A 288,358-nucleotide genomic window follows, 5' to 3' on the forward strand; every position below is an offset into this window, starting at 1 on the left:
TCCCTTGTCGTGTTGGCACACCTGCCCCTTGATCCACGTACAGCTTCTGCAAGAGCACAATGAGGGGCTCTAGGAGTCCCATTTTTCTCAAGGCTATTCATAGATTGTTAGGGTCCACGCAGCCAAATGCCAGAGCATAGTCATCTAATAAGTCAATCTAATTAGCTCACACATAGGAACAACTGTGAGGATAGCGCAGAGCTGGGCAGTTTTTCATTCTGTTGGGCATAGGGTTGTTATAATTCTCAACTGACTTAATGGCATCTAAAAACAACAACTTAGCTTCCAACATCTTAGCATCACTCCATCCTCCACATTATGAATAATTGGGACAGGAGTAGTGGCGCCATCATCCTATATAATCATTAATCTTTCACAATATTTGGACTTGATTTTTTGGCATTTATTAAAGGAAGCAGAACATATTGAATTTTTTTAATTTTGTCTTATTATAGGGTATTCACCCATGTATTGATTAGTATTTTATTTTCCACTGCCAGGGGAAATAGTTGGTCTATAATAGAATTCTCATCTTAAGTGAAGGAGAGCTGGGTTTGATGCCCAGCTAATTAATGCAGCTCATTTGTAACCATCATCTGTCTGTCAGTGACGGTGTGCATGCTACTCCGGTGCTGAATATGATTCAGTAGAGATTCCAAAATAAGATGAACTATCAACAAAGGATTCACAGCTTACTTCTGAAAGTCAGCCAAGCAAGACTTAATGGATCACAATAGCTCCTGCTGCAATTCACAATGCATGGGTAGAATTTTGGTGAAATGTGCATGAAGGTTATAAATTAGCAACCCACTTGGAGGCGAGTAATGATAACAGTAGTTCATTGTTGGGATACATTTTGCTTTTTATATATTAATCAAGTGATGGTCATTTGAATTGTATTCACTCTAGGCTGTTATGAACAAATGTATCTATGAAATGTTATGTTCAAGTTTTGGGGTGCCCATATCTTTTTCATTCTCTTGGGTATATCCTAAAAGTGCAATAGCTGGGCCTTATTGAAACTCTATACTTAACATTTTGAGAATATGCCAGACAAACTATTTGCCAAAATAGTTGTACTAGCGGCAGTGAATGGGGCTTTCAGTTCCTCCATATTTACTCCAGCACTTGTTATTATCTTAAAAAAAAGTTGTTATACCTGCCATAGTGGGTAGGAGGACAAAATATCTCATTGTGGTTTTGATTGGTATTTTCCTCGTAATAATTTTGAATGTATTTTCATGTGTTTGTTGTCCATCTGTGCATCTTTTATGGAAAATGTCTATTAAAATATTTTCCCATTTTAAATTGGTTATGATCTATAAATGATTAAAAATGGTCTCTAAAGTATTGGCTAAAATCTATTTCTTTTTAGAAGCAGAGGCCCTTTGGCCTCCCAAAACTTACTGCCACAAAACTTTTATACATATCCCATTATTTCAAAAATAGTCCAAATAATCTAATTTTACTTTATTATGATTTTGACTGCATTGCAGATACTGTGAATTTACCCCAACATCAGCTAGCCACAGAGAAAGCCTTGTAGTTCTAAGGACCCTAAGCTGTTGTCCTGAAATGTTCTTTAATAAAGAAGCCTCCCCTTCATTGCTGCAGAAGGACATCACCCTCATCTCTTACCTTCTCTTCCCAGGATTTTTCATGTCCTCCTCCCCCACTAACAGCATTGTGTGTTTCTGTCAGAGTTTCTGCCTCTGCATGTTGCTATCAATGTGTCAACCCCAAGAAATTGCTTCCAGTGCAGTGCTACTGTATTAGGGGCATAGCCTTAGCTTTGATTGACCCCAGGTTACTTTAAGCACATAACAGTGGCTACAAAATATAATATGTTGGATGTTTCTGTTCACATGAAATACCAAAAAAAAGTCCAATACATTTAGAAATTTCATAATCACCTGGGATGAAGGTGCTGCTATTTATCTCCCAATTTGCTGATTCTAGTTTGTTTATTTGAGTTTTTGGTTTGTGCTTTATTTAATTCTTGAATTTTTTTCTATTAGATGTTTGATTGATTAATAATCTTCTGCTTTTATTTTTGTTTTTCATGTAAGCATTCACAGCTGTGAATGTTCCTCCGTGACCTAGACTTTTTGTAAGTTGTGCTTCCATACTAATTCACTTATAAATCGCTTCCAATTTCCCTCTTGAGGTTTTTCCTGACCCTTTATTGTTAATATTGTATGTATCGTTATGAAATTTTTTCAAGTTTCCGTTCTGTTATTAATTTGTAATTACATTTTATTGGGGGAAATACTTGATATGATTTTGTATACATATACACATACAAATACATACATTAGATCCTATTGATTCATTATTTCATTCAGGTTTTCTATTTCCTTACTAATCTTTATGGAGATTTAAAATGCATTATTGAGTCCTGAAGTTCCCCACTATTATTGGAATTTTATTTCTTTTTAATTTTGCAATTTGCTTTACATAGGTACTCCTCTTTTATGCACATATATTTATACTTCTTGCCTCTCCTTCATGAATTGACTAATTTATCATTTTATAATGTCCGTATTTGTGTATTTTGTTTGAAATTAATACCACCATTCTCCCACTTTAAATTATTGCTTTCATTGAATAATGTTTTCTTCATATCAGTCCATTGTGTCTTTGGATTTAAAATATGTCTTTTGTAGGCAGTCTATAGATGGGTCAGCTTATAAAACATCCCTCTACCATGCATTGTCATTTGGAGCACTGAGTTCATTTACATCCATTGTGAATACAGACAAGAAAGATCCTGCTTGTGTCAACTAGTGTTTTGGTGTATGTGTAATATGTGTAATAATTTATGTGTAATATGGGTAATATATCTTCTTTGTCTCCATCAAGACACCTGTTCTTAATCAGACAATATGACACTTTAAGAAAGCAAAGAACACAAACATTATTTTCCAATGGATACATAAGAAATAATTTTAGCTATACAGTTAAGAATGGAAAGTTTCATAAATTAAGGAATACATTCCTTAATATGTGTTTTAAACATTTACTTGCTTTTGTGGTACTATGATTTATAGGAGTAGTGATTTTGCTCCTGCAGTGAGCAAAACATGCACAGTATGGACAGCTCCAAGTCTATAGCTACGTACTTGCAATTTTTCATTGTCATATCATCTCATTTCTCATTGCTTTACCTGTTCATACACACGCACACATGCCCCTGAATAGTTTGTACGATGTCAAGAAAGGCTCCTCTGAATTAGAAGATTATGTGTTGAGGCTTCTTGGCTCCAGTTTTATCTCTGTTCTCTGACTTTCTCCTTTCTCCACCTCCCTCAGCAATGCTTCCCTTTTTGTGTAGGGTCAGAAAACTGCCATAGAGCTGCCTAGTCTTGCTTGAAGGCATGGACCCAAGAAAACCCTCATGTGTCGTGAGTACTGGAATAGGGCAGGCAAGCACGGAGGTGCTCCTCCTTGGCCTTCCAGGGGAAATCTCTGATTTTCCCAGCCTGGCTTAAAGTTCTGGAGTAAGAAGGGAGATGCTCACCAAGCCCAGAAACACTGCAAAAGGTTTCTACTATGGAGCAGTATTCTTTGTTTACTATAGGTGTTGGACGTCTGTGGAACCAAATTGGTGAGAAAAAACACAAGAGTTTTTCTTCACCTAGGGACATGGGTTTATTGGCAACAGAACAGCTGCAGTTTGAAGCTGCAAGGCCTAGACTGTCCACCATGATCGAAGAGGTTACATGGATGCAAAAGAGGGGGAAAGTGTAATTGTTAAGGTGGATGAGCAAGAGTTTGTATTTCTGAAAAAGTCCACCCATATCCTGTGCTGCACATAAGGCACTCCAGAGCCTGCACATTTTAATATCTGAGCTTTATTTTTTTGAAAATTTGAAATTTTTAAAGTCATCAGTGTAGAGTAATGGATTGTAAAACACAATAGCTCCTCTTAAAATAGGCAATTGTTCGGTGAATTTTTGGCAATATTACTTTTCCATATCATAGTTTTCTGGTATAATAGCTGAATTACTGTAGAGAAGGAAAACAGAAAAATAAAATTTCACATTTTCAAAAACAGATATACATGTATCTTTACCATTTGTACTACTGGATTTTTAATTTAAAGCTTAGATCAAACATACAGACATTCACAAATTTAAATATAAAAATTATTTCTTTTATTGTAGATAAGCTTGCTTATCACTAAAATAAAGAGTTCAGATAAAAAGTTAAGAAGAAAATATATGTATGTATATGCATTTATTTATTTTAGTATAGATTTGTAATTTAGGTATCAAAGTTTTACAACTTAAGAACATAGTAAAAATGATAAACTTTAAAATTCTTTAAAATGAAAGTGATACAAGAAAAGTGACAACCAATAAGTTCCAAAACAAAGCTGACCAAATTAAAGGAAAAACACATGACTTAGTAACAATAGTTGAAGACTTGGATAATGGATTTTTAAAAACTAAGCAGATCAGCCAAAATGTAGAAGTCTTGAGCGCTGTAATCTACCAGGCCTGCCAGCTATCTTTAGAACACTCTACCCGACTGCAGAGAAGGTGTATTTTTCACTATGACCGATCTCATGCAAAGCTATAAAACAATTTTAAACAAATTTATATGGATTAAAGCTCACAATTGTATTATCTGAACACAAATGATCAAAATTATATCAATAGCAGAAGGGTAATTTGGAAAGTTAAAAATATGTGGAAATTGAATGAAGATATCAAATCACAAGGGAAAGTTCAATCGATTTTGAGATGAATGAAAATGAGAGTACACACTACTGACTGGATGTACTTAAAGTGGTAGTTAGAAAAAATTTGTATCTCAAACATCCAATTAAAGAAGGAGGATATTAAATCAATAACCTGATTTTCACTTCAAAATACTAAAAGGAAAGAAAAACTAAATCTTAAACTAGTAAAAAGAAGAAAATAATAAAGCTTAGTGATGACATCGAACACAAAATCATGAATTTTAATTAATTCAAAACCAAAACTATAAGAGTCATAAAATAAATAAATTGCAGGTAAAATCATCTCCTTCCAAATACAAGAGTTAAAATTCAAATGACTGACCTTACAAAGGACAAATAATCAAAAACAACTTTTAAGAGAATATTATGACCAAATGTATGACATCAAATTAGATATTTTAGATGAAATAGATATATTCCTAGAAAGATACAAAGTACTGAAACTAAAAAGGAAATTAAAAGCAAATTTGAATGTATCTCTTAAAAGTTAAAAGATCATATAATTTAAAACCAATCTGTAGACAATAGGACATACCCTTCCAGAAGGGTCACAAGGAAGGAATGAGTCAACCAGGGTGCAGTATAGCACTGATGAAACACACAATATCCTCTGGTTCTTTGAGTCTTCCTCACCCCCCACTATCATGACCCCAGTCCTGCCTTTCACTTCTGGCTAGACCAGAGCATGTACAGCACGTACGCTGGTACAGATAAGAGCTCAGGACACACGGATTCCACCTGAGATAAACCCCACTGGAACAGAAATGGGAGTAAAGATACTAGGAAGGTTGTGAGAAGGTGGAGGGAGAAGGGGGGAAAGGGGGAACTGATCGCAATGATCAATGTATAACAACCCCCTACCCCCACCCCCGGGGAGAATGAACAACAGAAATGTGGGTGAAGGGAGACAGCGGTGAGTGTAAAATATGAAAACAATAACAGTTTATAATTTATCAAGAGTGCATGAGGGTGGGATGGGGGTGGGAGGGCAAAAAGAAGCTGATACCAAGGGCTCAAATAAAGAGTATATGTTTATAAAATGATGATGGCAACATATGTACAAATATGTTTGATACAGCTGATGTGTGTATTGTTAAAAGAACTGGAAGAACCCCCAAAAAATAATAAAAAAGAGAATAAACTCGGGAATGAATTATGGATTTAATTACTTATGTTGGAGAAATCAAAAGGGCTTAATGGAAAATTGTAAATATAAGCCAAAAATTAGATAATTCTCTAGGACAATCAGCTTTCAGAACTGATTCAAGAAGAAATAGCATATTTGAAGACTAATAACAAAACATTTAAATAATAATTAATTAAAACTCTTCCCATAAAGAAAAGCCAGAACTAGATGATTTCCTGGTAATATCATATCATTATTTGTTTAATATACATAGGTGTCCATTTTTGCGTTTTAAAAAATTGTGCAAAGAAGCATTTTGTGTTCTTTTGTAAGAAGAATCCATGCATTTGAAGGATGGTGCTGGTGGAGAAATTGAAAGAACAATGAATTGCCAGGAGAATAAACAACTATGCTCTCGACGAAGTACAGCCAGAATGCTCCTCGGAAGTAAGGAGGGCAAGGCTTCATCTCATGTACTTTGGACATATTGTCAGGTGAGTTAGCCCCTTGAGAAGGACATTGTATTTAGTAAGGTCATGTTCGGCCAGTGACGTATAGAAAGGCCCTCACTGGAGTGCATTGACACAGGGGTTGCCAGGGACTCCAGCATAAGAACAGTTGTGCGGATAGCTGATGATGTTTGGTTCTGTTGTTGTACATAAGGACTCTATGCATCAGAACTGACTAGATGGCAACAAACACCACCATTCAGGGAAATTTAGACTTAAAATGAATCCAGCTGCGGTAGTTACATAATCTGTTGTCAATTTGATAGGTAAGAGTGGAGGGGTGGAGTCTAGCCTGTCAATCAAGTCACAGCTTGATGACCTCATTTGAAAGTGCTAAGGAGATAAATAGCTCACTGGAGGCGGGACACATGCAGACACCCTGGGAGACATGCTTGTTGACAAGCCACATTGAGACAGGCTGATGGCAGCCAGAACCTCGGAGCTTGAGGAGCCATGTGGAGACCCACACCAGCACTGAGATGCTTCCACCACCACTGGATCCACAGCACTTTCTACCCACTGGGCTGAGCTCTTCCTGCATTCTGTATCATTGCATGGCTGCGTGAGTCTAAAGAGGAATTTATGGACTAATATCAACATATGGGGCAATATCAGACTCATGGACTTGATCTGGACTGAACTGGGATGTTTTCTCAATGTTCAATTGTTCTCTCTTATACAAGTCGTTCTTATCCACATATGTCTCTGTCTGGATTTATTTCTCTCGTCTACCCAGACTAACACAGCAGCACACTATCATAGTTTATAAGAAGGTCTAATATTTGCTGGTATCCATTTGACAAAACTTCACTTGAATGAGAATAGCTGTGTGTCATGAAGAGATAAGATTGAGAGGACATTTATCTGCAGAGGCCATCTTAAAAAAACAACAACTATGAGATGAATAAAACCATTTAATGAAGAAAAGAAACTCATAATCCAACTGTACCTTACACTAAATACTCATTCAAGGCAGAGGTAATCTTATCCCAGAAGCAAATTAGTATTGCTTAACTCATGACTAGAAATAGAGCATTAGTAAGTATTAAGCCACACCCAAGAAATTACTAGTAACCAGGCAGCATAAATCAGGTGGTCCTGTACTAGGTACAATAGTACCTAGTATAATAAACTTTAAAGCCCTTTATAAAATGAATTGAGACTATATTGCATGATTTAAATGAATAATTTCTACAAGATGAAATAAGGAGATGTTAATTGAGGAGTAAACAAATAAGATTCACAGTAATAAAATTGGAATAATAGTGACTATATCTTCAGAAAAAAATTCACCATTCTATCTCCTTGAGGAAAAAAAAGTAATGTTATAAAAGGCAAATATAGTATACCTTAGCCACACCATAGTTTTTGACAATCATTTCATGAGTATGTGAGACCTGGAAAAAATATTCCAAACAACTGGACTATATAATGATGAACACAGCATCAAGATAGGAGAAAAGCATCTGACACAGCCTTGCTTGCTGAAAGCAAGGAGCATGTGCAACACTTGCTCATAAAAATCAAAGACTACAGCCTTCAGTATGGACTGCAACTCAATCTAAACAAAAACCTTTTCTAAGCCCAAATCCTCACAATCATACCAGAAGATAACATACTAATAAGCAGAGAGAAGAATGAAGATAGCAAAGCTTCCTCTTGCTTGGAGACACAATCAATGTTCCACAGAATCAAATAGCATATTGCACTGGGGAAATCTGCTGCCTAATACCTCTTTAAAGTGTTGTAGAGCAAGGATGTCACTATGAGAACAGGTTTGCCTGATGTAAGCCATGCTGTGTTGTGGTTGTTGTTGTTGTGACGTGCCATTGAGTTGGTTTGGACCAGTGGCAACCTTACGCACAATAGAACGAAATGCTTCCCACTTCTGCGCCGTCCTCACAATTGTCCCTGTGCTTGAGCCCATTGCTGCAGCCACGGTGGCAGTCCATCTCCTGGAGAGCCTTGCTTGTTTTTCTTGTCCCTCTATGAAATATGATGTCCTCCTCCACTGACTGGTATTTCCAGATAACATGTTCAAAGTACGTAAAAGGTAGATTTTCCAGTAGATGGCTGGAAGCAGTAGCTGCAATAATGGCCTCAAACATGACAACCGCTGTGGGGATATTTCAGGATCTGGAAGCATGTATTTTAGTTGGACATAGGGTCTCTCTGAGCCAGAATTGACTCAATGGCATCTAACAACAACATCTAATAAATTAATTTCAAATATTATACTTACCCCTTATTTTCTGCTTCCTTTCTGTTCCTTGATTTTCTCAATTCATTTTGCTTTGTGACCACAACGATGAACATTATTATAAAGGGTAAAAAAATGTAGAAACTCAGAATAAACCAGTTCTGATGTGTACTGTAGTCTCTTTTAATAACAATTATATCTAGTAATAAAACAAATAGAAATTAGTGAGAATATGCTAAGTATTTGAATACATTTACATTTCATTTTATTTAAAGTTAATATGTAATATAATATAGTTAACATGTTCATACATTTACTACAGGTAAGAAAAGAGGGCAGACAAGTTGATAATCCAAAAAGTACAATGATAGTTTTTTTTCATGGATTTTCACTTGTATTTTTATGCATATATATGATTTTTATATTTTATTGTGTTTTGTATATGTGTTTGAATACTGATCACTACATTTAGCTTAATTTATTATCAATATTTGCAAAAGAAATACACTGATATTAATTAAGAAATTTAGAAAACAATATACATCACAATTCACCTTTTCCTTCCATGTCAAGTCAAGCATTTTCTCTCCTTGATGGAAAAATTTTAAAAACACTCATGTATATCCTTTTGATATTTATAATTGATGCATATAAATAAATCTCATCTGGGTCTATACCTGTATCTATATCTACTCATGGATACATAATATATATGATTCGTGTGTGTAAATGTGTGGACGTGCACTTGTGTCCTTTTCATTGACATTCTTAAAGCATATTATATAACCTGTAGTAATTTATTATACCTTTAAAATATTCTAATATTATCAAAGTAGATAAGCACTAGAAAAATTAGCAATACGTATAACCTCTTTTCTTAGTCTCAAAATATGCCTGTTACGATCCAAAAGGCATTTTCAGGACAATTCCTAATCCTTGTCTCCCCAGGTTACACTATTCTGTTTTCCACAATTATTTGTTAGAAACGTACTACATCTTATCCAATATGAGTGTATTCTAACTAATCTAGTTTTGACAAAGCACAACTATTGCAAGTGGGTAACTTTCACACACAAATTTCCTTTGTAACAGTGTAGGAGGTTTACAAATGCAAACTCGAGGGGCTGCTAGCTCAAGAGGAAAACTTTTGTCTTTGTTTGCTCTGGAGAAAGGTCCTTCTCTATTCTGACCTGCTCTGGAGCAATTTTCTTGTGATTTGTCCATCTCTGTTTTATTCATTTGCTTATTTAATCTCTTTTATATCTAAAAGAATGTTAGATATAAATTAGTGTTCCACACAAACCGCCAATCAGACCTGCCCGCATGCTCAGAGGTCTCAGCCCAGAGGTGCCTGCCCCTTCTCTTCACTCCTTGCAGATCCGCCAGCCAGCCCCCTCCCTGGGCCTCCTCCCCCACTCCACCCCGAAACACATGCACACCCACGTGCGGGCATACACACGCACGCAAGCAGAGGTTCCCATCCTGCCACACCACTTCAGGCCTGCCAGACAGTAGATACAAGTCCGGCAAAGTTTCTGCATCTGAGGCATAGAGACCCAAGCCTTTGGGGCTTGTTCACAGCATTCTCACTTCTCCTGGCTCACTCCATCCTACTCTTTGTGTTCCAAGGGGTGGACCTGCACACCAGTCACGGCCCCCCTCCCTCCTGCCTACCAGAGGGAAGTGCCCCTAGCCAGAAACAGACCACCCAATCCCAACCCATCCCCTAAATATTGCTCTCCTGCACTGGGGCCAACACTTTTTACCAGACCGCAATGTGCACAGCTGCAAACAGCCCCTAAGGAGACCTTAAGGTGGCTGGAGCACAAACCATAGGCCAAGGCGAAAGGGAAACCCCAGCAGGACAAAGGTGAAACACAACACCACAAGACAGTTGGCTAAAAGCACCCAGCTGAAACACTAACACCAACCTCCCAAAGAGACATCCCAGGGCTGTGAGACACCCAGGAAAATGGCACCTAGTTCCAATAAATCGAAAATAAAAACAAACAAACAGCAAGCTGCTTCCACAGTTTCAACAAGAAAAGAGAAACAAAATCCAATGCCAGAGGACCACCTGGACCTAGCAGCATTCCTTGACAAGGCAGAGGTTGACCTCCCACTCCTATTTAACATCATGCTGAAGGTTTTGTCTAACAACATAATGCAAAGAAAGGACATCAACTGTATTCATCTGGGGAAGGAAGAAGTGAAACTATTGTTATTCGCAGATGATATGATATTATATATGGAAAATCCTAAAAGTTCCATGAGAGAGATACTGGAAGCAATATAGGAATATGGCAGAATATTAGGTTACAAGATCAACAAACAGAAGCCTATCGCACTACTGTGCACATCAGAGAAGGACACAGAAAAGACAGGATCAAAAAGGGGATACCCTTCACAATAACCAAACATAAATTTAAATATCTAGGGATATATCTGACCCAAAAAACAAAAGATCTGTAGGAGGAAAACTACAAAAACTGGTAAAAGAAAACAAGGGTGACCTCAACAAATGGAAGGAGATCCCATGCTCGTGGATCAGTAGACTCAATATTATAAAGATGTCAATTCTACCCAAGGCACTATATAAGTCCAATGCTATCCCGATCCAAATTCTAGTATCTTTGTTCAAAGAGTTGGAAAAACAGATGACCAACTTCATATGGAGAGGGACAAAACTGAGAATTAGCAGAGAATTCCTCAAGAAGAAGGACAAAGTTGGAGGGCTTGCTTTACCTGCCTTTGGCACCTACTATACAGTCACAGTGGTCAAAACAGCATGATACTGGTATAATGATAAATATTCAGACCAACGGAAAAGGATTGAAAACACAGAAATAAAATCATTAGAATACAGACAACTGATCTTTGATAAAGGGTCCAAAAATATCAAATGGGAAGCGAAAGCCCTCTTAAACTTGTGGTGCTGGAAAAAATGGATACGTAGCTGCAGGAAAATGCAGCAAGACCCTTACCTCACTCCATACGCAAGAATAAACTCAAGGTGGATCACTGGCCTTGAGGTAAAACCCCAAATGATTAGGGCCATTAATAGGGAATTGGGACAAATCTGAGAACTTTGGCACAGGGATTACATAGGCTATCAGAAATCAGGAAGGACACCAACATAGAGGAGGCACAAATTGACCAGTGGGACATGCTAAAGATAAAACACTTGTGTACATTGAAAGAACTCGCCAAGAGAGTAATAAGAGAGACCACAGAATGGGAAAACATCTTTAACAATGACACATCAGACAAAGGTCTTATTACTGAAATCTACAATACACTGCTAACCTATAGCAAGAAAAAACAACAACAACAATTGTCCACTCAGGAGGTAGGCAAAGGACCTATCTGAGCAGGAGTTTCTCAAGAGCAGAAATCCAAATGGCCAATAAATATATGAGAAAATGTTCCATATCTTTAGCCATAAGAGAAATGCACATTGAAACAACTATGAGATACCAAATAGCACCCTCAAATGTAGCCCAATGCAAGAAATCAGAAAGTAACAAGTATTGGAGGGGATGCGGAGAGATAGGAACTCTCGTCCACTGCTGGTGGACCTGTAGGTATGTACAGCCATTATGGAAATCGATTTGGGGATATCTAAAGCAGTTGGAAATTGAGCTACCATATGATCCATCAATCCCCCTACTGGGCATATACCCAGAAGAGACAAAAAACAAACCACAGCCAGACCTCTGTGCCCCAATGTTCATCGCGGCACAGTTCACAATTGCAAGGAATTGGGAACAGCCCAGATTTCCATCAAGAGAGGAATGGATTAAGAAACTCTGGTACATACATACAACGGAGTATTACACAACCCTAAAAAGCAGTGATGAATGCATGAAGTACATCGCTGCATGGGAAGAACTGGAGGAAATTAGGCGAAGTGAGTCTGCTGAGGTAAGCTCAGAAAATTCAAAAGGGGCATAGGGAAGAAGATACTGTATACATACGTCCCTAGGGTGAGGTCCAGGGAATACTGCATGGGCCAGACTAAACAGGGATACATATGGTAGCCCATTAAAAGGGAGGGAGGAAAAAGATATGGGCAGCTGGGGGAACAGGGCACTAACCCACACAGGGGAAGGGTGTTGATGTGTCTCCACAGGGAAAGAGGGACCAGACTGCAACCCAGAGCACAAAGACAAGAACACAACACACTGACAGGGAACCAATAGAGAGGCCTGAGAGGCCAGCCCCATTGCCAACTAAGTGGACAGCACCATCATCCTCCCAAGAAGAATTCACTGCAGAGGACAGCATTGAAGCTACAGCTCAAGAAGAGGGACTGGTCCGGTCAGAGCACACAGTGGCCAACTAGGGGAGATAGCGGGGCAAAAAAAAGTGAAGCAAATCCCAGCTCACCAAGCCCTGAGGACAATGTTCCTGCTCAGAACAGTAATGCACAGAGACGCCCACAGGGCCGGTCTCACCATGGGACACGGCATTCCTCACTGACCCATAGCACCATTGAGGACAACACTAGAGACACACGGCAAGAACTGTGCCTGCCATGAACACACTACACCAAAGCCAGCAGAGCAGTGGGGCGGGGGGTGGGGGAGCAGAGCAATGAAATCCCCAGGGATAGAGGCAGTGCCAGGGCGTGGCACCCCTCAGACTCAACTGGAAAGCACCTGTGAAGAAAAACAAACAGACCCTGAACTATTTATACGTTTGTGTGTGTGGTGTTGTTGTTGTTGTAGCTATTGTTTTACTTTCTGTTGTTGCTTTGTTGTACTCAGTCTTGTCATGCTACATAGCTTGTCTACCTGGAAGGGAGAGGCAGAATAGACAAGCCAGAAGAGAGAACAACGGGATGACAGTTCCGGGGGGACATGGGAGTAGGGGAGGCAGGGGAAAGGAAGAGGGTGTTAACAAGCCCAGGGACAAGGGAACAACAAGTACCAAAATCATTGTCAAGGAGGGTGTGGGTGGCCTGGCAGGGCTGGATCAAGGGCAATGTAACTGAGAGAAATTCCTAAAACCCAATGAAGGCAGAACATGATAGTGGGACAAGAGGAAAGTACAAAGAAATCGAGGAAAGAACTGGGAAGCAAAGGGTAGTCATGGAGATTTAAATACAGGCATATAAAGATGTAAATATATTTATATATGATGAGGAGTAAATCGATCTATGTACATATATTTATAGGTTGAGTATTAAGAAAACAGATGGATAGTGGGCCCCTGCACAAGTACTTCCTCAACACAAGAGTACTTTGCTTTAACAATTTGGCAGTCTGAGATGTTCACCTTCCTGGAACAATTGCTGAAGACAATGGGTACACACGCAAATGTGGTGAAGAAAGCTCATGGTGCCTGGCTACCAAAAGATATAGCACCTGAAATCTTAAAGATCTGAAGTTAAACAAGCAGCTATATAGCAGAGAGACAGCAAAACCCACATGGAAAAAGCGCACCAGCCTGTCCCAACTCGATAGCCGAGGACAAAGTGGGTGCATAAGCAAATGTGGTGAACAAAGCGGATGGTGCCTGGCTATCAAATGATGTAGCGTCTGGGATCTTAAAGACTTGAAGATAAACAGGCAGCCATCTAGCTAAGAAACAACAAAGCCCACATGGAATAAGCACACCAGCCTACCCCGACACGCATGCTGAAGAACAAGCGGGTGCATAGGCAAATGCGATGAAGAAAGCTGACGGTGCCTGGCTGTCAAGATATATAGAATCTGGGGTCCTATAGGCTGGAAGATAAACAAGGGGCCATGTAACTGAGAAACCACAAAGTCCACATGGAAGAGCCACACCAGCCTGTGATATCACAAGGCCTCGAAAGGATCAGGTATCAGCATCAAAGACCAAAAAATAAAAATAAATCATAGCATTGTGAATGAGGGGGAGTACGGAGTGGTAACCCAGGGTCCATCCATGGGAAATTGGACATCCCCTTGCAGAAGGGCTGTGGGGAAGATATGAGTCAGTCGGGGTGCAGTGTAGCAACAATGAAATATACAATTTTCATCTAGTTCTTGAATGCTTCCACCCACCCCCCACTATCATGATCCCAATTCTACCTTACATGTCAGGCTTGACTGGAGGATGTACACTGGCACAGATAGAAACTGGGAATACAGGGAATACAGGACAGAAGAACCCCTCAGGACCAGTGGTGAGAGTGGCGATATCAGGAGGGTGGAGGGATGATGAGGGAAAAAGAGGGAACCGATTACAAGGTCTACATATAACCTCCTCCCTAGGGGATGGATAGCAGAGAAGTGGGTGAGGGAGACGTAGGACAATGTAAGATATGACAAAAATAATAATAATTTATAAATTATCAAGGGTTCAGGAGGGAGGGGCAGTGAGTGGGGAGGGGGAAAATGAAGAGCTGATACCAAGGGCTCAAGTAGAAAGCAGGTGTTTTGAGAATGATGATGGCAACTTATGTACAAATGTGCTGGATACAATTGATGCATGTATAGATTGTGATAAGAGTTGTATGAACCCCTAATAAAATGATTTTAAGAAATATTTTTTTACTCAAACTACACAATACAAAATAATTTTGCCTCATTAACATAAAAAGAACCCATTCCAAAATGTTATTATAATCGTCTATGTTTAATTATCTATATTTCTATTACTATTTAGTTGAAAGAATTTTCTAGATTGTACATACTCATGTAACAGCATTAACTCCAGGAAATGTAACATTATCAGAATCCCAGAAGCCACCAATTTTCTTTCTTCATTATGATAATTGCTCCTTTTGTTAATAACAGTCTAGAACATTTTTGGAGGATTTTGCACAATAGAAATAAAATCACACTCTATATGCTCATTTCTGTCTCATTTCTCTATGAATCAGACAGACTCAATTGAACCTAACAAGTACAACAAGCACTTTATGGCATGTATAATTACTGCTTCACTTTGGTATTGTCCTTCTTGCATACACTGTAACACAAACACTTTAGTTGCATGTGATTTTCCAATTGTCTATATACCCATAGACAATAATATTTACAATTTTAGTTTTGACTTCTTATGATTACTTTCTCTGTTTTAATATAAATTGTTTTTATATTTTTCTTTCATAAATAAATGTGTTCACTATTAAAACAAATTATGAATTTTTAGATATTGTTAAAATATCATTAAATAAATAGCTTTATTTGGTAAGTTATGGCAAACTGTCCATATGAAAGGGGTGGAATTTGAAATGGTTTGTTATTTGTATATATGTATTAAAACTACCACTAGAACCGAAATAAATATGCCATTGGCTACAAAACATTACATTTCTTTCCTCCAATCCTGCCATGCTACGACTTCCCCATAGAGCCAATTACTGATCTACATTGTCATTATAAATTAGTTTTCATTTCCTAAAGTGTACTATTCACCATTTGTATGTCAGTCTATCACTTTGTTCTGACTTGTGCGTTGCTGTGATGCTAGAAGCTGTGCCCCTGGTATTTCAAAGACCAGCAGGGTCACCCAAATTGAACAGGCTTCAGTGGGGATTCCAGACTAAGAACAGACTTCAATGAAGGATTTGGCTCCCTCCCCATTCAAATGAAAGACCCACTGAAAACCGTATACTTGGCTTTGAAACATTATAAGATGCTGAAGGCCTAAGGAATGGAAGAAGAACATTGTCAGAGATAGTTGGGGAGGATTGGCCTCACAGGCCTGAGGGCACTCAAATTGTGACTGAAGAGGAGCTGATTTCTCTGAGTGGAATCAACCATGCTGACAAGAGGGGGGATAAAGCCTGCTGACGGGGCATGAGTCAAGGTGATGAGAACCAGATGCAAAATCTGCTGAGGATTGGAACTTGCTATGTGCGAAGCATGAGTCTAGGAAAACTTAGGAGTGATGAAAAATGAAATGGAACAATCCTAGACATTGTGATCTGAAATGCACTGGTATTGGCCATTTTGAATCTGAAAATCATAAGATTTACTATGCCAGGAATAACACAACTAAGAAGAAGGCATGGAAATCATTGTCAAAAATGACATTGCAAAACCCATGGTGAAGTAAAATGAATGTTGTGTGTGATAGGATCGTATTTATCTACCTTCAAGGAAATCTTGTCCCATACAACTGGTATTCAAATTTATGCCCCAACCATAAAAGCTAATGAGGAAGAAATTGAAGAATCCTAGCAATGGCTTCCATCAGATGTTTATCAAGCATGCAATCCAGATGCACTGAAATAGTTGGTGATTGGAATGAAAAAATTGGAAACAAAGAAGAAGGAACAATAGTAGGAAAATGTGAACTTGGTGATAGAAATGAAGCTGGACATCGCATAATAGACTTTTTCATAGCAAATTCCTTTTTTCAGCAAAATAAAACAGACTATACACCTGGGCTTCTCCATCAGAATACACTGGCATCCAATTATCTACATCTGTGGGAAAAAAATACAATGGGAAAGCTCAACATCAGAAGCTTAAAATAAGCCCAGAAGTTAGCAGTGGAACAGGCCATCAGCTGACCCTATGTAAGTTCAGGAAGAACCTGAAAAAAGTAAAGCAAGTCCACAAGAGCCAATATGACATTGAGTCGTTCCCAGCTGAATTTTGAGAACATCTCAAGAAGAGATCTGATGCATTAGACATTAATGACAGAAGGCCTGATGATCTGTGGGAGGACATCTTTCATGAAGAAAGCAAAAGGTCATTAAAAATAAGTAAAATATCCATGTGGAGATCAGAAGAGACTCTAAAACATGTTCTTAATCATAAGTAGCTAAAGCTAAAAGACGAAAGGATGAAGTCGAGGAGCTGAATAGAAAAGTTCAAAGGAAGCTCAAGTAGTCAAGCCAAATATTGTATTGAAATATGCAAGGATATAGAATTAGAAAATCAAAAGGGAAGAATGTGCTCAGTATATGTGAAACTGAAAGAACTCAAGAAAAAAAATTTAAGCCTCGAGTTGCAACATTGAAAGATTCTATGGGCAAAATATTGAATGACTCAGGAAGCATCAATGGAAGATGGACGCAATACATGGAGTCATGGCGCCAGAAAGACATGGCCAGCGTTCCACCATTTCATGAGGTAGCAGATGAGCCAAAGCAATGGTGCTGAAGGAAGAAGTTCAAGCTGCACTGAAAGCACTAGCCACAAACAAGGCGCCAGGAATTGATGGAACACCAATTGATATGTGTCAACACGCTGATCAAACACTGTTAGCATTCACTTGTCTGTGCCAGGAAATTGGGAAGGCAGCTACTTAGCCAACTGACTCTAAGAGATCCATATTTATGAACATTTCAAGGAAAGGCAACCCAATAGAATCCTCAAACAATAGAATATTGATATTGCACACAAAGTACAATTTTGCTGAAGATCGTCCAACAATGATTGCAACAGCACACTGACAAGAGGTTCAGTCTGGATTCCGAAGAGGATGTGGGACCAGGGATATTGCTGATGTCAGATGGATCTTGGCTCAAAGCAGAGAATACCAGAAAGATATTCATTTGCATTTCGTTGAATATGAAAAGATGATATGGACCACCATGACCTTGAAAAGAATGAGAATTCCAGAACACTTCATTGAACTCATTCAGAACTTGTACATGGATCAACAGACAGCTGTTTGACAGGACAGGGGAAAGGGGCTGGTTTATAATCAGGAAAGGTGCTTCTCCAGGTTGTATCCTCTCACCATTCTTTTTCAATCTGGATGTTAAGAAAATCATCAGAGAAGCTGGATGAAATGAAGAGTGTGGCACCAGGCTTGGAGGAAGGTTTACTAACAACCTGCAATGTGCAGACGACACAACCTTGCTTACTGAAAGTGAGGAGGAATTGAAATACTTGTTGATGACGATCAAGAATTGTAGCCTTTAGTATGGATTACTATTTACTGAAAGAAAACCAAAATCCTCACCACTGGATCAATAGGTAACATCATGATTAATGGAGAAACGGTTGAAATTGTCAAGGATTTTGTCTTGCTGGGATCCACCATCAATGTTCACTGATGCAGCATTCAAGGTATCAAAAGATGCGTTGCATTAGGTAAACCAGAAGACCTTTTTAGAGTATTGAAAAGCAAGGATGTGACTTTAAAGACTAAGGTACACCTGCCCCAAGCCATGGTGTTTTATGCAAATTGGACATTGAATAAGGAAGACTACAGAAAAATGGATGCATTTGAATTGTGGTGCTAGAGAAGAATATCAAAAGTACCATAGACTGCTAAAAGGACCACCAAGTCTGCCTTGGAAGAAGCAAGGCCAAAGTGTTCCTTGTAGGCAAAGCTTAAATACTTTGGAATTATTGTCAGGAGAGACCAGTCCCTGGAGGAGGGCATAATGCTTGGTAAAATGGAGGGGCAGTGAAAATAAGAAGCCCTCAATGAGATGGATGTTCACCATGGCTGCACAGTGGTCTCAGGCATAGGAACAATTGTGAGGATGGTGCAGGGTCAGGCCGGTTTTCGTTTGTTGTGCCCAGGGTCCCTATGTGTCAGAATGAATTAAATGACACCTAAAAAAAATGGATTCGTAAGGACTGTGTATCTATTTTTCTTTATTGTCTTTCACTCAGTTTTCCTTTTGATATTTATGTATCTTAGTACATATAATTATATACATTTTCTTTTCATTAGTAATTAACATTCCATTGTATGAATATACCATAGTTTTCTTAATCCAACATATGACTTATAGTAGCTGTTTACAGATTTTTTTACATCCTATTATACGAGCCTTCATTTATATAAACATGAAAAAATAAAAATATATACTTCATACCTCAAATAGTGGATTTAACTATTGTTTCACAACAAATATATATACTAGAAGTTTGCCATATGTTTTAAAAGTTTAATTCAGAATGAGTAATTTTTCCTACATTAGATATTTAAGTGAACACATATTATTTGCTTATTCATTCATTTAAATATCTTTTTTATGACATCTATTGAGAATTTACCAATCTAAGTAAATTGATGAAATCTTCATGTCTGTGAAAACATTACAAATGTTGAATCATATTAAATAAGCCCACTACAAGTCTTAAAAACAGCTCTGTGAATATAGCAGGGGATCTTTAAAGATTTCTCTCACCAGCATATCTATTTTATCTTCTCCATATGAAAAAATATTTCCTTTTGATTACTTTTTTATTCTACTCACCAGTTCTCTGAACATTTCCATCATCAATACTTCCCCCTGGTGAATCACTCTGGAATTCACAATCTGGAGGCTTATAGCCTGGAAAGCATTGACAATTCCCAACATTATTACAGACCTAAAGGGAAAAAAATCATATAATCATCAGAATATTATTAATACCAAATTTCAAGTTAGTCATTAAGTATGCCATAAAAATATAACTATCATAGTGCAGATTTAATTTTTTACTTTAAATTATTACATCTAATAATAAGTGAAATATGTTAGAAACAGAATAGCATTTTTTAAGAACAAAACAACGTGAATGGCAAATACATTGCTTGTATGAATGTATGTATAGTCACTCGAAATTGAAGGTTTTCATTAGTATTTTGTCATCCTCACACAATTTTCTCAATCCAGATATTGATAAGGTTATAACTATTACATTGAACTCATTGGGATAGAATGTTTTCACAAATAGTCTCTCAGTATTTGTGAAAATACTTCTCCCTGATTTTAGGTTAATACTTCCACATCTCTGGTTTTATTTTCCTTACAAAATATTTCAATAAAATAATTGTCAATTAACTAAGTCACTTTTTTATTTTTTAAAGATCATTTTATTGGGGGCTCTTACTGCTCTCCTAACAGTCCATACATCGGCAGTATCGAGCACATTTGTACATATGTTGCCATAATCATTTACTTTCCATGTGAGCCCTTTGTATCAAATCCCATTTATTCCCCACCCTACCACCCTCGTAAACCCTTGATAAATTATAAATTATTATTATTTTCATCTCTTACTGACAGCTCTCTCCCTTCACCCATATTTCTGTTGCTCAACCTCCTGGGTGTGGGTGTGTCTGTGTGTGTGCATCGTTCATTGTAATGCTTCCCCCTTCTTTCCCTCCTACCCCACCTTCCTCCTACCCTCCTGCTATGCTGCTCCAAGTCCTGTTCCTCAGGGGTTTACCTGACCTGGATGCCATGTGTCCGGAGCTCTTATCTGTACCAGAATACATGCTCCAATCTCGTCAGAACTGAATGGCAGGACTGCGGTCATGATAGTGGTGGTGGGGGGGGGGGGTGAGAAGCAGAGAAATATTGTGTTTCATCGGTCCTGTACTACACTCTGGTTGACTCTCCATTCCTTGTGACCCTGACCAGACTACTTTTAACTCTTATCTTAGTCTTTTGTATCATTTGATACTATTGATCAGTCACTGGTATTTAATTTTGTAGTGAATATTTTTCAAAGGTAACATAACATGTGGAACAGTAAACAGTGAAAATGTCAATAAAATAAAACTTGATAGGCTTGCTTTTCTAACCTTTGCAATCTGAATTATTGCCATATTATTTGTTCCTTTACATTTCAATCTTTTTATACAAGCAATTGCTATAGATTTGACTCATGGCATCCATGTGCATGACGCAATCCAAATGAATTCCTAGGGGGTTTGAGGGCTGGTTTTTCAGAAGTAGATCCACCCTGTCTTCTTTAGAGGTGCCTCTGGATAGAAACCAGCCTCCAACTTTTCACGTTAACAACAGAATGCATAACTGTTTGTACAACCCAGATACGCCTGTACATCAAAACTTTAATCTTATTTTTTTATTTTAAAGTAAATCAAATATATATGTATATGTTTATATATGAAATATTCAAGCAATGAAAGTCATAGTCCTTTTCCACTGACTTAGCCCACTCCTCACTGCTAAGCGCTTCTATGTTTCATTCATCTTAACTCAATGATAAACACACAGACTTATATACATTCATGGGATTCTAGCCCACCAAATAGCATTAGTAAATATCATACCATGACATATAACTCTGAAAATATAGAACTGACACAGTTTTAAAATGTTTGTAATATTCAGTAGTTGAGTGTTTATTCCATTTATCCATATTCTGCTATATAAAACTTTTTAAAATTTAAAACTCATCCTACAGGTCAAAGCAAATATTAATAATATGAGTTTTATTTATAGTCTTGCATTTTGTGCAGGGATGTACTCTCTTGTGTATTTATAACTCTATAATTGAACATTTAATATACTTCTAATAATTTGTGTGTGTGTGTGTGTGTCTGTGTGTGTGGTAATCCATATCAGTGCACACGAGATAGAGGAAACTAAGTATCTTCCAATATTGCCTCCTTAAGCTCCTTAAGCTGAAGGGCAGAAAGAATTTATAGAAATCTTCACCATGAGGTAAAGGACTTGAAGAATTTCAGGATTTTTTTTCCAGCTAAGCAGATTTATTTTTTTATATTTATTAGTGTCAGAGCTAGCATTTCTCTGATTTTCAATTTTATTTTTATAGTTTTATTGACAAATGATGCTCACACCATACATTCCAATGGTTTAAATATATTTCAAAGAATTACGCAATCATCACCACAATTAATTTTAGAATATTTTCTTCAGTCTTGTATTTGTTAAAATTAGCTCCCCATTTGCCATGCGCCCCCCCCCCCAGCCTTACTAGTCATAACCCTAAGAAACTACTAATCCAACTGTCTTGATAAATTTGCCTTCCTGGCTTTCTATCATGAAAGATACACAATCGGCCCCCACAATTATTACAAGTAAAATACAGAAAGCTTTCAATCTAAAACAATGCAGGAAATAATAACTATTAGAACACATTTAAAATAGGTCCAAAAGATGAACAAATGATAAAGTGTTGAATTTTAACCTAACAATGTCATTCTCAATCCACTTTCCAGAGCACTCTGTCTGATAGCAGGCTTTTCATATGCAGATGGGATTCTCTGGAGGGTTTTTTCCTAGTAGGGAAATTCTCAATGAATTTTAAAACTTCCTTGTCATTTATAGTCCTGTGCTAACCAGATGCTCAGAATGTAAACTCTGGTACTATTACCCCCTCTGTTGGGGGATTGTATAACTTACATCCTCGGATCACATAAACTAGTACGCTTCTTCCATATGGACTTATCTATTACCTAGCTTCCTTAGACCTTATGACCCCGGATGCTATTCTTTCTGATAGTCAGCTCCCATAGGCTTGCTTCACTCAACTTTGCTATAGCACTGTGTCGTTCGTGATCGCTTCATGAGGGCAAATATTGAGTAGGGTCAAACCATGAGAACAAGTTGTTCTTAGATTAGGGTTTACACTTCATCATGGGAGGCTTCACTACAACAGGGCTCAGTGTCCCATGTTGTAGAGAGTGGGAGAAGATCAAGAAACCACTCCCATAGACTCATGTTTCACGGACATGTAAATCAACAGACACTTCCACAGGCGGTGGTACCTTTATGGGAATTCAAATCCAGAGGGAGGGGCAGAAATCTCTGTCAAAGGAGCCGATTTCACTTCTCTTGGTGTGTAAACCAACCTGACATTGTGAGATAGCTTAACATCATTTATATGGATGCCTATTGGGAGACTGCACCCTGCATTATGTTCCTCATCAGGCACTGAGGACCAAGTTTCTATCCAGCACTTGGAGGCCCAGATCATTTGCTTAGACATCTGGGCCTTCAGACTTCTTCCTTCCTAAGTGAACAACATCCTTCACAGGCAACAGTAGAAGGATCCAATTTGCACACTCCAGTAAGAGAACTAGACTTTACCTTAAACACCCACCTCTAGCAAATTAAAGGAACTGAAATACCCCATTGAACTTAAGACTGAAAACACCCTAGTGTAAGAGGAAGCAGATGTCCACTTCCCAAGGTTATGGAGTTAGACGTCATTGGACTATGTTTCAAACATCTTGCCTGAGGGTGTCCAATAATTATAAACCTAAGACTACCATATATTTACTATTTTCATACTTCCATTGCTTTAGTATGGCATGTCCAATAGACAAAATTCTACCTTACTAAATGGGTGTATTGAAATTGTCCTTATCTCCATCATCATTGTTTGCATAGATAGTGTCCAGTCCCTTGAGTAACAATCTTTATAAATCAGTAATCTATGGATTTTAGTCTAAAAGCTGACCTATAAATGTATCCTTTGGTTTTCTAAGTAGTGTTTTAAATTCTACACCATTGACTCAACATCTATCAATAGATAACCAAAATTATCACATGTGATGTTGACTAACAATATAAGTAAAAGATGGTCAAAGAAGAGCTAATAGCCAAATAAATACTGTGATACACCTTTCAAATGAAGAAAGATTAAATATTTCAGACTAGAAGTGTAAAGTGTTTTCCTGACAAGAAAAAGAAAATAGACCTTAGACATTTGCTGGTAATGTTCCCATGCTTAAAAAAAATAGAAAAAAAAAAGAAGGAAAAATAATGCTATAACTCTGTGTACTAATAATCTGAAATTAGCATTAAATTTCTCCCTGATGAGCTTGAAAGCCAGAGATGTTTGTTCTATATCAGGCTTTCTATTACTTTCCATTGTTCTATATATATAATTTGCAGAAATATGGTTGTATTTTCATTCCCCACCCTTAATAAAAGTTAAAAAGAAATTTTCTGTAGCATATAAAATATAATTATATTACAGTTTCCAATATAATATAACATTTTAAAAGAGATAACATTATGTAAAATATTCCATACATTTTAGGACCCAAACTTTCAAAATTGCAAGATAAAATCCGCAATTTAGAAGGGAAGCGGGAGGTGTGTTAGTCTGGCTTTTGACACAAATTCATAGACACTCATGTGTATAAGAAAGAGCTTTATATAAAAAAGCAGTTGTAGATTGAGAAAATATCCCAGCCCAGTCCAGATCAAGTCCATAAATCCTTATTAGCCCATTTTTCTGATATTAGTCCATAAATTCCTCTTTAGACTCATGCAGCACATGCAGTGATGCCTAATGCAGGAAGATCACAGACCAGTGGGTAGAAAGTCAGGTGAATCCAGTGAAGGTGGAAGCATTTCGACACTGGTGCAGATCTGTCTTAACAGCAGGAAAGGGAAAGCAGAGACAGTTGATCCGGTCTCCTTCAAGCCTCCAAATGAGGTCATCAAGCTAAGACTTGATTGACAGGCTAGACTCAACCCATTGGCTCAAGTTGACAGGACTTATGTAACTGCGACACAGGGGTATCACGATTTAATTATATATACAGTGATACATAATTAAAAAATACTTTAGCTCTGGGATAAAGGAATAAAAATATATTCAAATGCATCAATTGTTAAAAATAAATGGTGAAAATACATAAGTAAAATGAATATAGGATTGCCTTTATATTAGGATAAAGCAGTGAAAGTCAAGTATTTAAAACTATTCATCAAAGAAATGAAATAAGTAACTATAATGTAAGATGCAAGAAACACGGTAAACATATTTACTAATAAAGGCAAAAACAACAGTAATTGGGCTGCATTCTGAAAAAGAGGAGGTAGACCAATATAAATGCTTGTATAGGCATATACAAACAAAAAAGCAAGAAAACTGACATAACACAATTCAAAATTATGTCAGATACATAATTCTTAGAAATGTAAGCTCTAAAATAAGAAAAGTTAAATTTTCAGGTACATATTAAAATTAGAAAATATATTTTAAAATGTGGATAGAATGAGGAGATATTTAAAGAAAATATAAATTAACTACATAAGGAAAACATCATAAACTTTGGGAAATATGAGAAGACTAGGTAGTATCTAAATACTACAAAACACCAGGTATATAATTAGTGACAGTTTTGTAAAACTTTTGGGGATCTTCCCTATTCCACTTACACAAATATTTTCGGTGGGACTAACTGCAAGTCTGCAGTGTACTACCAATCATTAGTCCATCTAATTAGTTCCATGGAATGTTTTGTTGTATTGGATATGTTTCAAGCCAAATACATGACCGACCACTGATCAATAAAAAGGTCAAATTTTTAACTAAAAAAAAACACAACTTTGGGGGAACAAATATTTCTACAGCATTTAACCTTGTCAAGGTCTTAGAAAGACAAGTGAGAGTGCTTCCTGCTTCACTCCGTAGCAGTTGTCCTCAAAATTTTCCGGTCGAGAAGAACTATGAAAAGGGAAACCCGACAGAGAGGGGGAAGATGGCCGACAGGGACACCCGCATACTCTGAGAGCTCCTCCAAACAAAGCGGGATTGGCGACCAGGTAGCTGAATAGTAAGAGTCTGGTGAGTGAAATATCCCCCTGGGACAGCACCCCAGTCCTACCCCACGTATTTGTCCGGAGCAGGGGTCTAGGTGAAAGAGGACCGGACTAGTGGGACATCTCTGGCCACTAAGCTGCCGTGAGCTCACTGGCGACCGGCTTAGGCTCCATCCCCAAACCGGACGCCAGCCCAGAGCCACTTGCCTGCCCTGCCTACTCCAGCGGCCCACTCCCCACTCCCTATCGCGGATCCCCACTGGGAGAGAAGCTTTCCTCTCCCGCAGTTCCCCTCTCCCCGCAGGGCAGCGATCTGCCCTCGGGCCCACGTCCCTCCCTCCATTCATCCAAGCTCAGGGGAGCGGACCCGCGGGTTGTCTGGCGACCCCCACGGGGGACCATCCACCCGCACCGCTGCCGCGGACCTCTCCACCTGCCCTCCGTGCGCTGGCCTCCCACCCCCGCCCGCCCCCGCCAGCCCCTGGCAGCCTAGCGCCAGCTCCACTCCTGGCGGGGACCCTGCGCTGAGCACTTCCCGCCAACAGGAGCCATAGCCCAACCCGCGCCTGTCCCGGACCCTGAGCTTCCGCGGAGCGCCTCGCCCCGCGCTGCTGAGTCTGCCCACCAAGGGCCCCCCCCCCTGCGCAAGGCACAAGAGTAGGTGCCCTCCCCAGGGTGCTGAGGGGACCCCGGCAGCCGCGACTCTGAGCCTGAGCAGAAGAAGGGCGCCATTGCCCCCTGCGGTTTCGCGCCAAGCCTCCTTTGCCGGCGCCATTACCCCCCGCGGTTTCGCGCCAAAAGGGCGGAGAGCGAACACCATTGTTCGCTGCAGTGTCCCACAGCTGCCTGCGCAGCTATCCAAGGGGCCTCCCCGCGCCCGCTCACAGCCCGGGCAGATCAAACACTCCACCTGCAGTGGAGCCTGGGTCTCGACTTTGCAGTCCCTGAGGAGCCGTCAGTGAGCCAGCTCTCACCACCTGGGGCCCTGTTGGGTCCCCAGTGCCAGCCCTAAGCCTGCCGCAGCCCGCCCCAGCCCGCCCCAGCCACCCCAGGAGACGGCACAGTGGCCTGAGCCTCCACACAATAAGGTTACTCCTGTCTCCCAGAAGCATGGGGCCTATTAAAGGATCAAGGAAAAATCAACAGACCACATCACTCCCAACAAAAAAATCAGAAAAACGAGGCACTTTAACAGACCTAACGTCACTCATAGAAGAAACAGATATAGATCAGCCACAAAAGGAAATCTTCAGAACTCTGCTTGCAGTAATACAGGAGCTAAGAGAAGCAAACCAAAATAAGGATGCAACGATAGAAGGGATGAAATGCACAATAGAGGGGATGAAGTCCACAATAGAGGGGATGAATACTATCCACCAAAAGGAACTGCAGAAACTAACAGAGGAGGTAGCAGAGGCCACACAAAAGGTCACAGAAGCTATATCTAGGCTTGAGGAGGCTGAGAACCGTATCAGTGAACTCGAGGACGCTCAAACCAAACGAAGCAAGCGAGAAAAACAATCAGATAGGAAAATTAAAGAAACAGAAGACAGCCTGAGATCAATGACAGATGCTATGAAGAGGAATAATATTCGAATAATCGGTCTACTGGAACACAACATAACACACAAATCGACCGCCAAGATAGCAAAGGAATTCCTGGAAGAAAATTTCCCCAACCTAACAAAGGAGAATCCGACTCTCATACAGGAAGCAGAGAGGACGCCGGCTAAGCTAAACACCAAGAAGAACACGCCATCTAGAAACCAACATGCCAGCAACACGTACCAGGACAACACGGTCTCAGATGGAAAAGAGGACAGGATAGAAACCCTCCACTCAAACGCAGTACACTGATATGAAGGAAGATAGGCAAAGACCCAAAACACAAAACAGAATATGGCAACCATGAAGCCAGAGATTGTAATAATCACTTTGAATACAAATGGGCTCAATTCATATGTTAAAAGAAAGAGGCTGGAGGATTGGATTAGAAAACATAACCCATCAATCTGCTGCCTGCAAGAGACACACCTTAAGCAAGCAGACAAGCATATGCTGAGAATAAAGGGCTGGAAGACAGTTTACCAAGCAAATGGTAACTCCAGGAAGGCAGGAGTGGCTATCTTAATCTCCGACAAAATGGATCTCAAGATCCAAAACATAAAAAGAGACAAAGAGGGACATTACATAATGCTCAAAGGCTCAGTAAACCAGGAAGCAATAAGCATACTGAATATTTACGCACCTAATAATGGTGCGGCAAATTTCGTCAAACAAACTATTAAAAAAATGACAGAAGAAATCACGGAAACAACAATAATAGTGGGGGACTTCAACACTCCACTATCAGAGAAAGACAGGTCACAGGGAAAGAAGCTCAGCAAAGAGGCCAGAGAGCTAAACAATGTAATTAGGCAACAGGGCCTGATAGACATCTATAGAGCCTTTCATCCAAAAGCAAAAGGTTTCACATTCTTCTCCAATCCACACGGATCTTTCTCAAGAATAGATCACATGCTGGGGCACAAGGCCAGCCTGAGTAAATTCAAACACATAGATATTATCCAGACGTCTTTCTCAGACCACCATGCCATAAAGCTGGAGATTAATAGAAGGGCACCCAGAAAAGCAAGGGTCACCAATTGGAGAATAAACAACGATCTCCTGCGACATGAATGGGTTAAGGTCCAGATCAGAGAGGATATCAGGAAATTTCTAGAAACTAATGAGAACGAGCATACAACATATCAAAACTTATGGGACACTGCAAAGGCAGTTATCAGAGGTAGCTTGATATCACTGAATGCATACATGAAAAAAGAAGAAAGGCGTATGACAGATATGTTAACACAAAACCTCCAACAACTAGAACAGAGTCAACAGAACTACCCCTCCAATAGCAAGAGAAAAGAAATAATAAAAATCAGGGCGGCGTTAAACCAGTGGGAAGACAAAAGAACAATGCAAAGGATTAACGCAACTAGAAGCTGGTTTTATGAACGAATTAATAAAATTGACACTCCCCTGGCAAAGCTTACCAAAGATAGAAAGGAACAATCATCAATAGCCAGGATAAGAGATGAATCGGGGGCAATAACAACAGACCCCAATGAGATAAAAAGGATAATCACAAAGTACTATGAAGGTTTGTATCCTAATGAATTCAGAAACCTGGAAGACATGGATAAATATTTAGAAAAACAATCTATCCCTAGATTATCTGAGACAGAGATCAAGAACCTCAACAAACCCATAGCGAAGGAAGAAATAGAGAGTGTCATCAAAAACCTACCAAGGAAAAAGGCCCCAGGGCCAGATGGCTACACAGCAGAATTTTACCAAACATTCAGGGAAGAGCTGACACCGATCCTCCACAAAGTATTCCAGAACATAGAAAAGAACGGCAAGCTCCCAAACTCATTTTACGAAGCCAGCATTACTTTGATACCCAAACAGGGAAAAGACCCCACAAGTGTAGAGAATTATAGACCAATATCTCTAATGAACATAGATGCAAAAATCCTTAACAAAATATTGGCCAATAGAATACAAAGGAACATCAAACATATCATTCACCACGACCAAGTAGGATTCATCCCAGCGATGCAGGGATGGTTTAACATCCGAAAATCCATCAATATCATACACCACATCGAGAAGAAAAAGGATAAAAACCATATGATAATATCCATAGATGCAGAAAAAGCATTTGACAACATCCAGCATCCATTCCTAATCAAAACACTCATGAAGATAGGATTGGAAGGTAAGTTCCTCAAGCTCATACAAGCTATCTATGAAAGACCAACAGCCAACATCATAGTCAATGGAGAAAAGACAAGAACAATACCACTGAAAAAGGGTACAAGACAAGGATGCCCCCTGTCCCCTCTTCTATTCAATATCGTTTTGGAGGTCCTGGCTAACAACATAAGACAGCGGAAGGACATCAAAGGGATCCAGTTGGGAGAGGAGGAGGTGAAACTATCGTTATTTGCAGATGACATGATCCTATACATTGAAGACCCCCAAAACTCCACAGTTGGAATACTTACAGCAATAGAGGAATACGGAAGGGTAGCAGGATACAAGATCAATAAACAGAAGTCGGTAGGGTTTCTATACACATCGGACAGGGCCATGGAAGAGGCGATTAAGAGGGAAGTACCCTTCACAGTAGCCAAGAACAAACTGAAATACCTAGGAATATACTTAACAAAAAATACTAAAGACCTATATAAGCATAATTATAAAACCCTATTACAGGAAACCAAAAGTGACCTTCACAAATGGATGAAGCTCCCCTGCTCATGGTTAGGTAGGCTGAACATAGTAAAGATGACAGTTCTTCCTAAAGCACTCTACAAGTTCAATGCTATACCAATCCAATTACCATCAACCTTCTTCAAAGAATTGGAAAAACTGACCACCAACTTCATATGGAGAGGGAAGAAACCCAGAATTAGCAGAGAACTCCTCAAGAAGAAGGACACAATTGGAGGACTCGCCCTGCCTGATTTTAATGCCTACTACACAGCTACAGTGGTCAAAACAGCATGGTACTGGCACAATGATAGACACTCAGACCAGTGGAAAAGAATAGAAAGCCCAGGAGTAAAATCATCAGCATATAGACAACTGATCTTCGACAAGGGTCCCAAAAACGTCAAGTGGGAAGCAGATGCCCTCTTTAATAAGTGGTGCTGGAAACAATGGATATCCACATGTAGAAAGTTGAAACAAGACGTCTACCTCACCCCATGCACAAGAATACACTCAAGGTGGATCACAGATCTAGAAGTCAAACCCCAAACCATCAGGACCATTAAGGAAGGAATCGGGACTAATCTCAGAGCACTGGCCCAGGGAGCACATAGGCTCACTGCAACAGGGAAGGGGACACACACAGGTGATCTGGAAATCGACAAATGGGATCTAATAAGAATAAAACACCTGTGCACCTCGAAAGACTTTGCCAAGAGGGTGACAAGGCAACCCACAGACTGGGAGAAGATTTTTAGTAATGACACGTCAGACAAAGGGCTCATTACTAAAATCTACAACACCATCATGACCTGCAAAAAGAGGAAAACAGTTAACCCCCTAAGGAAGTGGGCAAAAGAAATGAGAAGAACTTTCACTAGAGAGGAGATCAATATGGCCAATAAATATATGAGAAAGTGCTCGAAGTCCCTTGCCATAAGAGAAATGCAAAATCAAAACAACCATGAGATACCACCTAACACCCCTGAGGCTAGCCCAGATCAGTAAATCAGAGAGCAACAAGTGTTGGAGGGGCTGTGGTGAAATAGGAACCCTCCTCCACTGCTGGTGGTCGTGCAGATTTGTACAGACACTGTGGAAAGCAATCTGGTGATACCTAAAGAAAATGGAAATTGATCTACCTTACGACCCAGCCATCCCTCTACTGGGCATATACCCGGTTGAAGCAGCAAATAAAACACGACCAGTCATATGCGCTCCAATGTTTATTGCGGCACAATTCACAATAGCAAAGACTTGGAAACAGCCTAAGTTTCCATCGATAGACGAGTGGATTAGCAAACTTTGGCACATACACACAATGGAGTATTATGCAGCACTGAAAAGCACCGATGAGCACATGAAACACGTTATTTCATGGGAAGAGCTGGAAGGAATTATGCTAAGCGAGGTAAGCCAGTCCCAAAGGGACAGGTACAACATGAGTCCCCTGAGGTAAGTACAATCAGCATGACAGAAATGGGGCATTAATCCACCCAAGGGGAGGGTATTGTTTATATCTCCACAGGGAAAGTGGGACCAGACTTCAACCCAGTGTCGCAAGGTGTGAATGCATTATCCCGGCGTGGAGGACGGAACCGGTGGAGAGGTCTGGGAGGCAGGCCCCAGCACCATAAATTAAGTAGATTCCTGCCCCTCCCCCGAAAAGAACTTGTTCCAAAGGACGACATTGACCCTGCAGCTATGGGAGATGGACATATTTGATCAGAGCACACGGGAGCAGATGAAGGGGCAGGAGGAGAGAGTGGAGCACAGCCTGGCCCACCAGGCCGTGATGATGATGTTCCTGAGTAGAGCAGCCAGTCCACAGAGAGAACAACATGGCTGGCCCTACTATGAGACATGATGCCCCTCAGTGACTAAGGGCGATACAGGGGACAGCACCGGAGACACAGTGTGGGAATTGCACCTGACCTGATCCCACCACACCGAGACAATGCACTGGGGGAGTTCAGCGGAACAGCAAGGGAATGGAGTGGCAAGGTCCCCAGGGAATGCTGAAAGTGGACTTTGGGGCCAGGGCGTGGTGCCCCAACAGACTGGACTGGAAAACGCTCCTAAGGGCCAGCAAAGATCCCTGAACTAACTACAAGCTTTTCTCTTGTGAACTGTTTTGTTCTGTTCTTTTTCAGTGGTTTGTTTTGGTTGTTTTGTTGTCTGGTTATATACTGTTGCTTTGTGTTCCTCTGTCTAGTTTTCGTGCATGTTAGTGACTCCACAGGTCTGTCTGAATAGGACAGGCTGGATGAACTATCTGGATGAAAAACAACGGGACCGACAGTTCCGGGGGGACTTGGGGTGGGGGGTAGGGGGGGGTAAGGAAGTGGTGTTAACAAACCCAGGGACAAGGGAAAAACATGGGACCCCAAAGGGTAGAGAAGGGGGAGTGGCAGGCCTGGTGGGAAATGATCAAGGGTAAGGTTGCTTAGAGAAGAGGTATACTCTAGCCCAGGTGGCAATGAAGCATGGTAGTAGGGCAGGAGGAAGGTCAAAGGAGATGGAGGAAAGAGCTAGGAGTCAAAGGGCATTCATGGAGGTCTAGACAAAGACATGTACATGCAAATATATATAGGAGGTTGGGGAAATAGATCTTTGTGTCTATATTTATAGGTCAAGTATTAAGGTGGCAGAAGGACCTTGGGCCTCTACTCAAACACTCCCTCAATGCATGAATACCTTCTTTTATTAAATTGGAACTCTATGATGCTCACTCTCCCGACACAACAGCTGGAGCCAACATGGGTGAACAAGTAAATGTGGTGAAGAAAGCTGATGGTGCCCGGCTATCAAAAGAGATAGTGACTGGGGTCTTAAAGGCTTGAAGATAAACAAGCGGCCATCTAGCTCAGAAGCAACAAAGTCCACATGGAAGAACACACCAGCCTGTGGGATCGAGTGGTCCCAAAGGGATCAGTTACCAGGCATCAAAGAACAAAAAATCATATCATTGACTGCACACCTCCATGATACGATCGCTGAAGACAAATGGGTGCATAAACAAATGTGGTGAAGAAAGCTGATGGTGCCCGGCTATCAAAAGAGATAGTGTCTGGGGTCTTAAAGGCTTGAAGGTGAACAAGCGGCCATCTCGCTCAGAAACAAATAAGCCCACATGGAAGAAGCACACCGGCCAGTGCGATCACGAGGTGCCCAAGGGACCAGATATAAGGCATCATGCAAAAAAAAAAAAGATATAAGTGTGTGTATGTATGTGTATTTATGTGTATATGTATATATGTATGTGTATATATATATTATATTAAATGAAGGGGGAAGTGCAGAGTGGAGACCCAAGGCCCAAGTGTCAGCCAATGGAGATCCCCTCATAGAGGGGCTTAGGAGAGGAGATGGGTTAATTAGGGTGTGAGGTAGTATCGATGAAGAACACAGCTTTCCCCCAGATCCTGGATGCTTCCTCCCCCCAACTACCATGATCCGAATTCTACCTTGCAGGGCTGGATAGGACAGAGGCTGTACACTGGTACATAGGAGGGTTGGAGATACAGGGAATCCAGGGTGGATGATACCTCCAGGACCAAGGGCGTGAGGGACGATGCTGGGAGAGTGGAGGGTGAGTGGGTTGGAAAGGGGGAACTGATTACAAGGAGCCACATGTGACCTCTTCCCTGGGAGAGGGACAGCAGAGAAGGGGGGAAGGGAGACCCCGAATAGGGCAAGATATGACAAAATAACGAGGTATAAATTACCAAGGGCATATGAGGGAGGGGGGAAAAGGGAGGGAGGGGGGGAAAAAAAGGAGGACCTGATGCAAGGGGCTTAGGTGAAGAGCAAATGCCTTGAGAGTGATTGGGACAGGGAGTGTATGGGTGTGCTTTGTACAATTGATGTATGTATATGTATGGATTGTGGTAAGAGTTGTTGGAGTCCCTAATAAAATGTAAAAGAAAAAAAAAAAAAAAGAATACAAAAAAAAAAAAAATTTTCCAGTCATTTTACACTCTGAATCGTGTGCCAAAGGAGCACTTGGAAAGGACTGCAAGAGCTGATATTTAATAGATGATATATATATTTTTTGTTTGCATAAATAAAAGTGGGAAAATATTGAGGAAGATACACTGCATTTGCAAAAATGCTCTAAATTCTTTTGAGCAATGATTCTATGAGAAAGCATCATGAAAGAATAAGTTATATTAGATGTTTCAATTGGTCACATACATTTCATGTCTTTATATATTGTATATATGCAAATACTAATTATATTATCTGCAAATATTTTAAATTTTCTAACAGCAAGGATGTTGGTCTACACAGTTAAGCAATTTTTTTGAAAATGTAATCACTGTACATGTATTTTGAAATGTATGATGACGTAATTTATGTTTCAAATGTTCACGTTGCTGCTAGGCGCAGTAGTCATTTTCAAATCCTAACAGTTCTGTGTCCAGCACAATGACCCCGGGCTGCTGCTTCCGGCATATTCACAACTGTTGAGACATTTAAGCCCATGATCATGCAGGCACCAGGCATCTTGTTGATAGCCTTCCTCTTTTTCACTGTGTTAGACCTGGTTGACTAGAGAAACAAATCCAGAAAAGGCTATTTCATTGGGTAAGTAGATACTCGTTAGGGTTAACGCCTTATTTCCCTCCCCTGCCATAGCCCTAAGAAACTATTGACATAGTTACTGTCTTACTGTCTATGGATTTACCTATCTTGGATTTCATATAAAGAAAAGCATACCCCTCATAAAATAAAATAAAACACAGAAAAACTGCAACCCAAAAGAAATCAGAAAATAATAAAAACTAGAACAAATAAAAATGGGTTAAAGAGGCAAAACAAATGAAAAGATGTTAAAATTTAACCTAACTGTATTTCATCACTTCACTTTCTGATCCACTCTGTCTGAGGACAAGGCGATCTCATACCGCTGGTCAATGGTCTGAGAGATTTCAATGGAGAATTAATATCCTTGGGGACTCCTGGAATGGATGTTTTACTTCAAATAGAATCCATAGCTTTCTGCAAACTTGTTTCTCAAAATTTAGCCCTTAATGCATTTCCCTTCTCTGATCTTTGGGGTTTTTATCCTTTATACTCCTTGGGATCACACAGGGTGTTATGCTTCTGTGGGAGCTTAGTTGACACCTCATTTAGATAACTGCTTGTTTTAGGATAAGATTTTAAGATCCCTGATACTATTCTTTCTGATAGCCCAGCTCGATCTGCTTTCCTTACACGTTGCTATAGCACCCATATTTTCAGTAATCACTTCATGAGGGCAAATATCCTAAGAATTTATTGTTCTTAGGCTTGAACTTGCAGTTAACTACAAGTTCAAAGCCCATTCCGAAATCTAACATATCCATTCCTGCTTCCCTTTGTAAAGGTGGCTGTTGGTCAGGGCCATCAAGTCAGTTCTGACACTATGTGCAACAGAACAAACCGCTGCTAGCCTAGTCAATCCTCACAATTGTTCTTCTGCTTAAGCCCATCATTGCAACCATGGTGTCAATGGTTGTCATGGTATCTTTTAGAGAGTTTTATTATTTCCCCAGGGACTGGTCTCTCCAGACTCCTAGGGATCCAAAAGGACCGATTAGAACTGCCCCCTATGGATTTAGAAAAAAATTTTTATGAAAATAGAAAGCTTCATCTTTCAGAGTGGCTGGTGGTTTCAAACTGCTGACCTTGAAGTTAGCAGCCCACATATAACCAGTACATTATCAGGACTCTGTACATCAGAATTAGCTCGATGACAGAACGTTTGGCTTTGGCCTCTTCTGATAATATGTCCGAAGTACAGGAAAACAAATTTCTGCATTCTTGTTTCTAAGGAGCAATTATGCTATACTTTTTTCCAAGAATAGATTTGTTTTAGCAATCCATGATACTTTCAATAGTCTCTGCCAGCACCACAATTCACGGATATCAATTCTTCAAGAGTCTTCTTTATTTGACATTCAATTCACATGCACATGAGGTGACTGAAAATACCATGGCTGTGGTCAGTCACACTTTAGTCCTCTCATAGTGACATCCTTGCTTTTTAACACTTTAAAGTGTTGCAACCTCCTAAGGTCTTGCACAGATGTATCCTAATATAATGGATGTCTGCTCTCTTCCCTGCTGCTTCCATGGACATTCATTGTGAATCCAAAGAGGAAGAGACCTGAGGAGGAGCATTATCATTTTTTTCAGATAATAAGTAAGTAACCTCCATGGGGCCTTAGGTAATTCTAACAATAATTGTAAATTAGCTAATGGTATGAATTTAAAATACTATTGTGTTAAGGGAGATATTCATACATAGGAAAGCTTTTTAGACTTAAAAATGGGATGTTTACTAATACATATTAATTAATTAATTAACCAAGTGAATGAATTCTGTTTGAGAAAATAATGAGAGCTAAACAGAAGGCACAGAATTCCATGCTATTTGTTCACTATGGCGAAATGTGTCTGCAGAACTAAGGCATGTCTGCTTAAAAGTCTACTTTATCAGTAATTAATATTACCCTCTGATCTGTCTTGGAAGAAGTACGGCTCCTTAGAGGCAAGGATGATGAGACCTCTTCTTACATACTTTGGACATATTGTCTGGAGAACACCGTGCCTTGTACAGCGGAGGGACAGTGACAAAGAGGAAGGAACTCAGTGATGTTTTGATCCAATGGCTGTAGCAACGTGCTCAAGCTTGGGGATAATTGGGAGGATGACTCAGGACCAGACAGTGTTTACTTCCATTGTGCACAGGGGCACCAACAACAGTAACAACAATATTGTTCTTCTGCTCGGTTTAAAAAAATTTTTTTTCCAACCTGTGATTTTAACTTATTTTTGTTTTTTGTCTGAAATATGTTTCTTGTGCAGTGTTTTAATGTGTTGTGTTTTCTTATTCATTCTGCTCTTGTTGCTCATGACTAATGCATTTAGCTCATCTATATTCAGAGTAATTATCAATAGGTATATGTGTTAGCTGATTTCTCTAGGAAAACAAAACCAGGACACTTATGATTATATATGTAAAAGGATAGGCTTATACAGCCCAAAGGAATACAACAGCTAATTAGTCCACAGAGAGGGCTCAGTCCACCTCGCTTTCATGGGACATTTAATATACTGAGGGAACTTCCAAATCATGCTGGCCACTAGTCCAAGGTCAAGGGAGCAAATAGCGAAGTGACTGGCTGGAGGCAGAGTCTGCCCACAGGCAAGGCTACAGCAGGAAGATGAGCTGTCCAGGCGCAGCGGAGGCCAGTAGGGCAGCAGCATAGCAAAGCTGGTCACAATGGAGCCTCCAGGCGTAGGGACGCATGGCCCAGCTCCACAATCCGCCATGTCCCACGGGTTGGTTGGATCACAGGTAACAGGGAGCAGCTTGGCGGCAGTGCACTGTTCTGATCACCAGGGAGAAAGCGGAAGAGGCCAGCCTAGAGTTATTTATCTCAGTTTCCCTCCAATCAAGCTGATACCTGATTGACAGGCTAAACTCGGCGCAATGTTCCAAATGGGGGCGTGTTGGCACAAAGAACTGAACTATCACAGTGTACATTTATTTTTGTCATTTTTATTTTGGGTGATCCTGGTTTCTTGATTTCAATATATTTTCCTGTGCTAAGTTCACTTAGTTATGGAATTCACAACTTTCTGTCTTTCAGTCCTGTTTTAAGTGTTTGCTGAGCCTTTCAAACTTTCTCATTTTTGTCAAGGTTTATTACTGTATTTTGAGGGTTCTTTAAAATTATTTTTCCAAATTTAAAATGTCTATCTAGCTAGTATCTTGACTTTCTATGTTTTAAAGTTCTATACCTATACCATTTATTCTTTCTTTTCTTTGTAATTATTATTATTTAGAAATTGAAGTCTCTTTCCTTATCTTCAGTCTGGTAGTTTTATTTTATATATATATTATATATATATATAATATATATATATATATATATATATTTGGGTCAATTTTAGGGAGACATTATTGATAGACTCCCTGAAATAAAGTTTATTGTGCCAACCTGGCTGATGAACAAATGTGAGGTTAATTGGAGGGCAGAGAGATAAATGGCTCAGTGAAACTTGCCTTTCTAGTTCAAGGGTCTCTTGTTTTGTGATGGTCAGACCAGGGTGCAGCTGCCTTAGCCAGTTCCCTGCTTCAGTTGGCAAGGCTCACTTCCTGCAAGACCTCCCTGAGGAGAAGCTGCATGGACCTACTCCGATGCAGCCCTGGGTGCATTAGCAGCCGTGTGGAGACCCCTGGCAGCACTGAGATGCTTACAAATTCACTGATTCAGCTTTCCTCCTGCAGTCGGTATCATTGTGTGTGTTTTGTGAGATGGAGGAGGACTTTGTGGATTGGCGTCAGACATATGGGTTAATGTTGGACTTTCAGGCTTGGACAGCACAGAGTTAGGATGTTTTCTTGATGTGCACTTAACCTTTATATAAAACTCTCTTATACATTAGTTTCTGTAGATTTGTTTCTCTAATGTACCCAGACTCACACACTCCCATTAGTACTTCATAGAAGATTTGGATGGTTTTTCAAATTCTCTACTTCACCATTGTATTTGAGGGACAAATTTTCTGTATACATAATTTTTGGTTGGCAAGTTTTTATTGTTTATATTTCCTTTTACTTTTCCCATCTTTTAAATGACCTTTTGTTTTCTTTAGATAGGGTGTTCTTGATGTCATCCCATGGTATTGAAGGAAGATGTTTAAGCTGCACTAAAGGCATTAACTAAGAACAAGTCTTCAGGAATTGATGGAACACCAATTGATATGTGTCAACAAGCAGATGAAGCACTCGAGGCACCCACTAGTCTATGTCAGGAAATCTGGAAGACAGCTACTTGGCCAAAAGACTGGAAATGATCCATATGTGTACCTAGTCCAAAGAAAGGTGACCCAATAGAATCTGCAACTTGTAAAATAATATATGCAAGTAAAATTTTGCTGAAGCTTATCCAACAGAAGTCCAGGCCAGATTCAATACAGGACATGGAACACACAAGATATTATTTCTGGTTTGGGATGGGAATTGGCTGAAAGCACAGAAAGATTATTATTTATGCTTTAGTGACTATGCAAATATATTCAACAGTGTGGGTTATAATAAACTATGGACAAGGACAGTCTTGAAAAGAAATGGCATTCCAGAATACTTAATTGTGCTCATATGTAACCTGTACACAGATCACAAGGCAGATGTAGGCCTAGATAAAGGAAATATTATATGGTTTAAAATCAATAAAGGTGTGGATAAGTGTTATATACATGAGTGCTTATCTCCCCTGAACCAGAAAAGCAGCATGCCTCTCTGGCCCCACACACTTTACTTCACTGGACCTCACTCTGTAACTTCATTTTTGTTTCAGAAAATGAAGGACATAAAAAAAAAACAACAATTTGAAGACACAGAAGAGATGAAGAAATAAAACAAAGGAGGTGCCGTCAGCCATCCAAACAGAGTTTGAAAAATGTTTTCAAAAATGGAATTGCAGATTTGACAGATTTATTAAGTGTAATGGAGAGTACTTTGATGGTGATAGGTTGTTTTGTTTTAAAAAGTTAAGTACATAGCTTTGAGGGGAGTCCCTTTCATGGGTGGGCTATCCCTCTATACTCACCTTATTGTTCAATCTGCATGCTGAGCAAACAATCAAAGGATGTGGGTTCTCTAAGGAAGAACTTGGCATCAGGTTACAGAAAGGCTTATCAACAATCTCTGATATACATTGATACAACCCTGCTTGCTGAAAATGAGACAGAATTGAAGCACTTGTGGAGGAAATAAGAAATTAAAGCCTTTCAATGTAAGAAAAAATCCTCAACTGGAATAATAATTTATCTTGTGATAAATGGGGAAACAATTGATGTTGTAAGGATTTTGTCTTTCTTGGATGCATAATTAACACCCATGGGAGCAGCAGTCAAGAGATTGAAGTGCTCACTGCATTGGGTACATCTGCTGCACAAGATTGAACGTGTTAGAAAGCCAGGCGTCACTTTGAGGACTGAGGTGCCCCTCACTGAAGCCGTAGGATTTTCAATCCCTTCTTACGTATGTGAACGTTCGACTTTGAATAGAGAGGACTGGGGAAGAATCAATGCAGCTGACCCTGGAGCTGGTGAAGCCTATGGAAAGCAACATGGACTGCCAGGAGACAAACCAACGTGTCTTGGCAGAAGTACAACCAGAGTGCTCCTTAGAGGCAAGAATGGCAAGCCTTGGTCTCAAGTACCTTGGACCTGTTATCAGGAGAGAGCAGTATGGGAGCAGGAGATCAGGCTTGATAAAGAGGAGGGGCAGCCAAAAGGAAGAAGAATCGCCTCCGTGGGATCAACATAAGAACAATCTTGTAGCTGGCGCAGGACCATGTGTGCAGTATCTCCTCCTGTTGTACATAGAGCCACTACGGGCTGTGAATCATCCAACAGCACCCAAACAACCAGACAAGAGTTCCCTGCACTCTGGAGATACCGTTTTGTTCAATATATTTGAACAATAGGCTGGGTATGATGCTCGGGTCCCTTCTCATTGCCTTATCTCTGTTCACTTTGGTAGTTCTTGAAGATGTGGGCTTATGTCTTTAATTGTTAGTAATGTAAAGCAGTTAGATTGAAATATAAATAAATAATGAAAGAAAAAATTTGCGCAAGGATGGATTTGCTCTTAGTGAAATATTCATAAGAATAATTACACCATTACTTAACAGACCAACATTTCTCTTAAGTATTCTCTCTAGTAAATATTATATACCCATAATTATTAAAACTATGAGGGAGAACAAAATAGAGTCACCATCTGTTAGCAATAGAAAATATATTTTTATATAAAATACACATTTTATTTAAACATGCTAATTCACAAATTATGTTTACATTAATTTCAGCACATATACAGTTATCTAATATTGAAATGATCTTACATGATATTCTTTAGATGAATGTGCTATCTCTAGGAAAGATCATATTAATAGTAAGAAATTTTCAATTATCCTAAACAGAATAACTGTTCACCTTCAATTAGCCGCAAAAATAATATGCAATTTCTAAGGATGTGCATATGAAGACTAGTCAGATAGATGATAGTTGCTTACCCCATTTCCTTGGCATTTTGCAGTGGCATTACAGTTATGCTCTATTAAATTGACTTCTTTGCAGGTTTGATTTAAACAGTACTAAAATGAACAAAATATAACAGTTTATCATAAGCATTCAAAACTTGAAATCCTTATTTATTATATATACATACATACACACACAGAGGGTACACATACACATATTTCACTCAGCATAATATTTTCAATGTTTATCCATGAACTCTCTTGCAATTTTTATTATTAATCATTATGGCTGATTTTATATATGTATATGAATGCATATATATACACACTACACATTTTGTTTTACCTACTCATCTGTGCTTATAGGCCATCGAAAAACTGGAAAGTCTTAAAAACTGGAAAGACTTAAAAGTTATTGTGATATTAAAACTTTTCATGAATTATAAAGTTATTTAATTCTGTCAATAATTTAGTTACCTAGTGCTGCTGTAAAACTCCAAACAAAACAATTACCACAAGTAAGTAGAGTTAAATAAATTAATATTTTCACAGTTTTGACGAGTAGATGTCCAAATTCAGTGTGGGTCGAAGAGGAGGTTCTTCCTGATTAGGAGTCCTGAGAATTCTGTGATGCCCATTAGCCTTCCTTCTTCATATTTCTTAACATTCATCTTTCCTGTGTGTATCACTGTCTATACTTCTGTTTTTATACATTAGAACTGATTAGGCTTACAACCTATCCTATTCTATATGATGTATTTAACACAGCAAAAGAAAAAAATAAGTTGTAAATAAGATCACATCTCCAGTTTGGGAAGCCAGATATTTCATTGGTGTATGTAATTGATACATAACATGCCACTCTTTGGATCCCCCAAATTAATGCCTTCCTTATGTGCAAATTAATTTGTCCTATCACAATCAGATTATATATAAACAGCTAATTATCCCCAAATTTAAAGAATATTGAAAAGGAACATAATTTGCATCCTCTAAGGAAAACAAAAACCACTCTTGACATGACATAAAGCAAAGAGAGTAAAATTCTTCAGCAAAAGATTAGAGATGAAAAAAATGAACAGAAGTATATAGATCTACATGGAGGATATGGCAAGAAACAATACTTTCACATTTTGATATGCCTGTTTAATAAAAATTTCTACAACTTTGTACCCAATCTTTTAATGGGGCTTTCTGCCCCATTGAGAAATATAGTCTGGCAAGCCCACAGTGGCAGCTCCACTCTGTCCTATAGAGTCACTCTCAATCAGAATCAACCCAATGGCAGGGAGTTTGGTATTTGGGTTTTGGGTTAAGTTGACTTTACAAGATGTGAGGACCTGTTTCAGGGACTTGCCTTTACTGATAATGTATCCAAATATGGGAGACAAAGTCTTGTCCCCCTCACTTCTAGGGTGCATTCTGGCTGTAATTCCTTCAAGGCAGATTTGTTTGTTCTCTGACCAATCCATCATCTTGCCTATATTCCTTACCAATGCCATAATGGATAGGCACCACTTCTCAAGTCTTCCTTATTAGTAGTCCAGCTTCTACATGTTATGAAGTGATTGGAAATACTAAATGGCTAATTCCATGCTAATTTAGCCCTCAAAATTACATCTTTGCTTTTGAAACTTTTTTTCCCCAAGTGTAATATAGCATTTGATTTCTAGACTACTGTTTCCATTACCATTGATTGTGGAGCTAAGTAAAATGAAATCTTGTAAAACTTTAGCTTTTTCCACATTTACCATGATGGTTTTCATTGGTCCAATTGTTTACATTTTTTTCTGAGCACTATATAGTTTTAATCTGCTTCATTATATACTTCCAGTCCTCTTTCAACAAGCAAGTTGCTAATTAGCTGTGATTTTTATTGCAAGCTGTTAATTAGCTATGATTTTTTTCTTACAGTCTAGCTTTGAAGATTATTCACTTATCATACATATTGGATGAACCACAATAAAAATCACTGACATTGAACCTATGCCCACTTAAAACAACTCTGTAGGACAGGGTGGAACTTCCCCTGTTAGTCCGAGATTATAGCGCTTTACAAGAGTAGAAATTCCAGGAGTGTCTGGTAGTTTTGAGATGATGACCTTGAAATTAGCAGTTTAATGTGTAACCACTACTCTACTAGGTTTCCTGGTTATATATTGAATATATGTGGTGAAATGATGCAACCATGACACACACCTGTCTTGATTTTAAGCTGCGTAGCATTTTCTTGTTCTGTACAAACGACTGCCTTGTGGTTTATGTATAGATTATGCATGAGCACAATCAAGTGTCTAGCAATCTGATTCTTATAGTTTATGGTCCATAATTGCCTCTGCCTCATCAATAAATCACAAGTAAACATCTTTCTGATAGTCTCTGATTTTAGCCAGGTCTCTTTGTATCAGCAACTGGATGCCTCATTCCACAATCTCTTCGGAATCTTCCTTGAAATTTCTGGAAGGTTCCTGTAAATATACTATTACAAATGTTTTGAAATTATTTTCAACAACATTACACTTCAATGTAATATTTATTGTATTGTTTGATAACTTGCAAATTACTATATTAAATCTCCTTTCTTTGGAATGGGCACACACATGGATCTCTTTAAGCCAACAGCAAGGTTACTGTCTTCCAAAATTTTTGGCTTAAACTAGTTAGTGAGTGTTCCTACCACTGCATCACTTTGTTGAAACATTTCAGTTGGTATTCCATCAATTCCTGGAGACTTGCTTCTTGCCTTCACTGCAGCTTTGGCTTATTCCTTCAACTATATTCTTGATATGATTGTATGTTCATGAATTCTGGTGGACTTCCTTCCATCATCCTTTTGATGTCTCTTACATCAGTCATTTTTTGCCTATACAATCTTCCAACATTCCAAATTTAACCTTCAGGTCTTTCAGCTTGATAAATGCTGGGCATGTTTTCCTTTTGAATCTTTGTTCTTCTATTGCTTTTCATGAAATATAACACATATTTGCAGTTGAGCAGTTCTATTAACCTCATTTTTACCAGTATAATTTTGGAGGTTTAACAGACTCTGGGATCTTCCAAAACTTCAGGTAAAATTCAGAACAGTAGTGGAACAATAAATATTATAATTGATACCATAGATCCTAGTTGAAAGCAGGGAATGCTAGAAAGATATTTACCAATTTTACTGACTCTGCAAAGGCACTAGACTGTGTGAGTCATAACAAATTATGGATAATCTTGTGAAGAATAACAGTGCTAGAAAAGTTCAATCTGATGCTACAGAACCTGCATGTAGACCAAGAGGTAGCTGTTCACAAAGGAAAAGGGGATACGGCATGTTTTGAAATAAGGCAAGGTACAGCTGAGGGTTAGGAACTTACACCAAACCTATCCAACAGGCATGCTGACAAACATTTCAAGAAGGTAAAATCTCTGAAGAACATGGTAACATAATTAAAGGAAAACTCATTAACAGCTTGCTATATGCTGTTGACATAACCTTACATTATAAAGACAAAGATGACTTGAAATACTTGATAAAGGTAAGAACTACAACCTTAAGTGTGTATCACACTTTGAAATAAAGATAACAAAAATTCTATAGATGTACTCATAAACAACACTATAACAAAATGTGGAAAATACTGAAGTTGTTGAGGATTTCATTTAACTTGGGCCCATAATTAATGGCCATAGAAATAGCAGTCAGTAAGTCCAACGATTGATGAAGGAGAAGCCAATACCCTATGAGAGTGATCTGGGCACACATAAACACACATACAGACACACAAACTCACTCACACGATGGATGTGCAGAGTGGAGACAGGGACAACCATTGATTGGGAAGTTTGATTTGATAAATTCTCTAAGCTGTAGAATGAAAAAAAAATGAGTGTCTGATATGAAAACTCCATATCCAATGCTATATTGTATTGGGAAAATCTGTAGCAAAAGACAGCTTAGAAGTGTTAAAACATCAAAGATGACACTTTCCAGACCAAGGTGCCTATGATTTGCTTGATAAACCGTCATGCAATTCACAATAAAAAGTTAAAAAATAAAAAGATGTACATGTCTTCAACACTAGTATTGGTGACAGGTAAAATAATGTCCTTAGATATATGAAACTTAGTTTACTTATCTTTTAAATATTATGTGGGGGATAAGTTATAGTACCAAGTTCAAATTAATGCAATATGACTTGATAGTCATTATGGGTTATAATATTTTATCATAAAAATAAATATAACTAAAGATGAAATAACATGTTTTATTACCATTCCTTCACCACAGACTGTTCCATCAGCTACATAGGCATAATCCCTTCCATCTGAGTTCACTGAGGACCCAGTAGGTATGGATATACATGCATAATCTTGAATATATGAATAAACTGTATATGGAATATCACTTTTGTAAGTATGCTCATGGGGCCAAACACAAGCTAATTTTCTACAGAGATCATCCCTAAGGAGAAAAGCAAAAATATTTCACCATTTAATATTTTAATGCTACTAGATGTCATGTGGATAATAAAATAAATCTTGTCAGTTGATGCTAAGTTTTAGAGAAAACCAAAAACATATTACTGGGACAAATAAGTGCAATCCCTTAATTAGCATTGTAGCACAATTGAAATACAGATAAATGTACAAATTTAACTTAATTTCCTTTTACAAAAGGCAATTTTGTTGTCCAGCTTCTATTTGTTTAAGCCCTCATCAGAATTTAGCACACTTTGGGGGCGGGGTATGCCTTGCTATCTCCTACATTGAGATAACTTGTCAATGAGCATGAATAATTACTCATTTTGCATCAATTGAACTCATTTTTATGCACATGGCACATAGCTGGACTGTGCCAAATTTATTTTGATCCTAAGTTTACCCCCAATAGTCTTACATACCCAATCCTCTCTTGAAAATATAGGAACTGAGAGGAGGGGGGAAATGGCGACCAGATAGGACTCATTTCTCCGGAGCTCCTGCTAAGGCAAAGGAAATGGGGAGGGAGGTCCTGAAATTAGAACTAGGGTACCAGGGTCTCTCCTGAACCCCTTTTTGCATGGGACTTCCACTCACAAAGCAAACCAAGAATGCTCTAAAGCGCTCTAGCTTTGGCGAACCCTCGGGAACCAGCTGTGCCCTTGCTGGGAGCAGGCAGACACCAGAGAGGGGACAGAATCCCAGACACAAGGGGAACCCAACGGCGGAGCTCTCCCGTGGTTGACTGCCTTTAGCTCATGGCCTGGGGAGTGGTGGTGGCGGCAAGAGTAGAAGAAAAAGTAGATTATTACCTCAGGGAGATTACAGCGTGGGAGAAAATTGGTGGAAGGAAAGTCGGGAGTCCAGGGAGCATATGTAGTTCCAATTAGCCCAGAAGGAACAACCCCCCTGCTAAGCTGAATCTCTCCCTCTGCAGGTCAACCTGACCGCTCCCAAATCGGAGCACATCACAAGCATAATAATAATAATAAAGGATGAAATATATATCATTGGTTTAAAACTCAAACCCAAGTCTGATTGCTCAGCTCCAAGGAGCACATAGGTGGAGTCCTTAAGATAAATCAGCATAAGAAGAAACCTAGCTAAGAAATGCCAAAACTCAGCTACAGGGCCTAGTGACTTTGAGCAAACAAAGACCCGCTGTTGCAAGTGTCAACTTTAAACAGCACTGAGCTGCAGCCCAGTGACTGTGAGAGACAATTTCATTTGATTTTATTCTAGCTGGCCAGGGGAATAAAAAATAAAAATAACATCTTCTGATCTAGTAAGCACCAGTAGACTAGATAGGACAATAAGTCCAGCTTCCCTCTCAGTGATTCTACACATAGCTGGGGAGTTCCTGCCTGTCTTGGGGCCCTATACGGGGCTGTGGGAACACCCCAGTGTCCCCATCCCTGCCCCTGCTGCAGTGCTACATACAGCACAAGGCAGGTACACCAGCGAACTCCAGCACCCAAGTGCACCCAGGCCACGAGTGTGATATTTTGAAGTAATCCCACACAGCATCTGTGGAACCCTACATCAAATGGGTACACCATCCCGCTATCTTGAGGAAGAGCTGGAACTCCTCCAGCCTCACGGACAGGTGATCAAGTCTCAGTTATCCTCTTACCTACTACTCTATTTCTTCTCATCTTATTCACTAGCCCTTCTATCTTTCCCACCGCACTAAGTCTCAACGAGTTCAGGTTTGTGTTGGGGTTTATTTCTCTCTTTCTTCTTTTTTCCTTTTTTTCCTCTTTCCCCCCCTCTTTCTCCTTTTCTCTCCCACTCTCTATTGTCATATGTCACTTCTGGCTTCCAGGTCACTACCTTCTGCTTAGGGCAAATCAACCCAAATAGGAGGAACTCCAGCCTGCCCTCCGTGGGAATGCTGTACACAACATAAGGTAGCTGTGACAAACATCTACACCTTGCTGCGCTGCTGAGGAAACCCCCGTCAGACCTCTTAAGACAATCTCATCAACTAGGGCAATTCTGCCCAGCACCACTGGGTCACGGCATTAAAAGGGCACACCAACCTGCCATTTGGGGGCAGGGTCTAAACCTCTCTGGCCCTACATTCAAGCAATCAGGGATCAGCTATCTCCCTTTTTTTTTTTAAGGGTGTTGGTGGAGGTGGTGGTGGTGGGTGGTGTGGGTGGAGGTGGTAGTGGTGGTAGTGGTGATGGGTCGATCAGCTATCTCTTTATTCTTTATTTCCTCCTTCTCTCTCTCCTCCCTCTTTACCATCACAGCCAATCTTTGTGAACACAGTTGGGTTTTTTTCCCCTTCTTTTTCTTTATTCTATTTTTCTTTCTTTCCTCTTCCTGTCTTTGTTCTCTTCACTTCTATCTCTACTTGTATGATTCTCTCTGTTCCCTCTCCTTCCTTTCACATGCCACTGCTGGTTCCCAGACCCCTACACTCGGCCTACGGTCTACGGCAACCCTGTCCTCCAAGTGGGCAGCCTGATCCCTAAGACAGTGCTGCACACAGGACAAGTCAGTGTACACACAGCACAGCACAGGGCCAGCTATTACTTTAACTATTTTTAAAACTCTCTCCTTCTCCTTCCTTTTCTCTTATAATTTTTTTCCCTTAATTGCATTCTTCTTACACGTTTTCTTCTTTTCTCCTCTCCTGGTAGCTCTTCTCTATTTCCTACCACAGCCTCAGCAGATTTAGTTCTCCTTTTCAGTTGTTCTCTTTTCTTTCTTTCTTTTTTTACTGTTTTCACCTTTGTTTAAACTGCATTTTAGTTGTTCATGGTTGAGTTGATGTCAGTTTGCTTGGCATTATTGCCCCAGTTTGTGTCTTCCTCTTTCTCTCGTTTGCCTCTCCTTTCACTTTCCTTCCTCTCTCAAGACATTAGCAGCCTCCAGGCTACTCCCCTCTGCCTAGGGCAACTCTGAAGGCCCAACTGGGGGGAGCTCCCACCACATTTATTGGCTTGGAAAGTAGTTGGGGAATTCACACTGGTCCTCTTCCACACATCAAGCAGCAGTGGGTTCGACCCTACAAAAAGTGGGGGCATCACCAGCCTAAATCCTGAGACCCTACAAGTGATTGGGGGAAATGCCTGACAACCACTTGTGGGGTGCCACACTACCGCAGGAACATCCACCGAACCGCCAAGGCTATCTCTCTATCTATGATAATTCCCCTGCCAGCTACAGAGCTCTACACAAAGGAGGGTATACCTGAACACCCTCCTAAACACTACATTTTTAGAGAAAAGCATCACAGGCCAGCCAATGGCTCCTAGAACTGTGAAACCTACTTAGACAAAGGCCAGGAAAGTGACACCCTCGCGGGCCAACAACAACCCGACCAGTGTCACATGAGAGGAATATACAACATACATTCCAAGTAACGAAAAATTCTGGACGGCTAGGATAAGAGTGAAACCACAGGAAGATACCGCGATAGCCTGACCCCTCAGAACAGCTACCAGAATACTCCTCTAAAACAACACATAAACAGCAACCAGTTCTAACATCTTCAACTAAAAAGCAGGAAAAACAGAAAACAGTGATGGAAGAAGTTATGAACCTAACGATGTGCATAGAAGAAGCACATATTGACCTGCCACAAAAGGAACATTTTAAAATTTGCTTAAATTAATAAAGGATATGAGGGAAGCAATTCAGAAAAAGATGAAATGATAGAGGAGATAACAGCAACACAGGAAAGGGAAATACAAGAGTTAAAGGATGAAATAACAGAATTCAGTGATAAATTGACAGACCTTGTGAATAGGCTTAAGGAGGCAGAGAATCACACCAATGACCTAGAGGACAACCAAGCAGACCTCAGCAAATGGGAAAAACAGTCAAATAAGACAATCAAAGCAGCTGAAGAAAACTTTAGAGCCATTCCAGATGCTATGAAAAGAAACAATATTAGAATAATTAGACAACTGGAACAAGACACAACAAAGAAGTCAACAGTGACAATAGCAAGGGAATTCTTAGAAGAAAACGTCCCCAGCTTAATAAATGAAAATCAAGTAACCTTACAATAGCCTGAAAGAACACCAGCTAGACTGAATCCCAAGAAGAAATTACCAAGACACATAATTGTCAAACTATCAAACTAAGAGGAAAAGGAGATCATAAAAGCAGTTAGTAAAAGCAAACAGTCACATATGAAGGTACCCCAATAAGAGTATGTTCAGATCTATCAGCAGAAACGATGAAGAAGAGGATGGAATGGAGTAATATATTCCAAAAATTGAAGGAAAGCAATGCAAACCCAAGAATACTTTACCCAGCCATATTATTTATTAAGATAAATGGAGAATTAAGAGTCTTCCCAGACAGGAACAACCTCAAAGCATACATAAAAAGAAACCCAGGCCTACAAAAGATCCTTGCCAATCCAATATGGGCAGAAGATCAACACTCACCAAGGGCAAGTAAGAGATAATCACATAGAACAACTCCACCCATAGGGTGACAAAGAGGAAACAGCCCCCAGGATAGCATCAGCTCAATAGTAGAAAGAAGGCAAACGTAAACCACATACAAAAAAACAAACAGATAAGATAGGGAGATAGGAAAATATCCATCACAAAAGATACATGATAATATTACAGAGTCCACAAATGGATATAATAACACTGAATATCAATGGCCTGAACTCAAGCATTAAAAGGCAGAGTCTAACAGACTGACTCAGGAAACATAACCCATTGATCTGCTGCCTCCAGGAGACTCATCTGAAGCTTACAGACAAAAACTGATTGGGAATTAAAACCTGGAGAAAAATATACCAAACAAATGGTAATGCAAAACAAGCAGGGGTAGCGATCTTAATATCTGACCAAATTGACCTCAAGATACAGGCTGTAACAAGAGACAAGGAGGGGGACTATATAATGCTCCCGGGAACTATACACCAAGAACAGGTGAGCATAATAAACATATATGCTTCTAAATAGAGACCTGCGAAATTCGTAAAGCAAACACTCCAAAATATGAATAAAGAGATCACAGTCTCAAAAATTATAGTTGGTGACTTTAATATACCACTGTCTGAAAAAGACAGATCATTGGGAAAGAAACTCAACAAGGAGGCTACAGATATAAATAGCACCATTGGACATCTTGACTTGATAGATATTTTCAGAGCTTTCCACCCATATGCAAAATAAATCACATTCTTTTCAAGCCCACATGGCACATATTAAAAAATAGACCACATGCTGGGACAGTAAATTCAAGCACATAGAGATTATACAGATCTCTCTCTCTCTCTGATCATTGTGCCATAAAACTGGAAATTAACAGGACAGTGAAAAAAACAAAGGCAAACAATTAGAGGATGAACAATCTCCTATTGAAAAGGAGTTGGTATTGAACCAGATCAGAGATGAAATCAGGAAGTTTCTAGAAACCAATGAGAATGAAAATATAATGTACCAAAACCTGTGGGATACAGCAAAGGCATTTATCAGAGGAAGGCTGATAGCAATAAATGCACACATTAAAAAAGAAGAGAGACTCATGGATGATATGCTGACACTAAATTTACACCAATTAGAGCAGAGACAACAGAAAAACCCTACTAATAGCAAAAGGATAGATATAATAAAAATCAGAGCAGAGATACAGGAGAAGGAACACTATGGAAAAATTAATGCCGCTAAAAGTTGGTTCTTTGAAAGAATTAACCGAATTGATAGACCTCTGGCAAACCTAACCAAAGAAAGGAAGGAACAAACAACATTTGCAAGGAAGAGGGATGAAATGGGGGACATTACAATGAACCCCAATGAAATCAAAAGGATAATTACACAGTAATATGAAGGTCTATATTCTAACGAATTCACGACTTGGAAGACATGGACAAATATTTGGAAACACAATCCCTCCCTAGATTATCCCAGATGGATGTCAGCAACAACCTCAACAGACCCATAGCAAAGGAAGAAATAGAGAAGGTAATCAAGGGATTACCAACAAAAAAATCCCCTGGGCCAGATGGCTTCACAGGAGAATTCTACCAAGAATTCAGGGAAGAACTGACACTAATCCTATACAAACTTTTCCAGAACATAGAAAAAGCAGGAAAATCCCAAACTCTTTCTATGAAGCTAGTATAACTTTGATACCTAAAGTAGGCAAAGATGCTACAAGAATCAAGAACTATAGACCAATACCCCTAATGAACATCGATGCAAAAATCCTTAACAAAAGACTGGCCAATAGAATACAAAAGCATATTAAAAAATAATTCACCACGACGAAGTGAGATTCATACCAGGGATGCAGGGATGGTTCAACATACGAAAGACCATCAGCATTATTCACCGCATTGGCAGAAAAAATGATAAGAACCACAAGATAATATCAATAGATGCAGAAAAAACATTCGACAACATCCAACATGCATTCCTGTTTAAGGCACGTAAGAAGATAGGAATAGAAGGGAAATTCTTCAATATTATACAAGCCATATATGAAAAACCAACAGCTAATGTGGTAGTTAATGGAGAAAAGATGAAAACAATTCCACTGAAAAAGGGGACCAGACAAGGATGTCCCTTGTCCCCACTCCTATTTAACATCGTACTGGAGGTCCTAGCTAACAACATAAGACAAAGGAAAGATATTAAAGGTATTCAGCTGGGGAAGGAAGAGGCGAAATTATCATTATTTGCAGATGATATGATTATATATATTGAAGATCCCTTAAACTCCACAAGCGGAGTGTTGGAAGCAGAGTGACAGGATACAAAATCAACACATAGAAGTCTATTGGACTGCTCTACACATCAGACAAGAGACAGAAGAGACAATTAAAAAGGTCAATTGCCAAGCACAAATTGCCATACACAAATTGCCAAGCACAATTGCCAAGCACAATTTGCCAAGCACAAATCGAAATGCCTAGGGATATACCTTGACTAAAAAAATATGAAAGATTTGTATGAGGAAAATTATAAAATACTACTTCAAGAAATTAAGAGTGACCTCAACAAGTGGAAGAATATCCCATGCTCATGGATTGACAGACTGATTATAGTAAAGATGTTAGTTTTGCCCAAGGCACTATATAAATTCAATGCTATCCCGATATGAATACCATCATTCTTCTTCAAAGAATTGGAAAAACAGATTACCAATTTCATATGAAGAGGGGAGAAACCAAGAATTAGCAGAGAACTCCTCAAGAAGAAGGACAAAGTGGGAGGGCTTACTCAACCTGATTTTATCACGTACTATACAGCCACAGTAGTCAAAACAGTGTGGTACTGGCATAATGACAGATATTCATACTAATGGAAAAGAGCTGAAGACCCAGAAATAAAAACATCAGCATATAAGCAACTGATCTTTGATAAGGGCCCCAAAAATATAAAATGGGAAGCAGATGTCATCTTCAATAAATAGTGCTGGAAAAAATGGATATCTACCTGCAGAAAAATGAAACAAGGCCCTTTTCTCACTCCATGCACAAGAATAAACTCAAGGTGGCTCACAAACCTTGAGATAAAACCCCAAACAATTAGGGCCATCAATGAGGGAATTGTGACAAACCTGAGAACTTTGGCACAGGGAATACATAGGCTATCAGAAAGAGGGAAGGATACAAACACAGCAGACTCACAAACAGACAAGTGGGATCTACTGAAGATAAGACACCTGTGTACATCGAAAGAATTCACCAGGGGAGTAATAAGAGAGTCCACCGACTGGGAAAACATCTTTAGCAATGACACATCAGACAAAGGCCTTAGTACTGAAATCTCCAATACTTTGCAAGCTTGCAATAAGATTCTGTGAAACTGCTGTTTAGGTCCTTTGCCCACTATACAGCAGTTTCACAGAATCTGAAATCCTAATGGCCAATAAACATCATAGAAAATGTTCCCGATCATTAGCCATAAGAGAAATGCAAATCAAAACAACTATGAGATACCACCTAACACCCTCAAAGATAGCCCAATTCAAAATATTAGAAAGCAACAAGTGTTGGAGGGGCTGTGGTGAGACAGGAACTCTCGTCCACTGCTGGTGGACCAGTAGGTATGTATAGCCACTATAGAAATCAATTTGGCGATATCTAAAACAAATGGAAATCGAGCTACCATATGACCCAGCAATCTCCCTACTGGGCATATACCCAGAAGAGGAAAGAATCAAACCACAGCCAATGTTCACTGTGCTCCAATGTTCACTGCGGCACAGTTCACAATCACAAGGAATTGGAAACAACCCAAATTTCTATCAACAGACAAATGGATTAAAAAATTGTGGTACATACATAGAATGGAGTACTACGCATCACTAAAAAGCAGTGATGAACACATGAAGCATATTGCCACATGGGAAAAAATGGATGAAATTTTGCTAAGGACAAACATAACATGACTGCTGAGGTACATATATATATATGAAAGAACAGAAAGGTAAATGCAAAGGGGGCACAGGGAAAAAGCTACTGTATACAAACACTCCAGGGGTGAGGTCCAGGTAGTATGGCAGGAGCCATACCGAATCTAAGGGTACATATGGTAGCTAACTAAAATGGGAGTGGGGGGAGAAAGGGGAAAGAAAAAAAAAGATGTGTGATGGGGGAATAGGGCACTGTCTCACCCAAGGGGAGGGTATTGCTTGTGTCTCCACAGGTAAAGAGGGACCAGATTTAAAGTCAGTGCCAGATAAATGCAGTGTGCCGACAAGGAGTGGGGAGGCAGTGAAGGGGCCTGAAGGCTTGGCCCCCATACCAGCTACGTGGAAAACTGCCCCTCTCTCCAGAAGAATTTACTTGAGAGGACACCACTGAAGCTGCAGCTAGGGAAGAGGGGCATGTTTGATCAGAGCAAATGGGAGCAAATGAAGGAGGAGGAAGGGAGAGTGGAGCACATCCTGGCCCATCAGGCCTGGAGGACGATATCCCCGCTCTGAACAGCCAATGGACAGAGTGGTCAATATGACTGATCCCACTATGAGACATGCCATCCCTTGATGGCCCTGGGCCCTAAGGGGGACAACACTGGAGACTCAGGGCCAGGACTGGCCCAGACTGACCCTGTGACACTGAGGCAGACCACTAAAAGCATGTGGCAGAGGAACCGTGGGAGCAGAGCAGGGAGCCCCTGAGGGAGTACAAAGGACAGACTCTGGGGCCAAAGCATGGTACCCCATTGGACCTGGCTGAAGGACATGCCTACAGATCAAAATTTAGACCTTGATCTAGTTACAGGTTTTTCTTTCTTTTTAATATTTTTATTTTAATTAAGTTATTCTTCTATTGGTAATTGGTTTCCTTTTTTGTTGTTGTTGTCATTGCTGTGTTCTCACTCATTGCCTATCTTGCTATGATGTGATTTTTGGTACATATTATTATCTCTAAAGATCTATCTAGACAAGATAGATTGCATGAGTAGTCTGGAGGAGAAAACAACAGGACCAATGTTTTCCTGGGGGACAAGTGAGAGTGGGAGGAAGGGGTAAGAAGGTGGTGCTCACCAACCCAGGGACAGGGAATCAATAAGTAATCCAAAAACAGTACCAAGGAGGGTGTGAGAGGCCTGGTAGGGATTCAGCAGGGGCAAGGTAATTGAGAGAAACTACTGAAACCCAAATGAAGGCTGAGCATAATAGTGGACCAAGAGGTAAGTAAAAGGAAATAGAGGAAAGAACTAGGTGAAAAGGGGTATTTATAGAGGTATAAAGACTGGAATGTACATTTGTAAATATATTTATATAAGAGTTAGGGAAACAGATCTATGTGCATATATTTATAGGTTTAGTATAAAGGCACCAGATGGACATTGGGCCTCCACTCAAGCACTTACTCAATGCAAGAACACTTTGTTTTATTAAATTGGCATTCCAGGATGCACACTTTCCCAACACGATTGCTGAAGAAAAATGTGTGTATATGCAAATGTGCTGAAGAAAGCTGAACGTGCCCAGCTATCAAAAGATATAGCGTCTGGGGTATTAAAGGCTTGAATATAAACAAGTAGCCATCTAGCTGAGGAGCATCAAAGCACACATGGAAGAAGCACACCAGCCTGTCTGACCACGAGGTGTAGAAGGGACCAATTATCAGACATCAAAGAACTAAAAATCATATAAGTGGGTGCCCATCTTCCTGATATGATCACTGGAGACAAACATGTGCATAAGCAAATGTGGTGAAGAAAACTGATGGTGCCCGGGTATCAAAAGATATAGCGTCTGGGGTCTTAAGGGCTCAAAGATAAATAAGTGGCCATCTAGTTCAGAAGCAACGAAGCCCACATGGAAGAAACACACCAACCTGTGTGACCGCGAGCTGTCGAAGTGATCAGGTATCAAGCATCAGGAACAAAAATCATATCATTGTAAATGTGGGTGAGTGCAGAGTGGAGACTCAAAGCCCATTTGTAGCCAACTGGACACCCCCTTACTGAAGGGTTGTGGGGAGGAGATGAGCCAGTCAGGGTGCAGGGTAGCAACGATGAAACGTAACTTTCCTCTAGTTCTTAAATGCTTCCTCCCCCGGCCCCACTATCATGATCCCAATTCTACCTTACAAATCTGGCCAGACCAGAGGATGTACATAGGTACAGATAGCAACTGGAAACACAGGGAGTCCAGGATAGATGATTCCTTCAGGAGCAGTGGTGAGAGGGGCGATGTCTGTAAGGTGGAGAGAATGTGGAGTAGAAAGGGTGAACTGATTACAAGAATCTACATATAGCCTCCTCCCTGGGGGATGGACAGCAGAGAAGAAGGCGGGGGTAGACATGAGACAGTGTAACATATGACAAAATAATAATAATTTATGAATGATGAAGGGTTCATGAGGTAGCGGGGAGTGGGGAGGAAGGGGGACAAGGAGCAGCAGATATTAGGGCTCAAGTAGAAGGCAAATGTTTTGAGGATGATGATGGCAACAAATGTACATATGTTCTTGACACAATGGATGGATGGATGGATGGATTGTGATAAGAATATACAAGCCCCCAATAAGATGATTAAAAATATATAGGAACTATGAGATGCTCTCCATGCTACAAAAGTGCAAAGGAGCTATCACATTAGACGCCTTATTCAGCTACTGAAAATTTAAGATATAACAATATCTCAGGACTAGGTCAAGGGAAATTATATTCATCACATCTAGAACTTGAAATAACTAAAGTCAATAGCATCTCATTCTCAAAGGAACAAACCAAACCAAGCTAAACTCAGTGTCAGGGAGTCAATGCTGACTCAGATAAATCCCATGGAGCAGGATGGAATTTCCCCTGTGGGTTTCTGAGACTGTAACTTTTTAAGGAAGTAGTAAGCCCAGTAATTTTTTTGCATAAATGTCATATTTTCAGTAGTTCCAAGTTCTTAATTTCCCTTCTATAGTGTGGATATTTTTCACTGTGTTCAGTAGTGTGTGCTTTGTATAGAGTCCTTTAGTTTGTCCTTTTTTTTTTCATTGAGGATCTTAATTATTGTGTGATTTATTTTAAGGTCTTTGATCCATTCTGACTTTATTTTAGTACATGGTGTGAGGTTATGGATCTTATTTCCTTCTTTTGCAGGTGAAGATTAGTTTGTCCAGCTCCACTATTGAAAAAGTTGTCTCCCATTTAATGTGTTTTAGTTCTTTATCAAAAATTAAATTTCTATAGGTACTTGGTTGTATTTCTGGGTTTTCATTTCTAATCCATGGATCTTCATATCTATTGTTGTACCAGTACCTTGCTGTGTGGATTATCATGGTTACATAGTAGATTTTAAGATCCGTTAGTACTTTGCTTTTATTTATAATAGTACTTTATTTATCCTAGGTTTCTTTTATTTACAAATAAATCTAGCAATTAGTTAGCTTTTCTATTTCTTTGAAAAATTGTGCTGAGATTTGGATCAGAATTACATTGATTTTTCAAAGTAATTTGATAGCATTGACATTTTCACAGTATTTAGCCTGCCTATTCCAGAACTTGGTAACTTATTTCATTTGTGTAAGTTTGTTTAGGTTTCTTGAAGGAGTATTTTTTAGTTTCTCTGTGTAAGTCTTTTGCTTCTCTGGTAAGATTTATTCCTAAATATTTGATCTTTTGTGTTTTCTTTAATCATTTTATTAGGGGTTCATGCAACTCTTATCACAATCCATACATACATCAATTGTGTAAAGTACATTTTTATATTCGTTGCCCTCATCATTCTCAAAACATTTGCTCTCCACCCAAGCCCCTGGCATCAGAGCCTCATTTGGGCCCCTCCAGCCCCACTCCCCTCTCCCTCATGAACCCTTGATAATTTATAAATTATCATTTTGTCATATCTTGCTCTGTCCTATGTCTCCCTTCATTCACTTTTCTGTTGCCTGTCCCCAAGGGAGGAGGTGACATATAGATCCTTGAAATCGGTTCCCCCTTTCCAACCCATCCTCCCTATGCCCTCCTACTCACACCACTTGTCCTGAGGGGATCATCTGCCCTGGATTCCCTGTGTTTCCAGTTTCCATCTGTACCAGTGTACAACCTCTGGTCTTGCCAGACTTGTAAGGTGGAATTCGGATCATGACAGTGGGGGGGGGACGGTGGAGGGGAAGAGCATTTAGGAATTTGAGGAAAGTTGTATTTTTCATCGTTGCTACATCGCACCCTGACTGGCTTGTCTCCTCTCCAAGACCCTTCTGTAAGGGGATGTCCAGTGGCCTACAAATGGACTTTGGGTCTCCATTCTGCACTCCCCCCTTCATTCACTATGGTTGGATTTTTTGTTCTGATGATGCCTGATACCTGATCTCTTTGACACCTTGTGATCACACAGGCTGATGTGCTTCTTCCATGTGGGCTTTGTTGCTTCTGAGCTAGATGGCCGCTTGTTTACCTTCTAGTCTTTAATACACCAGACGCTATATCTTTTGATAGCTGGGCACCATCAGCTTTCTTTGCCACATTTGCTTATGCACCCATTTGTCTTTAGCAGTCATATCAGGGAGGTGAGCACACAATGATATGATTTTTTGTTCTTTGATGCCTGATAACTGATCCCTTCAGCACCTCTTGGTCACACAGGCTGGTGTGCTTCTTCCATGTGGGCTTTGTTGCTTCTGAGCCTGATGGCCGCTTGTTTACCTTCAAGCCTTTAATAAAACCCCAGATGCTATATCTTTTGATAGTCGGGCACCATCAGCTTTTTTCACCATATTTGGTTGTTCACCCTCTTTGTCTTCAGTGGTTGTGTCGGGAAGGTGAGCATCACAGTATGCCAATTTAATAGAAGAAAGTATTTTTGAATTGAAGGAATACTTGAGTGGAGGCCCAATGTCCTTCTGCTACCTTAATACTAAACCTATAAATCTATGCACATAGATCGTCTTTTGTGTTGTTATTATAAATGGCATTTTAAATATACTTTTTCAGCAGCAGCATCCTTAATATAAAAGAATCTTACTGATTTCTGTAGATCTTATACACTGCTATGCTGCCAATTTTTTCAGTTAGTTGAAGCATTTTTGAAATTGAATCTTTGGAAATTTTCTATGGATAGGATTATGTCATTCACAAATAAAGAAATATTTTTCTGTACCTGTGTGAACACTTTTAATTTATTTCTGATGTCTTAAAACGTCCATAATTATATTAAATAATAGTGGTAATAAAGAGCAACCTTGCTTAGTTCCCAATGTAAAGAGATTATTTCAATTTATCTCCATTCAGTGAGATACAGGTTATTAGTTTCACACATACACATATGGTTTAGAAATTTCCTCTAAGTATGTACAAGCAAGCTTGCTGAATGTAAGAAGTCTTTGAAACACTTGATGAGCAAGGTCTAAGATGGCAGCTCCAATATAGATTACAACTCAATATAAAGGAAATCATTATTCTCACATCTGGACCCTGCAGGTAACATCATGATAAATGAAGGAGTTGAAGTTGTTAAGGATTTCATGTTGCTTGGATTAGCAATCAATAGTCATGGAAACAGCAGGCAGGAGATCAAAGGGTGCATTTCATTGGGTAAATCTGCTGCACAAGACCACTTTAAGTGTTGAAAAGTAAGGTTGTTATTTGAGGAACAAAATGTGCTCCTGATCCAAGACATGGTTTCTTCAATCTTTTCATATACAAAGAAACCTTAGATATTGAATAAGGAAGAGTGAAGAAAAAGAAACGCAATTGAAATACAGTGTTGGCAAGGAATTTTCTAAGTACCATCGGTTTCCAAAAGAGCAAACAAATCTTGGTGGAGATAGAGCCTGAATGCAAAGATGTCTCTTTATGTTGGACATTTTATCAGTTCAAATTCAATCTCATGTAATTCCATTTCAGGGAATTGTATATACTGCTATTATCTAAGACCAGTCCCTGGAGAAGCGCATCATGCTTGGTAAAGTAGAGGGCAAAGAAAAAGTGGAAGACCTTCAACAAGGTAGTTGATACAATGACTGCGGGGACGAGCCTGAAGGTAATACTTGTGTGGAGGGAAAGGACTGAGCACTATTTTGGTTTGTGGTACACAGGGCTTCTATTCATCTGAACTGAATCAATAGTACCCAACAACAACATCTTTCTATGGAATATGCTCATATTGTGAATTGGTCTTACATGATAGATCTCAGTACTCTGAAAATGTTGTTCAAACACTTCCTCCAATATCCATACAGGAATTATTCACTAGAATTCTTGGAATGTATTTTTCTTTATCTGAAAAGGACCACAACCTGCTTAATACAGTTAAGTCTTACTATTCAAATTAAATCCCATGTAATTCTATTTCAGACATTTGTATATACAGTTGTCATCTAAAATAAAGCTAAGTTTTAATTAGATCATGCTTGCAAATTCTTTCATCTTCCCTTTACTTCTCCTCTAATTATTTAGAATGGTAGCAAAAAAGAAGAAGACCCCGAAGAGATGCATTGAGGCAAAGGCTATAAAAAATGGGCTTACAGCATAACAATTTTGAGGGTGTTATATGATCAGGCAGGGTTTCATTTTGTTCTACAAATGTTCTCAGAAGTCAGAACTGATCTGATGACTTAGAACCACAACATAATATCTGAGATTAAGTATGTATTTTTTATAGCATAGGGATTTCTTTTATTGGATTTTATGAATTCTTTACTCTGGCTTTTAATAAATTTGTTCTACTATATTCTAGGACTAAGTTGCACCTGATCCAAGACATGGTATTTCCAGTTGCCTCATATCCATGTGAAAGTTGGCCATTGAAAAAATAAGACAGAAAATCAATCCATGTATTTTAATTATGGGACTAGCAAAGAATATTGAAAATACCATGAACTGCCAAAAGAAGAAACAAATCTGCCTTGGAGGAAATAAGCCAGAATGCTCCTTAGAGGAAAGGATGGCAAGACCTTGGATATGTCAGGAGAGACCAGTCCCAGAGAAGGACATCACGCTTGCTTAACTAGTGGGCAGAAAATAAGAGAAAGACTTTAACAAGATAGATCGACACAGTGGCTGCACGGAGGGACTCAAAAGTAAGAACATAGGGTCGCTATGAGTTAGAACTATCTTGATGTCACTAAACAACAGCATATTTAATTGGGAGCCCTTGTAAAGTAATGGGTTGCTCATTGGTCAGCAGTTTGAACCCACCATCTGCTCCACAGCAGAAAGAGGAGGCTTTCTTCTCCCATAAAGAGTTATAGTCTCAGAAACCAACAGGGGCAGGACTACCCTGTCCTATAGGATTGCAGTGAATTGGGATCAGCTTTATGACCATAAGTAAGAGTGATATTTAAGTACTCCAAGTTTAATTACATATGTATTTCCTTGATTTATATACCAATGCTTCAGAAACAAGCAGCATAAACAGAAAGTATTTTAAAAATGAAAACTTTCTTTTTGGATTGCTGTCACTTACAGGTTTAACTTTTAATATTCAATATAGTATCAGAGGCTGTGTTTTTGTCAGTCTATACACAATTACTCCCTTTAGTGATAAACATGTCTTCTTGTAATCTAGTTTCAATATTGGAAGGTATCAGGGAAAATTAGCGAAAAATAAAACCCTTAATTGCAAAGATATAAAGTGGTATTTGAAAAATATTGTTGTTATATAATTGACACTACAAGATCAATATATGTAACAAACATTATGTACATACTTGTGCTCACAAGGTAATGATTGTGAATTTTTAAGACCACAGTCTGCAGTTCTATCGTGCAGAGAATTGAGCTCTTCAAAACAGGCTTGTGGAGCACCTTCAGCACCTGAAAAGCAAACATGTCAGTTAAATCTTCACTCTGGATCCAAATGAAAACATTTTGCAATGAACGAGTAACAAAACTTTTATTTCAAAATCAAATCATTATATCGACTGCCCATTATGCTTTTATTTGAAATGAATGCGATTAGAAAGGATGGTTATTTTATCCAATATAAAACAAAAAGTCACAATGATTGTAGCACACCATGCTAATATGTAGAACACTTTTGTTATTCCTCTATGAGAGAGATGGCATTTTCTCACCCCAGAGATATTATATGTGCATTTGTCATTTGTTATTATAAAAGATTATAAACATGTCTCTTGCAGCAGAACCTTTGGAATCACTATATGTTTTATATTCTCTTTATCTTCTGATGTGTGTATAGTAGAGGCTCACCCGTCAGATTGTGTAACAGCTAAACAGCTGTGTGAAATATTTAAACCTGGGAGATTTGGGGTGTGCTAGCATTTCATGAAATAGAAATTAGTACCTAAAAGGAGAGTACTATTTAAAAAGAAAGAAATAAAACATACGTGGCATTGGTATTGGATCCTGGTATAGCTGGTGAAAAAAATTATTGTCAGAAGCCAAAAGGAAAGTGATTTATACTCAGCAGTAATGAATCTCTCTTCCAAAAACTTTGAAGAGAAATAAAGATTCATATGAATCAGTTGCCTTAGGCCATCAATGAAAAAAGAATTCACTGCCCTGGGGCAGATTCTAACTCACAGGGACCATATGGGACAGGACAGAACTGCCCCTGTGGGTTTCTGAGACTACTCTTTATGGGAGTTGTGGCAGTTAGATTTCATGCCAACTTCATATGTTTGAAAATGGAATCCAACCTGTCAATGATGCCATTGTTGGGGGTAGCTTTTTTATAAGGAGAAATGGGGGAACACCTCTCTCTCTCTCTCTCTCTGTCTCTCTTTGCCACTTCACTTTCCTGCTTGCTTCCAGGGGTAGCCCACATAGAACCAGAGAGTTGTCTGAACCCTGCCCCCTTTCCTCTGAATGTGGATCCATGTCACTCTATACCCATCAGCCTCAGCGCTTCCTGAATCCCGCATCACCATTATGCAGCATCAGCCTGCAGCAGCGTGAGTCTGAAGAGGAGGAACCCAACTTGCATCAAACTTATGAACCTGAGTTGAACTAGAGTGGGATGCCTTCTTGATATAAACCTTACACACACACACACACATCACTTATTTTGTTACTCTAGACAACAGAGCTTAACATAGAAGTAGAAAGCCCATCAGAATGGAATAAAGAGTTAGACACATTTTAAAGCAGCATGCTCAACTCAGTCCCGCTTGGTGGTCCACGTGAGGATGTGGAGATGGGAAACGCAGGAGCAAGGGAGCGGGGAAGGAGGACAGGGGGCGAAAAGACAGGGGAGAGAGTGACAGGGAAGAGAGAACTCTTTATTTCTAACCAAGGCATATAAATCTTTGGGGGGGGGGATGCAAATCCCCAATTACAGGTAAAGACATATGTCACAGGAAGGGGCTGTACCATAGGTAATGCAATAATGGGAGTGGGACCATAGGGTATACATAGATCTTAGAGTCAGATGGCAGCCCAACTTTGGATGTCACTGAGCAGGTTTGACCTGTTCTCTGGCTCTCCATGGAAACAATCACTATCCTTATCAGTAGGGTGTGAGCCCCACCTACACTAGACCAGACAGTAGTCTGATAGCCAAATGCCTTCAGGGAGAAGATCTCTAAGCATCTGACCTCCCACCAAGTGCTAGTGCTGGCAAACAACCTCTAATGTTTGGCTTATCTTTTGGGGAGACAATGATGGGGAAAGTCTTTTTATATCCCACATACACTAACCTGTGGATTACTGAAAGCACTCACATTCCTTTCCCTTTCCCACTTGCAGGTGCTGCTTTTAGTTACCATGGAGTCATGAGCTGATAAAGCCCTCCAAGGTTGATGCCTGCAACTGCTCCAGGAGGATTTCGATGCTGTGACCCTATGAACGCTGAGCACCAGGTCTGCCTTCTAAGGTACCTCTGGGATGACTCAAACTTTGGGACTAATAATTTTGGTGATTAGCCAGCTGCTTAACTATGCCATCCAAGGAAGCTCCTTTGTCCATACACGACTATATTAGCTGGAAACACAAACACTTTAGAAAAAAACTGGCATTCTAATTTTTGCACATTCAGGTCACTCAGCAACCAGCAGGGCTTATTATTTTTTATGCCATTCTAATTTATAATTCCTTTATCACAAATGAATGACTCCCATAAATCTAACCATATCACTTAGTGTCTTGGAAAGCACTAAGCTCACGATGAGAAGATATGAACACCTGGTTACTTTGTGTTCCAAAGTTAGATTCTCCATCTCTCCCATCCATAGTGGCATGCTCAGAGTTATTTTCTAAAGTGGTATAATTTTCCACTTTAGATGGCATGGCCTTGCTCTAGAACCCAAAAAGACTTTGCATTATATTTCTTCCGAAGATGCTTGCTTTAAACTCTATTTATCATTTTTGCTCAGCTACTAAACTGCTGTGTGTCATACTGTGGTGGCTTGTGTGTTACTGTGATCATGAAAGCTAGGCCATCAATAGTTGAAATATTAACAAGGTCACTTAAAGTGAATAGGTTTCAGCAAATCTTCCAGACTAATAACAAACCATGAATGTGTTTGGACCGAGTCTGGTCTGTGGGTGTTTGGGGCAAGTCTGGACTGTGTAGCCAATCCCTACATACCAAGAAGCTGGTCTATGAAGGACTCAGGCTCTGTAGCTGCAGCACCAGTTGGGTCGCAGAACCCGCCCAGGACCTCAAGATGCTCCTGTCCCTTTCTCTGCTCTCCCTTCTCCTCCTGGGAGTTCTTTCCCTGCCTCAATAAAATCTTTCTCAACTTCACATTCCTGGCTGAATTCTATCTCTGTTCTGCATCTCTGTTTTTCACCTCTCAGAATGAAGAATCAACGGACCACTTCAGATAATTGTTAGGTGCCATCAAGTCAGTCCCTACCCATAGCAACCCTATGCACAACAGAATGAGATACTGTCTAATCTACATCAGCCTCACAATTGTTGCTAGGCTGGAGCCCATTGCTGGATCCACAGCGTCACACTCCATCTAACTGTGGATTTTCCTCTTCTGTGCCGGCCTTCTACTGGTCTCTCCTGATGAGATATCTAAAGTATGTAAGATGAAGTCTCACCATCCTTGCCTCTATGGAATACTGTGTATTTCTTGCAAGAAAGATTTGTTCGTCTTTTTTTTGCAGTCCTTGGTACTTTCAATATTCTTCTCCAGCACAATTCAAATGCATCAATTCTTCTTTTGTCTTCCGTATTCAATGTCCAACTATCACTTGCACATGAACCAATTGAAAATATCATGGCTTGGGTCAGGCACAACGTAGTGCTCAAAGTAACCGCCCTGATTTTCAATACTTTAACAAAGTCTTGTTCAACAGATTTGCCCAATGAAATACATCATTTAATCTCTTGACTACTGCTTATGTGAGCATTGAATATGGATCCAAAAAATACAAAATCCTTGACAACTTCAAACTTATCTCCATTTATCATCATGCTACCTATTGGTCCAGTCATGAAGATTGTGTTATTCTTCACATTGAGATGTAATCCATAATGAAGGCTCCAATCCTTGAGATTCATCAGCAAGTGCTTCAAGTCCTCCTCACTCTAATTAAGCAAATGTGTGTCAACTGTATATCAGAAGTTAAGTTGGAAAATATGAAATATAGAAAAAACTTTGAAATAGAAAAAAGATGGACACCAGCAACTTGCAGTACCAGCAACTGATTCATAGTAAATGCAGTTTTCCAAAAATACAAATAGTGACTATATATGTTGACATCTCCGGATGGAATAAATAGAAAAAATTGGTTATGTCTATGGGAAGAGACGGCGGAGCAGCTAAATTTCAGCAGCTAAAAGCAGGTCAGGAGCTAATGGTGGCAGAGATCGTCAATTGCTCCTATGTATGTATAGGTTGAAGTTGAAGAAAATTCAAACAAGTCCACAAGAACCAAAATACAACATTGAGTTTACCCCATCTAAAATTTTAGAACATCTCAAGAACAGATTTGCTTTATTAAACACTAATGGGAAAAGACCTGGTGAATTATGTAAGAACAAGAACATCATTCATGAAGAAAGCAAAGAATTATTTTAACAATAGAAAAAAATATTCACTGTAGAGTAACTAAGGCAAATGGAAGAAACGATGAAGTCAGTGGCTGAACAGAGAATTTGAAGGACAGTTACATTATCCTGAGTTGACTAGAGAGACAAATCCAGTAACATTCATATATGTATAAGAGCTTTATTTCAAGAAATAAGTATATATATATATCAAGAAACCATCCCAGCCTAGTCCAACTTAAGTCTATAAATCCTATAATTGTCCATAAGTCCCTCTGCAGTAGCCACATGCTATGATGCAGAATGTAGGAATATCACAGCAAGTGGGTGTAAAGTCATGTGGATACAATGTCATTGGAAGCATGACAGTGCTCCAGCAGCTCTCAGGGGGTCCAGAAAGCAGGAAGGTGGAGGTGGAGGGAGAGGCCAGCCTCCAAAGAGGGATATATCTTGGTTTCACTGTCAAGGGAGGTCATCAGTCGGCGACCTGACTAACAAGCTAAATTGCTCCCATATATTCTTTCAGATGACATGTTGGCACAACAAAATGCCAGAAGTTCAAGAAGACAAGGTCAAATATTATAGTGAAATGGGCAAAGACCTAGAGTTAGAAAACTAAAGGGGAAGAACAGACTCAGCTTACCTTAAACTGAAAGAACTCAAGAAAAGAAAAAAATTCAATGCAATATGAAAGGACTCGATGGAAGCATCAAAGGAGGATGGAAAGAACACACAGAGCCACTGTGCCAAAAATAGCTAGTTGGCATTCCACCACTTCAGGAAGTGTCATATGCTCAAGAACCAAGAGTTCTGAAAGAAGTTTAAACCACACTGAAAGCGTTACCCAAAAATAAGACCCCAGGAATTGATAGAACATCAATTGAAATGCATCAACAAGCTCATGAACTGCTCTAAGCACTCTATTTACCTGGAAATTTGAGTGACAAATACTTTATCAACTGACTGAAAGATACGCTCACTGGTACCCATTCCAAAGAAAGGTGATCTAACAGCATGCTCAAATTATAGGACAATATCACTGATAACACATACAAGAAAAATTTTGCTGAAGATCATCCCACACAGTTGCAATAGTGCATTGCTAGAGGTTCTGACTGGATTCAGAAGAGGACAGGGAACAAGCGATATCATTGCTGATGTCAGATGGATCCTGGATGAAAGCAGAGAATCCTAGAAAGATGTTTACTTGTATTCATGGACTATGCAAAATTATTTAACTGTATGCATCATAACAAACTATGGATAACCTTGAGAAGAATGAGCATTTCAGAGTACTTCCTTATATTCGTGTACATTGATAAAGAGACAGTTGTACAATCAGAATGAGAAAGTATTGCACAATATAAATTAAGGAAAGGTGTGTGTCAGGGGTGTATCCTTTCACCATACTTAATCAATCAAAGTGGCTGGATTAGATGAAGAAAATGTGGTATTGGGGTTGGAGGAAGGCTTATTAACAACCTGAGATAAGCTGATGACACAACCTTGCTTGCTGAAAATTAGGACTTGACCAAAATCCTCACAACTGGACCAATAGGTAACATCATGATAACTCAAGAAAAGATTGAAGTTGTCAAGGATTTTGCCCTTCTTAGTTCCACAATCAGTCTTCCTGGAAGTATTAGGAAGTCAAAGAACATATTGCATTGGGAAAATCTGCTGCACAAGACTCTTTAAAGTGTTGACAAGCAAGAATTACTTTGAAGACTAAAGTGCCCCAGAATTAAGCCATGTTATTTTCATTGTCATATTTCACTTCATTCTTTTGCAAGTGAAAGTTGGACATCAAAATAAGATAATTAAAGAAAAACTGCTTCACTTGAATTATGGTATTGGTGAAAAATATTTCCAGTATCATGGACTACCAAAAAGACTAACTGATCTGTCTTGGAATAAATACATCCAGAATTTTCTTTAGGTACAAGTTTGCAAGTTGTTGTCCCATGTACTTTGGACATATTATCAGGACAGGCAAATCTTGCAGAATGACATCATGCTTGGTAAAGCAGAGGTCCAGTAAAAAAGAGAAATGCAAACTGGCATTTCATGATGCTCACCTTCCCGACACAATCGCTGAAGACAAAGCGGGTGCATAAGCAAATGTGGTGAAAAAAGCTGATGGTGCCTGGCTATCAAAGGATATAGCATCTGGGGTCTTAAAGGCTTGAAAGTAAACAACCGGCCTTCTAGCTCAGAAGCAACAAAGCCCACATGGAGGAAGCACACCAGCCTGTGTGATCATGAGGTGTCAATGGAATCAGGTATCAGACATCAAAGAGCCAAAAATCTTATTATTGTGAATGAGGAAGAGTACGCCATGGGAACTCATAGCCCACCTGTAGGCAACTGGACATCCTCTTACAGAAAAATCTTGGGGAGGAGATGAGCCAGTCAGGGTGCAGGGTAGCAATGAAGAAACATACAACTTTCCTCTAGTTCCTAAATGCTTCCTCCCCACCCACTCTCATGATCCCAATTCTATCTTACAAATCTGGCTAGACCAGAATATGTACATTGGTACAGATAAGAACTGGAAACACAGGGAATCCAGGACAGATGATCCCTTCGGGACCAGTGGTGAGAGTGGTGATACTGGGAGGGTGGAGGGAGGGTGGGGTAGAAAGGGAGAACCGATTATAAGGATCTACCTTTAACCTCCTCCCTTGGGGACAGACAACAGAAAAGTGGGTGAAGGGAGACGTTCCACAGTGTAAGATATGACTAAATAACAATTTATAAATTATCAAGGGTTTATGAGGGAGGGGGAGGGAGAGTGTTGAGGGAGGGGGGAAAATGAGGAGCTGATGTCAGAGGATTAAGGGGAGAGCAAATGTTTTGAGAATGATGAGGGCAATGAAGGTGCAAATGTGCTTTACACAATTGATGTGTGTATGGATTGTGATAAGAGTTGTATAAACCCATAATAAAATGATTTTAAAAGAGAGAGAGAAATGCCCTTGAGGAGGTGAGCTGACACAGTGGCTGCAACAATGGGCTCAAACATAAGAACAATTGTGAGGACGGAGAAGAAGCAGGCAGTGTTTTGTTCTGTTGTACGTACTCAGTATGAATTGGAGCTGACTTGATAGCACCTAACAACAGCAATGACAATGACAGGTTCAGATTGGAGAATAAGTTTAAATCCCACAAGATCCAACAGACAGCACTGAGTAGATTCCACCTGAGTTTAGAAGCCACCACGGGAACAGATGAACAGATTTGATGCATTGATCATTAATGACCACAGACAAGATGAGCTGTGGGACGACATCCAGATCATCACCCATGAAGAAAGCAAACAGTCACTATACAGAAGGGAAAGAAAGACGAACTTGGATGTCAGAAGCAGGTCAGACACTTGCTGTTGAGTGCAGAGTCAACTGAGTGAAAAATGATGAAACAAAAGAGCTGAAAAGATCATTACAATGGACAGGTCAAGAAGACATAATAAAACATTATAATGAAACATAAGAATATCTGCAGTTAGAAAAGCAAACAGAAAAGCAAACAGAAGGAACGCAGCATGTCTCCACCAGAGAGAAGTAAAGAAAGGCCAGCCGTGGGCTGAGACACAAGGACTCTATAGGCAAGATGCCGAGGGATGAGACACAAGGACTCTACAGGCAAGATGCCGAGGGATGTGGAATGCATCAGAGAAAGACGGAAGAATTACATCGAGTCACTCTACACAATAATATTTACACTAGACCATTTCAATAGGTAGCATATAATCAAGAACTTGAGGTTTTGAAGAAAGAATTGCAAGCTGCTGGGAGGGCATTCTGAAAAACAAGCATGCAGTGACTGGTGGAATGCCAACTAAAATGTTTCAGCAAGGGAGCGCAGAACTGGGAGCACTCCACTTGGCTATCCCGGGAAAAGCCAGTGGCACGGGATGGTGAAGAGGGACGTGGGCACATGTTGTAAGTTCAAAAGCTTTCGGAGATATCTAGTGATACAAATTCTGAGGGATATATTTGCACTGTCTCAAGAGTCCACATCCCATTTTTCTCCAAACGGAATCATGATTTTGATGGAACAGACCTGTTGTTTGGGAATTTCATCTTTCGGGGAGCTCCCCCACCTCACAATTAGTGTCCAGCTTTGGGTAGCCTTCTGTTTTAAAGAGGTGAGGCTCTTCACATGAATTCACAGGAAGACCTCTTCTACATTCACATTCCAATTTCAAATGCACAGATGTCCTGTCCTAGATTGCAAAGACTCTTAGCAAGGGTACTCAAGCACATTAGTCTTGCAGTTACTGTTTACTCCGTACTTCATTGTACCAGTAACTGCATTTTCTCTCACAAGTACATGGTTGCAATTCACCCAGAGAATGTGTCATCCAATTTTAGCAGTAAGGGAGCATTATTCATGGATAGTCTGAATGTCAGTGATGTCGTTTTGCATAGCTAGTCTTAAAACTATCTTCTCAGCCCAAAGCAGGAACTAAACACTAGGGCTTAGGTTTTCTAGAAGATAGTATATATGAAATTTGATGTGCTTGTTAATGATTAGGTAGTAAAACCTCTGGCACTGAAGGGAAAGAAAGGGGACAGGGCACAGGGAGATGTCAAACTCGGATGCAGGTGAAACAAATAGCTAACCAATCCAAAGGCAGCTTCGGTACATAAATTGCATTGATGTATGAAAGATAAAAGGTTACAATGTGCCTGAAAAGGCCCAAAGAGGTAAGCTTTAACACTCAACCTCAAATCTCCCATTTGATATGCGCTGTTCTGTATAGGCAGCATCCTTGAACAGTGTCCTGGCCCAGTTCTGATAATTTCTAAGACCGTTTACTTGTCCACTACACCTTGCCATTCTGTTAGCATTCTGTTTTGTTTCTTTTGATGAACCTAATGTAAAGAGGGAGTTCTGGTGGCACAAACTTCTAATTCCAAGGTCTGAAGTTCAAAACCACCAGCTGCTCTGCAAGAGAAAAATGAGGCTTTCTATTCCTTAAAGATTTACAGTCGGTAAAACCCATAGAGGTTATTGTGATTTGAAATCAACTGAGGACATTGAGTTCAGTTTGCTGTTTGAGTGAAATTATAAGTTTTGCATTGTGTTGTTTTTAATTGATTTACTCTCTTCGACTCTTGATTTTAAGTCCCATGATGCAATAACCATTTGATGAGCCTATCTTATCTTATGTCTTACTATCAGCTCTATGTATACACAGTATACCTCTTTGATGGAAAATAATGTACTAATTTTTCAAACTAATTTTATTTGTAATTAATATAAAGAAAGCATATGCAATTAAAACAAATACTCAGTCATCTATATGTCTTTCACAGTAGAGATAGTAGGTTAAGAGCAGCCTGTGGTCTCTAATATTTGTAACATGAAGTCCCCAGTTGGCACAATGGTTAATGCACTGAATTACTAACTGAAAGGTAGGAAGTTTGAGAGTATCCCTTAGAAAAAGACGTCATGACTGACATTAAAATGAAAGCAGTCACTGAAAATCCCTACAGATCACTTCTAGTCTGACATCCATGGGATTGCCCTAAGTGAGAATCTACTACATGGTAACTGATATATATATATGTAATATAAAACAAGAAACGAACCTTCATTTAATGTGCACCTAATGAAGATTTTTATGAAAAAAAATCTTTGCTTCAGTTGGAAATCATAAAGCTGTAAAACATCAAGAAACTCAATTACTGGTTGTGGTAGTTACATAATCTGGTGTCTATCTGAGGATTAAGAGTGTAGGGATGCCGTCTATCCTGCCAATCAGATAATAGCCAATGAGTCCCTGTGTGGACATGGCCTGAGAATTCTGGAAAGTCCTGTACATCCTCCCTGAAGGCAGGTGACACACACTCTCTCTCTGCTCACTCCGTGAGAGACACTCTACTGACCTGAAAGACCTTGTACCCTGGGAACTGGAGGAGCCACGTGGAGACCCCTGCCAGGACAGAGATGCTTCTAATGCCACTGGATCCACAAGACTTTGCACCCGCTGGCCTGTGATCTTGCATTCAGCATCATTGCATGTGTTTCATAAGTCTGGAGAGGACTTTATAGATTGGTATCAGACATATGGGCTAATATTGGATTTATGGACTTGATCTGGACTCGGCTGGGATATTTTCTCGTCAACTGCTCCAGTATATAGAGCTCTTTCCTATACATAGGAGTGTGTCCATGAATTTCTTTCTCTGGGCCACCTGGACTAACACATTGGATAGATGTTTTCTTTTTAAATATTAAAATAATAATGCCTTACATACTTAAGAAATCTTACAAAATGTATTATTCAATTGTATTTTAAATTATTTATTAAACTCTGATTATAAGTCAATGTGATAATGACAAATATGTTCTCAAGTGAAAATAAGCGTGAACAGAGCCTGAAAACATCATACAGAAAGTTGCAGTCACCTGTGATTTAGATCATACTTCTGCAGTTATAGTTGAATTTTAATTGTCATGTAATCCAAAATTCATGCTAAAAACTGTTTCAAATAATTAAGAAGAAAAAACACAAACCAAATACCATATCATAAGTACTAATTGAGCTCCATTATATAAATAAACAAAGTATGTTGTTTTGTTACCGGTCTTTTGAGTCTGTTAACTTAACTATATTTGAATGTATTTAAATACAATTTAAATTTATATTTGCATATATTTAAATGCAATTCCTTTTAATTTTAGGGTTGTATTATTTTTTTAAGGAATAATCATTAAGGGAAAATATCAAGCATAGACATTTAAGTATGTGTCCTATTTAAGTTACTCTCAAGAACTGTTTGGGGAAAGAAAAACAACCAACATACAAATGACTTTTAATCAAGTGACCTATGTCTGTTCTTACACTAGCAATTTTTATTAAATGAAGAAATATGCAGATACTGAAGAAAAATAACTGAGATTGTTTTATAGCATTAAAATTTAAATGAGAGTGGATATGAAGAAAATTAAATAACATGTCAGAAAATATTAATTTGGCACTATGTATGATGTAGAAACATAATTAATTTTGGGTCAGGAAACAAACTACCAGAAACAAAAATGAAATATTGAGACACAATTCTAAATACATGATTCTAGCTTAGATGATAACAAATGTTTTTATTAGAACTAACACTATTTAATTCCAATATAATTTTTACTGAGTTCATCAATATTCATGTTCTCCAATTCTAGAATTGTACAATATGCACAGTTATAATCTAGGGGACCTTGAATTTAATTAAAAATAAGTACATAATAAAGAGCAAACCTTCTCCAAGTAAGTCAGCACACTGATTATCAGTAGTTTGGCACCTTCCATTATAACAATATGCAGCTCCCGATTTGCACCTGTGACCATTCCGAGCATAAGTGTCTGGCACACAATTAATAGAGGTCCCATTGCAATACTCTGTAAAATCACACTCTTCATCAATACTTTCTCTACACGGCGTTCCTGCTGTTGATAGCTAAGAAGAAAGGAAGAAAAATTATGATAATAAAAAAACTGCTGTTTTTTCTTTACATCATTTTATTAGGGTCTCATACAACTCTTATCACAAGACATACATACACATTTGCACATTCATTGCCCTCATCATTCTCAAAAACATTTTCTCTCCAGTTAAGCCCCTGGCATCAACTCCTCATTTTCCCCCTTCCTCCCCACTCCTTCCTACCTCATGAACCCTTGATAATTTGTAAATTGTTATTTTGTCATATCTTGCACTGTTCGATGTCTCCCTCCACCCACTTTTCTGTTGTCTGTCCCCCAGGGAGGAGGTTATATATAGATCCTTGCAATCAGTTAAAAAACTGTTCTTATCAATTACTTCCTGAGAGTCTCCAAGACTGTATATTTTATGAAAAAAATAATTGGAATATTATCCATTGTAAAGACTAGATAAAATTTTCTTTCTCAAGAGCAGGAAAAAAGCCTTATGAGTTGCCAAATGCCCAACTGCTTCGTTCTACATTGGGAGGTGATACCCCTCGAGCAACATGTGGGTGGACGACTGCACATGTTAAACAAAATGTATGCTTTGAGATAGGGAGAGCATATCTATCACTATAGCTATCCCTATCTTGGTCTCGATCTCGATAGCTCACTTTTATTTCTATTTATAGTTACAGCTATAGATATAGTTATAAATATATAAATATATATGGATTTCTCCAAGGAAGCAAAAATATATCTTTATATAAAATGATATGCATATAAGTAAATATTGCTATATATTAGATATACACTTTTCCCTCTCCTTAGAGAACTCTATGAGCCAAATCTTCCAACAGGTATACAATCCAAAAAGCTCAAATAACAACATAAGTTTCCTTATTCTAATGAACAGATCCAAGAAAGCCCAGGCCAAGAGAACAGAACAAAACATTCTCACAATTTCTTTTCCAGAATATTTCTCCTCAATCGAATCCCTACTTTCTTTAGAGACAACCAGAAACCTGATCTTCTACCTCTGACCTCTAGCCTGTAAAAGCAAACAACCGTGCTCTAATGTGTGACGGATTTCTGACACCAATCATCCTTACTCTTTTTTTTATGGCAAAAACTGTCAGTGCTCTAATTCCATTCTTGAATGGTGTCAGTGAGACTAACTTGGAAGTTAGTCTATGATCCTTTAACAGAAGTAGCACATAATACTCCAATTCCTTCATAAGAACAGTATCAGTGGACTCTTCTAGAGAGCTGAGTCTACCATCACCAATTGGCAGCAATAATATTTTCATGATTGTTTAAGGTGGGTCTTCCAAACTTCCAAAGCCACAAGACTGTGAAGCTTAGCATGGAGCAGAGCCTCCAGCCCCACTTAACTGTCACAAGATTGAAAAGGGAGTTATAAGTCACCAACAGGGAACATCTTAGCACATTTTAGTGTAATGTTTGAATTTGTCTCCTTGACCTGTCCTTTGAAATGTTCTGTTCATGTATGACTTCATCATTTCTTCCATTTCTGTTCTGATATCCACTTTGATGTTCTCTTTCTTTTTAATAATATCTGCTTTCATTATGGATAGTATTCTTGATGTCATCCCTCAGCTCTTCAGGTCTTCTGTCATTAGTGTTCAATACAGCAAATTTCTTGTTGGATTGTTTTCACAATTCAAGTGGAGGAGTCAAGGTCATATGTTGCCTCTTGTAGGTTTGTCCTAATTTTCTTTACCTTCAAGCTGAACTTACAAATGGGCAATTGGTGGCTTGTCCACAGTCAACCCCTGGCCTAATTTTAGCTTCTGATATCGAGCTGCTCCATCATCTCTTCCAACAGATGTAGTCATTTTGATTTCTTTGTATTCTAGCTGGGGAAATACATGTTTATCTCAGTTTGTGTTATTGAAAAAAATGTACTTTCTAAGAAAAAGTAAAAACCAAGGTATTTGCTATGAACAGACCAGCTAGTGGACTCAAACCAGTGAATTTGTATTTGGAAGTTCGGTGCTGATGCCACAATGCTACTAGGCTTCTTAAAGTGCCATTCATATGAACTTATGTATACTCATTCAAGTAAACTTATACATATTATAACAGCTAGGACAAATGGAAACAAAAACTGTTTCACATTTTATGACTAAAACAATATAAAAATATATTTAAATGGAATTCTGAATGTAAATAATATAAAGAATACATAAACAAATTACATATTTTTTAAAGCTCGAGAAAAACAAAAGCAAACAATTTAAGTTCAAAATGGCACACACATAACAAAAAGAGAAGACCAAGCAGATAATTAAGTAGGATAGATGACAATCACACAAAAGGTTGTTGAACATCATTTTCTACTAAATAAATACTCATTAAAATCAAACGAGATAGCACCAAAAACCCATAAAAATGGGCTAAAGAGTCATCAAATCAGAGACAAGTTTCCCCATATTTGAGACATGATCCTTCTGTGTACTATAAGAAAAATTCCATGAATTTAGAGTTTTTCACTCTAGCCAGTGGAAGCAAGAACTAGGCTCTGATCTATGTGAACAAAATTATCGGTGTAACCATAGGTCATATGACAGTTACAATTCATGTCAACTTGACCAATCTGAGTGAAGGTCGAGGTGGATCTCAACCTATCAATCAGGCTACAATCTGATGACACCTCGTGTGGCCTGTGGCCTTTTGTAGAAGAGAGGCTATGGTTAGAACCTTTCTCTCTCTTGCCCCTTTGCCTTCTTTAGATCTGGGACCTATGTCTGGTTCACCCATCTCCTATTGGAATGCCTGCTGATCACAGGATCCATCAACAAATGCTGAACTCGGAGTCACTCACTGCTGCATCACATAGCTGTTGCCCTCCTGCTTCCGGTTCATCAGTTCCTGCAATTTCAAACCAGGAGAAGCCTCCAGCTTACATCTGACTTACAAGCGTGAACCAGACTAGACTTAACTTACATGGACAACTGTGAAAACCATTCCTAGATAGAAATCTCTTTCTACATAAATACACATGCACGAGTCACTAGGTTTGCTTCTTCAGGGTACCTCACCAAACACAGAAAGAGGGGGAAAATCTGTTGAAGAGGTGAGAATATGTCTTTGAGCTCTGCTGAGTTGTAGCTTTACCCGGTAATCATTGTTTTTCCCATTTGAAATGGAAATGTGTAATTGTGCCTCTTCCACTACTGACTGTACTTTTGATGCATATAACAAATATTCTAAATTTTACGTGTTCACAGATGGACAGAAAGTGTGTTTCAGAATGGAATATGCACAGAATCTTATCCAAACATGATGTAGATAATTCAGAAGGTCACATTTTGGACTTAACATTGATGCTAGAATGGGGTAATTTACTTGGCATAATGTGTTTCAGTGAACTTGTTTTGCATGTGAGAAGGATCTGAATTTTTTTGAGGAGCAAAAGATGTAATATTATGAATTGAATTGTTTCCTCACAAATTTTCTGTTGCAGCCTCATTTAGGATATAATTTTCTTTTCTTATTGAAGCCATACTAATGTAGCACATGTCTCAAAAAGTAATCATTTTGAAATATTAAGATATTTTTTTAAATAGAGACAAGCAAGCACAAATGTGGGGATAGCGTTGCCAGCTGAAGCTCTGTAGGGAACGCGCAACAGGAGCTGACATGGTTGGAGGCCATCTGCTCCCTGTGCCAGAAAAGATAAAAGCCTTCCCCCAGATCTGTTACCCGAATGCAGGTGTCCAACCTCCGACACCATGAGAAAATAAATGTCTATTTGCTAAAGCAATTTACTATGATATTGTTAGTTTTGCATCAAGAAACATTAAGAAATTGTTGGAGCCATATATGTGTAAATAATTGGGGAAATGGAGTACCATATAAAACTAAACAAATAAAGCTGAACGAACTATACATAAAAAATTAGTAGAAACCCCCCACAAAGCATGATATAATAGAGAGATCTATTTTCCAAGAATGACATGAATTTTTAAATGTGTATGTATCTAACAATAAATCTTGACTATATATGAAGACAAAAACTCATTGAATAGGAGGTAAAAATAGATAAATTCACAATTATAGTCAGAGTAGGACAACCCACACTTGATAACTAATACACTAAAAATGAGCAAGTATACAAAAGACCCTACCTCAATTGAATTAGAATTAGATTTGATTTAATGTCCTTTAGGCAACCCATGGCAGTTCAACAACACGTGGAATGTTTACCAGGTTACAATCTACCTTGGTCCATAAAACAAAGCTGCACAGAAGTAAAATCTATTGGAAATCTATAAAATGAATTCTTGTATTATAAAACAATTACATTAGATGATTACAAAAGTATTTGAAAGTTAAACATTACATTATAAGCAATCTATTGACTAAAGAGGCTATTACTAAAAAAATCTAGAAAATATTTTGCATTGAGTAACAATAGAAATACAACATATGGAAATTTATGAGATGTATTATCACAGTTAGTGAAACTTCCTAGGTTATAAAACTTTTCTAAAATGAAAGCTCAAATTCACTGCCATTGAGTCGTTTCCAACTCATAGCAGCCTAAGGTTAGGGTAGAACTACCCCTGTGGGTTTCCGAGACCGTCACTCTTTACAGGAGTAGAAAGCCCCGACTTTTTTCTTGTGGAGCAGTTAGTAGTTTCAAACTGGTGACCTTTCTCTTAGCAGCCCAATGCATATCCTCTATGCCACCAGGGCTCCTATGAAATAAAAGGACAGCTTTCAACTCAAGAAGGTTAAATCAAAAACTACCAAACCTAAATTAACTTGTACCTTAAGGAAAATGAAAGAAAAAAGAAACACCTGTGTTTGAAGAAGGAAAAATAGTCAGAGATATCAAAATCTATTTCTTCATAAATTCATAAAAATTATAAATCACTAGACTAACGGTTCTCAACTTGTGTCTCGACACCCTTGCGGGTCGAATGACCTTTTCACAAGGGTCACCTGATTTGTAACGGATTTAACATTACAGTGATGAAATAGCAACCAAAGTAATTTTATGATTGGGGAGGGGGGTCACCACACCATGAGGAGCTGTATGAAAGTGTCATGACATTAGGAAGGTTGAGAAGCCCTGCTGTAGACAAACTCCTAGCATCAGACAAGATAAAAGCAGAGAAGAGAAATATCGCAGATGAGAAAGTGATATCACAGACATTAAGCAGCTAATGACAAGTAAACCTGTGTTCAGACATTTGATAGCGTAGACATAACAGAAAAATACTTTGTGTGTATGGCCCTTCATTGAGAATTACATAAGGGTTTACATATCAAATCACCATTTTGCATTAAACAATTTACATCACATATGTCTACCCTATTTCATTCTACTTTTCCCCTGTTTCCTGTATTATATCATTTCCCCCCAACCCTCAAGTTAGCACCTGTGCACCAACTAGCCCGACCTCTCACTTCTTTGCCAGAACGTCTTGACAAACCGGTGGCTGAGTGTTGCTGTAAGGTTGTGATCCATGTCGCTGGTATATGAAATGCCAACAGTATCACACAAAGTGAACGGGTTTCAGTAGAACTTCCAGATTAAGAACAGACTCCTAAGGAAGAATCATCTGTCTACTTCAGAGGAATTAGACATCGAAAATCTTAGAAATAGCAACAAAGCATTGTCAGATACTGAAAACCTCATGAAAAGAGACAGAACGTTGTCGAGATAATGTCTAAAGGAGCTCCTAGGTCAGGTTGGAAGGCACTCAAATAATTACTGAGAAAGAAGTGACCGCACAAAGTAGAGCCAACAATAATGACCCCAGTGGAGTCGTTTGCAGGAGTAAAGCCTGTGGAAACTCCATTTGCTGATGAGACACAAAGTGAAAAGGGACACCTGCAAACATTAATTAATAATCACAACATGAAATACATAAAATCTAGAAAATTATATGTCATAAAAATGGAATGGAAAATATAAAGATAGGCATTCTAGGCAGTAGTGGGCTGAGATGCCGTTGTTTGTGTCTCAGGATGAATTTTGCCTCGACGTCAACGTTATCAGAGATTAATGTAGCCACTCTTGCTTTCCTAATTGCCATTTACTTGATCTATTTTCCCATCCTTCATTTTAAATCTTCTTCTTAATATAAGTTGTATTTCTTGTAAGCACATATTGATAGGGTCTATTTCCTTATCCAGTTTGCTACTCTGTCTCTTGACCAGTGTATTTCATCTATTTGCATTCAGCATTGTTATTGAAAAGTATTCATTTATTGCTGTCATTTTGCTATGCGTTTTTTCTCTTGTTCCTCATAAGTTTCTCTGCTGAGTTCGTTTTGCTTGTGGGTTTGTGTGTGTGTGTGTGTGTCATTTTTCACTTTGTTCTTATTTTTCTGTGTATAGGTCTTCATGATTTTCCTCTTTTTTATTTTGATGAGTTTTCCCATTTTCTTTGAAGTTAACATATTACATACTATTTTCTTCCCAAGTTTAAAACACTCTGATATTTATGAAAATCTACTTGGCCTCCTTTCTATTCAAATGTTTTGTATCTACACTATTCCTCTATTAACTATAACATTGACTTCAGTACTTGTGCAGTGTTTCCCTGATTTCTTCCTTTTTTTTCCTTCTCGTGGTTTTCTGAAACTTTTTGTCCATTCAGTCAAAGTACTCAAGAATCATTTTTATGAAATCCACTTTTAAATAATTCAGATGGTTTCCCTTCCTCGGGCAGCTATTTTGGCTGTGTATAGGTAACATATTTTCCCCACACTATCTTGCTTCTCCATGTAAACTGAAGTGGTCTGCTGTCTCCGAGACATCTTGCTGAGATTTGTTTCGATCCAGTGAACAAGTCTCAGTGGAGAACGTGGTGACCTTGGCCAAATACTTGTAGCCATTGGAGGGGGGAGGAGGCTTGGGCACTGTGGGGTAGTTCATGTTGTCACCGGAATCAGAAATATCCAAGTAGAAATCAGAAGCTGCTTTCTCGTTCACAGTCACCGGTGAGTGCTTATCTACATGTGCTCAGGAAGCATGAAGCAGAAGCATGATCTTGGACATTCAAAGGTGAGGCGTGGAGACTTCTCTGGTCAACCGAAGGTTGTGGAGAGTTAGGGCTGTTTCCACTCATTGCATCCTGTCTCTCTGCTATTGGTTCATCAAAACAACCAAAAGTGGGGGTGGGATGGGAGCAGCAGGGGTAGAATCAGAAAAGCAATAACATTCAAAGTCAGAATTGGGCTCTGCTTTTTATCCCTCATGGCATGTGAGACCCTCATGGCATAGGAGTGTGGGTACTCTTACTTGGAATGATCTGCCTTTGTTTTCCTGGAGCTCGCAATTTATTAAAACAAAAGACAGAAGAAAGAAAACCACAAAATGCCCAAGGAAATCGCTGTCAATCCTCCAGCTGTGAAGATGCTTTTAGTTGAAGGGCACTGAAGTGGGTCAAAGCTTTCACCAAAGTCAAAGGGCAAGTCACAGCCTCCAGTGCTGTCTGACCAGGTGAATGTATGCGCTTGCGTCTTTTCCCGTCACCTATGAACCATGGGCAACCTGGGATTATTCAATCTACTCTTCATTCATAGAGAATTTCTTGAAACTGCCAGAGGACACTCAAGAAGTGAGTAAAGAGACACATACCTGTTAGAGGAAATATATTTCCTACAAAAAGTAAATTGACAGAAAATTCTAGAACTAAATGATATCATTAGCACTTCTGCTTTTACAAAATAAAAATTAGTAATGAGTAGTCTTACCCAAACTCTCTATGCATGTGGTTGCTCTGGCTATAAATATGAAACTGGTGTTAATCGCATAATTGATAATTTACTAAAATGTGAAAATATGAGTATACATAAGAATATTGCTCACCAGAGGGATGTTAAAACCAAAAACAACTCATTGACATGAAGTTGATGTGAACCAGTAGGGCAGGGTAGAGGGCTCCTATGAGTTTCTAAAACTTGCCATTAGAAAGCCCTGGTTTTCTCTCGCCAAGAAGCTGGTGATTAGCATCCAATGAATAACCACTGCACCACAGGGTTAGCCATGCAAAAGTTTACCTTTACTTATGAAATCTCTAACCCCACTTTTTAGCAGTATTGTTCCTTGAAATATTACATTATTAATTTTATTTATGTTTGCCTTAATTATTACAAACAATCACTACACACATTGATATTTTTATTTTTCTTTGGTGCAAATTGTTAGTGCATGACTTTTACCTGAGGTGTGCTTGTGTGTATGTGTCTGTGATTTGCCTTTTGTATATTAATGTGGGAGAATGCCTTGCTGTATGCTGCACATTTTGTTTACTATTTGTTGAATTTTTTCATAGTTAATAATTTATTATTTGACTTGAACTTTCAAGTAACTTATAATGTTCATTTTTAACACAATCAACGTTGTGGTGTCAGTTCTATAGGAAAACATCACTGCCAAATCAGAGATGTCTGGTTGACATAGCATGTCACCTTATAGGTATTTGTTGTAATACTCTGCATTTTATTCCAGTTACTTGCATCCACATTTTTAAACAATTCAGCATTGATTCAGTTAATACATGCTTGAGTTATCATAGTTCAAATGTCAGATATTTGATCAGATAGTTCAAATATCATAGCTCAAATACCTTTTCACAAATACGAGAAACTCACCTCACATTCTGAAGTACAGCACGCTCCAGAACCACATTTTACCAAACCTTTCAGCTTACATGTGTTATAATCACAGCACTTTTTAAATTGACATTCCTGCAATTTTACAAGAAGAAACATTACTCCCACTTCACTTAGGAGCTCTTACTTTTAAATCTAAATTTCTATTTAGTATCTTCTTGCGTTCAACTTTTTAATTACACAATATAATTATAAGAAACAATGCTTTTAATTTGACTATTGCTAGAATATTCAAAAGTATATAGCATATAAGAACTAAAGAAATCACATTTTAAAAAGCAATCAAAGCACTTTTAGTAAGTAGCTAATAAATTATTAATGTGGCACTATAAACCCAAAACCAAACGTACTGCCATCGAGTCAATGCCAGTCCACAGTGACCCTGTAGAGCAGCCCCTGTGAGTTTCTGAGACTTTAACACGAGCAGAGAGCCTTATCTTTCCCCCAAGAAGCGGCTGGGGGTTCCAACTGTGGACCTTGAGAATCACCTTGAGCCCAACACATAACCACTATACCATTTAGAACTATAGAATATGTATATTTGACTTACCCTCAGAAGCTTACACTTTCTCCAATCACCTTATTGAAATCAATAAGGTTAGTAAAAAGGTTACACATCATGTATAAAGTGATTAGGCAATTAAGATAATAAGATTCATTTTCTCATATTTTAATTGTAAAAATACAAAGAATATGTTTTTGTTAACAAGAAAAATGGATGGAAGGTGACTTATTAGTGTTCAATGACAAAATTACAAGTCAAATATTGTTTCTGCATATATTGCATTTACACAATTATTTAATTTTTATATTTCCAATCCTTTTTTAAAATCAAAGATTTGTCATATACTCAAAGACTTTGTTCCAAAAAGCATGTCCTTTAACATGAATTTATGTAAAATGAGTGTGAAAGGGAGCACTGGTGGCAAACATGGTTCAGCATCCACTTGTACAGGATAAGTCCTTAGTTGTCTGGACGCTATTTCACACGAATGTCAAAGTGGGACCCTGAATAGGAAGACTGAAGAGGAACTGATGCATTTGAATTATGGCACTGGTGAAGAATATTGAAAATACTGTGGACTGCCAAAAGAACAACCAAATCTGTCCTGGATGAAGTACAGCCAGAATCCTCCTCAGAAGCATAGATGGCCAGACTGTGTCTTACATGCTTTGCACATGCTATCAGGAGAAATGATTCCCTTGAGAAGGACATCTGGCCGAGTGAAGTAGAAGGCAGTGAAAAACAAGTGGCTGCAACAAGAAGCTCACACTTAACAGCAATTGCGAAGGTGGAGCAGCACTGGGAAGTGTTCAGTTCCATGAAACACAAGGTCACAATGACTTGGAAGTTACTCAAAGTCAATGGCGCCTAAGAACAACAACAACATGAACAATATTGAGTGTTTTCCTCAAGGACAAGCTCCCTACCCCAGTTTATGCAGCAACAGAGGTTAAATCACCTTAGTACACACACACACACCCCTTCCTCTTTGACAAGAATATCACAGAAATGCACTGACTATCAATGTAGTAGTGTCCACCAAATTAGTGTTGCCTCAGGACAATGTCTCATGGCAAGGATTCCTTACTCCTCTCGCCCTCCTTGCATGCTCCATAATGATAAACTGAACATTACACAAAGGAAGCAGGACACTGTTGGAAATTGTGCCTGAGAATGGAGGCACTCAAATGTGATGTGAGTCAGGTAAAGCTACTGGGAGTAGAGCCTTGGTGTCTTCATTTACTGATGGAGCATAGCTCAAAGTAGGAACAAGAGTCAGCTAATGACAGGAACTTGGAATGCACGAAGAATGAATTTAAGAAAAGTGGAAGCAGTCAAAAATGAAATGGGAAAGCCTGTAAATAGTTCAAGGTCTGTTTGTTGACCTTTAGGAGTGTTTCCCCGTTGAATCTGATGGGGTGCCACACCCTGAACCCAGTCTGTTTTGGGAACTTCCTTTCTCTGTTCCCCTTGCTGTTCTGTTGCACACCCTTAGTGTTTTGCTTTAGTGTGGCGGGGTCAGATTGGGTGAAATTCCCACACTGTATCTCCAGTCTTGTCCCCGTAGGGCAATGAGTCAGTGAGGAATATTGTGTCTCATAGTGGGACTGGCCATTTGATCTTCTCTGTGCACTGGCTGCTCTGAACAAGGATATTGTCCTGAAGGCTTGGTGAGCCAGGATGTGCTCCACTCTCTTCCTCCCCCTTCATTTGCTCCTGTGTGCTCTAATCAGACATGTCCCTGTCCCTGAGCTGTAGCTTCAGTACTGTCCTCTGAAGTAAATTCTTCTGGAAGGGGAAGGTGGGGAGGAGGCTGTCCACATAGTGGGGATTGGGGCCAGCCCCTCAGACCTCACTATTGGTTCCTTGCTTCATGCCGGTGTGTTGCATTCACATCTTGGAGTACCAGGTTGAAGTCTGGTCTTTCTTTCCCTGTGGAGATATGAAAAATACCCCCCCCCCCTTGGGTGGGTTAGTGCCCTGTTCCCCATATCTTTTTTGTTTTCTTTTCATCCATTCCTTTTTAGTTGGCTGAGTTATATATCCCTGGATTTGGTCTGGTCCCTACCATACTACTTGGCCCTCACCCCAGGAATGTTTGTATACAGTAGCTTTTACCCTATGCCTCTTTTGCATTTTTTGTTTAAGTTTACCTCGGTGGACTCATGTGAAAACAATGGGACCAACAGTTCCTGGGGGATAGCGAGAGGGGGGAAGTAGAGGAAAGTAAGTGGGTGTAAACAAACCCAGGTACAAGGGAAAAACAAGTGATCCAAAATTGATGGCGAGGAGGGTGTAAGAGACCTGGTAGGCTGTGATCAAGGGCAATGTAACTGAGATGAATTACTGAAACCCAAATGAGGGTTGAACATAGTAGTGGGACAATAGGAAAGTAAAAGGAAATAGAGGAATGAACTAGGAAGCAAAGGGCATTTATAGAGGTCTAGATAAAGGCATGTACACATGTAAATATAATTATATATGAGGATGGGGAAATAGATCTATGTGCATATTGCGATAGTTTATTGTGCCAGCCTGGCCGATAAACACAAGTAGGATTAACTGAAGGGCAGAGGGATAAATGGCTCAGTGAGCCTCACCTTGCTTGTTCTGTGCCTCAGTTTAAAGGGGTACACTACCTGTGGGATGCCTAGCCTGTGGACTGTGTCGATGTAAGTTGAGGTTCCTTTAAGCCCACACGATTGGAATGTTCATCTCTGGAGCTGGGGAACGACAGTTGATGACAGTTGGGGACCTGCCTTGCTGTTTGCTGCCTGGAGATATATAGCCCAGATCTCTCTACAGTAGGGAACTGGCAACTGGCGGCTCTCAAGCCTTAAAGGACTGCTAGTGTCTCACTGCTTAATAATTTAACTGTTAATTTCTTGTATTATCTATCTGTATGTAATTTAACAGTTCATTTCTTGTATCTGGTTTGTCTCTCTAGAGAACCCTGTCCAACACACATATATTCATAGATTTAGTATCAAGGTAGCAGATGGACATTGGGCCTCTACTCAAGTACTCCCTCAACACACGAGCACTTTGTTCTATGAAACTGGCATTCAATGATGCTCACCTTCCTGACAGTATCGTTGAAGACAAAGAGGTGCACAAGCAAATGTGGTTAAGAAAACTGATGGTGCCTGGCTAACAAAAGATATAGTGTCTGGGGTCTTAAAGTCTTGAAGATAGACAAACGGCTTTCTAGCTGAGAATCAACAAAGCCCACATGGAAGAAGCACAGCAGCTTGTGTGATCATAAGGTGCTGAAGGGATCAGTTATCAGGCATCAAATTACAAAAAAATCATATCATCGTGAATGAGAGGGAGTGCAGTGTGGAAACTCAGAGCCCATCTGTAGCCAATTGGACATCCCCTTACAGAAGGGTTTCAGGGAGGAGATGAGCAACTCGGGGTGCAGAATAGCAATGATGAAACATACAACTCTCCTCTAGTTCTTTAATGCTTCCTAACCCCACCCCACTATCATGATCCCATGTCTACCTTACAAATCCAGCTAGACCAGAGGATGTACACTAGTACAGATCAGAGCTGGAAACACAGGGAATCCAGGACAGGTAAACCCCTCAGGACCCCAATAATGAGAGTAGAGGTAGCAGGAGCAGAAGAGAAAAGTGGGGTAGAAAGAGGGAAGTGATCACAAGGATCTACCTATAACCTCCTCCCTGAGGGACAGACAACAGAAAAGTGGGTGAAGTGAAACATCAGACAGTGTAAAATGTGACAAATAACAATAATTTATCAATTATAAAGGGTTCAAGAGGGAGGGAAGGCAGGGAAGGAGGGGAAAATGAGAAGCTGATAGCAAGAGCTCAAGAAGAAAGAAAATATTTTGAGAATGATGATGGCAACAAATGTACAAATGTGCTTGACACAATGGATGTATGTATGCATTTGGACAAGAGTTGCATGAGCTCCCAATAAAATGATTTAAAAAGGAAAAATATGAAATGGAACACATAAAGATCAATATCCTAGGTGTTAGTGAGATGAAATCAACTGGTCTTGCCATTTTGAATCAAAAAATCATGTTGTTTACTATGCCAGGAATAACAAAATCAAGAGAATGGCAAGTCATTCATTGTCAAAAAAGACATTGAATAATAGATCAAAAAGCACAGTGCTGTCTGAGATAGGATTATATTTATCCACCTCCAAGGATTCTAGCCAATACCACTGTTCAAATTTATACCCCAAACACAAAAGCTATTGATAAAGAAATTGAAGAATTCTACCAAATTATTCAGATGAATTGATCAAACATGTAATATAGATGCATGGATAATTATTGGAGATTGGTTTGAAAAAGATGGAAAAAAGAGAAAGGAACAGTAGCTGTAAAATATGGACTTGGTGATAAAAATTAATCTAGAGATCTCGTGACAGAGTTTGTAATACCAATGACTTGTTCATAGCAAATACCTTTGTTGAACAGCATAAAAGGCATTCTTCTGCCTCTATAAATGAACTTCTCATGGGGTATACACAGAAATTAAACTGAGTATATCAGTGGGAAGAGGCACTGGAGAAGGCCAACATCAGTAGCTAAAACCAGGCCAAGGGCTGGTGTGGAACAGGCCATTAATTGCTCATATGTAAATCCAGAAGAAAATTAAAACAAGTCCACTAGAACCAAAATATAATCTTGAGTCTATCCCACATGAATTTTGGGAACATCTCTAGAACAAGTTTGCTTCACTGATCTCTGATGACACAAGACCCATGGAAGGACATTAAGAGCATCATTCACAAAGACAACCAAAGATCACTAAAAAGACAGGAAAGAAAGAAAAGATAAAAGTGGATGTCAGAAGAGACTGAAAATTTCTCTTAATTCAATAGTAGATAAAGCAAATGGAAGAAATGGTGAAGTCAAAGAGCTGAATAGAAAAGTTCAAAGGGAAGCTTGAGAAGACAAAGTCAAATACTAAAATGAAATGTGCAAAGACCTAGAGTTAGACAACAAAAATGGAAGAATGTGTTCACTTCATCTTAAACTGAAGGTACTCAAGAAAATATTCAAGTCTCAAGTTTCAATATTTTTCTATGGGAAAAATATTGAATGACGCTGGACGCATCCAAAGAAGATGGAAAGAAGTTGACATTCTACCATTTCAAAAGGTAGCAGTGGAGCAAGAAACAATGGTGCTGAAAGAAGTTCAAGCTCTACTGAAAGCATTAGCTAAAACCAAGGCTTCAAGAATGGATGACATACCAATGGAGATGTACAAACAAGCTGGTATAGCATTGTAAGCACTCTCTCACCTATGCCAGGAAATTTAGAATACAGTTACTTGGTCATATCTGCTCGCATTCCAAATGCAAGTGACCCAACACGATGCTCAAAATATAAAACAATGTCACTGATATCACATGTATGTAAAATGTTGCTGACAATCATCCAACAACATTTGCAACAACAGTATATTGAGGGGGAACTGCCACAGGTTCAAGCCCATTCAGAGAAGGACATGGAAGAAGGGATATCATTTCTGATGTCAAATAGCTGTTAGCCAAAAGTAAAAATAGAAATATATTTACTTGTGTTTCATTTACTATGCCAAGGTATTCATCCGTGTGGAACCCAAGAAACTATGGCTAACCTTGAGAAGAATGGGAATTCCTTAACACGTCTTTGTGCTCCTGCAGCACTTGAATATGAATCAAGAGACAGTTTTCTGAGGACAAGGGGATACTGGGCTGTTTAAAAACAGTCAAGGTGTGGGGCACTGTTGTATCTTATCATAATACTTACTCAACCTGTAGGCTGAGCAAACATCAGAGAAACTGGTTTATAATAAGGAAATTGTGGTATCAGGTTTGGAGGAAAGCTTCTTAACAACCTTCAGTAATGCACATGATGCAATCTTGCTTGCTGAAAGGGGAAATTAGAAACACTTGCTGAAGAATATCAAGGACTGCAGCTTTCCGTATGGATTACATCTCAATGTAAAGAAGACCCAATGACTCACAACTGGAACAATAGGTAATATCATGATAAATGGAGAAAAAGCTGAAGTTGTTAAGAATTCTGCCTCAGATCCGCAATTGATGCTCATGGAAGCAGCAGTCAAGAGATCAAACGACAAGTTGTATTTGGTAAATGTGCTGCACAAGACCTCATTAGAGTACTGAAAAGCAAGGATGTTAATTTAAGGACTAAGGTGTGCCTGACTCAAACATGGTATTCTCCATTGCATCATAAGCACATGAAAGTTGGACCTTGAATAAGGAAGACTGAACAAGAATTGATGCAGTTGAATTATCATGCTATTAAAGACTATTTAAAGTATCATTGACTGCTAAAAGAACAAACATATTTGTCTTGGAAGAAGTATGATCAGACTTCTTCTTAGAGGCATGGATGGCCAGACTTTGTGTTACATACTTTGGATAAGTTGTCTGGAGAGACAAGTCCCTAGGGAACGACATCATGTGTAGTAAAGTAAGAGGGCAGCAAAAAAGAGGAATGCCCCCAAAGAGATGGATTGATATCATGGCTGAAAACATGGGCTCAAGCAGAGGAACCACGTGAGATTTGGCAGTGTTTCCATCTGTTGTGCTTAAGGTCACTATGAGTCAGAACCAACTAGATGGTACCTAACAATAACAGTAACAACAACCACCTCATTGACTGGGAGGCAAAATTGAATGACTGGTTGACCTGAGAAACAGCGCCTGTCTTTGTCTTTGTGCTTTTCCTTTGAGCAGTGATCTTGTACAGATTTGTCTTTTGTGATTGAGTAACTTTGTTCAGCATAATGTTCTTCAGGTCGCATGGCTACTTCCTGGTTTCATTGATTTTTCTTTTTTCAGTGATGCATAGTATTCCACTGTGTGTATGCACCAAAGTCTATTTAGCCATTCTTCTGATGGGATTTGGGGTTGCTTCCAACGTCTTCCTATTGTGAACAGTATTGTCCTAAACGTGGAAGCACATAAGTCTGTTCATGCTTTGTCTTTAATTATTTGCATGAATCCAGAAGTATAATTGCTGGATCATTTGGAATTTTCATCTCCTTATTGCTTGCCACAATGGTTGCACATGAGAGTTCCAATCTCTACACAATCTCCGGTATTTGTTATTTCTTTTTTTTAAATTGGGCACCATTGTCAGTGTAAGGTACTATCTCATCATTCCTTTATTTTACATCTCCCAGATGGCTGGCGGTTGTGCGCATTTTTTCACGGGTTTGTTAGCCATACGAGTTTCACATATGGTGAACTGTCTTTTGCCCAATTCATAATTACAGGTGTGGTGTTTTTCTTGTTCAGGGAGTGCAGTGTACTGCAGTTCTTGGAGCTTTGTCTTTTGTCCTTTGTGTAATTGCTAAAGATTTTTTCCAGTCCATGAGCTCTCTTTTGATGAAGTTTTTTGATGCGAATCAAGATCGTATTTTAAGTAGGTTCTAGGCATCTAATTCTTCTTCTACCTTGTGTGCTTCATACATTATATTTGATAATATCTTGATGCCCTATCCTTATTTTCTCATTGATAATCTTTATAGTTCTGGGGAATTTACCTTTCATCCTTCGATCTACCTTGCTTTCCATTTTTTATATGGGATGAGGTATATATCTTCCTGTTTCATTCTTCTTCAAATGGAGGTCTAACTTGTCAACACCATTTGTTGAAAATCCCGTCTCTTTCCCATTTAATCTTTGTCGAAGACCAGTTGTATTTATTTGTGGATTTTCTATTCTGTTCCGTTGGCCTCTGTTCCTGTCGTTGTATCAGGATGAGGATGTTTTAACTATTGTGACTATGTAAGAGGATTTCAGGACAGGTAGTGCAATGTCTCCTACTGTGCTCCTCTTCTTAAGTTCCGTGACTGTCCTAGATATCGTCCCTCTCCATCTGAAGTTGTTCATTTGTTTTTCCATTTTTCTAAAGAATAAAGTTGGGATTTATATTGGAATTCTATTTTTGGATTGTTCCTGGAGGTACTGACATTTTCATGCAACCTATCCATGAATACAAGGTGCCCTGGTGGTGTAGTGGTTATGCATTGGGCTGATAATCACAAGGTCAGCTGTTTGAACAAGCAGTCACTTTGTGGGAGAAAGACCATATTTCTACTCCCATAGAGCTAGAGTCTCAGAAACCCTTTGGGGCAGTTCTTCCCTGCCTTAGAGGGTCGCTATGAGTCAGAAGCAACTCAATGGCAGAGTGTTTAGTTTGGTTATCCATGAGCATGGGATGTTAAATTTCTTTGATTTCTCATTGTAGTGATCTGTAAATTTCTTTGCACGGGGCTTTATTTTTTTAACCTGATTAGGTTTATTCTTAAGTATTTCATCTTTTGTGTGGTTATTATAAATGATATTATTTTCTTGATGCCTTTTTTAGATCTCTCTTCTCTGGTATACAGGAATCTGGTTGTTTATGCTTGTTAACAAATTACCAAACCTTCCCATTGTTTCCAACAATCACTTTTTTACCTCTTTTGGATATTCTATATATAAAATCTTACTTCCTGCAAATAGTGAGATTTTCAGTCCTATTACCTTGATTTCCTTTTGTTGTATAATTACGCTAGCTGAGACATCTACCAAATGTTGAATATGATGGTGATAAAGGACATCCTTATCTGGTTCCAATTTGCAAGGGAAATGTCTTCAGTTTTCTCCAATTGATCCAAGCGTTGGCTGTTTTTCATATCTGGCTTCTATTTCCTTCCTATTCTCCCTTTTTCCCCCTAATTAAGAATGGACTTTGTTCTTTTGTTACTTTTTTAAATTAATAAATCTTTTTATTGGGGCTCATACAGCTCTTATCACAATCCGTACATACATCAATTGAGCAAAGCACTCTTATATATTCGTTGCACTCATCATTCTCATAATTCACCTTCCACTTGGGTTCCTGGAATCAGCTTGGTTTCCCATTTTTCCCCCATCCCCCTCCCTCCCCGATCCCACCCCTGGTCCCTTGATAGTTTATAATTAATTATTATACCTTATCTTACACTCCCCGGCATCTCCCCTCACCCACCTCCCATTGCCCATCTCCCAGAGAGGAGGTTACACATAGATCTCCAAGGTCGGTTCTCCCTTTCTTTTGCAACACATTTATTCACAAACCACTAGTCAGCGATGCAGAAATGAAATATTCCCAACTTCTCTTATCTGAAATTGCTCAAAACTACAATTAAGAAGAATTAATACAAAATTGCATTGGAATGGGAAAGTTACAAATAAAGAGGAAAATGTGACCTCGATGAAAGAAATGAAGCTGGAGATTGCCTGATAGAATTGCACAAGTTTAGCAAACCCTTCATTACAAATACCTTTTGCAATAAATGGTGAGGAAGAACATGCTCAGGATATTTTAAATGGAAAGAAAAACACAAAATACAAGTCTCATGTAGAAATGTTGAAAGATTCTATGTGCAAAATATTGAATGATGCAGGAAGCATCAAAAGAAGATGGAAATGATATACAGAGTCACTGTGACAAAGACGTAACATGAGAGCAAGAATCAAGGGTTACAAAGGAAAAGTTAAAGCTGCATTGAAACATTTGCCAAACACAAACATTAAAGAATTCAGGGAATCTTCCACTGAAATATTTCAATAGGCTGATGAGGCATTGGAAGCACTCATCTGCCTATCCCAAGAAATGTAGAAGTCAGCTACTTGACCAATGGATTAGAGAAGATCCAGGAGCCTCGTGGCATAGTGGTCACACACTGGGCTACTATCCAAGAGGTCAGAAGTTAGAAACCTCCAGTGACTTTTGAGGAGAAATGGGACTTATATTAATATCACATTTTGATTAGTTCCCCATCAGCAAATGGAGGTCTCAAAAGCTTTACTTCCTTAGGCTTAACTCCATACAAATCATTATAGTCTGCTCAGTCAGATTTTGAGTGTTTCTGGTCTGAAGAGACTATGGCACTATTTCCACAATGTTCTATTTCTATCCATTAGGTTTTCAGTAACTGACAGTGTTTTTATGCTGTCATGGGGTTTCCATAGCTAATCCCCCTGAAATAGACAGTATATTACTCCTGCAATGTCTGTTCTTATTCTAGAAGCTCTGCTGAAACCTATTCACTGTGGGTCATCCTACTGGTATTGCAAATACCAGTGACATTGGCTTCCAACGTCACAGTACCACAGCCACCACAGTGCAACATACTAATAAGACAAGTGGGGGAGAGTCTGTTGCAGTTGCTTAATTTTACGGCAATCATTTACAATATTCAAAAAAATTCCATGGCTGCATTCCAGTAACACGTACTTTGTAAGAATCTCACCATTTGGATTTGACCCATTGGCCATAGTTTTCAATTTTCTAATGTTGAGCATGCTTCAGAGGGTTTCCTTATAACAGGAAAGGAATATGGATCATTTATCTACCAAGTAACGATTGTACATGGTCCTATCTTTTTGAGAGTAGTGCTTTTTATATATATTTTTGTATAACCATAGTAACTAGTGTAAAAATATACCATTTTTCCCTAACACTCATAATAACTCTATACATCAAGTAGAAATGCCTCATAGAGTTTCTTACAATGGTAACATTTAAAGAATCATATTAATGTATCTTTCTTCTCTAGAGAAGATTATGAGTTTTAATGTCCATCTTTTGTATTTGGTGGCAAAATGTTTTACTCCCATATCTTCAGGGAATGTTCCAGAATGATTAAGAGAAATCAATGATAATGTTTTGTCAACCTTGCTTTGCACACCAAATAAGAAAATTTAAACTGAGAGAGAAAAAATTTATTGAATAAAAATTTTAAAATAAGGTTATATGAGTTATGAATTGAGTTAGGAAAGAAAAAGAACTCATTTAGCCCATATATTCAAAAGTTATTTCCTGGCATATTTGGAAGCAATTTGTATAAACCAAGTCTTCAGGCTTTTAAAGAGTCTCTTATCTTCATCCCCATACTTTAGTTATTTATAGAGAAAACCTAACTGCATATATTATCTTATACATTCAATGACAGCTTGCTAATAGATATATTAAAAACTATTTAAATTCCATTGCTATTACTTACCTCTTCATTACCACAATCGCATTCTTCATTAGGATCCAGAATCCCATCACCACACACTGGTTTCAAATGTAAAAGACTCTGAAGACATTTAGGTTCAAATTTTGAAATCAAATATGCATAGTCATGCATGCTACAATTGCTGAAAATCTTTCTACCACTGGAATGCCTACAATTAAATAATATTTCTCAGGTAATAAATATGTTAAGTTAAACAAAATCTAAGCAATACTAATTCTGTTGAGTGAATTCTGAGTCATGATGACCCCTACACAATTATATGAACGGCAAAAATGGCTAAAATGAAATGGATATTCCATCCTTTAGCACAAAGTAAAATGTAGTGAAACTTTCATGTCTGCATTGTTTATATTTAACATTCTCTAACAATGTTACTTTGAGAATACATTGTTTTTTCAGGACATTAGTGATATTTTATGTGTAGTACATATACTATACACATATGTAGACACACTATATACTATACATGCACCGTACATATACAGACATACACATGCAACACTCTTGTTTCTACCTCGTATGCCCTTTCTCAGATAGCTAGTATAGGAAATGTCTCTTGCTGCATTCCTGCAAGGTGTCTACACAAATTATGTTTGTTGGAGGATTCTTTCTTGACAATACTACCATCTTCTCCTTCCATTTTACATATGTTTTTATCTACATATGACTTTTGATCCATTTAAAATTTTATTTTTTATTCATTTGTATTTAATTTTTTATTTTTTATGTCCCATACTTGCCCTAAAATTTATTCCATGAAACCTTTATTTTCCTGTACACAACTGCATTTTCAATAATGTGTATAACAGTCATTATCTACTTGATATCTTATAGATCATTCATACAGCATTCAAATATTAAATTACTGTTCTTCTCAACTGAGCTTTATATTTTCACTTTTCTCAGACACAGATGAGTACGTTTTTTAGTTGCTCAGACTAATAATATTGATATGGTCCTGGGCGATTATAGTTCTCCCAGATCCACGTCCAGTTCACATGAAATAAAAAGTATATAGCATATCCAGTTAACAATTTTTAAATTAATTAAGTGATAAAAACATAAAATTTGGAGATGTATTAATTTACATAAAATATACTATTTATATGTTAAAATTTCCTATTGGCATATCAGGATAATTAATTTTATCTTTTTATTTTTAATGTAGCCCTGGTGACTAAGTAGAATATAAACTTGGCTGCTAACCACAGGTTCAGCTGAACAAAACCACCAGTGATTCAATATAGGTCTTTCTGCTCCCATAGATATTTATAACCTCAGAAATCCACAGGAGCAGTTCCATTCTGTCCAATGAGGTCACCAGACTCAATGGCAGGCCATTTGCTTTTTGGTTTTGTTTGGTTTGGTTGGTTTTCTTGTTTTGTTTTGTTTGGGGGGGGCTTGTTTGTTTGTTAGTTTGCTGTTGCAGAAAATTCAAATGACATATGGAGATCACATTTAATTTTTAGTAAACCAGGTGGCAAAATTTAGACAATCATTTCTGACAGAAAGAAGGGAAAAGCCACACTCACTGCCTTCCAGTCAGTTCTGACCTATAGATAGGGACCCTGTAGGACAGGACAGAACTTATACCTTAGGTGTTTGTGACTGTGAACTTTTTTGTTTGTTTTTAATCATTGTTTACTGTGAATCAGGTATGGGGTTTACATTTTGGACCACCAACTCCGAATTTAAAATTTCAACCCACAGGCAACTGATCTTCAAACAATGGCCAAAACACAGGAAAAAGAAAATGTATATTCTATCCAACAAAAGGTGCTGGTAAATTGGATCCCCAGCTACAGGTGTTTTCTCCCTCTTGTGGGCCTCCATTCCCTCTTTGACCCGAGTGACACCTGTCACTGCTCCCTCCCTTCCCCTCAGCTGTCCTCCCTGCTCACTCCCTGCTTCCCTTAGTTTGGTGGACTGACATTTCTTCATATAGCTATTCTACCCATGTCTTCGTCATGCCTACCAAAGAACTGGGTGGGACTATGCAAACTAGTGTTAACACTAATACCCTTTTAGTCACCACCTCCCCCAGCAGCAGGATCAGCCATTTTGAAGCTCCATCAGTGAGAGAAATCCCAGGAGGTCCGGAAATGAAGCATATTTGAGATCTCTGCCTGAGGTGGTAGAGGCTGAGGCCAGCGGCGTCAGACGTCAAGGTTAGGAGGCCATGAGACAGAGCAGAGTGGCAGTGCCAAGACGATGAGACCATGAAACAGAACCAGAGGCTGGCTTCTTAAACCACAGAGGCAGAAACTAAGAGACCATGTGGCCGAGAGGCTAAGAACTAGAAAGGTGACTGCTGGTTGGGAAGAGGTGTTTCTGTGGAGCAATGAGTGTATCCTTAATGTTTTGCTTTGTCTTTTTATCCTGATGGAAAACATAAACCCAACCTCACCCCTTAATTGTGAGGACTTTCTTTGAGTGTAGTGTATCCATTGCAACAAATTCTCAAAGCAGGGAACTAGAGGGTCATGGGAGGAATGATTGGTGTCAGAATAGATAGTGATGGAGGGTAGAGGCATATATGACTTCTACCCAGTGGCAAAGGGAAGCCAGAGGAGATCAAAGATGGCCCCTGCATACTGGATTCATGCACTTGGTAACGTCCAAAGTCTTTTCTTTTTGGTGTAACGGTATTTGTCTTTGTTTTTATCTTAATAGTAGTGGTCTCGTACAGTATCTATCCTTTCGTAATTGATTGATTTCATTCAGTAAAATGTTTAGATCAATCTATGCTACGTGTATCTATACCAAAGTTTCTTTCCATTCTCCTATGATGTTCCTTTGTGTTTTTGTCAATGTTTTTCTATGATCACTGCTGCAACGAGCAGGGGGATGCACACGTTCTGCCCTGGCTGTTACTTCTTTAGGGTATATGTTTAGCGGAGCCATTTCTGGATCCTATTGCATTTTTACCACTTTTTTTAGGTAGCACTGTATCATTTTCCACCATGGTTGTGCATATTTACAGACTCATCGGTAGTGGGTAAGGGATTCCATCTCTGCACTACCTCTAGAATTTGTCGTTTTCTTTTCTTTTTTCCTTTTAATCTGACTGTCATTGTTGATGCAAGTTGGTATCTCATCATTGCTGTGATTTGCATCACCTAGATGGCTAATAATTGTGACCATTTTTCATACATTGTTAGCCATCTGGGTGTCATTTTGGATGAATTGTTATGTCCTTTACTCACTTTTAATTTAGTTATTCATTTTTTTATATTGTAGTATCACAGTACTCTGTAAATTTTATAGATTAGTCTCTTGTGCATTGTCTTGTTGCCAATTACTCCCCCAGGTACCTGGATTCTCTTTTTACTCTTTTGATGAAATCTTTTGATGTACATTAAGTATCTTATGTTTCGTAGGTCCCAGTCATCTATTTTGTCTTCTACTGTGTGTGCTTTCTGGTTATACTAGATAGTATGTCTATTAGCTGTAATAGCATCCTTAAGTTGTTATTGCTCATTTTCTAATTCATTATTGTCATGGACTTGGGACTTAAAATTAGGCCTGTGATTCATCTTGAGTTCATTTTTGTATGTAGGATGAAGAGTAGGTCCTCTCATTCACCTGTAGCTGGGGATCCAATTTACCAGCACCATTTGTTGGATAGAATATACCTTTTCTTTTTCCTGTGTTTTGGCCATTGTTTGAAGATCAGTTGCCTGTAGGTGAATAGATTTATTTCTGGGTTCTCAATCTTTTCCACTGATTTGTATCCCTATCATTGTGCCAGTACCAGTTTATTTAGACTACAGTGGCTGTGTGAGGCCTCCTATAGTGTTATTCTTCTTAAGAAGTTAGTTACTTGACATGGAAGACTCTTCAATTTATGCAGGCTTCTTGAGGTTTCTTATACTAAGGTACTATAGTTTTATTTGTACAACTCTTTAGTTGGTCTGGTTAGGTTTAGTCCTAAGTATTTTATCTTTAGATTGGTTATTATAAATGGTATTATTTTCTTGATTTCTTTGTTAGAACTCTCCTCATTAGTGTACAGGAATCTGATTTTGTGTGTTTATCTTGTGTCCTGCCATGATGCCAAATCTATTGTTTGCAATAATTTATCTTTTTAATCTTTTTTGAGAGGAGGTTACATATAAATCATATCATCAGCCAGTAGTGAGTTTCACTTTCTCTTAGCTTGTTTAAGTTATTTGATTCTTTTGACTTTCTATTTACTCTAGTTAAGTCTTCCAGAATAATGCCCCACAAGAGTGGTGACAAAGTGGCTTGTTGTCTGGTTCCTGCTCACAGGAGGACAGCTTTCAGTGCTTCCCTTGAGCAAGATGTTGGCTGTGGGTTGTTCATATATGGCCTTTATTGTGTTGAGAATGCTCCCTTATATTTCTATTTTGTTAAGTGTTTTCATCACAGTTGGGTTTTGGATATTGCTTAATGTCTTTTCTGAGTTGCTTGATATGATACTGTGGTTTGTATATTTTGTTTTGTTTATATGGAGGATTACATTGACTGTCTTTCTAATATTGAGCATGTATATGTACCTCGTTGAATCCCACTTGACCATTCGTGTAAATCTTTAGAGGAGTCGACCACCTCATTTATCTTCCCTAGAAAAGCTGGTGGGTTCTAACTGCTGACCTTGTGGTTAGCAGCTCAATGCCTAACATACTATGCTGCCCTATGATTTAAATAGTAATACAAAAGTAGCGAAGGCTGAGGTGGTGAAGGTCACAGGTGGTGTCTAGCACCTACACTTGAAAGAACTATGCAACTGCTACAGTTTCAGTGTTGGGAGAGTCTAAGGACAAAGTGAATGCATTCACTTTCACTCACACAGCCATTTGTAATGGTACAAAAAACGGAATTCTTGGAGGAATAGCACAAGGAATAACATTGCTTGAATGAGTTTTACTATTATTTTGAACTACTATTTTAGTAAGCATGAACATTTGGCTTTTATTGTCCATACTCATTCAGAAAATTTCAAACTTTGAACTTTGATATATGTTCAATCAAAAAATTTTAAATAGACATATCTGGGTTATAAAACACACCTCAGATTCAAAATAAAGAAATAATACAAAGTATGCTCTTAGATGACAATGGAATCTAACTAGAAAGAAGTAACAGAATCTCCAAAAATATTTGGATACTAAACATCAGAATTATAAATAACATGTAACATGAACCAAGAAAGAAATATCAAGAAAGTTTTTAATATTTTGAATTAAAATGAATTGAGGAAATCAGTCCATGGACTCTTCATAGCATTGAATGAATATATTACACAGAAATCTAAAATCACTAATCTATGTTTCCACTTTGAGAAGCTCTAAATGAAAAACAAATTTAATTGAAAGTCTGAAGTAAAGAATAATAATAAGCTAAAAAAGAAATCAAACTGATAACAGAACTAAATGGATAAAATTAACAAAAACAGAAGCTCATTCAATAATGTTCTATAAAATGTAACCAAGGGAAAACAGGACACTATAGAGAAATTTATAATATTAAAAATGAAAGAAGGGACATCATAACTGCTTCACTCACTATTAAACTGAAGATAGAGAGAGGTTATGAATATTATCAATAATGACTCTATTATTAATGGGATAAAATTATCCATAATTCATGCAGGATATGTAGATAATGTTACTAGATCTATGCCAATTAAAGGGATTCAATAAAAAATAACCTTCCAAAACAGAAAAGACTGTATGGTTGCATTGGTAAATTCTAGTGAACCTTTGAAAAATAAATATTATAAATTATTTCTGATCTCTTCCATAACGAGGAAGCAGAGGAACTCCTTTCTAACTCATTCTGTCTGGCCAGCATTATATTATTATCAAAGACAGATAATGATATTTCAAGAAAGCAAAATTGCCAACTAATATTCTTTATGAACATATATGAAAAAAAATTGAACAAAATATAAGCAAATAAAATCCAAAAGTATAAAAAGAATGTACCACAATCAAATCAGATTTACATCAGCCTTTTAAGCTAAGTTATGTTTAAAAATTAATTAATGCAGCTCATGACATCAGCAGCCTAAAGAAGAAAAATGTATGCATTATATAAGTTGATGTCGAGAAATAATTTGAGAAAACCCAAAAGCCATTCTTGAAAAATGCTCTTTCCAAAGAGCGAGTGAGTATTAGAGAAAGAGTATTCTCCTCAAAATGATTTTTTTTAATTTTGATAAAATTTAAAGCAATTATAGTATTAAGGGTGAAAACTTAGTTTTCCCTCCTATGATTGGGAAGAACACAAGGATGTCCCCTGCTAGTCACTATTGTATTAGAAACCCAAGCTAGTTTACTAAGAAAATAAATTTAAGTGTGTTAGGTCAAGTTGACTTGAGGGAAAAATCCAGTGAAATTCATGTATGTGTAAGAAAGTGCTTTATATCAAGAAGTAATTGTGTATTGCTGGGATGGGAAAACATCCCAGCCCAGTCCAACTCAAGTGTCCAAAAGTCCAAAACCAGTCAATAAGTCCCTCTTCAGACTCATGCAATGATGCAGAATTCAGAAATATCATAGGTTGGGGGTGGGGTGGAAAGTCTTGTGGATCCAATGGCACTGGAAGCATCACAGGGCTGGCAACGATATCAGCATAACTCCTCAACAGGAAAGTGAAAGCAGAGGGGTTCGGAGGTTCCAAGGACCCTCCTTATGAGAAGCCCATGCCCACAGGAGGCACCATCAATCAGGCTGTGACTTCATGGGCAGGCTAGACACCACCCCTACACTTTTATATCTTCAAGTTGACACAAAATTAGGTAACTACCACACATATAAAACTACTTTTGCTGATGATATGATTATGATAAAAAAATCTTTGCAACTTTAACAAGTGTGTGAATATAAGAATTGCATACAAAAATTGTATACAGATATCAACTGTTCTCCTAAAGCCAACAATGAACAATTAGATTTTGAAGTAAAAATGCATTTTAACCAAAATAAATTTAAATTAAGATATGGGAAATACAGTGAAAGAAAGCAAATAAGATATAAGTAAATTGAGAAACAGATCTTGTTTGGGGATAGGAAGGCATTATTACTAAGATAATTTCTTCCCAATTTTAAATATGACAAAAGGAGAAAATATTGAATTTGTCAAGGATTTTGTCTTGCTTGGATCCACAACAAATTCTCATGGAAGCCTCAATGAGCAGGTCAAAAGATGAATTATGCTCAATAGATCTGCTGCATAAGAGTCTTTAAAGCAGCGACTCTCAATCTGCGGGTTGCCACCCACTTCAAGGTCAAGCGACCCTTTCAAAGGGGTTGCCCTATTCATAACAGTAGCAAAATTACAGTTATGAGGTAGCAAAGAAAATAATTTTATGGTTGGGGAATCACCACAACATGAGGAACTATATTAAATGGTCACGGCATTAAGAAGATTGAGAGTATTGCTTTAGAGTATTGAAAAGCAAAGATGTTACTTGGAGGACTAAGATGTGCCTGTTCAACTGACTTATATTTGTGTGAAAAACTGACATTAAAGAAGGATTGAGGTGTTTGCATTGAGAACCTGGAGAAACTTATTGAAAGTACCATACACGGCTAAAGGGAAAATGGGTCTATCCTGGAAGAATTATGTCAAGAGTCCTCTTTAGGGACAAGATGGTGAGACTTTGCCTTCCATGCATTGGAGACATGTTGCCAGGAGAAACCAGTCCCTGGGAAAGGACATCATTTTGGGTGAAGTAAAGGGGCAGTGAGGAAGAGGAAGTCCCTCAAATGGCTGGATTGACACAGTGGCTGTAACAATGGGCTCAAGTGCAGCAACAATTGTGAGGACAGTGCAGAAGAGAGTTGTGTTTCCTTCTGTTGCGCAGAAGATCCCTATAGGTCAGAACCGACTCGATGGAGCCAAACAACAACAATAAAACTAATCTCTCTGTACACAAGGTTAATTCTTTCTTATTTACTCGGTGACTTTGTTCTTGCATCCTCCTGGTGTCCTTCACCATTATATTGTCCTCCACTTCTCATTACTTCATTATTTGGCATATATTATATATTATCTCCAACCAGTAATATCCCTCCTTGAGCACATATTTTAGTCAATACTTGCGATAGTTTATTGTGCCAGCCTGGCCGATAAACACAAATAGGATTAATTCTAGGGCAGAGGGATAAATGGCTCAGTGAGCCTCACCTTGCTTGTTCTGTGCCTCAGTTTAAAGGGGTACACTACCTGTGGGATGCCTAGCCTGTGGACTGTGTCGATGTAAGTTGAGGTCCCTTTAAGCCCACACGATTGGAATGTTCATCTCTGGAGCTAGGGAACGACAGTTGATGACAGCTGGGGACCTGCCTTGCTGTTTGCTATCTGGATATATATAGCCCAGCTCTCTCTACAGAAGGGGACTGGCAACTGGCGGCTCTCAAGCCTTAAAGGACTGCTAGTGTCTCACTGATTTATAATTTAACTGTTAATTTCTTGTATTATCTAGCTGTATAAAAGTTAACAGTTCATTTCTTATATTATATATCTATCTTTATAAATATATTTATATATAATTACTAGCAATCTGGTTTGTCTCTCTAGAGAACCCTGTCCAACACAATACTCTTTAAAACATTGTTAATATTTGCCACCTTTATCATTTCTCATATAGTTTATCAAGTTCCTTAAAATTATAATTTTATTATACAATCATCTATGAGATTTACAAATGTATTATCTTAATCTGGAAAGAAAATTTTAATGTTATTTACTTTCTTAATGGTGTAATGTGTTATTGATTTTTTAATACTGATAAGTCTAATGAGCCTATTTTTATCCTAATTATACATTGATTCTATTGATTTTTCTAAGTATCCAATACAATGAAATAATGAAAATATTTTTATTTAGAATATTTTCTCCTTTTTTCTTAAACATATTAAAAACGTTTCAAACAATGTTCCATTTTAATAGTGATCATAGACATCTTGTTTTGAATAATGAAGATTATGACAATCAAAGCAACATTGATATCTTATAGTTACTTATACCTCTAAGTCTTAAAAAATGACATTTTCCCATCATGACCTGCAAAAAGAGGAAAACAGTTTACCCCTAAGGAAGTGGGCAAAAGAACTGAAAAGAACTTTCACTAGGGAGGAGACCCGTATGATCAATAAGCACATGAGAAAGTGTTCTGGGTCATTAGCCATAAGAGAAATGCAAATAAAAACAACCATGAGATACCACCTAACACCCCTGAGGCTAGCCCAGATCAGCAAATCAGAGAGCAACAAGCCTTGGAGGGGCTGTGGTGAAGTAGGAACCCTCCTCCACTGCTGGAGGTCGGGTAGATTTGTACAGCCACTGTGGAAAGCAATTGGCGATACTTAAAGAAAATGGAAACTGATCTACCTTATGACCCAGCCATCCCTCTACTGGGCATATAGCCGGTGGAAGCAGCAAATGAAACATGACCAGTCACCTGTGCTCCAATGTTTATTACGGCACAATTCACAATGGCAAAGACTTGGAGCGACCCTAAGTTTCCATCCGTAGATGAGTGGATTAGTTAACTCTGGCACATACACACAATGGAGTTCTATGCAGCACTGGAAAGCATGAACGATCACATGAAACACATCATTTCATGAGAAGAGATGGAAGGAATCATGTTAAGCAAAGTAAGCCAAACTCAAAAGGACAGGCATAACATGAGTCCCCTCAGGTAAGTACAATCAGCATGCCAGGAATAGAAGAATAGACATCTATCTCCCAATAAACAGGTCAAAGCATAGATAGTTGGAGGGAGGGCAGGCCACACCTAGGGAGGTACATGAGAGGCCAACATAAAGAAGGGGAAGGGGGGCCGGATGGAGGGAGAAGCGGGGTGGGGAGAAATCAAGTGGATGGCATGGGGGGAGCAGGGCGCTAACCCACACGGGGGAGACTATTGTGTGTGTCCCACAGAACTGGAACAAGCATACGGACCCACCATGACACGCCAAACCAGGAGGGCAACGTAACACACAGAGGAATCCACAAAGAGACTAGACCATACGCCAGCCCTCACCAGAATCAGCCCAACCCCTACCATGGAAGGGAGTACCACAGAAAATCAAAATAGATTGGTGTGGGAAAGGAACTGCCCTACCACACCACACCCAGGAGGAAGATGAATGTGGGCCCACCAAGCTCAGAGGACGATAGTCCGGCTCAAAGGACCCAATGTACAGAGAGGACCACACAGCCGGCCCCACGGCGAGATGCGACATCCTGCACTGACCCATGGCCCTACACAGGACAGCACCTGAGACACAGTGGGGGATGTGTGACTGAGCTGACCCCACCACACAGAGGCAAAACAGTGGGGGCATGCAATGGAGCGGCGGGGGAAGCAGAGCAAGGAGGTCCCGAGGGAGTATAAAGGATAGACTTTGGGGGCAGGATGTGACACCCCATCAGACTCATCCAGAAAACACTCATAAAGGTCAACAAACAGACCTCAAAACTACTAACAGGTTTTTTTTTGGGGGGGGGGGTTGCTGTCTTCGTTTTGTTTTTTCTTTTTTTTTCCTCTTCTTTTAAATTTTGTATGTCAGTGGCTTTTTTGTTTGTTAGCGTGTCGGTGTTGCTGCTGTCGATGCCATGTTCTTATGTGCCACTTTGGTGATATCAAAGCCATCTGCATGTTTATGCACATATTACTCTATCTGCAGGTCCCCCTAGATAAGATAGGCTGGACAAACAATGTGAGAAGAAAATAAGGAGAACAAGGGTTCTGGAGGGACATGAGAGTGTGGGAGGTAGGGAAGGGAGGAGGTGTTGGCCAGCCCAGGGACAAGGGAACAGCGAGTGGTTCAAAACCAGTGGAGGGAGGGGATGGGAGGGACCAAGGGTGAGGTAACTGAGAGGAATTACTGAAACCAGAATGAAGGCTGAACATGGTAGTGGGAGAGGAGGAAAGCTTAAGGAAATAGAGGAAAGGAGTAGGAGGCAAAGGGCATACATAGAAACCTAAATACAGACTTGTACATATGTAAATATATTTATGATTATGGGGGAAATAGACCTATGTGCATATATTTATAGGTTCAGTAGTAGGGTAGCAGGTGGACATGGGGCCTCCTCATGTGCACTCCCTCAATACAATAGCACCTTGCCCAGCTAAACAGTCATTCCATGATATCCACCTTTCCTACATGATCACTGAAGACTGGCGTGTGTATAAGCAAAAGTGGTGAAGAAAGTTGATGGTGCCAGGCTATCAAAAAGATATAGCATCTGGGGTCTTAAAGGCTTGAAGGCAAACAAGTGGCCATCTAGCTTGGAAGCAACAAAGCCCACAGAGAAGAATCACACAAGCCTAAGTGAACACGAGGTGTTGAAGGGATAAGGTAGCAGACACCAAAAAACAAAAAACATCATTGTGTGATCACCTTTCCCACATAAACGCTGAAGAAGAATGTGTGCATAAGTAAGTGTGGTGAAGAAGGCTGATGGTGCCCAGCTGTTAAGAGATATAGCGTCTGGGGACTTAAAGGCTTGAAAGTAAACAAGCATCCATCTAGCCCAGGAGCAACAAAGCCCACATGGAAGCAACACACCAACATGTGTGATCATGAAGGGCTAAGGGGACCAGGTTTCAAGCACCAAAGGTGGGGGGGAGGGGCAGAAATCATATCCTTGTGAATGAGGGGAGCATATGATGGGGACCCAATGCCCATCTGTAGATAACTGGACATCCCTTGCAGAGGGGCAGTGGGGAGGAGATGAGTCACTCAAGGTTCAGTGTAGCAATAATGAAACTCACAACTTTCCTCTAGTTCTTAAATGCTTCCTTCCCCCAACTATCATGATCCCAATTCTACCTTGCAAACCTGGCTAGACCAGAGGATGCACAGCGGTACAGATGGGATCTGTAAACACAGGAATCTAGGACAGATGAACCCCTCAGGGCCAAGGGTGAGAGTCGTGATACCGGGAGGGAAGGGTGGGTAGAAAGGGGGAACCAATCTCAGGGATCTACATATAACCTCCTCTCTGGGAGGTGGGCAACAGGAAAGTTTGTGAAGGGAGACATTAGGCAGTGTAAGATAAGATAAAATAATAATTTATAAATTATTAACGGTTCATGAGGGAGGGGACAGCGTGGAGGGTGGGAGAGGGAAAAAAGGAAAATGAGCTGATTCCAGGAACCAAGCGGAAGGCAAATTTTGAGAATGATGAGGGCAATGAATGTATAAGTGGGCTTTACACAATTGATGTATGTGTGGATTGTGATAAGAATTGTATGAGCCCCAATAAAATGATTTAAATAATAAATAAATAAATAAAAATAACATTTTTCATCTAATTCCCTTAAGGGAATTTTTTTAAATATACAACTTACTATTTTAAGAGTCTTGCAATACTTAGAGTTTATTTTTGTGTGTTGTATATTTATCTGTGTATGTACAGCATACTTTTTCCAATTTTTGATATATAAAATAAATATATATAATATAAAAGAATTTTTTCAGTTTTATATTTTAGAGTTGACTCCATAAAATATCTACAAAATTATTTAAGTAAAAATAATAAAATGTCTTACAGTGCTTCACGATTCATTATGCATGTTGCTCCTGGACAAAAACATTTATTGATGTCATCATATGTTAATCCTATGTTAAGGCCAAGTAGTTGAGCTATAATAACTGAAAATCCTTCCAAGCTAATTCCATCTGAATACTAAAATACAGAATATTAAAGAGAAATATCCTTAAAACATATCTAAATACTGAAGACAATAAAAATTAATAATCAGTTGAAATTTTTCATTGCAAGAAAATTTCATCTTACTTGAAATATTATTATCTAAAAAAACTTTATAGTAATTTATTTTGTAGATATGAATATCCAGTCTAATTTATTAAAAAACATGCACCCATCTTAAAAGTAATCAAGTTGCCAATATCTCCTGGTTTAAATTGGGTATGTAAATCCGATAGCGCTAAGTCTTTCCAGTTATCCGTATACACTTAGCCTTCCTGATTGATTGATTCACTTTATAATCAATTCAAACTCATCCAATTAATAAATATTATTTTATGGTATAACAAGTTCACAATGATAGATTATTTTCTTTAACTATATTGTTATTTTGCAGAAGCAAAGTTATTTGAAACTCAGAAATTCAACTGCAAGCTTTAACTGAAGAACATAATATTAACCCAAAACCAAAATCTATTACCATGAAGTAGATCAGACCCACAGCAACCCCATAGGACAGAGTTCAACTGCTCCCTAGGGTTTCCTAGGCTGCAAATCAGCGAAAGAAGTTTTTTCCTGGCAGGGCCATTTGGATAGATCCTTCCTGCTCTGGAGTCAAGGCGAACTCATAGTAACCCTGTAAGACCAGTTAGAGCCGTCCCTGCGAGTTTCTGAGGTTGTAACTCTGTATGGGAGCAGAAAAACCTTAGCCCCCAGAGAGGCTGGGGTCGCAACTTGGTGAGTAACTGCTACACCACCAGGGGGTCCTTTGACCAAATAAAGAACACTAATTTGTAAATAGATAACTTTGCACGGTCCACGAATGAGATTATGAATATCCAAATGCCCTTGCCGGTAAAAAGCTTCTCCATTTGATTTGCAGTCTGGGAAGCCCTAGGGAGCAGTTCGACTCTGTCCTAGGGGTTGCGGTGTGTCTGATAAACTTCATGGTAGCAGACATCGGTTTTTGATTAACATGTTCCTCACTTAAATGTCACAAGTTAATTAATTTCTGTGTTTCAAATAATTTTGCTTCAACAAAAGAATAATATGCAGATAAAGAAAATATTATACTTACATATTCATATATACTAGTCAACAAATTAAAATTGTATTTATCAATAATAACGTAAAGTTTAAAGAATTACTCATGTAAAAAGGATAAAAATTACAAACCAGGGCAATTCCTGCATCATAGCTTTTGTTGCACATTATTCCAGGAAATGTTGCTCCCACATATTTAGGATGTTTCCTGTAACTACATAATTATAACATGGCTTTATAATTGGCATAATTATACAGAAACATTTACTAGATTATTTACTAAATTCCATTTCTATTTCTATAAAATTTGATAATGCTATTATAAACATACCAAGGTCCAAACTAGATATTTAGTAAATTATATACAGTATTCAAATCATAGAAAAGTTAATAATAATTTACTTTTTAATCATCAATTTTATTTACTCAACTAACTGTTATATATGTTCATTGTCTCTTATTCTCTTCAGTTTCTCTTATATTTTGCTCACAGTTTTGGTCACTAAAGTATAAAAAAAAACAGATTTCCACTTCGTTGAAGAAAATATTTTTCTCTAAAAATTGCTCTTGTTATCAGTCTCCGCGGAGTCAGTTCCAACCCCTAATGGAACAAATCACAACGTGTGCCAGTCTCCCTCCTCCTCACCAGGGCTTCTGTGGTGGAGCCCAAGGCTGCAACATCTAATTAAAGATGCCCGGTGGGTACTGGACCCAACAGGGTACCTCTCAGGGAGGTCCCTTCTGGTAAAACGTCCAGAGGGTATAATCCTGTCTCAACATCTTTGCTTCTGAGCAGCGCGATGGATGTATTTCTTTTTCCTGAAAGTCCACAGTATGTTCAATATTCTTCTGTTGTTGTTAGGTCCCATCGAGTTGGAGCAACAGAATCAAACAGCCCAGCCTTATGCCATCGACACAATTGTTCCCATGCTTGAGCCCATTGTGTCCCTCCATCTCCTTGAGAGCCTTCCTTTGTTTTCACCGTTCCTCTACTTTACCAACATTAACATTCAAATACATAATTTCTTCTTTGATCCTCCTCTTTTTGTCCAGTTCCATATGCATATGAGGTGACTGAAAATACTTTTGTTTGGGTCAGGTGTACCTCAGGCTTCAAGGCCACATCTTTGCTTGTTAACCTGTTAAAGAATTTGTCCATGCATTATGCAATTAACCTCTTGATGTCTGCTTCCATAGACTTTGATTGTGGATCCAAATAAAAGACATCCTTGAAAATGGTAATGTTGTCTCTGCATAATATTCCTTATTGGACCATTTGGGATGAGTTTTGTTTCCATCATGCTGAGTTCTAATCAATATTGAAGGGCTGTAGTCTTTGATATTCATCCACAAGTACTTCAAAACCTCTTGGCTTTCAGTAGAGTTGTGTCATCTGCGTACGGCAGGTTGTGAAGGAGCTTTCCTCCAATGCAGTTGTTAACATTTCTCTTCATATTATCTAGCTTCTCAGACTCAATTTTATGAATTATTTTATACACACACCACTAAGTCAAAACACACCACCTAGTCAAAGAGTAGATATGAAAAGCAGTAACTTAGAATACTTACTTAGAGAATAGTGTTAATTTTTACCTAATTAGTAAGTTGAAGGTTATATGCATATAACCTGTTCTATATTAAAAATATAGCATAAAACTAATTAAATGTAGAATTTTTTATTCTCTATACTCTGAAAGATGTTATCTGACACAATCTTGCTACTAGTTTTATCATACTGATTTTTATTATTTATTGTATTTCCACTCTCATATCCATAGCAGTACCACTATTTTACTTATAAAATTCCATAAAGGTATAGAATATTAAGAAAAAGTATGAATTCTTTAAAATTAATATAGTGGAATTATTTACTTCATGAGAGTTTTATTTAACACATCTTTACTAATGCAGAACATTATGCTTACATCAGTAAATAAGCTATATCATGGGGTCGTAGTACAAGATATTCTTGTTTCCATGCCAAAAATCTTTGCAATAAATCATCAGCATCCCCATTGGTGTGAATTTTGTTCTTATCTGACCACAATTCCAAGGAAGACAGTATAACAGTTAACTTGAATTGTGTAAACATCTGAAAGTAAGAATAATACACATTTATCCCAGGTATAGAGATTATAATTTCAAAAAGAGTATAAAACAAGAAGAAAAGGGACCAGGTATAAGGCATCATGCAAAAAAAAAGATATATATGTGTGTGTATGTATATATATGTGTGTGTGTGTGTATATGTATACATGTGTGTGTGTATATATAAATATATATATCATATTAAATGAAGGGGGAAGTGCAGAGTGGAGACTCAAGGCCCAAGTGTCAGCCAATGGAGATCCCCTCATAGAGGGGTTTAGGAGAGGAGATGGGTTAATTAGGGTGTGAGGTAGTACCGATGAAGAACACAACTTTCCCCCAGATTCTGGATGCTTCCTCCCCCCAACTACCTTGATCCGAATTCTACCTTGCAGGGCTGTATAGGGCAGAGGCTGTACACTGGTACATATGAGGGCTGGAGGCACAGGGAATCCAGGGTGGATGATTCCTTCAGGACCAGGGGTGTGAGGGGCGATGCTGGGAGGGTGGAGGGTGAGTGGGTTGGAAGGGGGGAATTGATTACACGGATCCACATGTGACCTCTTCCCTGGGAGAGGGACAGCAGAGAAGGGGGGCAAGGGAGACTCCGGATAGGTCAAGATATGACAAAATAACGATGTATAAATTACCAAGGGCACATGAGGGAAGGGGGTGAGGGGAGGGAGGGGAAAAAAAAAAGAGGACCTGATGCAAAGGGCTTAAGTGGAGAGCAAATGCTTTGAGAATGATTGGGGCAGGGGATGTATGGATGTGCTTTATACAATTGATGTATGTATATGTATGAACTGTGATAAGAGTTGTATGAGCCCCTAATAAAGTGTAAAAAAATAAATAAATAAATGTTTTTAAAGGAAGTGATTCAGGTGGAATAAATACGTGCTTAAACTAAAAAAAAAATAAGAAAAGGGACATTTGAGTATTTTGTTTATTAAACTAGTGAAAAAATATTTGTCATGATATATGCAAAGCATTTTCCATGAATATACTTGAAATTATGATTATTATCAAATAAAAACTTACAGTATTAACAAGGCCAATAATCTGGACAATTTTCTGTGTTACAGCCATAATTTCTGAACCCATATAATCATACTGAAAAACAAGATATTTCTTTTTAAAATTCAATTAATAGCAATGTTTGGATATGAGGTATCAGGCAGGAAATGACAAGATTCATCAAAAAATTTCAAGCATACAACTACAAATATGAGCATTTTTTAAATTAAAGAAAATAATCATTAACAAGGTTATCATCAGAAAACAAAGCAGAACGAAAAGGAAATCATAATGAGGACAGAAAAAATTGTTGTTATGTTCTTTATTTTATTATTGTGTATTTTTTATTGTATACAAGAAAGTTTCAAAAATTTGTGAAAACAAATAATTGAAAGGGAATGGAATTCTTTCATAAACTTTGAAAAAACCTCCTTGAAAGGTGTTCTCAAACAGAAATATTTAAGAGTAACATGACATATTAAGTACCTTTATGCATCTCTTCTAATTATAAAGAAAGATGTGGTGCTAGACAGTCTCTGAGACACGAAGGCAATCAAAGCATATCCCAGTGTGTATAACAGCACCGCTAAAGAAGTAGCCGCAGAAAATTGTATGTGTAACTTCTAAGCACTGTAGAACACAGAAGGCCTACTGCATCGAAGCAGACCATTGTCAGAGATTGTGCCAGAGAATGAGTCCCTGGATCTGAGGAACATGAACGGTGGCCGAGGAGTGGCTGCTTTGGCAAAGGAGCGTCCACATGGTGACTTGAACGGAATAAAGCCTGCGGCAATGGAGCCTTCCGGATCTTCGTTTTCTTATGGGGCAAACCTCAAAGTAAGAAGATACAGCTGCCAAAGTCTACTACAAATCAGAAATTGGAATGTATGAAGTATGTATTTAGGAAAATGGAAACTTATCCAAAATAAAATTGAACACATAATGATGTATATACTAGGCATTCGAGAGCTGGAATGAACTGGAATTGGCCACTCTGAGTCAGAAAATAATGACATTTTTCTATGCCGGAATGATGCAATTAAAAAAATGGCATTACATTCATTGTCAAAAGGACATTTCAAAATACATCTTGAAGTACACTGCTGTCTGTGATAGGATTCTAGCTGTCAGCCTTCAAGGAAACCCCAAAAATATAGCTACTATTCAAATTTGTGCACCAATCACAAAAGCTGGTGATAAAGAAATCTACCAGCTTCTTCAGATGGAACTTGATCAAACATGAAATCAAAATGCATTGATAATTATTGGCAATAAGAATGCACAATTGGACACAGAGAAGAAGAAACAGTAGATGGAAATATGGTCTTTTTGATAGAAATGAAGCTGGAAAGTGCATGATAGAATTTTGCAAAACCAAGGACTGGTTCATAGCAAATACCTTTTTTTCCCACAACCCAAAAGGCATGGACTTGTCCAGATACAATACACAGAAATCAAATTGACGACATCTGTGGGATAAGAAGGAGAAGCTCCATATCAGCAGTTAAAACCAGGCAAAGGCCTGACTGTGGAATAAACCATCTATTGCTCTTATTTACATTAAGAGTGAGGCTTAAGAAAATTAAGACAAATCCAAGAGAGCCAAAATATGACCTGGAGTTTATCTCACCAGCATTTCAAGAACATCTCAAGAGCAGAAGACAGCAAATAAAGAAAAGATCAGTGTGGATGTCAAAAGGTCTCAGAAACTCGCTCAGTATCTAGAGTAGTTCGACAGATGCGGAAAAAGCATTCGACAACATCCAAACTATTAGGGTCATCGATGAGGGAATTGGGACAAATCTGAGAACCTTGGCACAGGAATACATTGGCTATTGGAAATAGGGAAGGACACAAACCCAGAGGAGGCACAAATTAACAAGCGGGATATGCTGAATATAAAACACCTGTGTACATGGAAAGAATTCACCGAGAGAGTAATGAGAGTCCACGGACTGGGAAAACATCTTTAGCAATGACACATCAGACAAAGACCTTATTACTAAAATCTACAATACTTTGTAAGCTTACAATAAGAATAAAACTGTCCACTAAGGAGGTAGGCAAAGGACCTGAACAGAAGTTTCACAGGGGCAGAAATTCGAATGGCCAATAGACATATTAGAAAATGTTACTAATCTTTAGACATAAGGGAAATGCAAATTAAAACAACGGTGAGCTACCACCTAACACCCTCAAAGGTAGCCCAATTCAAGAAATCAGAGAGCAACAAGTGTTAGAGGGGCTGTGGTGAGATAGGAACTCTCATCCACTACTGGTGGACCTGTGGGTATGTACAGTCATTATGGCAATATCTAAAACAGATGGAAATCCAGCTACCATATGACCCAGCACCCATCATCTGGGCATATACCCAAAAGAGGCAAGAAACAAACCACACCAGACATCTGTGCTCCAATGTTCATCATGGCACAGTTCACAATTGCAAGGAGTTGGAAACAACCCAAATTTCCATCAACACATGAATGGATCAAAAAACTGTATAAATTCAATGGAGTAATACACATCCCCAAAAAGCAGCAATGAATGCATGAAGCACATTGCTATATGAGAAGAACTGGAGGAAATCATGCTAAGCTAAGTAAGCTATACACAATATGAGTCCATTGAGTAAGCTAAAAATAAAATGGTGCATAGGAGAAAAGCTACGTCATACATACATTCCTGGGGTGAGGTCCAGGTATTATGGCATGGGCCAAACAGGGATACATAGGGCAACCAACTAGAAGGGGGAAAGATAGAGGGGGGGGAAGACCTGGGTGGGGGAGAGCAGGGCACTAACCCACCCAAAGGGGATGGTATTGTTTATATCTCCACAGGAGAGGGATAGAAAGAGCAGGCTTCAACCCAAAGAGCCAAGGCTTGAATACAACAAACCAGCATGTGCCAGGGAACCAATAGAGAGGTCTGTGGGGCTAGCCCCATTCCAACTATGTGGATAACCCCCACCCAGAAGAATGCACCTCAGAAGACAGCACTGAAGCTACAGCTTGAGGAGAGAGGCAAATATGATTAGATCACCCAGGAGAAATGAAGAGGGATGGAGAGAGAGGGGAACACATCCTGGCCCACCAAACCCTGAGGATGATATTCCTGCTCAGAGAAGGCAATGCACAGAGAGGGCCCACCCCACCACAAGACACAATGTTCCCCATAGCGCTATGGGGACGACACTGGAGATACAGTGGGGGAATTGTGCCCAATCTGACCCCACCACACTGAGGCAAAACACTAAGGGCATGCAACAGAGCATCAAGGGGAGCAAAGTGATGAAATCGCTGGAGAATACCAAAAATAGACTACCGAGATAGAGTGTAGCACCCCATCAGATTCGACTGGAAGGCACTCGTAGAGGCCAAGAGACAGACCCTGAACTATTTATAGGCCTTTCCATTTCTGTCAGTGGCTTTCATTTTGTTGTTATTTTGCTTTTGGTTTTTTAGTTTTTATTGTTTTGTTGCTTTTGACTTCCTTTGTTTTTTGTTTGGCTTTGCCTGGTTTTAGCACTTATTAATGTTTCTGCATGTCTATCTAGATAAGATAGGTGGGACAAACAAATCAGAGATGAAATGAACAGGACAGATGGTTCCAAGGGGATAAGGGAGAGGGGAGGTGGGAGCAAGGAAGGGGGTGAGGAGGAAACCAGCCCAGGGACAAGGAAACAACAAGTGAACTAAAATCATCGGTTACCTCGTGGCACTTGATCAAAGGCAGTGTAGCAGCAAGGAATTGCTAGACTCAAATGAAGGCTGAACATAAGGGTGAGACTAGAGCAATGTGAAAGGAAATAGAAGAAAGAACCAGGAGACAAAGGACACGTATAGAGGTCTAGCTACAGGCATGTACATATATAAATATATTTATACATCATGAGAGGAGAATAAATCTATGTACTTATATCTGTGTGGTTAGAACTACGGTTGCAGATGAACATTGGGCCTCCATTCAAGTACTCCCTCAACAAAAAAGAACCCTTTCTTCTAATAATATGGCATTCTGTGATGCTCGCCTTTCCAACACAATTGTTGAAGACAAAATGGGTGCATAAGCAAATGTGGTGAAGAAAGCTGATAGTGCCCAGCTATCAAAAGATATAACATCTGGGGTTTTAAAGGCTTGAAGATAAACAAGCATCCATCTAGCTGAGAAGCAACAAAGCCCACATAGATGAAGCACACCAGCCTGTGTGATCGTGAGGTGTCTATGGGATTACGTATCAGGCATCTAAGACCTAGAACATAATCATACCCAAGGTGAGTTGGAGGGTGTGGGGAGGATCATGGAGTGGATACCCAAAGCCCTTCTGTAGACAATTGGATATCCCTTCACAGAAGGATCACAGGGAAGAGATGAGCCAGTCAGGGTGCAGTATAGCACCAATGAAACACACAACTTTCCTCTACTTTTTTAATCCTTCCTCCCCCCCCCCCACTGTCATGACCTCAATTCTACTTTACAAATCAGATTAGACAAGGTCATGCACCCCTCAGGGCCAACAATGAGAATAGAGATGCCAAGAGGATTAGGGGAAAGTGGGGGAAGAAAGAGAGAATCAATCACAGGATCAACATATAACCCTCTCCCAGAGGGACAAAAAAACAGAAAAGTGGGTGAAGGGGGACAGAGGATGATGTAAGATATGAAAATAATAATTGATAACTTATGAAGGGTTCATGAGGAGAGTGTTGGGGGTGGGAGAGGGGAAAATGAGGAGCTGATATCAAGGGTTCAAGTAGAAAGAAAATGCTTTTAAAATGATGATGGCAGCATATGTGCAAATGTACTTGACACAATGGATGAATGTGTGGATTATGATAAGAGAATTAAGAGCCCCCAATAAATGTGTTTGATAAAATTTAAAAGGAGATTAACAATTTAAAAATATATTTAGAGTAGCAAAAAAAAGAAGAAAACGTAGTCAAATAGCTGAACAGAAATAGCAGAGAACAGCTGAAAAAGAGAAAGCAAATACTATAATGACATATTCGAATCCCGGAGGTAGAAACCAACCAAAGGGAAGCGCACACTTAGCTCTTAAACTGAAAGAACTCAAAAAATGCAAGCCTCATACACCTGGCCCCCATTTGTACCGCACATCTGGGGCTCATTGGAACTTAAGACACATTATTGCGCAACAAGTAAGAGTAGATGATGAGGGACTTTCTTTAGAACAATGAGCAATGTCATAGGCATCAGTCTCAGGTGATGGATGCTTCAGAAAACACTACAGGTGCTATGTTATCACGCACAGCTGTGTTAATTTCTATAACTGTGGGTGAAAGGGGTAAGAGTTTTACTGATAATGGATTAGAGCAGGCAAAGAAAGAGCAATCTCCTTATATGGTAGAGGTGTTGCTGTTGGCAGAAAGCATTGAATCAATTTAGGAACCAAATATCACATCTCCTTATTTGACCAGATGTCCACATCCCACGTTTTAGAAAGAAAGAAGGAAATTGCTCTGTGACTTACCAAATTTTTGTCTACTATGATATGCATTTCCAGATATTGAGGTAATTGGTTCAAAATAGCTTTTTTCTGAAAACAAACCAACAAACATGGGTGCTATGTGTTAGCATGTGCTAAATTTGTTAATAACCAAAAACTACTGGTATGTAGATAAAAAAGAATACTCATAAAACCTTCTTAAGTGTTAAGTATAAAAATCACTGCAAACTAGATAATTTTACTTCAAACCATAATGCTGTTATAAAAGAGTCTTAGTGAGTTTACTTGAGTATTATGAAGTACTATACAAATTAATATTGACTGATAACACAGGCATCTTTATTTTCCTTTGAAAATATAAAGAAATCTATTTGTATCTTCAAATTGATCTGCCTATCAGTTTGCCATGCTGTGGTGGCTTGTGTATTTCTGTGATGTTGTAAGCTGTTACTGGTATTTCAAATGCTAGTAGGGTTACCCAAACTCTGTATGTCACTTGCTTTTATTATTTGCCAATCTATTTGTAATCTCTCTCTATGTGTATGAACATATGTGTTGGTGGTTTTAGGCACGATTCTTTAGAGAAGCAAAATCAGTGAAGCTGATGATTGATAGATGAGATAGATGATAGATAGATAGATAGATAGATAGATAGATAGATAGATAGATAGATAGATTGATAGACATATAGGTTTATACTAAGAAATGGTTCACATAATTTAATAAACTGGCAGACTCCAAATCTGAGTGCCATAGGATTCTTTTATTTTACATAGTTGCAGGGGTTGATGGATCCAAGTTCGGCAAATCAGGCAGCATCATTCTGGCTGCAAAGATGAGTGAAATCTAAGGCCGGCATGTAGGTTGATGCGGATTTACAGGATCAGTAGGCCATACAGCAAATTGCTGGCTCAACTTCAAAGAACTGGATGTCAGATATATGCCTTTTGACGTTTGTTTTGCTTTGTACGACTCAGGAAAACTTAGGTTCTCACAGCACAGATCCCCTCAACGTGGGCCTGGGCACATACCACACGCTGGTTTTGATGCTTGACAAACATTCTTCCTATAAAGGTAAGCAATTCTATTATGAAAGGTTCAAGACAGCCTACTTTTTTCAGAAGTGGTTTTCTAGGACAGCCTGTGCCAGTAGGTCAGACGCTGAACCATTCTGAATTCCTGTACACAAGATCCCCAGAGAAAAAGAAGACATTTATCTCTTGACTGCTGCTTCCATCAGAATTGATTATGGATCCAAGCAAGACAAAATCTCTGACAGCTTCAATTTTTTCTCCACTATATCATGATGTAGCCTACTGGTCCAATTGTGAGGATTTCGGGCATTGTCACATTGGGATGTAATCCACCCTGAAAGCACAAGTCTTCATCTTCATCAGCTAATCCTCTAAGTCCCCTTCCCAGTCAGCAAGCAAGGCTGTGTCATCTGCATATCGCAGGTTGATAAGCTTGCAATCAACCCTGATACCACACTCTTCTTCATGTGATCCAGCTTCTCTGATGACCTGCTCAGCCTACAGGTTGAAGAAGTGGGTGTGAAAGGTTGCTAAGGGTACACCGTGCATGAGGCCCTTGTTCTTTGTGGACGAGTCCCTCTGCATCCATGTGCAGTTTCCACGTGAACACAATGCAGTGCTCGGAAACTCTCAATCTTCTCAAAGCTATCCATCGTGCATTAGGGTCCACAAAACACACACAGACTCTATACTGGTTTCTGAGACTCTATTTTTAAGACAAAAGACAACCTCCTATTTCTCCTGCAGCACATCTGGTGGGTCTGAAGCATCAAACAGGAAGTTAGCAGCCCACTACTTATCCCACAATGCCACCAGGGGTCCTTGAACAGACAGTGGCAGTTGGAAAGGTGGCCTAGTTGTGTGATGGAACCAATGTCACTGAAATATACAGGTAGAAAGTGATGATTAGGTGTACGTTTTATTGCATATGTCTTCTACAAAATTTAAAAAATAACCCCCCAAATACTTTTTGCAGTTACTTCACTATTTTCACTCCAACCAGCAACGCATGAGAGACTCACTTTCTGTGCATCAGCATTTGATATTGCCTCCCCATAATTTTGTCTATCTTCAATTCATAAATGACTGAACATAAATATCTGTTTACTTGTTTATATGTATAACCCATTTTCTAATGTATGTCAACTTAATGCTCACTTTTTAGAGTTATTTATGTAGTCCAGTAATGAATCCCTTGTTTGATAGGAAAATTTACTAATAAGGGATTACTTTATTTCCCTGGTCTTAAAATTATATTGCCCACGTCTGTAGCTTGTTCTTTTGTGTCTGGATTTTGTAGGACATAACTTTTTTTGTGATTGAGGAAGTTGAATTTATCCTTTCATTTTCTTTATCATGAACATTTCATATCTAAGAATTTTTAAAATCAAATCTTATGGCTTAAATATTTATTTTACACTTTAAAATGTGATGCTTTTAGAACTTATTGTTAATTTATGCTCCATCTTGCATTAATTTATGTACAGATATAAAATTTATGTTGTGGCTAATTTTATTGCTAATGGAAAAAGTGTCTTGGAGAAAAATCCTGGAGATCTACTTTTGAAAAACAAAAGAACAACAAAAAACCAGCTATACATTCAATCATGACCATTATTCATAGTATCACAAAAATAATTCCTAACATAAACACAGATGTTTCTCTGTAAGATAGATTTTCATGTGGTCAGTTATATCTTTTTGGCTTCCATATCTAGTAAACACCAAAAAATAAGCAAGTTAAAAATCCATCATTGAGTATTTTGAGAAATGAAAGAATAGTCCTTACTGTCTTAAAAGCTTTTTAAATTTTTAGCTGATTGGTGACAAAAATATTAGGTAAAATTAAAAGAGCATTATTATTAGGTAACTGGTTCCAGATTAGAGACCCAGAGAAATGAAGTTTCATTTCCACATCTACAAACGAGATATTAATGACTTTTATTGAACCAATCTAGATTACAGATCAAACTACTAATGTAAAATATGGATTTGAAAATGTCTCTGCAGAAAAGGATAAATCCCAATTATTTGTTTACTTAGAACAAACAGCATTAAATGCTCTTTTTAAGCGGTGAGAATATTCAACTAGAAGAGGAATTCCTAACGATGAACCGTGGGCTATTGTAAGAATGAAAGGTCTCTGAGAGGTAGGTGGAGGCATCATGATTATCTTTCTCACAATTCAAATTCTTATTTGGCAGGGTCAAAGAGAAACATGACTTTATCTTGAGGATGCTAGTGATATGTTCCTCACGGAAGCGAGGCCACGGGGCAAACAACGGCTTATCCTTGGAGGAGGAGGAGACATAGGTGGCCTCAGCTTCCCCAAAGATGAGAGCTTCCAGACCCCCAAAGTTAGTTCCAATGCGTTCACTAGGGTCCCTGTGCGTGAGACCGGCTTCACTGACGATGGCCGCAGCACCTCTTGAGAGAAGGAAAGGAATATTTGCCAGGAGCATCATTGTGACCACCACTAGAGCTTTAGCATCCCTGTTGAAGAAAATGTCAGTAAAAGGAGCAAAAGAAAGAAACACCTTGTCCCATGTCATTCATATTTTATGCTAAAATGGATCCAGGAAGAATAACAGTGCATAAAGGAGAGACTGAGATGAGACAGTTTTATCCAGAAAATATTACAAGAGGAAACAAAAGCAAAGTGGGCAAACTGTAAACTAAGCTGAGACCAGATATCCCTCTGGCAAACTGTAACTCACCCTAAACACAAGGTAAGACTTGAAGGATGTGGAGCCCTTGAGGGTAGAAATCCCGTGGAAAGTAAAATATGATCAGTCACAAGCAGAAAAAAGTTACCACAGTATATACTGCCTTTTATAGCATGTCAAACTTTCTAAAGGTAGCAAATATAAAAGGAAAAGGCAGAAAACGAAACTGTCTGAAAATACCACACAATTATGAAATTGATATGACATTAATGATAAAAGTATCAGAGAATGGATTTAAATAGCTAAAGTCAATATAAAGTTAATTGATTTTCATATTTTAAAAGTTTGGGGAGTTAAAATGAAATTAAATACTCCACTACATGCAAGATTTGATATTTTTCAGTATCGAATATGTCTACTACTCTCAGGAAGGGAGGAAGGAGTGAGTTGGCTGTCCGAAGGTATGTGTCTAAGCATATTGGCTGTGATTGGATGCTATTCTTAATCAAGTAGATGTTTTTTACCTTGCAATGTAAGTGTCCAGAAGAGAGAAAAATTCTCTTTCCTTGTTATTCAAGGACAAACTTGTTATTACAAATTTTCTCAGCGAACCTCTGTGTATTCTTAAAATCAGTCGCAAAAGCCTGCCATGCTATACTTGATTAATTTAGTTGTCAATATTTATTTAAACATAAAAATGGAGAAACATAGTTCAAAAATGCTCACCAATAAAATTCTATGACAAGATAACTATAAGTAACCTGTACATAAAAGTCTTAGATTTGAAAACAAATATAAGCAAATTAAGCCAGAAGATCTTTCTAGAACACCACAACTAAAAATGCATACTACACAGAACACATACGTAATGAATACAAATACATTATATTCTATAAATATGAAATTAAATTTAAAATCAATTATGAAATAACAATCCCCAAATTAACATGCACACATATGAGACTAAGAAAAAAAATGCTGGTGCATGGAGCAAATATGACAAAGGTATTGTTTCTCAGCACATCCTGAAGCTAGATCTATGCTCTTCTGAAGGCAGTGATTCCATCTTTACAACCGTTCCAAGAAGAATTCGGTGTTTTTCTACTTACACAGCCTCCAAACTCCAGTTTGAATATCTTCACAGGACTCAAATCATGTTCCTTTGAAAGATTCTTTGAGTATGAGAAATAAAAAGACTAACTGCAAAAGATCAGGGCCTATAAGATCTCCTAATGAAATTTACTAACGAGAGCGCTTGTTACTCGCGACCCCTTTGGGGGTCGTACGACCCTTTCAAAGACCCTAAGACCATCAGAAACCACTGATTTCTGATGGTCTTAGTAACCAAGACACCGTCCTCTATACGTCTCCAGGAGGCTCTGCCCACATGCAGATAGGCCCACATACGAGTACCCAGCGTGAAGACTGTTACCACTACACCATGCTTCAAGACAAAATTTCATTTATATGTCATTATAAATAAATATTTCATAATATATAATGACATTGTTTTATTACTAATCACTTTGCTTTAATTATGTCCACTTTGTAGCAATGAAAATACACCCGGCATATCAGATATATAAATGATGATTCATAACAGTAGCAAAATTACAGTTATGAAGTAGCAACGAAAATCATTTTATGGTTGGGGGTGCCACAACATGAGGAACTGTGTGAAAAGGTCGTGGCCTTAGGAAGGTTGAGAACCACTGATCTAGAAAAATGAGCAGGTGTGTGGAAAATAAGAAGAAAAACATATACTGGTGCATATTTTCTGGCCTGTCTCTCAAATATGTAGTTTTCAGTTTTCTTAATATTTCTTCATAAAGATCCAGGATAATCTTACATTCTTTGAGAAATTCATTAAAAACAGTCACTGTCACTCTTGGAGCCAATTGCTGTCTTGGATATAAATAACGCAGCAGATCCCTTCAGAAGCCACGCTGAGGCAAGTGTGTGACTGAGAGAACTTCTCTGTACCCACTCACTGATCTTAGAGGACAATTTTCTTTGGGATAAACTCATGCATGCATAAACTGAAGCCCTCATAGAAATATTTCTTTTTACTGAGTATTTCTAATTTCTCAAACAAATCATAAGAGAATGCATAAATAAAATATAATGTACAAAATTTCATGGACTAGAGTGACTTCAGCAAAAATATAAGAACTGTGAAATCTATGTCCCACAGTAAAAGCAGAATGGAAATTGGCAATAGAATAGTTAGACTAAAGTTTTCTCACACTGTAGAAATTATCCATATGTCGTCAGTACGCCGGCCACTATTTATTCAAGAAGAATCGCTGCATATTGGCCAAGACAGTGAACATTATGCCACTTGTATTTTCCCTCATCCATTCCATCATTAATTGAAAACAAATAGCCCAATGTCCTCATGACAAATGGTCGTATGGCAGCCGTTAGGAAAAGCAAAATGTGAAATGAGGCTGGAACTTCTTTAGTGCTCATTACCAGGGAATTGACAGGGTTTGATCTTTACCATGATTCTAGAACACAAACTTGCACAGTTGTCTGAATTTTATATTACTTGAAGCCTACATTGTGGGGAGCGATGAAATATTTCTGGAAATCTGCAAGATCATAGGCATAGGAGAGTTATACACAATCTCAGGATAATACTCAGAAAAGACCTAAAGATGTCTTAAACTCTCCCTTCTGACGGATATTGAGGACTTACAAAAGTGGAAAATAAAACAAAAGACAGTTGTTAACGGCCTGGCTTAGTGTTGGGTTCGTGTTGAAGGTGTGCTCTACTCTTCACACAGAGAGATTATCCAGAGACTGGCGACATTTGGTTGAATCTCTGCCAAAGTATTAGGTCACTATTAAGGTAACAGAATAAATCATTCAAAGACAACCAACAAATACTGAAGACTTTATAAAATTAATTCATCAAATACACAGAATTTTAAATCAATATAAAGAACTGGGAGGGGGGAGAATCTTATATTTAGAATTATCATACTTTGTTATTTAAAATGTAAAATTCTAGTTCACAATGATGTATGGGTTGTTATAAGAGCTGTAAGAGCCCCCAATAAAATTATTTATTAAAAATATATATGATTCATACAAAACAAAATAAAAGCGTACATGGTAGGCGATGTATGGAAAAAATGAAAAGTATATACACTCTGTAACAAAGTTTGACTAATGGGTTTAGTATAAATGTACTTTACATATATTATTTTAAGTTTGACTAATGGGCTTAGTATAAATGTACTTTACATATATTATTTTAAACATGTCTAATGACATAAAGCAAATGTGAAAATAAAATATTCAAATCTTTTGTCCAAAACAGAAAAGATCTGTAAAAATAGGAAATGTTTTAATCTTAGAAAATATGGAGTTGAACAGTAAATTAATTGAAATGAAAGTTTCATTTGAGAAGCTGAATAGCAAATTTCAGCATACAAAAATAAAGTGTACTTGAAGACAAATTGAAACTACCAAAAAAAACTCTCTGTCATTGAGTCGATCCTGCCTCATAACAACCCTTTAGGAGACAGGCTTTGTAATGTTAAAAGGAATGCTAGTGTTGTAATTACCGTGGTAAGAACACTGAGTCTTTTCTTCCCATATTTCTAAACTTTATGCAATAGTATATCATTTCTATGAAAATAAAAATATTATATATCATGATACAATAAATTTGGATAAATATCATTAAACCGTTTCCCAGACAGCATAGAACAAATTCAAATGTTTTTATTTATAGAAACCAGACATCAAATTAAGTGTTTCTACTGAACAGTTTTCCTTCAGGCAGGTAATTTTCATGATCAACAAACTTCTCCAGAAGTAATTTCCTAGTATGCAATTATTTTAGAGTCACCTGTGAACATACATGAGTTTTATATGGCTGCTCCTTCTCCCATGTCTTTCTCCCATTTTCTGCTAATATTGGTATATCTGGAATGTCATTTTTCACTTGATATATTATGTGCTCAAATCCTGCTGAAGATTCCATTGGTTCAATTCCAATCGTAATATTTTCAAACTGAAGGAATCCCCTGTATTCAAAAGGCAGTAACAATTAAAAGTCTGCAAATGATCCCAGCAATGCTGTGATCTAAAATGTGAGATATAAAGACTCATACTAAACAAGTTTTAAACTAACTTTCTTTGCTTATTCTTTGCAGTCTCTGCCACGAGTTACCGGTTGACCATGTTTATCTTAGTTTTGTTCTCGTCTTTAAAATCTAAATAGAGTATTAAGTGTTTTATAATTTCTGTTATTGCCTTCATCCAAAAATATTTCTAAGGCCTAGTATTTGCTAGGTTGTAAAATATCTGTTGAGAATTTTGATAATAAATTTCCTGTTGCTGTTCTTAATAATGCTTAAAAGAAAAGGAAGGAAGTATGGAGAATGGTTATCCTAAGAGGTTGATATTCATGAAAACGACATTCAAAGTAAACTAATCTGTCACTTGTAAATTATAGAAACCAGACCCCCCAAAAATAAAAAGCTAAAGGAGGACTCTTTTCTTTGCTCTGGAACTACCTTCCTCTTATAACTTTATAAACTTTCAATTACAAATATCTACTCTTACCCTTATTTGCTTCCAGCTGTAAAATGGAGTGTATCTAAAGTGAGAGTCATATTTAAGTTACTAATACCAGCTATGAAAACTAATGGTAATAACATATAGCCAATGCAATAACATTGTCTTAAAGGGGCTTTACAGCTTCTTGAACAGAAACTATTCCTTTATGCAAGTCATAGGAAATATTTCCAGCCCCAGTTGCCTCTAAATATTTCTTTTGAAGGGTTTCTTACTTCCAGGAATTAATTTTAATGTAAATAAAATGAATTTAATCATGAATGCAATATTTAGATTAGACTCGCCTTATATCTATCTAAATTTTAGGGTCTTCCACCCACTGTACTTCAGTTAGAAATCTGTCCTAACTTTTTAGTTTTTATATCAGCTACGACCCTATGACCTTAGTCCAGAACAGATGCTGAGCGTTGCAACAGAATTTTCCACATCTGCAACATATCCTTGGTAATGGCAATGCACCTGAAAAAAAGAGTATAGAAAGCAGGAGGGTATATTAAATTCAAAATGACTAAAAATGTATTTTCAAACATTACAAGACTCTTAAAACTTAAACTCGTTGAAAATAATAAGACTAGGCATCATGCAGAATTTTTAACACAGATTTTCAGAGAAAAGGGATTTTTTCCACAACTTTACTGTATCCTCTAGGAGCTTGCAAACATTCTTTAATATCTGGGTTACATCTATGTTAATGTCATTTCTATGTAAAAAAGCACTGAAATCCATTGCCATCAAAATTATTTTGACTCGTGGTGATCCTATAGGACAGAGTAGAATTTCTCCTTAGGGTTTCTGAGTCTGAAAATCTTTATAGAAGCAGACATCTTCATCTTTCTCCTACAGACCACCGGGTGGGTTCGAACCACTGGCAAAGTTTAACTCGCAGCAATCACAGTGTTCCTTCTATGTATAGCAGTGAGCCTAAAAGGGGTTACAATCATTTGGATGAAAATATTTGTATTCATGTCTTACACTGACTGCGGTCTCATTTCACCCACTTTTCTGCGGTCTGTGCCTCTGGGATGGGGCCATACGTCAATCATTTTGATCAGTTCCCCCCTTCCTCCCCCACCCTTGTCTTTCTCATATCACTGCTGCCCTAATTGATCCTGAGGGGTTTATCTGTTCTGGGTTCACTGTGTTGCGAGCTCTTATCTGTAGCAGTGTACATGCTCTGATCTAGCCAGGTTTGTAAGATAGAATTGGAGACGTGATCGTGGGGGAAGGAGGCATTAAAGAACTAGAGGAAGGTTGTGTGGTTCATCGCACCCTGACTGACTCTTCTCTTCCTTGTGGCCATAAAAAAAAGGAATAATTTCCAAAATTATCAAGGGGCCTGGGGGAGGGAGGGAAGGGGAGGGATAAGGAAAAAATGAGGAGCTGATGCCAGCGGGCTAAAGAAGAAAGAAAATGTTTTGAAAAAGATGACAACATATGTACAGATGTGTTTGACACAATGGATATATGTATGGATTGTGATAAGAGCTGTAAGAGCCCCCAATAAAATAAAAATTAAATACATATATGTATGTATGTATTCAACAGGGGACAAATATATGCTAATGCTAGTGATACATTCTTTTCCATAGAGAAGTATATATATATGAGAATAAAATTGATAGTATCAGGGTCTTACCTTTAAATATGAAGTCTCAGAATGCAAAAATCCACTTTCATTATATGTATAAATCAAAAAATTCTTGGATAAGAATGAGCTAAGAAAAAAAAATATAAAAAGTTTGAGTTGTGAATTCAATATGATGCAAACATTAAAAATTATATTTGCATATATATGACAGGGGAACATGGCCGCCAGGTAAAAAGCACAGGTGGATCTCCTTTTGCATAGGGGTTCTCAGCCTTCCGAATACCCCAAACCTTTCATACAGTTCCTCATCTTTTGGTGACCCCTCTACCATAAAAGTATTTTTGTTGCTACTTCATAACTATAATTTTGCTACTGTTGTGAAAGGGTCATTCAACCTCCAAAGGGGTCCCGACCCACAGGTTCTGTCTAACCACCTTAGCAACTATCACCAAGGACAGAAGTCCCACTAATGAGAGAAATCCTTCACTCCTTGGAAGCCAGAAAATCTACGTAAAAGCTAAGTACACCAAAGTTTGTTTTACGTTGAAGATTACCTAGGCCTGCTGGTTTTTTTTACTATCTCCCTTCACCAGTGACCTGTGGCCTGAGCCATTGTGTGCAATACCCCTGTACAAGTTGATGCTTCCCTGTCCCCATTTCAAGCAACCCAGCCAAACCTCTTGCCTCACAGACCCCTGGGGGCCCAGCGTGAATAGCAGACTGAGTGGGCAGCTTAGTGCCGCCACTCCTACTACCCAGGCAATGCTTCTACCCATCTAAAAGCAAGTGCTTCAGACCACTCCGTCTGCTGTTGCCCTTACAGTTAGCAGCCCATCCTGTAACCACCAAAGGTCCAAGATAAGGTGAAGGGCTTAATAGAGGCAAATCCCACTGAATGCCAGGGCATTCGCATTTGAAAGAAATACACACGTATAACTGCTGGGATACTGAACAACAACAAACATCTGACTTTGGGTTTTTGAATTTTGAGCAAGAACTTTGCCTGTGGTTTAGCTTAAGAGAGAAAAATCTACGTCCATCATTACCCTCCTGGAGGACTGAAAGTTAAAGGGAGCCTGTGGGAAAATGGGATGCTCGCTAAGTGATCACCTGGGTTTACTTGCTGAATGTAAGTGGGGGAAACATAACAATAGGGCTGAACCTACTCCCTACTCACTGATAGGTGTGGATCTGGTTCACAGGGCTTAGATGGATGGACGAGAGCAGGCCGGCTGGTCTGAAGTTTAAGAGTTGTGTGGAACCTGAGCCCATGACATGATGAACTTGAGAGGGCGAGCGTTGTTTAAAATCTAGGAAGTGATCTGAAACAGGGGGAGTCCTGCTTGTGGGGAACTCCTGAGCTTGTGATTCAACAATTGGCCTACCATGGAATAACTCTGACTGAGTTGATATGACCTCAACTATATGAAGAAAATTATGTTTGCCCCTCTGAGCTTGAGAACATTCCTTGCTGATTACATGGATGCCTTGTTCTAGATTTGACTTTGCTAATGGATGCAGGCACACAAGATTGCAAATGGAAAAAAGATTTTTTCACATCAAAGAACACGCCTGTCTCTTCAGAGCACTGTGTTGACAGAAATGGGCTGTTTAGAAATAGGATGCCCAGAGTGAGGGCAGAAAAGTCGTGAAGCGGCTGGCTTACAAACATTCATGGATGGGGGAGATGGTGATAAGATTCAGGTCTAGGTGTTCACAAAACTGCAATTTTTAGGCAAATCATATTTTGTTTTGTTTTATTCACTTATAGAACACAATATTGAAATGGAGCTGGTGCATTTTTTGTTGTATGCATTTTAGTTGTATCCTGTTAGATTCAAACATGACTTTATTGTTGCCTTTATTTGGAGAATATATAGGGTTAAAGAGTTGTGTACTGATGTCAAGCTTAAGAGGTGCAATAAGTGCCAGTAAGATTTTTTTTCCTTTTCTTTTTTTACATTTTATTAGGGGCTCATACAACTCTTATCACAATCCATACATATACATACACCAATTGTATAAAGCACATCCGCACATTCCCTGCCCCAATCATTCTCAAAGCATTTGCTCTCCACTTAAGCCCTTTGCATCAGGTCCTCTTTTTTTCCCCTCCCTCCCCGCTCCCCGCCAGTAAGATTTTATGTTGGTTTGAAGTTATGTGAAAGGTAGGGGTGAAGTTCAACCTATCCATTAGGTCACAGCCTGGTGATGCCTCCTTGGGGATGTGTCCTTCTTATATGAGAAACATTGTGAACATTATTTTTTCTCTCTCTCTGCACCTTAGAACTTCCTCTTTGTTTGGACTCTATGTCTGCCTTTAAGGGTGGCCTCATGGGGGCTGCCAACATGGAGCTCTTACTGCACCCTGCCATGCTTACAACACCCCTGGGTCCGTGGGAGTCTGCATCCATCAGCCTGTGATCCACCACTTCCTGTTTCCGCTTTCTGCATCATCAGCCAGCAGGTAACATGAGTCTGAAGGGGGCCCCAGCTAGCATTGGACTTGGGCTTGAATTGGACTGGACTGGGATGCATCCTTCTTATAAAATTACTTTGTGATATAATGTCCCTTATTATGCACATATGCATGTCACTGGTTTTGCTTCTCTAGACAACTCAGCCTAACATGTCAACTTCATATAGAGAGGGAAGAGATCTAGTATAGGAAAAGAATTCATTAAAAGAAGAACAAAGTAGGGAGCATTGCAATGCCTGACCTTAAAATCAATTACGCAGCCACAGTAATCAAAAGAGCCTGCTACTGTTACGATTATAGATACAAAGGCCAATGGAGAAGAATAGAAAACTCAGAAGCTAAGACATTCACCTATAGGCAACTGATTTTTGGCAATGTCCCCAAAATCATTAAGTAGGAGTGGGAAAGCCTCTTCAACAAATTGTGCTAGAAAAATTGAATCCCCATTTGCAGAAGAATAAGACAAGACCCATAGCTCACCCCATGCACAAAAATGAACTCAATATGGATTAAAAACCTAAAGTAAATCCTGGAGCTATAAAGGATAATCAGTGAGAAAACTAGGGCAAACTTAAGGGCCCTATTTCAAGGCATACACAAACTACCAAATATAAAAACACAAAGCACATGCATTAGAAGACAAAATAGATGACTATGATCTACTAAATATCAAACTCACTAAATATCAAACTCATCTATGTATATTAAAAGACTTCATCAAAAGAGTAAGAAGATTGCCCATGAATTTATAAAAAAATTCTTTAGAAACAACACAATTAAAAGGAACTAACAATTAAATTCTATAGAACTCTGTAACACCTCAGTCAGAAAGAGACAAATAAGCAAACCAATTAAAGGTGAGCAAATGATATGAACAGACAGTACATTTTTAAAAAATTTCACTCAAATGGCTAATAAACATATGAAAAAATACTCCTGATGATTAGTCATCTGGAAGATGCAAATCTCCTTATACCTACAATTCAAGAAAACAGGAAGCAGCAAATGCTGGAGAGGCTGTGACCATATCCACGGTTGGTCAACTTGTAAGCTTGTACAACCATTGTGGAAAATGATATGGCACAAGCTAAAACAACTGGGAATAGAAATCCAATATAACCCAGAGATGCGTTTGCTGGGTAGATGCCCCCAAAGAAGTAAGAGACATAACAGAAACAGACCTATGCCCTCCCATGTATGTCTCAGCACAATTCACAATACAGGAAAATTAGAACAACCCAAACACCCATAAATAAAAGAGTAGCTAAAGAACCAGTGGTACATAGACACAGTGGAATACTATGCATCCTTCAAAACACGGTGATGCAACCAGGAAAGACCTTAGGACATAAATGGAACTGGAAACCAATATGCTGAACAAACACAATCAACAAGAACAAATATTAGATGAGACCACTTGTCTATCTCTGTTATCCTGGAAGCTATATCACAGGTCTTTTAAATGCTGCAGGGTCACCCTAGGTGAACAGATTTCAGTGGGGCTTCCAGACTAAGAATAGACAATGAAGAATAACTTGGTTTCCCATTTCAGGGGAAAGAGCCATTGAAATCCTTAAGCATAGCTTTGGAACACTGTCAGAGACTGAAAGCCTAATGAAGCAGAACATTCCTAGAGATCGTGCGGGAGGCCTGGCCCTTGGATTGGAGGGCACTCAGACTTAGATGTGGAGGAGCTGCCTTCTCAGAGTACAATCCATGATGGTGGCATGAATAAGCAAAAGCCTGTGGAAGCACAGATGCTAGGACCTTAGTTTAGTGATAGGAAAGGACTCAAGAAAAACAAAACTGCAAAAATCTGCAAACGATTGGAATTTGAAGTGCAAAATATGAATCTAGGAAAATCAGAAGTCAACGATAATGAAAGGAAAGCATACAGACAGATATCCTAGGCATTGGTGAGCTAAAATAGGCTGATACTTACTAGGCATTTTGGGTCAGAAATCAAAAGCCTTGTGGAAAAGTGAAAAAGGGGCAAATATAAACCAAAGATATATCAATGGATTTTGAGTTCACACTTAATCATAGCTATAATCTAGGAACAATTATTTCTTATGACATGGCTCTACTGGATACTTCCCCTCGGGAAGAACTGAGTAATGATACGGTTGGTAGAGCAAAGTGTGATGAAGAAATCATATGGTGCCCAGCTATCTGGAACAACCTTAAAGACTTGCGTTAGGGCCATCTAAATTAGATGTCAGTTATGGCCAGATGGAAGAAGTACAGAGTTTGTGTAACACAAGGATTGTAAATGATAAAATCTAAGACCAGAGGAGGGAATGTTATTACAGTTTAAATTCTGAGCATCCAGTTTCTGAAGGCAAATGATGACATTGAATGTCTAAAATCCACGTGGCTTAAGCCTCTCGTGACTCTCCTCTGCCCAGAGACCTGGAAAGTGATAGCATTGCTGTTAGGCTGTGTTCATTGGAATTTAGATTTTTGCAGATATATTTCTGTTAAATAGGAGATTCATTCAATCTCCTATTGACCTAGTTCTAGTTTTCAATGGTTTCTGTATTCTTTCCAATTGAAGCTTTTATTAATAAGCTGTGTTATTGTTGTTCGGTTTGGTGGGTAGGTCCTTTTGATACTTTTTTCTTTATTTGAAATTTAGAATATTAAATCAGCAGAGACATATTCCATGCAGCAGAATTCAATGAAAATGCAAAGTCCTGGGCCAGGAATGTGTTTTGTGTATGCAAGGAACAACTAGGGCCAGTGCAGCTGGAGTGAAGTGATTTAGAGTAGCGCAGCAGTTTACATGTCAGTTGTTAGCTGGAAGGTTGCTTGTTAGATTAAACTAGAAACTACTTGGAAGAAAGGCCTAACTACCCACTTGTTAGTTCAAAAAAAAGAAGAAGCAATGAAAACTTTATGAAGCATAGTTCCCTGGCACAAATGGGGTTACCATGAGTCAGCATAACATGTGCAGTAAGTGAATTTTGGTTTTAATAAAAGATAAAGCCATTACAAAGTTTTGAATAATAAATTACAGGATTGGACCAATATAATAGTAGCTCATGGAACACTGTGTTGAGAATAATATGGAGGAATAAATTAGAAAAAAAACAAGAGAGATGGCTTAGAAAGCTATTCGGTTATTAAGAAGTGATGGTAGGTTGGTCTAGACTAGCGGTTCTCAACCTGTGGGTCGCAACCCCTTCGGGAATTGAAGGACCCTTTCAGGGGGTTGTCTAAGACCATCAGAAAACAGAGACACCACTCCTCCATCTATCTCCAGGTGGGTCCACGCACATGCAGATACACCCACATACGAGTACCAGGGGTGAGGACTGTTACCCATGCTACACCATGCTTCAAGACAAATTTTCATTTATTTGTCATTAAAAATATATATTTCACAATATATAATGACAGTGTTTTGTGATTAATCACTATGCTTTAATTGTGTTCAATTTGTAACAATGAAAATACACCCTGCATATCAGATATTTATATGATGGTTCATAACAGTAGCAAAATGACAGTTATGAAAATAATTTTATGGTTGGGGGTCACCACAACATGAGGAACTGGATGAAAGGGTCATGGCATGAGGAAGGTTGAGAAGCACTGGTCTAGAGGAATAATAATGCTGGAGATCTCACCTTTCCATTTTTTATAAACATAATTCATGAAACTTAATAACCGATTGGTGTAATTGGTGTCCTGGAGCTGGCTCCATTCCAGAGCAGCCTGATGTACTACAGAAACAAGCACTTCCCATGCCTGCACCATCATCACCCTTGTCCTTCTATCTGAACTCAGTCTTGCCACCACGTGTCAATTCATCCCACTGAGGGACTTCGTTTTCTCTGACCCTCTCCTTTTCCAAGCATGCTGTCCTTCTCCAGAAATGCATATCCTCCTGACAACAATCCAAAGGCACATGAGGCAATCTTGCCATCCTTGCTTCTATGTAGCATTCTGGTTACACTTCTTCTAAGACAGATTTGTTTTTTCTTCAGGGAAGTTCATGGTTCTTTCAATATTCTTTGACAAGAATTCAAATCCATGAATTCTTCTCTAGTTTTCCTTATTCCTTACGTAGCTTTCACATGCATAGGAGGCAACTGAAAAAAACCATAGCTTGGATCATAGCTTAGTCACAAGAAACCACTGCGCATGAAGTAAAAAAATATATATATGACTTCGAGGTTTTTATTGTGAGTAACTGAAAGAATGAAATTGTCACTAGAGAGATGCTTGGAAATTGATTTTAGACATATTGAGTAGGATAACTCTGGCACTTCCAAAAGGAAGTAGCTGATAATTAATTACCAAATGAATATGGAGTTCCCTGGGACTCCAAATAAAGTTATAAAATGGAGGTGCATATTTTAGTGTAATCAAAACAGAATATTTTATGATATAAGATCAATGAGATAACTAGTTCATGCATATAGTTAGAAAAATCAGAAAGACACTCTGAATTTCATAGATTGGAGAGATTAAAAGGAGTTAATAAAGAAGACTGAAGAAAACAAAATGGTAAGCGCTAAAATATGTGAGAAATTAATAAAAATTTTGAAACAGAAATAGATTGTTGACTGGGGCTCTGGGTGGAAATAGATTGAGTCTAAATTGGACTGAGGTTCCACCAAGCCTCAAAGATGATATTCCTGCTCAGAGCAGCCAATGCACAGAGAGGAGCATAAAGCTGGCCCCACCATGAGACAAGACAGTGGAGACACAATGCATGAATTGTGCCTGATCTGACCCTACCACACCAGGGTGAAACACTGAGGGTGTGCAACAGAGCAACAAGGGGAGCAAGGCAATGAAGTCCCAGGGGAATACCAAAAATAGACTTTGGGGCCAGGGTGTGGCACTCCATCAGACTCAACCAGAAAACACTCCTAAAGGTCAACAAACAGACCTTGAACTATTTACAGGCTTTTCTCTTTTTTGCCATTGGTTTGTTGCTGTTGTTGTTTTGTTTCGTTTGATGCTTTATTTTGCTCTGTCTTGTCCTTTGTGCATATTATTATCTCTGCAGGTCTATCTAGATAAGAGAGGTGGGATAAACAATCAGGAGGAGAAAACAACTGGACTGATGGTTCTGGGGGCACACTGGGGAGGGGAAAGTTGGGGAAAGGAAGTGGGTATTAACAAACCCAGGGACAAGGGAACAACAAGTGATGCAAAATGGATGGCAAGGAGGGTTTAGGAAGCCTGGTAAGTCTTGATCAAGGGCAATGTAACCGAGAGGAATTACTGTAACCTAAATCCAAACGAAGGCTGAGCATGATAGTGGGACAAGAGAAAAGTAAAAGGAAATAGAGGAAAAAACTAGGAGACAAAGGGTATTTTTAGAATCTAAATACAGGCATGTACATATATAAATATATTTATACATGACGATGGGGACGTAGATCTATGTGCATATATTTATAGGTTTAGTATTAAGGTAGTAGATGGTCATTGGGACTCTACTCAAGTACTCCCTCAATACAAGAACAATTTGTTCTATTAAACTGGCATTTCATGATGCTCACCTTCCAGACACGATTGGTGAAGACAAAGTGGGTACACAAGCAAATGTGATGAAGAAAACTGATGGGGTCCAGCTATCGAAAGATATAGCATCTGGGTCTTAAAGACTGGAAGATAAACAAGCAGCCATCTAGCTCAGAAGCAACAAAGCCCACATGGAAGATGTACAACAGCTTGTGTGATCACAGGGTGTCAATGGATCAGGTATCAGGCATCAAAGAACAAAATATCTAATCATTGTGAAGGAGGAGAACTGCGGAGTGGATACCCAAAGCCCATCTGTAGGCAACTGGACATTCACTTAGAGAAAGGTCTCAGGGAGGAGATGAGCCAGTCAGGGTATACTGTAGCAAAGATGAAACATACACCTTTCCTCTAGTTCTTTAATTAATGCTTCTCCATCCTTTCCCATTATCTTGATCCCAATTCTACCTTACAAATCCGGCTAGACCAGAGGATGTACACTGATACAGATAAGGACTGGAAACTCAGGGAATCCAGGACAGATAAACCCCTCAGGAGCAATAATGAGAGTAGCGATATCAGGATAGGGGAGGCGAAGGTGGGTTAGAAAGGGGGAACTGAACCACAAGGATCTACATTTAACCCCCTCCCTGGGGGAAAGACAACAGAAAAATAGGTGAAGGGAGACATCAGACAGTGTAAGACATGACAATATAATAATAATTTATAAATTATCAAGGATTCATGAAGGAGAAGGGTGCAGAGAGAGGGGAAAAATGAGGAGCTGGTACCAAGTGCTCAAGTAAAAAAATATATGTTTTGAGAATGATGATAGCAACAAATGTACAAATGTGCTTGACACGTTGGATGGATGTATGGATTCTGATAAGAGTTGTACAACCCCTAATAAAATGATTTTTAGAGGGAAAAAATGAGTTGTATGAGCCCTAAATAAAATGATTTTTAAAATATACATAAATAAATATTTTTAAATAATAATGAAATAAAGTAAATTGTACTGAAGTTCTTTATTTAAAGATGGAAAATATTTTCTCTAGACTCAATGAATTATACTATATAAATTTACAAATATGTAGCTTACTCAATATTACAAGATCGATCATTAAAATGCTGGTTTCACATGGATCTCATTTAAACATCATATACATCATAATTTTTTAAGTGAGTTGATAAAATCTCTCTAGATCCTACTGCATTTCAGAATTTAAATCCTGTCCAAAATTTTAGAAGAAGAAAATCTAAGCTCTAAGATAGGTGGTGTCTTACTGTTCTTTGAGATGCACAGTGTGTGACCTTCCATTCATTGTCAGGACGTAAGTCACCTAAAATAAACCAAACCAATAGAGATGATTGAGTCTATCAGAAACATGTAAGTAAGACTTCATTTTTTATTTAATTGAAAGAAAGAAACACGCTTACATGTTATGATCATTGCAATACATTAGGGAGTTCTTATGACACAGTGAGTTAAATATAGAGAAGTTAACCATAAGACTAACAGTTCAAGCCCATCATCCACTCTGGAGAAAAAAACCAGGCTGGCCACTCCTGCAAAGATGTTCAATCTCAGAAATTCGAAGGAGTAGTTCTACTGTGGGTAGTGGTGAGTCAGAGAGAGGTAGGTTTGATTTCTTTTTAGTGATAAATTTTACCTGTAGAAATCAGGGCCATCCCCTTTTTTAAGACAACATTTGTAAAAACTGTTTTCACGTCCTAAAAAGTATGTAGCATTCGCTAGTATTAGGAAAGAGATACATTTGTAGCTCAGGGAAATGAGACTTTATGGTAGGCTTATATTCCAAACCATATAATAAAACAATAACATATTGATAAACACATACATAAACTCCAAAACATATTAAAAACAACTTCGAAATGCTCAGTATATAAAACTAGCATTAAAAAAGATGGTGAAAAATTGAACATAGACAAGCCAGTGGCGCTTGCCACAATACCAGTTATATGTTCTAATACATTAAGGATTAACTTAGAGTAATTCTCAACATCGTGAAGTGGTACAAATTTAAAGATGAATGATTGACTATTTCAGCAAATATGTAGAAACATCCATCCCTGAAAATTCACAATGCCATTTGAAGGTAACTCAATTTCAGGAAAAACTCTGTGAACTCAAATCATGGTATATAGAGATAAGGCAATGTGTTTAAGAGCTCAAAGAGGTAACTTTGTCTCTGTCTTGCCACCCAATTAGCTAATACAGTAGCTCTTTTATATTAGTCATACTGAATAGCAAACAGAGAAAACTCTAAGAGAATCTTAAGTGCAATGAGGAGTATAGATGTATTTATTAATTGCCAGATACATATTTAATATGAGTAATTAAGGAAAGACAATTAATTTAATGGATGAGCATATTTTTTAGTAAAACAGAACATTAATATAAACATAAAATAAATATATAAACAAAATAAATAAATGACATTTATAATAAGCATTATTAGTATTCCTAGCGAGCTAAGAATGGATGTTATATCGAAGGAGTAGAGAAGAGTTATCATAGAGTACAACTTTTTAAAATATAAGATGCTTAATTAATATTTAGCAGATTCCCAGAATTTTCCTAAGGATTTTACGGTTCTAAAACATTTTTAAACCTGACCAAAAATATTTTTCATTATGTGAAAAAAATAGTTACATTTCCCAAGATGACACAGAGATCTCAAGGACTTATTATTATATTATTGATAAGATGTAAAGGCAGAAGAGTTTTTATTGAAAAAACAAAGACTAGTGGAAAAGAACCAGATAAAAAGTAGAATTGAAAATATGACTAAAGAGAAACATAGTTCCTGTAAAACTCATGTAGGTAATTATGATGAAATTGACTGCATAGAAACAATAAATAGGAACGCTTTCTATGTCTTAAAAAAAGATAGAAAGTAATAAAGAAATTTCCAAAAGATTAAAGCAAAAGAACAAGAGGCATAAAGGGAGATCTACTTTAAGAAATAAAAACAAAACATTAGATGCACCCGATCACTTGGGGGCAGATGAGGACGGTGGCTCCAAAGATAGTTATAAGGATTCCGTATCAATACCAAAAATGCTGACACGTACTGAAGAATTGTATCCTATAGTTAAAATACTCACAGGGAAAAGGGGATCACATCAATGTGTAAAAAACTGATTGTGATGACAACTGCATAACTTCTTGATAAGAATGAAACATTGAATTGTGTTATATGTTATGGATCAGTCCAAAAAATTTATAAAAGGAAAAGTTTGATGAGATAACAAAATGTATTTTATGATCTCAGTAAAGAAAATTATTATACTGTGACTTATGCATATAATTTCACATGTATTTTATTTTAATTATCAGTAGCTATAGTCATAATGGATTTCATCATGAACTGCCAATATAACATTACGGATAGCTAAATTACTGTGGTTTACTATGATTTAAAATATTTCTCCTTCATCTGAAAAGTATTTTCCCATCATTCTGAACAAATTGAGACTTAAACCTTGTACCACAGTTATTTAGATAAAATACTACACCTAGTTAAACTATGTTGTCTTTGTTGATGTGGTTAGGTGCCATTGACTCAGTTCTGACCCACAGAGACTCAATGCGCATCAAAACAGAACACTACCAGTCCTGCGCCTTCTTCATAATTGTTCCTCTTCTTTTTTTTTCCAAAACCATTTTATTGGGAGTTAATACAAATATCACATCATTCCACAGTTCAGTCACATCAAGCAATATTGTGTCATTGCTATCACATCAGTTTCAAACATTCTTTCCTTCTTGAACTCCTTGGCATCAGCTCCCTTTTACCCGCCTCCACCACCACTGGACCCCCAGAAACTCCTATTCTACTTGCTGTCCCTATAGGTTCATCAATCCTGGGTTTCATATACTGAAAAGGAAGACATATGCCAAGCGAAGGTAGTCAATCACCAAAGGACAAATACTGGATGAACTCACTGATGCAGGAACAAGCAGCAGGCTTGTAGGGCATTCGATCTGCTGGCCAGAAGCCTGGTAGAGAGCCTGGCCAGTGCCAACGAACCATACAGCACCCTCCACTCTAGGTATGTATTTTGAAGGTCAGTTTGCTGGAGGGTGTCTCACATCAGCTGTGATCAAATGATTAAGAAAGATGAAGGTTATGTTGTCTACTGAGTGGATGCCATGCAAAGCTATGATGAGGTTCCCAGGACAAGCAGACAGCCCTCAAGAGGGATGAGGGATACTGATGGGAAAAGTGTTCCTATATTTGAGCCCATTGTTGCAGCCATTATGCCAGTCCATCTCACTGAAATATTTTAATAGAGAAAATATTAAAACCAAATGTCTATTGACTTTTCTTTCTCCAATTAATATTTATTTTATTATAACATTTTTCTACATAAATGTGATGTTCAGATATTTCCATTTTTAGTTTTTCCATCTTCCTTTGGTCAATCCTATGGAATCTGAAACTGGAGTCAAATCTTGTAGGTCTAAATTTTACACAAGACCTATTCCTCTGTCATATAGTGAAGTTGAGAACAAATTTTATAATATTTAGCCTGGAATATCGTGTTTACTTGATGCTGAATTTTTTCTACCAATATAATTGCTTTAATGTGTTTATTATTTCTTAAAGATTGTGAACAAATATGTTAGAAGACATGAAGGTAAAGGGAAGAGAAAGAAGAGGAAAAGATGATATAGGAAAGATTCAAAATGTGCACGCATATTGTCTTGGTTTGCCTCAACCGTCTTGAACTGGAAGTGAATAAATTAGCGTGACATAAGAATACAGAGAAAGGCAAATCTTTGGAAACAAATCAGCCTTAACCTTCTAAATCATTTAGCAGTCCAGCTCATTACCACTACACCACCAGAGCGCTTAACATTCTAAATTATTTAAAACGTTTGCTTCAATTACATGCTTCTCTGCATCTTCCCTCTCATCGGACCATATCTTCCGTGGAACAGTGACATGCCAGAAGGCTTTTTCAGCATCTGCAATAAGAAAATATATTTACATGGATCAACATTAATCTCTGTTAAACTTTGGTTCATAACCCCCAGTACATGGGTGGAACCCTGTTCTTACAAAACGTATAAACCTATTGGCATATCAAAAATGTCTCTGATTAAGAAGGGGGTGAGGGTATTATTCTATTTTTGCAGAACTATGTGTTTTCTGAAACCACATTGTGTGAGCTTTCCTCAAGAACTCGATCCTCTGACAATAAGGTGGGTTGGCCCAGAGCCCCAGTCAGACGGTGGGGTCTGAATCTGAGCATGGACTCATTAACATCACAGGCTCGCCTGGCCTTGGGTTCGATGGTGATCTTAATGAAAGTGCACAGGGAGTCAAGGAAGAGAGGCAAGGACATCGCTTCCCCTGGAATAGCCCAGCTCTTCTCAGACAGAAGAAGGGCGGTCAGAATCTTTGCGGACCTACCCAGGCTGGCGTGTGTCCTTCCCAGCTCAGTGAGCAGGATGAGGAGAGAGAACATGACTGGGTCAGGTCGCAGCGAGCACGGCACAGGATCGAGGCCGTTGGGGCAGTTCTAAGGCTCGTGGGCCGCCTAGAATCACCGGAGAAGACAGTTTGCTACCCTGGTTGGTTCACGCTAATGGATGGTGGCTTCTTAGAGGCAGAAGAAGGAAACTCACAAGTATGTACATGTAGGCAAAAAGTGATACGGCAACGTCTAAAATTTTGTAATCCCTCTGTAGGGGCAAACGGACAAATAAACAAATTTCCTCTCTTTTAGGCTGATATTGACGATGAATTTTTTGGCAATTTTTTTCTCCCTATCAGTGTGGTGTGTGTGTGTGTGTGTGTGTGTGTGTGTGTGTGTGTGTGTGTGTGTGTGTGTGTGTGTAATGCTAACGAGTCAGTTCCGACCCCTAGCGATCCTGCGATCTTATCCACAACAGAGCGAAACGCTGCCCGGTCCAGTGCCATCCTGACAATCGTCCCTACGCCTGAGCTCTGTGCTGCAGCCGCTATGTGTCAATCCGTCTCACCGGGGGCCTGCCTCTTTTTCGTTGCCCTGCAACTTTACTAACATGATGTCCTTCGCCAGGGACTGATCCAGACAACATGTCCGAAGTATGCAAGATAAAGGCTTGCAATCCTTGCCGCTAAGGAACCCTCTGGCCCTACTTCTCCGAACACAGACCGGTTTATCCTTTTAGCAGGCTTAGTAAGAATCAAGGAAATTTGCTTATCTGGAATAGAGTTAGCAAAAACATCCATGTAGTGATTAGGTTAGAGAAAGAAAACTCATGTAGAAGCTTGAAAATCATCTCTTTTACACTAAATAAAATGGGATTCCCAAAGGGTTTTGAAATAAAGTCTCTGAATTAAAATTCAAAGGTTGATTTATTGAAAATGACCTGTTTGTGAGATAAAGAATGAAGAAATCGGATAAAAGACACTATAAAATACTACAGGAGACTAAGAACTATACCTCAGACTTGAGTTGGTCAGTAGGTCAGATTATGGATAGAATATAAAGGTAAACCAATAGAATAAGTTGATAAATTGAATATAACATATAAGAAAATTTTCTGAAATAATGTCTTTTGATAAAAAGCAGATAGATAACAAATTTAACATGTAAATCAAGGTTTTTGTTTTCAAAATATGTTCTTCACATGTTTAAACTGTTTTCAAATATATTGATGTGACATTGAAACATGAAAGAGTATATATTGATGTTGGGTTTTCTTGAGTGAGTTCCAACTCATGTCAGGGATAGGGAACATTTTTTCTACTAAAGGCCATGAAAACTTAGAACCCAAATTTGCATAGCTGAACCAATAGGTATCATCACAGTAAATAGAGAAAAGGTTTAATTTGTCAAGGATTTAGTCTTACTGGTCTAGTTATGAGAATTTTCAAAATAATAAAAATTGCTATCCATATTGAAGGTTTTCACTCTTTATCAGAAACTACAAGTCCTCTTTTCTTTCATCTTCTGTATATTGCAATTTGTTAAAGAGCCTTCCTCCAATTACGATGCCATATTTTCCTGATAAGGTCCAGCTTGTTGAATTAATTGTTCAGATTACATAACTGCAGTGAAAAGATGCGACACTGACATACACATTTCCTGATTTTAAAATATGCAGTGTTCACTTTTTGTATTACAATGACTGCCTCTTGGTCTGTGTACTGGTTTCACATGACCAAAAGTAAATGTTCTAGAATCATTATTCTTCTCAACTATTCTTCACAACATCTTTCTGGTATTCTCTGTTTTCAATAAAGATTTTTCTAAGGTCAGCAATGGTATCCCTAAGTTCATGGCCTTTTATGAATTCAGCTTACATTCCTGGAAGCCCTTGACCATGTTAGTACTTGATATGCCTCTTGAAATAGTTGAGTTTTGAGGAATTCTTTCTGATCTGGCGATCCTGTATTCCTTTCACCTGCTTTGAATGCTTCCCACATTGTTCAATATTTTGTTCACAGAATCCATCAAGGTTGCAACTCGAGGTGTGGGTTTTTCCTTCATTTCTTTCAGCTTGAGTAATACTGGCTGTGCTTTCCAATCTTAGGTTTCTAATTCCAGGTCTCCTTTGCATAGTCATTATAATGTTTGACTTTGTCTTCACAATCTACCTTCTAAAATGTTCTGTTCACATTTTTTATTTCATCATTTTTAATTCACTTGTTATTCTATTCAAAAGTAAGTTTCTGCGTTGCTTCTGACATCAACTTTCATCTTCTATTTCCTGTTATTTTAATGTCCACTTGCTTTATTTTGTGTATGATGTTTTTTATGTGTTCGGTCTTCAGTGCTGAGTGCATTCAATCTCTTCGTAAGGTGTTCTCTAAATTCAGGTATGATGTGATTTGGCGCTTGTCGCCTTGTTTTAGATTTCTTCAGCTTCAACTGTAACTCACATAGGAACAATTAATAGTCTGTTCCACAGGCAGCGCCTGGTATTGTTATTATTGATGATATTAAATTTCTCCCTTGTTTCTTCCAAAAGATATAATAAATTTGATTTCTGTGGATTCAATCCAGTGAGGTACACATATAGAGTCACTTTTATATTGTTGAAAAGTAGTATTTGCAATGAATAAGTGGTTTGTGTTATAAACTTACATCGTGTGATCTCCAGCTTTGTTTATATCACCTAGTCCATATTTTGCAACTACCAATTATCCACATGACATGTAGTTTCCTTGAAAGATTTGTAAGGAATGTCTCTGTATCCCTAATGCTTGTCTGTACACTCCGTTCTTACCTATACCTGGTGGTTCCTTTCATATGTCTAAACTGGGAAAATTTCTACAAGTCCTGCAATTCTATACTTACAGGAAGCTTCCTCAATAAGATACCCAGACAACCATCTTGAAATTTTCTATTAGCTCATCATTCAACAGAGATTTGCCTCATCGCCCTTACTCGGGGACAAACATGCTGGGTAAGGGGGTGTCTCATCATTGCTTTCATTGCCTTTATAGTTCTAGAGTCCGATTTCGTTTTTTAATCCTTCTTAACTTCGTTGTAGGTCTTTTCATTTCCTCCTGAGAAACTCAGAATTCTTTCCTTGTCTTTGATTTTAGAAAATCTGATTATGATATGTCATGAAGATTTTCTATTGGGGGTCTATCCTGTTTGAGGAGGTTCTTTCAGCTTCTTTTATGATTATCCTCTCATCTTTCTTGAAGTTCCAAAACTTTTTTTCCTAAAGATCTAGGACAATTTTCTCTGGTTTTTCTTGTTTGTTTCTTTCTTTCAGTTCTGGAATTCCAATTGCACATGTTATTCCTTTTGAATATATTGTCTCATATAATTCTTCAGTTTGTTTCAGCCTTTATTTAGTTTTTACTGTTCTGATACAAGACTGGTGCTGAGAGATTTGTTTCCAAGCTCACTAAACTATTTTCAAAGTCACTAAATCACTAAATTTCAAGCTCACCTTCCATTGCTTCAATTCTAGATCTTTGCTATTTCTGATATCATAGTATTAATCTTGTGGATTTCTACTTGTTGATTTTGTATGGTTTCTAATTTTTCATGTATTTTGTCAGCTTGCTTTTGTAGTGTTTTCCTAAATTCTTCTACAGTTTCGTTTAGGGTTGGTTTTCGTTTTCACTTTCTCTCAATGAACGTATTAAGAATCATTCTTCTGACTTTTCTTTCTGGTAGTTACAATGCCTTTTATTCTGCAGGACAATATTTTGGCTCCCTGTGTTGCGCACATGCTTATGCCACTCAGTCTTCTTTCTTCGTGTGAATTGAAGTAGTCTTCTGTCTCTGAGAAAATATTGTTGTACGTGTCCTTGTTGGATGATCCAGTGTTACTGGTGTATGAAATGAACCTTGTCCATTAGGCATGGCTGTGGAAAGTACAAGAGTGGTGAGATCATGTGAGGACAATTGTCTTTATTTAGGGGGAGCGGGAGAGAGGAAGAAAACAATAAGAAAATGAATACTCAAATACATTAAAAGAAAAAAACCAATAGAAAGCAGTCACACACATGCAAAAAAGAGGGGGGGGGATATCCAAGTTAGAAAATGCACCCACTGTGTCTTTTATCTCTTTGTCCATCTTGAGTGTACACTATCAATGCTCCACCTCGTTGGCAGGTGGCTCTGAAATGATCGGTGACTTCTTCCAGAGTGTATTGTGTAGCCCTGGGGTATACTGTGTAAGTGCAGCCTCTTCTTGGTGGGGGCTGGATGATCCTCAAATCATGAGTGGCTTTTGGGAAACAAGGAAAGTAAATTCTCTTGGCTTCTGTATCATCACCTGGTAGACTTCTTTGCTGTGGTTATTTAAGAGTACATTTTATGACTTCCTCTCAGTTTATATTCTGCTGCTTGTGGATGGCTGGGTGGTTTGCAACTATTATAGGGAGTGCACAGTAAGCAAAAGAAATATACACGAATGGGAAGATATCCCATATTCATGGATGTTAGGTGACATTTGAGTCAGTTCTGACTCATATGACCCTATGTACCATGAAACAACAAACTGCTCAGTCTTGTGCATCATAATTACTCTTATGTGGGAGCCCATTGTTGTAGCCACATGTCAATCCATTTTGTCAAGAGCCTTCCTCTTCCTTCTCTAGTGACTGCTCTCTCCTGACAACATGTCCAAAATACCTGAGACAAAGTGTCACCACACTTGTTTCTAAAAAGCATTCTGTACTATTCTGTACTATTTTCAAGAAAGTTTTTTCTTTGGCAGTTCATGATACTTTCAAGATTCTACATTAGCACCAGAATAGAAACACATTGATTCTTCATTAGTTAATGTCCAACTTTCACATTTATATGAACCAATTAAAAATACTATGGCTTAGGTAAGGTGCATCTTATTCCTCAAAGTAACATCCTTACTCTTCAAGACTTTAACAGTGGTCAAATTTGTCCAATGTAAATGAGTCATTTAATCTCGACTGCTGATTCCATGGGCATTGACAACAGATCAAAGAAAGATGAAGTCCTTGACAACTTCAACCTTTTCTTCATCATGATGTTGCCTACTGATCCAGTTTTATCCATACTGAAGGCTGTAATCCCTGACCTTCTTCAGCAAGTGCTTCAAGTTTTGCTCCACCTGACATCTGATATCCCTTGTTTCATGATCTTTTCTGAAATTAGTCTTAGCCCAGACTGCTCCCTATCAATGCCCTGTTGCAACCACTCTTGAATTATTCTCAGGAAAATTTTACCTGCATGTCATATTAATGACATTATGACACAATGACATGATGATATGACTCTCTTCTAGTCAACCGGCCAGTAGTTGTATTCTAAATGCCAGAACATAGCGAGTGAGTGCTTCCAGTGCTTCATCAGCTTGTTGAAACATTTCAGTTAGTATTCCATCAATTCTTAGAGCTTTGTTTTGCTAAATCTTTCAGTACAGCTTGAACTTAAGTCATGATTGTTGGTTTCTTGTTGTTTTACCATATTCTACCTCTTGAAATGGCTTATGCTGTGTTGTTCTTTCAATATTGCAACTTGAGGCTTGAATGTTTTCTTGAACTCTCTCCGTTTGAGTCCTTTCACGCTCTTGATGCTGAACATGTTCTTCCTTCTTCCTTTTCTCACTCTGGGTCTTTGCACATTCCACTTTAATCCTTTACTTTGTCTTCTAGGGCTCTGACATGTTCTATTCCACTCGTCCTCATTTTTTCTACTTTCTTTGGTTACTCTATTATTAAGAGCAAGTTTAGAGGTGCTTCTCAGAACCACATTCATCTTTTATTTATTTCCAGTCTTTTTAATAAACTTGTGTATTCTTCATGCTGTTCTTGATGTTATCCCACAGCTCATCAGATCTTCTGTCATGCACCAAATTTGTTCTTGATATGTTCTCAAAATTATGGGAGGAAATACTCATGGTTGTATTTTGGTTTTGTGTAATTGTTTTAATTTTCTTATTTTCAACCTGAAATTACATATGCGCAATTGATCATCTATTCCACAGTTTTCCCCTCACCTCATTTTAGATGCTGATTCTTAGCTTCTCCATACTTTTCGGAGTCAAAATGTCCAATATCACTCCATTTTAGTTAACTGACTTCATCTATGGTATCATGGTCCCTCTGCCTTGATAAAGTGACACTCCTCAGTCATATTTTGAGTGCTTTCTGACCTGAGGGGGCAGCTTCTGATAGTATCTATAACAATAGCCTGGTGCTATTCATGAAGTTTTCAGTATTGGACAATATTTTGCAGCTATCCATAAGGTTTTCAATGACCATTTCCTCAGTGCTAAGCCTATTCCTTCTGTGTAGTCTGTTCTTAGTCTAGACGTTCTCCTGACACCTGTTTGTGGGACCCGCACTGCATTTGAAATACCAGTGACACAGCTTCCAGCCTCACAGAAGCACCCTAGGCACCAAAACATGACACACTCACAGACAAGTGGTGGTGATTACTATTGGCTTGATGTGTTTATTTCCATTCTTTGGACTTTAATGTTTTTGTTTTGTGTGTAAGGTGTGTTTCTTGTAAGCAGCACATTGATGGCTCTTGTTTTGTTATCCATTCTGATACACTTGGTTGATTGACGTTTTCGTTCAGTTCTGTGATTGATAGGTAAACATTTATTTGGTTATTTTGTGGTGGCATTGTGTGTGTCTCTGATACCGTTTGTTTCTTTTTTCATTGTAAATTTGTGTACTGAGTTTGTGGATTTTCTTTACTGTTATAGTACTAAATAACTGGGTAATTTTGTTTTTAAATTTTTTATAAGGTATTTTCATGTTCTTTGAGGTTACTGGTTATTATTTTCTTCCTATGGTTAATGCAGTTTCTTGTGAACCAGTTAATTTTCTCTGTATTATAATACTGTGTACCCACCCTACAATGTTGATTCCCCATGGTCTAAAATCTTGGAAAAGTATATATGTATTCCTTTTTGTTTTTCTTTGACTATTAACTTAAGTGAGTTGACTTCTGTGTGATGGTTTCTTGTGTGTTGACCTGAGGTCAATGTTTTCTCTGGTTGTTGATTCTCTGAGCAAAACACTTCCTACAGTAATTACTGTAAGATTGGTTTTGCTTTTACAGATTACATTAATTTCTCCTTATTTAGAAATGACCTATTTGTTCCCCATTTTTATGGATAATTTTGCTTGGTATAATATTCTTGGTTGGTATGTTTTTTTTCATACTTTCATATGTTATTCCTTTGCCTACTTGCCTGAATTGTTTTGGCTGAAAAGCTAAGTTTATTGGTTTCCCTTTATAAGTAGATTTTCTTTTGTTGAAATCTGATTTAAAGATTCTTTCCATATTCTTGACATTGGTTTACTATATGTCATGATGATTATCATTGAGGGGGTTCTATCCAGTTTGGAATTCCTTTAGCTTCTTGATTTGTTTTGTGAACTTTTTTTTAATAAATCATTTTATTGGGGGCTCATACAACTCTTATAACAAATGCATCAATTGTATCAAGCACATTTGAACATAAGTGCCATCATCATTTTCATGGTGTTCTTTCTAGTTGAGCTCTTGGTATCAGCTCCTCTTTTCTCCCAACCTACCTACCACCCACACGAACCCTGGATAAATTATAAATTATTATATTTTGTGGTCAGGAGAATTGTTTTTCAGACGTTCTTGACTTTTATATCCATGGCTTTTTTTCTTCTTGTTCTAGAACACCAATAATGCAATTTTTATGAATAGTGCCCATATAGTTCTTAAACTGTCTTTGGATTTTTTTCTTTGCTCTTTTCATTGATTCCTTGAACTTAATACTTTGATCTTCCATTGCTTCAATTCTTCTGCATTGATTTTTCAATGTTGTCTATGAGGGGGTACCCCCCAAAATGGAAAAAAAGCTCCTCTGGGTGGATCTTTTATAGTGCACATTTTTCACACTAGGCAAGCATTGGGCAACTCGCTCTGAGTTAGTACAACCAGTGGTGTCAACTGGGAAGGTTGTGGTCACAGTGAATATTTTCATAAGAGCAGTTTTGCTCAACCCTTGATTGTTTGTGATGTCAGATTTAAGAGAACAGTGTGTGGCTGCAGAATTTTGTTTCCTTATACAGAAAAAAGCGGCAGGAATTGTGATGTTGAATACAGCTTACAAGGACAGCGCTATGAGAAAAAAATGAAGTCTTCTTGTTTTAAAAAAGGTGAAATGTCAATTGATAACAAAGCTCATTCTGGATGTTTGTCAAAGTCCCAAACGGATAACAATGTTGACTTCTGGGGAATTTGGAGTTGGTTCCACCAGGCCAGACTACTGATCAAGCTTTCTATTTAGAGGTTCTGAAAAAATTGCATAACAGTGTGTGACCAAAAAAAGGCCTGATTTGTGCCAGAAGGGGGGCTGGTTTTTGCCCCCACATCAATTCACCTGCTCATGCAGCCATCTCCATGCAATAGTGTTGGGAAAAACAGAACATGCCTCTCTGGCCCCATTAACCTGACTCACCTACCCTCCCTCCATGCAAATGAAGAGAGCTATGATAGGACAGTGATTTGACAACATAGAAGAGGTGAAGGAAAAAAATGAGGGAGGTGCTATAAACCATCCAAACAGGTGAGTTTGAAAAACATTTCCAATAATGGAATTGCAGATTTTACAAATGTATTAAGTGTAATGGAGAGTATTTTAAAGGTGATAAGATTGTTTTGTAAAAACAGATTTAATACATAGCTTTAAAGAAAATCTCTGGTTTTGGGGGGTACCCCCTCATAATTCTAATATCTTTGCATTGATCTAGTACATTTTTGTCTGTTGTTTTTGTATGGTTTCTGAAATTTCATTTATTTGGTCAGATTGTTCTTGTAGTTTCTTCCTGAGGTCTTCTATCAGTTTTTCTTTTCTTTTTTTTTTCAAACATCTCTCTCAATCCACTAAAAATAGCTTTTTACAAAAAATGAGCAGTAGGGGAATGATAGGAAATACAAGCACACATCAAAATCCCAAACAGAACTGCCTATTGCCTTTTTTCAAGGCTCGGTTCTTAAGACTGAACTTTGTGTCCTCCATGGAGTATGGACAAGGGATCGTTCTGCCCCTCTGTGTCTGTGTTAGCTTTTTACCAATTGAAAAGCTAGAAGAGGAAAGAATATGCAAGGAAAAAAAGGAATAAAATCAAGAAGAAGGTCAGGGGTTAGGGAAAAACCTGATTTTCAAAAGTGGTGTTCACTCCGCACCTCATCACCCACTAGCACTAAGAATTTGAGCCTTATTGAATCAGTGTACTTGAGCTGGGGACGAATAATAGACATAAGCTTCCAGTTCCATACATTTGGGTATGCACTTGTGGGCCTGTGTCCCTTCTGAGCTCAGAGACACTTAGAAACACACTAAGCCTCAATTTCCCTCCTATTAGCTTGATGTGTTGTGAGGCCTTCCTTTCATGCTTGATCCATATCCAGAATGCACACACTACTTTGGGGATGTGGAGGGAGGAGTGCAGCTGTCCTCTCAGTAGACCAGATTGAGTCACTGGGAATCCCTCTGCTAACCTGGCACATGTGAGGAACAAGAAGTTGGCTTACAAGACTGTGTTCTTTGGAGATTGCCCAGCGCTGTGAGAGGGGCTGCCTAGGTCATGGTTGGCCAGCTAAGGATAGGCTGCACTTCTCAATCTCTTTATGTCGGCCTTTCCCTCACATTTTCTCTGTCAGCATTAAGTTTGCTTAGATGTCATTCCTCAGAGACTCAGGCTCCAAGTTCTTTCTCCATATATGTCTTTTCAACATCTGTGCTAAAGTTTTATCAGTTTCACTTAATCCAATTTTAAACTGTAGCATGATACTTTTGGAAGCAGAGCTAAGATACATTTACCATACCATAATACAATATTTCTACCACATAAATATGTATAATAGACATTTCTAGACCAAAGAGAAAATTAAAATATAAGAAAATAATTCATCAACAATAATTTTAATATTGGCATTTGTTTATGCATTGTAATGCTTTTAATATGGACCATTTAAAATCTAGCTAAAATACTGTAATTTTTAATGACAGCCACTGGTGAGTTTGTATGAGCTGACTCTCACACACTACAGTCAAGCAGACTGGTAAACAGCAGAGTCAGATCCAGGTTCTATAGGGCTTGAATTATTTAATACTTAACAAACTTCTCTTAACAATAAAACATTGTGCTCACAATCTTGGATCTTCCATGTTTAGAGAAATTTTGTTACATTTCATATAATTTAAGTGGACTTTAAATTTTTGTTTCCTTACCTTCAGAGTAAATCTACTCCTGATAAATATTGCAACACAATGAATGTGATCACAATTTCCTAAGATGATCAACAAGCCTAGTGTCAGGATTCAGAGACGCTCCAAGGAAATAAGCCTGGACTTTTCAGGTCATTTGGAAGCTAGGAGCTCTGACTGGAAAGGGGGATACCCCAAAGCAGAGGAAAAAACAGATGCTCTCTGCCAGCGGCTATGAGGGTGAACTGGCAAGAACACTTGTCTTCAAGGGTTCAATGGATGAGGATTTTAGGTTACTTTCTTCTGATAAGAGACCTTTTTTGGATGCAAAATGGGATAGATGACATGGGAGCTTGAGCTGAAAACACAGAGAACATCAGACATAGTGTTTCAGGCAGTGATGATTTATTAGTTTAAAATCCTCAGGATGCCGAGAGGTAGAGGATAAAGCATATTTTTTCCATCTTGGTTTTGCCAGTTTTTGATGTTTTTGGTACTCTCCTCTCTCTTGGACTTAACATTTCACAGTTGTGAAGGATTGTTACTGTAGAGGAAAAAATAAACACACAAACACACACACAATTTAAAAACACAACACAAACAAAATGCCAATTACCCAACTTTCTTATCATTAAAAAGAACAGATCAAAGAACTGAAAATAAATCGCAGAGAAATATCTTTAGTTCAACTTCAAAGACTCTTAGAAAGTTTTGTAATAAAAGTGACTTTTTAGTCACTCAGAATATCTGATGTGTTGTTTTTTTTCTCATGTCTTATACCTACGCAGGACCCTAATGGGATCAGGTATCAGGCATCTAAGACCCAGAACAAAATCATACCCAATGTGAATGGGGCAGGGCATGGAGTATAGACCTAATGCCCTTCTATAGACAATTGTACATCCCCTCACAGAGGGGCCAGCGGGAAGAGATGAGTTGGTCAGGGTACAGTATAGCACTGATGAAACACACAACTTTCCTCTAGTTCCTTGGTGCTTCCTTCCCTTCACTATCATGACCTCAATTCTACCTTACAAATCAGATTAGACCAGAGCATGCACACAGCTACAGATAAGAGGCCACACAACAGAGGGAATCCATGATAGATTAAACCCCCTCAGGACCAACCATGAGAGTAGAAGGATTAGGGGAGGGGAGGGGGAGAAAGGAGGAATCAATCACAAGGATCAATCTATAACCCCCTCCCAGGAAGACAAATAATGCAAAAGTGGATGAAGGACAATAGAAGATAATGTAAGATATGAAAATAATAATCCATAACTTATCAATGGTACATGAGGGAGGATCAGTGAGTGAGGGAGGGGGAAGAAATGGGGAGCTGATATCAGGGGCTCAAGTGAAAAGAGAATGCTTTGAAAATGATCATGGCAGCATATGTGCGAATGTGCTTGACACAGTGGAGGAATGTATGGATTGTGATAAGAGATGTAAGAGCTCCCAATAAAAGTATTAAAAATATAAAGAATAGGGTGCCTCTGTGACAGTTCTGAGCCTGGTGGCAGTAGTCCTGAGAGAGGGCCTGGATGGCAGATATGGTCAGAAGGAAGTAAGAGCTATCTTGGTTGGAAGCTATCCAGGCTAAAAACACTGTCTTGTCTCTTAAATATTATTCTCTTACTTGTCAGTTTATCTTGACAGTAAGTTGTAGCCTGGTACTTCCTGTTAAGCTACATAATCGTGGGTGTGATTTCTGTGTTCTATGTGGAACGTATCAAAATAAAGAGTGCAATGATGAGGATGACTCCTGTTAGAAACCTTGAAAGAGTTAGAGAGGATGGACATATGTCTGATCATCACCTCATAGGAATCAGGTTAGTGATCACACTGACTTTTTCTCCTCCTGAATTTACCTGACAATAACAGATAATAAAATTATCAATACTTCTTTGCAGTGTTTTTTAAAAATTTCTTCAACTTAGGTGTCCATAGATGCTAGCATGAGCACACCAAAAGACCTCTTTCTGTACAGGATATAGAGAAGAGGGTGAGACCCTACAAAGTCAAGTAGTATTGTTTATTATTATACACATGCCTGCAGTGAAAATTATAATTATGAGGAAACATTTTTGTTCTAAACTAAAAACTCTTAACTACTTCCAGATAAAAACTAAGAAATCCAATTTCAAAATTATTAATCTCATTGTTCCTCCTGACTGTAAGCTATTTGATGCTCACCTTGTACTGAGGGATAGCTTGCTACTACTGCTGTTCTCTTCCGTCAGTGATCTATGAAATTAAAAAAATTATTTTTAAGTAGAGGAAACTTAAAATATTCAATTAAATGACTTCATGAATAATGGTCTTCAAAGAAACCATCAATCAAATGAATGAATGTCTCATTCTACAAAATGAAATAAAACAACCAAAATGTGCATCATTTTGATATTAAAACAAAAGCTATTAGTCACCTTGCTCGCTTTTGTGTGCTTTAAATTTTATTTAGCGATAATGAACACATTATACAATTCAGTACGTCAGTCATATCAAGAAGTATTGCATGATTATCACTACAATCAATTTGGGGTATTTTTCTTCTTTTATCCACTGATGTTGATGCCCCATTTCCCCCACCCTCCCCTTCTGACCCCAGGCAGTCATTAATCCAGCTACTGTTTTCAGAATTCCACTCATCCAGGTTTCCCTATATAGATCGACCTACAAAACAATGGCAAACAACCAAGAAAGGCCTAGGTACAATGACCAAATAAAACAGTTCAAGACCTCAATCTAAGAGTGAGCATTTAGAATAAATTCACAGTGGGTCCAGATGGAGATTAAATAACAAGGTATTGGACTTCTAGGAAGATGCTGACTGAGTAATACATACCAGAGGGACTCCACAAAAATCAGCGAAGGAGAGTTACTAAGAAGGAAATTCTACACAACCAGGTCACCGGAGGAGCATCATAAAGATAAGGAGGCACAGATCCCCTAGGTTTTGAGGAGCTGGGGCGTTGGTTTACCACAGTGGAGGCCAGCTAAGGTTTGACTTTAGCCCCACCACTGTCTTGGCCAAAGCCAGGAACATATGGAGCCAGCACAGGGACAGCTTTCTGCTGCCTTGGGCAGTGTTTAAACCCTCAGGGATGGACTCAGCTATATTGTTACGTTTGTTTCTCTCTCTTCTCTCTCTCTCTCCCACCGTAGTTTCAGACACCTGGGGAAGGGTTATCTCAGGGCAGGGATTAAACCTCTCCAGCCCCATGGTCAGTTATCGCTCAGCTATATTGTTACTTTGTTTCCTTCTCTTCTCTCTCCCCCTCCACAGCCTCAGCTGCCTTAGTTTTCTTTCTCTTTTTCTTTTTCTCTTCCCCTTTTTCTCACACACCACAGTCTATCTCTAGAACACTCTCCTCAGTCTAGGGCATTTACGCCTCTCCTCTACCAAGCTGGGAGAGCTCCACTCTCTGCAGCATAACATGAGGCTGGGGAAAGCCCACCCATCCTCCATCAGAGGATATATCACGCCCACCTTCTTTCCGGGAAAATCCTGCTCACATTGCTCTGGGGGAGATTTCTCCCATCTACCCTCTGCAGTGCTTAACATGTGGCTGGGGAAATCTCACTCACCTTTTGGGGGGAAATCCTTCCTACATGACTGTGGGAGCACCCACCCATCCTCTGTGGTTCCATGTGACTGAGGGAACTTCCTCCCACCAGCAGTAGTGCCTCACAAGGCCTAAGGCAGCTTGGCAAACACTCACCAATATTCCATGCTGCTACAGAAACCTCTGCCCAACCTCCACAGCAATCTACCTCACCAGGGCAATTCCACCCACCATTCACAGTGCTCTGCACCAAAATGCCCCAGCTGATAGGGGCTACACCATCATGGCTTCTTGTATGATCACCTAGTACAGCACCATCCCTGTGGGCCCCAAAACACCCAAGCAGCATCCCATGAGAGGACCATCCAACTTGCCCTCTGATTAAAGGATACTGGTTGACTCGAGAAAGCGTGAAGCCACAGAAGGATAAAGTGGTAGGCCAATTCCATAGTGACATTAGCTATAGACAGTTCAAAGAGGATTCCTACAAGTCTCCCAGAGAGAGTCAGTGCTCTTCCGCTCCCTGGAAAAGGACAACAGACTCTTCTAAAACAACATAACGCAAACAGCCATCAGCCCCAACAATCTCAACAAAAAAACAGGAGAAGCAAAACACAATGACAGAGGATATCCTGAACTTAACAATGTGCGTAGAAGTAGCAGACATTGATTTGCCACAAAAAGACATTTTCAGAATGCTGCTTGGAGTCACACAGAATATGAGGGAAACAACACAGAAAAAAAGGATGAAGTGATAGAGGAGATAAAGACCACACACCAAGAGAAAATACAAGAGCTTAGGGAAGAGATAACAAAAACCAGTAGCAAACTCACGGACTTCACCAATTGACTGGAGGAGGCAGAGAACTGAACCAGTGACCTAGAGGACAGCCAAGCTGACGTTAACAAATGAGAACAAAAATCTAGTAAAATCATCAGAGAAGTTGAAGAAAACCTAAGAGCTATGTCTGATGCTATGAAGAGGAACATCAGAATAATTGGATTACTGGAGGAGGACACAACAAAGAAGTCATCTGTAACAGTAATCTGAAAATTCATAGAGGAAAACTTCCCCAACTTAATGAGAACCAGGCAACCATTCAGGAGGCTAAAAGGACACTAGCTAGATTTAATCCCAAGAAGAAGTCACCAAGGCACATAATAGTTAAACTATCCAGCTTTGAGGAAAAGGAGAAAATCCTGAAAGTAACTAGGAAAAAACAAGAACCACATATAAAGATTCCAAAATAAGAATATGCTCAGATCTATCAGTGGACACTATGAAGAAGAGGAGAGTGGAGTAACATATTCCATAAATTGAAGGAAAATAAGACAGACTCAATAATACTATAACCAGCCAAATTAGCTATCAAGCTAGATGGAGAAGTTAGAGTCTTCACAGATAAGGAATAACTCAAAGAATACGTTAGATGAAACCCAGGCCTACAAAAGATCCTTGCAGACCCAGTATGGGCAGAAGAACTGAACTCACCAAGCATAAATTTAGACAGCTACCTAGAACAATCCCACCCAAAGGGCAAAAAAGAGAAAACAGACCCCAAGATAGCATTGGCTTAAGCATGGAAATAAGCCAAAAATTAAACACACACATGCATAACACACTGCTAAAACAGGGAGGTAGGAAAACACCCAAAACAAAAGGTATAAGCAGGCATCACTGAGTCCACAGATGGAGATAATAACCCTCAAGATCAATGAACTGAACTCAGGCATTAAAAGACTGAGGCTAGCAGACTGGCTTAGAAACACAACCTATCAATCAGATGCTTACAGGAGACACATCTCAAGACTACAGACCAAAATAGGCTGAGAAGCAAAGGCTGGAGAAAAGTTTTCCAAGCAAACAGCAATTTAAAAAAGCAGGGGTTGCAATCCTGATCTTGGATAAAATTGACCTCAAAGTGCAAACCATAAAAAGAGATAAGGAGGGACACTGTATAATGTTCAAAGGAATGGTAGACAAAAAACTACTAAGCATTTTAAACATATATTCCCCGAATGAGAGACCCACTGAATACATCAACCAAAAGCTCCAAGAGATGAAAAAAGAAATCACAGCCCCAACAATTACAGTAGGTGACTTCAATATGCCACTCTCTGAGGAAAAAAAGATCACAGGGAACGAAACCCAACAAGGAGTCTAGAGATTTAAGCACTACAGCTACATAATTTGATATGACAGATATTTACAAAGCTCTTCATCCAAACCAAAAAAAAAATTCACAGTCACTTGGCACATATTCAAAGATAAACCACATGCTGGGGCATAAGGTGAATCTGCGTAAATTTAAGCACATAGATATCATACAGACATCTCTCTAACCACTGTGCCATAGGCTGGAAATAAACAAAAGGAAGATGAAGAAAACAAGGCCAAACAATTGGAGGATGAATAACTCTATTGCAAAAAGGAGTGTGTACAGCAGTGTTCATAGTAGATGAAATTAGAAATTTCTAGAAACCAATAAGAATGAGAACACGACGCACCACAACTTATGGGACCCAGCAAAGGCAGTTCTCAGGGGAAGTTTTGTAATAATAAATGCACACATGAAAAAGAAATAAAGGCTTATTATTGATATGCTGGCACAAAACTTATACCAATTAGAGCAGAGTCAACAGTATAATCCTACTAATAGCAAAAGAAAATAATACAAATCAGAGTTGCCAACCAGGAGAGGCAAAATAAGAAAACCATGGGAAAAATTAATGCTGTTAAAGGTTTGTTTTTTAAAAGGTAAACATAATCTGGCAAACCTAACAGAAGAAAGGAAGGAACAAGTTTCAATAGCAAGGATGAGTGATGAAAGAGAGGACATTAAAACAAACCTTAATGAAATCAAAAGGTAAATTATAAAGTATTACGAAGGACTGTACTCCAACGAATTCAACAGCTTGGAAGACATGGACAAATTCTTGGTAAAAACAATCCCTCCCTAGACTATCCCAGTTGGATGTCAAGAATCTCAATAGATGCATAGCAATAGAAGAAATATATAAGGCTATCAAGGATTACTAACAAAAAACTCCCCTATACCAGACAGTTTCACAGGAGGAGCAGGGCACTAACCCATCAAAGGGGAGGATATTGTTTAAATCTCCATAGGAAAAGAGGGACCAGATTTCAACCTGGTACTACAAAATGTGAATGCAACATACCGGCATGAAGCAGGGAACGAGTAGAGAGGTCTGGGAGGCCAGCCCCAATCCCAACTACGTGTACAGCCCTCCCTCCCCCCAGAAGAATTGACTTCAGAGGACAGTATTGAAGCTATAGCTCAGGGAGAGGGACATGCATGTCTGATCAGAGGACACAGTACCAAACGATGGGGGAGAAAAGAGAGTGGAGCTCATCCTGGCCCACCAACCCTTGAGGATGATATCCCTGCGCAGAGCAGTCAATGCACACAGAGAAGACCATATAACCAGCCCCACTACGAGACACAACATCTCTCACTGACCCATCGCCCTACAGGGACAATATTGGGGACATGGTGTGGGAATTGTGCCTAAATTAACCCTACCACACCAAAGCAAAACACTAAGGGCATGCGACAGAACAGCCAGGGGAGCAGAACAAGCAAGTCCCAAAGGAATACCGAAAATAGACTTGGGGGCCAGAGCATGGCACCCAATCAGACTCAATTGGAGCACACTCCTAAAGATCAACAAACAGACCTTGAACTATTTACAGACTTTTCTCTTTTTTGTTATTGGTTTGTTGCTGCTATTGTTTTGCTTTCTTTTGTTGCTTTGTTTTGCTCTGTCTTGTTGTTTGTGCATATTATTATCTCTGTGGGTCTATCTAGATAAGATAGGAGAGATAAACAATCTGGAGAAAAAACAATGGGACCAATGGTTCCAGGGGGACATGGGAAATGGGGAGGCGGGGGAAAGGAAGTGGATATTAACTAACCCAGCGACAAGGAAACAACAAATAATCCAAAATCTGTGATGAGGAGGGTGTAGGAGGCCTGGTAGGGCTTGATCAAGGGCAATGTAACTGAGAGGAATTATTGAAACCCAAAAGAAGGCTGAGCATGATAGTGGGACAATATGAAAGTAAAAGGAAATAGAAGAAAGAACTAGGATGCAAAGGACATTTATAGAGGTCTAAATATAGGCATGTATATACGTAAATATATTTATATATGACAATGGGGAAAGAGATCTATGTGCATATATTTAAAGGTTTAGTATTAAGATAGCAGATGGATATTGGGCCTCCACTCAAATACTCCCTCAATGCAAGAACACTTTGTTCTATTAAACTGGCATTCCATGATGCTCACCTTCCAACATGATCGCTGAAGACAAAGACGGTGAATAACCAAATGTGGTGAAGAAAGCTGATGATGCCCAGCTATCAAAAGATATAATGTCTGGGGTCTTAAAGGCTTGAAGATAAACCAGCAGCCATCTAGCTCAGAAGCAACAAAGTCCACATGGAAGAAGCACACCAGCCTGTGTGATCATGAAGTATCGATGGAATCAGGTATCAGGCATCAAAGAACAAAAAATCTTATCATTGTGAAGGAGGGGGAGTATGCAGTGGGAACCCATACCCCATCTGTAGGCAACTGGACATCCCCTTACAGAAAGGTCTTGGGGAAGAGATGAGCCAGTTAGAGTTCAGGGTAGCAATGATGAAGCATACAATTTTCCTCTAGTTCTTTAATGCTTCCTCCCTGCCACTATCATGATCCCAATTCTATCTTACAAATTCAGTTAGACCTGAAGTTGTACACTGGTACAGATAAGAACTAGAAACAGGGAATCCAGGACATATGAACCCCTCAGGACCAGTGCTGAGAATGGCGATACTGGGAGGGTGGAAGTAATGTGGGGTAGAAAGGCGGAACCGATCACAATGATCTATATATAACACCCCTCCCTGGGGGACAGAAAACAGAAAAGTGGGTGAAGGGAGATGTTGGACAGTGTGAGACATGAGAAAATAATATAATTTTTAAATTATCTAGGCTTCATGAGGGGGCGTGGGTGTCAGGGAGGAGCTGATACCAAGGGCTCAAGTAGAAAGCAAATGTATTGACAATGATGAAGGCAACAAATGTACAAATGTGCTTGATACAATGTATGTATGTATGGATTGTGATAAGAGTTGTATGAGCCCCCAATAAAAGTATTATTATTTTTAATTATAAGGCTTTACATTTTAGCCTAAGTACAACTTCTAAAATCTATCGTGTTTTTGTCTGATATAAAAGATGTCAGCTTCCTAGCCTATGTGCCTTGAATATTCACTGGGAACTCAATCCACGTAAGGACATTGAAAACCTATTGGAGTTATCACCATCATTATTAGCTCTCCACAAGCCAGGTGTTTAGAAGTTAGGCATAGGTCTTGTTCCCTCCTCCATGTTTGGATCTTATTATTTGCCATCCATGGATCACACAAGCTGGTATGCTTCTTCCATGTGGACTAGCTGATTCTTTACTTAGATGGCTGCTTGTTTGGTGGATAAGCCTTTACATCCCCAGACCTATTTTTATTTCTTTTTGTTTTCATATATTAAGATTCTTTATTTCTCTACAGAATGATTTTTGCTTCCCCATCAGGTCTTATACATGTGCTACATTTATTCCTAAATATTTTTTAAAGTTAATTTTGATGTTGTTTCCTTGCTTTCATTTTTTAATTAATCCTAACTAATGAAGAGGAATACCATTGACTTTCTTTCTTGTATGGTCTTTGTGTAATTTTTAAAAATCATTTTATTAGGGGTTCATACAACTCTTATCACAATCCATATATACATCAATTGTGTAACGCACATTAGTACATTCATTGCCCTCATCATTCCCAAAACATTTGCTCTCCACTTAAGGCCCTGACATCAGGTCCCCATTTTTCCCCTCCCTCCCCGCTCCCCCTGCCTCATGAACCCTTGATAATTTATAAATTGTTATTTTGTCATATCTTTCTCTGTCTGATGTCTCCCTTCACCCACTTATCTGTTGTCCGTCCCCCAGACAGGGGGTCACATGTAGATCCTTGTAATCATTTCCCCCTTTCCAAACCAGCCTCCCTATACCCCCCAGTATCGCCACTCATACCACTGGTCCTGTAGGGATCATCTGCCCTGGATTCCCTGTGTTTCCAGTTCCTATCTGTACCAGTGTACATTCTCTGGTCTAGCCGGATTTGCAAGGGAGAATTCGTATCATGATAGTAGGGGCACGGGGGGGGGGGGGAAGATGAAGCATTTAGGAACTAGAGGAAAGTTTTATTTTTTCATTGTTGCTACATCGCACCCTGACTGGCTCATCTTCTCCCTGAGACCCCTCTGCCAGGGGATCTCCAGTGGCCTACAAATGGGCTTTGGGTTTCCACTCCACACTCCCCCACTCATTCACTATGGTAAAATTTTTTGTTCTGATGATACCTGATCCCTTTAACAGCTTGTGATCACACAGCCTGGTGTGCTTCTTCTATGTGGGCTTTGTTGCTTCTGAGCTAGATGGCCGCTTGTTTACCTTCAAGCCTTTAAGACCCCAGGTGCTATATCTTTTGGTAGCTGGGCACCATCAGCTTTCTTCGCAACATTTGCTCATACACCCATTTTCCTTCAGCGATCGTATCATGGAGGTGAGCACATAATAATAAGATTTTTCTTTCTTTGATGCCTGATAACTGATCCCTTTGGCACCTTGTGATCACACAGGCTGGTGTGCTTCTTCCATGTGGGTTTTGTTGCTTTTGAACTAGAAGGCCGCTTGTTTACCTGCAAGCCTTTAAGACCCCACATGCCATATCTTTTGATAGTCAGGCACCATCAGCTTTCTTCACATTTGCTTATTCACCCGCTTTGTCTTCAGCAGTTGTGTCGGGAAGGTGAGCATCATAGAATGCCAATTTAATAGAAAAAAGTATTCTTGCATTGAGGGAATACTTGGGAGAGGCCCAATGTCCTTCTGCTACCATAATACTAAACTTATAAATATATGCACATAGATCTTTTTTCCCATCCTCATATATAAATATATTTGCATATGGACATGTCTTTATCTAGACCTCTATAAATGCCCTTTGCCTCCCACCTCTTTCCTCTATTTCCCTTGACCTTCCTCCTGTCTCACTACCATGCTCAGTCCCCACCAGGGTTTCAGCAATTCCTCTTGGTTATATTACCCTTGATCATGCCCTAGCAGGCCTCCCACACACTCCTCACCACAGATTTGAGTCATTTGTTGCTCCCTTGTCCCTGGGTTTGTTAACATCACTCCCTCCCCCTCCCACTCCCCCTCTCCCATGTCCCCACAGAACTGTCATTTCCGTTGTTTTCTCCTCCAGATGGTTCATCCAGCCTATCTTATTTAGACAGACCTGCAGAGATGGTAACATACACAAAAATAAGACAGAGCACAACAAAGCAACAATATACAACAAAACAACAACAAAGCAATGACAAAAAATAAACAAAACACACCAAGAAAGAAAAACTTGTAGTTAGTTCTAGGATTGTTTGTTGGCCTTTAAGAGTGTTTTCCAGTCCAGTCTGTTGGGGCACCACACCCTGGCCCCAAAGTCCACCTTTAGCATTCCCTGGAGACCTTGCCACTCCATTCCCTTGCTATTCTGTTACACCCCCTTATTGTTTGCCTCAGTGTGGCAGGATCTGATAGGGTGCAATTCCCACACCGTGTCTCCGGTATTGTCCCTGTAGGGCTATGGGTCAGTGAGGAGTGCCATGTCTCATAGTGGGTCAGCCATGTGGTCCTCTCTGTGGACTGGCTGCTCTAATTGGGGTCATTGTCCTCAAGGTCTGGGGGGCCAGGCTGTGCTCCACTCTCCTCCCCCTTCATCTGCTCCCTTGTACTCCGATCAGATATGTCCTCTTCCGGAGCTGCAGATTCACTGCCGCCTAGACCTATTTTTCACGGTTTCTAGACGCCATCTAATTTCTTCAATACACTTTACTTGACACCCAGGACTAAATGATTTCCTCATGAGGGCAAGAAGTAGGCAGAACTATGTAATACAAACAAATTGATCATACCCCTAATATTAGAACAAATCATCACTCAAAATTCATCCATGGAACTGTTGTTTCTAAAAACTCTGGTTCCCTTTTGGAGATATCATTATAATTTTATTGTAGTGCATCATAAATCTACTCCATGGGGCTGAAGGCAACCCTATTAAAATCATTTTAGTCAATGGTAAAGCGCTGTTGAGCAAAAGATTCTATACATGTGTAGAAGTTATCAGACTCCAATACTTGAATTGTTAAATTGTGTATATTCAAAATGTAGGTGACTAGACGCCCATTACACATGCTAAGAGGGTGGGTGGGATGGCCATACTTTCAGTAACATTCATTATGAGGGTGGAGCCGTACACTAACATGTATCACATAAAGGCAAAGAGAGAGCATGAAATATTCACCTAGCTTATGGATTGACTTTTATGATCATCATTTTGCTTTGTTATACACTTCCATCTGTACAGACGGCCCCTTTTCTATGCACTGCCTAATCCTTCAAGTCAAGGTGATCAAAAACAATAACGTGTTATTGTTAGGTGTTGTGATGTTGGTTTCAACTCCTAGAGACCCAATACGCAATGAATGACACACTGTCTCATCCTGAATCTGCCTCAGTCATTGACATGTTTGATCCTGTTATTCCAGTCATTGTGTCCGTTCCTATTATTCAGAGCCTCCTAATATTTGATGACCTGCTACTTCACCAAGCCTGATATTATTCTCTAGGACCAGTCTTTCCTGAGAATATGTTCAACATATTTGCAACAGTCTCAAATTCTAAGTCTAAATTATAAGGAAACGTGTGTTTGTACTTCTTCCAATACAAATGCTTTTGTATTTCCAATACAAATTCTTCTGGCAATCTGTGATATTTTCAATAGTCCTCACCAACATCATAATTAAAAGACACCGATTCCTCTTCCGTCCTCCTCATGCATTGTTCATGCGTATAGGAGGTTATTGAAAATTCTATGATTGGGGTCAGATACACTTCAGTCCTCAAGACAACTTATTTGTTCTTCTCCAGGAATATAGAAAATATAGTAATATAATAAATTTCTTGACAATATTGTAAGTCTCAAATATTTCAGGTAATTTTTCTAGATATTTCTAGTCAATTTCAGTAAAGTAAAACTAGCAGTAATTACTTCCGTGGAAAAATTCATCAAAAAAAGAAAAATGGGGTCAATAATGATGCCAAGATGTTTTGATCACTAAACCTATAGATCTTAGATAAATTGGAAAGGAACTAGTATCTTCCATTTTATAAAAATATAGAGAGAATAGTTTGAATTGTATATAGATAACATACATATTTTACATGTGATATTTAGAAACTTAATACCAGGTTTTCTGAAGCTAAATGGAATTTCCCCCTGACTGTGTAATACTACATTCTGCCCAGTAACCTTAATTTGTCATTTTTATTAACACCTCAGTACTATTAATTCTACATACAATTTCTAGTTAAGAACTATATAAATTAGAAGTGTAGATATGATGACAGTTGAGTTGCCTTAATTAATGTCCTCTATTTTAGTAATGCATTGTCTAATTTACTAATGAGTTAACATTAGTTAAGAACATTGAGACAGTTGTTCTAACAGAGATGCTCACTACTACTCTGAGATCTGCCCTTAATAAATTTGGGCAGGGCTGTGTGGAGCAAATTCTTTGGAAAAGCAGTTATGTTCATGAAGTTATTGAGCAATTTGGTGTCTACATCCCTTTAGGAAAAACATACCCATCTTTAAAAGCAGGATCACTATTTTTTATTATAAATCAGGGGTCAACAAACTGCTCTTCTGAACCACCTATGGCTCTCTCAGTATGTACATGGGGCTTTGAAGTAAAACAAACATTTTTAAGGATATTAATCTTATAATGGTGATTTGATTTGTTTGTAAAAATATATTTATAGCCTTTAATAATCTTCATATTCTTATGAGGGACAGGATTGGCTCTTCTTTCTCAAAAGTTTGCTGGCCAACCATGCCTGCATGGTTTAAATATACCTTCAAAACGTCCTTGGTTATTTGGTCTCCTCCTGTAGTGATACAGATGCTCAACTAAACAGTTTCAGTCCCAAATGAGATTAGAATACACAAAATACATCAGAGGGTCTGAAAAACATTCCTGGGATTCTCCTCATACTGCATTAACCATCTTAGGGCATTTCGGATAAAACAAGAACACTGCCTTTTCTTGACTTATTTAAAATACTCTATTTATGTGCACATACCTCTCAGTGTCAGTGTCTTCTCTGTAAAAAAGCTCTCTTAATTTGTTCCGCTTTATTAGTACAACAGTAATAATGATGGCCATGGGTATGCAAATGTACCCAATGAGCTGAAGCTGGTTTTTTTGAGTAGAGGCATATCTTCCCTGAATCAAACTTTTAGCTAGAATGGGAAATATGAGTAATCTTAAAATAAAATTTAAATTATATTAAAGATCGTATTAACATGGGAAGAGGAGGTGGACTAAGAATCCAGAGACAAATTCTTCCCCTGACTTGTTATTAATTCTGTACCTATCCCTATCCACATGATGATAATTGTTATTTTCTTTGGAATTGTATTAAATAGACATAGTTTTCCATTAAAACAAAATTATTCGCTCCAGGTATAGCTCTTCTCAACATCTAAGCCAACAAGCTCAGGGGTTTCATTAATGACTTACAGAACTCTAGAAGGGAAGAGCTTAGGGCGAATAGCCTGCCTCTGCTCCCAGGCTGTTTGGGGTAGGTCCCAAGACCTTCTGGAAACAGGGAGAATCTTCCAGTTGTTCTAATTTTCATCTAGGCTTGTCTGATCTCAAAATACCAATCAGGAATTAAGGGTGAGGAAAGGGAGTAGACTTAAAGGAGTATATTTCAAATTCAATTTGAAGCCTTTACAATACAGGGGAGGAAATCAATTAGAAAGTAATTAGAATGAAAACACAACCAGAAAACATGAAGGCATTAATATACCAATCACTATTGACACTATATCAAACCAAAAATTTATGAGACAATCTAAAACCAACAATTATAGTGAACTTGCTAAATTATATACACTGGAAATTTTACTCTTAAAATTACATGTTGTTGTTGGTGCCATTCATTTGGTTCTGACCCATAGCAACCTTATGCACAACCAAACAAAACCCTGCACGGTCCTGTACCATCCTCACTATTGTTCCTATGCCTGAGCCCCTTGATGCAGCCAGTGTCGACACATCTCCTCAAGGGCCTTCCTGTTTTGATTGCACTTCGACATTGTTGACCATGATGTCCTCCTTCTCAAAGGGCTGGTCTCTCTTGGTAATATGTCCGAAGTATGTAAGACAAAGTCTTGACATCCTTGCCTCTAAGGAGTGCTCTGGCTGTGCTTCAACTGAAAGAGATGAGGTTTGTCCTTGCAGCAGACTATGATACTTTCACTATTCTTCTTCAGAACCACAATTCAAATGCATCAACGCGTCTTCGGGCTTCCTTATTCAATGGCCAACTTCAAGATGCATATGAGGCAATGGAAAATACCATGGCTAGGGTTATGGACACCTTAGTCTTCAAAGTAACATCCTTCGTTTTTCATAGTCTAAAGAAGTCTTGTGCAGAAGATTCACCTAAAGCAACACATCTTTTGATCTCTTGACTGCTGCTTCTATGAGAATTGATTGTGGATCCTAGATCCAAATAAGACAAAATCCTTAACTTCAACCTAACATAGTTTTTGCTTATTCTCAATAAACAATGACAGTGCAATATATAAGGAAAAATACTAATCTAACACTTAGGTTTTTTATTCTGGAAAATAAAATAAGACTATGGTTGCTGACACCAGTTGCATTTTCAAGTAGCTTGGAATGTATATCTTAACTTCTTTCTCAAATATTTTATTTGATTAACAAAAATTTAAAAGATCCTAACCAGGTTTTATTGGATGTCCATCATCAATACTTCCAAATTCTCCTTTCCTTACTTGGCAATCAGGTGGAGCAAAATCTTCTTCACAATGGCAATGGTTAAAATTGTTGCAAACCTACAGAAATCAGGAAATAAAATATTTTTAATATACAAAAATGGTTTCTGATAGGGACTAAACATAATCTATATTTATTTTACACAGCATTTCGTTCTAAATTTATTTAAAGTAGTCAAAGATAATCAAATTTTGCAAATTTTTCTTTGAAATTCTTCCTAACTTTGGAAAGCATATCTGGCTTCAAAGCAATTTTGAAAAATACTTCTTTCCACTTCTTATGCCACAATAGACCCAAATATTTAACCACTAATAGCATGTCACTAATTATTATTGGCTTGTTAATTTCAAAGAACATCCCCAGACTCTAACTAGCAAGGCTATGAAGAAAATGCTGATGATCTTTAATCACCTGTGCCAACCTTATCTCTGTAAAATTAAGATGGTTTCATTAAATGCTAACAGAACCACTTTAAGTTTTAACCAATGCAGTCACTCCACATACATACTTAAAATTGTATTCATTGAGAATTATCTTGAGCACCTCTATTTTATGATCTCTAATAAAAAGTTTGATAAGAGTTGCTAAGAAAATAGATTTGCATCTATTCCCTTGTCAAAGGACGCCCTAAAGTGGCAAATAAGAATAATTTTTTTAAATTAACCCTTTTTTTATTTTATTGCTCAGATAATGCTGTTTAAAAGAAAAATTTCAGTTACTTACGCCTTTTGAATTGCAATGTCTGACAGGATCACACAAGGCAGAATTATGAAAGAAAGTAGTTTCTAAACACTTAAATCTGAAACAATACTAAAGGAAAAAAATTGAAAAATAAAGTCAATCAAACATCAGATTGTATGTATGCGTAATACATAATAAAAATTCAAAAAAGCCCAGAAATCCTGTTTCTTTGGACGAGTGTTTTTTTTTAAATATTACTTTGACTACATTTAATTAATTCTGAAATAAGTTACCTTCCAATTGTAAATACATAGAAGGAGCTGAATGTTTTATAGATGAAGATAGAATTGCCTCACAAGATTTCCAAGGCAGACTGCCACATCTTTTTCCCAAAGAGTAGCTGGTGAGTTCAATTTACAGGAATATGTGTATGCATACATATATAAACATAGATAAAACTTTATTTTAAAATGTATAAAAATGTGAAGCTATTGTTTCTCAATGTTTCATCCACATAGGCATATGAACTTCTGAAGGAGATGTTTCCATCTCCCTAGGATTTTGCCAAATGAGTCTGCCCTCTTCAATTTGTAATAAATCAAAATGGTAGTTCTGACATAATAAAGAGACTCAAACTGTGTTCCAATAGAATGCTCTTTGAATTGCAGAACTAATAGGCATTGTGGGGAGAGGACTGTGGGATGGATGAAGTAGCATTCTGAAAGAAATAAGACAGTCCTTGCTACTCTCTCAATTGAGCAGGGGCATTGGCATGATGGAAATAAAATCCTTGGTGTGGCTACCTCACGCTTAGTTCTCTAGAGAAACAAAATACATGAAGTGCATATATGTACATATACAAAGTAATGACTCATGTAGTTTTAGACTCCCTGGGTCAGGTGTTGGGCTCAGGCTTCTCCAGACTTACATAGATGCAAGGGCTGATGAACCCAAGATCAGCGGGCCATATGTCAGTCTTCTGGGTTCTGATGCAAATGAATCTAAGATTGGCACATAAAGTGGCAAGCTCCTAATGACCCCATGATTAGCAAGTAATACCGTAGGCTGCTGGTTCAACATGAAGGAATCAGAGGTTAGATGACAAGCCAGATACAAGATACCCAGAAAAAGCAAGCAAGCTTTCCCACAGCATTCATTTATATTGGAAGCATGGCACACCCAGGAGACCTTTTCACTCTGGAAATTGCCTTAACAGTCTTACCTTCCAAATCACTGAAAATCATAGCCCAACTTAACTATTATAGTCTACCTCTTGTCAACTTGGTACATCTTAAGCCATAGACACACTCTTAGTAAAGATAATCACGAAGTAATACTTGCATTTAACATGATACAACTAAGTAACATGAGCATAATCAGAAAAACACTAACCTCCATTTATGTCTTAAAAAAGTGAAAAAAAGTTATTTGGTGTATACATACAAGGAAATACATTTTCAATGATCACAATTCTCATTTATACACATGATCAGGAGACATTAATATTTAGAGCTAACATCTTCCACCACTCTTTCTATATTCAATTTGCCTTAGAAACCACCTCAGGTGGTAGTGGTTCTTTGCTTGGAAGGATGACCCAAATCTTCATTTGTGAAGGCTATGTGCCAATAGTCAGGCTGGAAATTGGTTGCTGTAATTTAAAATTGACTTTAATCAAATGGTGGTACAAAGAGATGTCTTAAAGATTTTCTTAGATTCCAGATAAATTCTTCTTTACCTCCAGTATGTACTATCAATCCAATTTTCCTTTGATAATCAGGATTAAATATACTACCTGTGTCAAGCTAAGTTGTCTAGAGAAACAACCCAGGGGCACTCATATATTTATAAGAAAGAGCTTTATATCAAGAAGGTATCTGAATCCAGTCCATAGATCTCTCATGGAGTACTAAGATGATACTTTTTTTGTTTAATAAATCATTTTATTGGGGATTCTTACAACTCTTATAACAATCCATCTATCCATTGTGTCAAGCACATTTGTACATATGTTGCCATCATCATTTTCAAAAATTTTCTTTCTACTTGAACCCTTGGTATCAGCATTTCTTTTTCCCCCTCCCTTCCCCATACCTCCCCACCCTTGTGAACTGTTGATAAATTATAAATGATAGTTATTTTCATATCTTACACCATCTGCTATCTCCTTTCACCCACTTTTCTCTTGTTCTTCTTGCTTGGCGGGGGGGGGGGTTATGCATCGACTATTGCGATTGTCTCCCCTTTCTCCTCCCATCTTCCCCCTACTCTTAAGGTATTGCTATTCCCATTGATGTTCCTGAGGCAATTATCTGTCCCACAGGGTCCAGTATAGCCAGATTTTTAATGTAGAACTGGGGTCATGATTGTAGGGGGTGAGGAAACATTAAAGAAATAGATAAATGTTGTGTGTTTTACCTGTGTTATGCTACAACCTAGCTGACTAGCCCCTTCTTGTGACCCTTCTGTGAGGGGAAGCTGACACATTGTTTACTGCAACAATAAGAAACAAATTTTTGATAGGCGCCCCAGCATTCTTGAATACTGTGTGATTCCTATTTTATGTAAATCATACTATGGGAACTGCTCTAATTAAGACACCTAACTTCCTGGAGTTGATTGAATATCTTGACTGTAGGGGCCAAGTGGTAGCACTTAATTAATACAGTTAAGGTGCACATGGCTAACATAATGGAGAGACGAGTCAAAGTTGTAATAAAAGTGGAACACTGTTCTAATATCCCGGCATAATGTGATGCCCACCTTCCCGACATAATCAATGAAGACAATATGGGTGCATAGCAAATGCGGTGAAGAAAGCTGGTGGTGCCCGGATAGAAAAAGAGATAGTGTCTAGGGTCTTAAAGGCTTGAAGATAAACAAGTGGCCATCTAGCGCAGAAGCAACAAGGCCCACATGGAAGAAGCATACCAGTCTGTGTGGTTTATGAGGTGTTGATGGGATCAGGGATCAGGCATCAAAGACCCAGAACAAAAAAATCATATCAATGAAATGAGGGAGAGCACAGAGTGGAGACCAGAACCCATTTGTAGACAATTGGACACCTCCTTACAGAAGGGTCACAAGGAAGACATGAGCCAGTCAGGGTGCATTATAGCACCAATGAAACATACAACTTTCCTCTAGTTATTTAATGCTTCTACCACCCCCCGCCCCCCGATTATCATGACCCCAATTCTACTTTAGAAATCTGGCTAGACCAGAGTGTGTACATTGATACAGATAAGAGTTGAAAACACAAGGAATCCAGAACAGATGAACCCCTCAGGACCAATAATGAGAATAGTATAACCAGGAGACTAGGGGGAAGGTGGGGGAAGAAAGTGGGAACCAATCACAATGATGTACATATAATCTCCTCAATAGGGGATGTACAATAGAAAAGTGGGTGAATGGAGACATTTGTCTGTGTACTATATGAAAAAAATAATAATTTATAAATTATCAAGGATTCATGAGGAAAGGAGGGTTGGAGGGGGACAGCGGTGGATAAATCAGCTGATACCAAAGGCTCAAGTAGAAAGAAAATGTTTTTTAAATGATGCTGGAAACATATGTGTAAATGTGCTTGACACAGTGGATATATGTATGAACTATGATAAAAGCTATAAGAGCCCCCCAATAGAATGATTTTTTTAATTAGGCAAAACAAAAACAAGCAAAAGCCTATGTTGGAGGATGGGGTTGGGAATGGAATCAGTAGGGAGTTCTTAGAAAATTCACATATAATGATAACAATGTATAATTGATCAAGGATTCATGTGGGTGGGAGGGTGAGGGTGGTAGGGGGAATAAAGGAGGTTATACCAAGGGCTCAAGTACAAAATGTTTTGGAAATGATGTTGGCAACATTTATACAAATATGCTTGATACAATTGATGTGTGGAATATAAGCACTGTGAGATAAAGTTTATTGTGCCAACCTGGCCGATAAACACATGTGGGGTTAATTGAAGGACAGAGAGAAAGAAATGGCTCGGTGAGCCTCACTTTTCGAGTTCTTGGGTTTCTTGTTTGCTGATAGTCAGACCAGGGTGCAGCTGTCTTAGTCAGTTCCCTGCTTTAGCTGGCAAGGCTCACTTCCTGCAAGACACCCCTGAGGAGAAGCCACATGGACCTACCCAAAATGCAGCCTTGGTTGCTGGAGCAGTCATGTGGAGACCCCTGCCAGCACTGAGATGCTTACATGCTCACTGATTCAGCTTTCCGCCTGCAGTCAGCATCATTGTATGTGTTGTGTGAGATGGAGGAGGACTTTGTGGATTGTCAGACAAATGGGCTAATGTTAGACTTGTAGGTTTGGGAAGCACTGGGTTGGGATGTTTTCTTGATGTGCACTTACCCTTTATATAAAACTCTTATATATATGAGATTCTATGGATTTATTTCTCTAACACAAGTTGTAACAGCCCCTAATAAAATGATTTTTTAAAGAGTCTTTCTCCTGAGAACTTATCATGACAATTTAATCATAATGTTTCCAGGAGTGAATTGTACAGCAAAATCACTAAATATGCATTTGGCTACCATACGGGACAACAGTATGAAAACAGTAATCATAATAGTCTGGCTCTTGCGGACTTGTAGCATTGCCCATTTAGTCACGGTGTCCTAGGAGTGGGGAATCTACTTAGAAGAATCCTAGGTCAACTAAACTGTGCTCTAGTCCAAATAATCGGAGTAGAGAGTGTGGCCCCTCATTGAATCCCCAGGCTTGGCCCAGTTGACAGATACTCAGCCTCTTAAATGATGAACCTCAAAAAACCCAGTAGCCTCACTACACTAACAAAATTTTACGCTGTTAATCTTTCCGTCTTCCCCAGAGGTACCCAGCAAGCTTTTATAAGAGTTAATTTTCCTATGAGAAAGCACAATTAGACTGTCCAGAAATTACTAAAAATAATCAGAAACTGGCAGAAGCCCTACATTACTTCCCCAATAGATAAAGTAAGGGTGATTATGTAGGAAGGGTCAGGTGGAATTATTATAATTGGCTCTACCTAGGAAAATAGTAAATAAAAGGCAACACCGCATTCCTGGAAGGATTGCAAAGATCATGTCAACCTTCAAGCATTTAAGGGAAGTATGGGTGGTGCTAATCACCCCATCCATGCTAGTCAGCTATTTTGCATGTTCCCCAAACGGAGGGCTCTTTGAGAAAGACACCAGGTAATCCTATATTTAGCCAGGTAACTGATTCCAACTGTAGTTGCTCTTCTTGTGAGCTTGTGTTGCTTGAGAAAGTAGTATGTGGTATTCAACTATTGATCTGGCCAGGGGCTTTTCTAAATTACACTTTTGAAGGATCACCAGAATTAGTGGCTAGGCTAACAATATACCTTTACTGTCCTACTTCTGGAATATGTAAATCTAAATTATAATTTTATCCATAAGGACAAGAATTATCTTTCCCTTCTATAAGAGTCCATGCTTAATAGTTGGATATCCCCCACAGAAGTGTTAGAAGGAAGGTATGATTCAATCAACATGCAGTATAGCATCAACGAAACACACATCATTCCTCTGGTTCTTGAATGCTTTCTCCACCCTACTACCATGACCCAGTTCTACCTTACAAATCTGGCTAGACTGGAGAAAACACATTGATACAGAAAAGGGCTCTTAACACATAGAATTCAGGACAGATAAGCCCCTCAGGAACAGCAGTGGGAGTAGCAATATAATGAGGGGAGGGGGAGGGTCTGGAATGGGGAAGGGAGAAAAAGGGGCAACTGATCACAAGGTTGGACATATAGTCACCTTCCCCCACTCTGAAGGGGATGAATAACAGAAATTTGGATGAAGGGAGACGATGAACAGTGTAAGATAAGAAATAATAATAACAATATAAAATTGATCAAGGATTCACAAGGATGGGAAGGTGGCAAAGGAGGGGGGAAAAGGGGAGCTTATACCAAGGGCTCAAGTAGAAAGAAAATATTTTGTAAACAATGATGGCAACAGATGTACAAATAGTCTTGATACAATTGGTGCACAGAAAGTTTTAAGAGCTGCAAGAGACTCCAATAAAATGATTTTTTAAAGAAGATGCCATGCTTGTCCTTTTTATTGATGAAATTATGCCAACTAGAACTAATAATTGAGACATACTACTTTAGACCTATTGGCTAGACAAATGCAATTTAGAAGGTTCAGATATTAACTCATCCAAAACTCATGTTCCACATTAGAAGTAGCCCAGGTAATACAGTGGGTTAATGTTCGACTGATAATAGCTAGGTTCAGACCCATTAACTGTTCCACAGGAGAAATATTATTTACTGAGCAAATTATCAGAGAAACTAGATATTATGAAGAAGGGTATGCCATCAGAATTGGAGGAAGGCTTATTAACAACTTGGCTTTCTGAAAGTGAGGAGGACTTGATGTACTTGTTGATGTAAATCAAGAATGGTAGCCTTCAGTATAGATTACAACCCAATGCAAGGAAGACCAAAATCCTCACAACTGGACCAATAGGTAACATCATGATAAATGGAAAAAAGGTTTGTCAAAGATTGTGTCTTACTTGTATCCATAATCCGTGCTCATGGAAGCAGCATTGAAGAGATCAATAGATGTATTGCATTAGGTAACTCTAAATCTCTTTAAAGCATTGAAGAGAAAATTACTTGGAAACCAATGCTCTTTTAAAACATTGAAGAGCAAGTTACTTCGAGGAATAAAGCATACCTGACTCAAGCCATGGGATTCTCCTTTGCATCACATGCATATGAAAGTTGGACATTGAATAAGGAAGACTGAAGAAGAATCTATACATTTTGATTGTGTTGCTGGGGAAGAATGTTGAAAGTACCATGGGCGCAAAAAGGACAAACAGATCTGTCCTGGAAAAGCAAGGCCACAGTGCCCTTAGAGGAAGGGATAGAAAGACTTCACCTTACATACTTTGGACATATTGTCAGGAGAGATCAGTACCTGGGGAAAGACATCATGTTCGGTCAAGTGGAAGGGCAGTGGCAAAATAGAGGAAGGCCCTCAAGGAGATGTCTTGCCATAGTGGCAGCGTCAACGAGCACGGGCATGGGGACAATTTGGAGGATGACGCAGAGCTCTGCAGTGTCTTGCTCTGTTGTGCAGAGGGTTGCTATTGGTTGGAACTGACTCCAACCTAACAACAAAAGAAGAGAAAAAATGGGGTGATCTGCTCCCATGACGATATATAGGCTCAGAAATAGTGAGGAACACTTCTGAACTTGTCCTTGAGGGCTGTTATGGGTGGGGAACGATTGCAGGGAAATTGGTTTGGGGGTTCCACATCCGTGACATTTCTAGAGGTCCGATGGCGGGAAGCAAATAGAGATAGTCCTTTTAAAGTGATAGTTCAGTTATGGCAGCTAGCACATCTTAGGGGACAAGCAGGCACAATGCTTAGGGGGTCCCTCCTTGGTTTGAAAGGAGACATTTCCTTTGTTTGGCCGTGCTATTCCTAACTATTTATCAAGTGACCCTAAAAGATGCTAGTCGTGTGACAGAGGAAAGACCCTGCAATCACGTGGGGTTTCTGTGAAAGCTGCGTTGGCATGTGTGCCACACAATCTGACCGACCCGACGTTACGCAGAGGATCAGCTGTCAATAGAGAGATCGTTTTGAAGTTTCTTCCAGGCTGCTACTAGTGAATCCCTTGTAAGTTTGGAACAAAGCCATGTCACCCTCTGCAGATAATAACTTGCCCCTTGAGAAACAGTTTTTGGCTTGTTGCTAGACCTTAGTAAAGACTACATGCTTCCCCGCAGGCACCAAGTCACTATGTAGACTGAGATTCCCATTATGAGCAGGGTCAAGAATACAAAGCACAATAGCACCGCATCAGTAGGTGGAAGCTGTATGCTCAAGCTCAGGCTCAGGCAGGACCTGGAGGCACTAATCAATTGCATGGGCAAGCTGATCCACAATCTCCACTCCTGTCCAGTTCCTCCTTCCAATCCACAAATATGACTATGTGGGAAGTCACTTAGGGTTAGTTGATTAAAGATGAGATTTGTGCATAGTTTAGAGATAGTTCTGTGTATATGAAGGTTTCACTTGAAAATGGCCCTCAGCAGAATGATTTTCTAAGATAACTGAAGGATCATAACGGAAAATTTGCCCAGTGGGTAGTTCTAATGGTTCACCTAGTTACTCACTTTGCTTAGAAATGGCCAATCATTCAATTATATACAACTTGACGGGCCATACCCAATGGTTGGCCATATGGTCAGAGAATTAGAAGGAACATGATTGGAAGACTGATGACAAAGGTGTGTGGGGAAGAAATATGTGGCTAGACTTTTTGAATGGGACAAATGAGAGAAGATATTCACGTCTTACGTGAATGTTCACCAAATGGGGACCTCATCAGAAGAGGATTTTAACAATCAAGTGTGTGGAATAAAACATTCTGTAGAAACCAATCATCTTCTTTCCCTAGCCATTGCCCAATGGTCATTTAAACCAAGTGGCCATGGTGACAGGGATGGAGGTCATGCTTGGTTTCAGCAACAATGACTTCTCATTACTACCCACATCACTTCAGCCACTGTGAGTTCTCAATCTGCCAGCAGCAGAGACCAATAATGATTCTCCAATATGGCACCACTCATTGAGGCAATAAACCATTAACAACCGAGTGGCAGGTTGATGACATTGCACATCTTCCTTCATGGAAAGGGCAATATTTTCTTCTTAACGGGGTATACACTTTCTCTGAGTATGGAATTGACCTCCCTGTATGCAATACCTCTGTCAAAATTACCGCCTGTGACCACATAGGATCCTTATCCACCATCATGGTATCCTATATGGAAAATTAAGTATGGAAATGGGCTCACATTCACGGAATTCATCAGTCTTACTATGTTTCCCATAATCTAGAAGGAGCTAGTTTGAGAGAATAATGGATGATTTCTTAAGGACACAAGCATGACATCATTTAGGTGCCAACACTTTTCAGGGTTAGGTTATGTTCTCCAGGAAACTGGTATGCTCTCAACCAATGTCCAGAGGAAATATGAAAAAGTTTGGAGAAAAGTAGAGCTTAAAGATAAAAATGAAAACACAGATTCCATCAAGGTCAAGACACTTTTGTTAGCAATAACACCAGCCATTTATTCTATCCATTAACAACTGAGGGTCCCATATAACCATTACAACACAGTCTTTTTAATCATTATTAACTACAGACAAATATGTGTCCTTTATTTCTTTACATTTTTAAGATTAAGAAACAAAAAGAATTCAGAAGGAGCCAAATCAAGATTGTAAGTTTGGATGTACATTGATTTCCCACTGAAACTTCCACGAAAATCAAATATCCAATCAAGATGCATTGATAATTATTGGAGATTGAAATGCAAAAGTTGGAAATAAAGAGGGAATTATTTCTGTTGTTTGGGTTGGAAACTATGGTTTTTCTGACAGAAATGGAGCTGTAGATCACATAGAATTGTGAAAGACCAACTTCATTGAAAATACCTTTTTATCAACAACATAAAAAGTTTCTGTACACATGTACCTGACCAGACAAGGATACATAGGATCAGATTGATTATATTTGTGAAAAGTTAATGGAAAAGCTTAATACTAGTAGTCAAAGAGAGCCAGGGGCCAACTGTGGAACAGACCATCAATTAGTCATATGTAAATTCAGGTTGAAGTTGAAGAAGTAAATTCAAACAGGTCCAAGAAAGTAAAAATATAGCTTGAGTTCTTCCCACCTGAATTTGGAAAATATCTCAAGAATAGATTTAACACATTCAATGCTAATGACAGAATATCTAATGAGCTATGGGGCGACAGCATGAGCATCATACCAAAAGAAAGCAAAACATCACTAAAAAGATGAGAGGAATAGACAATATCAGCGCGGATGAATGTCAGAAGAAATCCTGAAAATTGCTTTTGATATAGTACAGTGGCTAATGCAAATGAAAGCAAAACAAAACAGAAAAATTATGATGAAGCAAAAACGTTGAACAGAAAGCTTCAAATGGTAGCCTGGGTAAACAAAATATCGGAAGGAAATGTCCACAACCCTGAAGTTAGAAAGCAAAGGCCATACAGCATGCGATTCGATTTACATACAATATCGAGACAGCAAGCCTTTCTAGACAGTAAGCCCTTCGGCTATTATTTAGGGCCGGGGAAAGAATAAAACACTCACTGCAAACAGGCAAGGGTGAAATTTTGGAGTGACCGTAATGTGCTAAAACTCGTGATCATGGCATGATTATAAACTAATGTCAATGAGTTGTACATTTATGATGGGTAAATTTCAAAGCAAACTGTGCCTCAGAGAAAGCTGTAAAAGAACACATTGAGAAAAGCGCAGTGTAGATGGTCAACATGAATAGAACCATCAAAAACATCTTTGAAAACAGTTGAACTTCTGCAATTACCATTCCAGGACCGCATGGGGTGCCATCATGCACAAACGTCTCATCTCTGTCTGCAAGACCAGAGTATGTTGTGGATTCCGAAACGCCTATGAGCTTAGCTGCAGGTGTGAAGGGTCGATATGTGGTCACACACATTTCATCTCGCAGATGTGTATATAACACAGAGAAATTGGAACGGATCACTAATCTTTTGTGTGGCCATGAACAAATTAATTTTCCACAAAGGAGATCCCTGGAGGTATAAGGCAGAAAAAAAAACAAATTTCTTATTGAAATAGCATAAGTTGCTGACCTAGCTAATAAATGTAAAAAAATATTTTAGAGTTTTCAACCCTTTGAGCAGGTTGACGCGATGATGTGGCTCTTTCTGTTTTGCAAGGTAATGTTGCAAGCGAAAAATAATGACTTTGCAGTCAGGCAGCCCCATGCTCCTTCCCATATCTGTCTTACAAGTGTACGATCCTTAGAAACTTGAGAAAATGAGAAATGTAATCGAAATTTGAATTGTTTATTTGCAAAACGAACTTATGCTTAAAGTCTCATGTCATAAGAAGATAAATATATAATGCATATGAACTACCTAGGACAGATGATAGTTTATCAAAACACTAAATTGAGGGCATTTTATTATCATTCTTTCTGCACTATTATAGGCACTGAGCAAATATTATATGTGGGTCATAGATAATATCGTTTCACTTGCATAATGAAACAAAGGCTAACAGAGAATCCCATTTTATTGTATATATGACATATTCTAGGATCCTTAGCAATATATAATATGTATTCTGAACAAAATAATACTTTTGCAAGTACATACGGAAATGCACACACATCGGGACCACAGTTTCCATATCTATCTCCTCTGCTATTTATTTCCTCATAACAATCAAAAGGAGCACCTGTAGAATCTAAAATAGAACAAAGGAAAAAAGATACATGAAGAAAGCAACTAACTATAACGCAGCTAAATTAAAATTTAGCATCCTGTCATTTGATCTCCATTATGATCCATCTAAATTTGTTGTACTTTTTAAAATTTTTTTGCTTTCTCTTTGACTGAGGTTTTATCTGTTTGACTCAATAGTGATTATATAATTTTGTGTCAACATGACTGACGTGTAGGGGAAGATTCTAGCCTGTCCATCAGGTCACAGCCTGGTTGTGCCTCCTTGTGGGCAGGAGCTCCTCATAAGGAGGGTCCTTTGAACCTTCCCACCTCTCTCTGCCACCACCTTCATGCTGGAATGCCATGCCATGCTGAGAGCTGCAGGAGCCCTGTAACGATTCCACCACTGTTTGATCCACAAGACTTTGCACCCACCAGCCCGTGATCTTCCTGAATTTTGCATCATTGCTTGTGGCTGCATGAGTCAGAAGAGGGTTTTTATGGACTAGCATTGGATTTGTGGACTATTATCAGATATAGGAACTTGATCTGGACTGGGCTGGGCTGGTTTCCTGATACCTAACTAGTTCTTGATATGAAGCTCTCTCTTAGACATATATGAGCGTCACTGGATTTGTTTCTTAGTCAACTCGGCCTAACACAGACTTTGTTATTCTTGTTAGTTTGTTTTGTTTTTAAAGTGTTTTTTGTATATGAAATCCAGGCTAGAGGAATATACAGATGCCGTCTATATTAACGGTCCTTCGGGAGTGTTTCAAAGGAGGCTGGGGGAAATGGGGAGCTAATAACAATGAGCACAGGATTGAAGACCATTTCTAAACCGACTGCGGTGAGGAGTACGCAGTTCTTGATGTAACTGAGCTATTGAATTTATGATATGTGAATTACATACCAATAAAACTTCAGAAGGAAAAAAAGAACTAAATACAATTAAGCCTTGAACAATGGGGAACCTAGGGACATAAATCCCTAAGCAATCAGAAATCAACATATAATTTGATTTAATTTGAAAACTTAATTGCTAATAGCTTACTGTTGACTGGATGCCTTTCCAATAATATAAACATTCACACATATTTGTATGTGTATTATATACTGTACCCACATAAAAACTAACCTTTCAAAATTAAACTAAAAAAGTGTTTCATAAAAAAGGTAAGGTTTTCACATCTGCTGGTGCAACTGCAACCACAACTTCACAAATTTTCTTTTCTTATTTTACAATGGCCTTTGTACTGGATTACTCTATATCAGCGGTTCTCAACCTGTGGTTTGAGACCCCTTTGGGGGTCGAACAACCCTTTCACAGGGATCACCTGACTCATAACAGTAGCAAAATGACAGTTATGAAGTAGCAATGAAAATAATTTTATGGTTGGGGGCGTCACCACAACATGTGGAACTGGATGAAAGGGTCGTGGCATGAGGAAGCTTGAGAACCACTGCTTTAGATGGAATGGGCGAGCAAATGAATCGACAGACATTATTCTTCAGTGTTTATAAAGCCATTGCACTCTCGTGGAATGCTGGAACTTTTCATCTTAAGAGCACTCCCAACATCATAGAGGCACTTCACATGGGTTCCAGTTTACAGTACGGCACAAGACAGAATGAACACTGCTCGAGAAATCTAGAGGTCGCGTTTTAATGTGAAATGTTTTGGAGAGCTGAACTGTACGCTCAGACGAATAGTGGTACACAGTGCTTTAAAAATAAATCCATGTGTAAGTTGATCCACAGAGTTCTAACCCTTTTCATCAAGGATCAGCTATGAATCTCAATACAGAATTTAAGTTATACTCTACTCAAACATTACATCACTGTAAATAATAATATTGTACATAGAAACATTTTAATTACTTTCTGATATATCAGAAAGTAATTAAAATATATATACATATATGGATGGATGGATGGATGTAATCTGGAAAGTAAGTAAAAATATCACTTGGAAATTTGGACTGACTCTGGCACGCGCCAATCAGTCAATGTTGCAAAATCATGATCTTTTAGGCTCCCCAATAAAACAGTTGTACTGTTGCTCCATTTCACTTGAAGGAGTTATTAATTGGTATTGTGGTTCCACGGCATGGACCCATTGTTACTTTGGGTAACAATATCTAGGAGTAAACAAAAAGTTCCTGATTTTATATGTGGCAGAAAATAAATAGTGTCATTTCAATAGCTCCAAATAAGCACCCATTCCCTTCTCTATTTTATCGGAATTATTTCTGCACTTTCTGCCTTAGATTCTTGTCCAATTTGATTAAGAAAGGGGAAAAATGTGATTCACCATTGTCCCAAAGAGGTAAATTTGATTTGACTTTTCTGTTCCAAATGTGAGAATCCATTGTATTTGCTAGTAAGCCTGAAGCTGTATGCTTTCAAGTCAAATTCTGACTTGCGGTGACCCTTTTGTGCAACAGAACAAAACTGCTGATAGTGCGTCACACTCTCATTATTCTTATGTTTGAGCCATCTAAGAAGCCACTGTGTTACTCCGTCCTGTTGAAGATCTTCCTCCATTCCTTTTGTGATGTCTCACTACCAAGTATGGTGTCCATCTCCAGGGAAGTGTCTCTCCTGACAAGATGTCCAAAGTCAAAAGTACATGAGCCAAAACTCGCCATCCTCACTTCTAAGGGGCATGCTGGTTGTACTTGTCCCCAAACAGATTTGTTTGTTCTTTGGGCAGTCCATAGTAACTTCAGTATTCATCACAATCACAATAATCCAAATTCATCAAGTCTTCTTTGGTTTTTGTTATTCAATACCCAACTTTCATACGCATACGAGGCAATTGAATCTACTATGAATCAGATCAACCACACTTTTATCCTCAAAGTAACATCCTAGGTTTTCAGTGCCCTTTGATCACTGAGCTGCTGCTTCTGGGAGCATCGATTGTAGATTCATGCAAGATGAGATCCTTGACAACATCAACCTTTTCTCCATTGATCACAATGCAAACAATTGGTTCAGTTGAGAGGATTTTGGTCTTCTTTCCATTGACCTGTAAACCATACTTACAGGTTGTAACCTTTGATGTCCATCAGCAAGTGTTTCAAGTCCTCCTCACATTTAACGAGCAAGGTTGTGCCTCTACATACCACATATTGTTGATAAGCTCTGTTCCGCCAGATGCCTCATTCATTTTCATACAAACCAGCTTCTCCGCAGACAGACTGAATAGCTATGGTGAGAATATACTCACCTTTCCTGATGTGAAACCATGCAATATTCCCATGTTCTGTTCTCTCAACTGCCTGTTGAGCCAAGTATAGGTTCTTCATGAGCACAGGTAGTGTTCTGGGAGTCCCATTCTTTTCAAGGCTATCCATAGTTTGCTATGATCCACCCGAAGCCTTTAGCACAGTCAATAAAATACAAGTAAACGCATTGCTGGTAGTTTGTGCTTTGAGCCAAGATCCATCTGACATCAGCAGTCTTTGTTAGACTTCCTAATATGACTCCAGTCTGAACTTCTGGCAGCTCGCTGTCAATGTACTGATGCAACCACTGTTGGATTATCATCAACAATATTTTACCTGCATGTGACATAAGTGATAAGGTTCTACAGTTTGAGCATTCTGTTGGGTCACCTTTCTTTGGAATGGATGAAGCGTCTATCTTTTTCCAGTCAGTGCCCAAGGTACTGTCTTCCAAATTTTATAGCATAAAGGAGTAAGCTCTTCATCGGCTTGTGGAAACATTTCAGTTGGTATTTCATCAGCTCCTACAGCCTTGTTTTTGGCTAAGGCTTTTCAGTGCAGCTTGAACTTCTTCCTTCAGCACCACCAGTTCTTTCTCGTCTGCTACCTGCTTCCTGTAATGGTGGAATAGCAACAAGTTCTTTTCTTTACAGTGACTCTGCATTTTTTCACCTTATTTTGATACTTCCTGCATAAATCACTATTCTGTCCATAGAACCTTGTAAAAGTAAAGCTCAAGGCTTGCATTTTTCTTCAGTTCTTTCAGCTCAAAAGATGCTAAGTTAGTTCTTTTTATTGAGTTCTCCAACTCAAAGTCGTTTCATATTTCATTATAATATCAGACTTTATCTTCTAGAGCTGCTCTTTGAAATTTCTGTCTTTTAAAGACCTTTTGCTCTCTTAATGAATGATGTTGTTGATGCTCTCCTTCAGCGCACAGGTCTTTGCTCATCAGTGAACAATTCAGCACACCTGTTCTTGAGATGTTCCCTAAATTTAGGTGGGATATACTCAAGGTTTTATTTTGACTCTTGTAAATTGTTTTAATTATCTTCAACTTCAATCTGAACTTAAGTAGGAGCATTTGATGATCAGTTCCACAGCCAGTCCTTGGCCTGGGCCTGGTTTTAGCTGCTAATATTGAACTTCTCCATAGACTCTTCCCACAGATGTTGTCAATTTCATTTCTTTGGATGAGTCCATTTGTGTAGTTGTTTATGTTGCTGAACAAACTACTGATGATGAAGAAGTTGTTCTGCAAAATTCTACCATGAAATCTCTGGCTTAGTTTCTATTACCATGAAAATATTTTCCAACTACTGTTTCTTCACTCTTGTTTCCCACTTTCCTATTTGTTGGGTCAGGGACAGGCTGTCAGGGCCTCAACCCTTCTCCCTGCATGTACCAGGCAATTAAGCTGATGGACAATTCTCAGGAGAGACTCCAAAATAACTGTCTTCCCTCCCCAACTGCAACAGCTGGACAATTAGACTAAGGAAAAAACATGACAACAGTAGAAAATCCCCAGCAGCTGCAGCTCCTCCCTCTCCCCAAAGGGCCCCTCCTTTACAAACCCACCACTCCCCACACTGGGCACAACTTCCCGGGGCTACTTGCTAGACCACTGAACCTCACCCGGGAACTTCTTTTCCAATAAAGAGCTGTTACAGCCGCTTAACTTTTTCACCCTTTGTTTGTCCTTATGCCTCAGTTTACCTCTCAGTATTAGAATCACCAATTATTATCTATGCATCTTGATTGCATGTTTTATCTATTTCACACTGAAGACATTGGTAGAATCCTTCAATCTCTTCATTACCCTCCTGATGGTACTGTATAAATCTGCATACTAGTTGCATTGATTGGATTTCCTAGAATTAGGGTAGATATAATCCTACCACAGACAGCATTGTACTTTAAAATAGACCTTGAAATGTCCTTTTCAATAAAGAAAGAAATGCCATTCCTCTTGTCTGTTTTATTTTTATCATAGTACAGCACATGATTTTTTTATTTAAAGTGACCGATACCAGTCCATTTCAGCTCACTAATGCATACAATGCCAATTTTTAGGTGTTCAATTTCATTTTTGACAATTTCCAATTTTCCTTGATGCATATTTTGTACAAAAGGTCTATATTTAGAATAGACTATAAAAATAGTCTAACTAAATCAGCTTAGCTCAAGAGGGCACCCAAGGTTGACCAAATGTGGTCTACATATGTTGTCAGTTGAAGTTCTTGCTTAGCAACGTCCTTTAAACAGATCCATTCTGAAAATTCATTCACTTGTTTCTAATCTCTGTTTTCTTCTAACCAAAGTCTGGCTAAGTCTACACTAAATCCTTCCATCCCAGGATATATATATGTAATATATATATATATAATCATCTGTGAGAAGCAGCATTTCTACTTGAGGCTTCTTCCTTGTGCAAAGAAAATTTTCATATAAATTCAGAGGTTTTTAAAATTAAATTTCATATAAATTGCATTAAATCCCATATAAATTCAGAATAGGAGAATGATGATTTCCTCTAGCATTACTGTCATACACTAGGGAAGACTTCATGCATTAAATAATTATGCTTACATTTTTATCCTACATATATATATATATATATATATATATATATATATATATATATATATATATATTAGACTTTACAACAATCAGAATTTAGGAACAAAGAAGAAATTCATGGTCATTACCTCCTCCAATCAATGCTTGGCACTGTCTGTCAAATGACTTACATCTTCCTTCAAAGCACCAGGCATCACCAGAATCACAACTTTCTCCATTACGTGCAAAAGTGTCCTCCACACAGAAGCTACTAGATCCATTGCAATATTCAGGAAAATCACATTGATCATCAATGCGTTCTCTACATAGCTCACCAGCTGGTTTTATCTAGGAGGGAAAGGAATATGAAAAATTATCACTTATCAATAATACGTAAGTTTTATTATTTAGTCTATAAATAAAAGATTAATGATTATATTATTTACTCTCTAAATTTCCATTTTTATTTGTTGCTGACAGCAATAAGAAAGATTAAAAGTTACTGTTAACTACTTACCACCACATTTATGTAATTAAATTTACTGTGGAGAAAGGAGTGTAAATTAAATTTACTGTGGAGAAATACACAGAGATTTTACTTTCATTTGCTATGAAAGAAGTTAGATGCTCAAAAATAAGAGTACTTTAAAAGAAACAGGAGAGACCAAATGGAGATAAAAGATTAGTATTAAAATTACTTGCAATTCATCCAGGACTACGCTCACATAGGCATCCTCTAGCTTCTCTACATGCTGCTCTTTAGCAGAGATCAACAACTACTTACCACAAGAGGGGTGGGAACCCCAATCTATTTTTACACTGTACATATAGTGTCAGAATACACAGGATAACGTTTATTTCAAACACTACAATGGAAACAAATTAAAAATCAATTTCCCTAAATCATAGCTCTGATCTCTTTAGCAGTTCATGTATATCTTAGAGATTGTTGGGTTTTCTAATGGTGTAGCTGTTTTACCTCAAGAAAAACTTAAATACAATTTCTGAAACCCCTCTTTTCTAAGCCTAAATCCAGATTTCTCATAATTGTCTTTCACTGTCAATGTCCGGTAGCATAAATGTGTTCCATGTTTTAAAGATTTTAAAAGACATTCACGTCTCCTCAAATATTTTATTTATATATATATATATATAAAACAATATTTGCTGTCTTTAGCAAATCTTGACTTGAATTGTCAGTGATGAGTGATAAAACAAAATACAATATTTACTCTTGTTACCTAAACTTATAGAGTGAACTTTCTAATATAGATTAATATTCAAAATCATTTCTTTAAAAATGCATTAAATATTATTAAAACTCAATACTGGTTTCTTCAGAATTTGCTTCATTTTACAAATTTCTAGAATTTATTTATGGCACTTACAAATATTCAACTGTTCAAAAAGTCTTTGAGTCTAGATTTATCATCCTGTTTGGTTCCCCAATTAAAATACAGACTAATTTTTTTACATGTTTTCATTTTGTACTTATGTAAGACTATTGCTTTTAGCGTTTTGAAAATTTTACTTTCTCAGTGAGAGAAGCTATTCTTCCAAGATATATTAGTAGACCTTCCTAACCAATAAAATCACGTTATTTGCAAAGTACACTTAACAGACTCACCTTGTATTTTAAATATTTCTTTCTTTGTCTTTTATTTTGAATAATAAATGGCTGCAAACTTGTAGTTTTTCTGGCTCTCTTTTTCTGAGTTATTTTTACTGTTCCTTGCTTTTAGATTTGATTCTTGCCTACGCCCTTAGTCCATCGAAGACGTGTAATTTCTTTCCAGGGCTCTATCATTTTCTGTAACTGAACCCTAGATGCTAGAATCATGTCTTGCTTCTGACAGAAGCCAACACCACACAGCTAGACGTTGTGGTTGTTAGGTGCCATGCTGTTGGCTTCAACTCATAGCAACCCTATGAACAACAGAATGAAATACTGACTGGTCCTGTCCCACCCTACCCTTGTTTCTAGATTTGCACACATTGGTGCTAGTCCTTTGTCAGTCCATCTCACTGAGAGTTTTCCTCTTTCACCGATCCTCTACTCTCCTGTCCATGATATCTTTGTCCCCCCAGGGACTGGTTTCTCCTGAAAACGTGTCCAAATTATATGACACACAATTCTGCCATCTTCATGTCTAAGGAGCATGATTCATTCCCAAGGAATATAATAAATGTGTTTACTCCAAGACAGATTCATTTGTTCTTCTGACGGCTCATGGTGTTTTCAATGTACTGTACTCAAATCATAATATAAATGCATTAATTCTCTGAAATCTTCCTTATTCATTGTCCAGCCTTCACCTAGAGGTGAGGCAATTTCAAATACAATGAGGTCCACCTTCGAACACTAAGCCTGTTAACATTTTGAAGACATTTTCTGTAGATTTGCCCCATGTAATTTGTTGTCTGATATCTGAACTGCTGCTTCCATGAATGTTGACTATGGATCCAAGTTAAATGAAATCCTTGACAACTCCAGTCCTTCCCATGTGGTTAATTGGTGTAGTTTTGAGGATTTTTAAACATTGCTTATACTAACTTATAATCTACGCAAAAGGGATGCAGCCTCTGATTGTCATTCGCAATTGCTTCGACAAACAAAATTTTGTCATCTGTACACTGCAGGTCGCTGATAGGCTTTCCTCAAATTCTGATACACAGCTGTGCCTACCGTCCAGCTTCTTGGGTTAGTAGCTCAGTATACAGATTTCATAAGTATGGTGAAAAGCTACAGTCCTGATATATACTGCCTAAATTTTAAAGCATGTAGTAGTCCCTTGTTACTTTCATATGACTACCTCTTAATTTATGTACATGATCCATATTAACACAATTCAGCCTGGAATTCCCATTTTTCACAATGTTATTCATAGTTTGTTATGATACACTTAATCAAATGCATTGGCATAGTCAATAGAACATCGGTAAACATTTATTTGTTATTCTCTGCATTTAATCAATATCTATATGACATCAACAATGATATGCCCCAGTACACATCTTTTTTCTGAATCCAGTGTAAAATTTGGGGAGCTCACTATCAATATCCTGCTGCAGCTGTTTATGAATTACCTTCAAGAAAATGTTATTTGCGTGTGATAATTAGGCTTTGTGTCAACTTGGTTGGGGCAGAATCCTCTGTACTTGAACAGTTGAGATCTCCCAGATGATGGGATGTAACATAAAATAATCAGCTGCATGATGGGAGCAGTCAGCAGCAGTGGGACGCTTAGGGGAACATGCCATCCCATACTCAGGTCAAAGCCCTGAGGTGTCTTCCTCAGGGTATGGCCTACTTCATACATAAGTTAATGCGGTCATAAGGAGAGTTTCTTCATTTCTGGCAGGTTTTGATCCTGACTACGGCTCGTTTATTCTGGTTATGTAGACAGGAACCAGTAACCTGCTATATTGCTTGCTGACCCTGGATCCATCAGAGCCTGCCATCTGACCTGCCAGTGTTAGATTCCTTCAGCTCTGCTTTCACCAGTCATGGTCTTCCTTCATCTCCCTGCTTTTTCTTCCTACTTCTTGGTTCTTCAATCCCCAAAACTCTTTATGATATGAAAGGCCTGCACCTTAGTATCTGATCCATAAACATGTACTAGGCTGGACTTATCCACTTTTACAACTGCGTGAGACACTTGCTTGATAAAATATCTTTCCTTACATGCACACCACTGATTTTGCTTCTCTAGAGAACCCAGTCTGATAGTTTTATCCCCAAATCTCCCTCAACTACAAAAAGTACAAGAAAATAAATCTACAGACACCAAAAGGAAAGAAGGAATGGACTTGGCAGAGAGAACAACCAAGGTCTCCTTAGCAACTCCCAGAGAACTGCCAAGAAGGGGGCTATCCTGCACTTCTTTGCAGTGAGAATTTCAACTTCAAGCTGAACAAACTCAAGTTTATTGAAGTTGGAGTGTACCAAAGCCTGCTGACAGATGTCCTTTTGCCATTGACCAGTGGCATGAGCCACTTTAGTGAGTTCCACTCCGTCCCAGAACCACTGAATTTTTTCTGGCCCCTGAGGCAACCCAACCAATCAGACTTCTTACCTCATTCGCCTCTGGGAGATAGCTAGTTATGCATAAGCAGTTTGGTGCAGAATAATCAGTATCCAAGCTTCACTTCACACCATTGTTTTCACCTGCCTCCTTCTTCCCCCATTTTCCAATGTACCAGAATCCCCACCCAAAGGCAGTTTTATTCTTAATATATATATTTTTAATTTTTGTTCTATTATAATACTATTGTTATATTTGTGGAGTTCTCTCATACTCCCTTTTCCTAAAACCACCCTACTGAGAATACCCATTGCCCCAGATAACAGCAGTTGGTCAGAATCCAGGAGACCCACTCATGCAAGGATTTCACCACCGAGTGCACAGACACACCCACACTCACATTGCCATGGCTCTCTAACTTAGCACCCACACCCAGGTCACAGCCAAATCTTTTTTCTCTTTTGTCCCTCCTCCTGATGTTCATCCACCCGTTATCACTTTGTTATCTCTTTTTCCTGATAAAATGTTTTTTATTAAACACAGTAATTCTCATTATCCATCTTAGAATACATTTCTCCATTATTTTTACAAATTGGTTAGCCTATCAATGGAGCCACTTATTATCTTTATTACTTTTATTATTCTTGTTCTTCACCAACCTCAGCTCTATTTCCTCATTCTCCCATCTCTCTCTGCTTTCCTCCATTCCACCACTCTATAGTCTCCAGCTCCTATTAGCCTTCTTCTATGTTGCTAAGCAGAGTCAACTACATGCAACCCAAGAGCTCACCCACCCCGAATAGCCATACTATGATGCCAAAGAAGCAGCAGTCAGCAGTAGTCAACCAAAACTATCAAGGGGAAAACAACAACAATAATAAACAACCCAAATCAATGGAGTATTCTGAAGAAGAGGCCATGAAATGATCACAAACAATTTTTTTAAAAAGATGTTTAGGTCCTTTCAAGAGAACAATGGGGTAAAATGGAAAACTACATTTTTAAACAAACAAAAAATTCCAGAAAACAAACTATGAGTTACAGAAATGGGCAACATGATAAAAGCCTTGAAGAATATAGTGAAAGTAAAAGAAAATTGAATCAGTGATCTTGAAGACAATCTCTCAGACTATAATCAACAAAAGAAATAATCAAAAAGCCAAGGAGTCAAACGATAGCCTAAAAAAACAACCAATATCTCATTATGAAACAAAAATATATAAAGATAAAATTGTATTAGAAATCATAGAATGAAATTTCCCTAACATCAGAAAGAAACATAACTATCCAAGAAGCTGAGGGAACACCAAACAGGATAGATCCCAAAAGAAACGCATGCCATATCGTAGTCAAGCTCTCCAATTCCAAAGAACAAGAGGTAGTCCCAGGGCAGCTAGAGAAAAAATAGCCGTCACCTACAATGGAAAACCAATAAGAATAAACTCAAACTTCTCAGAAACGACGCAGGCAAGAAGACAGTGGAGAGACATACATAAATTTCTGAAGAGAAAAATAAAAAGATAATCAATCTGATCTTAGTCTGGAAGCTCTGGTGAAAATGATTGCATTGGGGCGACGACTCTCCCAGCATTTGAAATACTAGTGACATAACTTCCAACATCACAGCAACACACAAGAAAATACAGTAGGACATAATGAAGACAAGTGATGGATAAGTGAACTAGAGATGTGTAACTGCCATCACTACCATCAAGTCAATGCTGACTCAGCAATCACATAGGATTGTTGGTAGAACTGCCACTATCAATTTCCAAGACGATAACACTTTACAAGAATAGAAAGCCCCACCTTTCTCCCAAGGAGTGACTTGCAATTTTGTACTCCTGACCTAGCAGTTAGCCTAGTTCTAACCACTGTGAAACCAGGACTTCATTTTAACTGTCATATTTAATGATAAATCATCTTTTTTTGTTACTGATTATGACAATATACAACTTGTTTTCTATGATTATTTTTCTGTATTAATGCCTTTGGTTTAGTCCTTGCATGTATCTTTGTCTCCTTATACTTTTATATTTTTTTACAGGGCACAATTTTTATTGAAAATATATATTAGGCAGTAGAATGTGTCAACTATGAATCCTTTTCCTTAACATGAAGATGGTTTTCTTTCTTTGTTCTCTTTTGCAATTTAATTTCTTTAACCTTTTATCTCTGGTATTTTATGGGTAATGTCTCTGATTATATATTTGTCTCATTTTTTTAATTAAATACTTTTATTGGGGGCTCTTACAGATCTTATCACAATCCATACATTCATCCATTGTGTCAAGCACATTTGTACATTTGTTGCCATCAACATTTTCACAGCATTTTCTTTCCACTTGAGCCCCTGGTACAGCTCCTCATTTTCCTCCCTCCCTCACTGATTAAATTTTCTTTTTCTTTCATTATATTCTTCAGGGCTTTTGTTATGTTGCCTAATCCTGTAACTCAGAGTTTGTTTTCTGGGAATTCTTTTGGTTAAAAAATGTAGCTTTCCATTTTGCCCTCATGAACACTTGATAAACTATAGATTATTATTTTTATATCTTCCATCATCCTCTGTCTCCCTTCACCCACTTTTCTGTTGTTCATCCCCCTGGGAGGCGGTTATTTGTCGATCCTTGTGATCGAGTTTCCCTTTCTCCCCCAACCTTCCGCTTATCCTCCTGGTATCTCGATTCTCATTATTGGTCCTGAGGGGTTTATCTGTCCTGGGTTCCCTGTGCTGTGGGTTCTTATCTGTAGTAGTGTACATGTTCTGGTCTAGACAGACATGTAAGGTAGAATTGAGGTCATGATAGTGGGGGGGGGCATTAAAGAACTAGAGGAAAGTTGTATGTTTCATTGGTGCTATACTGCACTCTGACTGGCCTGTCTTTTCCTTGTGACCCTTGTGTAAGGGGGTGTCCAATTGTCTACAGATGGGCTTTGGGTCTCCATACTATGCTCCCTCTCATTACCATTGGCTATGATTTTTTGTTCTGGGTCATAGGTGCCGGGTACCTGATCCCATGGACACTTCATGATCACACTGGCTGGTGTACTTCTTCCATGTGGACTTTGTTGCTTCCCAGCTAGATGGTCAATTGTTTATCTTCAAGACTTTAAGACCCCAGACGCTATATCTTTTGATAACCAGGCACCATCAGCTTTCTTCACCACATACTCTTATGCACCCATTTTGTCTTCAGCGATCGTTTAGTGAAGGTGAGTACCGATTATTAGAACAAAGTGTTCTTGTGTTGAGAGAGTATTTGAGTTGAGGCCCAATGTCCATCTGCAACCTTAATACTTAACATATATGTCTCCTAAAACTTATCACCCAACTTAACGATGGCTAGTATTAGGTACAGAAGTTCTGGTTTTAGTAAAATTGTTTAGATTATCTGTAATCACTTCTCATTTAATTTATTTTTTTATTTCCTTTGATTTTTTATGACATGCTGTAAATTGTAGAGGCCACACATTGAAAAATTTTGAGAATGATGGTTTCATATTGCTTGCAGACGCTATAATAACTAAAGAGTAAACTCATCCTTCCTCTTTTTACCAATTACTTTGTTCAAGACAGTTTTCTTTTTCATCTGGATTCTACTCCTGGGTTTGTTTAAATGCTTTAGGAATTCTTTTAATGTTATCAATAGAGAGGGATAAAAATAGTAACTGATTACACTGCAAAGAAACAATTATTTATTCTATGTCAGAAAAAATATTAAGGGAATTTAACAACAACAACAAAATAATAATTGAACTTTCTAACCCTGAGTGAGGTTAGTGTTAAGAGGAAAAGTACTTATGAAGATAATTTCAAGCATACGTCTATTATTAAAGAATCCTAGAGGTAACACTGAAAGATTTTAAAATAGGAAGTCAAATTGGGAGAGAAAAAGAGCATCTGAAATTAGTACATGACGATCAAAACACCACTCATTGCCACTGAGTCTGCTGTAATTTATAGTGACCCCACAGGACAAGGAAGAACTGTTCATTTGGCTGCCTAACGTTGTAAATATTTCCTGGAGCAGAAAGCCTTATAGTTCTCCCACAGAACATTTGGAGGGGTCTATCTAACAATCTGGAGCCCTGATAGTATAATGGTTACACGTCGGCCTGCTAACCCATCAGGTCAGCTGTTCAAAACCACCAGCAGCTCCTCGGGAGGAAACCAGGGCTTTCTTTTCCCCAAAAATGGTAGCAGTCTTGAAAACGTGCAGGGGTAGTTCTGCCCTGTCCTATAGGGTAATTATCAGTTGCTATTGGCTCCAAGAGATGGCATTGAGTATTTTTTGTTCTGCTTTTTAAATTTTTAACTAATGACCTGGTGGCACACCAATAGCTAAGGAAAGTAAAGAAGTGATAAGATTAGTGAATGGCTCAAAGTGTGAAAGTGGGTCCTTTGGATGTAATCCAAAACATAATAGAAAATGTTGAATAGTGCTGTCTTAGTTTCTTAGTGTTGCTCTAACAAAAATAGCACTAGTGAGTGGCTTTAATGGAGCTTTTGTTTAACGCTTCAACAGGCTACGAGGACAAAGTCAGGATACTGCCTGAAGGTGCAGCTGAGTTCAGTTGAAGGCAGTGAGTTTGGGTTTGGCTTGAGGTGAGGGTTTCTCTGCTCTGTGAGAATATCCTTCTGCCTTTCAGCTTTTCCTCTTGAATTCCTTGGGAATTGTCAGGTGGCATCAGTCTTTCTCCATTTATGTTTCTTTGCTTTGATGCATAAATTGCGCTTTTTAATATTTTTTAAATGGTTGGCTTAAAACACTCCCTACATTTACACTGCCTCACTAACATGACAAAGACTGCTCTCAAAATGAGAATACTATGACAAGTATTACCCAACGACAACAAACCAAAAATCAGGGCCATCTATTCCATCCGACCCACAGCAATCCCATAGGACAGAGAAGAACTGGTCCTAAAGGTTGCCGAGCCTACAAATCCTTCCGAATAGAGTTATATTGGCATGGTATATAAGTCACATCTCACACAATCCAATAACTCAATCATATTGAGAGGACGTATGCAATCATCAGCACAGTCCGTTTTAGAACATTTTCTTCTTTCTTGTCCTCATTGCTGCTCGCTCCTCATTCCACCCCCACTCTCCCTGCCATGCCCTTAGGTAAGTATTAATCCACGGGCGGTCTCTGTAGACCTACCTGCTCTGGATTCCATGTGCAGGAAAAATGTAAAACAAATAAGAAACAACAACAAATCCAACAGTGATGACCAAATAAAATTGAGAAAAAGTCAATATAAATGAAACCAGAAAATAGTAAAATCTAGAACAAATTTTAAATTAGTCCAGAGGAATATCAAATGATAATATGTAACATTTTAACCTAAATACAACGGTCATAATCAAGACTCTAAATCTTTATGGAAGACAGTTTCATCTTTCTTCTGGGGAGCTACTGGTAACTTCTAACTCCTAATCTTGTGGACCGTGATCTAACTCCTAACCCACTATATTACTAGGCCTCCATCCACCAGTAAAGATTTACAACTCACATGTTTCCAGGGACACAATGAAATCCACAAAAATGGTGTAGACATCCTTTCAATGCCTTAAACGGGTATCAAGAAGTATCTCGGGCTATTATAAAATGCTTGTTACCTTGCAAGTTTTTGTGCAGCATTCTCCAGAACCACATACTTTTTTTCTTTTCAACATACATGTTCTAGGATCACAGCAGCTTTTGTGTGTACAATCCTGTAAGCAAATGTGAAGCGTTACTTAATCAAATATAAGTTTATGTCATCGAATGAAACTGAAACATAAGACTTTAAAAGTTGTGAAAATTTTACTAAAGTCGTTGTGTTATGCCGGGTAGACTAGAGAAATAAATCCAGAGGACTCATATGTGTGTAATAAATTGCTTTAGATACAAGATTAATTGTATATTAAGAACACATCTCAGCCCAGTCCAGATCAAGCCCATAAGTCTGATATTAGCGCACATGTCCAATACCAATCTACAAATTCCTCTTCAGACTCACAAAACACATGCAAGGACACTGAATGCAGGGTGATCACAGGCCAGTGGGTAGAAAGCCTTGTGGATCCAGTGGTGGTAGAAGCAGGTCAGCGCTGGTGTGGGTCTTCACATGGCTCCTCCAGCTCCAGGGCTCTAGTGTAGTTCCATGCGTCTTGTCACAAGGAAGATGAAGCAGAAAATGTGAGTGCATCTGACCTCCAGTGAGTTGTTGATCTCTGTGGTGCCTCCAAATGAGGTCATCAAGCTGTGACCTGATTGACAGGCTAGACGTCACCCCTTCTCTAATTGACACCAGATTATGTAACTACCACAGTCATAGTCTGAGAAATCTAATTTTTGGTATGAGATTTATAGAAGTCAAAATCTCAGACATAAGTTTGTAAAAGAAATGTTATTTTCACTACATAACACATAATTTGGAAAAGACTAACATGCTACTATGGAACCAAAAGGTAAAATATTATTATACAAGTTCAAGAATATACACAAAAGAAATATTCTTTTATGGTTACCAGGAATGGCAGAAGGAGAAAGCCATTAGCTTGTAGAAGTGAGGATATTCTGGTGAAAGGAAAAGGTAAATCACAATATAGGAAGTCATAAAATGCTCAGAAGTAAGACTGTAAGACAGCGATGGCAAATACTATACTATATACAACCCTGTAGCAACAGTAATAACAAACAATAATTTGTAAATGGATACTAGTACATTTTAAAAAATCATTTTATTATGGGCTCATACAACTCTTATCACAATCCATACATTCATCAACTGTGTACAGCACATCCATACATACATTGCCCTCATCATTCTCAAAACATTTGCTTTCCACTTAAGGCCCCAATACTGGTGCATTTTATGCTAAATAGATCTGGGACTACACCCTCTGTACTAATATAATATATATAGATATATATTAAATAATCCCATTGCTATCAGATTGATACTGGCTCACAGTGGCCCTACTGTTTCTGTGGCTGTAAACCTTTACAGGATGAGAGAGCCTCATCTTTCTCACACAGAACTGCTGATGAGTTTGAACCACTAATCTTGCTGTTAGCAGTGCAATGCTTACCTGACCTTGTCATCAGAGCTACTTCTATATAGGTATATCTGTATATATGTCTATATTTTGTATGCGACATATGTATTTTCATATATATGAGAAAATAAAGGGGGCACAGTTTTTAGATATAGCAAATACCTCAAGGCTTCAGCTATTAGACTTGAAGACTAAGGACCATCATCTTAAGGATATCAAGACCAAGTAGCATAACATAGTTGATAAAACTGGGTTTTAGATTACAGTTTTGTTAGTAGCATCTGTAGTCTTAGAAGTTTGTAAGATGCAATAATTGGTTTCTTCATATCTGCAGCACACCAGAGACTCAAGGAAGCAGTTAGGCCAAGGGGCCAATGCACCACATGCATCATAACTTTCTCTTGCCAGAAACAAGAAGAATTCGACCATGTCTGGCACCACTACCTTCTACTCTACGCAGGTTACAATGGGAGAAAATGCCAAGTATCGTTCAAATTAAGAAAAAAACAAGAGAACATCTATTGGTTCTATAGAACCTGGAGAAACTATTGAGAACATAATCGAAGACATCCTTCTAACTTGAAACCGATACCAACCAGGGAGGTCACCTTTCAGTCAAATAACAGACTAATTTATAAAATAAATTATCATATCCATGAGGATATCCATATCCTTAGAGTAAGCAACTATATGAGTCTGAAAAGGCAACCTTTTCTCAAAAGTAAAAATGTAAAGGCAAGGAGGGGTAGCAAAACTGAACAACTGGAAATAGGGAACTCAGGATGGAAATGGGGAGCAAGCTGATTGAATAGGATTACAAATAACACTAGGATTTATGTCCCCTCCTCCCCAATAAACTGTAGGTTTGAATATAGGTGCCCTGCTGTAGAGAGGGTAGGGGAGCTAATCACACTGGGCGTCCTAGGAAACCGGCTGCTCTACAGGAGAAAGATGGCTCTTTCCGCTCCCGGAAGGACTGTAGCTTTGGACACACCCAGCGGTAGTTCTATCCTGTCCTATAGGTTCACTATGAATCACAATTGCCTGGATGGCAGCACGTTTATTTATTTAGTTTGTTGTTTGTTTTATTTTAGTTTACAATGCTAGAGACTCAGGTTCAAAACCTGAACCTATCCAAAGTCAGAAAGTTTACATTTACAAAGACATGGAGATCCTTCCAGGGCTGTGAAAAGAAGAGAGATTTGCAATTAAGTGAAGGACCTGCAGAAAAAGGAAAAAGAAAGTCACAAGTACCTGAATTTCAAACAGAAGGTTTGTCAGGATGGGTGGATTTGGGCAGGACAAGACATTAAAAGGGCTCAGCAAGTAAATAGCCTAGTGTTATTCTTATTCTTATTATTGGTGACCAAATACAGCAGATGAGTGGAAATGGCAGAGGTACAAAAATGATGATTAGTGTTGAGTATGAACCTGATCGAATGGCCTCTTTGACCTAGACTTGAGTCTAAGGGAGGCAGATGGAACTTCAAGTTAAGACCCCAGGGTACCAGCAACCTAACCTTCCTGCTATTTTTGTTTTTTAGATGGGCAAGCAAGAATCCTTTCCCAGAAGAATGTCTTTGTGTACTGCATCCTGTCTCTTGTTCCAGATCTGACTTGAAGATGCTCTGTCTGGCCCCAATACATTCTAGGTCAGTGGTTCTCAACCTTCCTAATGCCACGACCCTTTAATACAGTTCCTCATATTGTGGCACCCCCAACCATAAAATTATCTCCATTCCTACTTCATAACTGTAATTTTGCTACTGTTATGAATCGTAAATATCTGATATGCAGGATATATTTTCATTGTTACAAATTGAACATAATGAAAGCATAGTGATTCATCACAAAAACAATACATAATTATATATTGTGGAATATTTATTTCTACTTACAAATTAATGAAAATTTGTCTTGAAGCGTGATGTAGTATGTGTAACAGTCTTAATATAACAACAGTAAACTACATTGCTACATTTTGCGACAGTATTCGTAAAAAGCCAACATCAGTGAAAAGGTTGAGATAGCCTCTTTCTCACCAGATCAGAAGTGTCGTTTTACCTCCAATACTGCTGCTTTCATCACAGTAGCTGCTTTTAACAGAGTAGCTTCTTTCAGCACAGCAGCTGCCTTCTCCACAGTAGCTGCTCTTTACACATGAATGGTCCTCATAAGTACATTATGACGCCACCCTGTCACGTACACATGTATTTGTACGAGGTGTATGTGATGGGGTTGGCATGATGATGGTATCACATCTGGTATGCGTATGTGGGCATAAGGTATGTGGGCAGACCCACCTGGAGACAGATAGAGGAGCAGTGTCTCTGTTCCTAAGACTATTAGAAATAAGTGTTTTCTCGTGGTCTTAAGCAACCCCTGTGAAAGGGTCGTTCAACCCCCAAAGGGATCATGACCCACAGGTTGAGAACTGCTATTCTAGGGTGATGGTAATCCTGCCCATGCAGAGCACACTTTCCTTCCCTCTAATAGAGCCAGAACCTCACCTGTGTAAAGGATTGGAAAGAAGGGGGAGGTCCCCCCCCTTGTTCAGGCATTTTTCCTCTTGAGAAGTAGTAAAGACTTTTGTTCCAAGTGTACCTTTAAGGGGCCCTAAGGCTGAAGGTCTCTCAACCCCCAGCCCAGCTACATCACCTGTGGTCTCTGAACCTATAGAACCAACAGCTGTTGTGGCGTGGTGGGGAGGTGGACACATCAAAGTTTGGCCCTTAGAAATGGGGAATTTGGCAGCTGGGGAATCTGTTCTTCCTTTCCCCCTAATCTGGGTCAAGCAGACTGAGTGAACTAGGCATCTATTCAGACAGTCCAGAATGGTATATGAGACCTTTTAGCACCTCACCCAGCCATCCAAGGGTTCAACTATCCTTTGGTGTTCATAGACACCTTTACTGGATGGATTGAAGCATATCCCACCTGCATTGAGAAGGCTCACAACAAGGATCTAAAAGGTTACTTCAGGAAATAGTTCCTACATTTGACCTTCCCAAATCACTACAAAGTGATAAAGGGCCCATTTTAATCTCCAAAAGCACTCAGGCAGTCTCTCAACACTTAGGAATAGCATCATCTCCACTGTGCCTGGAGGCTGCAATCCTAGAGGCAAGTAGAGAGAAGTAAGCAACACTTAAAGCTACACAAGAAACTCAGATAGACCGGAAGATGCACTGCCAATAGCTCTGTTACATCTCAGCATTGCTCCATGGTAACCTACCTGCTGAAACCCTTATGAAGTTTAATACAGATGACCTTTCATGGGAGCCATAGCAACCAGACCCCAGAGACACCGATCAAATGGAGTAAGACAAATAACCATTGGGCAGCCTTAAGATAGTGTTTCGCAGACACACTAAGACAGATAAGTGCTTCCCAGACAAACTCTACCTCAGACCCACAAATCTTTAATCTAGTAAACACTTTCACATAATTCCTGGGCTAAAGTAAACTTGTACTGATGCCAGTCAGTCCCATGTTAATGTCCCTCAGAGTTCCTTCCAGATCTTCCAGTGGGGCACTAACCCACACTAACCCACACTTACATGAGCACTGCTATCTCATAGCATTTGACGAAGCCTTCCCTTAACTGTACACCTGTTTTTTATTTGTTCCAGAAGTCATCAGGTTATTAATGACCTAAGCAAAGGTTGCAAACTCCTGGATCATCAGCACCTGGATCACCCCAACCTCATCCACCATGGGCCCCCAAGTGGAAAACCACTCCCAATAGAGTAGGAAGGGTATGGACCCCAAAGCCCACTTCATGTCCTGTAACAGCATGAAGCAGCCAGAGGTGTTATCCGAGATGGGGTTCTTTAGAGAAACAGAACCAAAATGCTAACAATTTTATATAGAGATAGATAACATAAGGAATAAATAGTTAATTAATCTATAAAGCAGTACCAATGGCTCAGTGCACTCACTCCCGTGAGACAGCTGTGAGACACTGGCAGTCCTTCAAGTTTTGAGGGCTGCCTGGTAGTCCTCTGTAGAGCAATTCACTGTTTCCGGCCACAGGCAGGAAACAACAACACAGGTCACCAACAGTCAGCCAGATGACAGAGTCCAACAGTCCCCTGATCAAGAATAGGGTGGCAAAGCAGGTCTTGAAGGAACCTCAACTTACAGTAACACAGTCCACAGGTAAGGTGTCCCACAGGTAGTGTAGCTTGCAAATTGAGGCACAGAACAAGCAAGGCAGTGCACATTGATCCGATGATCAAAGAGCAAGAGAGAGACAAGAAAGGCAAGGCTCAACAAGCCCTTTATCTCTCCATCCTTCAATCAATCCTACATGTGTTCATTGGTCATATTGCACAATAAACATTAACTATCTCAATTCATCCCTTGCCAACTTGGTACCTATACACAATTCTTTCAGACATTAATGAAATCAAACTTATACTTAACATTAAACATCTATCAAGCATATAAATGAAAATACACTGATTCCAATTGTATCTGATATAACATACATGAACAAAGGGAAGATATTCTATAAGCATCTATAAAGAAAATACACTGACAATCACAAACCTCGCTTTTGCAATTGATCACATGTTCTTAACTGATAGGTAGAACTCCCTTCTCCTACTATCCATTCTGTATTACCTTTTCCCTCAGCAAGCACCTCAGCTGGCTGCAGTTTTTTGCCTGGTAGGGTGACCCAGACCTTCATTCCTGAGGTATCTGAGTCATTATAAGTCTTATCAAGATTGGGTTGCTGTAACTTACCATTTACTTCAATAACAAGGCATGGTAGCACTAAGAGTCGGCCTATGGGATCTCCTGGATTCCAGACATATTCTTCTTAACCTCCATTATGTAGCACCAGTCCAAGTTCTCCTTGCTAATCAGGATCAGTCACACCACTTAGTACAGTGACACCCTTCCTGACCTGTTGATCCAAAGGCACAAGAAGCCCAAAGTGGCCAGGGGGCATTCTCAGCTGCCAGTTCAGTGGAATCGGTGCTGTGTTTCCAGGTGGGAAAGTTCCTTCCTTCCGGACCAGGACCTCCAGGGCTGAGGAACACAGGGTTGCTGGGACAGGAAGCAAAATGCTGCAAGGGGATCACTAGGAGTAATAGTGAGTGGTGCCACTCTAGCTTCCACCCCTTGGTTTCTGGACCCATGAATCATGGCTATTGGAGACACAGCACCATATATTGGCCACTGGTTTAGAGCATATACAGCCTCCTGGAGAACATTGCCCCAGCCCTGCAAGTTGTAGCCACCTAGTTGACACCGTAATTGTGTCTTTAGGAGCCCATTCCATCGTTCTATCAAGCCAGCAGCTTCAGGATGATAAGGAACATGATACGACCAGTGGATTCCATGGGAATGGGTCCATTGCTATACTGCATTTGCTGTGAAGTGAGTTCCTTTATCTGAAGCAATGTTATGTGGGATGCCATGCCAGTGGATGAGGCATTCAGTAAGTCCACAAATTTTAGTTTTGGAAGAAGCATTGTGTGCAGTGAAGGCAAATCCATATCCAGAGTAGGTTTCTATTTCACTAAGAACAAAACGCTGCCCCCTCCATGATGGAAGTGGTCCTATGTAATCAAACTGCCACCAATTTGCCCATTGATCTCCCCAAGGAATTGTCCCATATCTTGGACTTAATGTTGGTTTCTGTTGCTGGCAAATGGGACACTCAGCAGAGGCAGTGGACAAGTCAGCCTTGGTGAGTGTAAGTCCATGTTGCTGTGCCCACGCATAACCTCCATCCCTGCCGCCATGTCCACTTTGTTCATGTGCCCATTGGGCGATAACAGGGGTGGCAGAGGAAAGAGGAGGACCAGTCTCCACAATGCGTGCCATCTTATCCACTTGATTGTTAAAGTCCTCCTCTTCAGAGGTAATCCTTTGGCGAATGTTCACATGAGATATGATTACCTTTACTTTCTTGGCCCATTCAGAGAGATCCATCCACATATCTCTCCCCACATCTCCTTGTCACCAATCTTCTAATAATGGTCCTTCCAGTTCCCTGACCATCCAGCCAAGCCATTAGCCACAGCCCATTAATCAATATACAGCCTCACATGTGGCCATTTTGCCTTGCAGGCAAACTGAACAGCCAGGGGCACTGCCCGAAGTTCTGCCCATTGGGAAGATTTCCCTTCACCACTGTCCTTTAGGGAGATCCCAGAAAGGGGCTGTAGTGCTGCTGCTGTCCACTTATGAGTGGCACCTGAATATCATACAAAGCCATCCATAAACCAAGCATAACTTTTTAATTCTTCAGTTAAAGTATGTTAAGGAACTCCCCAGGAGGCCACAGGTGCAGACGGGGAGAAAGAGGGTAATGTGACAGGAGTGGAGACTGTGGGCATTTGGACCACTTCTTCATGCAGCTCACTTGTTCCTTCAGGTCCTGTTTTGCTCGATCTCATATATACCACTTCCATTTAACAATGGAGTGTTGCTGCGCATGCCCAACTTTATGACTCTGTGGGTCAGACAATACCCAGTTCTTGATGGGTAGCTCAGGCCTCATGGTGACTTGGTGGTCCATGGTGAGGCATTAAGTCTCCACCAAGGCCCAGTAACAGGCCAACAGCAGTTTTCCAAAGGGGGAGCAGTTGTCTGCAGAGGATGGCAGGGTTTCACTCCAAAATCTGAATAGTCTACGCTGTGATTCACAAATAAGGGTCGCCAAAGACTCCACACTGCATCTTTATCTACAACTGACACCACTAGCACCATCGGGTAAGCTGAATCATATGGTCCCAGTGGCAAAGCAGCTTGCACAGCAGCCTGAGCCTCTATTGAAGAGCCTTTCCTTGTTCTGGGTCCCACTCAAAATTGGAGGTTTTTCATGTGACTTGGTTAATAGGTTGAAGTAAAACACCCAAGTGAGGGATATGTTGCCTCCAAAATTCAAAGAGGCCCACTAGGCACTGTGCTTCCTTGTTAGTTTGTGTGTGGGGGGAGGTTAGGGGGGAAATGCAATAGCTTATTCTTCACTTTAGTAGGAATATCTTGACATGCCCCACACCTCTGGACTCCTAGAAAATTTATTGAGGTAGAGGGTACCTGAATCTTCGTTGGGTTAATTTCCCAACCTCTTTTACGCAGATGTTATACCAATGAATTTAGAATCTTTGCTACATCCTCCTTAGTGAATCCAATCAGCATAATACCATCAATATAATGGACTAGTGTGACATTTTGTGGAATAGACAGGTGGTCAAGGTCCCTTCGGACTAAATTATGGCACAGGGCAGAAGAATTGATGTACACCTGCGGGAGAGTTGTGAAAGTGTATTGTTGCCCCTGCCAGCTGAAGGCAAACTGCTTCTGGTGGTCCTTTGAGACTGGTATTGAGAAGAATGCATTGGCCAGGTCAATAGCTGCATACCAAGTACCAGGAGAAGTATTAATTTGCTCAAGCAATGTAATCACATCTGGAACGGCAGCTGGAATTGGAGTCACCTGGTTAAATTTATGATAATCCGCTGTCATTCTCCAGAATCCATCTGTCTTTACAGGCTAAACAGGTGAGTTACATGGGGATGTGGTAGGAATCACCACCCCTGCATATTCCAAGTGTTTTATGGTGGCACTGATCTTTGCAATCCCTCCAGGAATCCCTCCAGCACTGGCAAGGGTCTCCACGTGGGTTCTCTGGCTCCAGAGCTCTGGAGTAGCTCCATGTGTCTTGTCAATGGAAATAACGTGTGTCCCGCCTCCAGCAAGCTATTTATCTCTTCTTAGTGCCTCCAAATGAGGTCATCAAGCTGTGACCTGATTGACAGGCTAAACTCCACTCTTTCCCTCTTAAGTCTCAAATTGGCAACATGTTATGTAACTACCACACTCACTAGATGTAATTTCATGATTATTTTATTCAATTCTCATTTATATATTTGTCTCTCAAGCTTGTTTCAAATCTCATTTACATTTGAATTCAAACCTCCAGTTGCAATATTGAAAGATCCTATGGGTAAAATGATGAAAATGCAGGAAGCATCAAGAGACTATGGGAGGAATGCATAGTCACTGTACCACAACGAAGTAGTTGGCAGTCGACAATTGTAAGAGGTAGCCTAGGATCAAGAACCATTGATATTGAAGGAAGACTCCTCAGCAGCACTGAAGGCACTGACTGAAAGCAAGTCTGCAGGAACTGATGGGCTGCCAATTGCAATGTTTTAACAAGATGATGAATCCCTGGAAGCACTCACTCATCTTTGCCAAAAAATTTGGAAGCCAGCTCTCTGCGCCACCAAATGGAAGAGATCTATATTTGGACCCAAAGAAAGGTGAACCAACAGAATGTTCAAAGTATAGAACAAGATCATTGATTTTACAGGAAAGCAAACTTTTGCTGAAGATCATGCATCAACGATGGCAGTGCTACACTGAGAGGGAGCTGGCTAGAGATTCAAGGCCGATTCAGAGGAGGATGTGGAAAAAGGACTTGAGACAAGCAGCAATCATGAGATTTACATTGAATTTGGTAAATCTGCTTCACCAGACCTCTTTAAAGCGCTGTAAATCAAAGACCGTATTTTGAGAACTAAAGTGAACCTGGCCCAATCATTGGTCATTTTAATTACTTCATTTGAAAGCTGGACATGGGATAAGAAAAATCGATGCATTTGAACTATGGTGCTATTGACAGACATTGAAAGTATGATGGACGATCAAATGAACAAACACATCTTACTAGGAAGAAGTACCCGAATGTTCCTTAAAGGAAAGAGTTGTGAGATGTTGTCTCACTTACTTTGGACATATCAGGAGAGACCAGTCCCTGGAGAAGGACATCATGCTGAGTAAATAAGAGGGGTAGAGAATGAAAGAAGACCCCGACCAGATAAACTGGCACAGTTGCTGCAGCAATAAGCTAAAGCATAATAACTGAAGATGGCACAAGACTGGGTTGTGCTTGACTCTATGTGTGTGGCGGCTTCCTGCTAGTGGGGCCTGACTGACGGCACCCAAGAATGCCAACAGCATATACAAATTTACCCATGATCTCTTCAAGTCAAGCTCACCCTACTGCTATGGAGTCAAAACAGAGTACAAAGAGCAGAAATAGTCCAGAGCTTTCTGAGGCTGTAAATCTTTGTGGAGAGCTTGTGAGGTTAGATTTTCAATCTTTTGGTAAGCAAGTCTGTGCTTAATCCATTGTGACATCAGGACTCCTTGTCGCTTTAGCCATGTCACAATAAGGTATGACATCTATTTCTTTTCTTTTCTCTCTCATTTGTTATTGTTGTCATTTGGGAGGGTTTTTTTGTAAAACAAAATTAGCTGCTGTTTCTCTACAAATTTGCCTTTTTAAAGTTTTTCTCTTATATTTTATCACCCTAAATATAATTAACATAGGTAGTTTAATGGTACTTCTGAAAATTCTGTTATCTTGAAATCTGATGATTGTTACTATTGCTTGTTTTTTTCCCTTACAATGTACTGTCTCTTCATTGTTCTTTTTATTATTATTTCATGCCACGCAGAGTTGCAGCAGTATGTTAACAGAAAGCTGCCCGAGGTGTAGGCCAGATTCAGAAGAAGACTTGGAACAAGGGATATCATTGTTGATGTCAGATGGATCTGGGTTGAAAACAGCGGATATCAGAAAGATGTTTGTGTGTGTGTGTTTTTTTTAACCATGCCACGGCATTTGATTGTGTGGATCACAACCAAAGATGAATAGACTTGAGAAGAATGGGATCCACACCACTTATTTGTGCTCACGGGGAACTTGTACACGGATCAACAGGCAGTTGTGTGAACTGAACCAGGGAATAATGGATGGTTTAGAATCAGGAGAAGTGTGTGTTGTGGTTGTTTCCTCTATTCATTTTATAGCCCTCTGCCCTCATTTTATACTTGTTCATTTTATATGCAGAGCAAATCTGCAGATTGCGTAAAGACAAATGTGGCTTCGGAGTTTTACAACTCAGTGTGAAGAACACCAAAATCCTCAAAATTGAACTAATAGGGAGCATCTGATAGATGGAGAAAAGATAAACTTGTCAAAGATTTTATCTTGCTTGGATTCACAGTCAATGCTCATGGGAACAGCAACAAGAGATCAAAAGAAGAGTTGGATTAGCTAAATCTGCTACAGTGTCTCTTGAGAGTATTGAAAGCAAAGGTGTTACTCTGAAAACTTAGGTGTGCCTGACACAAGCCATGGCTTTCTCAATTGCCTCATATGCATGTGAAACTTGGACATTGAATAAGGAAGACTGAAGAAGAATTGATGCATTTCAATTGAATAATTAAGCTATCATGATCATCTAGCCTGGTTTTCTGGTATAATTTGACATTCAGCCAAGAATTTAAGTAAAGGTTATATTTAAATGTTAAAGTTCAAGCTCTCTTGTTTTCTTGTTTTTGAAAAGTTGAAGGTGGCATGAGATACAGGTAGGGTGTTAACCAAAAGGTCAGCAGTTCAAAATCACCAGTTGCTCCACGGGATAAAGATGAGGCTTTCTACTCCCATTAAAAAAAAAGACAACAGAAAAGTGGGTGAAAGACAGCGGGCAGTGTAAGATTTGAAAAAATAATAATAATTTATAAATTATAAAGGGCGGGAGGGAAGGGGAAAGTGAGGAGCTGATATTAAGGGCTCAAGCAGAAAGAAAATGTTTTGAGAATGATGATGGCAACAAATGTACAAAAATGCTTGACACAATGGATGTATGTATGGATTGTGATAAGAATTGTATGAGCCCCCAATAAAATGTTACCAGAAAAAAACCCACAGTCTTTGGAACCTACAAAGATATTTCTACTCTGTCCCATTAGGTCACTGAATCAATCTGAGGGAAGTGAGCTTGGTTTTTGTGTCTAGCAGGTTCCAATTAATTACCCAGCAACTCTTCCACCTGAGGCTTTGAATTCTGACATCTAAACAAGTCATGCTTCAATTTTCTGTGGCCAAAGTGTGTGCATCATTACACAAATTTTCTCCAAAAAGATCATGAATTCACAGGGTTCATTTGGTGTCCTTTGGTCATTTGGGGTATGTTTTTTTCTGATACAACCCTCCTTGTCCCCTTTACCTGTTTGGTCTATGTGTAATTTAACAAGTATTCACACAGAGGTGATCAGCAGAGTTTAGGTGTCGCCTCATTCACAATTTCCTACATTGCAGGTTTTACTCCTTAAATATCTAGTTGGCCCCAGTCATAACTCTATTTCATCATATCAATCCAATAAACATATGGATTTACACAGCCATTATATGCCACCAGGACTCAGACCGCAAATTCCGACCTCCTCTTCCAGCTGCAGTTTTTAATGTATAAACTGTTCTGACTTTCTTTTTTGTATGTTTTCCTGGGTTATGAAACCACTGTCTCTCTGTCTATCTAACATGATTTGATGTTTATGTATTGTACATATGTGTATTTTGTATTTTACTGTATCCACTGTCTAACTAACATGATTTCATGTTTATGTATTGTATATATGTGTATTTCTGTTTGTTACTTTGAACACATCACGGTCCATGATATAGTATAATCCACGAGAAAGATAGAATATTTTACTGTTATCTGTGGAAGTTTTACATGGCTACTTCATTTGTTGTTATTGCCTCTGCTATCATCTTTTGTCTTTGTTTTAGTTTAAAAATAGTTCAATATTTTTATATTTTCTGCAGTGCTAGATTTAATCTTTCTATATTTGAAACTACTTTCACCTATCAATAAAACATCTATAATAGCAAATAATACATGTTGCTATCCTAGTAGTTATAGTATATAATATTTAAATATTCTCATCTATTTTTGTAACTGCTTGTTATTAAATATATTTTTATTAAACTTGGCAGATGCTTTTTGTGGACACTAATTATTAGCTTGGAGCTGAACCACTAAAGAAATTTAGAAGGCATTATTTAAGATCAAATATTATCTAAAGACTTTCTGGTCCCCATATTAAAAAATCAAATTAGAAGAATCAAAGGTGTCCATTTTCCCAAAGAAGAGCGTGTTTTCCAAAGAGCTTTCTAGAAGTCAGTTCCTGTCTTCTTTCCCACCTATTTCACACATGGAAACAGTGTTAACATATTTGGAAACAGTGTACTAACCTTTGCAGTGCCACAATCACATTCTTCACCAGGTTCCACCTTTCCATTGCCACACACTTTGCCTGGTTGTTTATACACTGGGGTCTCAACAGAGTGATTCTGAAGACAGTTAAGGTTAGAGTGTGCGATAATATACTTGAAGTTATCCAAACTGCAGGTGCTAAAATCCTTTACACCTCCAAAATGTCTAAAATAAAAATATATAGATATGATAAAAATTATGAGTGTATATCTCTTAATATCCCCAAATGATATATTTGAGAGCGATTTAAAGGGCCTTATTATCTATAGAAAAAAATAAGGATACTTTTGAAAATGTTTATTTAACTATATTGCTAAGATGCTTGTATATAAAATTTAAGTTCCACTAAGAAAATTATTGTAATGAAAAGTAACATATAACAAAATCTTTTTGTTGTCATTCACCCTATTTTACACAAAGATCTATTATATATCTAATGTGCAAATTTTAAAAATCCTTTAAGCAACTGCTATTTATTCTCATTTATCTTTCCAAGATCAAAAAATTGAATTTTTAAATTTTATGTCTCCTGTAGAACTTGTGGATCTCAGCCCAATGCGTAACTAATATGCCACCAGGACTCCTAGTATTTAATATAATTCATTTACTCAGGAAATATGGTGGCATGGTAGGTGAAACATCAGGCTGTTAGCCCAAAACTCAAGCACGTCAGCTTCTCCATGGGAGGCAGAAGAAGTGGCATGTGCCCTAAGTTTTATAGCCTGGCACCCCCAGGGAGCACACATCCTCTGTCCTTCATGGGCATGCTGAGTCAGAATCTGCTCGATTGCAGTCGGATTTAGTTTTTGTTTTTAGGGGGGAAAAATTGGAAGAAATCTTCAGGATCGATGACTTCACAAAGAGTTATTAGACTTGACACTAACAACACTATTCCTATTAGGAACTTTTGATAAACTGAATTTCATTAAAATTAAAATATTTTTCCATTGAAATCTGGTACCTGGGATGAAAGAAAGAAGCTATAAATGAATAGAAGGTGTTTGGAAATAATGTATTTAACAAATACTAGTTAGTATCTGGTGTATATCAAGAATGCCCAAGAACTCAAGAATTAAAAGAATCCAACTACAAAGTAGGCAAAACAAATAAAGATATGAAGATAAGGACGGTAAATAAACACATGAAAAGCATCTTGAGACATTATTAGTCATTACCCCCAAAATAATAAATCAGTTGCCATCTAGTTAATTCAGATTCATAGTGATTTTGTAGGAAAGAGTAGAGCAGAGGGTGTACAAAGGGATCATCTTTGGTAACATCACATAGGGTCACTGAGTCAGAATTGACTTGATGACATTAGATTTTTAATCTTCAAGGAAGCATACTACTCTATCTTTCTCGTGGATTATACTATATCATGGACCATGATGTGTTCAAAGCATCAACCTTTCAGTAGGCAGTCAAATTCTTAACTACTCAACCACCAGTGTTCTTTAAGCTAATGCAAAATAAAACCATGAGATAACAGTATATACCTATCAGCACTGATAAAATAAAAATGTGTTAACATTATATGCTTCTGAAGATGAAGACTACTAGGAAATTAATATATTGTTTCGGGGACAGAAATAGTATAACAACAACAGGGTAAGTTCAGACTATCCAATAAGCGCATGTTTTGTTTTATGAGAAACTGAAAAAATATTTTCCAGAATGGTTCTATTATCTTCGTGTTAGTTTTTCATGGACTCATTTTCATTCTACCAGCTGGAAGAATTTATATGCATAACATTATTTATTTTAAAAATCCTCTTTCAAAAACAGCAAAATAAAACAAACTTGTACCATCAGGCAGACTATGACTCAATAGCAACTCCCATGGGTTTCGTGACTAACTCTTCACAGTCACAGAAAGTTTCAAAATCCCTTTAATGTCTTTCAAATCTATTGATATTCATTTTTATTTCCTGACCCTAAGTAATCTGCATTGTCCCTCTTCCACTCTCCCACTCTTTAATCAGTCTTGCTGATGGCTTAACAACTTTATCTATTTAAAGAAGAAACATTTTAATTACTTTTATTTTGTTTAAGTCAGCTTTCAAGACCATTGATTTCTTCTTTTCCACTTCCTATAAGTTTAATCTAGTGTTCCTATTCTAGTTGCATTATACAAAGACCTTTATTAATATAATCTCATTCTTAACTACTGTATTTATTCAAATCCATAAATATCACTTTTGAATACTTTTTGCCACTTCCCACAAGTTTTGATAGATGATATTATCATTTTCACTAATAAAGTTTTCAGATTTTAATTGTAGTTTACTTTTATAGGGAAGAGATTTTTTTCATTACATATATGTTACTTTTCCAAATAATTTGGAATAGTTACTTACCTTTCATTATTAGTTTCTATATGGTCAGAACACATTTTTTATATGATTCCACTAGTCTTAAATTATTGAGACTAGCTTTAAAGTCCAGAGAATAGTCTATTTCAATAAAAATTTCATTTGCATGTGAATAAATCTTTTACCATTATTAGATATAAAGTGTTATCATTGCCAACCATATAAATTTAGGCAAGAGAAATTCAAAAGTTCTCACTCCCCCAACTAAATTTTTTTAAAACGTATAATAAAAATATATATTTAATAAGGAAAATGTCTTACACTGCTTTTGGCATCATTGTGCAAATTTCAGCTGCACAAAGGCACTTGTCAGTATTGGTGTCATAAGTTAATCCCATGTTAAGGCCAAGTAACTGCACAATAATAACAGTAAATGACTCCAAGGATAAGCCTTCTGAATACTAAGAAAAATAAACATAAAACCAATCAGACAAGGATCAAATGTAGTTATAAAATGTTGGCTTTATTAAGAAAAATTAGCACATAAAATTCATTAAAATATTAATTCATCTAAGACTTATATGCTATTCAATTGTGAGGGGAGGGTGTTATTTAAATATTTTAATCATAAACTTATATCAAGAAGCCATTCCAACCCAACCCAAACCAACTCAAGGCCATAAATAAGTCCAATTGCAAACCAAAGCCCTGTAGACTCACATAGCTGCAGGACAATGGTGCAGTAATATGAAGTAGAGTCTGGGGGGTGCAGAGTAGCATGAATCAAAATCCTAAATGTAAAATCCAAAGCTATCAGGGTCATCAATGAGAAAATTGAGACAAATTAAGTGCCTTAGCGCAGGGAACACCTGGGCTAGCACAGAAGCAACAAAGGAAACACATATATGTGGGAGACAAAATAGATGAGTGGGACCTATTAAAAATAAAACAGTCCATTAAAAGAGTAAGAAGAGAGCTCACAGACTGGGAAAAGATATTTAGTAATGACATAACAAAAAAGGTCAAATTACGGTATTTTACAAATCTATAACAAGAAAAAAATAACCCTTTGAGAAGGCAGCAAAGGACTTGAACAGACTAATCCCAAAGGATGATGCTCAAATGGCTAATAAACACAAGAGAAAATGTTCCTGGTCACTAGCCATCTAGGAAATGCAAGTCAAAACAACTGTGAGATACCACCTAACACCCATAACTGTAGCACAATTAAAAAAAACACTGAGAACAACAAATGCTGGAGGGTGTGTAGTGAGATTGGAACCCTTATCCACTGCTGGTACAATTGTAAACACATACAACCATTGTGGAAGGTGACATGGTGACACATAAAAGAGGTGGCAATTGAAATACCATAGGATCCAGCAATACCAATACTGGGTATGCATCCAAAAGAAATAAGAAGCAGAATACAAATAGATGTTTCCTTCCTCGTGTTCATTGCAGCATGCATCACAATAACAAGAAGCTAGAAACAGCCTAAATTCCCATCAGTAGAAGATTGGAATAAACAAAACTCTGGTATATATATATATATATATATATATATATATATATATATATATATATATATACAATGGAATACTACACATCTGTAAAAACAGCAATGAAACCATGAAACACCTCAAGATGGAGATGGATCTAGACGACATTCTGCTGAGTGAAGTTAGTCAAGCACAAAAGGACAAATGCTGTTTGAGTCCACTGCTATAGAACAAGCAGAGGAGCAGGAACAGGCTTGAGTTTGTAGGGCATCCAGTCTTCTTGCTGGGGAGCTAGACAGCCTGGTGGAGAGTCTAACCGGTACCAATGAACCATATACTATCTGCTCTAGATAAGTATTTTGAAGGTCACTTGGCCAGAGGGTTCCTCACATCAGCTGGGAACAAATGGTCAGGGGAGGGGAAGGGGATGTTGTCTACGGAGTGACTGCCATGTAAACCTATGACAAAGTCTCCCTGGACAGGGAAACAGCCCAATCAGAGGGATCGGGGATACTTGATGGGAAAACAGTGCAGGAGAGGGGAAAAGAACAAACACATCTCAAGGAACACAAGAGCATTTCTGTTGGTAGGACTGACCTCCAGATGGAGTGAAGAATGACTGAAAATAATTGGGAGGAGACTAAGGGCTTGGGAGTAGGGGGGGGGTCTTAAGTGGCATGCAACAAATGGGTCACATTGAACCCAGGCATAACGGGGTATCCCACGGACCCAGGCTAGGTGCTGTGCAATGCTGGGACACTTAATGCTGGATCTTAAAGACACTCAGCATGCTCCATAGAATACACCAGTGGGATCCCACGCAGGAACTCTACTGCGTGAACTGGACTCTACTTCAGACACACTTGTAACCTGAGGACTTTAGTCAGAAAACACACGGTGTCTGAGGAAGCACAAGAGAGTTCTTCCAAGAGTAGTGAGCTGTTGACAAGTGGAGAAACAAGGCCTTGCTATACATACAGTGTCCTATATGCTGTATTAAGATATGCATTATTCTGAAACACCTGTGATGGACATTCTGAATTATTTGTTTTTGTTTGTTCATATTGGGATGTACCTCTGAGGTGCTATGTCATTGGGGGTCACCCTAATGAAGCTGTTATATGTTTTTCGGTAAATGACTCCAGGATTGATGAACCTGTCAGGACAGCAAATAGATAAGGGTTCCGTGAGGGAGTGTGGAATATGGGAAGCAGGTGGGCAGGAGTAAAATGCAGACAATGCCAAGGAATCCAGGAAGGAAAGGTATGTTTGGAAACTGATTATGGAAGCAATTGTAGAAATCTGCTACACTTGATTGAACTATGGAATGAGAAGAGATAAGTATTAAATACCAAGTAATAATAAATTGAGAGGGAAAAAATAGATACAGAAATGTGTTTGGGGCTCTCACTAAATCCTAGCTCCAACTTAAGAACAATTAGTTCTTGGATCATGGCCCTGCTCAATACTCGTCCTCAGGAAGGGGTTACAGAAGATGCAGTGCTGAAGCAAAAGGTGACAAATAATGTAAATGGTGCCTGGCTATCAAATAAGATTGCATCTGTGGTCTTAAAGGCTTGTCTCCAAACAAGCAGTCATCTACATGAGATTTCAACTAAGCCCACATGTAAGAAACACACCATCAACAGTCCCCAAAGAATTGGAACCAACACAATCCAAAGTGGAAGGAGGGATCAGGATCAGAGGCTAACTTGTGAGAATCTGGTGCGCAGAGGCGCTGAGTGACAGTAGAATCCCAGGATTCATTGGTGGACCTACAGAAGAAGTAAGCCTCCAGGGAACTCCCTGGGACTATAATTGAGGGATGGGAGGAAAGTGGTTACTAAATAGGGTGCATTGGAGAGAGGAGGATAGAAGATCAAAGGCATAAATCTGACTCGAATAGTCATATTTACTTTGTCAGAAAATCCCCCATCTGATGCATGCTGGACCTGAACTAGTTTCTAAAATTTTCTGAACTTTTGGTTTTTATTGTTCACTTTGCTTTTTGTTTATTCACATTAGGGTGTATATCTCAGAGGTGCGATGTCATTTGGAGGCCACCCTCTTGAAGTTGTATTGTATACTTCTCTGTTTTTCAGGGTATGAAACCCAGGATTGATGAACCTATAGGGACAACAAATAGAATAAGGAGTTCAAGCGGAGGGGAACAGTGGTGGGGGGAGGGATGAAAGGGAGATGGTGTCAAGGATGCTTAGAAACTGATTGTGGTAGCAATTGTACAATTCTACTTGACATAAATGAGCTATGGAAGGATATGATATATGTATTAACTCCCAACTGATAATAAATTAATAATTTAAAAAGAAGTAATTTTATATCAAGAAGCCATGCCAGCCCAGTCAAATCAAGTCCATAAATAAGTCCAATGCAAACTGGATCCCTCTTTAGACTCATGTAGCTTCAGGACAATGATGTAAAAATATAAAGTGGAGGATGGTGTGGGGGGGACTTGCAGGGCAGGGTTCCAACAACTCTCAGGGTTGGCCAGCCCACATTCAGCCACTCCTGGAGACAGACGCAGTATTCCAGCAAGCAGGAAGGTAGAGGGGCAGAATGAGAGAGAGAAACTTCCATGTTCTTCCTTATGAAAAGGATATACATTCTGAGAGGCATCAATCAGGCTGCGACCCAATTGAGAGTTTGGAGTCCATCCCCTCGTAAATGCAAGTTGAAACAAAATCAGCAGTGTGCGTTACAGTTATATCCTCTCATCACATCTTTTTCTGGTGGAGCAGCTGGTGTCTATGAACCTCGGACCTGCCAGTTGGTTGCCAGGGGCTTTGACCATTACACCACTAGGACTCCTCAACAAAGAATAGCCAAGGCGCCATTGGACAGGGGGACAGAGGACTGTTTACATGATATTAAAGTATAGTATTGGTGTAAGGATACACCAAAATAAATATAAAACCTGTAAGCAAATATAAGAAACAGATGAGGGAGCTTGACAAAGTTTGTGAAACAATGCTATTATCTTGATTCCATTTTCTACAACCTTTTTGGAAACACCCTCATATACATGGTTACTTCATTTATGATAAAGATGATTCTCTAGGGAGCAAATTGGATTCTCAGTAAATGGTACTAGATTAATGGGATGTCTGTATGGAAAAAATTCATTTAGAGCTCTATTCACATATATAAATGAAATATGATTTAAATAGGGGGTAGCTTAATGTGTGAAATATAAAGCAATGAACTCCCATGAATATACATAGGGAAATACCATATTAACTCAAGAAAAAAATATTTTTTAAGTGGACAAACATTATCAATGATAAGACCAATAGCAGTTTATGAAGTGGCAGTGGAAAATTCACAGAATACCTTCAAGAATGAATGAGAGATTGTTTGAGGGACTCTTTTCTGATATTTGTCTGGTAATATAGTAAAAGATAACCATAAGTGAATCAGAACACTTTTGCAGTAAATTAAAAGCTTTCATGAGAAACGTAATCATTTTTATTAGGTACATGTAGGCACAGAGAAATTACAAAATGATGTTAATAGTCAAACAATTTGGGCTAGATTCAAGTCACTAATTGTATGAATTGAGGAGACACTACTTTTAACTAGGGTCTCAAACAAACTCACTGCCACTTAGTTACTGCTACCTCCTAGAGCCCTGTGGGTTTCTGAGACTGTAACTGTTTATGGGTTCTGTATCAAAAGCAACTGTGGGATCATAATTATACCTCTAAGCTTTCCCAAGTAACCCATATAATAATGATGATATTTTAAAAATCAGATTCTATGTTCCTTTGTACACAGAACAACAAGTAAACAAGTTTAAAAACAATGCAGATTTATTTTACAGTACTCTTCAGTTCATTATCCCCTTCTAATTTTAATATATCTTGAAATAGACTTTATTCTCAATAATAGCTATTATCTCCTGAATATCTTTATTATTGTTCCTTCCCTATCACAATCTGCTCTGCTATTTCCAAACAAATGATTAAAAACTGAATATGATAACTGATGTTTAAAAGAGAAAAATCAATGTTATTTAATTAAAATGTATAACATACACCAAATATTAAATTAGACAGAAATCTGTGTAGATAATACATTTAATAATTAACCTAATATTGTACTGGTTATAAAGATTGATGCATAGCCTAACAGTGTTCAAATATTTAAAATTTTACTTGTAATATACCATCATGATTGCTTGAATTTTCAAATGTTCCATTTAATTTTAAAGCCACACCTAATTTAATATTTTCTCCAAATCAGCAATAGAAAAGTTATAAAAAGAGCACTAATTAATATATTTGTTCATGATTTTAAATGTCAATATTTAAGTCATGAATAGGTATTTGAAACATGAACATTTAAGAGCAAACTAGATAAGAATGACCTACCAAAGCAACTCCTTTGGCATAATTCATGTCACAGACTTTTCCAGGAAAGGTAGTTCCCATAAAACTAGGATATTTTCTAAAGCTAGAAAATAAAAATGTTTTCAGAGGGCATTTTAGAGTGGTATAATAAACAAAAATAACTTTCATTAACAGCAAACAATGACTATGTCCAAATCACCATGAATTATATTATTTAGGTGTGTTTTTTCCTAATAACTTTAATATTAAGCTATTTGATTAACTTATTATTAATTTTGAACTTTATAAATATCAAGAAATCTAAAAGGATGATGCACTTAGACTAATCCTGATGCTGAACTGTCCCTCAGCATTTTGCTAAGGCTAAACTACTGCTGCTTCCCTTGGAAGACGAGATTAACGTACCTCCTCTAAGGTGCAGAAGCTGAGTTAACAGTACTTGCAGCTAGAATGCAAATGCACCCCTCAAGCTAAAAGAACAACCTGTAAATCAGAAGGCCTGGCTACTAGGACAGACTTCTCTAGAAGACCCTTTCGCAACGCCCTGTCTATGAAACATCCCTTACCCTGTTGCTTGAGGAAGCAGATTTTGCTAAACAATGCCAACTCTGTCTTCCTAGGTACTAGTACTTAACAAATATTCCCATTCTCCCTTCTCCTCTGATTCATGAATAGGCTTACTAGACCAGTCTGCCAAAATCATCCACTTTGCATAAGAAAATTCTTTCTACATTGGTAGCTTGATGATTTATTGATTCATATCTTTACTAAAAAAATGAATAGATTTTTCTATATACCAGATTCTAGATATTTCAATGATTCAAAATATTAATTTATAGGAAATTTATAATGTAAAAATGAACTAGATAAAAGACCAAAAACACAAATAAAATAAACAAGTACAAAATTTATAAGCCAAGAAAAATCCAACAAATTGTACTGCTCATAATTAAATTATTTTTGTTATTTCAATAACTTTTTCATGTAATTTTACATCTAGCTGCTAATTTCAAGCTTATAACACATGCCAAATATTAACTTTTACCGAAGCAGTATATTCCATTGTGCCCATTATATCTTACAATATAACGCATGTTAAATAAATGAGTATTTTAACTGATTGCATATTACATAATTTAGGGCTATTCTTCTATTGCTATTCAAATACAGAATATTACACTTACGAAAACAAGAATGTACTATGGTGGGGTTGAAGATCAAAATATTTGCGTTCCCATTCTAACAACCTATGTAATACATGATCAGGATGCCCAGTAGTAGGAATTTGATTTTTATTTGACCAAATTTCTATGGAAGATATTATAACAGTCAGTTTCAACTGGGTTAGCATCTAAGAAAAAAAGATAAATGAAAAATTTTAAGTAAATAGGAATATTATATTAAACTTTTGCAGAATATATATAAGAGCATTCAATTTGGTATATGGAAACTTTCAGAACACAAAAATTCTATATACATAATCTCATATTAATTCTATTTTATAAAATATATAAACAAAAAGTATTTTTCCAAAACTTACTGCATTAACAAGGCCAATTATCAGAATAACCTTCTGTGTCACAACCTTTATGTCAGAGCCCATATAATCAAACTGAAAAAGATAAATTGTTTTTTAAAAATTAATATGTCATTAATATTGTATCATGCATTTTTACTTATATAATACCCTATATTCTAGCATAACCATAAGAATATATATCATTTCAGTAAATAATTAATGAATTTGATAAATAAATATTGGTGAATTAATAATAAAATATTTAATAGCATGATTTTATTTTAAACAATGTTTAATTCGCTCAATTACTGGTATGATTCATAAAAATGAAATCATACACTTAAAATATTTTATTTTAAAATATAACATATTTTTCAAGAGTATAAATACAATCCCAAATTAAAAATAATTTTCCTGCAAAGGGGAAAATCCTCAATGATAGGCTCTCTGGAAGAGTGATCCTAAGAACTGTATGTAGAACTATTTGATATTATAGTATAACACATGTTCTAATTTCTTTTATCTAAAACATTTTCAAGACAAAATTCAATATTAATGATAATATAAGTTATGCAATGGTGATATCAGGCAAGTACGTTTTGTTCCTGATAATTCAATGGACAGCTTTAAATGTTTCATCACTAAGCAGGTTTATTTTAAGATTACTAGATCATGTTGAAGAATACCTATTTATTGAAACTTTTGTAAAAACTGGTATTGATCCCAACCCCTTTACAACTTCCTATTGGTCAGACACTGTTTCAAAGCAACCACACAAATCACTGTATTTTCCAGTTTGAAGATGTTTGTAAATAAGAAAATTCACTGGGAAATTCTATATGACATCATAAATTTCTGTAAAAGTACAGGAAGAGAAAATAACAATATAATTTTTTCCTAAACCATTTTATTAGGATGGGGGCTTCAGCTGAGTGTGAAACAGTGCCTGGTCATTCTAAACATTCCCATTCCATCCTTTTTGCTCACAAGTTCCCCCTACCTCCCACATTTCCTTCCACATTCCAAAAGCCTTTCCTGTGTCAGAGACCCCCTGAACCCCCTTCATTCAAACTTGTCAATCAAGAGAATACAAGGAACTTTCCCAGCCCCAGTCACAATTTCCCACCCTCAAGGGTAAATTTCTCCTTGACTCCCTTTAATCTTCCTATCCTTAAAGTAGACTGGCAGCTGCACTTCCCAATAGAGCCTGTTACTTGATACCTGTGGTTTGGCTCAGTTCTTATTCTATCTAATGGTGCTGAAACTCAGGAGGGAGCAGCACCTGGGCTGTAATGATACCCTCTTGGGTAGATTGCCCTCTGGGGATTCCCTCCCTTACCTGCCAGTGAAGGTATCTGATAGGAACCTTCTCTGTTTGCCATTAGAGACCCTGTAACTACACAGGCTGATTCTGGGTGTTTGCATATTTGGACTTTCCTTTCTTGGGTTCTCCACCCATCTCTACATTAGTTCATAAAGGTAGGTCTCTCTTGAAAGTCCTTCCACCAAGTCAGAGAAACTTAAGCCCTGGGTAATGGGTCACACTCAGGGGGGCACACCTTCCTGTACTGCCAACCACTCCTACTCCATTTTATGGGATCCAGAGTCTAAGAGACTTTATGAGGATGCTCCCAGAGTCTGTTAAACTTCTCAGGAGCTCAATTTTTAGTCACCCTCCAACTATAGGAAGTAGCCAATCTAAGCCGCCCCCAAATTTACCTGTGGTGAATTATTCGCTAATGTAAAATATCTGGGACTGAACTCAGTCATTAAACCGAAATGTCTAACTTTTTTTGTAATCAGGTCTGCCCTCAATACAAATTAGATAGTGACTCAAACCAGCCACAATATGGCAGTCTTGATTTAAAAGTCCTCCTGAAGCTCAATACGTTTGTCAGCTTCATGGTAAATCCCTAGAAGTTTCCTATGTGCCGGTCTTTTTCTTAGTTCTCACCCCTATCTGTGTCAGAATTTCTCCACCAAATTGCTGGCTCAGGAAATACCCTCTCCCCTGAACAATTTTTCTTTGACACTCTCAAGCTTATTCTGCCGTCCAAACAGCACATGCCGCCCCTCCCCTTCCTTCTCCTCCTCCGTCTGCTCCAGCTTTCTCTCCTCCTTATAAACCTCCACCAATCTCATCCTTAAACCCGCTGACTTCTGCCTCCTTCGACTCGCCATCTTCTGAACCGCCATTTACCACTCCTCCTTCCTCTGTGTCCCCATCTTCCCTCCCACCGCTGCTGTCTTCAGTGCAGTCTCCTCCCTCCCCTCTGCTGCCCCTGTCTCCACCCCACACCCATCGCACTCAGCTCTTCCCAGTTCAAAGACCTCTTCCATATATCTGAAAGTTCACTTCCAGACCCTGCCCCACTTCTCCCTGCCCATGAGGTGGCAGGTACTGAGGGACACATTAAAGTACATATTCCTTTTTCTCTTTCTGACTTATCAGTCCTCAAAAAAACATCTGGAATTTTTCCCTCCAATTTGGACAATTATATTACTGTTCAAATATCTCACTCAGTCTCATGGCTGTACCTGGAAAAATATTTATATTATTCTTACAACTAGTTTACCACCCCGAACCAAGACAGGGAGAGAGTCTAGCTAGTGGCCCAGCAGGGAGGTGAGGAAATTGATGCAGAGGACCGGAATAAACCGGTGGGCTCTGACACAGATCCGCGACAAGACCCTAACTGGAATTATCAACTCGGTCATGGGGACCACACTCTCTGAGATGGAAGGATTGTGTACCTCATTGAGGCCTTAGGAAAAAACAGCCAATAAAGTAGCCAATTATGAGAAAATTAGAGAAATCCCAAAGAAACGCCTGCCCAGCTTTTCTCTCCCCTCTCAGTGGCTTTTCCTAAGTTCACCAGGGTTGATCCCTCAGCACCAGGGAGCCGACTTTACTCCATTCTCACTTCCTCTCTCATTCAGCTCGCAGCATTAAAAGAAAACTTAAAACAGCTTGAGAATGGTCCTCAAACTCAACAATGAGACCCCCCTCAATGCAGCCTTTAAGGTTTTCAATAATAGAAAGGAACAGGAAAAATTAGAAAGAGGCATAGCTAAATATCAAATGCTGGCTAACACCCTTCAGGGCAGCATGAATCCAGACCCATAAACACCGGGCCACAAATGGGTAAGCCACCTGGACGCTGCTTCAGATGTTCCCAGATGGGACAATGAGCACGTGAATGCTACACTCCTTGTCCTCCACAGAAGCTTACCCACACTGCATACAAGGGGGACACTGGGGACACTGGGGAGTTGATTGCCCTTTTCTCCAGAGACCAGGAAGGATAGTCTCTTCCAAAACTCCTCCAGAGCAACCAGCTCAAGACACCTCATTGTCAGGCCTTCTAGGATCAGTGATTGAGGATTGACAGTGCCCACAGAGATCACCCATCATGAGCCCAGGGTAACAATCATTGTCTCAGGTCAGCCTATTTCTTTTCCTTTAGCCATGGGGACCACTTATTCAACACCGCCTGAACATTCAGGACAAACTTCTTTAGTGCCCACCACCATGGTGGGAGTCTCAGCTATAGTCTCACAACCCCTCATTACATGGCCACTCGCAGGTAGCCTTTATAAGGTACAATGCTCACACCAGTTTGGTCATCCCCAAATGTCCTGTCCCTCTACTGGGCACAGACATTCTTACTCAATTAAAAACAGTAGTAACTTTTCATTTACCGGGGGCCTCCTGGGCCCCAAACTTGTTGCTTCTCTTACAAGCCACACCAGATAATCATCCTGCCTCCATCCCGCACCCCCGCACACACACACCAAAAAACTCCAGTGTTCTGACACACTCTACCAATTCCCTTCCCTTCCCACCTGCTGTGATTCATCCACACATTCAGGATGTCACTCCACCCTCTCTTGATTTGGATCATCAACCTGTTTAAATCAGATTAAAGACCCCTGAGATTTTTCCTAATGTTCCTGAATATCCTATAGCTCTCTGACACTTAAAGCACCTTCACCTCACAGATTCAAAACTCCTTAATGCAGGTGAGGTCACAGAAATAACGAGGGCATCTAATACAGATCTTCTGGCCAAAGGTAATTTTGGAGCTCTCTTTAATGTTAAAGAGAGCAACTGCCGCCAAGACCCATAGACATGGGGCCCATCGTGTGACAGCGGGGTCTATTAGTTTAAATAGATAAGCTGCAGGAGCAAAGGAGAGTCCGATTTCCTGACCTGGGACTCCCATGGCCATGCCATGCATTTCAGTCACATATAGAGTGAATGGGGGGGGGATTAGATAAGGGAGAGAAGGAGCAGGAGCCGAGAGCAGGGCAGATTGAAATGTTTTGTATGTGTTTTCAATAAATATCATTGGGTCTAGAAATTCAGTGAGATCCCCATGTGCAGCTTCATGGAGGGGTTCAGCTAACATGCTAAAATTGGGAAACCCCAGCAGGACATAGCCCACAAAGCCTAAAAAGGGGAGTATTTCAGCTTTTGCAGAGGGAGTTGGAAGTTGAACAAGAAGCTGCTTTCTGTCTAATTAAATCTCCCTCTCTCGGGTTTTGTGAGTTGGACTCCCAGGTAGATGACAGAGGGAGAGAAAGTTGGACCTTGGTAGGGGACACTAGGTACCCTCTAACTGCTAGGAAGCTTCCAAGTACATTGGTGTGATACTGTGAGTCGGGAAGGGAGGAGCTACATAGTAGGTCATCCATATGCTGGAGGAAAAAACTGAGGGAAATGTTTAAAGACAAGAGGTTGGTTGCTAGGGGTTGATTGAATAAATGAGAGCTGTTTATGAACTCCTGAGGCAAGACTACCCAACACATGTGAGAATGTAGGGTGTCAGGGTCCGTCCAGGTAAAGACAAAAATGCCTTGAGACCTTTTATTGAAAGAGATAGTACAGGAAGCATACTTTAAACCTGAAGCTGTGTAATGACTAGTATTGGTAGGGGTAGTGGAGAGCAGAGTGTAAGGGTTGGGAACAATGGATGGATAGACCTTGACCAAGTTGATAGCTGCTATCGGGTTTGATAACTGGCAGAATGGGTGCGTTGTTGTAGGGAGAGTGGGTGGGCTTTAACATTAAAGAGTTATTAAATGATGAGTTTAAGGTCCTTTAAATGTCAGAGAGCTACAGGCATCATCTTTCAGTGATCAAACCTTTCCCTCCCAAATCTCCATTGTCTTCTTCTACTTCATCTAATATGGAAAATAATCTATCCACCAGTTCCCACTCCTCCCAGGTATTAGGACCAATAAAGCTTAATTTATCTCACAGGCTCTATCAAATTCCCGAGGAGACAGATGCCCCCACCTCTGCAGTGCCAACTTCAGGCCTTCCTTGAATGAGTGGTTCTACCCTCCAGAGAGTGCCCCGAAGCCATCTTGCTGTGGATTGAAGACTTCTGATTATAGGTTACCTTTATGATATTTTCCTGTGAGGAAATTGAATTTTTCATTCATTTTAGTCTGCTGCCCAGCCCTCTGTCTCTTCTACCATGACATATCTCACTATGCCAGCTAATCCGGTGGGCCACTGTTCTTGTCTCAGGAGACCCCTTTGGCATCATCTGTCTCACTGGGGGCCTTCTGAGTGTGTTCCTTTTGGAGCAGATGCCAGAGATGTCCATGTATAGGTATATATTGGGTATAGACTCTGAGGCGCTCTCTCATGGTTACATTAGTGGGTGGATGACAGATACCCCTCTGCCCTCGTGACTCTTATAAACCCTCCTGAATGCCCAGGACAATGTGATCCTTTATATGATCTTTCCCAAAGAATGTGTAAAATCTGTGACATTATATAGGTGCTGGGATGAACGTAGCGAAGTTTGGACAGGCAGAATTACCGAATTTGGGGCAGACAGGAAACCAGCTGAGTGTCCCCCATGTTTCTTCAGTATACCTGTTGAGACTGACACAAGAGGGAGCCTTTAAACCAATGGTTCTCAACCTGTGGGTCGTGACCCCTTTGGGGGCTGAAAAATTGCTTTCACTGGGGTCACCTAAGATCATCAGAAAACACGTATTTCCAATGGTCTTAGGAACTGAGACACCGCTCCTCTATTTGTCTCCAGGGGGTCTACCCACATGCAAATAAGCCCACATACAAGTACCCGGTGTGAAGACTGTTACCCATGCTATACCAAGTTCAAGACAAAATCTCATTTATGTAATTAGTAATAAATATTTCACAATGTACAATTACACATTGTTTTATGATTGATCACTATGCTTTAATTATGTTCAATTTGCAACAATGAAAATATACACTGCATATCAGATAGTTAAATGACGATTCATAACAGTAGCAAAATTACAGTTATGAAGTAGCAACAAAAATAATTTTATGGTTGGGGTTACCTCAACATGAGGAACTGTATTAAAGGGTTGTGGCATTAGGAAGGTTGAGAACCACTGCTTTAAACAAATGAGCCAGACTGGCATTGAAGGAATCAGGTAGCTTATGAAACCCGGGCTCCATACAAACCAATAGACCTAGCCAGACCCAGGACAATAGCACAAACTGACTCCCAGGCATCAATTTCATCGCTCCTTAGTACCATTCACCAACTTCTTAGCCATACAATGCACACCACACAGTGTTGGTTATGCCTCTCTCTCTCTGACAGAGAAGTTATCTAGCATCTCCAATTCCATCTTCACGGGTAATGTCCAATATAACCAAGACAATTAAGGTTTCCCCCCACCATCGGACCAGTGGCCACTGAAGTACTTTTTAGTTCCAATAAAGGGTGCTGTCTGCCTCCTGGCCCCTGACAGGTTACAGTCCATAAGCAGTTGCTCTACTGATTCCTGTAGTCAAATTCTCTTTAGTCAAAAAAAATGAGGCTCAATATGCCTCACTTAGAATGTTTTTCCAATGTGACATATTGTCTACACATGCCTACGGATGGACTGGACAGGACTATGCATCCCAATTTTTATTGCTCCAGATATAACTTCCTAGATGAATGAGACATGGACTACACCATACAGAATACAAATCTGAGTCCGGTAGATTATGCAAGCAAAAAGTTACAGCCCCTATAGTCATTGGAACTAGCATCTTTGCAGCTCTGGAAACTGGAGTGGGAGGAAATGAAATTGTTACACATTTTTACTAAACAATCAAAAGACGTTAGTGTTGACAAGGAGGAAATAGGTGATGCTCTTTTAATATTACAAGCTCAAATTAATCCCCTAGTGTGTGTGGTTCTACAAAATAGGTGCATCCTGGATTTGCTCACTGCAGGGAAAGGGGAACCTGTACTAGTTTAGGAGAAAAGTGTTACCATCAGGCGTAGGTACCCAAAGGGTAAGACAACTAAAAAACAAATCCAACACCTGCTAATTAAAGGAGTTTGAGGATGTGGGATCTGCAAGGGAAATTATTTTTGACTCTTGGGAATCTTGGGCCCCCTGACTTCTGTCACTCCTGGTACCTCTTAGTTTACTATGTGTCATTCTGTTCTCCGGGCCTTGTCTGCTTCACTCTTTTCAAAATGTTTGCGGGGACAAAGGTGTGCCTTCACCCATCAAACCTGTGCAGAGAGGTATACAGCTGGGTTCTAACCCCTACAGCGCTCACTGGACCATGCCTAGACAGAACAACTGTAAACCTCTCGCCACTCCTGTTCAGCAGGACATAGTTACAGAAGATGAGAACTTAGGCCCCATTCCCAGTACCAAATGGCAGGAATGATGGGTCCAGCTGAGTGGGAAACAGTACCTGGATATTCCAAATGTTTCCATTCCACGCATTTTGCTCACAACCTATCTCCACCCTGCCCCAACAGCCTCCCCCTCCCCACATAACTTCCCATGTGATCCCAAAGCCCCTCATACTTGTCAGAGGCCATGTCACCTCCCTTTACTCAAACTTGCCAATGCCAAGGGATACACAGCCCCAGATGCAAGTTCCCACCCCCTAGGGTCTATTTGTCTGTGATTCCATCGTCTCTGGGCTACTCTCTTCCTCTCCTCAGCTAGCCTGGCAGCTGTGCTCCCCAGTAAAGTCTATTCCTTGATATCTGAGGATCGGCTCAATTCTCCTTCCATCACAGGACGTTGCTGATTTATACTCAGGAAGCTATTTTATCCTTTCAACTGGTGGATGAAGCAGGAAGGCGAAACAAGAATATGGAAGATCACAGGTCAATGAGTGCAGGCTCGCATGGATTCAAGGTGCTCAGGAACATGGCGTGCTGCTGACAGCTCCCCGGGGTGGCAGTCCACATGGACCTCTCGTCATGCCCATGAAGCCAGATGCAAAACCCAAGCAAGGAGCAAGGTGAGGAGGAACAAAATAAAGAGGAGTCCTCAGTTTCTCTCCTATTAAAATGTCATAGCCCTTAGGAGGTGTCAAAAGGCCTGACTGAGAGGCTGCACTCCACACCTACTCTCATGCCTCACAGGGACCATCGAGTGGATATGAAATCCAAACATCACAAAAGGTACCTACAAAAGGAGTCTAGTGAACCCTGTACTTATTGCTGAACTACTGCAAGTTTTACATGACAAGTCATATGAGAAGCTATTTTCAATATGCACAGCTAAAAAGAGAGATTGAATAAGGATATATAAATCCTCTCTAACAATACAAGGAAGTTTATACAAAAGTGGGCAAAAAGTTTCAACATCTTTTCAAGAGCTCTTGTGGCACAGGGTCTCTGCATGGGTCAGCTGTCCTATGCACAATAGAAGAAAACACTGCCTGGAGCAGCAACATGCTCACACTTGTTCAGTTTGGGCCCAGCTTTCTGGGTATGCACCAAAAGAACAGAAAGAGAACCTAGAGTGTAGGAAAGAATTTGGTAATGGCTGAAATTATAAAAAGTTTCAACACCTTAACAATGAATAGACAAATAATCAAATTTTACAAATCAGAAGAGGGCACGAACACACACTTGCCTCAAGAAAGCATTCATATAATTAACAAATATGTAAGAAAATGCTCGAGAACATTAGTCATTGTTGTTAGGTACTAAACAGCTGGTTCTAATTCATAGTGAGCCTCTGTACAACAAGACAAGAGAAAAATCCTGTAAAATCCTGCTCCATTTTAAAATTGTTGTTTTGTTTGTGCCCAACATTGTGGCCACTGTGTTAACTGATCTCATCTAGGGTTTTACTCATTTCATTGACTCTCTGCTAAGCATGATGCCTCTGTCCAGGGACTAATCCCTTAGGATAAAATGTCCAAAAGAAGTTGGGATGAATTCTGGCCATGCTGGCTACTCAGGGGTATTCTGGCAGCACTTCCTCCAAGAGAGATTTCTTTCTTAGCCATTGTTGACAGGTGCCCTCGAGTTTAACTCACAGTCATCCTCTTAGATTTGAGCCTGTCTTTGCAGCCATTAGAGAGACCAAAACAATGAGATTTCATCTCACTCCATTGTAGTAGAAAAGTTCCCAAGCAGAGAAACAACAAATACTGGTGGTGCATGGAGACCGTAACGCATTACTGGTGGAGTTGTAATACGGTAGGGGAAAAAGTTTATTTTGCATATTTCCATTCAGCTTTATCTTATATTCTTAACTGTAGTGATTCATATCTCTTCATTTAATGTAATTATTTATATATTTGTGTTAAAATATTTTATCCTCACTTAAGTTTTTAATTTACTCTACATTTATGGTATTTATGCAACCTCCTGTCAATTTGAGACTTGAGAGTGAAGGGGTGGAGTTCAGCCTGTCAATCAGGTCGCAGTTTGATGACCTCATTTGGAGGAACTAAGGAGATAAATAGCTCGCAGGAGGCAGGACACATCCTCACTCCCTGGGAGATATTGTTGTTGACAAACCACATGGAGAGAGGCTGATGGAGCCAGAACCCTGGAGCTGAGGAGTCACATGGAGACCCATGCCAGCACTGAGATGCTTACACCGATACTGGACCCACAAGGCTTTCCACCCACTGGCCTGTGATCTTCCTGCATTTGGCATCATTGCATGTGTTGCATGAGTCTGAAGAAGAATGTATAGACTGGTAATGGACAGATGGGCTAATATAGGATTTAGGGACTTGACCTGGACTGGGCTGGGATATTTTCTCAATATTCAATTGCTCTTGTATATAAAGCTCTTTCTCATACACATATGCGTGTTTATGAATTTGTTTCTCTAATCTACTAGGAATAACCATATGTGTAGTATACATTTTTCCCTCTTTAGTTGTCTTCTTTTTGTTGGCTAATCTTAAAATTCTTTCTGTATTCTGTTTTGTATTTTTAGGGTATGTTGACTTTGTTATTTTAAAAAGAGCCCCAACTTAGTTAGAGCCCCTTCTTAGTCAGACCTGGGCTTCATTTTTTAGAGCTAAAACACTCCATTACTAACTTAAAAATGTAGCATCTCCTTAGGAAAAAGTTCTGTTGATCTGCTCCCATAAAAATTGTAACCCAGAACCCTGAGTGCTTAAAAGTTTCTAGATTGCAAATATATTGTATTTTATTTTTGATGACTCTTATTCAAGGTGGCTTTTTTCCCTTATGGACTTTGAATCGCTATAACTGGGAATCTTTGGGAATCCTGAATTATTTAAAGGTACCCTGGTTGAAGGTGCATTCTTCCAGCAAGAAATATTATTTGCTTTGATCAGAACCTTTTTATCAACTTGGGACAAATGTAGCTTGGCTTAGAACCTCCTAACTCCGTGGAATCCCCACACCCCCAATGAAAATAACAAAAATACCGTGCTGTAGAGCAGATTCCGACTCACAGCATAACTGCTCCCTAGGCTTTCCAAGGGTGGACATCTTTAGAGAATTAGACTTCTTGCCTCACTCCCACAGAGACCTGCTCAATGGGTTCAACCAGCCATTTTTCAGTTAGCAGTCCTACATTTAACCATCTTAGCCACCAGGAATCAGCCTAAAACATACATTGTATAATTTTAATGACTACATACATGCAAGAAGTTAATTTCATTTATGAATTCTCAAAATGAACATTTTGTTCATTTGATTTTCCTTTGTTTAATTTACTTGAAAGTGAGAACAAAAGAGAAATTAACATTTTTCCCTTTGATTGAAAGAAGTGGGATATTTGTTTTCTAATTTACCTTTTTTAGTGAGATTGATAATTAAATCCACTTTACAAAAATTATCAGATACAATGCATACAAGTTACTTAAAATTTTTGAAGTTGCATTAATTAATTATCAATTCAAATTATAAAGTAAATGTTTAGCTAAATGGTTGAAAATTTCCATTATATATTTAAAATAAAGTTACAAATATTAAAGCATTTAAAAATAACTGCATAAAATAGGACAAACCAGATCTTTATCCACAATAATGTGCATTTCCAGATATCGCTGCCATAACTTGGAAACTCCGGTGCTCTGGAAAAACACAACATGAATCCTGAGACTTTCCGAAAAAAATATGCTTTCTATTAGAATTATATTCAGAGATAAGCAGAGAAAGACATTCCTACTAATTATTTACTAAGCTGTTTTCAAATGTAAAATATAAGTTCTAACTGGAGCTATTTAAATGATGCTAGTTTAAAAAGTGCCCTTCTTGGTAGGGATTTTCAAAAAGACCTCTCTTGCTATGTAATATTTAATCAAATGGAAAATCTAAGAAATAACTTAAATTTACTTTATAGCCATTTAAGAATTCAGCCAGGGCACTTAGCAAATATAATTTTAGTATGAAAAGGTTACCAATTAAATTTTGCTCTAATTTTTCATTACAGAAAATTATATTTTATAATGTGTAATGTGGTTAAGCTAAAATAAGAGTCAGTACTTACTTTTGAACTTTTCTTGACTTGATACTGTGAATCAATAGACCAAGAATAAATGTCACTGTCTCCTAATAGAGGAATATTAATATCATTTTTTTCTTCATAGATCTTATGCACAAATCCTGATAAGGCCTCCAAAGGTTCAATTCCATATGAGATGTTTGTAAACTGCAATATTCCTCTGAAGGTTAAAATAATCAAAACAAAATTCAAGTTATTCTACCATGATTCTTTACTCTAGGACTATAGTGAGAAAGTGTGTCTGACGCTGTTGATTTCATTTCATTGTCAGAGGTGCTTTCATCTTCATCTGGTTACTTCTTCTCTCTACCTTTTGAAGTTATATCCCGGAACTGGATTCTACACCAACAGATGTCTTTGGTACCAGACCTCACAGATATTTTATGAGCAATACCTTCCTTGCCTTAAAGAAAGCAGGTTCCTGGAGTGGCGCTGTGTATTTAAAACTAGTGTGGATTTTCTGTGAAACACCTTAGGTCCATTTATTCTCTCACTTAATCATGTGGCCCTAAAAGACTGAGTGAAGAGTCTCGGTCAATCAGACTCACGCAATCAGCACATGCTAACCACCCAACAAGATGAAGACATCAGACAAAAGTGCAAAGAGTTTAGGAAAATTAAAGCAGTATAGAGAGATCAATCGACCCACCCTAAACACTAGACTGTGAAAAACTCAAAGCAGGAAATTCTGCCCATATCAACAAACAGCCTTCCACCAGGAACATCGGTTACCAACAAGACTCAGCCTATTTTATGGGTAATTCCAGTTCAGACTGTTATTGAATTGAAATAACAAAGATGACTATGAAATCAGAAAACATATGGAGGATGAACTCAGAGTAGAAGGGACTGATCTCGGTAAACTGAGTATCCTTAAGGAGGCTACAACCTGAGTCCTGAACAAGTGCTGAGTGTCACCATGGAATTTGGAAATCCTGCAGCATATCCCTGATAATTGCAATCCATCTAAAAAACAACAGAAAAGGGTGGGGAAAGAGTTACTTATCTTTTAAATGAACTTTCCCAAATATACCATATATATATATATATATATATATATATATATATATATATATATATATATATTAAGTTAGCTACCTCAGCACTTTAACGTAGTTAGCAATCATCTCACGAATTTGTGCAAGGTAAAAGAAATACTAGTCTAATTTATTCAAAGTGGAAATTCAGTTTTCCATCTACATCCCTTGTTTACACTTTGAGAGTTTAGACCTGGTGACCATGAAGCAAAATATTTTAGGCGAACCAGTGGATGTATAAAATAATAGTAATGCAAATATAAAGTATTCACCTCTGTTTTTAAAAATCCCCAATAAAAATATGTAAGAAAAACAAAAATTAAAACTTAAATCCTACCTGAACACTTAAAGGTTTAGAACGTAATAGAGTGTTCTCTTTGTCATAGGAAGAAACAACAGCACCAGATGATAAAAATGATCTAGGCAAAAGCAAAAATAAATACTGAAACAGACATAGGAATTTAATTTCATAATATAACATTTATTTTTACAGAGGAATGAAAATGATGCTAATCAACTTGGTATATCCTCTCCATTATCCAGATAACTCTCTGCCGCTTACAAAACGTGCTGAAAGGGATGTTTTAACTAGACTAATATATAACACAATGCTGTACCTAGCATTACAACTTATATCTTTCTGGTTTTCCCGGCTTTCGGCCAAGATTGATGTTTCCCACACCGTGCTGGGCAACTGCATTTGTAACTAATGCCGGCAATGCAGTTTGGACTTCTTTCATCCATCTGAGCAATCAACGATACTCCTTTGCACATCCTAGTCTAAACCATGAATTTCTAGCGGCTTCCTATAGATATATTGCCACAGCCATCTTATTACAGTATCTTCATCAAAATATTACTTGCATGAGATATTAATGACATTGTTTGATAAAATTCTGCTGTCCGTTGGGCCACCTTTCTTTGAAATAGACACAAATATTGATCTCTTCCAGTCACTTGGCCATGTAGTTGTTTTCCAGATTTCTTGGCATAGATGAAAGCTTCAATTACTAATTCCATCACAGAAGGCATTTTGAATGAATGGTAAAAAAACAAATTCACAGCCATCGAGTTGATACTCTCATAGTGACTCCCTGTGGGTTTCCGAGATTACAAGTGCTTATGAGAGCAGAAAGCCACATCTTTCTCCCGCAAAGCAGCTCGTGGTACGAAACTGCCAACCTTGTGGATCACAGCCCCACACAAACACTACACTACCAGAGGTACCAGTAACTGGGCACTAATATCCCAAGAGGTTTGGGTGCCAAGTTGGTGGGATGGAGCTCGTTTCTTTAAACTCACGCAGTTACACGGGAGCGGTTAAACTCATGCAGTTACACAGAAGTTATACAGGTGGATGGAGCTCGTTTCTTCATATACAGCAGTTACATGCTCTGTATAGCAGCACCCACCAACTTCTCACCAACTGCCGAGGCAGAAACGCAGGGACTTCACCTTTCACCGTTGCCCCTCATCTTCCTCACTGATGTTTCCTAAACCCTGCTGTGCAGCCTAGTTTTAAACTAATGCCTTCAATGCAACTGAACTTCTTTCATGAATATCATAGGCTCTCAATCATAGGCTGCATCTTGCAATCTTTGGATGTCAACCACTTCTTTCTGGTGCAGTGACTCTATATTCCTTCCATCTTCTCTTTTGATGTTCTCTGCATCATTCTATACTGCGCCTATAGAATCCTTCACTATGGGAATTTGAGGCTTAAATTTTCTTTAGTTCTCTCAGCTTGAATAGGCCACGGATGCTCTGCATTGTCGCTTTCTGGTTTTATTATAAAACTTTACTTTGTCTTCTTGAGTTGATCTTTGGAATTTCCTGTTCACCTGTTCTACTTACCATGGCATTATAGATCTTCCTTAACCTGACTCCTCTTGGCTACTTTTCTAGAATCTTTTACTTTGATGCTCCAGAAGAGGTACTCTTTATAATTCACATAGGTTTTTTTGCCCACCAAAGAACCCAATCTATTTCATACCTGCTGGTTTTGCTCTTGCTTTTCTTTCTAAACAGATTGTCCAACTTCCCTACCCTTCTTAATATAACTTGTTATTGTGCCTAGAGATTTTCTTTATCTATTAACTTCTTTCTCCAAAGCCTTGTAACTTCCCAGAATCTCATGAATACCATTATTATAATACCACATTTTAGCAAACTCCTATATAGTAAACTTATATTTATGTGTCTCCGTGTATTCTCTTATATTATAAATTCTTTCAACTACATACCTATGTTTTAATGTCTTATTCTCTTTTGTACCCCTATGATTTGGACTACTACTAGATATAAAATAGATTTCAGTAGTGATGAATTAAAAATCATACATTTTTCATAAAAATCAAGAAACCAAATAATTAATTTTTGAAATAACAAAATACTTACTGCTTTTTGAGATAGATTAAATGCTTCTTTCCTTCTATTGTAATGATATAAGCCACCTAAAACATGACCATTCACAAAAATTTCAATAGTAACACTTTAGAATGAGAAATGTAAATTAAAACTTTAACTCTAAGTTGTGCTTAACTAGAATGGCTAATTAATCATATACAAGCATTATATATGTACCCTGAGTCATATTCAGGGTACTGAATATTATATGAGACTACTATTCTAAGAAATCCAAGATAATGTTTTCACACTAAAGGAAATATTTTTTGATGTTTACTAGGAGTGGAAATAGGAGGTAAGGATGGGAGTCATGGGCTAGAGAGTAGACAAGTATTAATTTGGGGGAGGGTAACTCAATATTCAATAAGAGGGAGGGTAACATAAAGCTATCGAAGAAGGGGAAGACCCTAGAGATTTTTGAGAGTCAAAATCACAGTTTTTCATGAAAAGACCGAGTGTGCCTTTGGAGCGCTCCAACCAGGGGATCTTCTGAAAGATCCTACCACCACACCACGGAGACTTGACCCCGGAGCTACTTTCTATAGCAATACCTCTACAGAAAGCACGTGAAAGCTGGACATTCAATAAAGAAGATCAAAGAATTGACGCATTTGAATTCTGGTGCTGGAGATGAATAGTGAAGCCACCTTGGACTACTAAGAGGACAGACGGGTCTGTCTTGGGAGAAGTACTGTCAGAATGTTCCTTAGAGGCACGGATGGCAAGACTTCATCTTTCATACTTTGGAGGTATTGTCAGGAGAGGCCAGTCCCTAGGAAAGCCCATCATGTTTGTTAAAGTAGAGAAGCAGCAGTGTAGAAGAAAGCCTTCAATTAGGTGGACTGACACAGTGGCTGAAAAAATAGGCTCAAACACAGGAATATTTGTGAGGCTTGTGCAGGACCAGGCAGTGTTTCCTTGTGGTGTGCATCGGGTTACTGTGGGTCAGAACGGACTGGATAGGATCTGACAACAACGATCAGAATCTTTGCAACTCCCATCAAGTGACTGAATGAGATTAGGCAAATGTAATATATTTCCTCTATTCCTGATGGGTCCCAGTAAGGGAAGTTATAAAAGATTAGTATTATCTCAGAAGTAAAATAAAGCAAACCTGGGGTGGTGCATGTCCTTTGGGTCGCACAATCCCTGCTCATTGGATTTTTGGATCCATGGACAGGAATTTGTGACACCAGAGAAATGGCTGAGGAGTGGCATAGGACTGGCATCAACAGAACCATGACCCAGAGCAAAGGACAGAGCAGTGGGCTACATGGCCTACGTAGTGAGTAAGGTGAGTCCTTTTATTTAGGGTCTCAAATACAGAATATGCTGCCACTTGCAAAACTGGGGGATTTAGGTTTGCTGACCCAGCTGAGTACCTCCAGAGTTTGAGGCACAAGCAGGAGAGGCACGACTTTTACACCTTTATTTGCAGCACTAAAAACACTTTGTAACCTTGACCTTGTAGGGCAGAGTCCAAGAGGCCCCATGACTGAGAGGTCATGGACCACAGAGAGACATACCGAGGTCTTAAATAGGAGAAGGTTGCCCTGACTAAAGAACTATGTCTCGAGGATTTCTGATCTGGAATTGTAGCCTGTTAGCTGCCCTTATAAAGCTCACAATCATGAATATTGTCTCTGTGACCATGGTATTGAATTATCCAAGCCACCTGAGAAGCGAATAGTTTTGTGGCAAGGTTGTAATAGAGAAGGAACGGTGAAAGGTAGAGACATGTCTGTTTAATCTCAGCCTTGGGAATTGCCCCTGGGCTTTCACTTCTAATCTAGTTCCCCTTTGTGGAGTCAGAAGAGGTCAAATACTACTTCCTCACATTTTACATAACTCAAGAGAAACTTTTACACAATTCCACATAGTGACAAAGACAAGGATTCTCACACAATGCCAACTGTGATTAGAGAATTACAACTATATCCCTCTGGGGAAATAAATGTGATAGATGTGCAGTATAGAACAGCAAATGGATGTTAAACTTATGAAGCAGATGTGCTATATCAATAAAGATAAATGCATACAGAGCACCAAAGACAGTTCTTAGAAACTTATATTGAGCTAAAAACAAAGAGAAACCTCATTAAAAATAGAGCATAATGCCATCACACAAAGTGAAACATATTCAAAGTACCAGAAATATAAATATTTCTATAGGTTTTCTAGTGCAGCCTAACAAAACATTACAAATCTACATGCTTAAAACAGCATACATTTATTATCTTGTACTTTCTGGAGATCCAGAGTCTAAGCAAAGTTTCATTAAACCTTCTGCTTTGGGTTCCAAACGATGGAAAAAATGGTGTAGTGTGGGGCTGTGATCTCCTCTGGAATGTAGGTTCAAATTGTTGACCTTGAGGCTTTCACCCTGCTGCACAAACCACTATCTTACAAGGGCTCCTTAGAAATGTAATCTGGAGAATTCTTAGTGCTTTGGCCATCTGGTGTAGAGGCACTCTTAACAGCCTCTCTCTGTATTTCAAAGTGTGCATCCTCTTACTTTACTTTCTTTTTTGTACTCCCATTTCCATTTTTCCTCACTTCGCTACCACACACAAAGACATTCATATGATTATACTAGGTGATTTTTTGAATTGGTGGATATATTTGTATAATATTGTGATAGACAGAACTCTAAGATGTCCATGGCCAGGTGCACATGCTCTGATGCAAACCGTTCAGAGAGGCTGAGATCACCAAACTCTGAGGCCAAATATATGTGTATAAGAAAACTCATTTTACAAGTCAACTTCATCTTGTAGAACTTTCCACTTCCCTGTGGACATGAGAGAGATGACTAGGTGCAGAAGCTGGGGTCTAGCTGGACTACAGGGGTTCTCAAGCTTCTTAATGCCATGATCCTTTCATACAGGTCCTCATGTTGTGGTGACCCCAGCCATAAAATTATTTTCATTGCTACTTCATAACTTCATTTTGCTATAGTTATGAATAGAGACACCTGTGAAAAGGTCTTTTGACCCCCAAAGGGGTCACAATCCACAGGCTGAAAACCAATGGACTAGGAGAGAGATGAAGTTTTCTAATCCCATTAAGAGTTAGTCTTGGAAGCCCACAGAGGCAGTTCTACTCTGTCCCATAGGGTCACAATGGATCTGAATTGACTAAATGGCAGTGAATATTGAGTGTGTTTCTATAACCATGCCATTTGATGCAACTTTATTAAGAAATCAAATATCGCCTAAAACCCTACTGCTAGAATGAATTGGAAGGTGTAGTGCAATAAATTGTTTAATATGGCTCGTCTAGCCATAGCTTTTTTGCTTTGTTTGTTTGTTTTTTGTACAATGACCTTATGACTTTTTCCTGATGGGTGTGGGAAGAAGGTGGAAAAAGATATTGATAGAATTATATGATTCAGCTGTAGGTGATTATTAACAGATTTTGGATTATCATACTTTTGTATATAAAATTATCTACCTCAAAAGCAGAAAATGGGGGTAGGGGTGTCTAACTACTATACTAGCAAGGAAGAAGAGCCCAAAGTGGAGAATATGATTTGGACCTTGAGATACCTAACCATTGAACCTCCTTGGTCCACTCAACAGCATCAGCAGCAGAAGCAAGAGCCAGAGCATGAGACAGAGTGGTGGATTTGCTAGCCTACCAAACAACTACAGCTGAGGTCCTTTAGGTAGGAAGGAGGCCGGCTATTTTATAACACAGCAATTAGTGCTAAAATCAAGTCAATGAAAAGCAGGCCTCCACTAATAAAGATCTTGATAAGTAATGCCCCATCTGTCACTAATGTTTGTCTGATTAATGTCCAAAATACTGACATTTTCATATTCAAGAAAAGACTGTTCTTTGGCTAAAAGTTAAAAGTCATTAACAAGTAGCCAAACTTATGAAGAGATAAATCTTTGGGTCCCCGTATGTGCTCTGAAAATCAACCACTCAACACAACGATCTCTCAAATCACTGTCTTCTGATTAGATTGTAAACTGATACAGTTCCAAGTTTCTACAGTTCTTGTGACTCACTGACACCCCATGCTTGTAGCCAGCAGTTAGGAAGTTCCTCACGCCACTGGCGAGCTTCTCAAAACCAGCTGGCCAGCTGGGTGCGTCGTTACAAGACCCTATGAACACAGCAGAAAGCCTCATGATACTTATTCAACCTTCATGTTTAGCAAGTAATCTGAGAAGCTGGACTAAATGAAGAACACAGCATCAGGGTTGAAGGAAAGCTGCAATATTCAGAAGACACGCCTTGCTGGCTGAAATCCAGAATGACTCGACGCATTTGCTAATGAAGATCAAGAATTGGAGCCTTTCGAGTGGATTGAAAAGCCTCACATTGTGATAAAGGGAGAATAGACTGAATTTGTCAAGGGTTTCATCTTGCTTGTATCCACAATCAATGCTCACGGAAGCAGCAGTGAAAAGATCGAATGACATGTTGCATTCAGTAAATCTGCTGTCAGACCTCTTTAGAGTGCTGAAAAAGCAAGGATACTACTTTGAGGACTAAGGTCTTTTCCATGTCTTGGATGCATGTGAAAGCTGGACATTGCATGAGGTATCCAAAGAAGACTCCACGTATTTTCGTGATAGTGCTTGGGAAGAACAATGAAGGCACATGGACTGCCCAAAGAACAACCACGTCTGTCTTAGAAGAAGTACAAGCAGAACAATCCTTGGAAGGAAAAATGGCAAAACTTTGTCCCGTGTACTTTGGACATGTTGTCAGGAGAGGCCAGTCCCTGGAGAAGGACGTCATGCTTGATAAAACAGATAAGCAGTGCGAACGAGGGAGACCTCTGACGAGACAGATTTGCACAGGGACCGCAACAAGACTGAAATGCAACCATTGAGGGGATGGCGCGGGATGCGGTGGTATTTTTTTTTTTGTACCTCGGGTCGTTATAAGCTTTAACTGGCTTGATAGCACCTAACTACATAACTTCCGAGGTGACCTCTTTGCCTTGAATTTAACTGCCTGGCCGTCACTCAGAAGCCACTGTTTTTATTGGACCCTGTCATCTGGATTTTATTCGTATATAAAATCCACGGTTCATCCCTCATTAGGATTCACTTCATAAACTAGTCCTCTACCTTGTTTCAAAGACAGACTGATAAATCAACTCTGAGATAGCTGATCTTCTTGGAACTCTTTCGGCATCCATTTAGCTAGCTTCTGAGGCCAAGGAGTTTACATAAAATTGAAAACGTGAAACACGTGAGATCGGCTATTGTATCAACTGCAATTCTGTAGTATTTTAGCAAGGTACTTGACTTTAGCTATAGTTTCTTCACTTTCCACGCTTACATTTTCAACCTTAAAATATTTCATTCATCTAAACTCTGTGGCTTTATGTTGGCAGTTTTCCTATAAACTTGTTGCACCTTTCAATGATCTGGGAAGATGTCAATTTGATTAGCCTTGACTTCAAAATAATTTTTCTATGGTACATAAAGTAGCCTTTCATGAATTAACCTTAATGAAATGAAGACAAAGATATTCCTGAGAGAATGCATCCGCAGCCATTTTCTGATCACAGAAACATGTTTAAATGGGTTTCTTTGAAATAAACGTTTGCATTCATGAAATGAAATCCAAATGGTGTTTTCTTTTATTTAGTGTGGTGCGTTTTCCTGGAGAATAATTACAGAAGAAATGTCTAGTAATAGTTACATTCAAATTGTAGAAATGTTCTGCTAGTTATCAAATATGCCTCATTAAGGATCATCACCATTCAAATCCTCACAGACTCGCTTAAAACAGACCACATTACAGAAAGGATCACAAAGGCTAGATTCAGAGTAGCAAACACCTCGATAACAAAGATAAATATTTCAATGCAATCATTTAAAATAGCAAAAGTAATACAAGGACATTTATAATGAACAAAGTGTCCGCATTTCAAATGAAGACAGACTCTGATGCTGTACTTACATGCCTCGCTTCACTTGCTGGGTGCCAGGGTGTCAGGTATGACTCATCACCACCCTATGTGTTACAGAACAAAATGCTTCTGGCTCCTGCACCATTTTCCCAAAGTTATGTTTGAGCCCAATGTTTTAGCCACTGTGTCAATCTATCTCATCAAAAAGTGTCCTCTATTTATCTGCCGTTCGACTTTACCAATCTTCCCTTGCCTCACCCAAATTCTGGCCATACCCATCATTTTGTAACTGAAATGTGTGCCAAGCCTACCTCATCCTTGTCCTGGAATTGGGCATCCTCTCCCTAATATTTGTCATCGACAACAGAAACACTCCTTCCACCCCCCCTCACCCCCCTCCCACTCACACACCAACACCCATCGATGTGAAAAAGTCCCTTGTTGTTACCAGTTCTGAGTTATCAACTTTGCTTCCAAGAATTGCATAACTGCTTATTTCCAGTATCTTTGATTTTTAGCTTTAGAGGCAGCTTAATACAATTTAAGATATAAGAAGTTTTGTGTTCCAATTACATTTTGTTCTACTTTGTTTTTGTTGACAGATGATGAAATCTTCTCAGGAACCGTAGTTTGCAGAAATGTTTTATGAGAATCTAAAATAAAAATAAGTGATGCTTTTTAAATACCTTTGATTTTACAATCTATTTCTAAATATAATATTGTATTTGCTTTTCTGCACAATCACATTGGCTTTCCAGACATTCTAACCTACAAATTTCTGAGCCCTTGACCGAATCTTTGTCAAATAGTCAACTAAAGTAATACTGAATATCCAAATAAGAAAATAGGGACACATCAAGAAAGGCAAATCCTATGCAGGGAAGAGATGAGGAATACTGGATACAGGAAGCCCATTTTTCAATGGAGCAAGTAGATGGAAGATGGTAATCATCAAATTCATAAATCACAGAATGCTATCTTGTTCATAACACAATTATTCCTAAAATCACAGATTTCTGTATGTGGAGAAGGCCAGATATTTCAATTTTGTCTGTTTTTAGACATAAAAAGACAATCTCAGAGAAAGGTTTTCTGCTTGGAAGATGATGCATTTAATGGTCTTAGTCCCAGATCCCAAAGCAAGAGGTGAGAGGAAAGTGGGTAGAAGGAGAGGAGGGGCGCATACCCAGACCCTGCTTTAGGAAGCATTGGACCCTAGGGACCAAAGCCCCCTGGGAAGCTTGGATTAGAGAGAACTCGGAGACAGGCAAGTACGTACTGAAACTTGCATGCAGTTGGCCAAGTCCGGTGAAAAGGACAAGGAGGAGGAACATGGCTCTGCTGGCATAGAGCCCTGCCTGAGTAACAGCAGTTGAGACGTTAAAGCAAAAGTAGAAGCAGGGCTCTGGGCACCGGATCTCTCAAGATTCCACATTCCACTTGGGCTGGCTGGACCCTATGAAATGGTAAGAGGGAAAACGTGAAGTGGAGCACGGAAAGGCGGGAGTTGGCTCTCTTGCAGGCTCCCAGGAAGGACTTGAGAAGGGTGATGCTTTGCTGCCTGGCAGCTGTATGCACAAGAGAAGTTGTCAACCTTGGGCGCGTACGGAGTATTGTAAAAAAAAAAAAACTTGGTAATTATCAATTTTCTTGTAAAAGCTGACAAGACTTCCATTTGTATCTTTTGCTTATACCATTGCTTTAAATTTTTAATAATTTTATTGACATGTTCTATATATTGTATAGTTAAATAGTTTAAGCGTGTTAAAAGAATTGTATAATCATCAGTACAATCAACTTTCGAACATTTTATTCTTCGTTGTACACATGATTAGCTTTTTTCCTTTCTACCACCCTGTCATAACTCCAAGAAACTGGTAATCCTGTTAGTCTCTATAGATTTACCTATCTTAAATTTCACATAAAGAAAAACATAGAAAACCAAAAAAGTAAGCAAGCAAGAATACAATAACAAAATAAAACAGAAAAAATTCGGTTGAAAAGATAACAGAAAATAATGAAAACTAGAACAAATTTAAAATAGATAAAAAGAGAATAAATGATAAGCTGTTTGTACATTTCAACCTAACTACATCTGCATTAGTCCACTTTCCAATGCACTCTGTCTGACAGAAAGGCTATCACATCCTTAGTCGATGGTCAGAGAGGATTCACGAGAGGTTTAATTCAAATGGACTCACACCAATTGAGTTGTGGGTTTTCACTATTATCTGTTATCTATCGCCTACTGCAAACTGGGGACTCAGAATTCAAGTACTAAGACTGTTCCCTCCTCTAGCCTTTGATTTTCATATTCTCAATCCTTGTATCATACAGGCCGGTGTTCTTCGTTCATGTAGACTTAGTCGACTCTTCACTGAGATGGGTGGTTGTTTGAAAAATAAATAAATAAAAAGCCTTTAAGACCCAAGATATTACTTTGTCTGATAGCTGGGCACCATCAGATTTCTTCACCACACTTTGCGATAGCACCCACATCTTCAACAATCCCTCATGAGGGCAGGTATACCGCAGCGCCATGTCATAAGTTCTAATGATTCTTAGATTAGGGCTATAATTAAGTACTAGCTCAAAATTCATTCGTGTGCCTGTAGTGTATACAGGCCTCGGGTCCACTCTAAAGACATCATTATTCTTTCATTGCAGAACATTATAATTCACCCCCTGGGGCCGATGGTAATTTTATTGATAGTGTCATTAATTTTGCCAGTGTTATACAATTTTAAATACTGTTTAGAAAAGGAAAGAATGTATGGAAAGGAAAGCTTTTTGGCCAAACTTCATAGACTGTTGACCTGTACAGATCAAAAGCTCGAGTGATGGGACACTATTTACACAATGTTAAAGATAAGGTGAAACTTCCAGTAATGCTGATTCAAAAAAGGCAGAACCATGCCTGCCGTGTCACAGAGAAGCAAAGTGAGCATGGAAATCATAAATATATGGTTGAGCATGAAAATCATAAATATATGGTTGCCCCAAACTGCCATTCAATTGGCATCCTAAAAGCAAAAGTTCCTAACCAAAGTCCAACAACCTCCAAAAGTATAACCTTGATAGAACTCACTATCTTAGGTTCTTGCACTAAGGAATTTGAACCTTGTGTTAGTCTTGGTAGACTGCAGAAACAAATCCATAGAAACTCACATGTGTATAAGAGAGAGTTTTATATAAAGGGTAATTGTACATTAAGAAAACAGCCCAGTCCAAATCAAGTCCATATGTTCAATGTTAGCTCATATGTCCGATACCTATAATCTATAAAGTCCTCTTCTGACTCACGAAACACATGCAATGATGCCGAATGCAGGATGATCACAGGCCAGTGGGTAGAAAGTCTTTGTATCCAGTGGCATTGTAAGCACCTCCGTGCTGGCAGTTCCCAGGACTGCATCAGGGTAGGTGCATACAGCTTCTCCTCAGAGTCTGGTTGCATCAGGGTAGGTCCATGTGGCTTCTCCAGCTCAAAGAACTAGGGCTCAAGGAACTTGTCAGCTGCAATGTCTCCCAGAGAGTGAAGTGTCTCCCACCTCCAACAGGAAAAAAAAAATGCCAGCATTCCCAGAATCCTCAAGAGAAGATCACGTCCACACTGAGGTCTCATTGGCCATGACCTGATTAACAGACTAGACTCCAGCCCTTCACTCTTAATCCTCTCAAGTCCCCAATTGACACCCAATTATGTAACTACCACAAACCTTAAATCCAAGGGAGTATTTCAATATCCTAAATATTTTACAAGTTGGTTTAAGGAGAAGTTCAATTCACTTAGTGAGGTTTCCAAACAGAACTCTCTTGTGTTATACACTGAAAAAAAAAGGCTGCAGTCCAAAGTCCTGGGTGGCTACAGCACTCGGCCTGGATCTCCAAGGACTGAATAGACTAAGCAAAAGTGCCCAATTAGGAGCATCATACTGGGCATATTCTCCCCTTGGAGATCTTCATAAATAATGTTCAGAATTTTTTACCAGTTGCCCATCTAGTTTATGCCAGAACATGAGTGAAATCATCTTCTCTAAGACAGACATCCAGCTCCCCTGGACTTGGATTTCCATTAAGGGTCACTTGGTGCCCTTGTAGGAATACCTGTCGATGTGAGGTGCCCATCGAACACTGTCATATGGCAGCGATTGGTCTTCTCTCTCTTTCCCAACATGAGAAAATGACCACAACTGATGTGAGATCTCCTCCGTTGAAGTGCTTCTTAAAATATGCAAATAAGGGAGTGGTATGTGGTATGAGTAAGCATTAGGCAGTATGCTGTCTCACTGCTTGGGATACTGGATGAGAAGATTACATGACCTGAGAGCAGATATCTGCCTTTGTCTTGGTGTTTATTCTTACTGCAGGGGTAGCGTAAAATATTTTTCTTTTGTGATTAGTTAAGATCCCTCACCATAATGGTTTTCACATCCATCTATGTCATGAGGTGCATTGTGGTTCCATCATTGTTTTGGATGGATTCATGGTGTATATGTATGAGTTTTTTATCCATTCTTCTGCTGATAGACATTTGAGCTGTCTCCAGAAACTTGTTATTGTGAACTGTGCTGCAATGAACAGGAGAGCACACATCTGTTTTATTATGTTTCTTATTTCTCCGGGGCACATACCAAGCATAGATATTGCTGGATTGTATGGTATTTCTATTCCCAGTTGTTTTATTTAGTGCCTGAATTGTGGTACTGGCAAAAATGTTGAAAGTACCATGGACTACTAAAAGGACAAATTAATCTGTCTTGGATGATGTATGGGCAAATTGCTCCTTAGGGGCAAGGACAGGTGAGACTTCACCTCAAGTCCTTTAGACATGTTGTCAAGGGAGACCAGCCTCTATAAAAGGACATGATGCTTGGTAAAGCAGAGGGGCAGGAAAGAGGGTAAGGCCCACTAAGTGGATTGACACAGTGGCAACAACAATGGGCTCAAACCTAGGGACAATTGTGAGGATGGGGCAAGACTGGGCAGCGTTTCATTCTGTTGTACGTAGGACAGTGTGGGCGGGAACCGACTCGAGAGTGCCTAACAACAATAAACACAATCGCACTTCCCATGGTGGTCTGAGTGATGAGTTCCAGCCTCTCTATACCCTCTCTGCATTTATTACCCACCCTCCATTTTTTATATGGGCCGTTTGCTGTAGGTACAAATTAATATCTCACCAATGTTTTTATTTTCATCTCCAAGATAGCTATTGATGGTGAGCATGTTTTCCCATGTGTTAGCAATTTGAATTTTATGGTGAACCGCTTCTCTGGCCCACTTAGTCATCATACTCTTTTGTTTGTTTAGGTCCGAATGACTCAGCTTCCCCCAGCCTGTGACCCCTGCTTCTGCTTCTGCCTGCTGCATCATTGGCCTGTAGCTATGTGAGTCTGAAAGGCTCTAGCAGGGGACCTAGGGACGTGAGGAGTTGGACTGGATGGGCTGGGAAGCTTTCTTGATATGAAATACTTCTTGATATAAAGTTCTTTCTTTTTCCTTCCAGATTGAGAACACAATGGGACAGATGGTTCTGGGGGGCATGGGAGAAGGGGATGTGGGAGAAAGTGGGGAGTCAACAAATCCGGGACCAACAAGGGACCTTAATCTATGGCAAGGGGGATGTCGGATGTCTGGTGGGGCTTCATCAAATGCAATGTAGCCAAGAGGAATTAATGAAAGCTGAATGAAAGTCAAACATGATTAGTCAGACAAGAGAAAAGTAAAAGGAAATAGAGGAAATAACTAGGAGGCAAAGGATATTTATAGAGGTCTGAATCCAGGCAGGTCCATATGTAAATATATTTATATACAGTAGAACCCCGCACTTGAGTGCACCAGTGCTCAACATAATCAGATTTCAACACAAAATGTAGAGACAATTTTGCATGTGAGCTCCAAGAAAACATCAGGATCTGACCCGGTGCATGTGATTTTTATAAACAAACGCAGTTCATGTTTTGGTCACTCAGCATTAGTTGGCGTTGTTAGTGTGCATTGTTTAAACCTTTTACGGCTGTGTTACAAGTGTTTTGCTGTAAGTTTCTTAGTTTTGTGGCATTTTGTTCTGTTTTTAGATAAAAACATGAGTCCTAAGAGAGAGGTTTTTTTTTTTTTAAGAATCAACTGTGTTATTGATATTGTTAATGATAATTTAGTAAACCCTACTAGAAAACAGTTAAGGAAACACCAGTAGCAGACCACATTAGACAGATTCTATCTCTCTATCTATCTATCTATATATCAAGAGAAAACCAGCGAGGTCTTAGTAAAAAAAGGCAAAGAAGGGGGAAAACTCCTGAAAAGAGGTTACCAGTTGATTTTATGGACGAGGACTCCCCTTCCAAACAATGACTGTCTCTCCATCCCTCTCATCCACATCCTGTCCACAGATCCAGATCCTCATCATTCTCAAGGTATGGGCCACAGTGTAGTTGTTAAAAACCTTCTTAATGTTGTTTTTTTATTTAAATTATATTAGTTAACTCTGAACTTACTTACTTTGACATTTTTCTGTGATGTTTTGTTTTGTATAAAAGGGCAAAGTTAGGGTAAAAACTTCGTGGTCAAGAATGGATTAGTTGGTTTTCAGTTATTTTTATGGGAAACATTGATTTGGAACTTAACTGCATCCCATCTCAGTGCTCCTTTTAGCACAGATTAGCATCGAGGTCCAGGGTTCTACTGTATGATAGGGAAATAGATTTATGAACATATATTTATATGTTAAGTATTAACTGGTCCTTAATAACAATCGTGAAAGTGTCTAGAGCAACAAATCAAAGCACAAGAGGATGTTAACTCATCTCAGCAGTAGCAGCAACACCCCAGAGCAACAAATGCTGGTGAGGCTATGGAGAGTCCTCACACCTTGTTGGTCGGGCTGTAAATGATGTGTCTGCTATGGAAAAGGTTATGTCATCAAGTTAAAAAGAAAGAAAAAAAATAAAGTCAGAAATAACAGTACCATATGGTCCAGCCAATCCAATGCTGTTGTTATTGCTGCTGTTGCTGTGGTCAGGTGCCACTGACTGGATTCTGACCCATTGTGGCCCTGTGGGCAAATGAAGGAACCATTGCCCAGTCTTGCTCTATTCTCACAACTGTTCTGTTTGAACCCATTTTTGTAGCAACTGTATCAATCCCTCTTATAGTGTTGTGTTTTCCCCATCATTCATTTTATCTATAATTTTTATTTGCCCATATTTACCCTGTGGGTTATTTATAATTATTCTATTTAAAACCCCAATATATTCATTATTAATTTATAATTAATTCGATAGTTTTCAAGAAATATATACCTAAGTTCTTACTCTATAGAAAATGGGGGGAGGGGAGGTGAACAATGAATGTGTTGCTTTTCCTATAATATTAATATAAATTATATCAAATGGCTAATAAGTTTGTTCACATTTTCTATATTGCTAATGGTTTTGTATCTACTTGTTTCAGTGAGTATGGAAAGTGCACCTCTATGGATTTGTCTTTAAGTGTGTATATTAGTCTGGATACATTAGAGAAACAAATCCACAGAAACTCATATGCATAAGAGATAGTTTTATGTAAAGGCTAAATGCACATCAAGAAAACATCCCAACCCAGTGCTGCCCAAGCCCATGAGTACAACATTAGCCAGTATGTCCAACACAAATCTACAAAGTCCTCCTCAATCTCACAAAAACACACACAATGATGCCAACTGCATGAGGAAAGCAGAGTCAGTGTAAGCATCTCAGTGCTGGCAGGGGTCTACACACGGGTGCTCCAGCACCCAGAGCTGCATCAGGGTAAGTTGATGTGGCTTCTCCTCAGGGATGTCTTGCAGGAAGTGAGCCTTGCCAGCTGAAGCAGGGAACTGGCTAAGGCAGCTGCACCCTGGTCCAACCATCACAAAGCAAGATACCTGAGAACTAGAAAGGTGAAGCTCACTGAGCCATTTATCCCTCCACCCTTCAATTAACCCCACGTGTGTTTATCGGCCAGCTTGGCACAATAAACCTTAATTATCTCAGTGTATACAATTCATTCACCCCCTTTCTTAGAAGCAAGAATGGTGAGAATTCTACTTATATACTTTGGGCATGTTAATAGGAGAGACAAGTCCTTGGAAAAATACAGACTTTCAAAAGTAGAGGGTCAGTGTGATAGTTGGGTTTTATGTCCATTTGGGTGGACTATGATTCTCCCATGATAAGGTCTACCATAGTGTGGTCAACTCAATGATGGCATCTTCTAGGAAGCAGCCAAGCAGTCGCAAAAACAAAAAAAAGGTAGAATACCACATCCTTAGTGTGGAAAAATAAATATCTAAAAGGTTACTATCCCATAATGGCACCTTAATATAAAATTTGTAAATCTATAGGACAGAGCCAAACCTTATCTTTGTAAATGAAGAATCTGATTGCATTGCTCCTGATTTGCTCTATGAATACACCAAGAAATAAGGGTGTAAAAAAGTACCTAGTCAACCAAACAATGACACTTTATTATAATTATGTCATGAATAATAACTTTCAAAGTAATACAATTAAACAAGAATTATTTTCAACTTTATAAGACAAGCATGTAGAAATTAGATTCATCCGTCTCTCTATTATCAAATATGTTTTCTGGTTACAAATTGTATACATACAAAAAAACAACCATGGATCCTGCAATGAATTCATGCATACACTTGGCTAATTAAAAGGCAAGAATTCAAGATTCTCAAAAAGTTTTCCTTTAGCTTCAATTATCAATAAATCTTTACTATGATATAAATGTTTGTTAACATTTTATAACAAATGACAGTGGTTTGATTCAAAAATTAAAATTCGGATTGTTTTCTATGAAGTGTGTTTTAGGTTAAAAATATATAGTGCCTTAAACAGCAGTGAATGTTTTCATCTACAACTGAACATTCAGCTCCTGATTTTCTTCATTCTGGAACCCAAGAAGGTGTCCTCTCCTCCCCTCCCCCAGCCTTCCTTTCTTAGAGCAGAAAGAGAAAATAAAGTACAAAAGCACACAATAATTGGTAAGCCTCTGTTCAGCAGATGGTACTATAGTTTTGGTCAAATTTCACTAACCAAACATTTCTATAAAGATACCTGATAATAATATCCTGGAAAATGTAAGGATCACTTGCTTGTTATCTACTATGAAGAGACATCACTATAACAAAATACATGCTTGACAATTAATTTAAAGTAAACTCCATAAAAATAACCTTTACAATATTTTATAGAAAAATTATGTAACTGAAAAATTCTATAAACACAAGATGTTATTCAATTATAAGAACCAAAGGGATATTTGCAGATCTGCAAGAATTCAGAAAGCATGCCATAGATAATTTTTTTATTAAAATCATCTGAATGCATTCTAATTGAACAATGCCAATGTCATCATAAAACTTTTTAATGTAGAAATATACAATATATAAAAAAACTAATGTAGAAAATTTAAAGGAAGCAGTAATCAACAATACAGCCCATGGTGATTAAACGAGGAGAGAATGCAAGGCAGTTAAGAAAAAAAGTAAAAGGATAGCCTTAAAATCATAAAATTGTGAGCAATCAAGTTTTTTTTATTCTGTAATATTTTACTATAAATTCGAGATGTGAGAGCAATCCTTTTAGCTATAAAAGAAAATGTGACTATAACTAATGTTATAAGAATTTTCATTTTTACAACAATATATCTTACAGAAGAAGGAAGAAGATAATTCAATAAACTGATCAGCATATTTACAACATATGCAATAAATGAAAGATCCAGGACACAAAATAAACAGAAGTTTTCATGAATTGATAATTAAAAAGATAGAAAACCAAAAATGCAAGCCATTGATTAAAAATAGAGGTCAAATATAAAAAGAAGGAAAGAAGACATTAGTGGAGACAATTTTTTAGAAACCTAAAATGGCCAGTAAACATTAAAAAAGATGTACAGTCTGTTCATAACCAGTGTAATGCATAATAAAATGGTCATTGATATTATTTTCTTATCTATTAATTGAAATCATTTTTGTTCAAAGTGGTAGATAAGAAGGAAGCTTTTGAATTCTTGGTGAGAGTTCAATGCATATAAAACCTCTGGTGAAAACAAATGGCAGTGTAGGGAAAATGGAGCCAGGTGGTAAAATAAGTTGCCACCATTTATCACCCAGGAGCTAACCAATTGATCAATTACTTAACTCTAGATGACTGCCAGGGTGTTAGAGGTGATCCCAGAAACAAGGGAGTTGGGGAGCAAATGTGGCACAGAGACTAGAAGACACTAGCGACTGACACTTGGAAGGCTTGGCTTATCACAGTCTTTCTGGCGTTGAGACAGACAATTCCCTGAACCAAAACACATAGGACAAGAGTTAAACTGAGGAAGCTTTGCCCTTGGTCTTGAGGCCCTGGCAGGCTGACTGTGGAGTTTACCGGCAGACCAGTGGAGCCAGGCTGAAGATCAATCAAGCAGCTGTTGGATATTGCCAACTCCAGAGGCAAGCCAGCTGTGGGACCTAGAAGAGTGGAAGAATTCATGACCCAGCCTTCTCAGGCAAAATGAGAAAAACGCATCAGACAGGAAACAAATGACTCCCTGCTCACAGTAGGACATCGTTGCAGAGCCTGTACTTCAGCGATGGAAAGACATAAAGCACTTCCCAACATCATTACAGGAAAGTGGGAACCTACGGAGCATGTCCATGTTCCACAGGCAGTGGAAAAACCCTGCTGCGCGCACGTGAACCTAGTGAGCCCTAAATATCCAAACCTCCTGTTACAAAAAGAAGTCAGCCCAGCACTCTACCCAGCACCACAACCAGAACTTCTGAAGACTGAGGGTGTTACACCAGTGAAATCAGCCCCCTCAGAAAGAATCAGACACCAAGATTTGCTCACATGACAACTCACTCCTAAGTCCGCACTCCGGGACGCAAAGCAAAACAAAACAAAAACCCAAAAGAGAAGCAAAAGAAGAACAAGAGTGCCCTCCAGCGGCTCTAAGAAAAACTCACCAACAAAATTAAAATACATGTGTGTTTTATTCTAATATAATTGCAATTGATGTATATCAAAATCGCTCCATCTTACAAAAAATATAATAGAACAAGAAAAATCACAAAAGAAAAAGGCTAATTAATAGGAAAACATAAACAAGAGGAAATTGCTCCAATGGAAAACAGGAAAATGGGGGAAATATTTAACAACGGTGTTAAACATAAGAGAGCAGAAAACATGCAGAAAAGAAACTAACAGAAATAAGTAAACAATTTGCAAAACAGAAAGTAAAGCAACTGAATTGTAAAATGCAAGGAAATCACTCAGTAACAGGGCCAAAGAGGCAAAACTAGGAAACAGAGGGAGTCAAATGCTTTGAAGTCAGCATATCTTACCTCCTCTGCCCACACAAGTGAGGAGAAGCCAGCTCCTCAGCCACCACGGCCTCTTGCTGCCCGACAGAGGTCAGGCTTGCCTTCACATGGGCACCAATCCTTTCCCCTGGAACACCTAAACATTATCAGGTGTAGTGGCAGCAGATGAGCACCCCAGACTGAAGACACTCAAACATGATTTAGGAAGATCTGCCTTTTCAAAATAGAGTTGATTTTAATAATTCGAATAAAGCTTTTAGGATCTTCATGTCATGATTTGGCAAAATTCAAAATGTGAAGAAACAGCTGTAACATGTAGTAACAGTGTGAGGGTCATACCTGACTTCCTCTGACTTCCCTATTGCCAGGAGTCAGGGGTCAGACATGTCTCTCAAGCTCCACAGATACATTTTTGCAAGAGTCACCAAGAATTTACAGACAATATTGACCTTAAAGGGTTTTTCAAAGGGAGTTAACAATTTACTGACGTCAGAGCCAATAAAGAGTAAGAAAGCAGTCATTGGTCCTCAGCAACACCTGTCCTCAGCCAGCAACCAAGTCTCCTGCTGCTCTTTATTTACCCTTGCAGTTAGTGGTCCCGTGGCCTCTGCCTTTCTGAATCAGGAAGCCCAACTGTCCATCTGTCCCAGTCTCATAGCCTCGGTGTTGCTCCCTAGCTCTAGTCCATTGTCTGTGCCAATGTCTGTTGCCACTGGTCTCAGCTGCTGCCACGTGAGACAGAGGCTTGGAATGGGTGCTTGTGATTGTCCTAGAGTTGATCTCTGTCCTCCTTCAAGGAAGGCTCATCTTTATAGCTCAGATCCCTTCTGTTTGCAGATATCCACCCAGTCATTTGGTGGAAGTTACAAAGACATGGGGAGTGGAGCGATATAAAAGAATTTCTCTCCAACACAACGCATCTATTAATAATCTGAATATCAAATGTTCAAAGTATGAATCTAGGAAAATTGGAAGTCTTCAACAAGTGATTTAGAATACATAAAGACTGATATCCTAGGTATTAATTAATGAGCTGAAATGGAATAGTATTGGCCATTTTTAATCAAAAAATCGTGTTTTATGATGCCTTAGACTGGATTGTCCAGAGCAGCAAAAAAAATGTTTATATTGAGACTCAGTTATAGAACCAGTCAAGTTTCAAGTCCGTGTGTAAGGTATCAGGCTAGAGCCTCCTCTTGACTTGAGTAGCTAGCTGCAGGGGCTGATGAACCTACGACTGGGAGATTATGTGTCAAGCTTTAATGGCAAGAACACATAGAAGGACAAGCAGGACACAAGATCCAGGACCAGTAAAAAGTAAGTTTTTCATAGGATCCAATTATATTGGAGGCAGGACAAACTCGGAGGAAAACTCCCTTCAATTGATAGCAGAACCTAAGGAAACTGGAAATTGTAAAAAATGAAAGGGAATGCATAAAAATAGACATTCTAGTAAATAGTGAGCTAAAATGGAATAGTATTGGCCATTTTGAATCAGAAAATCAAATGGTTTACTATGCAGAGGGTGGCAAAGCCAAGAGGAATACAGTGGTATTCATTGCCAAAGAGACATTTCAGGATTTGTCTTGAAGGGCGTTGCTGCCTGTGATCAGATTGCAGCTATCCACATTCAAGAAAATCCAATCAATACAGCTACTTGCAAGTTTATGCACCAACCGCCAAAGCCAGTGATGAAGACATTGAAGAAGTCTTCCAATATCTTCAGTTTGCAACAGATCAAGCATGCAATCAAGACGCACTGATAGTGATCGGCAAATGGAATGTAAAAGTTGGAAACAAAGAGGAAGGAACAGTAGTTGGACTATATGGATTTTGTAATTATGGTCATTACATTATCTGTTGTCAATTTAAGACTTAAGAGTGAAGGGGTGGAGTTTAGCCTGTCAATCAGGTTGCAGCTTGATGACCTCATTTAGAGGTGCTAAGGAGATAAATAGCTCTCAGTACGTGGGACACACACTCACTCCCTGCAAGACTTTGCTCCTGACAAGATACACAGAGTTACGCTAGAACCCTGGAGCTGGAGGAGCCACCTGGAGACCCCTGCCAGCATTGAGATGTTTCCACTGCCACTGGATCCACAAGACTTTCCACCCACTGACCTGTGATCTTCCTGCATTTGGTGTCCTTCCATGGGTTGCATGAGTCTGAAGAGGAATTTTCAGACTGGTATCAGATATATGGGCTAATATTAGACTTATGGACTTGATCTGGATTGGGCTGGGATGCTTTCTTAATATACAATTACTCTTTTATATAAAGCTCTTTGTTATACACATATGAGTGTCTATGAATTTGTTTCTCTACCCAGACTAACATAGTGATAGAACCAAAGCCTGATATTTCTTGGTAAAATTTTATAAGACTAATGAGTTGTAAACTGTAAATACCTTTGTAACAACACAAAATGTGACTAGACACATGGACTTCTCTAGATGGAATACACAGAAATCACATTGAGTAGATTACATCTGTGGGATAAGACAGTGGAGAAACAATCCACAGCTGCAATGAGGTCAAAGTCTGCCTGCAGACAAGACCATCAATTACTCATATATAAATTCGATTGCTCATATATAAGTTGAAGCTGAAGTAAATTAAACCAAGTCCATGAGAACCAATATATGACATTAAGTCTCTCTCACCTGAATTTAGAGATTATTTCAAGAATATATTTGATGCATGTGTTAGACAAGGTTCTCTGGAGAAACAAAACCAGGACACTTATGATTACCATATATACTCAAGTATAAACTGACCTGAATATCAGTTGAGGCATCTAATTTTACAACAAAAACTGCATTAAAATGTGCTGAAAAACGTGGCTTATGTATGAGTATATATAATATATCTATATCATCTATCTATATATCATGAAGAAATAAACAGCTAATTAGTCCACAGAGCAATACAAAGGGCTCAGTTCAACTCACTTCCATGAGACATTTAATATACTGACAGTCCTTCAACTCACGAGGGCTGCTGGGAGCAAGTCAAGAAAGCAGAGAGTTGAGTCTTCTGTAGAGCAATACGCAGGAAGCAAACAGCCAGGGTGGGTCACTAACAGTCTGCCAGGTGACATGATCCGACAGTCCCCAGCTTAAATGATGTATACACCAGCAGTGTGGCCAAGCAGGTCTAGAAGGAACCTCAAACTATAGAATCATGGTCCATGGGTTGCGTGTCCCACAGGCAGTGGAGCTCGCAAGCTGAGGCAGAGAACAAGCTAAGGCAGCTGCACATTGGTTTGATCATCAGACAGCAAGAGACAGAAAGGCAAGGTTCGCCGAGCTATTTATCTCTTTGTCCTTCAATTAAATTGTGGCCTTATTAATCCCACATGTGTTTATTGGCCAGGTTGGCACAATACATTAAAGCAAAAGGTTATTTCAAAAAACCCTTTAAAAGGAAATTAAAAGCTCTTTTAAAGACCATTAAAAATGAAATAAAAGATCAAAGTAAAATGCCAAGAGACTTGCTTCTAATTGTACAGTAGCACAGGTATAGGTAAGAGATGAGGAAGTCAAAAGCTTAATAGAAATTCCAAAGGCTAGCCAGTAAGACAAAGCAAAATATTACAGTGAAATGTGAAAAGAAATAAAAACAAAAATGAAGACCACATTCAGCATATATTAAACTGAAAGACCTAATGAAAAACTTTAAGCCTGAAATTGAAATATTAGAAGATTCTATAGGCAAAGCATTGAATGATGCAGAAAGCTTCAAAAGAAGAAGCAAAGGACGCACAGAGTTCTCTGAACCAAAAAGAACTAGTTGGTATTCAGTTCCTTCAACAGCCAGCACATAAGCAAGAAGCAATGGTATTGTTCAAGATGTACTTAAAGCATTCGCTATAAACAAGGCTCCAGGAATTGATGGAATATCAACTGAAATGTCAAAGCAAGCTGATAAAATACTGGAAACATTCACTCATCTATGCCAAGGAATTTGGAAGACATTTCCTTGGCCAACTGCCTGGAAGAGATCCATATCCATTCCAAAAACAGGTTAGCCAACAGAATGCTCCAACTCCTATTCCAAAGAAACGGGACCCATTTTAAAGACAGATGACCAAACAGAACTCTCAAATTAGAGAACAAAATCATTAATAAAATATGCAAGTAAAATTTTGTAAAAGAATATCCAACAAAGGTTGCAGCAGTGTATTGACAGAGACCTGCCAGAAGTTCAAGCAGGACTCAAGAAAGGATGAGGAACAAGGTATACCATGGCTGAAGTTGGCTGGGTCTTGGGGAAAACAAGTGACGAGTGCAACGAATGTATAAGGGTGCTTTGCTCAATTGATGTATGTACAGATTGTGATAAGAGCCTTATGAGCCCCAATAAAAAGATTAAAAAAATAAAATACTAGGAAAACATCTACTTGTGTTTTGTTGACAATGCTGAGGCTTTCTTCTGGGAGGACTATAACAAACGAAGGAGAACCTCGATAAAAATAGGAATCCCGGAACACTGTGTTGTGCTCCTGAGGAACCTGTACAGGGATCAAGAGTCAGTGTGTGAGCAAAAACTATGGAATACTGCCCGGCTTCAAATCAGTAAAGTTATGTGTCAGTGTGATATCATCTCACCATATTCCTTCTGGATGATGAGCAAATCATCAGAGAAGCTGGAGTATATGAAGGAGAATGTGGCGTCAGTATAGGAAGAAGGATTATTTTATTTTTTTATTTTTTTTTTACATTTTATTAGGGGCTCATACAACTCTTATCACAATCCATACATATACATATACATACATCAATTGTATAAAGCACATCCGTACATTTTTTGCCCTAATCATTTTCTTTCTTTCTTTTTTTTTTATCTTTTTATTGGGGCTCATAAGGCTCTTATCACAATCTGTGCATACATCAAATGAGCAAAGCACCCTTATACATTCGTTGCACTCATCACTCTCATAATTCACCTTCCACTTGGGTTCCTGGAATCAGCTCGGTTTCCCTTTTTTTTCCCCCATCCCCCTCCCTCCCCGATCCCACCCCTGGTCCCTTGATAGGTTATAAATAATTATTATATCTTATCTTACACTCCCCGGCGTCTCCCCTCACCTGCCTCCCCCTTGACAATCTCCCAGAGAGGAGGTTACACATAGATCTCCGAGATCGGTTCTCCCTTTCTACATGCCCTTCCCTCCTGGTGTCGCCTCTCCCACCGCTGGTGTTGAAGGGTTCGTCTGTCCTAGATTCCCTGTGCCTCCAGATCCCCACTGCACCACTGTACATCCTCTGGTACAACCAGGTCCGCAAGGCAAGGTAGGATTGGGGTCATGATGATTGGGAGGGGAGGAAGCGTTCAGGAACTAGAGGAAGGTTTTGAGTTTCATTGTTGTTACACTGAACCCTGTGTGGCCCATCTCCTCCTCCCTACCCCTCTGGAAGGGGTGTTCAGCTCGGAAGAAGGATTATTTACAACTTTCTATATACAGACAACTTTGCTTGCTCAAAGTGACGAGGACGTGAAGATCAAGAATTAAAGCCTTCAGTACGCATTACAGTGCAATGTAATGAACCAAGGTCCTCACAACGGGCTACTAGGTAACATCATGATAAATGGAGAAATGGTTGAAGTTGTCAAGGACTTTGCCTTGCATGGATCCACAATCAATGCTCAAGGAAGCAACAGTCAAGAGATCAAATGACCCATTACATTGGGTAAATCTGTTACACAAGAGCTCTTTAAAGTGTTGAAAACCAAGGATATTACTGTGAAGACCAAGGCGTGTATCCACCACTTCTATGTCCGTTTGTCACACTGTGGTGGAGTGTGTGTTGCTGTAAACCTGAAAGATATACCATTAATATTTCAAATGTCAGTAGGGTCACCCAAAGTACACAGATCAATGGTGCTTCTGGACTAAAAACAGACAAGGAAGAATGACTCGCCTCCCCACTTCGGAGGAAGAAGATGCTGAAAACTTATTCATCACTTCAGAGCACTGTCAAATACTGAAAGCCTAAACAAAGAAAGCACACCAATCAATAAAAATGTTATTCAAATTTATGTACCAACCACAAAAACCACTGATGAAGAAATTGAAGATTTCTACAAGTATTATTGGTGAGAAATTGATAGTTGAATTGATTGTAATTGGTGATTGGCACGCAGAGGCTGGAAACAAAGAGGATGGCAAAGAAGTTGAAAAATGTGGCCTTGGTGATAGAAATGAAGCTGGAGATCACATAATGGAATTTTGCACAACCAATGACTTGTTCAGAGAAAACACCTTTCTTCAACAACAACAAAGGCAACTATAACATAAACTTTCCCATTTGGAATATACAGACATAAATTTGAATACATCTGTGGGAAGACACGATGGAGAAACCCAATATCAACACCTAAAACCAGACCATAGAATGACTGTATTACAGAGCATTAATTGTTCATGTTTAAGTTCAGGATAAGGATGAAGAAATTTTTCATCGTTGCTACATCGCACCCTGACTGGCTCGTCGCCTCCCTGAGACCCCTGCTTCCTCCCCTCATACTATCATGATCCGAATTCTCCCATGCAAGTCTGCTAGATCAGAGGATGTACACTGGTACAGATAGGAACTGGAAACACAGGGAATCCAGGGCGGATGATCCCTTCAAGACCAGTGGTGTGAGTGGCGATACTGAGAGCGTAGAGGGAGGTTGGGTTGGAAAGGGGGAACCGATTACAAGGATCTATATGTGACCTCCTCCCTGGGGGATGGACAACAGAAAAGTGGGTGAAGGGAGATGTCAGACGGGGCAAGATATGAAAAAATAATAATTTGTAAATTATCAAGGGTTCATGAAGGAGGGGAAAGTGGGGAGGGAGGGTAAAAATGAGGAACTGATGCCAGGGGCTTAAGTGGAGAGCAAATGTTTTGAGAATGATGAGGGCAATGAATGTATAAATGTGCTTCACACAATTGATGTACATATAAATTGTGATAAGAGTTGTATGAGCCCTAATAAAATGATTTTTTTAAAGCTGAAGAAATTAAGAGCGTCCAAGAGAGCCAAACTATGACCTTGAGGCTAACCCACCTAAATTTCAAGCACATCTTAAGAACAGATTTTCTGTTTGGAACACTAATGACAGAAGACCGGATAAACTGTAGAAGAACATCAAGAACAAGCCTCCAGGAATTGATGGAATATCCATTGAAATGTTTCAGCATGCTGAAAAAGCACCCATTCTTCTATGCCAGGAAATTTTAAAGACAATTACTTGGCCAGCTGGATAGAAGAGATCCATATATGTGCCCATCTCAAAGGAAGGTGACCCTAGAGAATGCTCAAACAATAGAGTATTATCACACGCAAGTAAAACTTTGCTCAAAGTCATCCAACAATAGTTACAGCAGTATATTCACAGGAAACTGCCAGAAGTTCAAGGTGAATTCAGAAGAGGACATGGAACAAAGGATATTATTGGTGGTGTCAGGTGATTCTTGGCGCAAAGCAGAGAATACAAGAAAGATATTTACTTGTATTTCATTGGCTATGCAAAAGCACTAGACTCTGTGGACCATAGTAAATCGTGGCTAACCTTGAGAAGAATGGGAATTCCAGAGCACCACATTGCACTCACGGGGAACTTGTACACGGATCAAGAGACAGTTGTGCAGACAGAACAAGGGAATACTGCACCGTTTTACACCAGGAAAGGTGTGTATCAGGGTTGTGTCCTCTCACCGTACTTGTTCATTCTGTATGAAGAATAAATCATCGAGAAGCTGGGTTTTGTGGCATCAGAACTGGAGTCAGGTTTATTAACAACCTGAAATAGGCATCTGCCACAGCCTTGTTTACTGAAAGGGAGGAGGTCTTGAAGCACTTTCTGATGAAGATCAAGGATTTTAGCCTTCAGTATGAATTACAACTCAATGGCATGAAGATCAAAATTCTCACAACGGGGTCAATAGATAACATCATGATGAATGGAGAAAAGGTTGAGGTTGTGAAGGATTTTGTCTTGCTTGGATCCATAATCAATGTTCAGGCAAGCAGCAGTCTGGAAATCAAAAGGTGTATTGCATTAGGTAAACCTGCTGCACAGCACATCTTTAGAATATCTAAGAACAAGGATGTGGCTTTGAGGACCAAGCTTTGCCTGAGCCAAGCCTTGGTGGTCTCCAGGGCACCATATGCATGTGAAAGTTGGACACTGAATAAGAAGAAACATAGAAGAATCAAGGCATTGAATGGTGGTGCTGGAGAAGAACATTGAAAGTACCAGGGATTACTAAAGGACACATTGATGTGTCTCCGAAGATGTACGACCACAGTGCTCCTTAGAGGCAAGGATGGCAAGAGTTCACCCTGTGTACTTTGGACATGTGGTCAGGAGAGGCCAGTCCCTGCAGAAGGACATCATGTTTGGGAAAGTGGAAGAGCAGCAAAAAAGAGGAAGGCCCTCAAGGAAATAGATTGACAGAGTGATTGCCTCAATGGGCTCTATCATAGAAATAATTGTGAGGATGGCACGGGACCTTGCCGTGTTTCATTCTGTTGTAACAGTGAAGTCCACAGGGAAGAAATCCACGAGCCTGTATGGCCCCAGGATTGTAAATAATAAAATTCAAGACTAGAAGAGAGAACTAAATTCTGAGCATTGAATTTACAGTAGGCTATGGATGATAGTGAAATCCCAAATCCACTTGCAAGGTCCTCATGTGAATTCAGCCACCAATGACTCGTCCCTCTGATCTTTGCACAAAGATGTCAATATCCTTGTCCGACAGAGGGCATTAGAAAGTAGAACAACGAAGTGGTGGTGGTGGTGGTTAGGTGCTTTCAAGTCGGTTCTCATTCATAGTGACTCTGTACAACACTACGAAACACTGCCCAATCCTGCAGCATACTGCCCATTGTTCTTAGGTCCGTATGGTTAAGTCCACGAGCCCATTGTTGCAGCCACTGTGTCAGTCCATCTTGCTGCAGGAGTTCCTCATTTTCAATTCCCCTCCTGTGTATCAACAATGCTGCCCTTCTCTATGAACTGGTTTCTTCCGAAAACATATCCAAAATACATGATACAAAGTCTTGATATCCTTGCCTCAAAAGATCAATCTGACTGCACTTCTTCCAAAACAGTTCTGTTTTTCCTTTGGCAGTTCATGGCATTTTCAATATTCTTTGCCAACGCCCTGGATCAAATGCATCCGTTTTTCTTTGGTCTTCCTTTTTCATTTTCCAAATTTCACATGCACATGGAACATGCCCTGACTTGAATCAGGCACACAGTAGTCCTCAAAATAACGTCCTTGGTTATCAGCACTTTAAAGAGATCTTGTGCGGCAGACTTACCGAATGCAATGTGTCCTATGCTCTCTTGATGCTGCTCCTATGGGCTCTGATTGTGGACCCAAGAAAGACAAATTCCTTTTCAACTTTAACCTATTTTATTATGTTACTAGCACATATTATTTTATCTTCATTTAATGATGCATCATAGATACTCTAATGCAGTGGATTATTTAATATTGTCTTTGAAACTCTCATGAAGTTACTAGATAAAACCATGCACATGGAGTATATTTCTTCTATTACTGATCAGCCTGGCTGGGTAAGAGAAAGTGGGTCAAGATGCTGACAGAATTGTTTGAATCAGGGTGAGTTGTGATTGTAAAAATTTGGAACTCTAAAGGTATTGTACTATTTTGCTGTAATTCTGGGTTAAAAAAAAAAACCCATCCCCAAAGCAGAAAGGGAGTATCAGACAACCCTCAAGAGGGAAGAGCCAGGAGAGGAGCTCCTCGTTGGGTCCCAAGACTCAACCTCCCTGATCCACATGGAACACCTGCAACTCAGGAACAGAAAACTGTGACCCAGAGAAGTGTTGGGGGATGGCTGAAGAAAAGCGCCCAAAGCACCAAGAGACAGAGTGTGAGAAAGAGCGAGGGCCTTCAGGCAGACAAACACTTAACCACATGAGGTGCCTTTGGCACTTAATTAACAGCGACACACAGGTTTGCAGACCCACAGAGCAGGGGAGGTTTATGGCAAAATGGTATGGCCTTTAGGCATTTGTTATCAGCTCTGTAACATTGTCTGAGCAGGGCAAAGGACAAGGGACAGAGTGGCTGAGGTTCAAGAACTGGAGAGGGACCTGCCTACAGACGTGGCAAGGAAGAGGCTGTCAGGTCCATAAAACCCTGACTTGAATATTTCTGATCCTGAGTTAACTTGTTAACTACTCTAAAAATCCATAATCATAAGTGTGGTCTGTAAGTGCTGTCGAGCCACTGCAGTAGATTATCAAACCCAGCGAAGTGATAAAGAATGGGACAATTCGTGTCAGAAATTAGCAGGGAGGATTGTTGAATTGGAAGCATCCGTGGCCTCAGCCTCACGGGAAGCAGCCTTTGGCTGCTGGTGATTCCCTTTACTCCTTGAGAAGTTAGTGAAGATCAGACTCCACCCCCAAGTTCATTGTTACAGATAGCAATAATATGAATCATATTCTTCACAGAGTGTTTTAAATGTTCTTTAATGGAATTTTTTCCAAACCATTTTATTAGGACATAATGCAGACATCGTACCATTCCATATTTCATTCATATTGTACAATCACTAGCACAATCACTAGCTTTCTTGCTTGTTGTACTCCTTAATATCAGCTCCCCATTACCCCAATACCCAACCCAACTTCCCTTCATATCCCCCAGCAACCCCTATTCTCATTATTGTCTCTATAGATGCACCCTTCCTGGGTAGTATATTCCAAAAAGATACATAACAGAGAGTCAAGAAAGCTACCAACATTAACAAAATAAAACAATCCCAATTTGGAAAAAACAAACAGAAAATGTTTTAAAAAAACAGATCAAGTGAATCAAAATGGATAAAAAAAGTTTAACCATTAAAATAATAATTTTATAATAATAAGTTGAACCATTAAAATAATAAGATTTATTATTTTAATCTACTATAACCATATCTACAATACTCTATGTGGTATAGTTACCATTATGAAAATAATTATTTCTCTTAAAGTGGTGGACAATAAAAGTGACTCAAATTTTTTATCCATCCTTTTTGTATTCACTTTGCTATATAATTTTGCTGCCTATTACATACATATATGCAGTTTCTAAAATATGTATGTTTGTATGATAGCATTCTCAGCCACCCCCCTTGAATCTCTGCTAAGCTGTATGAGACCAGGTTCATGGTGTTCTTCACACTGGGCCTAATGCTCTGATGTCACTATCTGGAAATTCTTACTTGTTTTTGGTGACCCCGACGTGATATGAACAAATTCTTACTTCTTTAAACAAGGGGGTCCCATCTTTTGATTTTGCACCAGGCTCTGCACATGACATTGTCAGTCATCTCATTATGTGCCTTACTTTGGTCAGTAAATTATTAGGCAGTTTGCTCTCTCACACCATGAAGTCAATCCTGCCTCATAGCGGCCTGCTGTGAGTTCTCAGACTATAACTACTGAGGAGAGCAGAAAGCCCAGGATTTCTCCATCAGAGCCGCTGCCGCCTTCAAACTGCTGGCCACGCAGAGCACAGCTTAGCGTGCAACTGCACCGCCAGGGCTCCTCAGCCAGCTTTCATAATTCTACTTTCATGATTCATAATTCTGAAAAAACATCTTGTGCTTTCCAGCTTTCCCTTTTGTTGCTAAGCCATTTCCTGAAAGATGTGCGTGGACTGGCTTTCTGGAAGATGAGATACACGGAGCACAGCCCAGGTTCTCCAAGGACTAGTCCTCACAACATCCACCTGCTTCCCATGCGACTGAACCAGCCTGCAAAGAATAGGGGAATTACCTAGCTGACTCTAAAGTGACTAGATTTGTGATCCATAAACCAGGCATCCAGTTCATTCTGACTCATTGGAAACAAAATGAACTGCCATCGAGTCGAGCCTGATTCATACTAACCCCCCAAGACAGTGCAGCTGCCATGTGGGTGTCCAAGGCTTTGAGTCTTTACAGGAGCACAAACCCGCATCTTCCTCCTGCTGAAAGGCTGGTGGGTCAAACGGCTGGATTTGTGCTTAGCGGTCCCATGAGTAACCCAACACGACACAGGCCAAACGAATTAATTTAAGCACATTTGTAACCATTCAATGAATATGCCTTTTCTTATGTATCGCTCCATATAATTAGTGATGAGTATTTAGTTTACTTCATTTGTTTTTTTTCTTCTATGAAAAATATTCAAATAGAATTGAAGAATCTGTGCTATTAAATAAGATATTCCAGTTGAAAAAAAGAGTAACTGGAATCACAAGAATACACAAAAGTGATGCCGAGAGATTTCTATATTTCTTTTTTTTACATAAGATAAAGCTGGTTCCTCATACTGTGGAAGGATATTGCACAAGTCTATCAGCATTAATTTCCTCAGAGCATCAATGGAAAAGAACATCTATAGATCTATAAGAGGCTTAAAAATATATAGTATAAAAAATTTAGGAAAATAATTCTGATATAAAATCAAGTAAAATGTTTAAAATCTATATAAGCATGTGAACTGTCTTATGTCGATTGACGCAATTTAATAGGGAAAAGTAAGTTTAAAATTTTTGCAGTTATGATTATATTTAAGAGGCTTCTAGAGAGTAATGTTTTAGGTAGTAGCAGAGGTGATTATTTTTGTCATTGCGGTTGTGTGCAATCGAATCAAGTTTTACTCATAGTTACCCTTGTAGTGTTTCTTAGCCTGTAGAAGGGTACTATGCGTCAGAATCAACTTGATTGATGGTAATGTGTTTGTTTTTCTGTTGTTCTTAATTGTGAAGGGAGCAAATTGCAGGGGCTTTACTCCCATGGAACTGCTACGTGTGTTCAAACTAAAGACCTTTCAACCAGTAGCCAGAGTTAATCAGTGCACCACCAAAACTTCTAGTATGAATATTTACATCATTCATGTAGAATTTTGATCCTAGATTTGAATAATAACTGTGTTGACTGGATTTCCGTGTTTGTGGACAGATATAATTTAAAATAAATACAGCATTGCACTTTAAGTTACATCTTGAAGTGTCCTTTTCAATGATGATTGTAAAGTCATTCTCAGTAAGATAAGCCATACCACTTTCTGATTCAAAACTGTTACTACATATACTTACCTGGCAGGGGAGATTCCATGATCACGAAGGTGGTTTTCCCAGGGCGAGGCTTATCCATTGCCCTCCGGATATGCTGACCCCTGCGATTTCCCCAAATGTGGAAAACTCGACTGCATAATTTGTGGTAGTGGGGGATGGCGTTCGCGCTCAATAAAAAAAAACTGTTGCTACAAGCCAAGGTATTTTCAGTTATCTCATACAAATGTTATATCATACATTGAATAAGAAATACTGAAGAAGAACTGATGTACTTGAATTATGGTGTGGGTGAAAAATATTCAACGTATTACGGATCGCCAAGAGCAAACCTCTGCCTTGGAAGAAGTGCAGACACCGTGCTTTTAGAGGTGAGGATGGTGAGATTTCATCTCACATACTTTGGACATTTTATCAGGAGAGACCGGTCCCTGCAAAGGACATCATCGTGTAAAGTGGAAAGAAAAGGGGGGGGGGGAACCTTTAACAAGATGGATTCACAAGGTGGCTGCAACAGTGAACTAAAAATAGTCATTGTGCGGATGATGAGGACTGGGAGTATACAGAGTTGCTCTGAGCTGGAACCCGCTCAATGGCACTAACAGCACCATCGATATATATACTTGTTAATTGCCATTGAGTTGGTGCTAAGTCCCAGGGGCCCCTTGCACAAGGGAAGGAACACTACCATCTTCACATGGTTAAGCTCATTGGGGTAGCCACTGTGTCAATTTCTCACCGAGAGCCTTGCTCTTTCTCCTGGACCTTCTACTTTGTGAAGAGGCTGGTCTCTCATAGTGTGTGCATAGAATCTGAGGGGAATTCTGGGTTTTTTTTTTTTGGTAGCCCCTAGTACTTTCAATATTCTTTTTTTTTCTTTTTTTTTTTAATTTTAACAATTTATTGGGGCTGATACAATTCTTTTCACAGTTCATACATATACATACATCAATTGTATAAAGCACATCTGTACAGTCTTTGCCCTAATCATTTTTTTCTCTTTTCTTCTTTTACATTTTATTAGGGACTCAAACAACTCTTACCACAATCCATACATATATATACATCAATGTATAAAGCACATCCATACATTCCCTGCCCCAATCATTCTCAAGGCATTTGCTCTCCACTTAAGCCCCTTGCATCAGGTCCTCTTTTTTCCCCCCCTCCCTCCCCATTCCCCCCTCCCTCATATGCCCTTGGTAATTTATACATCGTTATTTTGTCATATCTTGCCCTATCTGGAGTCTCCCTTCCCCCCTTCTCTGCTGTCCCTCTCCCAGGGAAGAGGTCACATGTGGATCCTTGTAATCAGTTCCCCCTTTCCAACCCACTCACCCTCCACTCTCCCAGCATCGTCCCTCGCACCCTTGGTCCTGAAGGTATCATCCACCCTGGATTCCCTGTACCTCCAACCCTCATATGTACCAGTGTACAGCCTCTGTCCTATCCAGCCCTGCAAGGTAGAATTCGGATCATGGTAGTTGGGGGGAGGAAGCATCCAGGATCTGGGGGAAAGCTGTTTTCTTCATCGATACTACCTCACATCCTAATTAACCCATCTCCTCTCCTAAACCCCTCTATGAGGGGATCTCCATATTTATAGGTCAAGTATTAAGGTGGCAAAAGGACCTTGGGCCTCTACTCAAACACTCCCTCAATGCATGAATACCTTCTTTTATTAAATTGGAACTCTATGATGCTCTCTCTCCCAACACAACGACTGGAGCCAAAGTGGGTGAACAAGTAAATGTGGTGAAGAAAGCTGATGGTGCCCGGCTATCAAAAGAGATAGTGACTGGGGTCTTAAAGGCTTGAAGAGAAACAAGCGGCCATCTAGCTCAGAAGCAACAAAGCCCACATAGATGAAGCACACCAGCCTGTGTGATCGAGTGGTCACAAAGGGATCAGTTACCAGGCATCAAAGAACAAAAAATCATATCATTGACTGCACACCTCCATGATAGGATCGCTGAAGACAAATGGGTGCATAAGCAAATGTGGTGAAGAAAGCTGATGGTGCCCGGCTATCAAAAGAGATAGTGTCTGGGGTCTTAAAGGCTTGAAGGTAAACAAGCGGCCATCTAGCTCAGAAGCAAATAAGCCCACATGGAAGAAGCACACCGGCCAGTGCGATCACGAGGTGCCCAAGGGACCAGGTATAAGGCATCATGCAAAAAAAAAAAAGATATAAGTGTGTGTATGTATGTGTATATATGTATATATGTATGTGTATATATGTATATATCATATTAAATGAAGGGGGAAGTGCAGAGTGGAGACCCAAGGCCCAAGTGTCGACTTTCAATATTCTTTGCCTATATTAAAGTTCAAATATATCAATTTGTGTGCAGTTTTCTATATACACTCTTTCATATGTATATGAAGTGAATGAAATGCCATGGCTTGAATAGGTAATCCTTAGTCTGAAAAGTGATATTTTTGAGGAGCTGATGCCAGGGGCTTAAGTGGAGAGCAAATATTTTGAGAATGATGAGGGCAATGGATGTACAAATGTGCTTTACACAATTGATATATGTATGGATTGTGATAAGAGTGGTATGAGCCCCTAATAAACTGATATAAAAAGTGATATTTTAGGTCTTCAACATTTTGAAGAGGTCTTGTTTAGCAGACCTGTCCAACAAAGTACATCATTTGACTTCAGAGTTGCTTCCTTGAGCATTAATTGGAACAACTTCCATTTTAATTAATTCATTCAAATTAGTTATTTCTCATGGTTCATTCTAACTTCACATATTCTTGAAACATAATCATCGTATCTTGCCTTCTCCATTCTTGTGTCTTCCTCGCTCCTCCCCATTCTCTAGAGGAGCTAATCATAAAGGGATTCCCTAGTAAACTCTGCCATAAATCGTCTCAGATTTATGCATCTTAAGGAACCCAATCTGTGACTTTATAGCAAGCATGTTTTCTTTATGGATAGAACATAGTTAATTCTAATAAATGTTCATTCAAATTGACATTGATTTTGTCATTTTATGCATTTTATGAGCCCCTAATAAAATGATTTTTTTAAAAGAAAGTCTTGCTTTTAAGAATTAAAACAATTTGTGGTTGCTGGACCACATTCTGGATTTCTGTCACTTTCTAGAACTTGTGGCTGATGTAAAATACAGTTGTTTCAATTCATTTTGTGAAATACGGACTACAGAAATTTATCTTATTCTGAACTACAACTTCCATTTTGAGGTGTGGGTGTTTTTGTTTTCTTTTGTTTTCCTAATGTAAAATAATTTTTTTCATTTATAGGATGGTTGGAATTAAACCTATCAAGTAAAATGTTTTGAGGTGACTATAAAATATTTATAAAACACACAAATCTTATAAGCACCCAATTTTGTCTGACTTTCTTCTAGACCCTTTCTTACTGTGATAGTTAAAGTTTATCGTGCCAATCTGGCTGATAAACACGTGGGGTGAATTGAAGGGAGGAGGAATAAATGGCTCGGTGAGCCTCGCCTTTCTAGTTCTCAGGTCGCTTTGTAATGCTCAGACCAGGATGCAGCTGCCTTAGCAGTTCCTTGAGTCAGCTGGCAAGGCTCACTTCTTGCCAAACATGCCCAAGGAGAAGCCTCATGGACCTACCCCAATGCAGCCCTGGGTGCTGGAGCAGCCATGTGGAGACCCCTGCCAGCGCTGAGATGCTTACATGCTCACTGACTCGGCTTTCCTCCTGCAGTCGGTGTCATAGTGTGTGTTTTGTGAGATGGAGGAGGACTCTGTGGATTGGTGTCAACATATGAGGTAATAGACTTGCGGGCTTGGGCAGCACTGGGTTGGGATGTTTTCTTGATGTGCACTTCACCTTTATATAAAACCCTCTTTTATACAAAAAATTTAAATACGTAGCTTTGAAAAAAAATTAGTTTATTTCGAGTACTCCTCATATAGCCTAATGAGGGAAAATATCATGGGAAAGTTGCCTACGTAATAGATAATGACATTAGTATTTGCAATATTAAAATAAGTATAAGTATGTCTCCTTAAAAACATATAAGTTTAGTGGGCTTAATTGTGTAAAACTATGTAAAATAAAACTCAGATTGAAATCGAAAATGGACTAATATAATGTGATTTACCAAAAGAGGGAATGAGGCAAAAAAATCAAATCATTCCAAACACTAACTTATCTAGGTTAAAAAAAAATAGAAGGCAGTAATCTAGCTAACCCACTGGAAGGCATTTATACTCATGTTCATTCTAAAGAAAGGCTATTAAACAGAATGCATACATTATCAAATAATATCATTAATATCACATGTAAACCTATTTTCCTGAATATAATTGAAAGAAACTACATATATATTTATATATATACAATTTTAAAACTATATGAAGTAACCCAAAGTTCGATCCAGATTCAGAAGAAGCTGGGGAATGTAAAGTGATTCTAAGTGAATGTTGGTCAAAGTAGAGACTAACATAAATGCGTTTATTTGTGTAGAGATGAGGTTCCGTCCAAAAGTAATACTACTAGCATTTCATTCCATGCATGCAGAGATTTATGCCAAAAATATATTTAAGCATGTTTCTGCCATAACTGGATGGTTACAGATAAATTCTCTCTGGAGTGTGCTTGTCTTAGTCTCTCATTAGTGCTTTGCTGACCTTGCTCTTTTAAACATCTTTTTGTTCCCATAACTATAGGAATATTTGAAAGGAACAAGATTTTAGTCTCCAGTGAATGCCAAAACTGAAGTGCCTGACACAGTATATTTTAAATGGCTCGCACTTTTTCAGGGAATGGTTCCGAAGAGGGAAGGATTGCCTTCGGAAATACATACACAGAAATAGGGAATATGTGCGCCATGACAGTTCATCTGTGATTTCAGATAGATTTTGGCTGAAGGCAGAGATGCTTACTTTGTTTTCTATCTACTGCAAAATAATGCACCAGGGGGCTTCTAACAAATAAGAATAACACTACAAAACACAAGAATCCCAGGATACGTCACTGCACATGTGTTGTACGTAGATCGGGGCTATCCTTTGAACAGAATGCATGGTTTAAAATCAGGAAAGTTGTAAATGTCATAAGTGTGTCTATCAAGTACACTTTTTCAATCTATATGAACAACAAATAATTTGAGAAGTTGGACTCTAGGAAGAAGAAGTGAACTTTCGGTTTGGAGGAAGGTTTACTAACAACCTTTGATACAGAGATGACAAAAAAGTTTCTATTGTATTCTGGATAGAAACCCTGCCCAGTGTGTAGAAAATATCTGATTTTCTTAATTTATAGACTAGGTAAATTTGATAAGTGTGGTAAAGGTGTTTCTGTCAATACAACTTCATGTTACCATCTTTGGTTATAGTGTTTATATATAGTGATCATCTTTGGTTATACTGTTTATATGTAGTCCCACCAATTTATGTCTGTCTCATCTGTACATCTTGGTCATTTACTACATTTCATATCCATGTACCTATGGCTTCAGCTGTCCCAGACATGGAATCGCCAGTGGCAGAGAATATAAAAGCTAAGGGAGATTGGTACTCGATGATTGATCTGGACAATGCATCTTTTCCCATCCCAATCCCAGCCAAGAGAGCCTCACTTTGCTTTCGTGTGCCACAATATACCTTCATCACATTGTCCCAGGTTTATTCAAATTATTCAGCCTGTCATAGTTTGGTTGAAAGAGACTTGGACTTGGTCCAGATCTCAAGGGTAGTAACACATTACATTGATGATATGAGAACAATAGGAGCTCACGTGACCAATAAAGGTTGATTAATAATCCAGCAAAAATCCAGGATGCAGCCCAAACAGTGACGTTATTGGGAATAATTTGGTCAGAAATCCTTCATGGCATTCCATAGGCAACCAAGACCAAGTAACTGCCAGCACCTCCCTCATGTCTAAGCAGGAGGCCTAGCATTTGCCCAGGATATTTAGGATTTGGGAGGACTCATATTCCACACATGGGAATATTGTTAGCTCCCATTCATAAAAGTACTCAGAAGAAACCTTCATTTGAATGTGGGCCTGAGCAGCAATAGGGGATGTCTGAGTTACAGAAACTTTCTTACTCACTCACTGTGTTCGGGTGGGTTGTATAGAGAAACAAAACCAATGACACTCATACATGTATAAGGATGAACTTGATATCAAGGAGTCATTTTATATAAAGAAGATATCCCAGACCAGTCCAATCAAGTCCATGGGACCGATGTTAGCCAGCATACTCTTCAGACTCACAAGGCTCTAGGCCAATAATCCAGAAAGGTGAGCAGGGTACAAGGGTGTCACTGGCTGGTAGGTGCAGTCTTTTGTATTCTAGGTAGATGGGAAGACAGCTGCCAGGGCCGGGCAGCCCACATTGTGGGATTTTTTTTTCCTACTGGATGCTGTGGTCTTGGGTCCAGGGATATACAGGGATGATCCCTTAGCAAGAGTCTGTAATTGGATGTCAGAACTTGTGAGAATTCCCAAGGGCCTAATGGGATGGATTGTACCTTTTTCACATCTGGCAAAACTAGATTGTGAATAGTGTCTTATTTCCTCATGATCAGGATACTCCACTTGTCTTATTAGCGAATGCCCTCCACAAAGGGACTCTGTCCATAAGTGTATGAAGTCCAGAATTATAATATTTCATATAAAGAATTATGGCTTGAAGGACAATACTAATTAACTCAGGCCACCCTCTGGTTCTTCTAACCTTTGTCTCATTCATATTTGAACCGAAAGAGTATTCCCTTGCTGTCTCTCAAGGACTAAGACTAATGTTTGATTCCCGCCACTGCTTACTCATGTATTCATTCATTCCTTTACCTTCAGCTATGAGTTCTCCCTCCTTTTTTCATTTATTTTTACCCAGACTTTTCCACTTGGGGGAAAGACTTCAAGTTTAGCTGCTGTGTCAGTAGAGGCAAGTGGTTCTCCCTGGGTCCAAACCCATTCCTGTGGGGTGGCATTCCCGAGAAGTAAGAAAAGTGGAATCACAGAGCCCAGGGAGCGAGGAAATAGGCTCTGGGTAGGAATCAGGAGAGAAATGAAGCAAAGTAATATCTTGGAAGTCTTGGACATTTGGGACATCTTCAATCTCCAATTCTTTGGAACTAGTCTGGTATTTAATAATCATTTTATTGGGGGCTCTTACAGCTCTTGTTACAATCCATACTTCAATGGTATCCAACATATTCGCCCATATATTCCGCCATTCTTTTCTAGACATTTACTTTCCATTGAGCCCTTGGAGTCAGTTCCTCTTTTATTCCCTCCCTCCTCTCCACACCCCACCCCTCATGGCCACTTGATGGTAGATTGTTAGTTATTTTCAAATCTCACACCAACCGCTGTCTCCCTTCCCCTCTGGTTTCTGTTGTTCTTCCCCTGTATGGAGGTGTGTGGTTATGTGCCATTCAACGCAATCAGTGCCCCCCACCTCTCCACCCTTCCCCCTACCCTTTTGTTATCTCTATTCCCATCTCTGTTCCATGGGTTGTTTTATTTCTTGCTTATACCTATGTATATTCTCCCATCCAGTCTAGATTGGGAAGCAGCACTGGGGTCATGAGAGTTGGGGGTGAGGAGGCCTCAAGGGATCAGAGGTATATTGTGTGACTCCTTAGTGCTTTACTTCACCCTCCCTGCGCCCCTTCTGTGGGGGGACATTCCATTGTCCATAGATGGGCTTTGGGTCTCTGCTCCAACCCCCCTCAATTCTCACCAATGCATTTTTGTTTGTTTACTGTTTGTTGTGTTTTGATGTCTGTTGCCCAATCTCGATGACACTTCATGATTGCACCAGCTGACGTGCATCTTCCATGTGAACTTGTTGCTTTACTGTTGGATAGCCGCTTGTTTAACTTCAAGCCTTTAAGACCCCAGACACTGTATCTTTTAATAGCCAGGCACCATCCTCTGCCTTCACATCTACGTATGCACCCATTTTGTCTTCAGCAATCATGGTGTGTGTGTGTGTGTGTGTGTGCGCACGCATGCGCGCATCACAGAATGCCAGTTTGTTAGAACAAAGTGTTGTATTGAGGGAAGGTATGAGCTGAGACCTAAAGCCTGTCTGCAGCTTCAGTATGTTGCCTTATATATGTACATAGGCCAATACCACTCTTGTTATGTATTAAGGGATTAAATAAGTGGACACCTCTGTTAATCTCCCTATCCATGCCCTTACTTCCTAGAGCTTGCCTCTGTTTCCTTTTGCCTCCTCCTGTCCCACCATCACTTTCCCCTTCTTCTACCTCTTAGTGCTTCCTCTTACTAGTTTGGGGTTGCTCTAATACTCACAGGATCTCTACCCTCTCCTAGATGCTGATTCTGCTTCCCTAGTTGTTCTCATGTCTATGATGTTATCCATTCACCACACCTTTTTCCCCACCTCCTTCCCCCTCTACCTTCTGGGGCCATTGGTCCCATTGCCTTCTCCCCAGCTTGCCTCCCTAGGTCCAAACCATATAATTATGTAAACCATCCATGTCCTAGTCTGAACAATAAGAAAACATACAGATGAAGAAAGAAAAGGAAAAAAGAGAAAAAGAAAAACAAACCCTACATAGGTCCAGGTCTGTTTGCTGGCCCCCATGAGACCCTCCCCTCTGGTCCTGAGGGAGATCCAGGGGCTGCCCCTCTTCACCCAAAGTCCATTCTTGGGCCTCCTCAGGGGCTCTGTGGCTCAGCTTTACTCCAATTGCTGATCTGTTAAGCTCCATTCCCACACTGTTTCCCCGCCGTGTGTCCCCATTATGGTTCCCTGTCTCCGTGTGCTCCATTTAGGGGACAACATGTCTTGAGCTGTTGGTAGTCCCACAGTCCTCTCTGTGCCCCAGCAGCTCCACGCAGGATCCTCATCCTCTGGGCTTGGGGTGGCCATATGGAGTCTAAGCCGACTGCCTCTTTCTCTATTTCCTTCTTGGTTAGCTTCTGTCTGGGTATGATAGGTCGGTTCCTTTCCCCCACCAGAAGGTCAGGTGGGGGTCCGGCCGGTTCTTTGTGTACAGACCCCACCATGGCACGCCTAACCAGGAGAGTGACGTAACACATGGAGGAATGCATGAAAAGATTGGCAGGCATTCATTCTTAGATAAAAAATATTACCACACTAGGCAAGCGATCTTCTCTTAGGAAACCTGTATTTTTCACTTTTTATCCTTTCAGTCTTGGCTATATTTCACTTCTTTCAAACTAAACTCACTGCTATCGAGTGGTTTCCAACTCGTGGCAACCCTATAGGACAGGATAGAACTTCCCCTGAGGGTTTACCACAATGAAACTCTTGTTTTTTTAGTTCTATTATTGGCATAAAATTCCCATGTCATAGACTTGAATCATTCAATCCTATGAGGCAGAGGTGTGCAGTCATCACCACCATCCTCTTCAGAATATTTTCTTCCCGTGCTCCTTGTTAGCTCCCTATTTCCCCCCAACGCCCCCCTCCAGACCCTCAGGGAACCATGAATCCACTTACTGTCCCCATAGAAAGCCTTCTCCTTTTCCTGAGGATGTGGTTTCCAGCCCCCATGCGTAACCACTGTGTCCCCTAGGCTCCTGGAGACTTGGGTGACCATATGGCCTCTTACAGCCTACTCAAGGGGAAAAGAAAAGAATGACCCCTTTATCAACATCAACTGCTCAAGTCTAATGTCTAAAAGGCTAAGGTCAGATAAGCCTCTATCTTCAAACCTCATCAATTCTGACAACAATATCCAACCTCGTCCCTCTGGACATTCAGCTGGGTTCTATAATTCATAGCAATGGTCACAGACAAGACTCCCTATTTGACAGGTTACAGAAGCAGGGGTTTTTCCAGGCTACAGAAGCGGGGGTTACTACTTGTCAGATAGGCAGCCACTTCTCTGTGCCGGCAGGCAAGCTTCTGCTCATCTTTGGACTCTCATCTGCCTGGCCCAGGTGCTTATCAGACAGGTTCACGCACAGGCTAACACCAACTACTCAAGAGATTTTATTCCAAGCATAAAAGCTCACACCAGATCATAGCGTTTTCTTGATGATTTCAAATTCTGGCATTTTGAAACATCCTTAAATGGCATTTTAGGCATTGTCAAAAATAATACTAAGTGATTTGCTTAATGCACTGATACATGGTACATAAACAATAAAATAAATGGCAATCAAAATAAAACAAAATTATTTTTTCAAACTGTACAATATTACTATTATTTTTCATTTGTTTCTTATCCTTGGCTACATGAAGTTATATAATCATCTTCTGCCAGTCTTTGTACATTTCTTTCCCACTAAAGTTTTTCTATGCACTTATCTCAGTGTAATTACACTGTTATTAAGCATAATTTCCAGCAGTATGCGAAGGTTATTAAAAATAACTTTATTTTTATAATGATATTACAGTAAAGGGCTACAGAATAAGAAATATAGAAAAATGTTAAATGCAATCTAGCATACCAAATTATATAACTAATTGCTCAAATGGAAACAGACCACCTTTAAACATAAAGAAACACCAGTGGGCAAGATAGTTTTTTTTACAGTAAGTTCAGTTGACTAATATCACAATATACTAAATATTAATCAGTTATTAATGAAATGTATTTCTATATTACACAGGCATGCATAATTAAGTTTTTAGCTCATTTTGAGTAATAATGATCAATTATAGAAGAAAAACTATGTATAAAGCAATTAGCTTGAACATTCACATAGGGAAGTGAATGTCAACTGCCAATTAGAGTTGGCAGTTCAAACCCATCATCCACCCCAAGGGAGACGGATGAGGCGCTCTGCTCCCGTAAAGGTGTACAGATTTGAAAACCTTATATTAGTGTTGCTATAAATCAGAATAAATTCAATGGCAGTCATTTTATTTTTATGATTTTAGAATATCTTAATTTGACCATAAAAATATCTGTATTGATTGGCTACAATTTGTACCAAAATTAACCTGAAGCACAATAGAAGAATAATGAAAACCATTAAAATACATTTCCACTTATCCCCTTATGCTTAATTCTACCATTTCTGAGATGTTTTCCTTGTTTTATTCTAAAAATAAAAAGCAAATTCCAAAAGTGTTTTATTGTTTGAAAGTAGTACACGAGTCCCTGAGGCACTCGTGGTCATGTTTCACTGGGACCTGTCCTGTGGTCCTTCATCTTCTAAGCACTTAGACATTTTTCTTTTTATGCTAGTCCACATTTCTTTTTATCACGATGCAAACCAAGTGTGAATTTTTAAAATGCATTTTATCTTGTAATACTTCCTGCCCACATTCCTTTAAATAGGGAAGAAATAAAAGTGTTCAATGTCTTCTCAGAGTCTATTTAGTCATAGTTTCCCCACCTTTTTAAAAAACAGACTCTAACTTGGTCTTCCAAAGCCTTCTTAAACTATAGCTTATTCTGCTCAAACCAGGGGCTGCAGTCCTGACTTCTATTTTCCAGTCTCCAAAAGGTGAGGATGGGAACGCGGTTGAAGGCACCTGGGAGGGTTCTTCAGCAAACTGAGGACCACTGGGAAACTGCACAGAGGCAAACCTTGTCAATACGATGCCAGCTCCTTGTTGGTACAAGCCAGGAGAATGTCACTCATTGAAGCTGACCCAACCATGGCCGCCAGTCTATTTCATGCCGCCAGTAAGGTTCCTCTTAAGGCACCACTTGTGATGGAGCTCCAGGAATCTTCTTTGCCTCCGACTTGAACCATACTGCAGTCAGTTATATAAACAAGCCTCCCCAAATCACAAAGCTGCCTCCCAACTGGTTCCCTGGTTTAATCACTGTCCAACTTCCTCATAGTCTATGGTTGATTCCCACTGGAGAATTGCAAAGACCTTTGGTTGCTTGGAAGAGACCACCACCTATGGTGCCCAGTGTGGAGGCTCCATCACAGTCACCCACAATGCTCCATGGACAACACTCAAGGGCGCATACTCCTTCATCGTGACTCCAGCTGCGTGAGCCATGCCGGGCAAACTGGGTGGAGCTTGACCCCACAATGTCCATTTATTTTTTTATCTAATAAACAATGGTTTACTTCTTCCAAAATCTCTCTTTTTTTGTAAGCACATTTATTTATTGTCTGGAAAGTGTCTTGCAGCTTTTTTAAAATTTAAATTTTAATAAATCATCTTATTGGGGGCTCTTATAACTCATATCATTCCATACATTAATTGTATCAAGAACATTTGGACGTATGTTGCCATTATTACCTATCTCATTCTTAATATTGGCTTATTTCCTTCCCTTTAAAAATAGGGCATAAAAATATCATCGAAATAAGAATAGTTCTTGACAAGAACATGTTATCCTTTCTCTCTACAAACTCAGTTAGTCCTTTAAAGATATAACCCTATCCCTGTACTCCAGAGGTCTTCTGTGGTAGTAATGGCTGCACAATCTAGTCAAATAGCTCATTAGTCATTGCACAACTGTGTGGACTTGGTGGGGACACTCTGGATCTGTGTAATGAGGTACTTACACCCCTGGCCTACGAGGGTCTTTCCTTTTCATGGAGACTTTGTTGGCTCTACTCAACCCCAGCTCATTAATGAATAAATACAGCCTCACTGCCATAAACTCACCACTACACCCCCAGCACTCCTCAACAGTCTCCAGGTCAGCTGTTGCACCGCTGCCCAGTCACAACACCTTTAAATAGGCAGAAATACACCCATCACAGGAAGGAAGGGAAATGGGAGATGGAGAACAGAAAGAAAAAATCTTACCCAGAATAAGCTGACTTCAGTGAAAAGAGCAATTCTGGGTTCCTCCAAATGGCAAAGATATACTTTGGTTATCAATTTACATGGATACAGCGCTCAATAGAGTCTTAAAAAGATGTGATATCCTTTGCATGTGATACAGTGGGTTGTGCATTGGGCTGATAACCTCAAGGTCGCCACCCATTTTCCATGACAGAAAGATGAGACTTTCTGCTCCCTTAAGTATGTATAGCTTCGGAAACCCCCCAGCGGGCCATTCAATTATGCCCCATAATGTCACTATGAATCAGAATTTATTTGATGGCAGTGAGTTTGGCTTTTGATTATCCCAAATTCTGGAATGTACAGGAGAGCAGCCTAATAAACTACTGAAGAAATATGAACTTTCGGTTCTGAGATTAGAGCTGATAGAGTGATTATAGGCAGCTTAAGACCTCCAGCAGCAGTGGGCTGTTTTGATTTGGGGATAAAACAACGATCTCTGGAGTTAAGGCCCTGCCAATGTTATTATTTTCAACTAACAGATCACAGTGGCTGCAAAAATCAGTAGATAGATGCTTGTATAATTTCATAGGGTTTATTTTCACTGATGAACTTGAAAACCCTATACCTTAACAAAAGGATAGATGAGCAGATATTTTTTCACTCTTGAATAAGGGTCCTCCATGGTTACTTTCTTGGTAATATCCTTTTGTCCTCCTGTGGCTTCTTGACATTAATGCTTAGTAGCTGCTGTAAAAAAATATTGTTAAGAAAAACTAAATGATTTAACTATGTTACCATAGGAACCTCAATTACCTCAGTTACCCAGGTTCAAAACTCATTATTTGGGTACAGAGGGCAAAGAGCTACTTCAAATAATGGGCATCGTTGGCGAAAGGTGCCACCATTAACTGTATGAGAACACTAAAGGCCGATTCTATCTTTCACTCTCAACCAAATGCGGCTGCCTAGTTACGAGTCCAGCCACTTCGCCCACTGTTCCCTCTGTGGAGATGCTTAGTTTCTTGCTTCACGTCAACCCTGGCTTCGTCAGTCCTTTCCTGCGTTTGTATATTCAGCAGTCTCTTGGCTATTTTACTGATCAAAAGAAGATGGAATGAGCGCAGCCCGGGGCTCGAGGCAAGGGGTATTGAAGGAATGAAAATGTGGTTAAAGTACCAGCCCCATGTGCATGCTTAGATGGATGTTGGGATGGCCAAACCAGCAACGACCACTTTCACACTCCTCCAAACCAGAACACTCTGCTTGGATGGCGTGCAAGGTAAACACAATCCAAAATTGTAACTCGTTCTCCAGAGTGTTAAATGAGATGCAAAATAGCACAGCGGCGGCGTCTGACCGCCTCTGGTGACACAGAGGAAAGGGAGAATACATCTCCACACCAGACTGAGGCCGACTGCCACAGGAAGAGACCACCCAAGCTTCTGCTAGCCAGCTTTCTCTACCGTCGCTTGACACCAACAGCTTCTCCCACAAAACGCCACGATGTTAACCATCTCTATGAGAGGGAGAGATGGACAGCTGACACAGAGAAAATGAGCTTCCCCCGACATTGAATTGATTACTTGTTGCAGAAATGCCCAAGAGAAGTCTGACTCTTTGTGTGCGTTTCTCTCCGTACAATCTACGTCGAGCTACAGTCATCCTCAGGGGCAATGACTGCTCCCCGCTCGCCATACAGATGCTAAGCGCAGCCGCTTTGTCAGATGCAAATGGGGTGTAAGCATTCAGAAAATCATAAAAGAAAACACCCTCCAAAGGCATCTGGAAAAATGATGGAAGGAGTGCCTCAAAAAGAATGGGTAGACATGCGGCACTTGCGAGAGGCAGCGTACGTGCTGCACTGACGGCTAAGGGCATCCGGGAAAATACGTCTCCAGAAGTTGACAGACTATCACCTGCAATGTTTCCACAAACTAATACAACCTTGGAAGCTCTCACTAGTCTGTGCCTAGAAATTTGGAAGAGAGCTACTTTGAAAAGTAAAATATTATAATTAAATATGCAAAGACTACAAATCATAAAGCCAACAAGGAAGAATATATTCAGAATATCTTAAGTTGAAAGGACTATAGAAAAATCAATCTCGGAGTTACAATATTGAGAGATTTTGGTGGGAAAAATATTGAATGACGCATGAATCATAAAAAGACTAAAGAAAGCATACCAAAATCGATTTATTTTACCCAAAAGCCTTGGTTGACATTCAACCATTTCAGGTGGTGGCATATGATTATAAACCAATGTTGCTGAAGGAAGAAGTCTAACCTGTGCATAGCCATTTGTGAAAAACAAGATGTCAGGATTTGATAGGATGCCAATTAAATGTTTCAAAAAGTTGATGGAGCACTCACTGTTCAATGCCAAGAAAATTGGGAGACAGCTCCCAGGCCGATCTACAGTTAAGAGACCCATATTGATGCTAGTTCCAAATAAAAGTGGCCAGAATGTTGTGGAAATAATCAGACAAGCTCATTCCTATCACCTCCGAGTAAAGTTTTGATGAAGATAACTAAAAGCTGGCGCAGCAGCACATCGTTGGGGAACTGTCAGAAAATCAAGGTCAGTTCAGAAGACTAAAATGAGAGCTATCACTGGTGACCTCAGATGGCTGAAAATAGAGAATACCAGGAAGGAGCTTACCTGTGTTCTATTGAATATGCAAAGGTATTTGACTACGTAGATCATAACATAGTTTTATCAACTTAGAGAAAAAAAATCAACCCCAGAGCCTTGCATTGTGTTCAAGCACAACCTGTACAATACCAAGAGACAACTACTCGGTTTAAACCCATGAAGAATAAGTGTCGGGTTTGAGCATTTGAGAATATTTTTCAGTCAGTGTGTGGATCATATAATTTGGGAACTTGACTGTACGAAGTAGAATGTATCATCAGGGTTGGAGGTCCTGTGACATGGAGATGACACAACTGGCTTGATGAATGGAGGGGTGATTTGAAACACTTCCAAATGAGAATCAAAGGCAACAGCCTTCAGTATAGATCACATCTCCTTGCAAACAAAACTAAGATTCTAACAGATTGTCAATGAGATAGATTGATATAGCCCATGTAGCAAGGTGCCTGAACATTAAAAAAAAAAAAAGCAAGACGGGCATGGAGACAGGCAGTGCTCTGTTGTACGGAGTGATTCTATGTTCTGAAACTGGCCTGAGAGCACCTAGTAAATTCAGCAACAACATGCTCAGATTTTGTTAAAAAGTAGAAACCAATTGGTCATATTGTTTTCATTTTGCCAACCTTTAGATTTCTTTACTTCACACATACCTCTCTGTAAGGCTGCTGTTAGTGTTGCTGTCTTCTAATATAGATCTGGGGGTGGGAGGGGGGAGATCATAGCATTTGTTAGAGTAGGAAACGGAAATCTTGATACATTGATTTGGGTTAAGAACTCAGTTAATATGTTCTAATGTTGACTTTACATCCCATGTTCTTTTCTGAGTTCCTATGTTTGCTCATTTTTGAATGGTGGTCTATTTTCAAGGCATTAAAGAAATTTAAAATTTTAACTAAAATTGAACTTGATATTTTTCTTCTGCTATGTTTATATGGAAGATGTCATATGATATAGCTTCTGCAGAGTTAAGACATTAATTTACAATTAAAATGCCAAATTTATCTATTTTCATCCATGAGGCATATAAATAAGTAAAGAATTAGTTCCAATAGAATTTCTTTAGATCTTTACATATAAATTGGCAAAGAATTGGTTCCAATAGAATTTCATTTTCATTCTTTCATCCTGAGGGCTCTTTATCTTTTAGTTATATGTAATGATACTTTTACAGCTTCTATTTTTCTTTGCAATTAAAGTGGAGGCAGTCCTTCTTGGGAGGTCCTGGTAGGCAGATAATAAACCTGGCTCATATGCCAACGGTCTGTTGCTTACAGATGATGGACTTAGGTTTGAACATCTGGGGCAAGATTTACAATTCTGAATCCTAGCTGAATTCGGGTACACTTTCTAGCTAGTTGTTTATAACTATTAAGATTATGAACTAAAAGGCACTGACTATGGATAAATTATTGGTATTTTATTTGAAAATGGCTATAGACAAGGGTTGAGGAGGGTGTGCTAGACAATTTGCTGTACTTAGTGACCATTCAGCTCACTCTCATCCTCTGTGCTTCAGCGCCTCAGGACAGCTCACCCTTTATTTTTACTCTAACAGTCAATCTCTTATGACCCGAAATTGTTGATTCTCGCCTGGGGATCTTTACCACAACACTGCCAAAATTAAGATTTCATCTCTAGCCAGTCTTCATAATTGTTGCAAGATGTATTCAGAAAGAGCATTTTAGACCACCTACTTTAGTTATGCAAAAATAATGTCTGGTTTAGAAGATTAATGATATATATGACCATATGAATAATGCACTATAATGGCCTGCGTTTAATAGGTTTTGCTATAAAATTACCTGGAATGCAAAAGTGATATTGGAATTTTTGTTATTTTATGTCCCTCTACAAAACTGCGGACCAGGGGGCCATTGTCCTTTGTAGACAACAACAAGATCCAATTTTTGAGTTTTTTTCACTAGATGTGGATTAGAAGATTATACCTTATTTTAAGATAGCAATGAGGAAAAATACTGTGCATGTGTATTCTTAATTATGATTTTAGAAATTATGTGCACCATTATACGTAAAATAGAGAGTCCTGCTGTGTCCTCAGTCTAAATTTTTGTCATTTCTCGTTTTTTCTCTCTTTCCATGTATTTTACTCATAAACCAAGCTTCTATGCCTTTTTTTCCCCATAATAGTTCTCATTGGAGAAATTGAATGCCAATGAGAGAAAAACCAAGTTCGTGTGGTTTGTAGATAGAACCTCATGAGATAATCATAGTCAGCATATGATCCTATTTGAAAGGCATTGAATATTTGCTGAGCAGCTTCAGTGATTATTGGATCTATATGAACATAAAGAATATCTGACTGCCTGAAATCAGAGCATAATTCTATATATGGAAACATCATCACTAAATATTTTCACTAACTTAATCCATAACTGAACATAGACATATATGTTGATTTTAACTCTTCTCATATTGATTTATAATATTAAAATAGGTCAGTATACTTGCCCTCCACTCACTGCTTTTCCTCTGTTCCATAGTCCCTTTGCTGTCTTCCATTTTAGAATGACAAGGGCCGTTAAGACAAGGAAAGGCAAAAAAATGTACAAGCTGATCAAGAGGCCTTTACGCTGAGGAGCAGCTCGTTGCTTTAAAAACAAATCTGTATTCAAGCCTGAAAATATAAGAGTACTTTTTAATTTTTACAAAAATTATCTTTCAAGAATATACTAATTAAATTATAAAGTGTAGAAATAAAATAATACAGTAGTGGCATAAATAAATTTTAAACCAAAAGAGTGTTTTCCAAAGTTTAATATATATATTTTATGTAAATGCAATATATTATGTACATATAATGGACAAGTATTTATTTTTCATCTTTAGATACATATTCTAATGTTGAATCACACTTCTTTACCTGGTATAAATCCAACTTGACCATAGTGTGTTATTTTTGATAGATGGTTGGATTCTATTGGTCAGTAAACCAATATCAACCAAAAGTTGACAAATTTTGCATCTATGGTCATAAGAGATATTGGTGTGCAGTTTTCTATCTTTGTGGTGTTTTTGCCTTGTTTGGGTATCAGAGTTAAGCCAGATGCACAAAATGAGTTTGGGACTTTGCTCTCATTTTCCATATTATGGAATAATCTGTATAGAATTCATGACAACTCCTCTTTGAATATTTGGTAGAATTCCCCAGAAAACCCATCTGGTCCTTGAATTTTCATGGTTATAAATTTTTAATGGTCTGCTTTATTTTCCCTTTTGTTATAGATCGATTGACATTTTCTACCTCAGTCTGCAGTCATTTGGGTAAATTGTGTTTCTAGAAATTTTTCAATTTCATCTGGGTTTTCCAAAATGCTTTGGTGTAGTTTTTCATCATATTGCAACTCTTCTTTTAATTTCATTTAGTTCTCTTGTGATGTCACTCTTTTCATTTCTGATTCAACATATTTCCATCTGTTTTTTTTCCTTGTTAAAGGTTGCCAATGGTTTGTGAATTTCTTTTCTTGTTATTTTTCCGTTGCTTTCCTGTTTCTCTGTTCATTTTTTTCTTGCTCTGTTCTTTGTCATTTCTTTGCTCCTGCTAGTTTATTTTGTTGTTTATTTTGTTGTTCATGTACTAGTTGTTAAAAATGCTCTGATGAGGCATTGTTTTCCCCCTTTGTTCACGTGTGCGTTCGTGTCTATAAGCTGCCTCTGATAGCAACTTTTGCTGTGGCCCAAGGTTTGGGTATCCTGTGTTCTCATGCTCATTTGTGTCAAGGAATTTTTTAAATTCCGTTCCTTGTTTTTGTTTTGTTTTTTTGTCCGTTCCTTATTTGATCTATGGCTCAGTTTTTTTAGGGGTATGTTGTTCACTCTCCCTGCAATTGATGTTTTGCCTTTGTCCTTTCTATTGTTGATTTCTAGTTTAGAGCTTTGTAGTTTGAGAAAATTGGTTGTAGAATCCTAATGTTTTAAAATGTATTAAGGCTTGCTCTGTGGTCTAACAGTGGTTTTTGCTGGACACTGTTCCCCGTGTCCAGAGGAGAAAGTATATTATGGTGTTTTTAGGTGGAGTGCTTTATATATGTCTAGGAAGTCAAATGTGCTGATTGTGTTGTTCAGTTCTTCTGGGTCTTTAATAAGTTCATTTACGAATAAGCCGTCTTTCCTTGAGAGCAGCATGTTGAAGCTTCCTACCATTATGGCCAAACTTACTCTCTTCAGCTCTCTGAGAGTTTGATTAATTTGAGTGCTTTCATGTGGTCCAGGTATGCTTAATATGGTTATGTTGTCTTGTCCTATTGTCCCTTTCATCATTATGTACTGTCTCTTGATTCTCAGAATGTTATAAGAGATTAATATAGTCAGTTTGGGTTTCTTTCCTTACTTGCAATTACCTTCGTGAATGTTTCTCGATCTTTGATTTGTAGTCTACTTTTCTCTTTGTGTGTAAGGTGTGTCTGTTATAGGCAGTAGATTGCTGGGTCTTGTTTTTTAATCCAGTCTGCATTTAATCCAAGTACATTCAGGGTCATTATTGAGATGTGTGGGTTTGTGCTGTCATTTTGCTATGTGCTTTTTTTGTATTGTGGTTTTGTTGGTTTCGTTGTCTCTTCATTGTTTTGAGTACTGTTTTCGTTGTATTTATGTCTTGACTTGTATGCTGCGCTCAGGTTTGTCTGAGACTTGTGTTGATTCTCGGCTCCCTTTAATAGCTTGTGTAATGCTGATCATATGTTGACAAATTTCTTTTTTTCTTGTCTGGAAATCCCCTCATTCCTCCCTCATATTTGAGAGAGAGCTTTGCAGGGTATAAGATTCTTGAGTGACAGATTTGTTTTATTCTTTCAGAATTTTATATCTGCCACTCTATTGGTTTTTGCCCAGAAGGTTTTTGCTGAAAAGTCTAGGTTTATTCTTATTTGTTGTCCTTTGGAGGTGGACGGTTCTTTTTCCTACCTGCAGTCAGGAGTCTCTCCTTTTCCTTGCTATTGGAGAGCTTGTTTGTGATCCAGCATCATATTTTCTTTGTGGTCTGTCCTTTTTGTAAAGTTGTTCTCGCTTCTGTTGTCCTATGGTGCTGATGGAAGTTCTCTTCCATAGTTTCTTGTGTGATGTTTTTCCTGCAGAGGTCGGCTCTTTGTGCTCCGGGCTCCAATCAGACACAGGTCGGTCCTTTTCATCATGTTCAAGTCAGTTGTCGGCTTCTGTCAGATCCTTTGCTGTTCTTTTTGTTGTGTTGTTCTCTTGTTTTGTTTTTTTATTCAAAAGAAGTATCTTTGAGTTCAGTAATTTGGCTTTCCTTTTCTTTGATCCTATTATTTAGTTATTTTCTATGTTGTCTTCTTCAGTCTTTTCAGGATTTGGTGTAGAGTTGCTAGTTTATCAGTTCTTTTCTCTATTCCTTGAAGGAATCTAAAGGCCATTCTCCTGAATTAGATTTCTTATACATTCCAGGGCCTCTTATTCCAAGTAATACTTTGCATCTGAGGGTTGTTTAGTTGTTTGTGACTGTTTTACTTTTTTGTGTGTACTTTTATTGATTGCTTTTTTTCTGCAGCATCTCAGTGCACCTGTTAGTCTGGAGTGCGCTGCTGGGGTGTGTGGGGCAGTTGAACCTTACTGGGTTTCTGTGCTGTCCAGGACCTTCTTTGCCTGATCTCAGGGACGGTCAAATCCGTCCTTGCCAGGTTGCTATGATGATCACTGCCTTCCTTTCATGGAAGTAGTGAGGTCTGAGGCCTTCTTTGCTGGGATGAAAAGGGTTGAGGCCTTCTTTGTCTGCTCACTGGGGTGAGCAGGTCCTACTCTGCCCTTTACTGGGGACAGCTGGGGCCTTCCCTGATAGGGGATGGCAAGGACCTTTCTTTAGTTGTGGGGTGGGTATGGAGGCTTCTTTGCTGAGGGAGTGGCATAACTAGAAACCACATTTCAAAGGGACAGGGATGCCCAGGGCCTTCCTTGCTAGGGTTGTTGGGATGACTGGGATCTTCCTTATTAGGGGTCAGGATTAGATATATATTTTATCTTTATATATTTTTCTTATATAATATATTCTGTACTTTTTCCCTATAGTATTCTATTTGTAAATGTCTGTTTATAGCATTTTAAATAAAGATTATTATTCAAAACTGGGCTTTTCAATTTATGAAATAGAGAAAAATATTTTAAATTATTTAACATTAGATTTTAACATTTGACATTAGATTTTAAAACTATTATTAAATGTAAATTTTATTAAATAGCATAGATTTTACATAAAATATTATATGGTAATTTTGATTTTATAAATTAGAAAAATAGATATTACTATAGATGTGTATAAGAAAAATACACCGACTCCACACATGGATCTCAATGATTTCATCTCACATTTCACACTTGTGACAATAGTGAAATAAATCTACCATTCACCTTTTTGTATGTTATTGAAATATATCAGCAAGTAATGAACACTGAAGTGTGAGATAAGAGTAATTCTGTCTGTCATGGCTAATGTTATGTGTTAGCTTATTTAAGCACAATTATAGTAATAATATATTCATCCTCCATTCTGTAATATAATTGGTCATCACTATTTTACACTAATGACCTGGGTTTTGGATCATTATCATGTTGATAAGTACACAAAATACAATTAGAGAGAAAATGAAATCTATGGAAACTTTGTCCTGTTAAGCAAAAACAATAAAAATAACAAAACAAATTAACTTAAATACAAAATTAATGATTTGTTAATTTAGCCATACAACCATAATGCTGTTTCTTTAAATTTAATTATTTATTTCCATCATGACCATGCTAATTGTTCTAGGTAACAAGGGTTCACCGATGAGAAATGGGTTATGAAATTGCACACCATGAGGAAAACTATCTTATTTTTCACCTAAATCACAGGCTCCTATTAGTTAAGGACAGGGCAAACTATTAGAATTTTGGATCAAAAATCTACTATGCTCTACAGAAATCTACTCTCCTTTTTAGAAATAGTTTTGGTCTGTTACTGGGCCTTATACCGACCCCAAATTGGGTGCTCTCTGGTCCACAGGGTAATAAAGTTGGACATGCACAGCAGCATTCTAGCATTAAATGGAATTAATATACAAGAGACCTTGCTACAGCAGGACCTGAAAATACAAGTAAGCTGCTTGAAGAAGTGGCCTATGATCTCCACTCTTGCCACAGTATCACCCCCTCAGTTACACCTATGGCCCCATGGGAGTCTTTTATGATCAACTGACTGAGGAAGAGAAACGTTCTATTTGGTTTACACAGGTTTCTGCACGACATGCAGATACCACTCAAAAGTGGACAGCAGGAGAACTGTAGCCCTTCTCTGGGCTCTCCCTAAAGGTCAGTGGTGAAGGTAAATCCTCCCAATGAGCAAAACTTCGGGCAATCAATCTTGATGTTCATATTTATTAGAAATAGAAATGGCCAGATATTAACCTGTATACTTATTCATGAGCTATGGTCAATAGTTTGACTAAGTCATCCTCTTTCTCTAGTCCCTCCCATCCTTGCCTAATGGGTTCGTGAACAGAGTGGCCATGGATAAGGACTTCCACTCATTAAAGCCAACTTGGCTGCTGCCACTACTGAATACCCAATTTGTCAACAGCAGAAACAAACACCGAATCTGAAATATGGGACCATTCTTTAGGGAGATCAACTAACAACCTAGTGGCAGGTTGATTACATGGGACTAGTTCCATTATGGAAAGGGCAGTGGTTTTGTTTTTTTTACTGGAATAGACACTCTACATATAGATTTGATTTCTGTGCATACAAGGCTTCTTCCTCCAGGGGCGTGGTATCCCACACAACATTGCCTCAAGTCAAGGGATTTGCTTCAGAGAAAATGAAGTGCAAGAAGGCACCCATTCTCATGGAATCCACTGGTCCTACCATCTTCCCCATCCTCCTGAAGCAGGTGGTTTAATAGAATGATTGAATGCCCTTCTAAAGACACAATTAAAATGGTAACTAGGTACCTTACAGGGTTGAAGAGATATTCTACAGGAGGCTAACTATGGGTTAAACCAGTGGCCATTATATGGTACTTTCTTCCAGTAACCAAGACTCATAGTTCCAGAAACCAAGGGCTGAAAATGGGACTTGCACCACTCACAAGTGGCCCATTGACAACACTTTTGCTTCCCATTCATGAGACCCTGTGCTCTGCTATTCTGAAGGTCGTAGTCCCAATGGTTGTAGTTTCCACTTGCCCACAGATTCCACTGAACTGGCAATTGAGAACACTTCCTGGCTACATTGGCCACCCCGTGCTTCTAAACTAAAATTCTGTTAGAAAGATGTTACTGTATTGAGTGGTGTGATTAATCCTGACTCTTAATAAGTTATAAGCAGAAGATTACAAATAGACTACTATAGGAGAAAAAAGTATAAAATATGTACAAAAATATAAAGATTTATATATAGATAGATAGATAGATATAGATATCCTTGACCCCAAGTAAGGAAGGCCCTGGGTGTCCCTATCCTTTGCAAGGTAGTTTCTAGTTATCCCTATGCCCCCATAAAGAAAGACTATATTTGGAATCCAGGAAGTACCCTTAGGCCATCTCCGCTACTACAATGTACAGTGTTTAAAGTAAATGAGAAACTATAGAAACCCAATTCTGGGATGACTACAAATGCCCCCAGACTCTTCAGCAATGAAGGTTTGGGTCACGCTACCAGGCTAACAACCATGACCAGCTGAGGTCCTTTCTGAGGGCAAAGGATATGTGGAATGGCTTGGAGATGCAGGAAGTGATAAATATGGGCAACATGACCCATTGCTTAATTGAGGACAGTAATTATCATGAGCATTTCCTCTGGTATATAAATATAAACTATTTTTCTTTTGTTCACTTATAAGATATAAATTCTAAATAGGGCTAGAGTGTTTCAGTTTTACAGGTGTTAGTGGTGGCATTCAAAGTACAATATGACTTTATTATTGTCTTTTCTTGGAGAAGATGAATGGTTTAAGGAGATATGCACAGGTGCCAATTTGACAATGGTAGACTGGGATAGTTAGGTTTTGTGTCAACTTTGATGGATCAGGATTTTTAGCAGTTTGGCAGTAAATCCCACATATTGTGATCCAACACAACTTAATCAACTCCATGATGAAATCTAAGATAACATATTCAACTGTGTAAACAGCCAATAGTCTTGATGGAGGGCAGCACCCTTAATTAGACCTGAGCTTTGATGCAATTGGAAAACAGACTCTCTGTGGGTGGAGCTTGTTTCTTATCTGTTGACCTCCTGTCCGACCATTTGCTGATCCCAGGAGCCATCAGCAGACTGCTGATCTTGGACTCATTTGACTCTCTATTGGCCAGCGTATGGTCATCCTGCTTCATCTTCCTGCTTCCTGATTTGTCAGCCCCAACTGTACCCTGCTCCCTAACTACACAAGTCAGAAGCCTCCAGTTTACCAACTGATGCACAGATTTGAACCAGAGTGGATTACCAGGTTCCACAGCTGTGTGAGTCATTTCTTGACACAAGTTTCTTTCTATGCATGCACATATAAGCATCACCAGTTTTGCTTATCTGGTTAGCCCAGACTAACACACATGTCAAAATTACCTAAAATCATCTATATTCATCACATTGTCAACAACCTATCATACAGAAATAATAAAGCTAGATTTGAATTTATAGAGAACCCCAAAATCAAAGCAGTCTTAAAACAAAACAGAGCGTGAGGATTCAAACTTCTTGATCTCCAAACATATTAATTATTTTACTCAAGATAATATGATATAAATATTATCTCATATTTAGCATAGATGGCCCTACTTTAGAATCAATATAAATGACGTGGTGGAGGAAACCTTTCAGGCCCTTCATTTACTTATTTGATAATGAATTATTACTCAAAATGAAAAGACAGTTGTAAACATTCACTAATACCTGGAACCTTGAATGTACAAAGTATGAATCTAGGAAAATTAGAAGATGTCACAAAATAAACGTGGAACACATAAGAATTGATGTCCTAGGTGTTAGTGAGCTGGATGGACAGGTATTGGCCACACTGAATCGCAGAATCAGAAGGTTCACTATGCCTGGAATGAAAGATTCTATAGGAATGTTACCACATTCATCAACGCAAAGGCCATTTCAAGAATGATCTTCAAGTACAGTGCTGTCTGTGATAGGATACTATCTATCCTCATATAAGGAAATTCAGTCAATACAATTATTATTCAAATTTATACACCAGCCACAAGAGCTAGTGAATTTGAAGAATTTTGGTGACACTAAATGACAGAAAACCAGATGAGCTACGAGATGATATCATGAACATCATACATGAAGAATACAAAAAGTCGATATAAATACAGAAAAGAACATACCTACATTTTCCATAAGCTAACTTTTGTTTGAAAATCTTCCAAGGAATTCTTATAAATTAAAAGTCCACAGAGCAAACAAGAGACAAAATATTGCTACCAATCATTGAAAAGTATTAAAGTATTATTTCTTGACATATGTCAACTTGAATCAGCTGGGTTCTCAGTAGTTTGACAGGAATCCTCCAGGATGTGGTCCAGCACAACCCAATGAACCCATGATGGGGTTTAGCATTACGTAGTCAACTCTGAGCAGCCAGGAACTATGGTGGACCCTGAACAGATCGTAGCCTTAACGTAATAGGAAAAAGACTCACTGGGAGGTGGCCTGCTCCTTTTTAAAGATGACTCTGCGGGAAAACTTGGTACTTTCTCTAAGTCTGAATCCTGCATGTTTTGGGGGTTGGTGGTTTGTTTGTTTTTTCAACTTCCTGCTATACTGACAGTCAATCCCAGGAGTCCTCAGCAGGCTGCCAACCTTGGATTCCTTGGACTAAGCATCCATCAGCTACTGGTCTTCCTGCTTCATGTTTCTGTTTCCTAGTTTATCAGTCCACTCAGCTCTGAGTCAGGAGAAGTTGCCAGCTTACTATTTGAGCCACAGAATTGAACCAGACTGGACTGACTTACTTCTACAACCATGTGAGCCATCTTTTGACATACATATCTTTCAACACATATAACTGGGTTTACTTCTCTTGAGAACTCAGTGAGTCACAATGTCTATACACTTTTGATGGTGTTGTTTCTATCTCTCTAATTGCTCCCTGTTGGTTTTGTTCTTTGGTGGCTTGTGTGTTGCTGTGGTGCTGGAAACAATATCACTGGAATTTCAAATGCCAGTTGCGTCACCCGAAGTGAACAGGCTTCATCAGAGCTTCCAGACCGAGAGCAGACAATGAAAAAGGAATTGGCTGCCCACTTCAGAAGAAGTAGCCACTACAACTTTATCAATAGCTTCAAAACATTGTCAGACACTGAAAGTCTGATGAATGGAAGGAGAACATTGTCATAAATAGTGCCAGAGGATGGGGGCCCTGGGTCAGAAGACACTAGAAATGTGGCTGAGGAGGAGATGCTTTTCAAAGTAGAGTTGGCCTTGGTGACATGAATGGAGCCTCTGGAGTAAAGCCATCAAGATCTTTATTTGCTGATGGCGCACGTGTGTGTGTGTGTGTGTGTGTGTGTGTGTGTGTGTGTGTGTGTGAATAATCAGAACTTGGAATATATAAAATGAGTTGAGAAAAACTGGAAGTAATCAAAAATTAAATGGAACACAAAGATCAATATCCTAGGTACTCGAGAGCTGCGGTGGACTGATATTGCCATTTTGAATTAGAATATCATGATTTCTATGCCTGGAATAATATAATCTAAAAGAATGGATTTGCATTCATCATCCAAATGGACATTCCAAGGTCTAATTTGAAGTCCAAAGCAATCAGTTATAGGATTGGATCTATCTGCCTACAAGTAAATCTAATCAATATTCTATTATTCAGATTTGTGCTAACTACAAAGG

At 38.9% G+C, this 288,358-nt stretch overlaps 3 protein-coding genes, 1 non-coding gene and 1 pseudogene across 4 annotated transcripts; 1 reads left to right on the forward strand and 4 right to left on the reverse strand.

The window, feature by feature from the left end:
* Window positions 1-3,965: 3,965 nt before the first annotated feature.
* LOC142455487 (disintegrin and metalloproteinase domain-containing protein 18-like) lies at window positions 3,966-163,340 on the reverse strand. The gene is made up of 19 exons (XM_075557220.1): window positions 163,258-163,340; window positions 125,823-125,901; window positions 124,569-124,645; window positions 123,456-123,633; window positions 115,918-115,983; window positions 110,451-110,522; window positions 109,247-109,413; window positions 107,454-107,535; window positions 106,120-106,256; window positions 93,561-93,726; window positions 81,996-82,091; window positions 73,192-73,390; window positions 61,672-61,777; window positions 45,372-45,561; window positions 41,145-41,225; window positions 19,731-19,849; window positions 14,678-14,692; window positions 8,625-8,762; window positions 3,966-4,008 (listed from the first exon to the last, which is right to left on the reverse strand). Exons 1-19 carry the CDS (start codon window positions 163,338-163,340, stop codon window positions 3,966-3,968), a joined length of 2,094 nt encoding a protein of 697 aa, XP_075413335.1.
* A 1,586-nt stretch (window positions 163,341-164,926) lies between these two features.
* Window positions 164,927-215,186, reverse strand: LOC142455488 (disintegrin and metalloproteinase domain-containing protein 5-like). The gene is made up of 8 exons (XM_075557221.1): window positions 215,169-215,186; window positions 208,573-208,712; window positions 205,918-206,104; window positions 192,417-192,512; window positions 182,915-183,113; window positions 176,905-176,995; window positions 176,085-176,316; window positions 164,927-165,043 (listed from the first exon to the last, which is right to left on the reverse strand). The coding sequence occupies exons 1-8, from the start codon at window positions 215,184-215,186 to the stop codon at window positions 164,927-164,929; spliced, it is 1,080 nt and encodes a 359-aa protein (XP_075413336.1).
* Window positions 215,187-215,303: 117 nt separating this feature from the next.
* LOC142455489 (disintegrin and metalloproteinase domain-containing protein 5-like) lies at window positions 215,304-232,347 on the reverse strand. The gene is made up of 8 exons (XM_075557222.1): window positions 232,237-232,347; window positions 230,846-230,901; window positions 228,786-228,867; window positions 228,301-228,377; window positions 227,397-227,571; window positions 226,915-226,980; window positions 215,664-215,735; window positions 215,304-215,474 (listed from the first exon to the last, which is right to left on the reverse strand). The coding sequence occupies exons 1-8, from the start codon at window positions 232,345-232,347 to the stop codon at window positions 215,304-215,306; spliced, it is 810 nt and encodes a 269-aa protein (XP_075413337.1).
* Window positions 232,348-261,189: 28,842 nt separating this feature from the next.
* LOC142455945 (U1 spliceosomal RNA) lies at window positions 261,190-261,348 on the forward strand. Its single transcript, XR_012786049.1, has one exon. It is a non-coding gene; the product is annotated as a U1 spliceosomal RNA (small nuclear RNA).
* Window positions 261,349-272,482: 11,134 nt separating this feature from the next.
* Window positions 272,483-273,140, reverse strand: LOC142455490 (mitochondrial import inner membrane translocase subunit Tim17-A pseudogene; annotated as a pseudogene).
* Between the last annotated feature and the right edge of the window lie 15,218 nt (window positions 273,141-288,358).

The sequence above is a fragment of the Tenrec ecaudatus genome, chromosome 8 (genome assembly GCF_050624435.1).
Source record: "Tenrec ecaudatus isolate mTenEca1 chromosome 8, mTenEca1.hap1, whole genome shotgun sequence".
Classification (NCBI taxonomy): domain Eukaryota; kingdom Metazoa; phylum Chordata; class Mammalia; order Afrosoricida; family Tenrecidae; genus Tenrec; species Tenrec ecaudatus.

What these genes read in the sequence shown, in the direction of transcription:
- LOC142455487 (XM_075557220.1), bottom strand. Translation starts at nt 163,340, where the DNA reads ATGGCCATCATTATTACTGTTGTACTAATAAAGCGGAACAAATTAAGA. An exon ending in GATATAGCTTATTTACTGAT is followed by an intron (nt 107,536 to 109,246) that starts GTAAGCATAATG and finishes ATAATTATGTAG; the next exon opens with TTACAGGAAACATCCTAAAT. An exon ending in TGCTGACTTACTTGGAGAAG is followed by an intron (nt 61,778 to 73,191) that starts GTTTGCTCTTTA and finishes TTTGCTTTTCAG; the next exon opens with GTGCTGAAGGTGCTCCACAA.
- LOC142455488 (XM_075557221.1), bottom strand. An exon ending in GTGATTGTGGCACTGCAAAG is followed by an intron (nt 192,513 to 205,917) that starts GTTAGTACACTG and finishes ATTTGCTTACAG; the next exon opens with GATTGTACACACAAAAGCTG. An exon ending in CCCCATGCGGTCCTGGAATG is followed by an intron (nt 165,044 to 176,084) that starts GTAATTGCAGAA and finishes TGATTTCTGTAG; the next exon opens with GTTTGCAACAATTTTAACCA.
- LOC142455489 (XM_075557222.1), bottom strand. Translation starts at nt 232,347, where the DNA reads ATGGGGCCTCTTGGACTCTGCCCTACAAGGTCAAGGTTACAAAGTGTT. An exon ending in TTGTGCCTCAAACTCTGGAG is followed by an intron (nt 230,902 to 232,236) that starts GTACTCAGCTGG and finishes GTCATGTTTTAG; the next exon opens with GTGGCTTATATCATTACAAT. An exon ending in TTATTGTGGATAAAGATCTG is followed by an intron (nt 215,736 to 226,914) that starts GTTTGTCCTATT and finishes TATCTTTTTCAG; the next exon opens with TTTGATTATATGGGCTCTGA.